General features: G+C 46.1%; 1 protein-coding gene and 2 long non-coding RNA genes across 13 annotated transcripts; 1 reads left to right on the top strand and 2 right to left on the bottom strand.

Moving 5' to 3' along the window:
• Nucleotides 1–22,516: 22,516 nt before the first annotated feature.
• On the bottom strand, nt 22,517–28,576 carry LOC308590253. Its single transcript, XR_014009732.1, has 2 exons — nt 28,266–28,576; nt 22,517–23,111 (listed from the first exon to the last, which is right to left on the bottom strand). It is a non-coding gene; the product is annotated as an uncharacterized lncRNA (long non-coding RNA).
• Nucleotides 28,577–92,551: 63,975 nt separating this feature from the next.
• ADGRB2 (adhesion G protein-coupled receptor B2) lies at nt 92,552–258,162 on the top strand. Of its 10 annotated transcripts, none has more exons than XM_081200011.1 (31): nt 92,552–93,203; nt 139,887–140,694; nt 160,309–160,392; nt 169,672–169,836; nt 185,025–185,189; nt 193,124–193,288; nt 195,623–195,724; nt 198,519–198,625; nt 199,490–199,684; nt 200,818–200,886; nt 200,965–201,073; nt 201,666–201,812; nt 202,789–202,864; nt 202,971–203,073; nt 203,996–204,039; nt 216,357–216,483; nt 221,903–222,006; nt 223,187–223,289; nt 230,345–230,495; nt 233,918–233,987; nt 234,718–234,784; nt 235,152–235,237; nt 239,857–239,955; nt 246,078–246,249; nt 248,345–248,440; nt 249,421–249,460; nt 250,370–251,034; nt 253,124–253,159; nt 255,391–255,495; nt 256,719–256,772; nt 257,174–258,162. In XM_081200011.1, the coding sequence occupies exons 2-31, from the start codon at nt 139,902–139,904 to the stop codon at nt 257,354–257,356; spliced, it is 4,482 nt and encodes a 1,493-aa protein (XP_081056137.1). In that variant the 5' UTR covers nt 92,552–93,203; nt 139,887–139,901; the 3' UTR covers nt 257,357–258,162. The 10 variants fall into 10 exon arrangements, with proteins under 10 accessions (XP_081056137.1, XP_081056138.1, XP_081056142.1 ...); XM_081200012.1 differs by lacking the exon at nt 92,552–93,203 and adding an exon at nt 94,205–94,674; XM_081200010.1 differs by lacking the exon at nt 92,552–93,203 and adding an exon at nt 95,805–96,002 and having other exon boundaries at nt 250,370–251,019.
• On the bottom strand, nt 253,166–262,794 carry LOC308590247. 2 transcript variants are annotated; one of them, XR_014009726.1, is made up of 3 exons: nt 257,029–257,167; nt 255,939–256,029; nt 253,166–254,206 (listed from the first exon to the last, which is right to left on the bottom strand). It is a non-coding gene; the product is annotated as an uncharacterized lncRNA (long non-coding RNA). The 2 variants fall into 2 exon arrangements; XR_014009725.1 differs by lacking the exon at nt 257,029–257,167 and adding an exon at nt 262,697–262,794 and having other exon boundaries at nt 253,171–254,206.
• Between the last annotated feature and the right edge of the window lie 25,564 nt (nt 262,795–288,358).

The raw sequence follows: 288,358 nt of genomic DNA, 5'->3' as shown, positions 1-288,358 counted from the left end.
TGGCTGAATGCCCTGCCATCCTAGGATGGAGAGGAATTAGCCGAGAGGGTATGTATGTATATATGTGTGTGTGCATGTTAGCTGATTCTGGATGCTGAAGAAACACAGCCATGTTTCCTCTTTGCTGGATCCAAGAGCTGTAAGCTTGGGGCTTCCCTAGAACCCGAATGGGGAAGCAAGGTCTGTTGGGGTGTTAATGCAGTGAGCCCCTCCGTTTTATGCTCAGGTTGTATGTATGCAAATAAAACCATATATCTTAAAGACACCACAGTCTCCACTGACCTTCATTCCTTGAAAACCAAACTTTGGGAAAAGCACAGTAACCCCTGCAGTCTTGCACCACTTAAAGATTGGGTTGTGCACAACAGAATGATGAACAATACCAGGGATGAACAAAACTGTTGGTTTCATTTTCTCAGTTTCCCATCCTCTATTTAGTCTTCCATCTTTCCATACCAGTTTTTAAAACATCTTCATCAGCTTTTTAGTGCATGTTTCTCCTAGTATGCACATTTTTTTACCTATTTCATTTTTGTATGTCACTTTCAAGAATATGAGCATTGTTGTGAACATTTTCCTGAAATACATGTTGAGGTTGGAGAACTGCATCAGGTCGCTCTGACAAGTGTGAATTTCTAATTTCACATATGATTCACATACTGTTTCAGGAAGTGTACATTAGCATTAAAAATGTGGACAAAACAAGATTTATTCCCTATCTTTATACTATATGGGCAGCAACTGCAAGCTGATGTCCCAGCTGGAAGGAAAAGTGAAGGGGGTTCGGCAGGCCTCCCTCTCTCTCTCCACGCCAGCTTTGGGGGCAGTTTTTAGATGAAAGTCAAGAAGCACTCCTGAGATGGTTCCAGGGAAGATTTCCTAGGAGAAGGAAGGCAACAAAGAGCAGGGGGCAGGCGCAAGGAAGAACATGACACACCAGAGCAGGAAAATCAGGAAGCATACTGTGCCATTGGAACTGCACACCTTTTTATGGAGAGTTATCATGGGTCATTTACAGAATGTACTCAAGATGTGATGGAGTCATTGCTAAGGGCATTACGATCAACAGATGAAACTTGTTAAGTCTTACTACGGCTTGATGATCATCTGTTTATGGAGATGTGGAGGTGGGCCTTTTCACTGGTGTCACTGGTGTTGTGGAATTCACTTCCTGCCAAAATACCATCTGTACTGGCATTCTTCTAAGTTTTGAAGATGCACCTGTTTACAGAGGCATTCCCTTGATCTCTTGACCCGAGTCTCCCATTTTAATTACTGCACTGTTTTAATGGAATTGCTTTATTACATATATTAAATTGTGGAAGTTTATATTTTAATGTTTTAATGGGATTGTTTTATAGTGTGTTTTAATCATGGTGCATTTTTAATTATTCTGTATTTTAACAATGTTCTTCAATTAGTTTTTATGTTTTGCAACTGCTTAGAAGTCAACTGGGCACTCAGTAGTATAATAATAATAATACCCCAGAGCTATGTATGGAGCCGAGTATTGCTCAAAAGAACATGTGTAACAAAGAAGGAAGATGGTCTCAGGAGGAAGTTCTCAGGAAGTGGTGTCCAGTAATTTGCAGGTAAATATGTTTGCAAGGCAGCTGTGTAGGAACTTTTGCAGCCGTGGAGCCAAACTCCCTCATGAGGAACCTTTCAGTGGCACATGCCTGTGATGAGTGGAATCAAAGGCAAAAGTGAGTGGACCAATAGATGTGAATCATACCTTTGTACAGTCTGCAATGCCCAAGCCATACAAAAGTTCAAAGTGCTGGCCATGACCTATGAAACCCCATATGACTTCAGTCTAGGCTACCTGGAAGATTGTATCTCCATATATGAACCTGCCCAGGCATTAAGATCCTCGGATGAGCACCTTCTGTCAGTCCCATTCACATCAGAGGCTGGTGATGGTTGGTGATGACATGAGAGAGAACATCCTCAAGGCTGGATTACTGTAATGCACTGTATATGTGGCTGCCCTTGGGCCTGTTTCAGAAGCTCCAGCTGGTGCAGAATGAGTGGCCAGACTGCTAGCAGGAGCTTCTGGTCAAGAACATGTGGCATCTTTGTTAAAACAGCTGCACTGGCTGCCCCCTTACTACCAAGTCAGGCTGAAGGCTCTTGTATTAATTTACAAAGACCTGAACAACTTGGCTCACCTGAACCCTTATAGCCCAGCTTCATCAGTGAGATCATCTGCAGGAGCACCACTGGTCACTCTCTGAGTTGGTGAGGCTCATTTGGCAACAACAATAAAATGAATCTTTAACATCATTGGCCCAGTCCTGTGGAATACTCTGCCAATAGAAATTGCAGGGAAGCTGTTTTAAGCTGAACAGTAGGGGAGACATCCTAAGAGAAAGAGTGGGGCAGACTTGTGAGGTCATGGACTCTCCTTTGCAGTTGACCATCAATCAGAGAAGCTGCAGTTGCAAGATCCCTGCATTGAGCAATGAAGGCTGGACTAGATTACTTCCAAGGTCCCTCCTGACTCTATGATTCTACAGATCCCACCCTTCCAGCTCACCTGAGTTCAAATGCAAGGCACATCGTCAGCTTGCTCTGTGGCAGCTGGGAGCATTTGCCCAATAAATAGGGTGACAGCTGTATCAGGGGATGGTGGGTGGGAGGCTCGGAGTTCAATCCTAGTTTTTCTGGAGCACATTCAGCTTTCCACCCAAACCCTAAACCACATTTTGTGTGTTTATTTCCACAGGGAAACTGTCACTCTTATATTATGAAATAGATTAAACAGCTGTTCCCACTTAACATTTCCCCCAAAACAATCAGCGATTTTATAAACCTCTCATTCCCGCCCCCTTAGCCATTTCTTTGCAAAACTAAAAAGCCCTACTCTTTTTAGTCTTTGCAACAGAAATTGTTCAGCAGCAATGATTACATTCATTGCAACAGCATCCACCAACCTGGTTCCCCTCCATATGTTTGGGACTATAACTCCCATCAGCCCCAGCTAGCACAACCATTCTGCCTGGATATGATGGGAGTTGTAGTCCAAAACATCTAGAGGGCACCAGTTGGCAAAGGCTTATTTGCAGGTGTGTGTGTGTGTGTTTGAAATGCTAGAGTTGGGCCCCGGAATCAGAATTTCTACTGTGGGGCAAGACCTATAGCTGAAGAAGCTCCCCCTAAGAGCCTGTAGAATGCCCACTCTTAGCACTTACATATTTCCAGTACATGGCCAGAGTCTCCAAGTCAGAGGGCCATCCTCCTTGGCTCTTCAACCAGCCTTTTGAATCCCACAAGTGAACTTCCAATGGATTGTCGCCTACCATGGGAGAAGATCCTCAGGCTCATCGTCACCCATTCAAAAAGTGGGAGCTGTTCTGGTGCTGAAAGCAGCCTGTCCAGAGGTGGTGCCTGTTTTCAGGAACGGCCTCCCCTGAGAAGATTGCCAAGTAATTTCATTGTCTGCCTTCCATCGCTTCATAAAATCTATTTTTACTCACTCGTTGATTATAGTTGGCAGTTGCTGTTTACTATTTCCTATGGATGCTGTTTTGATTATTTTGATGCTTGGTTTTATACTATAATTAATTCCTTAGGCATTTTCCCCTGGATAGGAGACTGATAGATACTGTAAATCACAGGGCCAGCTCCATACTTGTTTGAGGGCTTTAAGGCAGGTGGTCCTCAGTGGGCCCATCTCCTCCTCCCTGCACTTGTTCACTTGCACCCTCTCTGTCTCAAGCCCAATCTCAACATCTGCCATGGGGGGAGTGGGTAGGCAGGCATGTGAGCTTCTGCTCATACCCACTGCTTGCTGGTGCTTTGCCTTTGGGCCAGAATAAGTGAGCAAGTGGCAAGAGGAGCAGCTGCAGGCCGGAGGGCTCAGGTGGCCAGCAAGTGCCCAGTGATGCCACCTCCTGATGCTGCCCCTGGTAAATCTATAGACCTCTCACCTCTCTTGCACAGCTGAGATGCAGATTCAATTGGTCATCATTGCGACAACACATCATAGTGACCCGCTCTGTTGAAATAATTCCAGCACAAAGCTGTCAAAGATAGGCATGAAGCCATAACAGCGTATATCAAATGCATAACTCAGGTAGGAGCTATGAAGGCGGACATAAAGGGAATCTGGTTATGGCCCGCTCATAAACCAGCAGCTGTTTCCTTTGGCAGAGTGTCATTGGGCAGGGGTTGCTATCAAGATAATAACATCTGGATGTGTAGAGCAATAGCCTGGGCAGTAATATCTGGTTTCAATTTGGGGGTTCAAAATAGCAGTTATGGTGGACAAGAAATGTTTATCCTCAAACCACTTAGAGTATTCATCATCATTTCCTCCCCAAATCCTATTTGGTGCCATCATTTCATTAGTTGCTGCTACACAGTCATTTTCTCCCAAGCTGTTCCTTCTTTCTCCTTCCTGCATCAGTCATATGGGTCATCCCACCCAATCAGAGATCATGTAGTAAATTGGATGTCACTATTAGGGATCACACAGTAAATTGGATGACATCATGGTGTTATATAGTAATCTGATTTCACTGCTTGAGGGAGATACTGAGGACAAATGAGGGCAATTGAGAGCGAATGAAACAAGCCATATTTTTGCAAAGACTGCTGGAAAATCATTGGAAATGGGAGGCATAAAGCAGTGCTTTGTTTCAGCAAAACCCCAATATTTAAGTACAGTGGTACCTTGGGTTACATACGCTTCAGGTTACATATGCTTCAGGTTACAGACTCCGCTAACCCAGAAATATTACCTCGGGTTAAGAACTTTGCTTCAGGATAAGAACAGAAATTGTGCTCCGGCAGCGCGGCAGCAGCAGGAGGCCCCATTAGCTAAAGTGGTGCTTCAAGTTAAGAAGAGTTTCAGGTTAAGAACGGACCTCCGGAATGAATTAAGTACTTAACCTGAGGTACCACTGTATGTGCTTAAACGGAAGGGCTTAAATCTATGCATGTCTACTCAGAAGTAAACCCTATTGAGTTCATTAAGGCTTATTCCAGGGTGAGTACAATTGCTGCCTTAAGTGCTTAATTGCCTATTGTAATTTTCATCTTTGCCTACTAACATTAATGATAATATTAATGAGTGATAATAATGAATAACTGCAGCCACCCCAGTTTCTCAGTTGAATCACCAATGTGAGTTAAAACTAAAAGAGAGAGAAAATTGCCAAGACGGTGAACATCAAAGACTGCGTGTGAGTCAGACAATTTTCATTGTTTCAAAGATAATAGCTTTCAGTATTTGATAGGGCACTGTGATTTGTGGTTTGTGTACCAGTTTCTTCGAGATATCTTTTACAATTCCTTGACACTAATCCATTTATGGAAAGTACTACTGGGATAATTTCAACTTCAGATAATTTATATGTAGATATTTTAATTTCCCTTTTCAGTCCCACATAGTTTTATAAAACCTTCTGCTTTGCAGCTTTAATACTGACATCCATCAGCTGGTCTCATGGTAGCTCCTGACAACTCCTGTTTCCTCTTCCTTCTTTCAGTACACCTAATGGGCCCGATCCTTAATGAAGCCTCTCATCTGCAAGGAATCGGCCTTCTGCAAGCACACAGATGTGACTTGGAACATGCATGCTCATTGCCACAGGTCAGCCCTCAAACATATGGCAGGCCTTACTCTCAGTGCTGGAAAATCATGTCAGATGCCACAGGACTGGCATCCAACTGTGCCTGTGCTGAACTCTAGAAGCTCTTATTGTGAAAACTAGTTTCATTACAGGGGTGATGGGAGCTGTAGTCCAGCAACATCTAGAGGAGGGCCATGGTTTCAGAGTTCCTGATTAAGCCAAGGGAAGCTGTATGTTGAAGTTTCTTGCATGCATGCACCATCCCTCTTGTTGAATGCATGCTTGTCGGATGCATGTGAAACAAAATGTCACATGCAGCTTCCTTCAACTGGATCAGGAACTACCTGTGCATAGTAGAATCTAGGTTGGGTGGGTGCAATCTAGAATGCACATGACACTAGAGAGGATGTTATATCAGGACAATGCAGGCATTTCAGACCTGGAATAATCTGGGGTTTCCAGGGAACCATTGTAGTATTTCACCTAGAGGTCTGATCATGACCACTGACGCTGTATTGAATTGCTACAGCAGTTGGGGAAGGGCAGTTAGCTTAAGAGTAGAGTACATGCTTTGCATGCCAAAGGTCCCAAATCCAATCCCTGGTGTCTCCATGTATATCGAGGTAGAAACCCCTACCTGAAACCCTGTGGAGCCAGTCAGTGTTGATAATACTGAGTTAGACGGACCATTGGTCTCATTTGCTATAGGGCAACTTCCCATGGGATGTGTGGTAAGGAGCTGTCAGCCAGCAGCTGCAACATTGGAAGCAGCTTTACTGCCACTGGGCCATGAGTTCTCAAGCATGTTTGGAAGCGTGCTACAACTGTAGGGGTCCTGCAAGAAAGAGGAGATGCTTAAATGATGAGGCATGGGAGCCTCTAGTGGACAATGTCTGCCTCCTGGAATGGTATCAGTCATGAAACATCTGGGAAAAGCAGATGGGTGGAGACAAGAGGGAAACAGGGAGAAAGGCAAGGCAGGTGAGCGAGATCTTCTCTTTAGGTACCAAATAGATGTGCTTATTGCAGGAATTCTTGGATGCTGTAGACTCACAGTCTCTATCTGAGGTCTCTCTCCTCCTCTACCTGCCATCCATTGGAAGGTAGCAAGGGTGCAGGTATGAGCAAAAACTGGCGTTTGGGGAAAGGGAGAACTTGAGGGTCCCCTCTGGGTTTCTTCGGAAACAACTGTCTGTGATGGAATATATTCCCCATCCACACAGCACAACTGGATTAAGGAGCATGTCCTGGGCATGCGACCCTTGCAACAATTTCTTGTTCTTTAAATATGCCCTATAATAATTGAGCAGAAATACAGCAATTGACAGGATTAACAGCTGGCAATGTTAAAACACATTAAAATTTCTCCATCGTGCCCTGACAGCCTCTGCCCAAGTTGTAAATCTGGAAGTAACCATTGATTTTGGCAAGAGATGCTGGCTGTGCATAGACGATGGGATCCCCATTAACTCATAATGCTCATTGTCCTCAGGGGACTAGTCAGGTGAAACCTGTTGGTTGCCTTTTTCTAAGAGGCTGGTAATTTCCCAACTAATGAAAATTATAATGCAGGCGATAAGAACTGTACATGTCATTTTTCTTTGCATTTGCGTAGCAAAATTCTACTCTATTTTGATGCTAAATATCCTCTCAATATTCCAGCATGTGGCAATCATTTTATGTTCAACACCAATATTTTGACATGTGACAGTGTTTGTGTTTTCGTTGTTATTTATTTGATTAGGTGTCACACGTGGCTGCTACGGGGCGTGCTGATGTTGCACAATTTGTGAGTGCCTGGTCCCTTTATGGAAAATGTTATGGGTCCTTGGGCACCCAGGGCCCCGGGGAGTCAGCGCCTATGGCTGACTGCTGCCACTGCCAGATAAAACCACAATATAAAAACACAAAATACATAATAAAAAATCAAACAAGAACACCATTAGCCAATCTGAAATGTTGCACAAATCCAAAGCTTTCTGCTAAATTTTAAAATTTAGTTCTCAGATTTTGAAATGTTCACATTTTGGTTTTTAGGATCCAATTTAGGGTCCTTTCTTTGCTTCCTCAAACACCTTTTCTCCTTCTACTTGCTATTAAACTTTATGCTTACGAGGACAAGTTCTCAGTCCTGTTGTAGGAGGGGTGGGTGGTGGGTGGGGATTCCTGGTTCCTGGCTCCCTGCTGATACAATTTTTTGCTGCAGAGATCATGAGGCCTCCCTCCTGCACTTCCTCCCAGCTGGAAAATTCCTGGGAGATGAAGAAATGCTTATAGTGGATAAGCTCCATCTTTGTAATTAAACAGGTTGCCTGTGGTTGCCATGGCACCAAAGACAGGGAGTGGAGCTGTGTATCATGGCAGTGACTTGATGGCAGTAAGCCCATCGGCATGGTGGACAACTGTTACTATACAGATGGAGGCCCCTGCATCTGATTCCTAGCTAAGAACCCCAGTCTATCTAAGAACTAAGAACTTGAAAGCTTCAGAGGAACCCAGTACTACACCAGCCCAACAAGGCTAGAAGCTTCCCTTAGCTAGGCAGGTCTCTGATGTCAGATTCTGCTGTCACTCTGGGATCAAATTTGCATGCCTCCGAAATGCTGTTCATATGCTGCAGGGCCTAGCTGTCTTGCTGGAGGGGGAAACTACCCTTTTAGCCTTGCTTTGGATAGATGCCACAACTCCATTCTGCAACAACCATACTAATAATACTACTAATAATAATACTAATAATTTATTATTTATACCCCGCCCATCTGGCTGGGCTTCCCCAGCCACTCTGGGCAGCTTCCAAAAAAATATTTAAATACTGTAATACATCAAACATTAAAAGCTTCCCTAAACAGGGCTGCCTTCAGATGTCTTCTAAAAGTCTGGTAGCTGTTGTTCTCTTTGACATCTGGTGGGAGGGCGTTCCACAGGGAGGGCGCCACTACCGAGAAGGCCCTCTGTCTGGTTCCCTGTAACTTAGCTTCTTGCAGTGAGGGAATTGCCAGAAGGCCCTCGGTGCTGGACCTCAGTGTCCGGGTAGAACGATGGGGGTGGAGACGCTCCTTCAGATATACTGGACAGAGGCAGATGATGAGCAAAAAAGGAGATAGCCTGAACTGCTGCCAGCCCAAGCCAAGGATGTAGCTCCACTCCCATGCCATGATTAGTGCAGCTGAGCAACTGGGTGCCCCGACTGTGTGGAGCTCCTACTCATGAGCTGATACTTGTGGGGGGGGTATTACTCTGCAGGAGTGGAAATGTGGCCACATAGCTAAAAGCAGAGTCCCACTCCTCCATCAGCACATCAAGGACCTGCACACGAGTAGCTCCAGCTGTTTTTGGACTACAACTCCCATCATTCCTAGCTAGCAGAATCAGTGGCCAGGGATGGTAAGAACTGTAGTTCAGAAACAGCTGGAGACCCATGTTTGGGAAACCTTGCCCTGGTGTATGCATTTTTGTTCTCATTACCTGGCTGGAGAGCTGCATTGCAAAATAGTGTGAAATTTGATGGATGGCTGTGTTTTGGTTCACATATTGTTTTAGGGAAGTGCAAATTAGGTAGATTTGCCTTTAAATGCAAATTTAATTAGATAGATTTTCTTTAATCCCTAATGCTAAGCGCCAAACATCAGATTTTCCCAGCCCTGCCATTTAAAGCTATCTATCATTCTGCCTTGCCTCCCTTTTGTACCCTTTCTACAACACCCCATGCTTGGTCTACCCTTACTGTCAGCCCCTTTAGTCTTGCTCCTCCCTGACACTGGGACAGCCCTCCCTGTCCACAACACATCTTCCTTCCTCTCCTCCTTCAAAGCCCTCTCCACACCCCCTCCATCTTCAGGCCCCTCTTTCCAGAACCTCCCAGGCCACAGCATGAAATTTTATGACTTCAAAAGCTGTTTTCTATGTGTGCAGCAAAGTGTACTAGAGAAATTAATTAGTCACTAACAGGCCACCTGCCTGGCTATTAGCAATAGGCAGTTCCCATGCTTAAAGTGAGCTAGGTAATGAATAATGATTATTTCTATTATGCGGAAATGCGGGGCCTGCGGTATTAACATTTAAAAAAAGAAGCAGAAGCAAAATCAAGGGGCTTCTATTAAGACAGAGTGCCTTCCGTCTGCTTTGTGGATCAGCCTGTTCTTAAAGGTATATTTTCTTGGGGGAGGCCCCCTTTAATGAAGCCCCCCCTTTAATGAAGCAATCTACCCTGGGTTCACTTGCCAAGGAGACCTAGACTCTTAAGTTGCCTGTCTGTGGTGAAGCCAACAGCAAGCTCTTCTTGCAGCTGGGAGACTCGAGTTGAGGTCCCGTCTAGAGATGGGGAGGGATTTGTGCAGTTTGGCCCCTAAACAAGCTCAAATTCCCCACTCAGGCACAAGGCTCACAGGACAACTCTCAGGCAGTCAGTCTCTCACCCAACATACTTCACGAAGTTATGGTTATTGTGAGGGTGAAATGGGGAGGCTGGAGTCCATTTAGAATCCTGATCTCAGCTACAAGTGCCACAAATAAATAAAGAGGATAAAGTTGGGTTCTGTAGCAAGGAGATCTGTGCATAATGTCCTCTGACTTGACTAGTAGATCAATCTGCAGCTTTCTCCCAGCTGTAATTTATTCTATTTCCTCACCTAATCACCAGAGGAGCAGCAAGGTGGTACACAGAACAGGGCAATAAAGTTGCCTGGTCAGGAGCATCCCAAACCGTGAAATGCCAAGCCCCAAACCTGAGACCTAAGAGCTTCCCCAGGGATACTTCCTCTCACCGCTGAGCCCTAGCGTCAGAGGAGGAAGCAAAGGAGGTCTGTTATATACTGAGTTAAATAGGATCCAAAACGCAGCAGTCTGATTGGTCCTAGAACAATGCAGCAGTCTGATTGGTCCGCAGGAGCCACCCAATCCAGCTCCAGGTGGAAGTGAATCCACAAGCTGATTGGCCTACAGGAGAATCCCAGAATTAGCCAATCACATGCAGCCCATTGTGTAAATAATGTATATAAAGCACATATTGTGGGGGGACTTCCATTCCTCCTCACCACTATGAGCTGAATAAAGAGCATGAAATCCACTCTCGACTCCGAGTATCCCCCACCCTGAGAGTATATGCATTAATTTGCAGCCAGCTCCTGCCAGTCTGAAACTTGCAAGGTAGATGCATAGTGTATGTGTATATTTATGCAGTCTCACCCACCTGCAGAGGGTCGGGCAAACCTGGAGGTCTGGCAACTCCACGTGGCAGCCCCACAACAGCCTCCCTGGTAACATGGCTCTGCTCACTCACTTCCCTGCTCTGTGAACCTCTCTCCCTTTAGATCTCTGCAGCAGCAAGAGAATTTAAGCTGCCCAGAGGGATAAGGATGTTGGGTGAATGCTGGGAGTCGGCCACCTTGCCTATTAGCGGGGAAACATTTGTCCTCCGAGCCTTGGTGTGTCTTGTCTGTTCAACCTCCTGAGCCTTGTCTGTACACAAGCAGGCATCAGTAGCAAAGCACCCCAGCGGTTGGGGGAAGTGCCATTAATTAGCAAACACAGTTGCAGCAGCAGACAGAGCATATAGGCCTCGCATGATCGACAAAATCCTCTGCTTGTTACTGTGGCTAAGATGTGTGAACACACACACACACCTCCAATTGACCTTTATCAGGACTGGAATAGAATAGATTGACTTGTGCTTGAATTTTCTCCTGTGGTTCCCCCTCCTCGCCCCACCATTCTCCATCAATTATCTGGAAAACAAGTCAAAAAGAAATTCCCATCTCTGGAAGTCACAGGAGGGGAGAGGGCCAGTGGCGTAGCATGGAGGGTGCAGGGGGGGCCGGCCGCACCGGGCGCAACATCTGGGGGTTAGGGTTAGGGGGTGCAAATCCATGGGTTAGGGGGTGCAAATTACTTGCCTTGCCCCGGGTGCTGACAACCCACGCTACGCCACTGGAGAGGGCTCTTGTGCCCAGGTCCTGCTTGCTGTTTGCTGCTTGGTCACTGTGAGAATGGGAGGCTGGACTAGATGGGCCACAGGCCTGATCCAGCAAGCTCCTCTGGTGATTTTATGTTGGTATGAAAGGGGAGAGGAAATGTCATTGAAATTCTTGTGGTGAGTACGGGATTTTTGTTCTGCTTGCTTTACTTTTGAGGTGGCCAAGGCTTGCTTGTGGGTGTCTTTTCCTTCATTCTACAAACCATCTCACTAGTGGTGATCTGAACTCTGCAGCCTTCCCAGAGGGCCACACTCCAAAGAACCTAGAGGAAGACATCATGAGGTAATTTCTCCCATGGGGCTTTTTCAGATCAGGAAGTGTGGGTAGCCAGGGAGGCTGTGAAGTACCGGAGAAATGTTTATTGGGAATTAAAACAGGCACACACCCCATACTTGGGCATCTCACAATGATAAATTAAGATCAACCATCCAAAGTTAGAAAGAACTGATCAATTGTTCTGAGAATGAGGTCAAAAGTAAAGCCCCTTTAGACAAAATAAAAAACATTTTAAATTCCATATAAAAAATTTTCCTAAGAGAAAATTTGATATTTTTTAAAAAACAAAACAAAACTGGAAACTAATAGGAGATATAAACCTCAGAATGAATTTATATCTTCAAAACTTGGAAAAGCAACATCTGTTAACTCAAAACATCTTTTTCTGAGACTAGAAGACTTTATGGAACAAGTCCTATAAAGTCCTATATTGATTGGTTCCTCGTAATACAGGCCTTAATTTTCCTTTCACTTTCTATTACCTCGTTGCCTTTTAATTCTACACTGTGTTCCCTCTAATATCAAAATAAAGCTGACATTCAAGGAAATAGTGGGGTAGATCCTTTGGTGGTGGTCCCTGCAGATTCATAATTGGTCTTAGACTGCTATGCCCCAAATCTCCACAGTTAGATCACCAATTCCATCTGGATCACCAATTCAAAATGGAGCCAAGAAGAAGCATCAGCACACCTTTATCTGTCTGTATGTGTTTATTTTAAAACAGGTCAAGGGAACTTTGTTTCCTCCAACCCCCTTTCTCTGGGCCTTGGATTTCCCCCCAGGCCTCCCCCGCCCAGCAGCTCTGCTTTGCACCCTCCTTGTGTGTTTTGGCCTGTCTGGGGAATTTGTTAGCTAAATGTTGCCTGCTTGCAAATGTGAACAAGAGAATATGGAAATGTGCTTAACATTTTCCTGTCACAAGAGTGTGGGCTTTCTGATCACAGCATCTTAGAATGAGATTTGAGATATCTTGATTATAAAATTTAGATTAGCAGTTGTGGTCCAGAATCGGCATCTCATAAATCAGAACAGTGGCCATCTGAAGGTGCCTGGTGTTGGGGATGGTGGAACTTCAGTGCTCAGCAGACGCATCTCCTTGCCACGTCCTGTGAAAACATTGTGTGCCACACATTCACATGGTTTGGGCAGGTCACTATGGCTTTGGGTTCAATCAGGGATCTCATGGTACAGAGCTTTCATTTGCTGCTTTTGTTTCCAAGCAGAATTCACATGCTAAAAGCCCAGCTCCAACAGGCCCTTCCCTCATGCCATCTCTCCACAGCCTATATTCCATCAGGCTGCAGGAGAGGAAGAAATGGAGCTGCAAGGCCTTTCCTTTGGCTCTGCTGAAAGTCCAGCTCCAACAGGACCACCCTCAAGCCATCTCTCTGCAGCCCATATTCCATCCAGCTTCAGGAGAGGAAGAGATGGGGCTGCTTCATGTGCAGTGGTAAGTTAGCACTCTGGTTTGTTTTCTCCTATTGTGGCTCAAAGAGAAGAGGAGTTGGCACAACGGTGTTCATGGGAAGCCATGACTTTTGGCCCTCCCAATACACGTTCAAGTAACTGCTACAACTCTCCCTTCACCCAGGCACATAGTAGACAGGCAACTGGCAGCAGAGAGGAGGCCCTGGTAGAGAATAACTTAACAATCCCTCCTTGTTTCCTTACTGAAGGTTTACAGGAAAAGAAGGTCATCTCCTCAAATTCCTGACAGTAGAGCAAATTTCAGTCCCCAGTTCCTCAGGGTGGCTGCAGTGTCACCGTGATGCCCCTGCCATGCTACTCTTGAACCCCAGCCAAGCCTTCCATTCACCCAGTTCCACAGGGGCTGGCAGTGCATGTCTTTGTAGCTTGCCCAAAGCAATTATTATTAATAATGCTAAATTAAGTTAGTAATTAATAATAGCCACTGTGGATTGTTTCCGTCCATTCTGAGCGTGCCCAGAATCGATTGCTTTTCTTTGTAAATACCACATTGACGTCTCCAGCTTGCATGGATTTGCAGAAATGACCCCCTCCTGTTTTTCTTTAATGCTCTGCATGCCTTCAGTGGCCCCCACCGCAGTGACCTCAAGCCAGACTACCCTGAGACTCTTGCACAGTCATTGACAATGACATCAAAGAAGGCAACTTGAAACAAAAGGAAGAGCAGATGTCTGTTGTGGGGGGAGGGGGGAGGCAGTGGCAGCGGGCAACTTTCCCTGCCTGTTAAAAAGCACTCAGATAAATCTATTGTGTGAGATGCCTTTCACACCCAGTTTAATCTCATTAGCAACGGTTCAAACAACAATAGCTTAGAGAGGCTTTAAATCAGCCAGCCAAAAACACAGCTCAGCCAGTAAAGCCTCTTCTTCCCTTCCTTTCTCTGTCGGGGCAACTTCCCATGCCTAGCACAGAGCAGTGGCCCAGCAGCTCTTAAAAACAACACCCAAATAATTATGTCGTCATAAGAGGGCTGGGTAAACAGTCCTCAGATTCTGTCATTGGGCTGCAACCAATCCTACATTTGGCATGCTTTGGGGGGATTAAAGTTCACCATCTCAGGTTACATCTGAAGAACAGAACCATGGGCAAGATGGGCAAGCCATTTACAGTGGTACCTTGGGTTACATACGCTTCAGGTTACATACGCTTCAGGTTACAGACTCCACTAACCCAGAAATATTACCTTGGGTTAAGAACTTTGCTTCAGGATGAGAACAGAAATCGTGTGGCAGTAGCTCAGCGGCAGCAGGAGGCCCCATTAGCTAAAGTGGTGCTTCAGGTTAAGAACAGTTTCAGGTTAAGAACGGACCTCCGGAACAAATTACCGGTAAGCACATAACCAGAGGTACCACTGTACCTGGAAAGTTGCTGTGGCTGGCAGGCCATTGGCAGCTGAGCAGGCAGGCAGGCAGGCAGGCAGGCAGGCAGGCAGGCAGGCAGGCAGGCACTTTGTGAGTTCTGGCAGGATTGGTACCAGAAATGTCTCTAGCAGATCTACAGGATGATCAAATCCAGAGGGAGGACCAATTGCACACCAGCATTTTAGGGAAAGGATGAACAGGAAAGGATGAAGGCAAGGGAGCAGAATGGGAAAGTGGGAATATGGGCAGGGGGAGAGACAGACGAAAAGGAATAGGCTGCAACATCTGGGGCAAAAGCAGGGATGGTGCCCAGGCTTGGTATGGTAGAGCATCTTGGTATAGTACAGCCCCTGACAGCAGAGGGGACCCTCTGGAGAGAGGCTTACCCAAGTTCTCTATCACACAAAAGAGACAACATTGAGCAAGACTGGGGGAGCCACCCAGACATGATCAAAGTCTGAGTGTTGCCCAGACCAAGGCCTGAACTGGAAGCGCTTTATAGCTAAGCCAATACAGAAGGAACCAACCCGGTGATGGGAGGAGGGCCAGTGCTAGAAAACAGACCACTTTACCTCCATGTTCAGCCTCTGCTGGTGCCCCACAAAGGACAGAGGTATGCACAGTGGGGACTTCCATTGCAAGTCCAGACAGATCCCTTTTCAGCACTGCAGCCACCCCAGGAACTAGGGGGGCAGTTGACCCCCCGCTCATGATCCCACACCATTTTCTTACTTAAATGCTGCCCGTGTTTGTGTCCCAGGTGGCCTACAAATTCCTTCCCAATGCTGTGGTCCCATGGCAGGAGGAGAGAAAAGTGAGGAGGTTGAGATGCCACCAGCTCTGCCTTTCCATTGACCAATGTGGCTCACATATGTCTGCTCACAGACTGGCAGGGGCTCTCTTGGGGCTCTCCAAATTTTGTGATGCAGGGCTCCAACAGCAACAAATGTAGAGGGAAAGGGCAGAAATTATAGATAGATGCACACACACACACACGTAAAATAATGTACAAAGAGGCACTATAATAGGGAAGATAGCCTACAATAAATATGCATCTTCAGCAAAATTGTGTAAAAATATTCATATTGAAAGAAATGTGCATGGAAGTATCTTCTTCTTCTTCTTCTTCTTCTTCTTCTTCTTCTTCTTCTTCTTCTTCTTCTTCTTCAAAAGAACACACAGAGACTGATGATGTGGAAATTGTGTAAACTGAATTAAAGATGAGAAAAAAGGGAAGCAAGGAGAAACCAAAATGGGTGGATTTGTCTGTCTGTCCCTCTCCTCCAGGGTCTTTTTCCAGCCCCGCCCTTTGGAGATTGAACCTGGAAACTGGGGGAGCAAGGTGTCCATTTCTGTTTCAACCCATTCCTCTACACTTTGGCTTCTTACAAAAGCCACTTTATTTGTCTTGCTGTCCGCTGGGGTGGAGTTTTACATAATTAATCAATTAATTTCACTGCAAAGGAAACACAATGCAAATGGGGATGGGGATGGGGGAAATGCCATCAATTATGCATTGTTTCTGGACTGAAAACAGTAACAGCAAATACTGGTTGCATTTGCTGGATTGATTTCCGCTCCGGACATGGGACGAATAAGCAAACACCAGCGATTTCTGCTCCCATTTCTGTTTCCATTGGAATTCTCCGACATCCCTACCTGAGGCCTTCTGTGTGCAAAGCAGATGCACAGTTGCTGAGTTACAGCCCTTCCCCAAGCTCACTGGGAGCTGAGGTCTGATGCCCAGATTCTCTTTTTCTCTTCTCAAGCGAAGGCAGCCAGTGCCTGGCAGCTACAGTATCAGTCCAGCCAGCAAGAGCAATAACCCAGGCCTCTGACCCAAGCAGCCACTGCCGAGGCATGAAAATTTGTAGTCTACACACTGGCTGACTTAGATTGCACACACTATCGCTTCCTTAAAAGAAAAATAATCTCCCACTATGCTGCAGAAATGCAAGGTCTTCAGGATGGCGGGTGTGCAGGATTTCAGTGGGACCAGCATCCTCAGCTCTCAGTGTGGCTCCTTAAGACTTTGAGCACATACAGGGCAAGGGGTGAGGAAGCCTCCTGTGCATCCTTCCATCTTTCTGCATCTGCTTGGTGCAGCACGCCAGTTTCTCATCTTTCTTACAAGGTCTGTACATCTTCCTGTGACATCTGTTATTTGGATTCCTGGGATGTTTTCTGGCATAAACACGGGGCTTTGGATGTTTTACGATGCTTTCTTCCTATCTTTCTCCCCTTCCTTGTATCTCCTTGGTTTCTTACCCTGATTCTTTTTCTTGATCTTCATATAATATCAACTGGGCAACCTCCAAAACTCAAGAAGCGATGGTTGAGCAGTCCAATCCAATGCATGTTTACTCAGTCTCCCTGGGATCAAGAGGACTGAGTTCTAGATAAGGCTAAACACAAATGTTGTGGAGATCATGGAACCAGTGACCCAAATATCAGCTCTGCATCTTCACTCCTCTCTTCCCTGGTAATGTCTACTAATCTAAAATGTGTGATGTGATGACCTCATACTGTGAGGCTGCCAGCTTGAGGTAACCTTGTGATTCAGTAGCATTTCAAGTAGCCTGCAAGCATCTCAGCCTGAACTGAGCGAGGCTTGCTGACTTCTCTGCTGGGATGAAAACATCAGTACACTTTCTGGCCAGCTGTAGTGGTGGCACTGTTATGCAGCCAAGTTTGGACGACCGTGATGCCTCTGCTTTCAAGCTGCCACAGCCTTACAGCAGGCAGTGAAATAAAGTAGGGTGAGAGACTAGAGATGGCACATCACACCATTATGGGGGATAGAAGAAGTGGGGTGTCATAAGCCCAGGATCAGATTTCCCTTCTTCAATGGTGAGATCAAGGACTCTGAGTCATGCAGGGCCAGTCCCAGAAGCACATCTTCAAGATGAACCCTTGGTACCAGTGCCTTTCTGGCCTGAGGATGTTGCATTGCTGCCCTCTGACTCAGAGGACTCACTACAGGGTATTTCCTATGCCATAAGAGTAAAAGACTCCTGGGAATTTGCTGGGTCCCTTCAACTGCAGAGGCACCTTTTCAGTACTGGTGGAGCTTGCAACTGGTAGAAGACTGCAGAAACATCTTCCAAGATAATAATGCCCACTCACATCATAAAGAGTTCATAACCCACCTACTCTCAGCAGCCAGAAACATCATAGCCAGACACTGGAGAGACCTGTCAGGAGTAAGCATGGACCAATGGTACCAATTAATATGAGAAACAGCCTTATTAGAAAAACTAACCATTAAACTGAAAATGACATGAGGACAAACTGAAGAAGACGCCTTCACCCCAGTATGGCTCCCCTTTATCACATACACAGCCCAACAAGATGACAAGAATCCACCAACAGCATACAAATCGATATGGCTAACCTGATTCAAAAATACCCACCCACCCCACTCACACATGAAAACAAAGTTCACCACAGCCAATCACAAACAACCACACCCTAGGCCAACTCCAACCTCTCTCACCACCAAAGGAACACAAGCGAATAGCAAAGAGAACCCGCACAAGCGACATTGACACAAAACCCCACACATACACTAAGTAAAATAGAAGCATTGCCACCTGACTCCACCCCCACTCACCATGGCCCCCTCCACCTCTGTCCCCCTTTTCTTCCTAATGTAACAGTAATGTCTCAACAAATGAAACGGATATGTAGAAAATGTAACTTGAAAAAAGAGACATTGCACATTCTTTTGTAAACCAAGGAATCTTTAATAAAAATATGTTTAAAAAGAAAAAGAAGAAGACTGCTGCTCATCTGATGGCTGACTGATGCCATGTCCAGGTTCACTATCCACAACACCACACCATCAAGGCAAGACTGGAACCAGGCATTTTTGCTGCCCGAGACAGAGCAAAAAATGCCACCCTATTATCAACAACAATCAAGGTGCATAATACCCAAAGCTGGCCACATTCTTTGGCACCTGAGGCAGAAAGTCCCACACTTAATAGTAAACATAATAAACAACATACAATTTTCTGCCTTTTCATGACACCCAGAACAGCTCCCTGAGGTGGCCACCTCATTTCCCACCCACAATGGCTGGAGTGGCCCTATATTGTCAAGGGTGGTTTTAAGAAGTGACAGAAACAAGCAGGGAACAGGCTGAGCAAGCAGGCAAAATGTAATTGGCCGGCTATAAATACATCTTGCCCCAGCAGCTAATCTTCTGTGATTTTCTACCACGGCTTCATCCACCTACATGAGTAACAAGCCTGTGACCCTCAAGCTTATTAACTGTGTCTCTTTTCATTGAGTTCCTCCATTCCTTCTTCTAAATCAGATTATGAAGAAGATAAAACAGAGTGGTCAAAACAATATACTCTCACCCTCTGAATGAATTAATACCATGCCAAGAGTGGAAAATTAAATTCACAGCCCCAAACACACAGGCTACCAACCAATTCCTTTGCTCTCTGGTGCAAGCTAATGACAACCACCTTTTAGGAAGCTGGCCAGCAGCTGGGAATCACCCCCACCCTCCAACAGATTAGGGACACACACACACACACACACACACACACACACACACACAGTATTTTCCCCAAGGAGATCAAGGTTCTCCCCCTCCTCATTTAATTCCCACAACAACCTTGTGAGGTAGGTTAGACTGCCCCATGCTCCCCCAGTGAGCTTCAATTTTGAGTGGGGATTTGAATCCTGGTCTTCCAGGTCCTAGCCTGACACTCTACCCACTACACCACAGGTGCTTGGTTGCTATAGCATTTGTCACTGGCGCATATCTGGCTATTTGGTGGTGCTGCCTGATGTGTGACAAAGCATGGCAAAAGACCTGGCTCATGGGAAGCAGGTAAGGTGTTGGTGGGGGTGGGGGGATGGAGAGAGAGAGAGCTTCTATAGCAGAGGTGCTCACCTGCTCTAGGGCCAATATGGCAGCTTGGATGATAGGAGCTTGGGAGGGGAAGCAGTAGGCATGTCTGACTTCCTTATGGAATGAAGCAGAACCTTGAGAAATCCCCCAGAGTCTCTTAGCACCGATAAGAATATAGAGACACATTAAATCTCTATGCTAAGGCATTGAATCTGAACCCTCCTCTTTCTTCCAAGCTGAAGCCAAACAGGTGGCATGTGGAGTCCTCTCTCACTAGCTGAAGGAGCAGACCCTCCCACATTGACCTGCCCAGGTGTTAAGGAAAGCTGAGGAGGCCCTCTTGGCAATGCAAGGGCCATGAAATGGAATCTGATTCCCCTTCTTCAAGAGATGAGATTGAGGCTCCAGAAGTAACTCCGTCAGATGAGCCTCATGGTTTCAGTGCCCTGATGCTCTAGGGTGGGCTAGGCCCCTTCCACTTAAGAGGCACATTTCAGTGACATCAGAGCTTGCAACTGCTTCTCCTTTAAATGGCTCATTTACAGGCTGACTGGTGCTGGAACAACATCTGAGCTCTGCTCCCAAATAGTACTCCTCCTGAACCCTGCACAAGGCTTCATCTTGGAAGAGGTGAGGACCTGCATTACAATAGCTATAGTCCTCTGTGGCTCAAAGGGCAGTGGTGTGAGAGAGGGTCTTCTCTATGGTGGCCCCCAGGTCATGGAATGTCTTCCCTTCTGAGGCATACAATGGCACAATATGTGCATTTGTCAGGATGCATCTCTTTACCCCTGCATTTAGTCGAGTGGAGGTCTTCCCTCCTTCTGTCCTGCTGTTTGGTTGACTTTGTCACTGGTTAGTTTTGTGGCTTTATTTTATAACTTAACGATAATTTGCACATATTTTAAATATGATCTTTTTGTAACTCTCCAAGGGGCCATTTGGTGAAGAGTAGGCTGTAAGAACAAATAGGGAAATAGATCAATATCCTGCTGCCTCACAGTGTGAATGTCAGCCTTTGTTGCAAAACCTTAGCTGTGCCTTCACATTTTCCAGCAAAACGTCCACCATACAGATGTTGCTATTGTAAAAATGGAGCCAGAGGGGAGCTTGAAAATACAGCCAACAAGCTGGATGCCTTAACGTGAGCCTGAGCTGACCATACAGCCTCCAGGAGGGTTCCCTCTCCTTATAGTTTTGTCCTGTGAAGGATATATTGGCTTCAGAAAGGCAACTGGTGTGGATCTCTGCCAACAAAGTAGAGAGCAAAGGACAGGGCAACACTGTGGCTTGGTGATTTATTAGCTACCAGGCTCAGCTGGCTGGTTGGGACATCCATGATTTGCTAGTTCCCAGAAGAGGTTGTAATCTTGGCTTGTGGCTGGCTCCCATCAGTTCCCAACAAAGAGTCCAGATTTTCCATTGTCGAAATCAATGGGATTTTGTTTTCCTTTTTTTTGTTTCATGTATTCACGAAATGAGTTGGGCTTTGTGGCTACAGATGGGCACAGGCTGGCTGGTGAATTCCAATCTGTCCAGCATAGCTCTTTCAAGACTTGGCGCCCAAGAGAGGCTTGCGAGCAAATGCAGTTGCACCCAAGGTTAAGGAGGGCTGCCTATTATGCCAAGAGTTCTTTAAAATATATGTATTTTAGGGAGAATTCCATTATGTAATGGAATCTGAGATATATTGCGGCCCCCCTTTGATATTATATATATATATAGTATATAATCACCCAAAAGCTGCAACTTGCTCATTTTACTCCTCAAGTAATAATTATTATTATAAGCAGGAGGGAGGAAAGGAATTTATAGCATCAACTTCTCTGTTGGAGAGACGCCTTCTTGCAACCGGCGGCTCAGAGCTTCCTGGAGCTCCGGGAGGGACTATTTGGGGGCTGAGTAGAAGAGAGAGGCAGGTTGTTTTCCAGAAATGCATCTGGAGCCCTTGCTTAGACATGAAGGAGGAAAGGCGTCATTATTTGTCATTATTGCTGCCGGTCCCCTTTCGCCCCCGACTGCAACTCTTGAGAGATCCTCTGCATTTTGCCGAGCCTGCTGATACCATCCTGGCTGCTGCTAATATATAAACCAGCATATTGCCCTCCCACTTACAGATTGAATTCTCACCCCAACATTTGCTTTAAATATCCGTGCTTAAGTGCAGATTTCTTTTGCTCACTGGGGTGGCAGCTTGCCAAGCTGAAGGGAAGCAAATGGAGGGAAGCTGATAAAGGGCAGAGAGCGGGGAGAAGGGAGGATTTCAGGTCCTGTGGAATGCCTAAGCTGGGAATAGACTAACATGTGGCCACACAGTCTCCTAAATCAAAATTCAAAGTGGACCCTGGGGCTCTTACTTGAGAGAAACACTTTGGGCCTTTTCTAGGACAGCAAAGCTGGCTTCAGTAGGATTTGTGAAATTTCTCGAGTGCAGGGGTAGCTAATTCATGGCCCACAGGACATACCTAGACCTCTAGAGCACCCCACCTCTGGTCAGACAAAATATTTGGGGCAAAAAGAATTTTGATTATACCAGAGATGGTAGGGGCTGTGACCCTCCCGATGTTGTTGAACTACAACTCCCATAACTTGCTGAGATAGGAAGGGTCCTATATCCCGATGAGTAGAATAAATGGACCCACACTCAGAGATCTGAGAGGTTCAGGCCAGGACCCTCTGTGACGTTGTATTGGAACTTGGGGCACACCTACCTTGTAGGATACAGCCACTTGGGATAAGGATTTGTCTCAGGTTGGCCCTGGATCAAAAAGCCTGAAAGTTTCCTTTGTCTCAGCCAACCTCCTGATGATGGTGGCTGTGTGCTAGCGGGTGGGGGAAGGGACAGGAATCTGCTTAATGGTGCTCTCATCTTGAAGAATGGTGAGAGTCTGATAAGCAGGCTGAAGGTTTCCTATTCCCCCCAGCTCCCTCACCCCAAGCTCAAAAGAAGGCATTGATGGTGTGCAGGCATTGTTTCCTGTTACTAGACTTTATTAGGTAGAAGACGTTGCTTTGCCAGATTACTCAGACTCGGAAGACTTCATTATCCCTCAGAACACAGGAGACAGCGGCTGCAGAGTTGGGCAACAGCTCTAGCCCAACAGCAGTAACTGTTTGGTGTCAGTATCCAGAAGGTCTGAGATATGTATATTTGAATGTCATTTGGCCTTGTATGCATTTTTACAAGTGATATTTCCTAAGCGGATGCTTTATGCTATTTTCTCTAGCATATGCAATTTTTTAGCACAGTGTCTCCGTAGTATATGCATTTTGGCATGGGGGCTTTGATCGGACAACTGTATTGCAAAGTCCAGAGGAATGTGAATCTTGAAATATATCCACATCTCAGTTCATGTGTTGCTTTGGGAAGCATGACTTTGGTCGATTCTCATTAAAATTCAAATCAAACATCTCATCCCTACATGTGGCTTGGCTTACTTAGATGAGTCATCTCATGTCAGCTTTGGCACACATTCTCAGTTTAGCTGCTCCCTGCCCACCACTGATGAAGGGGGTGGAGTAGCGATGGCCTCTTCCCCAGCCCCCTCTCTTGACGAAGCTGGCTCTGGAGAGGAAGACAAAGAAAGCACAAGAGTTCAGATGTGTAAGGTGTGTTAAGTATCTAAGCAACGGGAGCCGATGTGGGAGCTAGTGCCATTGTTTGCAGAGTGTACTTGCAAATCTTCCTGCCTGCACGCATGCGCGCCAGCAGATGCCTCTGTGTGCAACGAGACAATGCAACCTGCTGACACAATGTGGCCTAGCAATTATTTTTAGCTCATCAACATTTTCTTGCCATAAGAGAATCAGATCAAAAGCCCCCCCCCCATGTGTTGCACTGCCAGGGAGATCTACTGTTGCTCCCACCCAGACTAGAGGTCCAAAGTTGGCTAAGAGCAGGACATGAAGCCTCAAGTGCCCCTCATTTGAACAGGAAGGACAGCCCCCCAAAAGCCTGGGGCCAGTGATTCATGTTATGAAGGCAGGAACACCTGGCTGGGGAAAAAAGAAAGACTGAATTGTCAGCAGAACAACAATAATCTCATTTTTAATATTTGATGGGAGGGAGGGGTGGAAAAGAGAGATTTTAGAAAAAGCTCCCAGAGGAATCCTTGCCAGCTTTCCAAAGCACTTAATTCTGCCTCTTTCTTTCCATCTCTGGATCAGTCTGGGAGCATGACAGCAATTTTTGAAATAGTCTTTCTTTTTCTCCTGGAAGGAAGGAAGGAAAATGTATAGTGTGCCAAGCTACAATTCTTTTCATTTTTGTTCTTCTTCAAATCTAAATTTAATGGATCCCAACTGTTACCTGCCTCGTTAGAATGTATGTACTCCAGATTGCAACTATCCAGGTTGTTTTCTTTGCTTTAAAATAAAGGTCACAAGAGAGAAGGGAAAGGAACTGCTGTAGATCATGGGAACAGGAGAGCTGCATCTGTCCCCTGTGCATAGATGGTGGCACATGGGCCCCACTCAGTCATGGGGGAAGTGGGGAACTGAAATTCCCAGGATACAGCGCCATGTGCTAGAGGCCTGAGCAGCTGGTTCTACATGACACATGTAAGAGATAACTGGATTACTCGCAGCAATGAAAAATGGACATTTATACACAATTCTCTCAAAGTGAGGGAACTCGAATTATATCACAAATAGTTTAAGTCCCTGTGTGTGTGTGTGTGTGTGTTTGTGTGTGTGTGTGTGTGTGAGAGAGAGAGAGATGGGGGTGTTGAATTTTGTACACACATAATCCTAATCTGAAAGAGACATATTAGCAATTATTTTCCTATGAATATGGGACATTTTTACTACTCCAAAATGTTTAACAGAACATACATAATCCGTCTGTGACAATAATTTGTTTTAAACTGTTTTTTATATTGAGTTTTAAATTGCTATAACCCACCCTGGGACCTTACGATGAACCGTGGTTAAGAAATTTGTAAATAATAATACTATATTTCTAGGCACCCTAGAAAGCTTGTATTTATTATGTGTATCGTTAAAGACACACGAATTGCTAACAAAGCATGAAATGAGAATTTGCCATTTGTAAACCTCTCCCTAGGAATAGGGGGCATGAGTTATATTCCCAAATTCTTAAAGTACTTCCAGTTTTTCAAGAAGGTGAAAACTGGCACACACATAGCACTGTACCTGCTGATCACTAGAAAAGTATGAAGATATAGTAGCAACTCCTTGTGATAGGAAGTTCCAGTGGCTGGGACTTTTACAGAATCAGCTTCCTTGTGAGGAGGTATAATGGAAGTTTTTTGTAATATCCCTTCCACTATTTACAAATATTTACACTGAGCAGGGGCAAGTGGGCAGGCAGCCCCATCAAATTTCTACATCTTCCTCATCAGCTCCAAGAAACTCAAACTTCAACTTTCTCTGACCAAATGCAAATAGCCATATGACTCCTAGCTAAGGTGTGACTTGTATTTCAGTAGTGTGGTATATTAAAGTATGTTTGTAAAACAGCTCAAAGTGTTTACTTGCAGCGGACCTGGGTTTCTTGCAGCGGACCTGGGTTTTCTTTCCTCATGGGTCTAAGGGTCTTTCTTTCTTTCTTTCTTCACACTGATTCCTTATGTATGCACTTAAAACTCTTAATGTACATAAAACAAAAGTGGGTTTGCAAACAGACGCAACATATAAGAGCCCCTGTCAAAGAGCTTCCATTCACTGGAGATCCCTCCCAAGTGTCCACTTGGGGCAGACCCAACTCTGGTTCTCAGTAATAGAGGAAATGGGCCTGGGAAGGACCAGGGGTGGGAACTATAATGGTCAGGGGCTTCGAGAGTGTGGACAAAGAAAACAGAAAGAGCAGGGATGGGTAACTCTTGGAGCCCTCATGAGGGTTGGGGTGTTTGTCGTGAATTAAGGTCTCTGGATCTGTTGGCAGGAATTGCAATGCTTTGATTGTAGGGGAGGGGGAGGTATACTGCCGACTGGGTTTCCGCCAAAGCCTTTATCACGCTCTTACAAAAGTGAGGTGTGTAATCAGTTCCAAGCTAAAGGGGGATTTACTGTTTCTTCAGGGATTCTCAGAGCTCTCCGGCAACGAAATGGAAAGACTTTATCATCTGCCTCTGAGCTTTAGGGGGTGGCAAGGAGGGAATGCTGATGAATGGTTGGTGGGGTGTTTATGTGCCAGACTCCACTCTCATGCAATTAACAAAGCTGGTAAAGGCTGGCAATTTATGCCACGTCTTTGGTCTCTCCCACCAATACCAGTCTCAGATAATGGGATCATGCTGACATTGGCTTATCAGTGCTCTTTGCTCCAACTGGCTTGTCAGTTCCAATACAGACCTCCACACAGATATACTAGCGCTACCATGGGTATTTAGTTTCAGCACTGTGCTAGGAGCAGGACAGAGTGGTACAGAGTGGTTCTGAGCATTCAAAAACCCATCTAAGCTGAATCAAATGGACCCATTGCTTTACACAAATGTTCCTGGAAAAGCTGAAGCAGTCTCATAAAAAATCATCAGCATTTTGATGTGATTTTATGCTAATACACATATTTTTGCCTAAATATTTCCCCTAATATAGTGTATGTTGTGCATGTTTTCTCAAATGTTTCCATTTTCATATACAGTTTGCCCCAGTATGTATAGCGGGGGACGGGGGACGGGGATGGGGGGGCCTTACTTGAGAATAGCATTGCAAAATTCAAAGAAGTGAGAATTTCAAATGAATTTTGCATTGTTTCAGGAAGGGTGAATTAAGTAAGTTTACCTTTAAATGTGGACTGAATCAAATATATTTCCCATCCCATAAAAACAATGGTATCACACAGGCTAAGATCTGCAGTGTCTACCTGATTTTGGCAGGTATTTCTGCTGTGCAAAAATAGGAACTTTTAGAAGGGGAAATTTGCCTCCACCGTATTGGCTGCCATAGTTCTACCCCAGGCTTCCTCAACTTCGGCCCTCCAGATGTTTTTGAGACTACGATTCGCATCATCCCTGACCACTGGTCCTGCTAGCTAGGGATCATGGGAGTTGTAGGCCAAAAACATCTGAAGGGCTGAGGTTGAGGAAGCCTGTTCTATCCTCTGTAGTCCAGGGTAGCATTCATGATTCACCTACCTAATCAAGTTTTCACCTGGATTCTCCCTGGAGATGTTGGGACTGAACCAGGGAGGGCATGCAAAGCAGCTTCTCTATCACTGAGCCACACAGCCCTTCAACAGGACACCCAATGCTTCCTATGCCATGTTCACAGAGATATTTAGGGTTAAGTTTCATACATGCTGGAAAACAACCTTGTTTCCTGCACACAAGCAAATACTTGGTTGACCCATCATTCACGCATGCTTAACACTTGAGGGCTGCATTAAGTGATCACTTGTATGTGTGAAAAAGCCAGCACATGTCAAATGCTACAGACAGAAATTCCCTGTGCTTTTCAGTAGAGTTGGTTCACACATTCAGCTGCCAGTCATCAAGGATGGAGCAAACTGAGTGAAATTCCCCGTGATGCTTAGTGGAACAACACTGAACAGTCAAGAACTGATTTGAACAAGCTCCCTCATTAGCTTCCTTTTGTTGCCTAATTAATTAATGTTTACAAGACTCTAAGATCCTCTTCTGAAAAGGCACTGACAGCAAAACCAAGTATTTTTTATAATAGTAATAATAACTATTCTTATTATCATTAATGCTGATGATTTGCATTAGCCCCTCTTTCAGTTGCATTCATTAGCCAATGCAAAGATGTCGTTGGGAATTGCTGTACCAGCTGAAATAGACCAAGCAGACCTGCCTTAAGACTAGAATCTTGAAATTTGGAGTGAAATTACGACTTCTCTCAAATAATCTTGAGAAAAGGGGATTGTGAAGAAACGGGCCTTTGGGTTAAAGAAGAAAGAGCAGTATCATCATTTGTGATTGGCTGGCAGTATCTGTCCCCTGGATTGGCCAAGCCTACAATAAATATTAGGCTCCTAGCCCCAGAAGAGCCTTGATATGAGGCCCAAGCTCCTGCTCAGGCTCAACTGCCCTGCTCCAGTTGTAATACCAGACACTAGCAGTCTTGGAAAATGTATTTATTTAAAATTGTTTATATCTTCATTCCTCAGGAGATCAGCACAATGTACAATAAACAGTAAAACAACAACAACCTACAACCACAGAATAAAATACAATGATGTAAAAAAACAGTATCAGATGCCACAGTAGCCAAAATATTTAGGATGACTCCAAAGTCTCTTTAAAAATAAAAGGTTGTATCCAATGTTAGTCATACTCAGAGTAGACCCACTGAAATTCATGGACATAGCTAACTCAAAATCACGTCCTTAGAACTTAGAACCAGACACTTTGGAGATGATGTTGCTCGATAAACTGAACTGGTTTAAATGGGGTTTTCACTGTCATGGGCCTGCTTGATTATTGAGTTGTAAGTCACCTGGGCATTTGAATTAATAGAAAAGAATTACTCTTAGGTTATGTGTATGAATAAATGTATGTGCTTTGGGGAAGGGCCATAGCTTAGTGGGAGAGCATGCAGAAGGTCCCAGGGTGAATCCCCAGGAGAGATTCTTGCTGTTGGTCGAGCCTTGCAGAGCCCTTTGAGCTGGCCTTTGCAGCAATGCTGAGCATTTGATCACCTGTTAATGCAAACCCCTTACAGCCATGCCCCATCTTTACCTGCCCTGCACCTGGCAACATGTGTGGTGTCAGGTGTCACACAGGTAGGCGTGGCTCACCTGAAATGACCTCACAGGTCAACGATGGAGTCCTGGTGGCCTAGAGGATCCCACCACTGACCTCAGTCCTGACCTTGCTGGAGGGGCTTCCTGGGAAGAGGAAAGTAAGAATAATTTTGGGTCGCACATTCTTGATCTTCCTCTCTTCACAATGGGCTCTTGTTTGCCTTTATTTGTTACCAGCAGCCCTGTCAAGACGACGGGCCCTTCCTGGATAGAGAATATTGACAATGCCCCTAGGTTTCTGAGAGCAAGAGCGGCAGTTGATTTGCCAGGAGAGATGAGCGCTGTCTTGCGAGTCACCTCTAGCCCTAAGAGAATTTGGCCATATTGGGGAGATAAGATGAGAGAGGATTACTTACCACTTAGCTACATCTATCAAAAAAAAAATTAGCCCTGAATGGAATGCAGCTCTCAAGCTGAATTGGCTGCAGAGCCTAATTCAGGAAGAGGCTACCCAGGATCCTTTGCAGTGATGCAGGACTTGCTGGGATGCAACGCTTGGGCTCTGCAATGTGGACCTGGCTGATTGCAGTCTGCAAATTTAATGGGTCCTTTACTCTGGGGACAATTGTGACATTGGTGGCACAGCATTCTAGTCCGTGCTGGGGAAACCCGAAGTTTCCTGGCCACAGAGTAGATTCATAAACACTTGCTGCTAACTATTACTGATGGAGCAGCTGTATGATATCCATACAACCAGAAGCAGTATTCCTTTCGAGGAGGAAAGTGGTTTTCTTTGTACCGGCAGCTAATTAAAAGAGAGCATTCCAAGCTGCTCTACAGTACACTTCATTGTTGTCTTTATGGTTTAGATTCTTTCTCTGTGCCAGCCTCCCATTGAGAAACAAAAACACTTATCTTGTTCACTGCTATCTCCCTCACTTTTATATATTTATCCCCTCTCTTTCTTCCTCTGTCTCACCGCAAGCCTTCTTGGTCCCAGGTGCCCCACAGAGCAATGATAATGCTGCCTATCACCATCTCCATGTGACAGCTCTGAGCTGCTAAAGCTCAATGATTCGTTTACTAATTGCCTGCCCTCCCTCTTCCCAAATTTGCTGGGAATGGGACCCAGATTGAATCGGGTGCAGCCAAGGGAGTCCAAGAAACAGCAAGAGCAGAAGTGGCCGCCTCATTGATGAGACCAGCAGGGAAGTCAGATGCAAAAACTTTGTAGAGTGTCATCCATGGGTTTTGGACTACAACTCCCATCAGCATGCTCAGATAATTTCAACATAGCCAATTCCTGCCTGGGCTATGAATTTTGGGAGGAACTAAAAGAATTACAGCACAACAGAATGCCTATCTAGCCACTGTATTTTATCTAAGTTTGGGGGTTCCTGGCCAAGCAAACTATCTGAAGGCACCTGAAAGAGCTTTCACAAACAAGACTAGCAACATTCTGTAGAGGTTGGGTTTCCGTAACCCAAACTATTCCCTGTTTATAATTGGGGTATTGAAACAATGTGATTCCAAGGATGAACTAAGAGGTGAGCCATCTCCTGGTTCTAAACCCAACAGCATCACTCTGTCAGGTGGACCACACACACAGCCTCTCATGCCCACCCAACCCTCACATTACCAAGATTTCTGGATTGCTGGGTCATGGCTGCATACAGGGTCAGTTTGCCTGAGGTAAAGGGTGCCACATACAAATGCCAGCCAGAGTGGCAGTTGAATCTGAGTAGAACCATCCATCACACCCAAGGACAGCAGTCTACCTTAGGGGACACAGGGCAACCCATATGTGGCACATACAATTGTGTCCTCCAGTGTCTCCCCACCTGTTCCCTAGGATCTGCTGCCTGAGGCCACTGCCTCCCTTTGTCTAACTGTAGGGCTGGCTCTGGCTGTGCAGCTTTCCCATTAGGCCACCCCTCTCTGAGGTGACACTTGGCAGTAAAAAAGAAGCAAAGGATGTTCCCGAGAATGCTTTCTATGGCCTGTCTCACTCAGTAATAAGGTTATATTATTTTTATGGTAAAGCCAATACAAAGTCAATTAAAAGCGAAGGGGCGGGTAGGAACAATAGTCCACAGAGATTTGAGCAGCAGACAGAAAAGGGCTTTGAGGGAGCAGCGCAGAGTGTTCCCTGGGACTGCAATGCGTGAATGCCCTCTGCACCTGCTGAAAATGAGAGATAGGGATGTGGGAAGGAGATAAGCCCCCTTACTGCATATTGATTCTGTTGGCCAAAGCTTTACTCCATGCCACTCTTCCGTAAGAGTCAGCAGATCAATGCTGGGTGACGCCAGCTGAGGATATGGCCCAGGGAATTTAAAAAGGCAAAAGCTAAACTGGTGAGGTGGCGGGGGATGGGTGAGGAAAGGTCATTTATTCCATATTTTGTTTTAAATCCCTTGATTCCGTCTCAGGCTGCTGGGGCAAGAAAACCGAGGGCCGGTGCTCTGTGATTCTGAATCGGGGTGTGTGTGTGTGTGTGTGTGTGTGTGTGTGTGTGTGTGTGTGTGTGCTTTGACAAAGTGTTATCGCTTTGCAGAGTTGTCATAATCACCCAAAGAGGCAAATTCTATTTATTTGATGCTTGAATGTCTGATTCATCAGACATCCTCTGCCAAGTCCGGGAAACGGAGACAGTAGCGAGGAAGGAGCCGAGCTTCGCTTGTCTATCTCCAGGTCAATACATTTATTTTTGTGAAGGAAAGCTTCTCTCTTTCCTCGCATCCTCGCCACCCCCCCTCGCCACGCCATCCTCAATCCCTTTCTCAAATGTTTTGTTGAAGAGTAGAAGTGCTCTCTTCCATTGTCGGACGCCTCTCTTCTGCCCAGAGAGAGATAAGAGGGGAGAGAGAAAATTGAAGGGTTTCCGACACAGCAGCTTTCCTTGGCTCACAAGCGGATGGCTGTTGTTGGTATGTTTATATCTACCAAATGGGAGCAGCAATTGAGTGAGGGGGGGGGAGTACTTCTTGAAATGAAATGGGGAGGGGCAGGGAGTGGGAAGGTAGGTGCCTGAAATCAATGGGGAGAGCAGTTATGATTAGTAATAGACAAACCTATCCGTTTCAGCTTCTCTCAGTTTCTCATCTTCCTACTGTTGTTTACAGTGGTACCTCGGGTTACAAACACTTCGGGTTGCAGACTCTGCTAATCCAGAAATATTACCTCGGGTTAAGAACTTTGCTTCAGGATGAGAACAGAAATCGTGCTCCGGCAGTGCGGCTGCAGCGGGAGGCCCCATTAGCTAAAGTGGTACCTCAAGTTAAGAACATTTTCAGGTTAAGAACGGACCTCCAGAACAAATTAAGTTCTTAACCCGAGGTACCACTTGTTTTATCTATTTATTGCATTTTTATCCCCCTTTTTCTCTCCAAGGAGCTCCAGGGGGTGTACATGATTCTCCCCCACTCCTCATTTATTCCCCACAATAACCCTGTGAGTTAGGTTAGGCTGAAAGGTGGTGACCAACCCAAGGTTACCCAGGGGGCTTCATGGCTGAGTGGGGATTAAGATGGTTGTTTACAAGCAGAGCCAGCCCAAGACATTTTGGCCCCTTAGGTGGATCCCAAAATGGACCCTTTCTTTGCCACGGAAGAAGGGGTGAGGAAAGTTTTACATCAGGAACAAGGGGGGAAGAAAGATCGACATTGGGTTCTGCTGCCCTGGTGAATCCTGATGCCTGAGGCAGTTGCCTCACCTTGCCTCATGGGTGGGCTGGCCCTGTTTCGAAGGCAATTAATAAATCAGTAATAATAATGATAACAGCAATAATAATACCTGGAGATGCCTTCTGCATGCAATGCAGTTGCTCTACCACTGCACCAGAGTCTAATAATAATAATAATAATAATAATAATAATAATAATAATAATAATTTACACACCCAGTTCAAGAATCCCTGTTGTTGTTTAGTTGTTTAGTCGTGTCCGACTCTTCGTGACCCCATGGACCAGAGCACGCCAGGCACTTCTGTCCTCCACTGCCTCCCGCAGTTTGATCAAACTCATGCTGGTAGCTTCAAGAACACCATCCAACCATCTCATTCTCTGTCGTCCCCTTCTCCTTGTGCCCTCCATCTTTCCCAACATCAGGGTCTTTTCCAGGGAGTCTTCTCTTCTCATGAGGTGGCCAAAGTATTGGAGCCTCAGCTTCACGATCTGTCCTTCCAGTGAGCGCTCAGGGCTGATTTCCTTCAGAATGGATAGGTTTGATCTTCTTGCAGTCCATGGGACTCTCAAGAGTCTCCTCCAGCACCATAATTCAAAACAAGAATCCCTACATACAGACATATTTAATCTCCCTAGACCCAAATGAATGTTCCAATGTAAGACAAAAGAATGCCATGTGGCAGGGCAGCCGGGGGATTTGGTTTATATAATTTGTCCATTTCTTCTTCTAGATTAACCATGCATGCAGTTCCTAATGCTTTCAGTAGCCATTCTTTAAAGATGCAATAGTTGGATTTTCCCAGTGTCTTGCATGGACAATCCTTGCCCCAATTAAAAGATTGACAATCACATTTTCACTTCCATTGTTTGATACATTCTGTATGTACTTTGAGAGTAAAGCCAAAGCACTGAAAGCCTAGTCTAATCCTTGTTATCTGGTTAATTATATGAGAAATCTAGTGTGTCGAATAGCTTTGGATGTTGGGGCAACTCCACAACACCTGAAATAAGCCTTCATCCAAAATACCACATTGCCAGCAACCCAACACAATTCATTTAATAAATCCTTTTCATTCTTTGTTCATTATCTTAGCAATCCTATTCATTCTTTCCTCCCCTTCCTTGGGGAAGGGCTGTGTGGCTCAATGTGGCTCATGTGTTGCATGCAGAAGGTCTCAGGTTGAGTCCCCAGCATCTCCTGATAAAACTGGGAGAAACCCCTGGCTGGAACCATGGAGACCGACTGCCAGTTAGCATTGACAAAGCTGAGCTACATAGACCAGTGGTCTGTCTTGGTATAAGGCAGGTTTCTGTGTTCCTTTGAATGCCATGGATGCTTTAGCTGAGATTCTTGCATGGCAGAGGGTTGGATTAGAGGACTCTTGGGATCCCTTCCAACTCTATAATTCTATGAATCCTATATGCCATCTGAACAGAATCTTAAACTGGGCCTTTCATGCTTTTTTACAGTGTATTATGGGCATTGTGCAGGTAGGAACAGGAAGTTTTGCAACCCTTCCAACAAAACAAAACAAAACAAAACAAAACAAAAAACAAAACACAAAACACAAAACACAAAACAAAACAAAACAAAACAAAACAAAACAAAACAACATGAAAAACAAAGGAGAACAATTGCTTAGTTCCAGAAGGAGGCAGTTCCATGACTCTGGGGCCACTGCTGTCTAGACCCTGCTTCTTGCAGTATATATTTGTATGCATAAAAGTGTAGAAACTTCTCATTTTGTGCAGCTGGAATGTAGGCTTGTGTACACAGGTAAGAGTCACACAAACTCTCCACCTACTTTTGCCTCTGGCCTCATCTACCATAGGATTGGACAAAAATGTTTCTCCCTACCTCAGTGAAAGACTGCAAATAATAGGAACAGGATGCAATGCTCTGCCACAGCTGAACCTTTTGACTTTCCCACTTCCAATGTATCTTCTTTTCTTGAATGCACTTGGAACTGGCCAGTTCTGTCCTGTGTACATGAGGGAAGCTCAGGCCAAAAGAAGTGACTACTGAGCCCAAGAACAACACAGAATAAAGATGGGCAGGCAGTTAGTGTTTTGGAGTGACTCAGAAATAAACTGATCTGTTCGACAGCTTGGCTCCTTTCAGAGCCAATTTGAATGATATCCACCTGCACACATCCTCACAAACCACTTACCTTTAAACCTCTGCAAACGAGAGGGTTCAGGTGGCCAGAAACAGCCACCTCCTGGCTGCAGAAAGCTGTCATTTGCAGCCAAAGTTTATGGAGGTTTGCAATTTCCCACAGCCTCTGGCTGCAAACACTAGGGCCTTTCTATGTCATTTTGGAGAACTGGGTTGGTGAGAGGGGTGAATTGAATCATGAATGATGAATAGTAAAACATTTATTATTATTATTATTATTATTATTATTATTATTATTATTATTATTATTATTATTGTGTCAAAAAGCTGATGGGGAAGTCTTTTGGAAGGCAATCTTGACCGAAAAGAGGTGACCACACCTCTTTTGGCAAGTGATCCTCAGATGGTTGGAGTCAATGCAGCTCTTGGCCTGGAAACCTTCAGCCATCCTTGGCTCTAAGGGATGGAGGAGCAGCTCTCCCCCACTGGCTGCACAAGGCTGCCTGAGGGTGCTGCCCTTAGGAAGCTGGAGTCTGTGGGCCAGGCTATGCCACATGCTGCTGCTTCTCTCTGTGCTGCTGCCTCAGGATACCCTCTCTGGACTACAGATGGGTGAATATCTCAGTTTTGGTTCATAGAACCATAGAATTGTAGAGTTGGAAGGAACCACAAGGGTCATCTAGTCCAACCCCCTACAATGCAGGAATCTCTTTTGCCCAGTGTGGGGCTTGAACCCACAACCCTGACATTAAGAGTCTCAGGCTCTATCAACTAAGCTATGGTTTCTCTCTGTTTCTCATTTTTCCGGTCTTAAGTTTGGTTCTCCATATTTCCACATCAATTTGTTTTTCCATGTCCTGATGAAAATTCATCAATATTTTATTGCAAATTTATCCTAATGTTCCCATTGTTGCACACAGTTTCCCCTAATATACACATTTGTGCAAATAAACTTCCCTCTATATACAGTGGTTACGTACTTAATTCGTTCCGGAGGTCCATTCTTAACCTGAAACTGTTCTTAACCTGAAGCACCACTTTAGCTAATGATGCCTCCTGCTGCCGCCATGCCGCCGGAGCATGATTTCTGTTCTCATCCTGAAGCAAAGTTCTTAACCCGAGGTACTTTTATGGGTTAGCGGAGTCTGTAACCTGAAGCGTATGTAACCTGAAGTGTATGTAACCCGAGATACCACTGTAATGCATTTTTGTATGTTATTTTCGCTAAAGGTAAAGGACCCCCTGACCGTTAAGTCCAGTCACGAATGACTCTGGGGCTGTGGCGCTCATCTCGCATTACTGGCCGAAGGAGCTGACGTTTGTCCGCAGACAGTTTTTCCAGGTCATGTGGCCAGCATGACTAAGCCGCTTCTGGCGAAACCAGAGCAGTGCACAGAAATGCTGTTTACCTTCCCACTGGAGCGGTACCTATTTATCTATTTGCACTTCGTGTGTTCAAACTGCTAGGTTGGCAGGAGCTGGGACCGAGCAATGGGAGCTCACCCTGTCATGCGGATTCGAATTGCTGACCTTCTGATCGGCAAGTCCTAGGCTCAGTGGTTTAGACCATCTGTGTCCCTTTATTTTTTTGCTAGCATAGGCTTTTTGCACAATTTACCTTCGTATATACATTTTTGTGCACATTACTTGAGAGCTACCGTACCTTGCAAACTTCAGGGACATGTAAATTTCAATGGATGGATATATTTTGGTTCACATATTACTTTGGAAAATGTGTATTCGATAGATTTGTTTTTAAATGGGAACTGCATCAAATGGCTCTCCCATCCCTGCTCTAGACTGGCTGCACCTCTCATTTTTAACAGCAAGAATTATACATGATTCTTCAGGTCGGGCATTGTTTTCTTTATCGGAGAAGACTGAGGCAAAGAAGGCATTGAACTCCTCAATGCCTTCTTTGCCTCAGTCTTCTCCGATAAAGAAAACAATGCCCGACCTGAAGAATTTGGAGCAAATGATTCAGCAAAGGAAACACAGCCCAGAATAACTAAGGAGACAGTACAAGAATATTTGGCTAGTTTAGATGTATTCAAGTCTCCAGGGCCAGATGAACTGCATCCAAGAGTATTAAAAGAACTGGCAGATGTGATCTCAGAACCACTGGCAGTCATCTTCGAGAAATCCTGGAGAACAGGCGAAGTCCCGGCAGACTGGAGGAGGGCAAATGTTGTCCCTATTTTCAAAAAGGGGAAAAGAGAGGACCCAAATAATTACCGCCCAGTCAGTCTGACATCAATAGCAGGGAAGATTCTGGAGCAGATCATTAAGCAAACAGTCTGTGAGCACCTAGAAAGGAATGCTGTGATCACCAATAGTCAGCATGGATTTCTGAAAAATAAGTCATGTCAGACTAACCTGATCTCATTTTTTGACAGAATTACAAGCCTGGTAGATGAAGGGAACTCAGTGGATATAGCCTACCTTGATTTCAGTAAGGCATTTGACAAGGTGCCCCATGATATTCTTGTAAAGAAGCTGGTAAAATGTGGTCTTGACTCTGCTACCACTCAGTGGATTTGTAACTGGCTGACTGACCGAACCCAAAGGGTGCTCATCAATGGTTCCTCTTCATCCTGGAGAAGAGTGACTAGTGGGGTGCCACAGGGTTCTGTCTTGGGCCCGGTCTTATTTAACATCTTTATCAACGACTTGGATGATGGACTCAAGGGCATCCTGATCAAATTTGCAGATGACACCAAACTGGGAGGGGTGGCTAACACCCCAGAGGACAGGATCACACTTCAAAACGACCTTGACAGATTAGAGAACTGGGCAAAAACAAACAAAATGAATTTTAACAGGGAGAAATGTAAAGTATTGCACTTGGGCAAAAAAAATGAGAGGCACAAATACAAGATGGGTGACACCTGGCTTGAGAGCAGTACATGTGAAAAGGATCTAGGAGTCTTGGTTGACCACAAACTTGACATGAGCCAACAGTGTGACGCGGCAGCTAAAAAAGCCAATGCAATTCTGGGCTGCATCAATAGGAGTATAGCATCTAGATCAAGGGAAGTAATAGTGCCACTGTATTCTGCTCTGGTCAGACCACACCTGGAGTACTGTGTCCAGTTCTGGGCACCACAATTCAAGAAGGACACTGACAAACTGGAATGTGTCCAGAGGAGGGCAACCAAAATGGTCAAAGGCCTGGAAACGATGCCTTATGAGGAACGGCTAAGGGAGCTGGGCATGTTTAGCCTGGAGAAGAGGAGGTTAAGGGGTGATATGATAGCCATGTTCAAATATATAAAAGGATGTCACATAGAGGAGGGAGAAAGGTTGTTTTCTGCTGCTCCAGAGAAGCGAACACGGAGCAATGGATCCAAACTACAAGAAAGAAGATTCCACCTAAACATTAGGAAGAACTTCCTGACAGTAAGAGCTGTTCGACAGTGGAATTTGCTGCCAAGGAGTGTGGTGGAGTCTCCTACTTTGGAGGTCTTTAAGCAGAGGCTTGACAACCATATGTCAGGAGTGCTCTGATGGTGTTTCCTGCTTGGCAGGGGGTTGGACTCGATGGCCCTTGTGGTCTCTTCCAACTCTATGATTCTATGATTCTATGATTCTATGATTATTTCCAGACAGATGCTGAAAAGCAGGAAAGATCCTGAACTCCCCCCGCTTGGCTTTCCTTCCTGTTCTGTAACCTTTCCCCCAATAGTCACCCCAAAGGAAAAGATGTTCCCCTCCTTTTTCAGACACCAGTTCCTGCCTGATGGGGAAGTAGAGCACATTCCTTTCAAGTTGCAAGTAAGAAGGGTGCTTCAGCTCAAGTGAAATATAGACATTTCTTTTCAATTTCTCTGGGAAGGCAGAGTCTCCTTTGAAAATACATTATTATTGTGTGTGTGTTTTTTGTAAGGTTGTGCCAAAATGCCCACCTTTCACTGCCTTCTTTACAGGTAGTAAAGCTGACAGCGGGGGGGGGGGGAGAGATTTCAGTCATTTTGCAGAGAGGGAGTAGGAGGAGAAGAAAGGAGACCTTCCTGAAAACCGTGGTGCTGTTCCTCGGGGCAGGCATCACCTTCCCCACTGCCACCAACAATTATTTCTTAGAACAAAAGTGAAGCACTTCTTGGTACTGTTTTCCTTGTTCCTTTCTTTTTACTCTGCTTTTCCACTGCAGAAGACTGCCTGTCTGCAGGCTAAATGATACAACACTAAAGGAAAAGGGACCAGGAGGGAGGAGGGAAAAGGCAAACTCAGGCACCAGATCATAGTTGCAGAGTTATTGGAATAAGCCACTTGGATGGAAATAGTTTTGGGCAGGGGGGAGACCAAAGTGGCTGGTCTCTCACAGCTTAGCCAATGCTAGGGTTGCCATATTTTGAAGAACAAAAGAAAAGAGGACACAATTGCCAACTTCTACTTTTAACTATGGATCGCTATGACAACTCTCATTTTACATACCCATGAAAAAGAGGATGGAAAAAGAGGACATGTGGCAACCCTAGAATGCTGTAGTCCTGTCTCTTCCTCTATTAAAGTCTGATGGGGCAGTTGTTGCTAGATAAGAGAAAGTAGGGAGAACAGAGCACAGCCACTTTGGCTAGTAGCCACTGATAGACCTCTCCTTCACAAAGTTGTCTAACCCTCCTAAGGTGGCTTACAAAGCAGTCAGGAAAAACAAAATAAAAGAATAAACTTAACAAAAACAATAAAACAGCAAACGTTTAGTAAAGCTAAAACAATAGAAAGAAATAAAACGATGATTAAAATACCCCACCATAAGAGCACCCCAAAACATACTGGAGCAACAACAAAAGAAAGGGCTTTCAGGGGTCTGCCAAGGAAGCTTCTTGGTGGCCTGTTTGTTTGCACAAAATTTGGTTGCCCTTTCTAGTGCAATTATTCTGTCCCTTTTCTGGCTGCAGAAAGTCTGATAAGAAAAAGTGATGGAAAATTGCACCGAAAGAAGGGGATAAATGACCACTACCTGGCAATGTCCTATAATCTCTGTGCAAACATTTCAGGATGACTGCTCAATAAACAGCTGATGCCAGAGAAGCTCTGTGCAAGTTTTGTGCAAATGTATCAGCAAGAGTGCTCAATAAAAGCCAACAAAGAAGGGGTGCATGTCCGTGTTTATTTCCTCAAACATATGGTTTTCCCAGTAATGATGTATGGAAGTAAAAGCTGAACCATAAAGAAGGCTGATCGCCGAAGAATTGATGCTTTTGAATTATGGTGCTGGAGGAGACTCTTGAGAGTCCCATGGACTGCAAGAAGATTAAACTGATCCATCCTTAATGAAATCAGCCCTGAGTGCTCACTGGAAGGACAGGCTCTAATACTTTGGCCACCTCATGAGAAGAGAAGACTCCCTGGAAAAGACCCTGATGTTGGGAAAGATGGAGGGCACAAGGAGAAGGGGACGACAGAGGACGAGATGGTTGGATAGTGTTCTCGAAGCTACCAACATGAGTCTGACCAAACTGCGGGAGGCAGTGGAAGACAGGAGTGCCTGGCGTGCTCTGGTGCATGGGGTCACGAAGAGCCGGACACGACTAAACGACTAAACAACAACAACAACATATATTCTGCCTCTCTTCCATCATGGAACTTAAGGTGACTTAAGTGTGGTACCCAGGCTGACACCCATCCAGGAACTCATTAGATTGAGTCCTGCTTTGCTTTAGCAAGGTAATGGCTTCAGGTCCCATCATCCCTGACCACTGGCCAAGCAGGTTGAGGCTGATGGGAGTTGGAGTCCAACAATTCCTGGGCTCCCAACCCCTGCTTTGCCACACCTGAGGGCCGGGATCCCTTGCCTAATTGGCCGACAATGGCTCCCAAAGATTTCCAGTTTCCAGTTTCTCAACATCTCAACTCTTTTTTCTTGTTATTTTTTGCTTTCAGCCCAGATCTGACAAATGACCTCAAACCGATTGAGAGAGTGAGAAATTATGAGTTGGGGCTTTTCAGGGTTGTCAAAAGAGACATGCCCACATCTGTCATGGCTATAGAGAGAGGAAAGTACAGCTTTTAAAAATGGCCTTAAAATGAGCTGGGAATTGGGGAGGAAGTCACTGTGGGAGTGGAGAGCTCTGGCAGGCCTGTCGCCAAAGTACCCGGATGGCTGAGACGTCGGCTGAAATTAACGAGAGCCCAGAGATTTATGAGCCCTGCGGAAGCCCCAAATTGGACATTTATTCTGAAGGCTAAAGCAAATGTGGCAGCAGAATCGGCAGCAACTAAAAGCAGATCAAAGAGCTCCAAGAAAGGGGGGGGGGAGAAAGGAGGGGAGAGAGACCAGGAGCTCATGCCAAGAGCTGGATTTCTAGGAGGAGAAAGGTCTAGGACTAGGAATGCCTGGGGGGTCCTGGGGAGCATCAAGTCCTGGTTGCATCAAGTCTCTTCCCACCCACCTGCTCCCTTTGTCATTTGTCAGATGCTTCTCAACTAGAGAGATCACTCAGTCAAAGGAACCTTACCTGATTAATCAGAAGAGTTTGAGTCCTTACATAAGTGATTAAATTTGCATAAATTTGCAGAGGAGTAAAAGAAAAAGTGTTATGACCTAAGAAGTACATGTCCTTTGCTGCATGTGCCTGCATTGCAGTCAGGGCCGGATTTAGGTTTGATGAGGCCCTAAGCTACTGAAGGTAATGGGGCCCTTTATATGTCAAGCTGTCCTTTGTCAACAACAAATTGTCACTGTTTTTTTGTGTTGAATATATGCTATATGGTAATTTGTGGACCTACACAACTCAAAACACTGTTGCTGTATGTAGGTTTTATTTGTTTTTTTCTCTTATATTTTGGAAATGTACATCCAGTCCCCCCCTTTAAATTTTTTTGGGACCCCCAACAGAGTGGGGCCCTAAGCTATAGCTTGTTTAGCTTATACGTAAATCTTGCACTGGTTGCAGTAGACTTTAGAATGGGGTAAGTGGGTGTGGGGGGAGGGATCAGGCAGGCCTCCTCACATGTTTTGGCCAAGCCACCTCCACTGTGCCAACCCACCCTATAACCAAGGACTGGAGAATCCAGCAGGCCAGATTCCTCCACTGTCATCTGGAACAGCCATTCCAGCAATGGGGGAAAGGCACCTCATGCCCCTGAACTGTGCCAGATGGTAATTAGAACAACTGTGTAGAAATTGGTGCCTGAGTTTTGGTTTTCCTCTTCCCTCCTGGTCCCTTTCCCCTTGTGTGTTGCGTTTTTTAGATTGTAAGCATGTGGATAGGAAATGTCTTGTTTTTGATCATATGCAAACTGCTCTAGAAGCCTTTTTGACTGAAGAGAAGGGCTCAAATGCTCTCTCTCTCTCTCTTTCTCCTTTTCCCAATCTCTACATTTCCACATCAGTCTGGAATATAATTTGTTAAAGTCCTCATGAAAATTCATCAGTATTATAGTGTGAATTTCTTCCCAGCACTTATTTTTGTATTCAGTTTTGCTTACACATTTAGACAAATCAATTCCCCCTATTATAATACGGTTCTGTATCTTATTTTCACTAAAATATGCATTTTTATGCACACTTTCCCCATATATGTGTGTTTTCATACGCATTAGATAGTTGGGGAACTCCCTAGCAAAATTCTTATAAGTGTGAATTTCAAAGGATGGCTGCATTTTGGGTCACGTGTTGTTTCAGGAAGTGTGACTTAGATAAGTTTGCCAATAAATGAGAACTGAACCAAATCCACCATCCCTACCTACACCTATTATAATACATGATTTTAGGGATGGGGCAGGTAAAGATGCAGCTGGGTGGATCCAGGAGGACTCCCAAACTACAGACAATGGGTTGAATCCAATGCTAGCCCTTCTCAGAGTAGACACACACATGTGTGAATGCCATGGCAGTTTACTTCACCATGTGAACCTGCTCCCACTTGGGGTCAGATTAAATACTTGACAGATATGGCTGAATTCTGTCCACCGCACACCTACACATGAGCAGCACATATGAAATGGCACATCAGCAAAGAGTTTTAAAAATAAATAAATAAAAGTTTAAGTTCCCTCTAAAGCAGTACTCAGCCCCTTCTTCATTAGAGCTAAGTGGAAATTTTCCACTTTCTCAAAATTGAAGGGAATCTTATGTAGGGCCGAGGCTCCCTGAGCAAAGAGCCAGTCAGATTAATCAACAGAAACCAGACGTGCAGAATCCACACACACACACACACACACACACACACACACACAGAGAGAGAGAGAGAGAGAGAGAGAGAGAGAGAGAGAGAGATGTTCTGCTCAAGACAATTGACGGCTGCCCTCCCTTCCTCTCCAGAAACATCCTTCCCTCTTGCATCCTGATAAACAAGGGCTTCTTCTCTCCTTGTTCCCCAAGTTTATTAAGCTCTCAGCCACTCACCGCTGCACCTCCCCTTCCTATGACCTCTAACAATGATAATGACTCTGCTGGTGATGTGCAAACATGTCTTTTGACTCTCCTGCTTGATTGATAAGGAGACACAAGCCTCCTCCATCCCAATGCAGCTACAGTGAGAGCTTCTCTGCCCTGGCTCAGTGGGTTTGCTTTGCTCCTTATTTGAAATCTTGATTTTAAAACTGCAAGGCCTTTTTTTTAAAAAAAATCCTCTGTATGGGATCTTGGGTTTCCAGGAGACTGGACATGAAAAAACCAACTCCTGAGACCCATCTCATATTGGCCACCCATCTGGACTCTCCCTGGGATAAATCTACAACAGGGAAGTGTGGCTTTCATTGCAAAACTATGTTGTGTCTGTATCCAGAAGGTCATTGGTCCAAATTCAGAAGGCCAACTGGTACTCATATTTTGGTATACAGCACATACGGATGGGTAGCATTCTGCCTCAGTTCCCAAGGATCTATCCATCCATCCACTTTATGCAACCAACAGAATCAAACAGTGAAGTTTCCCCCCACCTTAAACTCAACTAGCAGTTGGTGTTCTGCACATTTGCCCCCTTTCTATGGACAAACAGCACTCCTGCACACAGAAACCTAGTATGTCAGAGAGAAGGTGAGAAGTCTGGGGCGCCAGTTTTCTAATACATAGAGTTTTATCAGGGGCGGGGGGAGGGCAGGCAGTGTTTAAAAATGTAAGAGCCCTTCCCAAGTGCATGCAGTGGTAGTAAATTCCATACCATGGAGAAATCTCTCATGTGAACAAGCCACAAAAGGGGCAAAGATAAGCACATTGGGTTAGCCAGGTGGTAGAAAAGAGAATCGGGGGGAATGTTGGCATTTTTGGAGAGTAGAAACTTCCATTCCATTCAATATCATTAGTTTCAGCCTGAAGTCAATCTGGAGACCATTCAGCACAACTCCAGTTGGTAAACCAGTCAGCAACTAAGGCCTCATCTGCACTACACATTTAAAGCAGCATCGTACCATTTTAAGCAGGCATGGCTGCCCCTGAAGAATCCCAGGAACAGTGGCAGACGTTGGGCTCTCAAATTTCAGTGGCACCCTGTATTGTTAGGACACCTCTATCCTCTTCCCAGAGTTCTCAGAGTGGTTTAATGATCATTTTAGGTCTGGAAGGAGAGTAGGCTAACAGCTGTTAGAACCCTTAACATGCTACAGTTCTTAGAATTTGGGTGGTGGTGGGGTGGAACCAGGCTGGTTGGAAGTGACAGGCAGCCTGGATAGCTCAGTTGGTTAGAGCATGGTGTTGAAAACACCAGCGTTGCAGGTTCAATCTGCATGGGACAGCTGCATATTCCTCAGCGTCCCTTCCAACTCTGTGATTCTAAGTTACTGCTTTAAATGTGTAATGCAGATGGGAGCCCAGGCAAGCTTTGGTGGAATGAAAAAAAGACTAAGGAAGGTCACGCGGGGAGTTGGTGCCCCAGCCACCAGCAGAACCTCAGTGTCCTCTTCTGAAAGATGAGCTCTTGCAATTCCGCATTAATATATCAACCTTTTAAAATGTCAGCTGTTGTTTAGTCCTTATCTTTTGTTGGAACGGGGCGGCTCCTGATTGGAGGATCTGGATGATTTATTGGCTTGTCTCTGTCTGTATTATTGGGAAATGACAGGGCTACTCAGGTGTAACATACTTGGTTAGACAACATTAATAGAGCCGTGTAGATGTTCTGGACCCAGAATCCTTAGCAACAGACTCCTGTCTTTCACTCTAAACTTCCCCCAGAAAAACAGAAGCATTTACTAAGTGAAAAAGTTTGCTTAGTATATGGGGGAAGGAGAGGGGGGCAAGGATGGCTTTTAGGCTTTTTTGGTTAAAACATCATGCTAGTGGAAATCGAATATTTGCATTTGTAGCCCAAAGAGCCCAGAGCATGAACTGTGTGTAGGATGACCTCCAGTTGCAAAGCTTGTGTTCAGAGCTGGCTCCAGACACACAACATTAACTGCCCTGTGATTTGTTGAAGCTGAATATCATTATTGTGATTTTACTTATGTCTCTTATATTCATGTGTCTCTACGTGACTTGTAAGCTGCCTTCCAAGGATTTGTTCAAGTTAAAGTCAAACCACTCCCTCCCTCTCTGGATTTATTCTCAAAGTAACTTGTAAACTATTTATGCAATTTGATGCACTTATTATACTATTTTCCTTATGTAATTATTATGCTATTCTTCATCCTCCCAATTGTACTATTCCACCATATTGATTGGGGGGGGGGGACTTAAAACGGGTCAGAAGGAGGATTTGTCTCCTAAAAGGAAGGATATATGCTGAAGGTCACACAACAAGGGAGTGGGTTGTCTCTGTAACCTTCTTTTTGGGTTTCCTTGAAGCCTCTGGCTGGTTGCACTTGAAATCTGGATGCTTGAGTGGGCAAGCTTTGGGCCTGATTCTGATGAGCTCTTCCCATGATCTTAGGTGCACAGTGATGTGCCTGTTTAGTAAAGGTACCCCTGCCCATACGGGCCAGTCGTGACAGACTCTGGGGTGCGTGCTCATCTCGCTTAAGAGGCCGGGAGCCAGCGCTGTCCAAAGACACTTCCGGGTCACGTGGCCAGCGTGACGAAGCTGCTCTGGCGAGCCAGCACCAGCGCAGCACATGGAAACGCCATTTACCTTCCCGCTATAAAGTGGTACCTATTTATCTACTTGCACTTAGGGGTGCTTTCGAACTGCTAGGTGGGCAGGAGCTGGGACCAAATGACGGGAGCTCACCCCGCCGCGGGGATTCGAACCGCCGACCATATGATCGGCAAGTCCTAGGCACTGCGGTTTTACCCACAGCGCCACCCGCGTCCCATGTGCCTGTTTAGATTGGCTGAATTTATGGATTCTGTGTCCCAAGCAGTAACGTTTGAGTGTGAAAAAAGAACCCCCCCTCCCTTCATTGCAATCTCATTCCTGTTTTCCTGCCAGTACTGCGTCCTCTTGACTATTTTTCAGAAATGTTCTCTGCGCTCTGGCTAAATCCTTTTTATTGATTTCATTTCCTCTGGACTTCTGCTTTGAAGGTGAAGTGTAGCATTAGGAGGTAATGAGGAAGAGGAGAAAATGCAAGTATTTCTTCAGGAAGGGCTGCAATTCTAATCCCACTTTCCTGAATTCAGTGGGACTTATTTCTGAGTAGGCATGGTCAGAATTGCAGCTTGAGCTGTTCCTAGGGATAGGCACCTTTTTTGAGTTGGACACCTACATCTCAAAACCGGGAGATGTGCAAATATTTTCAGTGATTACCTGCATGTCATTTTCTGTTTATTTTGGGGAGTACAGAGTAGGGAGGCTCACATGGAGCTGCAAAATGAATCAAAATTCTCCCCCTTCCATATCTGACGAAGCACAATAATGGAGAGTGGTGTGTCCTTGTGCTCAGGAGGACAGTGGTGCTTCCTGTGATCTTCAAAGTGCACACACACAAAATCACTCCTATTTGATTCTGTCTCTGAAGTGTTGGAGGGTGTGGACTCATCTCAGAAGGACCTGGCTCCATAAAGGCCTCTCTCCATTTGCCGTTTAGGGACTTTAATTGGGCAATGGGGAGAAATCATAATGCAATGCCCTCCTACTCAAAGTGTCTGGCTCCATTTTGACATGGAGTAGGACTTGGCTCACTTCTCATGCTCCCCCTCTCCTGTACTTCTTCCACAATCTAGAAAAGGCTTACCTTGTGAATTTCCCACTGCTTGTTACTCACCACCCCACCCCACCCCACCCCACCCAGTAATCCTCTTTTTTGTAGTTCTGCCACCTAATTAAAAGAGATCTGACTTGCCAATTAATCAACCGTTTAAATTTGCATAAATTTGCATATGGGCAAAACAGTAGTACTGAAGCAAGAGGCGTCCCCTTTTGTGCTTTCAGATGATGCATGTCTGTGTCACAACTTTTCATAAGAGAGAAAAGGACAGTCTTTTATGACAAGGCGTGTCACCTGCAGTCTTACTTAAAACCATTTAAAAAAGAATCTGCTGCCTGATTAATTGAGGGTGTGGGTTAGTTGGTTAAAAGTGTTTTAATGAAATTATCTTACTGATTAACTGATTAAATGTTGAAGTTTGGTGGGAATATGGGTGGGGGAACGTACAAGTAACTGGAGAAAGTGAATAGAGAAATGGTCTTCTCCCTCCCTCATAACACTAGAACTCCAATGAAGCTGAATGTTGGAAGATTCAGGTTAGGTAGAAGAAAGGACTTCATGCAGCACATAGTTAAACTATGGAACTCACTCCCACAGGAGAGAGTGATGGCCACCAACTTGCATGGCTTTGAAAGAAGATTGGACAAGTTCATAGAGGAGAAATCTACAGTATCAGCGGCTACTAACCATGATGGCTCTGCTCTGCTTCCACCAGTGTTGGCCAAACTTGGGTCTCCAGCCTTTTTTGGACTACATCTCCCATGATCCCTAGCTAACAGGACCAGTGGTCAGGGATGATGGGAATTGTAGTCCCAAAACAGCTGGAGACCCAAGTCTGGGAAACACTGGCTTCCACAGTTGGAGGCAGTAATGCTTCTGAATACCAGCTGCTGATAATCACAAGAGGGAACAGTGGCTGTTGTGCTCAGGTCCTGCTTACAGGCTTCCCATTGGGGCATCTGATTGGCCACTGTGAGAACAGGAAGCTGGACTAGAGGGGCCATTGGCCTGATCTACTATCATGAACTGGAAGGACAACGGAAAGGAGGAAGAGTATCCTAGCGAATGGTGCAGTCACAACTGGGAACCACCAGGGGAAGACGGGGATGGGAAAGGAGAGGTTGGGGTTGTGAAAAGTACACATGGGATGATAGAGGATGGTGAGGGGATGGGGGCCAGAAGAGCAGGACCCCTCCTCAGAGCCAGAGAGGCCCCTGTCTTCACAAACAAGGCATAGGGAGCAGGGGGAGTTGCACTCTGGTAGGCTGAGGCAGGAAGGGCCCACAGCCCAGGTGAGGCTTGTTAGCTTGGGGAGGAGGTGTGAGATTTTTCAGCTGGAGTAGGCTCAGAACAGGTGAGGGTCACATGACTCATCAAACCTGGATGCTGCAATCAACATTCATCTGAAGGCAACCCTGTTCAGGGAAGTTTTTAATGTTTGATGCCATATTGTGTTTTAATTTGTTGGAAGTCACCCAGAATGGCTGAGGTTTATTGTTGTTATTATTATTAAAGGTAAAGGTACCCCTGCCCGAACGGGCCAGTCTTGACAGACATTACTGGTATAAAAAAAGAAGCTGAGTAAAGGTGCTGTGTCTGCTCAACTGCCCATGTTGCTGGACCTCAGCTTGGAAGAAGAGAAGAGTTTGGATTTGATATCCCGCTTTATCACAACCCTAAGGAGTCTCAAAGCAGCTAACATTCTCCTTTCCCTTCGTCCCCCACAACAAACACTCTGTGAGGTGAGTGAGGCTGAGAGACTTCAGAGAAGTGTGACTAGCCCAAGGTCACCCAGCAGCTGCATGTGGAAGAGCGGGGACGTGAACCCAGTTCCCCAGATTACGAGACTACCGCTCTTAACCACTACACCACACTGGCTTGCCCCAGGTCCACTATGGGTTTGTGCTTCCTGACTGCTGTACTTCAGACTTTGCTTACTTGGACTGTCCCTGGGCTGTGTTTCCTGACCATTGGGCTTTGGACTTTGCTTATATGGATTGACACCCGGACCATGTTTCCTGACCATTGAACTTTGGACTTGACATACTGTTTTCGCCAGCGGGACTTGCTGCCAGGTAGGCTGGGGGTACAGTGTAAGAAAAACATTGGGGCCTCGTTTGATCAGTAGAATGTCTGGTATCTGGTGGGCGGGGCTTGTGTGTTCTGCTACGGAATCAGCCCCTCCCCTCAGGGTGTTCCGTTAAGTTTCAGTTAAGAGGGACCAACTGTCTCATCTTGTTTTTTGCCTCAGATTTGCCTCGTGTTGTTGTACCGTATTGGCCCAAATATAAGCTGCACCTGAATATAAGCCGCACTTTTAAAATTGGAGGGGGGGGGGAGAAAAAATACCCGGATATAAGCCGCTCCATCCCTTGCTGCGCCTGGCTGCATATGGGGGCGTGCGTGCTGCGTTGCGTTGCTGGCAGCCTTTGCCCTGTCTTGCTCTCTCTCCCTTCCTGGCCTTGGGGGAGAGGATGGGGGACTATGTGTGGGTTGGGCACCGCTTCGCCGTGCTCCTGGCACTCTTTGCTCCACGCTCCTGGCTGCATAGTGTAAGGTCGCGGATATAAGCTGCACTTTAACTTCTCATGGTCGGAATTTGGGGAAAAAGTGAGGCTTATATTCAGGCCAACACAGTATCTAGTTTCTCTCATCATGCTATTTTGTTAGATTTCTTTATCATTGAAGCTTTGCTTACACTTACGTGAGCCACTTATTTTTCTCAAAGAAAAGGAAACTCTGCAGAGGAAAGGTATGGAGTGTCCTAAACTGCGGGAGTGAGGGGATATTCCCAGTTTGCCAAGAGGTTTCCTGACCACTGGGCTTTGGACTTTGCTTATACAGTGGTGCCCCGCAAGACGAATGCCTCGCAAGACGGAGAACTCGCTAGACGAAAGAGTTTTCCATTTTGGAGGTGCTTCGCAAAACGAATTTCCTATGGGCTTGCTTCGCAAGATGACAATGTCTTGCGAGTTCCTGCTGTCCCCCCCCCTTTTTCTAAGCCGCTAAGCCACTTATCAGCTGATCCGATCAGCAGATAAGCCACTAAAAGCCGCTAATAGCGCTAATCCGCTAATCCTTCAATGGGCTTGCTTCGCAAGACGAAAAAACCACTAGACGAAGAGAATCACAGAACGGATTCTTTTCGTCTTGCGAGGCACCATTGTATGGGATTGACCCCAGACCGTGTTTCCTGACTGCTGAACTTTGGACTTGACGTACTGTATATGCCATTTAGCTGGCTCTTCATATGTTCTTACAGGTCAATGTGATGTTGGTTTGGATGGAGGTGGGGGAGTTGATAGGGGGAAAGATTAAATGGTTGATTTTGTCTGATGCATTAATGTGTGAAATGTACACATCTGTCTGGCATTTTCTGCTGCAACAAGCAAAATCCCCACTGCCGATCTATACTATCCCTGCTAAAGAGGTCTTTATTGACACTAAGCAAGTGTGACTTGACATTCCGGATTACCCTTTCCTTGCAGAAAGCATCTCCCTTTTCTCGGCGCAGCAGAGAGTGGCCTTCCAGTCTCATTTCGGTGCGCCTGTTGCTCTGAAGCAAAGTTTTGCCAGCTCCAGTAAGCAGCCTAAACAGGTTGAGTTTTTGACACTAGCAAGTGGTTGTGGAGGCAGGTAGAGAGAGAGGTGGCCAGACATGGCCTATGGTAGAACTGTAGAGTTGGAAGAGACCCCAAGGGTTCTCTGGTCTAATCTTCTGCCATGCAGGAATTGCAGCTAAGAATCCCTGACTGGTGACCATCCCTCCTCTGCCCAAAATCCTCCTATGAAGAAGAGTCCACCACCTTCTGAAAGAGTCCATTGCATTGTTGAGCATCTATTGCCACCAGAAAGTCAGCATCTTGTTTCTTGTTGTCTGAATTCTTTGGTTTGGGTACTATCATTTGGAGAAGGACAAAACAAGCTTGCTCCATCTTCCATGTGACAGCCCTTTAGATATTTGAAGTGAGGAGCATCTCAGAGGGGCTTTGGGGCTGATTAGGTCAGCATCAGGCTATGCAAGTGAGAGATCAGGATTGTATCTGCTCTGGCTTCAGAAACATCTAGACAGGGCCTAGAGGCAACTGTAGAGCTCGCTAGAAGCCGTACATAGCACCAGTGTGGCAGTAGGCAATCTAAGGTTGAAACAGGGGAAGCTTCCTTGTGCTGAGCCATAGCATTGGTCTTTCTAGCTCAATATTGTCTGACTGACTGGCAGCGGCTCCCCATGATTTTACGTAGGGGTCTATTCCTGTCCTACTTGTAGATTCCAGGGATTGAACCTGGGATCATCTGCATGCAAAACAAATGCTCTAGCACTGAGCTACTGCCCCCCACTCCCTACTTGGCATGGTACAGGCAGAGGTATGTGTCAAAGCTCTCAGGGATGGTTGCCAGTTCTTGAAATCAAAAACTCTGGAACCTTGTTGGGTCATGATGGAAGAGCTTTCTTGTTCAGGAGCAGAGTGGAGAGCAGGTCTGACCTCGGAGCCCGGTGGTTATTGGTGGGTTTGGGGAGGGGAAGCTGACCATCAAGGAGATTTCATCACTTATAACCCTCTGTGTATGTTCAGGCAATATGTGTGGGCATCCAGAGCACCACCTCAGCCCTAACATCCCCTCTATGCCTGGACTTCCTGAATTGAACAGGAAGGTTAGAAGGGGGATTATAATAGCATTCTTCTGGTGAAGCAGGGGGTTCTGAAAACAGCCCTTCAGAGATTTGAATATGGTTCTCATATCACCCCGCAGTCTCCTCTTCTCCAGGCTAAACATACTCAACTCTCTCAACCATTTCTCATAAGGCTTGGCTTCCAGACCTTTGATCAACTTGGAGGGATATGGAGCTGGGATGGCATTCATCCCACTCCCCATGTGCACATTTATGTCCATGCATGTTTTTTGAATACCCCACATATTCACTGAAGTACAGTACAGCTACTGCTGTTCAGCTTTTTAAAAACTGCTTGAAGCTCTGTCTCTCTCTCGCTCTGTAATGTGTGTGTGAAAGGCTTAACCCCTCCCCACTCTTCTGAAACTGATGCCACAGCAACACACACACACACACACACACACAGAGAGAGAGAGAGAGAGAGAGAGAGAGAGAGAGAGAGAGAGAGAGATGGGGCAGTCCTTGCTACCCTCCTTCCCTGGTCAGTTTGTACTTTTTGATTGCTTGTGGCTGTGAGTTCCGTTCCATGTATAAATCACATACATTTGCTAAATGGTCACTTATTTTGCATAAAAGAAATTATTTTGCATAAAGGGAACTCATCTAGATGGAGCAATGGTCTCGGCTAGTATAAGACAGATTCCTATGTTCCTATACATTGCTAAGGTTTTCCCCCTCCTTTTCCTTTTAAAAAAGCATTTGTGTAATTGTAACTCTGCTTCTTCTCCTCATTCATGCATCAATGGATCCCAAACTGTATCTCAAGAGAAAAAAAATGAGGGGCAGGCACAGTGGTCATGGGAGGGAGGGAGGGATGGGGAGAAATGGCACGCACTAGAAAGATTTCCCTCCATGGTCATGTCTGCCCATTTAATCACAGGTTAATTGCCATGAAGCGGGCATCAGGGGGAGAAGCTTCCAGGCCAGTTACATCGTTAGAAGAGGGATAAATAAATAAATAATGCATTGTCTTCCAAAGCCCACTGTGTGCAAGTTACACGGTAGCCATAATTACTTTTTTTTGGAGATGCAATTACTGGGCAATGTGGTGGAACGTGTAATTTTCAGAGTATTGACGTAAGCCCTTTCCCAAGAACCCTCTTTATGCCTGGGGAAGGGGTCAGACGCTAACATTTTGCTGAAAAGCAGTCAGAAATCAAGAGCTCCTGCTGATTTTAAACAAGTCTGTAGTGGATACCCCATCTGAACTTCGTTGTTGTTACACATAAAGGGAAATGACCCATATGTAATGTTCACCAGCAGATAACTCCATAATCAGCATATGGAATTCACTGCCACAGGATGGCATGAAGGCACCTACTTTGAGGGCTTCAAAAGTGGATTAGGGAAAGCTCATGGAGGGGAGGTCTTTTCACAGCCAGAATAGCTAAGAAAACACCCAATGCTGTTACCCGCAAGACCTGCGGTACACTTGACAAAGGGGCATAATTTAGAGTTTTATAACATTATTCAGGATGTGTGGGAAACGGATTTTCTCCTTCTCTTATACTGCTGCAACTCAGTGGGCTCATTCAAAAGCCTGAAGATAAAGGACAGACAAGAGGAAGGAATTCTTTACACAGTGCATAGTTAACCTATGGTATTCACTGTCACAAGATGTGATGGTGGTCAGCAGCTTAAAGGTAAAGGGACCCCTGACCGTTGGGTCCAGTCGTGGCCGACTCTGGGGTTGCAGCGCTCAGCTCACTTTATTGGCCAAGGGAACCGGCGTACAGCTTCCAGGTCATGTGGCCAGCATGACTAAGCTGCTTCTGGCGAACCAGAGCAGCGCACGGAAACGCCGTTTACCTTCCTGCCGGAGCGGTACCTATTTATCTACTTGCACGTCGACGTGCTTTCGAACTGCTAGGTGGGCAGGAGCAGGGACCGAGCAACGGGAGCTCACTCCGTCGTGGGGATTCGAAACGCTGACCCTCTGATCGGCAACTCCTAGGCTCTGTGGTTTAACCCACAGCGCCACCCGCGTCCCTTCCTGGCTTTAAAAGAGGGTTAGACAAATTCTAGGAAGATAAAGATATCAATGGCTGTTCATCATTATGGCTATATCTTAGGGGTTTGCAAACTATATGTGCTGTGTTCATATATATTTTGTGTCTTGAAGTAGCCTGATCTGCTTTGGATCTGCTGTGTGTTGTTCTGATTCATTATTGTGCTCTAAATCTGATCTGCTAAATCTGAAGCCCTTTCTCACCCCCACTGATTCTAATTGGGAATGTAAAAATGTCTATATCCTTTCCCCCATTTCACATAAGTGGATAAAATTTGCAGGCAAAGGAGTCCCTCCAGAGTGGTTTAACATGCCCTTGTAACTCTTGTCTAATTATTGTATTTTCAAATGCATTGTAATAAGCCTCCTCAAGAACTTAATCAGTAGGTGAGGGAATAAACATGCCATGTAAACACATAATAGATATTAGACCTCCTCAAACCTCATATATTGAGTCATTCCAAGCAAACTTTATATGGCACAACCTTGGTTGTAGCTGTGACATTTCTGTCCAGAGAAATCTGGAAGAAGAAGCAGGGGAGCCATGAGCATAGCAACGGAACTGCCAAGCCAAGGTGAGAATTTTGCAAAGGGGAAAGAGCATCGGCGAGAGCAAGATTTGCTCCAGGGCTCCAGCATTTCAGTAATGTGACCGATGTTTTTGAATGCGAAGCTGTTGACCCAATCAGGCTTGATCACTCTCGGCCATTCATCTTGTTGACTTGGCAAAGCACTCGCCTGTTCCAGCAAAGCATGGTGGGGGTAGTGGGGGAGAGGAGGCGATGTATTAAGAGCTGAAATGGTTTCACTGTCAGGAGCTGGAAGGAACACGATGCATGAATCAGCCCTCTTAGTCCCAGGAAGAAATAAGCAAACAAGCCCAATTAATCCAACATGTTTATACTTCCACAAATGTTTTGTTACTAATAATATTTCGGGAGGACTCATCCATCTTGCAGATGTCCACGGGCTGCCTAGCATTCATTCCATGAACACTTCAAGCTCAGGAACATGTGATCAGAGTCACATGCAGTGCTTTCTTTTCAGGGAGTAAATAATAATAATAATAATAATAATAATAATAATAATAATAATAATAATAATAATAATTAATTTTATTTATACCCCGCACATCTGGCTGGGACCGACACCTCTTTTTTGTTGTTGCTAAAATGTGTGGCACTCAGTGTAAGTACCTGGTGAGTACCAACACCTATTTTTATAGAAAAGTAACACTGGTCACATGTAACCTGGGATTATTAGATGCCATGAGCAGATTCAGACAAACAATTCTTCACACTGTGGCTGCAGGCCAAAGCCACCTCTTGTTGAACTTTGGGAGAGAGATCTTGCAGTGTTCTTGTGAATGACTACAGCATTCGCTCCATTAATTGAATCAACGGCTAAATCCCAGGTGGGAAATGGGCACAGTCTCAGAGCTCTGGCCTCTGATGGGTATGGGCCCTGGTATAAAGCAGCTTTCTGTCTCCCACCAAATCTGGATATCCTGTTGGGGTTCCAGGGCTGGGGAAGCCAGAAAGCTCCTGCTTCAGAGAAACAGCAAAGGAATTTGGAAGTGAAGTAAAGAGAGGTTTCAATAAGACCAGCCAAATGGTTAAGCGTTTCCATGCTTTCACTCCGCTGAACCTCCTCGTAACCCCTTTGGGCCTGCCTGATTGCAAAATGACGTTGAATCTCGGCAATTTCTGAAGGGATGAAAAGTGGGTCAAGGCAATCTGTGAGAAGATCTCTCCCCCCACAACACACACAATTTTGTGTGTGAGGGGGGAGTGACGACGAGAGACAAGGAAAATCCGAGGACATGATGGAATACGAGTGAGATAACAAAGCCGTTTTGCTTGTGTCCTAGAAACTAGGCGCAAAAATGCCAATAAGAAGACGACTGTAAACAGGAATGAATCACTAACAGTTGGGAAGTGAGTGACAAATGATGTGATTTTAAGAAATGTGTTCACAAAAGACCTTGTGTGTAAGCAGGCACTTTTGTAAGATTTTATGGGGGTTTTTTGTGTGTGCATGAGTAATTCTATACATTTTTAATAACAGACCCTGGAAAGGGAAGTCAATCACAGGGTGCACCTGCTGTTTCCTCTAGCATGATGGGGAATGCAATGCGCACTTAGCAGCAAACACATCACTTGCAGCCCTGCATCCCCAAGACATAGCACAAGGGAGCTGTCCATGGAAGGAAGGAAGGAAGGAAGGAAGGAAGGAAGGAAGGAAGGAAGGAAGTTTTGGGTGAGAATTTGTTTAAGCAGGGAGTTGTACAAACCCTGTGCCATGATTCTCATAGATTCCACCACCTTCTTGCATGCTTGCATCGTATGATCAGGATTACTTAATCACACCCACCAAAGTAGACTGGAGAGTTGCACACACTGGATCTGAATTCCATTTCTGTGTTATTTATCACTGTAGGCTGAACTAGATGGACCAGTGCAGTCTGTCTGGGTATAAGGGGTTTTTCTGTGTTCTTTCCCTTTGAATCAGGGCTCAGTGAGAGAACATCAGCTCTGCATGCTGAAGGTCTCCAGTTCAATCCCCAGCAGCATTTCCAGGTAGGGCTGGGAAAGAACACTGTTTGAAATTCCGGAGAGTCGGTCAGTGTGGCCAACACTGAGCTAGATGGACGTGTGGATCCAGAATTGGCCCCCACAGTCATTTACAGACTCATTGTTAAAACCGTGTTTATGGAAGACAATCTTGCTTGGCTATGAGTGATCGCCAAAGGAGAAGGAGAAGAAGAAAGAAGAATTGCCTGACTTGGTATAACTCAGTTTTCTTTTTTCACTGCTTCAGTTGTAATATTCTGAAAATAACTGACAATTCAGGACTCTGACACTTACTTACAGCACTGACCTCCCACCATTTTTCCTTTGGAAGGAGAATATATTACATCATTCACGGGAACAGTTGATAAATTCTGCAAAACCTGGATTTTCAGTTGCCATTATACACCATCAATTAAAAGCACATTTCCTTCTCCCCAAAGAATCCTGGGAAATGTAGTCTACCCCTCACAGATCTGCAATTCCTAGCACCCTTAAGAAAACTAAAGTTCCCAGGATTCTTGGGGCGGGTGTGTTTTGAATACACACAGCTTACATTTTGTGAGCATGTCACTGACGATCTCATAGGAGGGACTCCAGCCCCCACTTTCATAATACTGAAATTTGGGGTATACCAATTATGATCCTGGTGGCTTATTTAGGGCAGTCAAAATGAAGGTTTGTTTGTTTGTTTTCTGCTCTTCACCCTAAGGTTGCTCACGGCTGCAAAATTAATAATAATAATAATAATAATAATAATAATAATAATAATAATAATAATAATTTATTATTTGTACCCCGCCCATCTGGCTGGGTTTCCCCAGCCACTCTGGGCGGCTTCCACAGAAACCAAAAAACACTAAAATATACATTAAAAGCTTCCCTGAATAGGGCCGCCTTAAGATGTCTTCTGAATGTCAGGTAGTTGTCCATCACCTTGACATCCGATGGGAGGGCATTCCACAGGGCGGGCGCCACCACCGAAAAGGCCCTCTGCCTGGTTCCCTGTAGCTTCGCTTCTCGCAATGAGGGAACCGCCAGAAGGCCCTCGGCACTGGACCTCAGTGTCCGGGCAGAACGATGGGGGTGGAGACGCTCCTTCAGGTATACTGGGCCGAAGCCGTTTAGGGCTTTAAAGGTCAACACCAGCACTTTGAATTGTGCTCGGAAACGTACTGGGAGCCAATGTAGGTCTTTCAAGACCGGTGTTATGTGGTCTCGGCGGCCGCCCCCAGTCACCAGTCTAGCTGCCGCATTCTGGATTAGCTGTAGTTTCCGAGTCACCTTCAAAGGTAGCCCCACGTAGAGCGCATTGCAGTAGTCCAAGCGGGAGATAACTAGAGCATGCACCACTCTGGCCAGACAGTCCGCGGGCAGGTAGGGTCTCAGCCTGCGTACCAGGTGGAGTTGGTAGACAGCTGCCCTGGATACAGAATTGACCTGCGCCTCCATGGACAGCTGTGAGTCCAAAATGACTCCCAGGCTACGCACCTGGTCCTTCAGGGGCACAGTTACCCTATTCAGGACCAGGGAGTCCTCCACACCAGCCCGCCCCCTGTCCCCCAAAAACAGTACTTCTGTCTTGTCAGGATTCAACTTCAATCCATTAGCCGCCATCCATCCTCCAACCGCCTCCAGGCACTCACACAGGACCTTCACCGCCTTCACTGGTTCTGATTTGAAAGAAAGGTAGAGCTGGGTATCATCTGCATATTGATGGACACCCAGTCCAAACCCCCTGATGATCTCTCCCAGCGGCTTCATATAGATGTTAAAAAGCATGGGGGAGAGGACGGAACCCTGAGGCACCCCACAAGTGAGGGCCCAAGGGTCTGAACACTCATCCCCCACCACCACTTTCTGAACACGGCCCAGGAGGAAGGAGCGAAACCACTGTATAACAGTGCCCCCAGCTCCTAACCCCTCTAGACGGTCCAGAAGGATGTTATGGTCGATTGTATCAAAGGCCGCTGAGAGATCCAGCAGAACTAGGAAACAACTCTCACCTTTGTCCCTAGCTCGCCGGAGATCATCAACCAGTGCGACCAAGGCAGTTTCAGTCCCATGATGAGGCCTGAACCCTGATTGGAAGGGATCCAAATCGTCCGCATCCTCCAGGCGTGCCTGGAGTTGTTCAGCAACCACACGCTCAATCACCTTGCCCAAGAATGGAAGATTTGAGACTGGGCGATAGTTGGCCATCGTGGCCGCATCTAAAGATGGTTTTTTAAGAAGCGGTTTAATGACCGCCTCTTTCAGCGGATCTGGGAATGTTCCAGTGATACTCTTCACGTTTAGGTGATTTAGAAAAGGATTAATTCACCAGTAGTTCTTTGCTATGATAGCTAAATGAAAGATCCATGCTCAGAGTTGGCATATAACTGAATTCTAGAAGCTCATTTTCATGCCCTGTTCCTGGAAACAGAATGCTGGAGGGCATGGGCAGGATTCTAACGATGGTATGAGGAACGCATATCAAGCTGACCTTAACAGTGACCAATGCCAGATCACAGTGGCAAAGCACCTGCCTTGTACCCAGAAGGCAGGGTTCAGTCTCTGGGTTCAGTCTCTACAGAGGGCTGGGAATGCCTCCTGGCTGAAACACTGGAGGGCTGCTGCCAGTCAGTGCAGGCAGCACTGCACCAGATGGGCCAATGCTCAGAGTCAGTATAAGGCAGTTTCCTGTGCCCAGGCTCCATTAGGATCAAGAATTCCCAGCACATTTAATCAGGTGCCATTGCGTGGTCAGTGCAGGGGGAGGGGCTTTTTCCTTCACTTAGGCTCCCCTGAATCTCCTTAGCAGCTGTGCTAGTGCCAAGAGCTTTCCCTTTTGAGCTGTGGTCCAGAATCTCCTATCACCCGCCGTGCCATTTCTGTTCACTATTCCTGATCCAAACATGTTACTTCTGCATTGTCTGTTTTGTGATGAACAAGGTTTTCTCTTTCTGACACTGGTTATTAGACTTCTATTTATATTTAATTTATTTGATTTGCATGACATAACTGAACAGCGATTGCAAAAGGGGAGGTGATGTCTGACCTACCTTAGCTGCATAACTTAATCTCACCCTTAGTCTCTCTTGTGCAGTGAGCCGGCGGAGAAAGGAATTATTTTTAGAAAGGGGAGTGTTCAGGTATGTTTCAGAATGAGCAAACATTTGTTCTTTCTCATATTTCTGGTGGTAAGTGGGCGGGTGGGGGCCCAGAACAACTAACTTCCTTTTCTAACTTCTAAAATGCTTTATGAAGTATAACATCCATCTCCAATCCACCCTAAGCGCACCAGCAACAGGAAACCATATACACAAGCAGCCTTCTTTGCACACTATGAATATGGGTGCAATTGTCTCAGCACCATCACCATCATGACATCCATCCTGGACCTGCTAAAGTGGGTGGCTATGTCTTTTGATGGAGACCCACGGGGATGCCTGAATGCTTTATTTTCATTTCAAGTCAGTTTCATATTCGTTTAACAAAATTTCTGTGATGCTTGATTGTAATAAAACCTCTAGGTGGTTTACAAGAAATATTAAAACTCATCAATAGAAAACAACAAGTAATGAATAGCATTTAAAAGACGATTAAAGTTAACAAGAAAAGATTAAAACACATCAACGTCTACATGCCTGGATAGGCTTGCCTAAACGAACATGTTTTAAGCAGTTATTGAAAAGTGTATAGCAAAGGCATGAGGTGCTTTGTAGGAAGTACTTCATCAATGAAAACAACAACAACAATGTTTCTAGAAGGTCTGGTGCCTGGTGGACCCATTCTTAACCCTGTGACCTGCTCTATGTCTACCTCAGAATGTGGCTCAGGACAGTGCTGTTAATCCATGCCACCAGAAAGGAGAGCATAACCCGCCCCCCCCCCCGACCATCTTTCACTAACCTTAGGCGAATATCCTGACAGTAATCTCAATTCTCCTGGTCCTTGATCTCAACTGCAGTTCTGTAATTTTCACCACCATCCTTTCAGTTTTTTTCTGGTGCTTTAATTCTATCTCCATAGTATTTTCTGCCATCGAAGCAACATCAGGCACCATTGAGAAGAATTTTTGCAGCCTATCCTGTGTGCAATGCAGACGCTCTATCACTGAGCTATGGCCCCTCTCTAAATACCAAATATCACTGAGAAGACAGTCCCTGTCCTCAGACTCACAATCAAAGAGGCATGGCACAAAAGGAAAGGGGAGGAGGAAAAAAAGCAAGATTAGGCACTAGCTCTTTTTAAAACAGATCATGTAGTGAGCAGCAGGGGAGTAATTTGGGAGAGGGTGGAAAGTTGGTGGTCTCTCAGCAGAGTGGAAGGAGAGGCCCTGCAGTATCCATCTAAACATGTAGATAACTGGGTGTTCTGATATTGATAAAAGGGAGCATTTTATTTACATTAGATGATGCCAGCCTGAGGCTGTACAGATTTTAATAATTAGACGTTTCAGACACCTGCAGTTTGGACAAGTGTGTGCATGTGTGAGAGAGCATGTTCTGTATTGTAGTACGTTATACAGCAAACCTAATTCCAAGGAGTTGTGAGTGGTGGGGGCAAGGGGAGGGGGTGACATTATCCAAGCTAATTTTGCAGCATGTTCAGGTCTGAATTGAATCTCTGTTCCAGCCTCCCACGTTCCAGCTGGAAGCTTTGAAAGCAGCATAGCAAGGTGGAGTCTAAATGCAACGAGGCCCAGAGACAGAGAGAGGGAGAGAGAGCCAGACAGGAAATGTGTGTGCTGAGAAATTGAATTTTTATCTGTTTCTATGTAGATTGCGTTTATTCATGTGCCAGCTATTCATCTCCGCCTGCATCACCTGATTTCTCTTTACAAAATGACTTTCCTCCCTTTCCCTAATTTTGTTTGTACAGATAGCAGCTGCTTTCTCCCATTTCAGCATTTTAAAAAAGCCACCTTAAATGATGTGCTATATATCCCTGTTAGAAGTTTTAGCGGCTGCCCGACACACATTAGCTGCTTGCTCCAGCCAGGCTGATTTTCCATCACAAAGAGAGAAATGTTTTTGCTTGCCCTTGCAGATAAGGGTTCTGTCGCTTTAGCCATTGAAGGCAAACTGGGGGTGGTGACTCCGTCGGGTGCGTAATAGGAAGCCCAGAGAACGAGAATACCTTGGGCATCCTTGCCTCTTTTCCTGCCCTGCCACCAATTCTGCCATTAAAGGGCCTGGTGGGGCAGCCAGTTGGATTCCACTATGGGCACACCAGAGAATCAGAGTGGACAAAAGAGCTGGACCCTCATCCAGCAAGAGTCAGCACCCCAGGCCTGCCATGCAGTTGTCCTGTATTAATGCAAGTGCCACTTTACCCATCATCCAATCTTCTGTGGTCACCCATGCTCCTCATCCTGAGATGCCAAGTTCAGGAAAAAATCCCAGGAAAGCCAGAATGTAACTGAAGGGGAGATCAGGAGGCCTCATTACAAGCGGAAATTGGTAATCTCCGAAGGTGGCGAGAAGCTGCTGCCTTTGTGCTGTCAGTTCCTTTTGAGGCCCAAGCATCAAAGAAGACGGGCACCAGAGGAGGTGGGAGGAGAAGGAACAGCCAGCATTGCAAGGCCCGCCGAGGCCATGTGTGTGCCTGGCAGAGATGGAGAGTGGGGCTTTGTTTGGGGCTGTTGCTGTTGCCGCCTGCCTCTCTCCCCTGGTAGCTCCTGGCTCCTTGCAGGCAACCTGTTGTCTCTGAAGTGATCCATGGGGGGAAAGGATGAGCGGAAGGAGAAGAAAGGGACATAAATGACAGTGGTAATAAAAGATGACAAATGGAGAGAGGGAAGAATCGGAGGGCTCCAGTGGGGTTTGTATTCGCACAGAACTGCCAGGAGCAGATATGTCATAGTGTGCATGGTGGGGGGGGGGGGATGCTGAGGTGTGAGAGAGCAGGATGTGTGTGTATGGAGAAGGAGACCCTTCTCAGTCTCTATCAGTTAAATCTATCAGGCTTTGCCACTTGTTTGAGGGGATCAAGGCAACCTGAGTTTCACCTAGTCAACCATGATCTGGTTGAGAGCAAAGAGCAAAAGATATTCCAGACACAGAGGAAGCCTGAAATCCTGGGTCTGCCTAGTTCAGTAGTGTCCACACTGACTGGTAGTGGCTCACCAAAATTTCAGGCAGAGACATTCTTACCTGGAGATGCCTGGGATTGAACCTGGGACCTTCTTGATGCAAAGCAGATGTTTTGCCACTGAACTACTGCCATCCTGCAACTTGCTATTTCAGATATACTGTCCCTCCCTTGATTGGGGCCAGGTGGGAGACCCTGGACCTCCCAATACCACTCCTTCTCCAGTCAGTTTGCAAAGCAATTCACAGAAATGGAGTATTGTACATAAGAATCAGGCAACCACAGCCAGTGGTGGATTTGAGTACAGATTTTATCTATGAGCATGTGTATAAACCTACTTTGTCCCTCTCACTTGCAGAAACTAGCCACTAGCCTCCCATTCTTGCAAGCCTGCAGTTCATATAAGTGCCTTTGCGTAAGCATAATTACAACCAAGAGAAACAAACGAAAAATAATAATGAAAGAAATGGTTGTCATTGAGCTCCTGCAGGCTTTTATTTGCCATGCTATTTAAAAAAAGGACACTAATTTCAGAATGGCATATTACACTCAGTATGGTCGCATCTTACACAGCAGTTTGGTTCCAAGGCTTCTGCATATACAGACTTGAACTTCTCCTTTCTGAGCATCTGGAGCCATTGCACTGAACAGGCCTTGCCCACTAAGCAAGGCAGAGAGCTTAAAAGCTATTTCTGCCTTCGCTGCCTTGGTTATTAGAAGCTCTCTTCATGCCAGGAAAATGCTGTGGGCATTTCAACTGGACAACCGCGAAAGGTTGAAATCACGCAAGTTAAATGTAGGTAAGATGCAATCATACTGCATTGTTACAACCATCCTCTTCCAGATCTGTTATGGGTAGGTGCCTAAGCACTGATTTTGGAGTCTAAAATATTTTCCCCCATCTGTAGACCCTTCCTGCTTGCAACCCCATGTTGTAAAGGTGAGAAGAAGGTAGAGCCAGATCTACTAGCAGATCTACTACTATTTCTATGGGAGCTCTGGTAGATCACCATGGATTTCTGCCTCCCACTTGTTTAATGATAGTGACAACTCTTCTCCCTAAATTAGACTGCTCAGAGAAAGAAAACTTGTTGGAGGAGAGCAGGAATAGATTTTTGTGTGTAAGCACTGTGAGCTCAGTTCTGGTATTGAAAACTAATTCCTGGTCTGAGATGCACTTAGATGAGATGTCTGGTTCTTTTATTCTAAGCACATGCCTTCCACACCCCCTCCACTATGTTACACTTGGCTGCAGCTGGTGGGAAACCGGTGAGAGGGGGTACTAAATAGGTCCTACAAGCTTGAAGCCTGCCCACCTCCATGGCTCTACTGCCAGTTGTGCGGGAGTTATTTTAGGTACACCAGTGGAATAAGCTTCTGGATTGTTTTATAAACTTGCTTTAAAAAGTGCTGTGCTGAAACCAATTTCTTCAAAGTTTTCTTCCCCACCAAAGGAGGCTTACATTTTTCTTCCTCATTCTCAGGATGCTTTAGAATTTCTTTATGATTTCAGTGGCTGCAGCATTTGGCTCTCCTTATTGTTGCAAGTTGCCCGAGGCTGGTGGGTGTGCTTTTCTTTCCATTAAACATGTTCTACTTTAGAAGGCTTCAGTGCTCAGCCGTTTACCTAGCTGGCCACACCTTTTCAGCTAGAAAAGGCCCAGGAGAGAAGTTATCTCATGACATCTTCCCCAGGGCTTTAATTCAAATGCAGAAAGATGGGTTGGCTTTAGGTAGAGGCCATTTAGTCCAACATATCCAACTTCTACCTAAAAACATCTTATGATGTTTTTCCACCTTCCAAAGTTGTCCATTCCACTATCAAACAGCTCATCCCATCAGAAAGTTATTTCTAATGCTTAGTCGAGTCTCCTTTCTTATAATTTCAAACCATTAGTTCAGGCCCTATCCTTTGGAGCTGCAGAAAACAAGCTCACTACATCTTGAGGGCATCATTTTTTCCTAGGAAATGGTGGCACCCAGGAAGGCTACTGACTGAAGAGAACTGGTAAGTTCTAGAATGAAAGAAAAGACAGTCACAACCCCCCTCAGTCACCTTTGAAAGCAAGGGAATCACAACCAAACCAAACCCCACACCACACCCTTTGGAATACCACTGATATCTTTCTCTCCCCTTTGCTAAATTTCAAATGCTATTTTTTATTTTTGTTAATTGAGGGAGAAGGGAGGGGTAGGAGAAATTTTCAGCACAGCACCTAGTTCAAAGTACACACATTATCTCGTGATTTTAAAACCTAAATAATCTCTGCCTCTCTCTCTGTCTCTTAAAATAAAACCCCAATATGTTTCTCACCTGTTCTATTTTAAATGGCTTTTGTTTAATGGCCCATATGCTGCCTGGTAAAATTAGATGGCTCCAATTCTGTTTTCTTCTTGGTCACTTGCTGATCCCAAAGCTCCAGACGTTTGGGGGGTGTCAGGGACACTCAAGATCAAAAACCTCACAGCAAGAGGATGGAACCTTGTGGCCTGGGGTTTCACATCCTCAAGTCCTCTGCAGGCACAAATGATCAGTTGGCAATATATGGCCTCTGGTCAGACCAGATATAAACATAAGAACCTGGACTTCTGCTCTTAACAGGTCAACACAGCAGGACTTTTCCTGGAAGGTCCCAGCTCTGAACACCTACACACCCACCCACCCACCCACCAGTCTTAAGTTTAGTTCACTCCATTTCTTCATTAGTTAGCTATTTTTAAAAATCTGTATATTTGTGTGTGCATTTCTCCTAATCCATTTGTAAATGTGTCTAAAATGCACTTCTACCCACCATCCTGGATCCAGGGTTGGCTATCCCTGAAAATAATGTTTATTTTTTGAATTATTATTTGATTTATATCCCACCTTCCCTCCAAGGAGCTCAAGGTGGCCCATGTGGTTTCCCCTCTCCCCATTTCATTTTCAGAACAACCCTTAGGTTACAAGACAGTGACTGGCCTAAGGTCCCCCATTGAGCTTCTTGGCCGAGTGGAGAGTTGAACCATGGTCTCCTAGTTCTAGTCCAACACTCAAACCACTACAGCGCATTGGCTTTCCCAGGAAGCTGCAGTGTAGAGAATGAGAGCACCTAGCTCATGACAATCTATGGACAATCTATGGACAGCATCTCTCTATGGTTGCTCTCTCCCAGCCCCACCTACAGGGCTCAGGGCTTGAACCACTGAGTGATGGCCCTTCCCCAAAAGCAGGATGACTGCTCTGACCTAAAAGCGATTAACAAGCCAGAAATTTCTACTGCATTATACCATTTCTGTTTTCTCCAACTTTGTGATTTCCAGTAGAGTTCCTGCTTTATTCAATTTTATTCTCTACAGATTGTCACTTGTTTAGCAGTTCTCACCTCCATCTCTATCCTTCTTGCTCCCAAGTCCATTTTCACTGCTAATGATCCACTTTCCCCCCTCCCTCCCGGCACGAAAAATGCCATCTGCCTTTTCACCCTGCATCTTCCTCTGCCACGCACACACACGCCACTGAATTAAGATTCGTTTACCCGGCCTCTAAAAACTCCCCGAGTCGATAATTTTCCTGCAAGCAATTAAGGGAAGCCATTTCTCCTCCATCAGTCCCATTTGAATATGGAAATGATTTTTAATTACTTGGCGTCAATATCATTTTATCACCCAAATGTGTTTGAATTAGGTTTGCCCGTATTTGTAGGGTGTTCTAATAAGCTTCATGCAAATTTTCAATCCAATTCATGTGGGTTTGTGTTTTTTTTTTAATGTTATCATTAGCTGGGAAAGGCTTTGTCCTTTTCAGGTTTGGAAGCATTTAATTTATGGGTTTCTTAGCAGAGCACAAAATGCCTGGGCTGCCATGTCATCTTCCTGAGATGAAGGGGAAATATTCCTCTTCATACAACGAGAAATTGAACCTCCAGCCTCGGCAGCAGGAACCCTTTTCCTCACAGGATGCGAGATACCCTCCTCTCAACCTCTGTTTTCCCTGTCTCCCCAAACCTTCTAAATTAAATGACCCAGAAACCCAAATGTTGTGACCTGAAAAAAAATCTGCATATTAAGTCTATTTGTGTGTGTTTTGAACAATGTACTCTGAGATGCACATGATGACCCACTTGCCAGATGCTACTGCTGCTGACTTCTGCACCGTCTTGGCAACTCTGTACATGCAGTGAATGAATATGCTTGTGCTTAAATAGGACCTTGGGGTCATCTTTGGTGAGTCTACATCTGAATAGATATAAGGGAGCTGGGGAGATACTTTGATCCAGTCAGGAGAGTCAGAATTGGATCTAGGGAGGCAGGTTTCACCCCCAGTGTGTTTCCTTCTGAGAACCTGAAGCTACTGTCACCTGTGAAGATGATCCTCAGAATAGGTGTGTGTGTGTGTATGAGTTCCCACCATTCTGTCACATTCTAGAATGGGTAGAAACAGAACTCAACCCAGGATGGAGCTTTTGCAGGTTCACTGAGGAGCAGATTTAACCCCTGCCTCACTGGTGTCTCTTTCATTCTTTTGTTGTAAATCATAGAGTTGGAAGAGACCACAAGGGCCATCGAGTCCAACCCCCTGCCAAGCAGGAAACACCATCAGAGCACTCCTGACATATGTTTGTCAAGCCTCTGCTTAAAGACCTCCAAAGTAGGAGACTCCACCACACTCCTTGGCAGCAAATTCCACTGTCGAACAGCTCTTACTGTCAGGAAGTTCTTCCTAATGTTTAGGTGGAATCTTCTTTCTTGTAGTTTGGCTCCATTGCTCCGTGTCCGCTTCTCTGGAGCAGCAGAAAACAACCTTTCTCCCTCCTCTATGTGACATCCTTTTATATATTTGAACATGGCTATCATATCACCCCTTAACCTCCTCTTCACCAGGCTAAACATGCCCAGCTCCCTTAGCCGTTCCTCATAAGGCATCGTTTCCAGGCCTTTGACCATTTTGGTTGCCCTCCTCTGGACACGTTCCGGTTTGTCAGTGTCCTCCTTGAATTGTGATGCCCAGAACTGGACACAGTACTCCAGGTGAGGTCTGACCAGAGCAGAATACAGTGGCACTATTACTTCCCTTGATCTAGATGCTATACTCCTATTGATGAGGCCCAGAATTGCATTGGCTTTTTTAGCTGCCGCGTCACACTGTTGGCTCATGTCAAGTTTGTGGTCAACCAAGACTCCTAGATCCTTTTCACATGTACTGCTCTCAAGCCAGGTGTCACCCATCTTGTATTTGTGCCTCTCATTTTTTTTGCCCAAGTGCAATACTTTACATTTCTCCCTGTTAAAATTCATCTTGTTTGTTTTGGCCCAGTTTTCTAATCTGTCAAGGTCATTTTGAAGTGTGATCCTGTCCTCTGCGGTGTTAGAATGTACAGTCACCACTCATAAAAAGGAAATAATCCTGGTCTAGGGACTGGGTCTGAGTCCTGCTCATTTGGGGAGCTTCTGTGATGTTTCTCAGTATGTGTGTTTTAATTTTTTTCAAACTTTTTAGCTTCTCAGCATTCAGTGATCTATTTTATTTGGATGCTGGTTTTATACCATTGCTGCTTAAGGCTAATTGCATATATTGGCATTTTATGGCATTTTCAATACTTTGTTGTTAACTGCCCTGATACTGTATTTGCAAGGGTGGAGTATACATCTAAATATTAATTCCATTCTGCTGGATTTAGTTGTAGATAAAGCTAGCAAATTTTATTATTGGGGAGCTCCTATGCTATCTTGATTCAAGGAGGTGAAAACAGGCTACTAGGGAGAAGTTCAGTTTGGTTCACATTTTAACACAGTCCTAACTAATTCATCCTTCCTAAAGCAATATGCAGACCCGAACACAGGATCCTTTAGAATTTTCATTTCTCCAAATTTTGGGATTCAGTTTTCAAACCAAACAAGGTACACAAATATCTGTATGTTAGGGGAAGGTGTGCATAAAAATTAATATATAAATAACGACAGAAATGCATTTAAAAAATTGGGAGGGGGAATTACTTGCAAAAATGTGTATATTAGGCAAAAGTGCATACATATTTTAGGATTGTATATTCATGGCTTTACATGAGGTGTATTTTTTCCTTTTAACTTGCAAACTGATGCAGAAATGTGGCAAACTGTCTTGACTCCCGCCTAAAACACACAGAGGCACTCACTTGTAAGAAAGAAAAAGGTTCAGGCAAGTAAGGGTATTGGTTTGGCAAAGGACACTGTGTTAAGCAGTTCAGGAGAAGACAAGAAACTCTGAACTTGGATGGAAACAATGGAGATATCCCAACAAGTTTCCTGACCCTGTCCCACCAAACTCTGAAAGATAAGATGGGACTTCTCTTGCCTTGCACACATACACTGCATTGGGGCAAATGGGTCTTCTCCCTTCTGTGATGGCCATGCCTGGTTCTGGTCAACAGGGTTGCACTCTCCTTTTAATCACTGCCACCTCCTCTTCAGCCTCGTGCATGGGCTGATCACAGTCCGCCACAGTCTCCACTGCTTTCCCTTCCAAAGTGACTGAGGTCAGGGCAGAAAAGGGAGATCTTCCCTCCTCCAACCCAGGTCCCACAGCTCAGCTCCCCTCTGTTTCCTCCTCCTCCATCTAGGCCTGCTAGTCCAAGCCCATGCCCAAGAGCACTGCAGGCATCATGACACAAAATGAACTTAAAGCTGGAAAAGCGGGAGACAGAGAGAAACCAAAATGGACAGGTCTACCCATCACCAGAAGGTGTCTGGAGAACACCCTGCTTCCTGTCATCCCTACTTTGGCTACACGCTGCCTTTGGCTCTGATGCCGCTTCAAATGTTCAGGAGCTGAGGTTTGTTACCAGCAGTGAGTGCTGACCTAGAAAAGGGAATCCCCGAGTTCTAACATCTATTCAACCTGAAATGACTCTGAATTATTTGAAGTTGGTTGCATGACCTGGGTTGCAAGACACCAACGTGCCTTAGGGCCCTAAAGTGCTTTTTGCATTAACCTTGTTGTTGTGACACAGCTGCTGGGAGGGCCCCTGCCCCACAAGGTGCGAAGCACCAACCCAACCCTTCTGAAATCCATCACTGCCAGTCCCCTGGTGGTTGTGAGGGGCTCTGTACAGGATGCTGCAGATTTCCAGGATGCTCTTTATCAAGTTAAAGCAGCCTCTGGCTGTGATGACAGAGTGCAATAGCACATCTTCATCTCCCTGCTACTTACAGGGTCTTGTACTTTGCTTGATAGGCTCAGCTACCCTGGATGCATAATTGTTTTGCCTTTTCTTCATTAGGGATCCCACCACCACCACCATCACTTTCAGCCAGGGGTGTGTGCATTTTGTACATAGGCAATTGTACCCTTTAAGGATGTAGTCTGGTATGGGGCACAAAATGTAGCCTCTTGATAAACTCAGCAAGCTTCTGGTTCTCATGAATATGGAGATACACATGAGACATGAGTGGTTCTTGTACCTTGTGAAAATCTCAAAGCCCAATTTTCACCTTTTTGTAGTTCTTGGCTTCTTTCTCTTGCTTCCTACCCCTAGTATTAAGCCCTAATCTCTCAGATCTTTTCAGCAACAGCAGAGGCTTCAGGACTAGGAAATTAGATGTTACCAATAATCCCCATTTGCTACAGCAAGCCACAGTTTTCCTTCTCTGTCCTGATGAAAACAAGGAAGAATACTGTGGCACCTTGAAGACTAGCAAACTTATGAGGAGCATCTTATTCATTGAAATGTGAATGAATGAATAAATGAATGAATGAAATAATAAATGAACAAACATGGCCTTAATACAGTTATTTGATTGTATGCACTAGGGACTTAATATTCATTACGGTTTGTTTTCACACTATAAAGGTGTAATAAACCCCTATAAGAACTTTAGAATGTTTCCTCTTGGTCTTTGGGTTTTAGCTGCCTTTTCCATCTTACTTTTTTCTGCCATTTTACCTTCTAACAGGATCGCCTCACAGTGCCATTGAACCCATAGCTTCAGATTTTCATGCATGCACTTTGGTGGCCTAGAATTCTCTTCGTCTAACACTTTCCACATTCCCTCTTTGGGGTCAGACTTTGGGGGTGTCATTTGGTGAAGCGGGGGGCACACCTTGACTTGTTCACCCCTTCACTCTGCCAGTTCACACACTGGAACTGCTGTGGCTCATTTTGTTTTTTTTAAAAAAGATTTTTATTAAAGTTTCAAAGATTTTATAAAAACAAGACAAAACAATAATACAAACAGACAAAAAAACCAAAAACAAGTAAAATTTCAATCCCCTATTTTCTTGTAACTTACTTCCCCGACTTCCTCATACCTCCCCTTTCTGTATTCCAATTTCCAATTATTAATTCAGCAAATCCTCTCCCTTATTTTCCATTTAAATTTTTAACCTTTCTTTTCCTTTTACTTAATCATTACAGCTAGAAACCACATAATTTCTAAACCAACGTCATTCTAGCATTCAATAATTTTGCAATGTTTCCTAAGATAGTCCTTAAATTTCTTCCAATCTTCTTCCGCTGTCTCTCTTCCCTGGTCTCGGATTCTGCCAGTCATTTCTGCCAGTCCCATATAGTCTATCACCTTCATCTGCCATTCTTCCAAGGTGGGTAGTTCTTGTAACTTCCAATACTTTGCGATGAGTATTCTTGCTGCTGTTGTAGCATACATAAAGAATGTTCTGTCCTTCTTTGACACCAATTGGCCGACCATACCCAAGAGAAAGGCCTCCGGTTTCTTCAGGAAAGTATATTTAAGTACCTTTTTCAATTCGTTATATATCATTTCCCAGAAAGCCTTAATCTTTGGGCATGTCCACCAAAGGTGAAAGAATGTACCTTCAGTCTCTTTACATTTCCAACATTTATTATCAGACAAGTGGTAAATTTTTGCAAGCTTGACTGGGGTCATGTACCACCTATAAATCATTTTCATAATATTTTCCTTTAAGGCATTACATGCTGTAAATTTCATACCGGTGGTCCACAACTGTTCCCAGTCAGCAAACATAATATTATGACCAATATCTTGTGCCCACTTAATCATGGCTGATTGCTGTGGCTCATTTTGAACTGTGGTTGAGACATTGTAGGCCAATTCTGAATCTATGGAGCTTCTTAGCTGGTTCCTGGCTGCAGTGAGAACTTATTTGGTCCAGAAATGGAAGACACTATAGAACTTAAACCTCCCATTGTGGTGCAAGGATATGTGGGCTCTGGCTGCTGCTCACACATTTCTAAGGATAAGGAAGTCCTAGAACATTTCTATGATGTTTGATGGGATTTCATTTCATATGTATCAAATTCAGATATACAAAACTCTCCACCCTCCCACCAAATTGTGAAATTTGGCTTTCATGATCTGTTTTGTTGCTTTTATTTTTCTTCATTACCTGCTCTCTACCTGTTTGGAAAAATAGATAGCATTGTACTGTTCCTATGTCTTATAATTTTGATTAGGGTTTTTTTGTACTTTTGTAAATATTAGGAGAAAGAGTGTATAAAGATTTATGGATTGGTGAATATAACAGCAGTGGCTTGCCAGGCAAGGAGGCAGGCAGCAGAACCACTATGCCAGTCTCCCAGCAGGTGGGTTGCTGTTGCTTCATGAGAAGGATTGGGGAGGTGATTGGGAGGTTGGCAGAGTGCAAAGGCACCAGCAGGATTGGCTCAGCCTGATGAGATTGGTCAGTGCATTTGCACTGTGCCAACCTCCCCTCCATCCCCCCCTTTCACCTGGGAAGCAACAGTGACCCACCTGCCTGGAAAATATCTTAGTGGTTCTGCCCCTCCTGATGAGCCACTTCTGGAAAATGAAATACATTATATGGGGGAAATTGCTTGCAAAAGGTGTATAGGAAAGAATATTTAGCCAGGAATGTAGGAATTAGGAGGAATGTACACTGACGAATCTTCAAAAATTGTCCCCCCCCCCCAAAAAAAAGCAAAGTGATGTGGAAACGTGGCAAGCTGAAATTAAGATGGCAGAGAAAGACTCCAAGAGAAACCAGGACTGACAGCTCCATCCATCCCAATCTTCTGTCCCCGCTAAATTTTCTAACTGAAAAGCAGCACACCCATCTTGTTTTTTCAAATCAGTACTGGGGAAATGATTGCATAATAACTATGGTGTACAACAGAGTCTTGAGAAACCTGCCACAGTGGTCCATGGCATGTGTGCAGTCCAGGCACTGAGCCCCTGTGCGGGAGGAGGGTCATCATGAGCACAAAAGCATGTCCTGATTTTCATCTGTGAAATATCAGAGGCTGCACAATGGCAATTTGGAGCCATTAACTCCTTTGCTCCTTTTCTCCCAGGTGATCTTCTAAGGTGGCTCTCTTTCCAGAAGAGGCTGGCTTGGAGGATCGGATGCTTTTATGGATGCCTTCTGTGCAGGCTCAAGAGACATTGTCAGCCGTGGTCCTACAGGGCACCTATTCTGTGTGACAGTCAAGCTCCAATGCTCTGCTGCTGCACTCTCTCCCCCTCTTCCTCTATCCTCATTGTCTGTGAGCCATGCTGTTTAAAGAGCCACTGGCAAGAATGTGGTGTGTTGTTGACATAGACCCCTGCCTGGCACGTCCTGCTGGTTTCTTCCTTCCGAGTTGAAATGAATCTGCTGTTTCCATGTTAGCCAACAGTTCAGGAGTTGGAGAGCTACAGGCTCCATGACAAAACAGTGGACTGTACTGCTGGAGGGGAAATCAGTCCTTGGTGTGAGGGCCAAAAGAAAGTAAAACATTGCAAGGCTCATGGGAACATGTGCTTGTTTCTTTAATTGTTAAAGTTTTCACAAGCAGGCTTTTGACTTAAAATCTCCAAGTGGTTCACAAAGTGAAGCGCAATTAGCTGCAAACAGACTAATATCATATTAAACCAAAATGAATTAAGGAATGGCCATTGCTAAAATTCTGTCAACAGCCATCAGTTTTCATACAAATGTAAGAAGAGCACTACAGGTTCAGCTCAGAAATCCACCCTGGAGCTTTCTGAGTGTTTTGGACCACAATTCCCATCAGCCCCAGCCAAAACAGCCATTTTGGACTGCAAATAACATTGGCCAGCCATGTTCACTGGGGCTGATGGGAATTGTAGTACTAAACATCTAAAGGGCACCAAGTTGGCAAAGGTTGAGCTTGTCCACAGTAGCCAATCAAATTCCTGTGGGGCACCTGGGAGCAGGGCAAGAAAGCAATAGCAGTTCTCCTCTCCATAATTAATCTTGAAAAGCTCTCTGGAAGAGGGTTGTTTGAGATGGAGCCTGAAAGCTGCCAATGAAGGAGTGAGGCAAATTTGGCGTAACAGGTAGTCAGTGAGGAACAGGTGGTGCCCAGCCTGGAATCTAAGTAAATGAACTAATAATAAAGCAGATGGTGTCTCTGAGCACACTGAGAGTACTGTCAGCAATGTGTGGTCATAAGCAGCCCAGAACTAAGAGGCCCCTTCCCCTAGGATTCACCAAGCACAGGGGAAATACCAATGGCTGTCCAGTGGGGCTACCCCAAGATACATTCTGCTTCCTGAGGTGAAAGACAAGATAGTACCCCCTCCCAAGCTTCCCACAGAATTTCTGAAGGGCTGACGTGTGGAAAATGGAGCACACTTGTTTCCTGCTGCTCCAGAGGGTAGGACCCACACCAATGGATTCAAATTATCCAAAAGGAGAATCTGACTAAACATTAGGAAAAACTTTCTAATGGGAAGAGCTGTTTGACAGTGAAGTGAACTCCCTTGGAAGGTGTGGTGGTCTCCACTGGTTTTGTTTTGTTTTGTTTTAAAGAAAGATTGGGTTGCCATCTGACAGGCATTCTTCAGTGATTCCTGCATTGCAGGGGATTGAGCTAAATGACCCTTGGTGTCTCTTCCAAATCTAGAATTCTATGATTCTATGGTTATGTTTTAATCCAGACAGAGAATCTTTTGAACAGTTTAGAATTTGTTGCTAGCAGACCCCAGATTTCCCTGGTCCCCTTCTGAATCCCAGATACCACCTTTAGAATACCTGTGCAGGTAGCTTCATATTTTTGCAGCTGAGCGCCGTCCACTCCAAGCATGCTTTTATTTCCTAATGATTCAGAAGCACTCTCTGCTCTGAGTGCCGATTGCTCCTGGGACAGAACCCTCCAAGGCCTCTTGACTCACAGATCTAAGGCATCCCCCTTTCTCCTTATCTTCCCCATTTGAGATGCAAGGCCTCAAAGATTCCTTTTCAGCTTCAAAAGCTTCTCCCGCCCCAACCTCCTTTGACTTTCAAGATGTTCTGCCCCACAACAACTCTCCTATTCAGATTTGTCACAGTTCAGACAGAGGCAACTGTAAACATGGCTTTGTTCTCTGTTCAAAATGGCAAGTAACTGATTTGAGCCTCCACTGAGCTTGGCTGAATTAGTAAGAGGCAGAAAGAGTCTCCTGTCATTGAAGGGCTTCCAGTGGAAACTTTTGTAAGCCAGTAGTAGATAGGTAGCCGTGTTGGTCTGCCATAGTCAAAATAAAAAAATTCCTTCCAGTAGCACCTTAAAGACCAACTAAGTTAGTTCTTGGTATGAGCTTTCGTGTGCATGCACGCTTCTTCAGATACACTCTGTGTATCTGAAGAAGTGTGCATGCACACGAAAGCTCATACCAAGAACTAACTTAGTTGGTCTTTAAGGTGCTACTGGAAGGAATTTTTTTATTTTGTAAGCCAGTTAGTGTTAGTTCCACCCCCAAGTGTTTGACTAGAACTCCCCACATCTCTGACAATTGGCCATTCTGTCTGGGGATGATGAGATATTCCAATATATGGAGGGCCACGGATTTTCCGCTCCTGCATTAAGAATTATCTTATCTGGCTGGTCCAAGACAATTTGCTGCCTGAAGTAAAGGGCAAGATGGTGCCAAGTCTCCATTCTACATAGAAAAGCCAACTTGACCAGAAGATGAACTTCAGCCCTGCTGATGGGGCAGCTTCCTTCACTCTACTTGAGAACAAGAAGCTGGCCTAGGAAGTGCAGGGTAGACCACATGGCACACCAACCCAATGCTATCCCTCACTCCCCACTCCACCTGGCCCCTAGCTGATGCCCGTTCAAGCAAATGGTGCAGGGTTTCCTAACTCCTCCCCAAATATGCAGACAGGCTCTTGTAAGTAAGTAAGGAGCCTTTGTTCAGGGAAGTAACAGTACAGGCTGGGCAGCGGACATGATGCAGGGCAAGAAGTTCAGAACCAGATGGAAGCGACAAAGGTGGTTCTGAGCAACAAGGCTGCATCCTCCTGTTCAGTCACAGCCTCCCTCGCCAGCTGATCAAAGCCCTCTCCAGCCACTACTGAGGTTCTCCGTTCCATAGGAAAGTCAAAGGGGAGAGCCAGCATCCCCCTTCCAAGGTGACTAAAGACAGGGTGGAAAGGGGCTATCTAACCTCCTCCAACCCAGGTTCCCCACCCACCCATTTCTGCCTCTTCCTGCACCAGAGCCTGCCAAACTGGTCCCAATCCTGACAATGCTGTAGGCTTCATGGCACAAGGCAGCAGTAGGGCCAGCATGGATCATGTTAGTAGACCAATGCATGTGTAATGGCTGCAGGGGTGCATTGTCTAGGCTGGCTCTTTCTCTCAGTGAGGAGCCTTTTCCAATCATACTAGCCGTGATGCACTTGGAGAAGGTCAGTGTATGAGGCAGGCAGCCCAGTCCAGCCACAAGGAAGCATTCCCACCCCTGGTTCATGATGTGGGGGCTTCTGGTAGTTCCAAGGGCCAGAAAGAAAGGACCACAGGGCTGCATTCAGCCTCCAGGCTTGAGGTTCCACACACTTGGAATTCTGGGAGGGAGCCCCTGGCAAAGGGGACATGGAAGGAGAAGGACTGGAAATACTCATGGGGGTAGCTGAGAGCAAGGCTGCTGGAGGTATGTGGGGATCACTCTGCCCTGCTGTCACGCTTCCTCTGAAACCAGTTACCGGTATTCAGTCACAGCTGAGGCGTCTCAGGATAGAAATTAAATCTTTTGTGTCCCTGAGAAATAGTTGTGGAAGGTCCCTTTTTGAGAAAAAAAAAAAGGCTTTCATTGCTCACTGCTTCAAGGTGTTCCGTTGCCCGCTGCATAAATGGGGCCAGGCGGTTAAGCTGTGTGTTCCACAGTGGGGGGCTGGGAGGCTGATTTTCCCACACATTAGAAAGAGAAGCCACTTTGGTTAGCTGCTTTGAAAAAAAGCTGCTGGGTGTATTTTCTTCCCCATAAAACGCCTCGCGACAGGGTGCGGGTGGGGAAAGGAGCAAAAAAAAAAAAAAGGAAAAAAAAGATAACACTCCCACGAAAAGCTCAGACAGCGTCTTTTGCAGCTCACATGTATATTAATTATCATGAATATTTATGGCAACTTTCTTGCTCCAGAGCACTTCCTGCTCTTGTAGAATCTTTTAATTTCCAATGTTAGTTCATAAAGCAAAAGTAGAGTGGCATTATATGCCAGGGTGTGTGGTTTTAGAATCTAAAGTTTAGATCAGAAGCAGATCTGGGGTCACAGCTGGCCCACAGGCTAATTTCATGAGAGGGGGCCGAGAATGGGTGCAGAAAGAAAGAGAGAAAGGGATGACCCACATCTATCTATGACTCCCTGGCACCTGACAGATTACCGACCAAGGGAATGTGACCTTCAACAGAAAAAACGATTATCCACCCTGGTTTGGATGGTCTTGTGAACCTTCTTCACACCCAGACTTTCCTGATGGATGTAGCAAACTGTCAGTCACCCACAGAGATGTTGACCCAAGTCGGATTAATGCTAGAAATTCTAGTTTCTAGGATAGGCATATTGCTGGACAGCTCCCTTCAACCCCTCCCTCTTGGCCATGCTGGCTGGCGCTGATGGGAGCTGGGCTCTCATTTGCCACCCCTGATTTAGGGTTGCCAAAGGGCATCCTGCTGCCATACGGACCCACCTTCTGCATTCCGGCTTATGTCATAAGGACAGAGATAGGATGCAGATCTCTGGCTTACAACTTGGCTTGGAAATAACTGGCTTTTTTTGGGGGGGGGTGATATTAATGGAGCCCAATTACAAATCAAGCCAAGGGGGCCAGGAAAGGGAAAAGAAACCACCCCAACACCAGACTGTGGTAAATTTTCCTCAACTGACACTTGTGTTCCCGAAGTGACCCAGGGTCATTTCCCATTGCTTTAGGCATGAATGTCTGAACCAGGCCTTTGGACAGCCTTCTCCTAACCTCACATCCAGATATATTGGACTATAATGCCTATTAGTCCCAACTGACTAGGACTGATGGGGATTAGATTGTTATAAGATGGACATTTTTTGTTTCTTCAGCTTGTAAACCACCTTGAGTATAGTAAGATAGAAAGAGGCTATACAAATTAAAAATGATGGTGATGATTGTACACCCACACTTCTGGCTGGCTTCTGGTTGGGCAAGGGCTGCCCTAGAAGCTCAGGTGCCAGGATCAGCTGATCTGATGCTGTCTTTTCTGGAATAGCAGCAAGGAGCCTTCCTCTCTCTCTGTGCCTCACTGACTCCCCCCTCTGCAGCCTTTCCTTAGAGCTGTCAGGATTTAATCCCTTGTCGAAAGGTCCCAGATGTTGCAAATGGATATGCACATCTTTCAGCAATCCCGCAGCCACCCTTCATTAACATGTACCTGTTTCCACGTGCCCCACCGTGTTAGTTAAAGGTTGTGTAAGTGTCAGTTGCTACGGTAACCAGGGGGCTTGAGAAGAATGATAAATCCACCCACGAGAAGTCAACAGGGGGAGATTTGCCAATAACTTCAGCAGGCATATGGCTGCTGGAAATACAGATATCCGGGAAGGGAGCAGGCTTGAGCAACTGTCTTATTCCTCAGATTCAAGCCAGCCAAAAGCCCACCCCCCCACCTTGCCTTTTACCCCATATACCTTTTACCTCTCCCAAGTTGAACTAGGCAAGGACACATTTGTCCATTTCAGTATCCATCAATTTCTCCCTTTTCCAATCTGAAATTGTCCACATTTCCACATTTGTTTTCATTAAAAATAAATAAATCTAATATACACACTTCTGCAATCTTGCCTACTGTACGTATTTTTTTTTGCAAAGCAAATTCCACTAATACAGGGGTGGCCAACTCCCAAGACACTGTGATCTGCTCACACGTGAAGGTAGCTGAGCTTTTTTTAGGAAGGAAAGCCCTGTTTCTTGGGGTTCAGGTCAAAGTTGTTGCACTTCTTTGGGGGGGAAGCCAGTAATCTACCAGTGATCTACCACAGACGTCCAGTGATCTATCGATAGATTGTGATCTACCTGTTGGACGTGCCTGCACTAATATAATGCCTTTTAATGTTACTTTCATAAATGTATGTATTTCCACACACAGTTCCCCCTGGTATATGCATTTGTTTTACACACTGCTTGGCTGCGGAGCCACCTTGCAAAAGTCATAGAAGTGCTAATTTCAAAGGACAGCTGTATCTCTGTTTTGAAAGTGCAAATTAGGGAGGCTGGTGTCATGAGGCCAAAAGAAACATCATGGAGAAGATGGTTGGAGCAGGATACGTGGTGGAAGGACGTGCCCCTGGGGAGGGGGGCCAGCGTGTTGGAAGAGGCTGCATCAGGAGTCAGGACCCTGGGGGGCAGAGGAGTCATCCCAGGAGGGGGTTACAGATGAGGAGTCATATCCTGGGGAGGGTTTTAGCAATGTAACCCCCCCAAAAAAACTCTACCTTGTTCTCTTTTATATCATCCAGGCACACTGTGCCCACTTCACCCCTAATTCCTGTGCCAGCCTTGCCTCTGATTCATGAGAAATTGAGCTTAGAGCTCCAGTTCACCCCACATTTTGTTGCCCTAACAGTGGATGCAACCAGATGGACTAACTGGAAGCCAAACTCTTGAAGCACAGAGCCGGAGGTGCCTTTGAAACGTCTTCCATGCACAGCCTCAAGACCCCAACCCAGGAAGGGGGTGTGGTGGGGGCAGTTTGCCCTGGGTGTCACCACTGGGGGGGGGGGTGACAAAATGCCGGGCGGCACTCACTGCGGGGGCTGCAGCGTGCCCGAGCCACACGTCTCTCCTGGGAGACATGCGGTGGCTTGGCCACGAGCTGCCCCAAATGGTACGCCCACCGCCTCCTCCTCAGCTCCGCCGCTGGCCCAACCTTCACCATCCTCCAGAACCTGCCATTTGTTTACCAACACCATCTCCCCTGCTCTCCCCCTTCCCTGTCACTTTTTGGTATAACCCTGCATACATTTATGTATTGTTTCCTAAATCTCTGCTGCACAATGTGTGCTTTATGTAAGCAGTTCTTGTTCTGCAAATTACCGTTTTGTTTTGTTTAATGTTGTTGTTGTTGCTTTTTTAAAAAAAATCGCTAATCAGCCTTAAGGTGAGGCAACCTCCTGACTTAATACATCGAACAACCTGGTAAGAGCCTAGATAAATCTGTGTTCTTGTCAATATTTTCATTCAGGCTGAACAACTTGTCCAAGCTGAACTTATAATTGCAGAGAGATGCATTCCAGACTTGTTTTAAAAATGGAATCTCTGCATTGATTTAAACACTAGGGTGAGTACACAGACCGTTACAGTGTTACTTATGTGCACACACGTGCATATTAAATATTTTCAACATAGTCCACCCTCCACATTGCTTAATCTGCACATCTGTTAAAGTATTGGACTAGCTTTTAGGACATCACTATAGCTGTCGAGAGATAGATGAGATACCAAATTAAAGCTCAGAACATCTAAATGAGCAAGATGGCTTAGTCAACTGGTCCTGCGAACTGGAGAAACTCAACAAAGGGAAATCAAAGAGGCACTCTGGGGTAAATGCAGGTGGCAGTCTCTGAAGTTGTTATTGGCTGTGAGAGTTCTGGCTACAGCTAAAATGAACTTTCCCCAGTTATTGGCACATGTGTTGAGGTGGTATGGAATATGTATGAACATTCCAGCTTCTCAGAAATGTTATCAAAAACTGACGGAATATCAGGCCCGGGGACAGATGGGGGCTGTATGCTGTTTGTGGGGCAATTGTTAGGTTGTGTTTTTGTGAAACAGTGAAATGTGACTAGTGCTTGTGGGTGTCTATATCAGCCATTGGTTGGAGCTGATGGGAGTTAGAGTCCAAAACATCTGAAGGGCAGCAGGTGAGGTGTATATGACAAATGTGTTTCATGGCAAAGCTAGCCATAACAATGGAGATGTGTGGATGCATCTCCATCTCTTTAAATGTCTTTCAAATAGCAACAGCAGGGATGGGTTGATCTCAGTTGCAACCATAGTGCAAAAGGAAGGGCAACTGACTCTTCATCCCAGCCAATTTCTCAGTGGAAATCCATCCCCAATAATTCCTCTCTCCTCTCTCCTTGCACTGTGCTCCCTATCTGTATTGGGCTCTACAGGAATACTCTACGGTGTTTTTTTGATGGGTAGCTATATTAATGTAATAAATCAATGAATACCTGGGGGTAGGGTTTTAAAGAGGAGAGGCATTCACCCCACTCTGTCATCAAGCCTGGTTGTTTGCTTACACAATAACCAGGCTAGCCTTCTATGGCTCAGTGCTGGAGCATCTGCCTTGCATGTGGAAGGTTCCAGGATCAATCTCTAGCATCTCCAGGTAGCCCTGAGAGAGAACAATGTCTGGAATCCTGGAGAGCCATAGCGCAGACTATACTGAACTAGAAGGACCAGTGGTCTTACTTGGTTTAAGGCACTTTCCAATAGCCACACTCACAAATGCTACTCAGATGTGCCAGTCACAGAGCCCCATCATAACATGCAGTTTGGTCCTGAGTAATAGTCTGACAATGAAATGGTACAAGACTGTTAGCCCTACTCAAGCACTGTTGTAAACTGGGAAGCCTTTTCTCTTCATTCCAAGCAGAGGTGGTGTAGGATCCTGGAAAAACCAAAGAACAGATGGGGAACCTAGAACAGCAAGCTCCCTTACTTCTTCACTCAATCAGCCTTTACCTCATGGAGAGGAGGTGGGGATAAATGAAAGAGCCATTATGCATGGGAGTAAGAGGTCCTGAAGAGGGCTGTAGAGATCCTGTTGCACATGCACATCCCAAGCAAACAATGAATTGCACATGCCTCTACTTGTTCAGAGATATATTTGGGGAATGCTTTACATTAAGGCTGTTAGGAAGTTGTGTGTGTGTGAAGTGTATTTGTAATTTGAAAGTATTGCCTCTGGTTTCTCTCCATCTTTCCAGCCTTTAGTTCAATTTGCTCTGTTTTCACAACTTGCTCCATTTCCATAAATCTATGATTTTTTTTTAAAGTCACATTAAGTCACATTAATTTAGTGCACATTTTTCTGAATATATAAAATTCATAGGTGTTGTCACCTGATAGAACATTTTAGTGAGCAATTTTCTTTAATGCATTTTATTAGGGAAACAGAGCCAGTATGTTGCAGTGGTTAAAGTCTTAGACTAGGATCTGGAATACCAGAGTTCAAATACCCACTCAATCATGAAAGCTCACTGGGAGACCTTGGGCCAGTCACTGGCTCTCAGCCTAACCTACCTCACAGGGTAAAATGAGTGTGTGGGGGGGGGGACCATGTACATACACCTTGAGCTCCCTGGAGGAAAGGTGGGATAGAAATGTAACAGATGAATAAATAATACATAAATGTGCTATATTACCTATAGATTTTCCATGTGCACTTTAATATGCACATTCCTGGTTCAAGATCTGAAAGGCAGAATTTGGAGAAGTGTGGGCTTTGAAGTACAGCTGTGCTTCAGTTCACATTTTTTGCTTGGGGTACGTGTGAATCAGGGCAGGTTCTCCTTAAAATGCCAGCCAAACTAATCTCCCCACAAATGCCTACTGTGGAGCTCTCTGTGGTGCTGAATCTGTAAGCCCAGCTAGAATGGCCGCCTTCTTCAGATTCCTGTTTGGCCATTTCCTCTTTCCACCCCATTGGTGGGTGAAAATTATAAGAAGGCACCCAGGTTCATTGATCCTTAGCAAAGCCCTCCATCTGAACACATTTCATATTGCTGATCCTCTAGCTAACATGAGTGCAACTGTTAAACTCAGCCTTATATTATCTCTCTCTACCTCCAAATCCCTCCTCAAAAGCCACCTCTTCCGTGAAGTGTTGGATTCGATGCTTTCGACTTCATCCCCAGCAGAGATGAATCCTAAGTTCACAAAACTGCAATTTGCTCACGTCCACCCGCTTTCTTTGCCTTCCACCCTTTCCTCTTTCCTTGTGTCGTCTCTCACACTGGTGAAATTCAGATTGCAAAAATTCATTTTGGCAGGGCCTTGCACTTTCAGTGGCTGCTGTTTACAGTGGTACCTTGGGTTAACTATTTAATTCGTTCCGGAGGTCCGTTCTTAACCTGAAACTGTTCTTAACCTGAAGCACCACTTTAGCTAATGTGGCCTTGCGCCTCCGGAGCACGATTTCTGTTCTCATCCTGAAGCAAAGTTCTTAACCCGAGGTACTATTTCTGGGTTAGCAGAGTCTGTAACCTGAAGCGTATGTAACCCGAGGTACCACTGTATTGTACTCAGCTTCACTTTTGTTGTTGGAGTTATGTAACGAAATGCACCATATGGGATCAGTTTCTCATCATGCTCCCCACCCTGAACTGGGATTTCATTTGAACTGTAGGGCATATTGTGGACAATAATACTCTGACTGGGATGCCCTGGTGAAATGGGGGGGGGGCTAGCTCCCTACATCTCCCACTAAAACAGATCCTTAGGGAAAATCAATTCCTCCCTTTTATGGCTACGTATATTGACCCATCCCAAACTTTCCTTCCCTTCCCTTCCCTTCCCTTCCCTTCCCTTCCCTTCCCTTCCCTGCCCTTCCCTTCCCTTCCCTGCCCTTCCCTGCCCTGTCCTGTCCTGTGAAGTTTTATGGAGGGATTGGTCAGTGAGGACATGGTGGCTACAGTTGGGGTGTAACATTACTTACTGGCATTTGGAACATAGCTCTTTGTGGCCTTTGAGAGATTTGTGGCGTGAAACCTGGCCCTTTTGTGATTTCCTGTGAAATCAGCAACATCTGTAGGGCCAAAGGTCAGACACATCTGCACTATTGCCTCATGCCAACTTTGTTTGATGGCAACTGGAAGGCTGGGGTGTGAGCACGTGGCATTTCCAGGAAGATGAGGGTAAGTCTCACTGAATAACTCAAGAATCAGTATCCTTTCAGCCCGTCTCTAAGATTCTTTTCTACCAACATTAAGGCTGATATGCCTGATTGTCAAAACAGACATGTAAATATTACTAGTTATTATTGCCCCAAAGGACAGGCCTAATTTCCCCTCTTTCCCACAATGCCCTGGTCTTATAACCTTCGCAATTGCGTCTGCCATTCTAATTGCAACCTCTGTGTGCAGCCACGGTTAAATTTGATCTGCAATGCCATGGAAATTTGCATTAATTGGTTCATAATGCACTGCCGGGAACTTTTAATATCTTTATGGGTGACAGAAAACATCTCTTGAAAGAGGACATGGAAGAGGTTAGGCTTCAGTCACTTGGGTGAATCCAATCCCACATTACAGATAATACCGTATTTTTCGCCCCATAAGACGCACTTTTTCCCCTCCAAAAATGAAGGGGAAATGTGCCTGCGTCTTATGGGGCGAATGCAGGCTTTCGCTGAAGCCTGGAGAGCGAGGGGGGTCGGTGCGTACCGACCCCTCTCGCTCTCCAGGCTTCAGGAAGCTCTGCGCAACCCTCGGGAGACCGGCTCCGAGGGTTGCGCAGAGCTGCCTGCAATCCCGGGACCAGCGCAGCTCTGCCCGGCCACCGGGAGCCTGGGGAGAAGCTCCGCCCCGCTCCCGGTGGCCCTGCAGAGCTGCCTGCGCTCCTGGGACCAGCGCAGCTCTGCCCGGCCACCGGGAGCCGGGGGAGAAGCTCCGCCCCGCTCCCGGTGGCCGTGCACAGCTGCCTGCGCTCCTGGGACCAGCGCAGCTCTGCCCGGCCACCGGGAGCCGGGGGAGAAGCTCCGCCCCGCTCCCGGTGGCCCTGCAGAGCTGCCTGCGCTCCTGGGACCAGCGCAGCTCTGCCCGGCCACCGGGAGCCGGGGGAGAAGCTCCGCCCCGCTCCCGGTGGCCCTGCAGAGCTGCCTGCGCTCCTGGGACCAGCGCAGCTCTGCCCGGCCACCGGGAGCCGGGGGAGAAGCTCCGCCCCGCTCCCGGTGGCCCTGCAGAGCTGCCTGCGCTCCTGGGACCAGCGCAGCTCTGCCCGGCCACCGGGAGCCGGGGGAGAAGCTCCGCCCCGCTCCCGGTGGCCCTGCAGAGCTGCCTGCGCTCCTGGGACCAGCGCAGCTCTGCCCGGCCACCGGGAGCCGGGGGAGAAGCTCCGCCCCGCTCCCGGTGGCCCTGCAGAGCTGCCTGCGCTCCTGGGACCAGCGCAGCTCTGCCCGGCCACCGGGAGCTGGGGGAGAAGCTCCGCCCCGCTCCCGGTGGCCCTGCAGAGCTGCCTGCGCTCCTGGGACCAGCGCAGCTCTGCGCCGCCATCCCGAGCGGTGCGCTAAGTCCCGCCCCGCTCGGGATGGCGGCACAGATCTGCCTGCCGTCGCGGGACCGCAGGCAGGTCTACGCCGCCATCCCGAGCGGTGCGCTAAGTCCCGCCCCGCTCGGGATGGCGGCAGAGATCTGCCTGCCGTCGCGGGACCGCAGGCAGGTCTACGCCGCCATCCCGAGCGGTGCGCTAAGTCCCGCCCCGCTCGGGATGGCGGCAGAGATCTGCCTGCCGTCGCGGGACCGCAGGCAGGTCTACGCCGCCATCCCGAGCGGTGCGCTAAGTCCCGCCCCGCTCGGGATGGCGGCAGAGATCTGCCTGCCGTCGCGGGACCGCAGGCAGGTCTACGCCGCCATCCCGAGCGGTGCGCTAAGTCCCGCCCCGCTCGGGATGGCGGCACAGAGCTGCCTGCCATCGCGGGACCGCAGGCAGGTCTACGCCGCCATCCCGAGCGGTGCGCTAAGTCCCGCCCCGCTCGGGATGGCGGCACAGAGCTGCCTGCCGTCGCGGGACTGCAGGCAGGTCTACGCCGCCATCCCGAGCGGTGCGCTAAGTCCCGCCCCGCTCGAGATGGCGGCACAGAGCTGCCTGCCATCGCGGGACTGGTGCACTTCTCCCCATCGCCAGCCCCACAAGCTCGGGGTACAGCGGGGAGGCAGAGCGTGCCTTCCCACTGTTCCCCGACCTGGTTCTTCCAGCCCCGCACCTGGGGGGGAAATAAATTTTTTTTTCTTTATTTCCCCCCCCAAAAACTAGGTGCGTCTTATGGGCCGGAGCGTCTTATGGGGCGCAAAATACGGTAAGTGCTCTAAATGATGGCTTGGTTTTTAAGTGGACGTGGATGTTTTTCTATTGACCACTAGGGGGCACATCCTAAACTTAAAAACAAAACAAACCCCTGACCTGTTAATGCTATTTCAGTGCCTCAGAAGTGTAGTTAAAAGTCCCACTGGCCTCACAGGAATCTGGCATTCAAGGAAAGTCACTTAGCACCACCATCTTAGCTACCTTTTAAGAAACTGAAGCTAGATGAGATTGCTGCAAATACCTTATTTAATAGTTGGGTTTTGGAGTTTACATGAAATTTCATTTAGACTCTGAGTGGAATGAGACCCAGAGGCACCCCAGATTGGTAGCAGCCAAGATTTGCCTGCCTGCACCAAGGGACCAGAGCAGGCAAAAAGCTCCAGGTTCAATCCCTGCTGTCTCCAGATACAGTTGGAAAAAGCTCTCCATCAGAAACTCTGGAGAGCTACTGCTGGACAGTGTAGGCCAGACGTGGGGAGCCTCAGGCCTGCGAGACAAATGTGGGTGACCAGTGATCTCTGCCAGGCCTATGGGTCCTCCCCAGGCCACACAACCCCCTCAGCCACTAGCTTTACTCTTAATTTTTGACCATGTATTTCGTGTGTGGGGAACCCTTTTCATTCAGAGGGCTACATTCCCATCTGGGTAACCTTCTGGGGTCCACCTGCCAGTGCTGGGTGGGGCTAGAGGCCAATGTGGGCAGAGCAGCCAATGGAAAATTTACGTTTGCAGAGCTGTCTAGTTTCTACACACACCTCCCTGTCTTCCATCAAGACATGCAAAAGACACATCCCAACCAGCACAGACACTCAGGGTGCGTAGTGGGGCTAGTGAGGGACATGGCCGGAGGAGAGTTCCAAGGACCAGGTGGAGAGGTTGGGGAGGGGGCTGGATTTGGTACCTGCGCCCAAGTTTTCCTACTCAAGACACACGCATTGTTATTTTTTCACTGATGTCAGCTGCTTTGAGCACAACATTCAGAGTGAGAAGGTAGGATAAACACCTCACAATCAGATGAAGCATTGCATGGACTTTGCACAACCCTTGCAAACACACGCACACCATGCTCTGTCCAGTCTAGAAGTAAAGGTAGGATTTTCTTCTGCCTATAAATCTTTCCAAGTTTAAATCCATTGTCTGATGAGAAAAGATGCTTGTGCCTTAATGGTGACCAAAGCCAGATTCGGTTGCCACTTGTCTGCATAGAGTTACTGCAGGGCATTTCTCTCTAATGTAGCTACAACATATCAGCATTTGCATATATTAATCCCTGGGTAGTCCCTGCATTATACACTTATTAATTGCATTTATGAAGATATAGCTATATTATTGTGTCCTAGACTTTCTCTGCTAATTGCTTTTAATTACAGTTTCTTTCTCCCTGTTTATTACCACATAGACACTAATTTGCCATTATTGGTGGCACACATTTAACCAGGGGGTGGCAGCTCAACTAATGATGATTCCTATACCCCACCGCCCCGCCCTTCATCAACAAAGAGAAGAGTGTTTCTTGTGTAATTATTTGATGCATCAAAGGCTTTTAAAGCAGTAGAAGGTCTGTGGAATATTAGAAAGCAGCTCTAAAATCATCCACTAGAGGGCAGCAGTGCATACAAGGAAAGGCCAGTTGGATTTGACCAAAGGCCTGTCTAGTTCAGCATCCTGTTGCAGCCACTGGAAACAGCCAGCTCACAAGCAAGGTGTTCTCAACACCTGTTATTCAGATGTGTACTGCCTCTGAATCTGGATGATCCATTTAGCTATCAAAGTGGTGGGGAATAATGCACAGTTCTCTGCACCAATAGACAGCCGTTACTCCCCAAATTTAGTTGGTTATATCAAAGGAATACTTGCAACACAGACCTTCCTCTACTACCTCCATATTTCCCTGTCTCGATGACATGTTGGATATGTTCCCAGCAACTGAAAACATGTCATTCCTGTCCCTAGGTTTTTCCTCCATCCAGAGTGCCTTTTTGCCCTGGTTGTCAACATCCAGTCCTTGGCCTTCCCTCTCAGAAGTCTGAATGTCTGACAGCATTCTATGACATCACAGTAGCTCAACCAGTTAAAAATTGGCACTGCTAGTGAAAGGTAGCAGCCATTTTGAACAAATTTTAAAACATACTTATGAAGTCCAACATGATCTGATAAGAACTTCTGCATTTTAATTTCTGGCTCTTAGAGCTTCTTTGGATACTTACTTCTGACAGTCACATGACCAACCTTCAACACACACACACCACATGCAGCAAAATTGTTTGGGTTTGTGCAGCCCAGTGTTGGCCAATACTGCAGAGTCTCCTATGGATACTACAAAATCTCAGACTACACTGTTGCTGTTTTTAGTTTGGGACCTGTTCTCAAATAAGAGGTTGTACCTCTTCTGAAGAAACCCCAAAAAGAGGGTTGGGGTGCTGTAGCTTCCCAGATGCTATTGTTTGACTTCATCTGCTATCATCTCAGACCCTCCAAGTGTCCCTATTTTCCAGGGACATCCCTGATTTAGGTAAGCCATCCGGTTTCTGATTTGATCCTGGATGTCCCACTTTCCCTTTGGATGTCCCTATTTTCATTGGACATATTTTTATATGTGTTGGAAGCTGCGCAGAGTGGCTGGGGCAACCCAGTAAGATGTGTGGGGTATAAATAGTAAAATTATCATTATGGAATGGGATGTCCCCATGTTGGAGGGTGTGTCATCTCCATAACCAGCATGGCCAATGGACACAGATAAGGCAGTTGTGGCCTTCCAGTCGTTGTTGGACTACAACTTTCCTAATCCATGAGGAATGGACATCAGCATGAACACAGGAAGCTACCTTATACTGTGACAGACCATTGGTCCAGCTAGCTCTGTACTTTCCTACTGGCAGGGCCTCTCCAGGATTTCAGACAGGCTTCTCTCCCAGCTGAACCTGGAGATGCTCCTGGGATCGAGCCAGGGACCTTCTGCATGTAAAGCAGATGCTCTACCACTGAGCTACACACCTTCCTCCTCAGTGAATGAGAACGAGAGATTCCTTGTAGCATGTATCCCAAGGCAACTATGGACCTCCTCCAGGTGCCCACGGTATCTGAGGTGGCAACCAGCTATGATTTCATGTCAAGGGAATTCTTTCCCAATGAAATTTATATGGTACCAGGTTTGTCATCATTGAAGAACCAGGTAAAAAGGTTTTTGTTCTTTTAGTCTTTGCCAACATGATGCCCTCCAGAAGTTCTGGACTCCAACTCCCATCAGTCTCAACCAGCACAGCCGTATGATGCTGAGATCCCAGCTGTTCTTATGGGAGTTATAGTCTGAAGCACACAGAGGGCACCAGATCGCCAAAGGCCTTTTAGGATGTGGGTTTTCATATTTGCAGTGTTCTAAAACTTGCTCTTGTTGGCCACTCTCTAGTTTGCTGCCTTTAGTGTCGTTAACGTTTATGTGTTATAAGAGTTTGATTTATTTTGCTGTCCAATTACTGTAAAATGCCTCCTTTGAATCCTGCTGACATCAGAGCTCAGGCATCGGCTAGGGCAGGGCCTCAAAGGTTTCTGCAGCATCAGGAAGTGGGATTCTGACGTCAGATCTCCCTTTCTGACACCAGATCTGTGTCCAATAACTGGGGACCATATATTTCTTATGGGTCGCCCATCATGGGGATGTGGAACTGCACCCCAAATGAACAAATATGTGTGGTTATCATTGTCTGAAACAGAGTTCTGTATAATTGAGAAGTAAGTGACTCTTTTTCTCAAAATATCAATGTGTGGATGAACCTCTGGGGAACCACAGAACTTGGGTCCAAATGTAGCCCTCCAGACCTCTCAGTCTGGCTTTCAAGGTTCTCCTCCAGTCACATGCCTCTTTCACAAATCTTGAGTGCTTCTGCTTGGCTGGATTGTGTTCCTGAACTCCAGTAATGCCTCTTGCCTTCTTAGATGGATGACAGAGAGGGGTGCAAGGGGTGTGTAGAAACAAGCCTACTGCACAAAGGTAAAATTCACATTTGATGCCCTGCCTTCTTTTCACAATGGCCCTGCCCACCACTGGCATGTGGCCCCCAGAAGGTTGCCCAGAAGGGAATGCTCCTCCACCTGCTCTACATGGGCAGGACAACCAGCTGGACACTTTGACAAGCTGGGCAGGAAAGTGGCAACATGTCACACAGGAGCCAGGGGAGAGACTCCATCGTTCATCCCACCAACCCTCATCATCATCATTCATAGCCTTCCCCTTCCTCCAAAAAAGTTGTGTGCCCACCTCTCTTCCTGCCTTTCAACCCAACAACAGCCCTGTCACATGTGGGTGCTTCCAGAAGATGTGGGCTCTGGTTGCATCAGAGAAAATAACTCACCAATGATGCATTTCTAAGGGTTATGAAGACCCAGCACATTTCTACGCTGTTGGGTGGGATTTCATTTCTTATGCGACAAGATTAGATATAAAAAACTCTCTTCCCTCAAATGAAATTTGGCTTTCATAATGTGTTTTGCTGTTCTTATTTTTCTATATTTTCACCTCTTTATTTACTCGACAAAATACAACTGCTGCAACGCTCCTGTTTTGTAACTTTGATTGTGCTCCTTTGTTTCATTTCTAATTTTGATTTTCAATTAATTTATTTTTTGAAACAACAACACAAGGGTGCTTCTTCCAGGCTGTCGCTATTTTCAGGACGGATTCAGTCACATGCAGGTAAATTCAGATCGCTCAAGTAAAGCTGTTCTGGAACTCCTGGTTGTGGGTGTCCCAAAGCCATCTGGCTGGCCACTGGATGTGGGACTAGATGAGCCTGATCCAACTGCAGGTCTCTTTTTATGTTGTGCTCTGAAAATGCCTGAGGTTAGGCTGCGGGAAAGTGATTGTCCTCCTAGCTGTTGTGCCTCAGCTGGGTTTGGAGCTGGATCTTCCTCGCATAGGACACCCTGTTTCTTAAGCAGTCAGGCTGGTTGGTCTGCACAATGTGTGTGATGAGGTTCTACAGCATCTGTGGTTCATTGGGCATTTGTTCTGATGTGTTTTTGAGGAGGTGAGATGACATCACATCAAGCTATTGGGATCCCACACGTTATAGTGCATTTCCCCTTCATTTTCCTCAGCACAAAGTCAATGTTCAATTAATTTTCTTAAACGTGAGCCCCCCCTCCCCAGCGTCTGATGCATTTGCTTTTTTATAAATTGTGTATTGAGGTTTTCAATTAAGTACTGACAAAAGAGATAATGGAAGGAAAAACATCACTTAAGCTGCAACGTAATTTAACATAAACATTTCTTTTGTGGGTGGCAACATGGATGAAAGCAGAAGTGGATATCACTGGAGAGGAGTCAGTTCACATGAAAATAAGCTCAGGTATGTGTATTTTCTTTAAAAAGATATGTAGATACTGTGTCTTCTTGATTTTTGAAGGTTATAAAGTGCCACTACTCTGCAGTGAAAGAGTCTTTTTAATAGAATTGTAGAGTTGGAAGGGATCTTGAGGGCCATCTAGACCAGGCATAGGCAACCTTCGGCCCTCCTGATGTTTTGGACTATAGTTCCCATCATCCCTGACCACTGGTCCTGTTAGCTAGGGATCATGGGAGTTGTAGGCCAAACATCTGGAGGGCGGAAGGTTGCCTATACCTGATCTAGACTAATCTAGTGCAATACAGGAATCACAGATAAATAAGCCCTGACATGTGGCCACCCAACCTCTGTTTAAAAACCTCCAATGAAGGAGTCCACCACCTTCCAAAGTAGCCCAATCCACTGTCAAACAGCTCTTCCTATCAGAAAGTTCTTCCTAATGTTTAATCAGAAACTCCTTTACAGCAATTTGAATCCATTAATTTGAGTCCTACCTTCTGCCGCAGCAAAAAACCAAGCTTGCTCCATCTTCATGTGAAAGCCCTTGAGATAGTTGAAGGTGGCTATCACATCACCTCTTCTCTTCTCCAGGCTAGACATACCCAACCCACCATGGCAAAATAGCACCTGTTTCCCTTGAGCCCTGGCTTGGATCACGCCCTGGGCCCCTTTACAAGCAATAGCATTATATCTCTTACCGTAATACCTGAATAAATATCTACTGTGCTGGCCGCCAGTGAGCTATGGGGTCCAATTCAAGGTGTTGGGGATAGCATACAAAGCCTGACATGGACTGGGACCTGAATAGTCCAATATCAATTGGCTTGGGCCCTGCAATCAACAGAGGAGGCCATGTTGGTGCTGCTGCTGCTGCTAGATGCTGCCTGCTTGGCTATGCCTCACCACAACGGGGACCGCTTGGTGGTGGCTCCTCCTTTGTGGAATCCCCTGGAGGGATGCACCTGCCTATTTCCTTATTATTTTATGGTTGAAAGAGGCTGCTTTTGGCAATCTTGGAATAATTAACTCTGAGGGTATCTGACGATTTAGAAATGTTTTTAGAAGTTCTGAATTGTTTTTATTTTAATTTATCTCAGGAAGCAGGGGCCTGTCTAGGAATATAAGATCCACTGGATGAGGCCAAAGGCTTATCTCGTCCTGCATTTGCTCATCACAGCGGCCAACTAGATGTATGTGGGCAGCTCACAAGCAGGACATGAGGGAGTCCATAAGGCACCCTGAAGGTATGGCAGAGGATTTGCTTTTCTTCTTGCCTCACTTTTTAACCCTTTGTGTCTTTGTGTACTTCTAAGGTACTCCATATTCTGCATGAATTTTGGAAAAAACATTTCCTTACCAATAGATAGAATATTGGGTGTCATTCCAATACTGGGGTATTGATTGGTTTCCACCCTTGTCCTTCTAAACCCCTCTGCCAACCACTTTGGGTTTTCTTCAGGGAAAGCATGAGGTTAATGGTTAGAGAGTTGGGCTATGACCTGGGAGACCAGGGTTCAAATCCTCACTCGGTCATTGTCTCTCAACCTAACCTGCCATGTGGAGAGGAGAGCCATATACACCACCCTTGAGCTCCTTGGAAGGAAAAGTGGTATATAAATGTAATAAATATAAATAAATAAATAAACCAACAATGAGTCAACAGTGTGAAGCAACAGCAGCAGCAGCAAAAAAAGACAAAGAAAAAAGAAAGAAAGAGCTAATGGTATTCTAGGCTACATCAACCGAAATTCCTGATCAAGGGAAGTAATAACATCACTCTATTCTGCCTTGGTCAGAACACATCTGGAATGCTGTGTCCAGTTCTGGGCACCACAACTTAAGAAGGATATTGACAGGCTGGAATGTACGCAGAGGAGGGCCACCAAGATGATCAAGGGTCTAGAAACCAAGCCTTATGAGGAATGGTTGAGGAGATGAGTATGTTTAGCCTGGAAGAGAGGAGACAAGGAGGAGATATGATAGCCATCTTCAAGTATCTCAAGGACTGTCACCTGGAATAGGAAACAAGCTTGTTTTCTCCTGCTCTGGAGGGTGGGATCTAAACCAAGGGCTTCAAGTTACAAGAAAGGAAATTCGGCAAGGAAACATTTGGAAGAACTTTCTGACAGCAAGGGCTGTTTGACATTGGAATGAACTCCCTTGCAAGGTGGTGGCCTCTTCCTTGGAGGTTTCTAAGCAGAGGTTCGGTGGGCATCTGTGAGGGATGCTTTAGCTGTGACTCCTGCTTTGCAGATGATCCTTAGGATCCCTTCCAACTGTACGGTTCGATGACATATGAGACAACGATCCAGCGCTAAACTCGGCTTTACCTCTAAGTCGCGTGTGAACCGGTCCTTACTCCCGGGCGAGCCCGCATTAGGACTGCAGCTTTACCGGGACTTCTGAACAAACCGCTTCCCCACCCGCACTGTCGGAAAGCCAGTCGCCCGCATTTCCAAGCCTCGATCTGTCCGGGGCTTCCTTAAAGCTCAGGAAGTCCTTTTCCTCTTTTCTCTCCCTCTCTCCTCTCCTCCTCCTCCTCCTCCTCCTCTTTGGGTTCCCCCCCTCCCTCCTTCCTTTCCGCGCAAACTCTTCGCCATGCCTGCTGCTGCCGCCGCTGCCGCCGCCGCCGCTGCCATTGGTATCACACACACTCCAGCGAGAGCCCTGCAGGAGCCGGAGCAGCGCGAGCCCAACCCTGCTGCTGCTGTTGCAAGGAGAGGCGAGGCAAGAGGATCAGCGGCGGCGGCGCCCGGCAGCCCCGGGTCCAGGCGCGCGTGCCTGCCCGCCTGCCTGCCCGCCCGCCTGCCAGAGGGAGGAAGGATGCGAGCCGCTGGCTGCGTTTGCTCCGCAAGGGTCCGTCGTCTGCAGCAGCAGCAGCCCAACCGCTGCCGCCGCCGCCGCCACCAGATCTGGGAAACGCTTGTGCAATAGTTCAAGTGACGCACCGAGGGAGTAGGGAGGGGGGAGATTCCCCCCTCCTCCTCTAATTTTCTTTCTTCTTTTTTTGGAAGAAGGTGGAGACTTTTTCATTTTTTGTATCAACTACGGGGTTCATCCGCAGTGCAAGTTAAAAGGAGCCTTTTTAAATGAATCTTCCTTGCATTTGCGCCCCCATCATTTTATTTCTTTCTTTCTTTTATTAAAAATAATAATATAAATGAATCACCCCCAACGCAAGGGATGGCAAACTTCAGCTCTCTGGCTGCTTCATCGTGGAAGATCTTAAAGTCCTGCTGAACAAAGATCAGGTAAGGAGCACAGGGCTTTGTCCGAGGATGGAAGGAACGGAGAGAGGGGGGCAAAGGCGAGCGCTTGGTCGCCACGCGTTAGCCGCTCGTCGGAATGCCAGCAAACGGCGCTCCCCGCCGCGCCATCGCTCCCACCTGCCTTGCCCATCAAGTGCCCGCGGAGAAGCCGCCGCCGCCGGCGGGCTCCGGAGTAAAGTTGGTTGCGATTGATTGCAGGATGAGTTCTCTTTTCACCCCCGCTTTCCATCCAGCACCTTCCTGCTCCTCTCTTATCTTCCCCCTCCCCCCCCACCGGATTCCATCCCGATTCCTCCTCCTTTCAGATAGATGGCATGGAACGCCAATTCATTATTAGTATCTTTATTTTACTGTTATTCCTAATTGCTCCGCTTGTGAACGCCGCTCGCAAAATGCCACAACTACTAATCGCAACCCACCCTCCCCCCCGCAAAATTTTCACCCCCGCCTAAGGTAGCAAGTTTGGTCCTGCTTTTTAGAGCTTGCACATTTAAATAAACAAACGATAAAAAGGTAGCTTTTCTAATGATGATGATTGCAAATGAGAGAGACTCCCCCCCCCCCCACGGATGAGTCGGTTTGGAAGTTTTTTAGACTGATATTTATAGTGGCAGTTTGCGGCGGCGTGGGGGAGGCGAGAGAATAAATATCTTTTTGTATGTGTTTCTCGCTCTCGTCTTTGGCCGGGGAGGCGAAAGATACAAGTGTCCGGTTCTTCTTCCTCCTGCTGCTGCATTCACGCGAAAGGTTCTCTTCCCTCCCCTCCTCCCCGCCAAATTCAGCTGCCCCCCCCCCCGGCTGCTTTTTGCTGCTAGCTTTTAACGCCATGAAAACGAATAAGCGTAAATCGGCTACGTCTAAATCGAGGCTTTTAGGTGGTTTTTTTTGTTTTTTAATGCGTATGTGGATTTATTGAGGCAAAAGAGCCGGGGGGGTGGGAGGGAAGGAGGAAGGAGATTTTCCCAGCGGATTCCTTTCTTTCGTGCATGCAACTTCCCAACATCGTTTGCATCTGAAATGGGAGCGATCTGAATCATCGCTTGCAAATTTTGGAGAGGTCTCTGTGCAGCGGCGGGGGGCGGGGGGAGAGGAAGAGAAAATCGGTGGTCGTTTGGTGTTGCATTACCTAATGCCAGGAAGAAGAAAGAAGGAGAAAAAATTCTCTTTCTCTCGGCGGAAGGCAACGGAGTGTCTCGTTAGCTGGCTAAATTGCAATTGGATTCGGCGGCTCCGGCAGTTTAATTGCTTTGGCTTGCAAGCCGCAGTGTTTCTTCTTTGGGGGTGGCAACAGGATGCAGGACTCTCCACCCGCCTCCCTTCCCCAAAAGGAACAGATCCAGAATATAGAAAGGCTTCTGCTTTGAAGAGAGAAGGTCGATGACAGAAGGCGAGGCGAAGAAGGAAACGGGATTCATTAGGGAAGCTTCACTTCCAACTCCTGTTTTTTAAAAAAGTAATACTGCCTTTTTTTTCTTTTTCTTTTACAAGGTGGGTGATTCTGTTCAGAAGTGTTTTCTGGCGCCCACTCTAGGAGAAGGAAGAAATGACACTCGGTGGCCAGAGTGCCCTTCTATCTAAAACACACACTCTTTTTCCTGGTAATGATGGTTGGTTCTCACATGTATGTAATCTCTTTCTTTCTCATGACCCACATGTGCATGTGTGAACCAACACCACTAAAAAGGCTTGTGTTTTGGAGTACAGGCATGTCCTGTCAGTGGTGGTGACAGCTGGATAGCTCATGTATACAACCCCATTTCCACTTGATGCCATAGGTGCTGGGTTTTGACTCTTGAGTTGTATCTTAAAATAAAATTGTGTAATGGGTGCTAGGAGCAGGGTTGAAGTTTATTTCCCGATAGATTCTTGTTTGCTTGTGTTGCATTGAGTTACCACTGATTGGAGATTGGCTTGTAAACATGCCAGCTATCGCTTGGCGCAAAACTCTCAAGAGGTAAAATGCAACATGCCTACATACTTTACTTACCTTTTGTAAGTTGTGCCATCCATGTGCTCAGGCAGTGTCTTAAGAGTGTGACATTGAGACCTTCTGAATAGCTCCGGAGCACAGAATTTTCCCTGGAGATTCGCCAAAGTCAGAATCTGAGCTTTATTTTATGATCTCTTTGTACCATCTTTCAGCAGTTGCGGTTAGAGAGAGAACACTTAGGGCATGCTGTTCTGTCTATATTTTAATAAAAAGTGTGGGTTACTTGCCCCTAACCCTTCTCATGTGCAAACTAAATATCTTCATAGATCTAAATCAACTTTTGTCAGCCTGGTCATTGCTAGATGTTTTGGACTACGATTCTCATCAGCCTCAGCCAAAACATCTGGAAGGGAGCACCAGGTTGAAGGCTGGTCTCAATATAAAGTATTTTGTGGTGGCTGGATTCAAATACCTGCAGCAGCTTTTGCTATAGACGCTAGTCTGACATTATTCTTTTTGGAGCGATGAATAAGAGGATGTGTGTGTAACATGACAGGGAGTGAAAATGTGCATTTAGATGCTGGTGGGGAGGTGTAGTGAGATGAGTCACTTATATGCATCTGTCTTGTTTTTTTCCTCCCCTTCCTTCATTTGCACTGTTGGTTAACATTCTGCTCCGTTCCTCTATGCACTCGCCTGGCTGCATTCAGAGGGACAGATTTTGTTGCGATTTCTGGGAACACTTCTGTGACACAAAGGGCGGCTTCAGCTCCCGTGGACCATAGAACGGGGGTGTTGAACATGTGGCTGCCCATCAAACGATGTCGGACTCCCAACTTCCATCAGCCCCGGTGAGCATCTTCAAGGATGATGGGAGCTGCAGTCCAGCGGCAACTGTAGGGCCACAGGTTCCTCACCCCGGCTTTAGAGACTAAGTGATCCCTTCCAACCCTATTTATTTAATGGGTGCATATGGAACAGTGGGGCAGTTTCTCTGTTTGGTTGAGAGCGCAAGCCACTAGGGGTTGGGGAAGGGCTGGAACTCAGTGGTAGAGCACCTGCTCTGCAGGCAGAAGCTTCCAGGTTCAGTCCCCAATGGCAACTCCAGGCAGGGCTGGGAGAGACTCCTGCCTAAGCCCTGGTGGGGATCCCTTGCCAGTCAGTGATACTGAGCTAGGTAGACCAATGGTCTGACTCAGTATAAGGCAGCTTCCTGTGTTCCAGGAGCAGAGCAAATGCTTTGCATACAGAAGGTCTTAGGTTCAGTCCCCAGCAGTATCTCCAGGTATGGCTGGGATAGAACCCTGCCTGAAGCTCTGGAATGTTGCTGTTGGTTGAAGTTTCCAGAGCCAGAAGGACCAAGGGTCTCATTTGTTGTAAGGCAGCCAAGAGGTCCTCCTGGTCCCCTCCCCACACCTCAGTGAAGATACACTTGCCAGGAGGGTTGCAGGGTTGTGTGTGCATATGTGTGTGTGTGTGTGTGTGTGGACTATGCTCTCAGCTTCATCTCCTTCTCAACCATATGAGGGTGATATTAATCCTGACCTGCCTTACAGCATCATTGGAAGGATTACCCAGATAGACATGGAGCATTTTGCATGCTCAAATGTGCTACAGATATTCTCAAGTGTTGTTCAGTGTAGAGAATACTATTTTTTTTAAAAAATCTTACAATTAAATCTTAGGCAGGCTTTCCTAGAAGTAGGTTCTATGGAGTCCAACAGCTCTCATATTCTAGTAAGTGTGCTAAGAATTTGAGCCCAGGCTTAAGTGCTATAGTTTTGTGTGTGTGTGTGTGTGTGTGTGTGTGTTGCAAGATGTTTTATGATCATATTGTTACATAAATCAATATATGTTTAGTGAGAAGCATGCCCCTTGCTGTTCATGGGGCTTGTTCATTAGTAAATGTGTTTTGAATTACAGCCTAAACGTGATTTCTGGATTGCAGAGAAATCTCTGTGTGTATTATATCAAACGTTTTTTGGCATAGCATGCTACAAGACCTTATGGAGCTGGTTCATTTACTTGCCTCATCACTGAGATTCTTAAGCCAGACTTATAAAATAGTCACTCATCTGCAGTGAGTAGGTTTACCTGCTTCCCTTTGCTCATTGTTTGATGCTATGGATTTACAGGTGGGAAGGATTTTCTTTTTTCCTGCCACAACAGATTAGTTAGTGATTCTGGGGCTGTTCTTTACCTTCTCCAGGATCATGCACCTTGCCTCAGTTTCTTGAACTGCTTTGAGCTGGGACTCTGCTCCAGAGCTTGTTTGAACTTCAGGGCTGGAGGCTGTCAAATAATCAGAACATGTGCAGAGTGCCTATGGCCAAGTAATGGCAGCTAGGCTCCCCAAATTTGGTTTGGGAAGCATGGGTCTCCAGGATGCATCACACATTTTACATGCAAGCTCAAACCCACCCCCATCAACCTCTCTCTAGAAATGAACAGCTGTTAGGATTTCTCCGCTCTGTACAGTTGCCCGCCTTGCTCTCCTTCCTTTAGATGCATTAGAATCTGGATTGTGTCAATCAATCCAGGAGAGATTAATTGTGTGTGTGTGTGTGTGTGTGTCCATCTGGGACAGCCTTCCCCAAGCTGGTGCCCTCCAGATGTTTTGGACTGCAACACCTATCAACCACAGCACAGCATGACTACTTAGGGCTGATGAGAGCTGGAGTCCAAAGCATCAGCTTGGGGACAGGCAGAGCTAGGAAATCCTTTCACCCCTCTTGCTGTAAATCTCTGTGGAGAGCTTTGCAGATTGGAGGCAGTGGGCCTCAAGTTGAGCGGATGTGTCCCCCACCCTCCACAGCAAGAGAGCCAGCTTGGAGCGGGCTGATGGGTTTTATTTAGTCCTGGTCTCAGCTGGCCATGAGATTGGCAGCATCTTCACTCACAGGAAAGGGCCAGTGATGGCAGCCTCCTCCGCTGCTGTAGAAATATGTCTCTCACTGAGTGACCCCTTTTGCCTTTCTAGTCCACTGCTTAACGCTTTGCTCCCTGTGACACGCTCTTGAGATGGCCCCATTTGGCATCTCATTCAGGCACAAGAAAGCAGAAATTGTGAAGTTGAGGAACGGGCATCTCTAGTGTACAGCTGTGAATGGAACCTCTACCCCCAGATGGCGGTGGAGACAGTGCTGGTTGGGCCTCAGGCGGATCTGTCATCACAGGGTCTTTCCTTCTGTGGGATGGAGCTGCAAGAGAGAAATGGAACCAAGGGTAGTGCATGGAGCAGCTTCTGTGGCAGAGTGGGGGACTGAGGTGCCTGGGAATGTGTGCATGGAATGAAACAAAGCCATCATGCTAAATGTGGAGTGTTTAAGTAAGTGGGCTGTTGCTTCTGCGTTCCCAGTAAAGTGACAAGTTCCAATGGTGGTGGTGGTGGTATTTTAAGGAGCTGAATTTGGACATTCAGAGTAAGAGTCACCTTCACTGGAATACGCTAAAAGGTTTGGTGGTGGCCACGAAATCGTTGCCAGTGATTGGCTGAGATGCCAGAGTATCACAGAAGAGCACAAAGCAGGCTGCCATTGGACTGAGCTGCTCTGATGATGGAGAAGGGGCAGGGCATGCTAGAGTGGAAAAATAGAAAGTCTGCCTAAGAAACTGAGCAATCTAAGGAGGAAGCTTTGAAGACTTATCCAGTGGGACAAGGTTCACTCAGCCAGGAGGTGGAGAGGTGAAGATAAAAGGGCCCATTCATATACAACCAGTGGCCAACTCTTTGGCTGCAGGCTTTCAGCAGAACTCTTAACCTCATATCTGATGAATGTCTGAAGTTGCTTATGCTGCCGTCTATTCTAGCTGGCCAGTGGTTTTCCAGAGGGAAGCCTTTTGTAGTTCTCCAGACCACATCAGGGATTGAACCCAGAAATATCTCCATACAGAGCAAGAGACAGACCACTGGAAGGGACCAGGGCTTTATTTTGTGAATTCTGAGAACAGGAGATCTCTGGACAGGAAAAGAAACAGTCTCCAAACTCCTACTGCAGCTGTGCCCAACCTGGTGCCCTCCAGATCAGCTCCCATCAGCCCCCAGCCAGCATGGCCATTCATCTGTGGCTGCCCCTCCCTTTCAGATCAACTCAGGAAATCCAGTTGTAATTCGGCGAGAGTGCTTAGCTTCTGTTTCATCCAGAGTCTGTAATTCCTCCCGATGCGACAGCTGTCACGGCGCAAGGGAGAGCACGAGGAACGTGTCACATTTGATAAGGACACTCTAGCCAGCTAATTTCTGCCCAGGAGGACAGGGAGAAATTGCTCTGAAATCCAGTGCAATCCTGCAATGCTCTTTTCCTTGCATCTCCTCCCAAGTCCCTTCTCCTGTGTTTTGCATGACAGAATTACATCACATGGCATAGTTAGAGAAGTTGTGCTTAAAACAGCTCCCTCCTCCCCTCCTGCCCCTTGGAAGACTCCCGTTTTCTTGCTTCATCAAGGGAGCTGTGCATTTTGAAGCAAACTGACCCAATTTGCAACTCCCAGATTAATACATAGATTGGAACGTACTTATACTTTGGATTTTGCACTTGTGAATTTTGCAGTGGAGTTCTCTGCTCAAAAAACATGTCACGATTAATAAAAAAAAGTTTTGAATAAAATACATTTAGAAATGCATTCATTGAGATAAAATACTTTTTTAAAAATCACAAATTAATGTGGGAGCACAAATTAATGTGCACCTGCAAAATGAACAGAGACCAGAAATAGACTGATCTGTCTGTTCTTAATCCCTTTTGTAAAAGAAGCTCCTTGTGCAGAGATGTTTGTAAGGCTGTGGTTGGATATACACTTGGGGAACCTTTTTCAGACAGGGGGGTCACATGCCAGGGTAGGCAGGGCCAGAGGAAGTAGTGGGTGGGGCAATGGGTAGGCAGCTCCCACTTTTGTAGTCAGCTGCATTCCAGTCATACACAAAAAGTCAGAGGCTTCCACCCCAAGCCATCTTTCCATCTTTCCAGTTTCCAAGCAAGCAAAGAGATTTTCCAGCTGCAGAACTGCACTTGCAGGGGTAGGCCTGGGGAGCGATATAGCCTCAGAAGGGGAACCATGGCTTGGGAAGAGTCCTGTTGGCCAGATAGAGAGACCTGGAGGACCTATGGGTCACTTCCACCTGGGTTGGGAAACCTCAGGCTGGTTCCCCAACCAGGGTGGGAGTGACCCATAGGTCTCTTGGGGGGGGGGGTTGGAGTCTTTGGACTATTAGAGGGTTGAGTGACATAAGAGAACTTTGTGACTGCTGTGCAGGAACCTGTCCTTTTCTTAATTTTGGTTGTCAACAGAGATAGAAGCCATGTTAAGTTAGAGTAGGTCCATTGAAATTAGTGAATGCTAATTTCATGCTATGAGTTCATAGAATCATAGAGTTGTAAGGGACCCCAAGGGTCATGTAGTCCAACCCCATTCACTGCAGGAATCACAGCTAAAGAAACCCTGACAGATGGCCATTCAGCCTACGTTTACAAACCACCTTCTGAGTTAGGTCCATTGATTTCAATAGATCTGCCCTGAGTAAAACTTAGTTGAGTATTATCCAATGTTGGGGCAAGCCTGTTTATCATAGTGAAGGACAATGAGCCAATTCTGCAACTAGGGCAGGTATCCTGCTTTCTCATAGACCTCTGTGGTCCCTTTTCACTTTCAGGGAGATTGTGAGAGAGTCCTGCTAGGAACATGGAGAGCTGCCTTACACTAATTTGGGCTGTCGGACGATCTAGATTCTAGCTCATGTTCAAGCAAGCCACAGTTTGCCTAGACAAACTCTGTCTTTGTGTTATGTGCTAACCATGCCATTTTGTGATTTAAGACGATTTAATACCTGCCAATATATTACATGCAGAGCCTACTGCAAAGAATGTTATAGGTTTAACTCTTTTTTACCCCGAAATGGAAACACAGCTTTGGCATGGTTTTCCAGTGTGGTTGCCTGGAGACCAATCTTTTTCATCCACAGGGGACTTGGTTCCTTTTCTGGAGGTTTGCATTATGCTCATCACACCATCCAATTAAGCTGCACCCCATGAGGCATCAGGGATCTGAAGCAGCCGGAAAGACTGGGTTTGAGGGCTATTGCCAATGTGGGTCAGCATTGCTGGATGAGACCAGCAGGCCATTGGTCTGGCTTGGCAGGATGCAGCTCCTTCTATCATTAGAGAAGCCTTTCTTGGAAGTGCTGTCCACTGCCCAGGAGAGTCAGCATCTCTTGATTGTAGCAAGTATCTGGGTCTCCCGTCAGCTCCTATCTCAGGAAGTAGATCTTGCAGAGCAAAGCAGTCTGTTCTCTTGAGGTTTGCAGGATTTGACTAATAAAAGTCAAGATTGAGAAGATAAGAAAAGGAGAGGCAAGGAGAGATTAGTGATTAGACAAGGAGCAGAGAGAGAGAGACATAAAAATACTCATTGTCTTAAGAGCCCAAGGACTGCCTTAGTAGATCAGACCAATGGTCCAGTTTAGGCTGGGGACATTCCAGCTGTGGCCCACAAGAAGAGTGTGAGGGCAACAGTCATCGGCCCTCAAGGATTGGTATTTGCTGTTGTTGTTTTCAGTCTGCACATGTTATGTAATTGATTATGTCCTCCCCCCACCCCAATTTGCTTCCTTTGCATGTAATGGCAATGTAATTTACTTTAAGTGATGTGATGAATTACATAATTTTGCTACAGTGGGCAATAAGAGCATGAGAAGAGCCAGGATTCTTTGAGGGAAGCCCTCCCTGTTCACAGTGGCATCATGGTGATACTGCAGCCCCAAGGAACACAGGAAGCTGCCTTATACTGAATCAGGCCACAGGCCCACCTAACTCCATATTTGTCCAATCCTATTTTAACACTATTGAAATACAATTCCCCTCAGCCCCAGCCAGAAGAATGCACCTGGAGAGCAGCAGTGCAGTGAAGGCCCTTTTACATCCCCTCCACGTAGCAAAACTGGGGCCCATCTGTGAAAAGAGCACAGCAGCAAGCTTAAAAAAAGGAAGAGAAGGAACTCCATATAAATAGCCAGTGAAATTAATTGCTATGGGATGCTGGGAGTGGCCATTGCCTCAACAGCCTTTAAAAACAAATTAGAGAAATGCGCTCGGATTGGGCCACTTCATGACTGCCAGACATGACAGCTAGTGGAGCGGTACTCCCCCCACCCACCCCAGTCTGGAGACAGACTGCAGCAACTGCGGATCACATGGGACTCCCCCTGCCACCACCGCCCCTCACACAATATACAGCAGATAAGAAACACACAAAGAGGGGATCTGTGGCAGAGAGAAAGGAAGAGAACAGGAAACGCAATCCTAATAGGGCATGGATTTTGCCATTGTATGTAGTCATTGATTTACAGCGGCTTTCACCAAGCTGCTGCTCTCCAGATAAACATCTGGAGGGCAGCAGGTTGGTGAAGGCTGTTCGTGGAGGAAAAGGCTACCAATTGCTACTAGCCATGATAGCTCTTCTCCGCTTCCATGGCAGTAATGCTTCTGAATACCAGTTGCTGGAAGCCACAGGAGGGGAGAAGGCTCTTGGGCTGGGGTCCTGCCTTTGGGTTTCCCACAGGCATCTGGTTGGCCACTGGGAGCCCAGCTTAGTGGCCTAGGTGTGTCCTTGGCCTGATTCAACAGCAGGGCTCCTCTTACATTCTTAACCAAGTTCTGCTCTTTGTTTTTCCCTGCTTTACAATGCCAGCTCCCAGACTAAGCTAAGGAGAGTATGCTACGCTAACATTTCTCAAACTTCCAGTAACCGGGGCACACGCTTCTTTGTTCTGTGCTGAAATCAGAGTTGTGCTTTGATTCTCAAAGTTCCAAAGCCAGAGTTGCCTGTGATTGTCACAGGTGCAAAACTGGTCATGTGGCGTGGAGAGGAGGAAGGAAGGTCGACTCAGTGTAAGAGGATCCTAAAAACCTCTTGGCATGGTTCTGCTGCTAATGTCCACTCCTCCATTGGGTACCCCAGGGCCATTTGCCTCCTGCTGCAGCCTCGATCCAGGTCAGCCCTTCTGCATCTCCAAATAAGGCTCCCCCTGGTGTGCTGGGAGGTTTCTTTCCAGTGCAAATAGCAATTCTGTGTTTGTCTCTCTGTGTATGTGTCTGCTCCAGATCAGGGCAACAGCAGGGAACAGAAAATGTTTAACCTCCTTCTGCTACTCCTAAGAACACAAACAGAGCCTGCTGGATCAGTCCAATGGTCCACCTTGTCCACCCTCCTGTTCTCATAGTGGTCAACCAAATGTCCCAATCGGAAGCCCCAAAATAGGACCTGATCACCTGCCCCCACAGTTTGTACTCTACCCTGCCAGGTAGCTGATCTGGATCCAGCTCATGTACCTGTGTGTTGTTAAACCATCATTGCAATTGTTCGTGTGGTATAGAAGTTAGAGTGTCAGACTAGGACCTGGGAGACCAGGGTTCAAATCCTCACTCAGACAGGAAGCTCCCAGGGTGACCACAGACCAGTCACTGTCTCTCAGCCTAAACATACCTCACAGGACTGTTATGAAGATAAAATGGGGGGGCAGGGAGAAGAGTCTACATCTACCTGAGTTCATAGCAGGAAAGGTGAGGTATAAACTAATTGCAAATTGAGGTCACAGGGAAAAGGAGGCCCTAAATCCAGGTGTTCCCTTACTAGGATGGCTGCATGTGAATTAGTAGTAATGAAGGTTCAATGTTGAGCTAGATGTGCCTTGGGGCAAAGCAAGTCACAGCAGCTCTTATACTGGTGCAGAGCAAAAGGATGTTACAGTATTCCATTGGATTAGCTTAGAGGTGGAAAGTCTGATGGATGAATTGGGAGGTCCATGTTCAGATTTTTGCCTCTTCCAGGAACTTGCTGGGGTGCCTTAGAATGGCCAGCCCCATGTCTGTCTGCACTGTGAGGCTAACAGTGCCTGCCTAGCTTGCAGGGTGGTTGTAAGGATAGTAGTATAGTAATGTGAAACACTTTTTATAATTAATAATAATATTAATAATTTATTATTTATTTGGGACGCGGGTGGCACTGTGGGTTAAACCTCAGCGCCTAGGACTTGCCGATCGCATGGTCGGCGGTTCGAATCCCCGCGGCGGGGTGCACTCCCGCTGCTCGGTCCCAGCGCCTGCCAACCTAGCAGTTCGAAAGCACCCCCGGGTGCAAGTAGATAAATAGGGACCGCTTACTAGCGGGAAGGTAAATGGCGTTTCCGTGTGTGCTGCGCTGGCTCGCCAGAGCAGCTTTGTCACGCTGGCCACGTGACCCGGAAGTGTCTGCGGACAGCGCTGGCTCCCGGCCTCTAGAGTGAGATGAGCGTACAGCCCTAGAGTCTGTCAAGACTGGCCTGTACGGGCAGGGGTACCTTTACCTTTATTATTTATACCCCGCCCATCTGGCTGGGCTTCCCCAGCCACTCTGGGCGGCTTCCAAATAAATATTAAAATACTGTAATACATCAAACATTAAAAGCTTCCCTAAACAGGGCTGCCTTCAGATGTCTTCTAAAAGTCTGGTAGTTGTTCTCTTTGACATCTGGTGGGAGGGCATTCCACAGGGAGGGCGCCACTACCGATATTCAATGTTTCTGTTGCTGCTGTTGCCCCCAACTCTAGTCCCAGTGCTCTAACTTCACAAATCCAGATGAGTCCCCTCTCCCTGATCTCACCTCTCTCTCTCTCACACACACACTCCCTCTCTCCCTCTCCCCCCCCCAAGCATGGGCAGTCCTGTAAATCACTCAAGGCTATAATGCAGGCACAGAGTGTTCTCTGGCAGAGAATAATCCTTAATCTTGGAGCAGCTTTTAAACTCAAACTCGCATTTGGAAGACCTTTGAAAAAAAATTTTTTAATGACAGTTAAGGTAAAATAAATTCCCAAAAAGGGCCTCCTGGCTGCCAGTGATAGCGACTCTGATCCAGCGATTGGCAAAAAGCATCGCTGTTAACGACATCAGCTTGGTGAATTGTGCCAAAGATGCATTCAGGCTCCTTGGAATGGAGAGTGGCAGCGGGCCAGGAAGGGAGAAAAGGAGCCTTCCCCTGGCTCCCGGCCCAGTGGGATGTTCTGTAGGCACTTCTGGGCAAACCCCTCTCCTTCCCCCACCAACCTCCCTCAACAGTGGGCTGTACTCCGGACAGCTTTCATTGCATGCCGCACGAATGCCAGTTTGCTGGGATTGTCTCCCTTGTGCAATTCAGCCTCCTGTGAAACCATTCTTCAGTCTGGGGCCTGCCATCAACCAGGACAGCGCAAGGCAAGCACTGGGGCTCTCAAAGAGGAGATCCCAGCCACTTTGCCCTCCCCAGACCTTCTTGGCTTGGTTAGGAAGGGAAGAGCTCAGCCCTAAGCCTGGATTCAGATGACCTGCTAAGCCAAAGTGTGGCCAGGGAGCAGAAGGGACCAGAGAGGAGCAGAGCAGCTGCAACTCCTCTCTGAAGGCACGACCTGTTTCAGTGAGCCATAGTTTGGCTTACAGTGTCATGAGAATCCATATTTTTTCTTGGAAATTGGGTGCAAGTGTCAAGCTGATGTCTGAATGCAAAACAGGATTATGAGTTCCAAATTGCATTGTGATGTCTCACTGCTTGAGGGAGGTATTATTGTGCTCTACAACTTTCTTGGCTCCTTTCTTGGGGCTTGAGCTGGCTTCCAAACTTCAAATGGAGAATTTCCCCCAGAATTTGCAATTCTCATACCTCTGTGTTCGAGGCAGATACTATTTTGCTAAGGTTCAAGTTTTGCAAGCAAACAGGGGGCTGGCATACTGCCAGATTAGACCAAAATATTGCTGTGCTCATGCCTTCCCTGCCTCCAATAGCTCTTGCATACTTTCGCTAGAAATGGCCCCAGAGGTCTAGTAAAACCCCAAAGGAGGATCATTTGCTAACAACAATTAGCCCCTACGAGAGCAGACAGAGGTTGGCCAAGGGCCCCTTCTAACTGTCGCTTGGGCTGCTTTGGCATCACTGAGAGAGAGTCTGAAGCGTGAAAAGCAAAAATGGAGGTTTCCCAAACACAAGGAGTGAATGTGGTGGTGAGGACATCTCTTCTTCGCATCTGTGGGAAGAAGAGAGGCAAAACTATTAAGGATGGCCTGAAAAATGAGTCCAAAGCCTTAAAGTGGAAGAACATGTAAGGCCGCATCATCTTAAAAAAGGAAACACATCCTGCTTCCAGTCTGCTAACCACCAAGGCATACAGGTGTCTTTCAAATACTCTTTAAGTTGTGCAGGTTCCCTTGGAGGGAAGACTCACTTCAGAATCTAGAGCAGTTGCACTCTTGGACAGCAATAGCCCCAAAGGGACATCCAAAGATGTTAGGAAGAGGTGCAGATCAGCTGAGGAGTAGTAGTTATTGTCCCTTCTCTGTTCATCAAACAGTCAGTCTGATGACCAGGGAGAGAGTGGATGGCAGGTCCATCAATTAGTGCACTGCGCTCTTCCTAATTATTATTACTTCATTTCCCCCTATGGTCACTGAAATTGGTGGGGTCACTGTAGAGCCACCAAGCTCAAGGTTTAGTGCCCTTGCCTTAAGGTATACTACATCTAAGACATGTACAGCTTTAAAGGTACTCAACACTTTGAATTGTGCACTGAAACAGATGGATAACCACCAAGGCAGCTGTTGCAGAATTAGTGCAACACATGTGCGATCACCAACATCCTTGCATCTGCATACTGGAACAGCTGAAGCTTTTTGAGGCTTTTCCATGGAGAATGTGTTTCAGTCATCCACCCTGGACGTAACTGTGGAGGCTTATGTTCCTATGGTCAAGATGGATGAGTGCAGCTAGCTCAACAGCTTCAGCTGGCCAAAAAGCACTCCTGGATGGAGTCGTCAGCTGGCCGTCCAGGTGTAATGCCTCCTCCAGTGTGATCCAGTGTGTCTTGTAAATTTAGTGCATCTTCACAGGGAATGAAAGGAGGATTTTGAGTCTTTTGCTATGCACTTTTGACTGCAGCCATAGTCAAGAGGTCCAGGGGCCTTAAAAACTTCCTGGTGAACATTGTAGACCATGGTTTGGATCCAGCTAAGTTTGACAGCAGTGACCAGGCTTAGTTGCTGATGGGTCTTGTTGCTGGTCAGGAGGTACAATTCCTTGCTGATCCCACAGAAGTCAGGTGTGTAGCTTCCTCATACCTGATATAGACAGACCAGGCTTCTAGATAGCTCCTTGCTTGGTCTCCCGTGATGAATACATTTTGTCTCCAGGTGACCAGGAATCAAAAGCTTTGTGAATGCTTTGTCCCAACTCCCTGGTCACAAATGACCAAACTTGGGGATGTGTGGCACTATGGATTATTCAAAATGATGATAGGCTGGTCTTTATCATGGCCATTCTTAGAAGATGGCACAAAACTGTGATTTGTGTGGGTCTTGCATTTTACTCCTCAATGTGTGTGGGTGAGATTGACGTAGCGCTGCAGTATCTCTGCCTGCCTCTCTTGTCCTCTGCCCTCCAAGCCGCTGCTGCTCCTTCCTTTCTTCTGTGAGACACCCTCACAGAAGTCATTCAGTCACTTCTAGCTTTGGGGAATGAGAAGTTTTGTCTGGCTTTTCTCTTCTCTTTTCTTTCTTTTCTGCCCTTAATTGAAATTCTGTGAAGTCTCTCTGAATTATAATCAGGTCTTTGAGGAATTGCCCTATCTTCCTGTTGCTACTATGATGTTATCAGGAAAACATCTATACCCTTTTGAAGAAATCTGTCTTCTGATGGAAGAGCAGAGGAGGAGCCGTTCTCCGGCATTACGGAGCTTAAATTCTGCTTTCAAGGTAAAAATTGTGGGGATGTCCCTTTCCACAAAGCCAAAACATGGGACTCTCCTTTTTTTCTCTGCAAAACATACAGTCCTTTCCTGAAAACATCACCCACAGAGGGGAATCCAGCAACAGCAGTTGTGTTGTGGCCCCAGATCAGGACTCCATGAAGCCAGAGTCCTCTGGCAGCTGCAACTCCAAGGAGAAGCTGGATCTTCTTCTTGGTCCATCCTGTGCAGGTCTGTGGGCACAGGAGCCTCACCTGAGAAGGCATCTCTGCTGCTAAACACCAGTACCTGGTCCACAGACTCCTCAGGGGACCATGACAGGGCCCCAAGGAGAGAGCCCCACATTTGAAAAACACATTGCCCTGAAGGAGGCAACAGCAGCACAACATGTTGAAGAACCCAGCTAAACACCTAAAACACCCTAAAGCAGCCTTCACCAACCTGGTGCCTTCCAATTTTTTGGACAACAACTCCCATCATCCCCAGCCAATGCAGAACTTGCCGGATGGCTGATCCATCCCAATTCAACAGCTTCAAAAATACCTTAAAAACATCAACAACTGGATAATTCCAAAACATGCTTTCTAGTGTTGGTCAGCAAGAGTCCCTTGGAAGCTCACAAAGAGGTGGTGGCTACCCCACCATTTATTCCCAGCATCTAATCATTTTGTAGTCTGCCTCACTAAGTGGAGGCTCAATTCAGCTGCTATGGTTAAAAGCCTTTGACTTGACCCATCTTTCATTAATTCCTCCGAGCCTTCTTTTTAAAAGCTGCATCTGTTAACATTGCTGTATTATTTTTGATTCTCCTCCTCCTCCAAGGAACTCATGGCAGAAAACACGGATCCCTCCTACCATTTTTATCACCACAATTGCCTTGTGAGGTGGGTTAGACTGACAGATGGTGACTGGCCTAGGCTTGCCTAATGAATTTTATAGCTGTATGGAGAACTGAGCTATGCTTTCCTGATCTGAGTCCAATACTCTAAGACAGGGGTCTGCATCCCGCGGCTCCGGAGCCGCATGTGGCTCTTTTACACCTTTGCTGCGGCTCCGGGGTGGATACTAGCGAGGGGAGGAGGCACATTGTGCGCCCCGACACTCCTCACTGTGGTGGGCGCTGTACTGGCTGTGACATCGCATGGGGGCAGTGCGTGCGTTAGTCACGCACTGTCCCGACGTCACCTTCCCACCCGCTGTCAGATCGCGGCTCCGGAGATATATTTGTTTTAAATGTCGCAATGGTTTTGTGGCTCCCAGTTTTTTTTCTTCAGAAATGGGTCCAAGTGGCTCTTTTTGTCTTAAAGGTTGCAGACCCTTGCTCTAAGAAGTTGATGGAGTTCATCTCCCATCAGTCTCAGCCAGCCTAGGCAATGATCATGGATGGTGGGAGGTAGAATCCAGCTCCATTTCCAGAGCAGCAGGTTCCTTTCCTCTGCTTCAGGCCACTACACCACGCTATTCCCCATTGCCAACCTGGTGCTCTCAAGCCAGCACAGCCCACGCCTGGAGGGCACCAGGATGACAGCACCTGAACTAAATCAACATTTTATTGAACAACATGCCTTTTGGCACATTGAAAAATGTCTGGTCTGTGGGATAGTCCTGCCGATAGCTCCTTCCTGGAGGCTGTGCAGAGGAATCCTGGATTCCACCACCCAGCTGGGGAGGCATCTGCAGCTTGGCTTTGGGATTATGAGATGGGGAAGCTGGATTGCAGTGGGCCAGCTTTTCTGCAGCATAGCGCTCCCTTATTCTCACACCCCCCCTTGCCGGCTGCTGCTGAGTGAGATAATGAACATTCTAAACAAAGGCTAATTGTCTTATAACTGCGCCTGCCTCTCTTGGCTGCGGAAAAAGACCTCACAGGCTCCCCTCTGCCTGGTAAATGACTGGATTGGGGCTGCGGAAAAGGCAGCGAGGGGCATCACTGTCTCCCGGTGCTCAGTTCTGCTGCTGCTTGTGATGCAACTGTCTGGTGCTACTAGGGAGGGAGGGAGAGTTTTGTCGGTTTGTATTTTAGAGCAGAGAAGAGGGAACTAGCAGCCCCATCCCAGATGGTGTTGGGCTTCAGCTTCCATCATCCCTAACCATTATTGGCCGTGTTGACTGGGGCTCATGGGAATTGGAGTTCCAAGAGGAAGGGTCGTAGCTCAGTGGTAGAGCAACTGCCTTGCATGCAGAAGGCGGCATCTCCAGGTAGAGCTGTTAAAGATTTCTCCCTGAAATCCTGGAGAGCTGCTGTCAGTCTGTGTAGACAATACTGAGCTGGATGGACCAATGGTCTGATTCATCACAAAGCAGCTCTCTAACATCTGTAGTGCCAGCGGTTCTCCGCCTTTGCCTTAAAGGACTCTGACCTCATTGGCTGGCTTACATGCAGATTGGAACATATTTCTCCAAAATCTGTGGTGCAGGTTTGGTGGGAAAACATGTATAGAATTGTAGAGTTGGAAGGGATCCTGGGGTCATCTAGTTCAACCCCCTGCAATGCAGGAATCTCCATTCAAGCCTATGTACAATGTGTAATTTCTGGGGAATATTTCTACAAAAATGCTTATTTTAGGGAATATGTCTAAAAAAACCTGCATATTTTAGAGGAAGAACATGTGGAAAATTAGATATTGGGGGTTGTTCATTGGAAACAAGATGGACTACATCTGTGTCTGAGCATGTGCTAAACTGACACGGAATGGAAAGAAGCTGATCTGCACTACCAAGAGCAATTGAACGTAAGTGAGTGGATATGCATAAATCTGGATTAGTAAGCAAGGCTCTGGGGTGCAAGGGGCTGCGTTATTGAAGTGACATGACTTTTGTTTCCTCACCAATCCTGAAAAATGTTGGGATCTTTTTAGTCTTTTAAGTGAAATTGAGGCTTTTGAAGCCCATGGTGGTCAGATGCCTGCTTCCGTTCCCACTACGTTTTCCAGTTCTTCCTGGCATAAACGTTTTTACAAAGGTGGCTGGCAATGCAGAACATCCGCTTCTTTACTTGCCTGGGTTCTTGCGGGGTAAGCAGATGAGCAAATCCTCCTGCTTCTGATCCCCTCTTTGCTGCATCTTCCCTTTGGGGTAACTTCACAACGGGGGAAGCTCAGAGCACATTAAACGGCTTACAGCATCTTAACCAGCCGTTAAGCGATTAAAAGCCCATGTAAAACACTTTGCTTGGCGGCTTAGGCCGGGTTCATGCATGCAAAGGGATGAGGTGGTAGAGGCCTGTGGCGGATAGAATGGACTGTACCACTTCAGACTGCAGGCAGGGAATCATATTTTTAAATGCACCCCAGCAGTTTTCTTTTAAATCACTACTAGTAGAAAAAGAACAGTTTAGCAAGGGATAAGGTAGGATAGCATCTTTCCCCTGGTGTTTTTTCTTTTCTTTTCCTTCCTTCTCTTTCCATGCAAAAATATTGGGGTGGTGCACCAAAAAACAAAAACAAAAACAAAACCTGAACACCAAATTTAAAACACTAAAAGTACATGAAATCCATCTGTACAACCAATACTGGTGTTCTCTGTAAACATGAATCTTCAAAAATTTCATTTTGCACCTGTGCTCCTGCCCTAAATGTAGTTTACGTATTCAGAAGAACTGAGTAGTAAAAGTTTTTCCTTCTCCGAAGGCAAAATATTAATGTCTGAATACAAGGAGGGCCCAGTAGCATCAGGGTATAGTAGGGTAGGAAATACCTATATCTCAGGGAACCTCAGCCTCTTACTCATTTGGTGGTGGTGGTGGTGGTGGTGGTGGTGGTGGTGGTGGTTGTTGTTGTTGTTGTTGTTGTTGTTGTTATTATTATTATTATTATTATTATTATTATTATTATTACTACTACTACTACTACTACTACTACTACTACTACTAGCCACCCACTGGCTTCTGGGTTTTCCCCAAAGCACTGTTGCAGGTGTTCAAACTCTCCCCTGCACCCCTGAGCACTAGACACTTGTGCTGGAAAAAATGGTTGAATGCTTGTGACTGAGCAGATTTGAGGTGACCCAGTTACCTTAATGTTGGAGAGGTGAAGGAAACAAATAACAGGCACTGAGAGCCACAGCCTGATGCTGCTTCCCTGCTGAGGGTGATGGGTCTTGCAGTCTCAATATGGGACCTTCTCAGCATTTGCGCCAGCTGTTTGTCTCCAGTTAAACATCAGGAAGAGCTTTCTGTCAGTGGGATTGAATACCTTTTTAAAAAACAGAAGTTGGATGGCCATTTGTCAGGGATTCTTTAGACGAGATTTTTGCATTGCAGGGGGTTGGAATAGATGACCCTTGTGATTCCTTCCAACCCTATGTTTCTGTGTCTTTGATTCCATGATTCCTTACACTCTCCAAGGCGGCAGGACCCTGAAGCAGTGAGCATTTGACTCAGGTGCTCAGAAAGGCACAGCCTTTTCCAGGTCTAACTTTGGGATGCAGCAAATTCTTCTGCAGCTGCTTATGGGAATTACTCTTGCCCCGCCTTTTGCACAGCAGAAGCTCCTTTTGCAAAGTGGCTTTTTAATCATTTGGAAACATTTCAGGCAACCCTTCCTCCTTCACTCCCCCCCCTCTGCCCCCCTCCCCCAACTTGTGCTTTCGTGCTGATCATCCCAGTGGGCGCCTGGGGCGAGTTTCTCAAGTGGACGACCATGATAATTTCTTAACAGGGTGACCAAGAACAGAATATTATCTCGTTACAGTTCACGGCGTCTCCTCGTAAAAATAGAACCAGTAAAAAGCATGGCTTGTACTGCCTGTTTATGAGCTTGTACTTTGGCCGTGTCCTCCATCAGGCAGGACGTCTCTCAGAGGCGGCCATCGTCACCCTGGGAGGAAGGGGAGGGGGCAGGAGGGGCAGAGAAGAGGCAGCACAGCCCTGAAAATGGAAAAAAATTCTGAGAAGTGCAGATTTCAAAGGATTGCTGTGTTTCTGTTATGTTTTGGATGGTTTTGCATTAAAATGTGATCCAAATCGAATTTCTCCCCCAGTGATAGCACAGGCTTTTCTGGCTGTTTTGGAAACGGGGACAGGTGAACTCCTTATGGCCTCCTCCCCACCTCACCTAATTACTTTGTTGTTTAGTCATTTAGTCGTGTCTGACTCTTCGTGACCCCATGGACCAGAACACGCCAGGCAGTTCTGTCTTCCACTGCCTCCCGCAGTTTGGTCAAACTCATGCTGGTAGCTTCGAGAACACTATCCAGCCATCTCGTCCTCTGTCGTCCCCTTCTCCTTGTGTTCTCCATCTTTCCCATCTTTCCAGGGAGTCTTCTCTTCTCATGAGGTGGCCAAAGTATTGGAGCCTCAGCTTCACGATCTGTCCTTCCAGTGAGCACTCAGGGCTGATTTCTTTCAGAATGGATAGGTTTGATCTTCTTGCAGTCCATGGGACTCTCAAGATTCTCCTCCAGCACCATAATTTAAAAGCATCAATTCTTCGACGATCAGCTTTCTTTATGGTCCAGCTTTCACTTCCATACATCACTACTGGGCAAACCATAGCTTTTACTATACAGACCTTTGTTGGCAAGGCAATGTCTCTACTTTTTAAGATGCTGTCTAGGTTTGTCATCACTTTTCTCCCAAGAAGCAAGCGTCTTTTAATTTCGTGGCTGCTGTCACCATCTGCAGTGATCATGGAGCCCAAGAAAGTAAAATTTCTCACTGCCTCCATTTCTTCCCCTTCTATTTGCTTTTGAGCTTACTTGAGCGAGGCGGAAGGTTGCAGGAATATCCTTTTGCCTTCAAGGATGCAGGAATATCATTTTGCTGGGTTTAAAAAAGGGAATCAGGCCACTTTGAACATTTGCCTTAAAATATTGAAGCCCCTCAAAGGGAAGGATTGATGTTTGACTCACTGATCAAAGGGCAGATTCTGTTTATGCTGGCTGGCCAGGAAGCTTCTTTGAGGTGCAAACTTGAAAGGTGGTTGCTGAAAGCCACCCATGGGTGGCCATGACTTCCGGCCCTCATCTTCTAGTTTTGGCTCCTGAAGGTGCTTTTTCTTGTGGTTGCTTTTTCATACGTGGCATAGGTGGGGGCTGAAAGCTACCTCAGTGGATAACCATGACCTTCATTCTCCACACTCTTACTAATTTGATTGTGTGGAAGAGACTCTAGGGAGGAGGAGTCCTAGTGGGCACTGGGAAGGTGGGAACCATCAGGCACCACCAGAGCTCTGCAGATCTGTAGCAAGATAATTTTATCTGTTCAAGATAATTATTAGCTAGTTATGACTGAGCATAGTTTAAAAGTCCCTGCCCTGCTTATGATGAAGTGCTAACAAAGAAATCCCCTCTCCCCCAGCCCTCCTGCTCTCTCAACCACTTATGGGTTTTGAAGGAAGTAAAGCTCATCTAATTCTGTAATTTTTCATAGAGCCAGGTTCATAGACAGGTTTTGATGAGACTAGCTCAGTTTCTCCAGTGTTTTTGCACGTGCCTAGATTAAGAACGGATGGATCTGTCAATTTCATTTTCCTTCAGTTTCTTGTTTTTCCAGTCTTTGGTACAGTTCCTCATATAATCTTCAAACAAGTTGCCAACACTTTAGACCACATTTCTTCTAATTTTTGTATGCAATATTGCCTAAAATGCACACTTTTTGCAATAGTCTCTCTTTGCAAGATCTGGAGAAGTGTGAATTTCAGAGGGTAGTTGCATTTTAGGCCAACTTTCATTAAAAGGGGAACCAAATGGACATTCTCTCACTTGTCCACTGTGTTTTGCCAGTTTTGGAGAAACTTGCCTTGCCTTCTTGGATGTCACATTTGAGGAATTTCAGTGGAAGAGTAAAACAGTTTTTACAAGTCAAACACAATTCACCTGAAGGTGTCTGGGTTGTATCTACCCTTTCAAGCAGGGGCAAAGTACCTCTGTTTTGCAGTGCCCACCCTGAAAACGCAATGGGGAGTCAGCTACTTCTGTGGGTCCACCTGTACCAAGAAGAAGTATTTTACTGCTAGAGTTCGTGAGGGAAGGTGACGCTGCGCGCGCGCACACACACACACACACACACAAACTTAATTGGTAAGGTGAGGCAGCATCACTTGCATCAGTGTGACACAAGGGGGTGCTGTGTTGCAGACTTTGATGAAACAATTAATGACTGCTTTCTTTGACTTTTTGAATTTTGAACTGCCGTATTGAAAGCAGTTAACTTTCGCAATTGCTTTTGCACCTTCAGCTTTTGTTTTGTTCCTTTTGTTATGAGTTTGCTCCTGCCTCCTTCTTCAGAGCCAGCTAGAAGCTTCTTGCATGTCTGTCCTCGCCAACTTGGTGCTTTCCAGATGCTTTGGACTATAACTTCCATCTGCCCCAGCCACCATGAGAACTGTAGTCCAAAACATCTGGAAAGCACCAGGGTTGGGAAAGTGTGATGCATCTCCTCTTGCCAATTCTGACCATGATCTGGACAGAAATCTCATGGTGAAAGCCATTCAGGTATGGGTGTTTTTACCTGTTAGGACTCTTTTGAAGCAGGCATGTGGAGAAGGGTCAAACTGCATGCAGAAGGTCTCAGGTTCCATCACCTGGGAGGGCCAAGAAAGACCCTCTTCTGAGGTCCTGCAGAGCCACTTGCGTTCAATGCAGAGTTGCAGACAATGCTGAGCAACACAAGGGAAATTCCTCTGCAGTAAAACAAAATACCATCTTAATATCTGCTTTGGGAAAGGGATGTAGGGGACCTGCTTTGCATGTAGATGACCCCTAGGTTCAGTGTTGACTACGCTGAGCTGGATCAGGGTGGTGGACCGTTTCTCATTGAGGGTTCACTCTTGGCTTACTGTTTGTCAGTGGGGGTGTGGTCACCTCCTTCTCTCTCTCTCTCTCCTGCTCACACAGCTCTCTCTTCAGCTGTGGGGTAGGAGATAGCCAGGAGAAGAGGCCTCTCTTCCTCTCCTCTGCAGGGGAGAGCACGCAGCTGAGCGCTCCAGTGATTCTCAAGCGACAGTAGTGATTGCTGAGCACGCTTAGGAGAAAGCAGAGCGCTTGGCCGCCTACTTCCACCTCAGCACCCCCATCTGCTTGGAGTTTCCTGAGCACCAACGACAATAACCAAGCACTCAGGGAAGACTGGAGCGCAGTAGCTCAGCTGCTACTTGGAGTTCGCCGCTGCCACCAATGACTTCCACTCCGATGGTCTCGGGGAAGGCGAGGGGAGGGGATTCCACTCCCCACACTTCAGCAGCCACTGGCTACTGCACAGATGGTGCTTTTCAATGATTTTATTATTCTAACACTGAAAGGAAACGTGGTAGGGGGCTGGCAGGCCACTGGAAATGGCTTGGGGGGGGAGGGGGAGAGCAGGAGATCCCCCAGCCTTGAGTGAGATGGTGAGTGGCCTGACTCTGTATGAAGCACCTTCTCGTGTCCCTTCTGCTTCATTGGCTTACTTGGTGCCTGCACATCCAGTGTGTGGACTCATCCTACTGGCAAGTGGGGTCCCTGAGAGGCAGCCTATAAATGCTGTCTGTGGCACTATAATCTGTGCTGGCCCATTCACATAAACCAGCCTTTGATGCTGAAGTTGCCAATGGCGTGCGATCACCAGCCCTTAGTGGTTGGCAGCTGAATGTGTGAATGGAGTTCCATTTTTTAAAGACAAAGCATGGGCATTCTCTGGACAGGAGGCTTGGCCCACAAAGGTATATCAACCACCAAATTTATCATCCCTTTACGACTCATGGCTGAATGTGTGAATGGAGTGCAACTCCACTGCAATGCCTCAAGGCAATGTGAGGAGATAGGAAGTTTTCAGCTGTGGTAATGTAGGAAGGCATTGATTTCCATTCCATCCACCTGCGTCACGAGCAGTGCTGTTTCTGTTCTGCTGCAATTTGGCTTCATCTTGCTGCCTTCTAGGGCAGAATTTGCATAATTACATTATCCGTATGTTATTCCACAGCATTTCAAGTCAAAGGCCATTCATTTCATAGCAAAGGAAAAGCAGTACAAATGGAGGGGAAACACCATCAATCAGAAGGTGGTAGAATTCTTTGGCGGTTTTAAAGCAGAGGTTGGATGGCCCTCTGCCATGGATGCTTAGCTGAGATTCCTGCATTGCAGGGGGTTGGACTAGATGACCCCTGGGGTCCCTTCCAACTCTACAATTCTATTATCTTAATTATGCCTCATTTGCCAACACAAAGCAGTAACAGCAGCATATACTGATCATACTTGCTGGATTAATTTCCATTCTGGATATGGGACAAATAAGTGGCCATCCTCAATTTTCACTCTTGTTTTCACTTGCATTGGAATTATTTGACATCCCTAATTGTTCATGCATGTTGTCTTTGTCCATGGATCAAACGTATCCATTCTGAAGGAAATCAGCCCTGAGTGCTCACTGGAAGGACAGACTGTGAAGCTGAGGCTCCAGTACTTTGGCCATCTCATGAGAAGAGAAGACTCCCTGGAAAAGACCCTGATGTTGGGAAAGATGGAGGGCACAAGAAGAAGGGGACGACAGAGGACGAGATGGTTGGACAGTGTTCTCGAAGCTACAAACATGAGTCTGACCAAACTGCGGGAGGCAGTGGAAGACAGGAGTGCCTGGTGTTCTCTGGTCCATGGGGTCATGAAGAGTCGGACACGACTAAACAACAACAATTGTTCATAGTAGCATTTATCATTTTGATGACTTTTCACACTTGCAAGGCATCACTTGTTGAAGGGTGGAGCATCCACCGGGGAGGCAGTCTCAGTTTTTGCCCAGGACTGACTTTCTCCCATGAAATGGTGACTCTGAAGGGACTGCATGTCTCTTAACTGTGAAATGGCTGCAGTGCAGACCTGGCGAAAGCACCACGCCTTTATTTCACAGCTGGGACAAGGGCCAGCTATGAGCTGCCCAGCAGAAAGGTGGGATAAAATTTAATAAGAATAGTAATGCCCTTTCATGGGGTGCCTGCCAAATAATAATACAGTGGTACCCCGCAAGACGAATGCCTCGCAAGACGGAAAACCCGCAAGACGAAAGGGTTTTCTGTTTTGGAGGCGCTTCGCAAGACGAATTTCCCTATGGGCTTGCATCGCAAGACGAAAGCCCATAGGGAAATGCTGGCGGTCGGAAGCAAAGACTTTTGCCCACAGCCGGCCTTCAGAAGAGGACCTCTTCTGAAGGCCGGCGGGGGGCAAAAGTCTTTGCTCCCCCCCCCGCCTGCCTTCCCCCCCCGCCTGCCCCGGGCGATCTTAAAATGCTGGCGGGCGGGAGCAAAGCGTTCGCTGCCGACCCCCAGCATTTTAAAATCTCCAAGGGACAGCAGAGAAGTCTCTGTCCCGGGGAGATTTTAAAATGCTGGGGGTCGGGAGCGTTCGCTGCCAACCCCCAGCATTTGAAAACCCTGTTCCGAAGCGGGGGGGCGGGAACATCTGCCCCAGCCGCCCCGCTTCGGAACGATGTTCCGAAGGGGGGAGGTGGGGCGGGAACAGCTGCCCCATCCGCCCCGCTTCGGAACGATGTTCCGAAGGGGGAGGTGGGGCGGGAACAGCTGCCCCATCCGCCCCGCTTCGGAACGATGTTCCGAAGGGGGGAGGTGGGGCGGGAACAGCTGCCCCATCCGCCCCGCTTCGGAACGATGTTCCGAAGGGGGGAGGTGGGGCGGGAACAGCTGCCCCAGCCGCCCCGCTTCGGAACGATGTTCCGAAGGGGGGAGGTGGGGCGGGAACAGCTGCCCCAGCCGCCCCGCTTCGGAACGATGTTCCGAAGGGGGGAGGTGGGGCGGGAACAGCTGCCCCAGCCGCCCCGCTTCGGAACGATGTTCCGAAGGGGGGAGGTGGGGCGGGAACAGCTGCCCCATCCGCCCCGCTTCGGAACGATGTTCCGAAGGGGGGAGGTGGGGCGGGAACAGCTGCCCCATCCGCCCCGCTTCGGAACGATGTTCCGAAGGGGGGAGGTGGGGCGGGAACAGCTGCCCCAGCCGCCCCGCTTCGGAACGATGTTCCGAAGGGGGGAGGTGGGGCGGGAACAGCTGCCCCATCCGCCCCGCTTCGGAACGATGTTCCGAAGGGGGGAGGTGGGGCGGGAACAGCTGCCCCATCCGCCCCGCTTCGGAACGATGTTCCGAAGGGGGGAGGTGGGGCGGGAACAGCTGCCCCATCCGCCCCGCTTCGGAACGATGTTCCGAAGGGGGGAGGTGGGGCGGGAACAGCTGCCCCATCCGCCCCGCTTCGGAACGATGTTCCAAAGGGGGGAGGGGGGCGGGAACAGCTGCCCCAGCTTCCGGGCTTCGTAGCGCTGCTGCGAAGCCGGGCGGGGGGGTGGTGGGAACACCTTCTGAAGGCGGGCAGGGGGCGAAAGTCTTTGCTCCCCCCTGCCTGCCTTCCCAGGGGCTTTTAAATCGCCCCGGACAGCGGAGAAGTCCTCCGCTGTCCGGGGCGATTTTAAAATGCCGCCCGCCAGCATTTTAAGATCGCCCGGACAGCGGAGAAGTCCTCCGCTGTCCCAGGGTTTTTTAAAATGCTGGGGGTGGGAAGAAAAGCCCTTGTCCCCCCCCCCCAGCCTTCAGAAGAGGTCCGGGGACAGACTGTCCCCGGACCTGGCCTGAAGGCGGTTTCCCTAGGAACACATTAATTCATTTTCAATGCATTCCTATGGGAAACCGTGCATCGCAAGACGAAAAACCCGCAAGACGAAGAGAATTGCGGAACGAATTAATTTCGTCTTGCGAGGCACCACTGTAATAATAATAATAATAATAATAATAATAATAATAAATTTATTTATACCCCGCCCTCCCCACCCAAGACTGGTCCCAGGGTGGCTAACAACCAATAATAAAAACAAGTTGATTAAAATACAACTTAAAAACAAGATTAAAATACAACATTAAAACATTAAGATGCAGCCTCTTCACAGGAGGAAAAAGGAAAAAAGAAAGAGGGGGAGGGAATCAAATTGATTCTAAGCCAAAGGCCAGGCAGAACAACTCTGTCTTACAGGCCCTGCAGAAGGAAATCAGATCCCACAGGGCCCTGGTCTCATGAGACAGAATGTTCCACCAGGCCGGAGCCAGTGTTGAAAAGGCCCTGGCTCTGGTTGAGGCTAATCTAACTTCCTTAGGGCCCCTGGACCACTAGGGTGTTGCTATTTATGGACCTTAAGGTCCTCCGTGGGGCATACCAGGAGAGGCACAGCTGTCCCATACAGGAATTGAACCTACAACCTTGGTGTTACCAGCATCACGCTCTAACCATCTGAGCTATCCAGGGTGTAGGCATGCATGGTTAAGGGTTAAGCTGCCACTATTTTACTTTAGAAAATGCCTACCATTATGACCTACCAAAAGATCACAAAAGCGTGAGCAAGCTTTTGAGTCCACCAGGGGTCTTTCTCAGTCTGGATGTTGAGCAAAATGTGTAGGTGAGAGCCAGCAAGAAGCTGGCTTAGTACACTCCTGCCATCATCTCTGCCCTGTTCAAACTCTGATTTCTGTTTCTTAGAAGCAACTGGGAGGGGGTGCGTGTTGTTGTCACAAAGAGGGTCTGCACTTCAGAACTTATCCGCTCCGCCACTGCCTCTGAAGCCTGGGAGCGGCCTTTCATAGGATGTCCCCACCTGACCCGCCGCTTTGCTGTGCAGCTCACAGCTGTTGGGGGTGCAAGGGAGGGTGTGTGTGATGGAGAAAGCTTCCCCTGCGGAGGGCAGCCGAGTCTTTAATGGAGGCTTTAAAAATATCAACAGGAAATTAGTCCCTGGCACCCCCCTCCTGCTCTTTCTTGTCAGCCGGCTCTCCATTATCGCAACAAAACAGTCGTCTTTTTTCTGAAAGCTGCGCTGGCCTGGGATCTCTCTCTGCCTCTCAGTAGTTGTTTGCCTCTGGCTTTGAGAGCTGATGGGGGATTAATAGGAGGGGGATGCTGTGGGGAGCAAGGCGGAGGGGTGCTTGCCTTCAGCCCTCGGCGAGTTCATGCAGAGAGGGCTTACGTGCCTGTCTCGGAGCGACTGCACCATTTGGCGGCCTGCCGTGTGTGTGTGTGTGTCTTGGGCAAACGGCAAGGGAGATTGAGAGCTTTGCATCAAGGTAATTGAGCTTCCGTGCCGGGAGAACTGGGATTCTGTAGAACTCCGAAACCGCTGTTCAGCTTGGCATGATGTCTCTTATTTTGCATAATGTCCGGTTTCTGCCATTTCAATATAATAATGATTACTCTTTATTATTCTGCTCTTCTGCTTAATGTACCCGGAGTGACACACAGCCATATAACCAACAATGTTTCCCTTCCTAGATTTGAGCATGACTTTGTTGTGAGACTCTCTTTCGTAAGCCGCTTTGCGAACCTCTCAGGGCCTTAAAGCAGGACCTGAGTATACGGAATGGATAACTGGTGTCAGTAAAATACTGCCACAGATCCAGGGTAACAGAGTTTGGAGGTGCACCCATAACTGCCAGAGTTAGGGAATGTTGGAAATTAATACGGTGGTACCTCTGGTTACGTACTTAATTCGTTCCAGAGGTCCGTTCTTAACCTGAAACTGTTCTTAACCTGAAGCACCACTTTAGCTAATGGGGCCTCCCACTGCTGCCGCACCGTTGCTGTGTGATTTCTGTTCTCATCCTGAAGCAAAGTTCTTAACCCGGGGTACTATTTATGGGTTAGCGGAGTCTGTAACCTGAAGCGTATGTAACCTGAAGCGTATGTAACCCGAGGTGCCACTGTGCATGGTAGAATTTAGATAATATGTGGAGTATTGAAGGGAAGATGCCAGGGCTGGTCTGAGACAGAAGCTGATAAGAATGATAAGTCATTAATGGAAGCAAGTCATTAACCCCTCAGTGAAAACCATCAACCAGGTAGGAGGCTCCACTGGGTGAGGGCAGGAGGCTGCCAAGGTGATGGGGGATGTGCCTATAGGGAAAAGGTGTCATTTTACACAAGGCTTCAGTTTTTTCTGGCAAGGGTCTTTGGGAAGGAGAAGGGTGGAGCCACAACTCAAGGCAGAGGCCATGCAGGGCAGAACCATCTTGGCAGGTTGGGACAGAGGCACTGAGAAGTTGTGCAGGATGCTTGGACTCCAGTGTTGCACTGCTCTGGGGAACAAGCCCCTCTTGAGATGTAATGCTCTGAACTCTCTCCAGTGCAGACCCAGGTGTAAATATGTGTACAAGAAACCATATTTCTTAAAGACACTACTCTCCACTGTGCCTTGATTTCCCATAGAAAACAGAACCCTAGGTGAGCACCTGGAACCCTTAGGATCTTGTGCAGCTATTTGGTGGAGATTGGGGTGGGATGCAGCAATAATTATCTGGTTTTGGGGGACAGGCCAGGTCCCCATCAGGCCACCAGAAATCTCAGCTGACCTTTCTCTCTTCCACCTGAGAGATTAGCTGGCAAAGAATCACAGAATTGTAGAGTTGGAAGGGAACCAAAGGGCCATCTGGTCCAACCTTTGCAATGTGGGAATCACAGTATCGCCTCCACTCATTTTTCCTGCTTTTTAAAAGGGTTCTGAAATCTTTAGGGAGCTGAATTTTGCATCAGGGCCACGTTCTGTGCACAGAATCCTGGCCCATGCACAGCCCTAATTGTAGTGGCAAGGGATCCTCAGAGCCCATGCTGCAGCCAAGATGCTTATGAACCTCCAGCCACCAAGCCTCCCTCCCTGGCAATGTCTGTGTTGCTTCACTCAAGGCACCTTCCTCCTGCACCTTTGCCTGTGCAGTGTGCTGCTGTCTATCAGTATTCTAAGCCTTGCATTGCATCCCTCCCTGGGCAGGTATAAGGGGATTGTTCCTTGTGATCCAGGCTGTGTCAGATGCCTTTTGCCTCATGCAGTCCCCAGAGTTCCGTTGCTCCAGACATCAAAGGCAAAGGGGATCAAGGAATATAATGGCTGCAATTGCAGGCATAAGTGACATTTCGGCATCGGACCAGATTGTGCCTTGCGCCCATCCTGGGGGAGTGGCCTGTTGAACGCCTCTTGATCCCCTGGGTCCCCTGAGGGAATAGGCACAAATGGGACTCAACAAGAGAGTGCATGAACCCTGGCTTTAGCCTTTGTTGCAGACAAAACAACAAACATTACAATCACTATAATATCAAGTGCAGTAGAGTATAAATGAAGCAAACAGCAACAAATTCATCAAAATAATACAATTCAATAATTGGAATCCCTGGGGTGATACAGTATCTGGCGTTGTCTCAAAATACAGTGCACAGTAACTGGACAATTCAGATACTTCAGCACCACCTAGCCTGGACAGCTGCCCAACCTCTGGAGAGCAACATGTCAGCCACCCCTGGTGTAGGTTTTAGTCGCAGCTGGTTAGGAGGAGGCAAATAATGGCAAGGGAGTAAAGGGGATCCCTCACCCCTGTGGCTTTCGCTAGATCAGCCCACTGACCTACTTGCTCTCGCTTCCAATTCTCAGGATTGTCTGGGGGAGCTGTGTGTGTGCAACCAGTTGCTGCCTAATGGTCCCATACGTGTGCTCTGATGGAATCCTGCCATTAAAATAAATAAATTCTAGAGGTAGTGCCAGGCGTTCCATGCCAGATGTTCCCTGAGCCTCGGATAAAGGCTTGAAACTCCTTCACACAGTCCTGTTATCTGACACAAGTTGAGCTTTTTGCACTGGGGTCAACAGCTCTCTTAATATCTGGCTCCTGCTGCAGCTGCACTGCTAATGGGTCTGTCGCTCAGGTGAGAGCTGCTGAGAGAGATCTGGGCATCCTTCCGGCATTCCAGGTCATTGGGAGGAAAGTGTGGAATGAGTCAGCTGCTTGTGCCTGGGGCAGGCTGACCTCCCCCCCCCTGCCTTGACTGTCTTCTGCAGCTACAGAAGGACTGTCAAATCCTCCTCCCTCTGGTTGGCAAAGGGACCCTGGGATTCTGCAGAGGGGAAACCAGAAGACCTGAATTCTGTGCTCGAAACAAGTGATGTAAATTTGCATCTCATGATTTACATCATTGCATAATTTGTGGGGAGTGTGTAAGGAGGAATTGCACAATTCGGAATGTAGTGTTCAGCGTTGTGTGTGTGTGTTGCAGTGAAGAAGGATTTTAAAAGCCTATTTGGAATGAAGGAACATGCAGAGACAGAGAACCATGCGAGAAGGAGCTATGAGGAGTGGGCTGAGCTAGTGTGGCATAATGGTTAGAGAATTGGGCTAGGATTTTGGAGGCCAGAGTTCAAATCCCTAGTCAGCCATGAAACTCACTGGGTGACTTGGCCCAGCCACCATCTCTCAACCTAACCTACCTCACAGGGTTGTTGTGAGGGCAAAATGAAGAGTGGGAGGGAGGAGAAACATGTATGCCAACTTGAGCAGCTCCAGAGAGGACCCTCCTGAGAAGATGAGAGCAGTGGGGGAGAGGACATGAATGTGTTGCACCAGTGGAACACTTGCCCATGCCACTGTGGATGCACCCTTTCAAGGAGGTGCACAGAATCCCAGTTTGGTACTGTGCTGCATGATACAGATTAGGCCCTGTGCTGGTTTCCAAATAATTCTCCCTGGGATATCTTTTTGGGGTGCATGGGTGGGTACTGTTTTCTGTAACTGCACCCGTGGAGGCAAAGAGCAGCTGGGAGGCAAAAAAACGCCACACAGGGGCCCACTCTGGATCAGCAGCTCACCCCAGGACCAGGACTCTGTATTGCTGCTTTCCCTTCAAAATAAAGTGGCTTGGTTTGTTTATTTATGAAATTTCTATTCTGACCTGCCTCCCAAAGGAGCCCAGGGCAGTAAACACAGAAGTGATAAAATGATACAATTATCACATTTTAAACAATTAAAGGCATATAAAAACCAGCTTGTTAAGCATGCTGTTTGAAAAAGATACAGAACCTCCCTGCTTTGAGTCAGCATGGGGGCTGCATCACCTACCTTCGGACTGCGTCCTGGGACTCACTTGGATACCTTCCTTTCGCCATGGGGTTAGCTGACCCTCTTGGCTGGCCTTTGTCACACAGTTCCTCTACAGCAGAGGTAGCCTGCATGTTGCTGGTCTACAACTCCCATCATTTCTGGACCACTGCCCATGCTGACTGCAGGGGCTGATGTGAGCTGGTCATCCATCAACATGGGGAAAGCCACAGGCTCCCCTAATGCTGCCCTATGGGAGCCATCTGCTATCATGCTTTGGATATCCACCCCCCCAACCTGGCCAAAGCAGCCCAAAGGCATGTTGAAGGTGGAGCCTGGACCATAGGAGCCAACTCCTAGAGGCTGAGATCCTTCCCCACCCCAATAAATTATTTGAGGGGGCCAGGGGCTCCCTCAAAGTTGATGGGCATTGCCATTCAAATGGTGTAATTGCACAGCGTCGTCTGATTGATTATGTGGAATGGGGCTTATCTGAGCTCCCAATTATTTTATTCTAGTTGCCACCCCCCCCCCGGCCTTGACAAAATGTGGTGGGTTGGGGCAGAGCCTGGGCAGAATCTGGAATGAATGGGCTTTTCTTCCAGTTCTTCCATTTGCAAGGTTGAAGCATCCCAGATTTATAGAATCCCATTAAAAGGCAGCAAATTCTCCATCACTGGCTGTGCTGTTGTTTTTGCCAAGCCCCAGAGCACCTTTGCTCCAACTCTGCTTACCTGACAAAACATGGCTTTGTTGGTTGGATCCATAGCATGCTCGCTGGTGGGCATCTCTGCTTCCCAGCCTACTGAAGATACTGTACTTAGCAGCGAATGCTTTCCTCCGCCTCAGGGAAGTTGTCAGGCTCTTCCCTGCAGCTAACCAATGTCAGGTAGGCCACTGCGTCTTCTTTCTTGACCTCTTTCTCCCCCCTCCACTGTGCAACTCCTTCTCTCACTGGGCCAGAGCAGGGATCAGAGCAGGCAGAAACGATCCTGAGCCATCAGGAGGAATGACTGTCAGAGGCTTGCTCTGTTGGAACTAATTAAAGCAAAGAGACAAGAAGTTGGGAGAAGAGTGCCCTAGGGGAGCATTTTGCTGCTGCTTCCCCCACTTCATGCAGGCCAGCTTGACAGAGTAGAAAGATGGCAGGACATCCGTCTTCGTGGAACAAATTGTGGGGGAGTGGGGTGAGAGAGGGGTCCCCAGCTGTGTGTTGGGTCTAGGCCAGATTTAGACTCAAGACAGGTGTATGGATATATTTGTCAATTTCAATTTAGGAATGTAGGAAGTTGCCTTATACAGAGTCAGTCGGTCTATTCAGCTCAGTATTGTCTACACTGGCTGGCAGCAGCTCTCCAGGGTCTTAGGAAGGTTCTTTTTCCACCTCTACCTTGGAGATGTCAGAGGTAAAACCAGGCAAAAGCACTTTGCTGTGGACCCTCTCAACTTCTCATTTTTCCAAGTGTAAGTTCCGTTGGACACATTTCTGCATTAGTTTGTCATTTTTTAAAATAAATAAATTGTAAGATACACATGTTTGTGTGCACACATTTTTGCAAGTAATTTTCCACCAATACAATGGAATATGTGCCTTTATGCCCACTTTCTCCTAGTATAATGGTGTATTTTTGTACACTTTTTTGGTTGGAGAACTGCACTGCAAAATTCAGAGAAGTGCAAATTTCAAAGGATGGCTGCATTTCAGTTTATAGATAGATTCAGGAGGTGTGAATTGGGAAGGTTTGCATAAAACCTAAACAGAACCAAATTTCTCCGCCTTCCCTAGCCCAGGACCCCTGCGACCTGTGGCTAAAGATCCACGAGCAAATGATCCTGCTCTGTTCACCAGCCAAGATCCCATCTCGGCCAGGCCAATCCAGAAGCTTCACACTGCCACCAAATTTCAGGAGCTGATGCTGCTCACCCTTGCTTCCTGTGTTGCCTTGCTGAGAAAGTCCTGCATGTCTGCCATGGAATTATGTACAAAAGCCGAGGTTCAATCCCCAGGTTCCCTAAATCTTGGAGATCTGTTGCCAGTCAGTATAGGGAATACTGAGCTAGATGGACCTGTGGTCTGAGTCTGCTTCCTATAACCTGAACCACCAAACTCTCTCTGTTAGTGATGGTTGTTGTTTTAAGCTCCTAGGCAAACAGCACCCAGGGTTTAAAATGTGCATGTACACACACTTACTTTTTTCTACTTTGGCAGTCCACCCTGAATTGCAAACACTATTGGTTTTTCTTGTCTTTCAGAGCTGCTCTCGGCTTTACTCTGGGAGCAGCAAATCAGCTTTCACGTCAGCACAATAGGTGCGAACGTGAACTTTGCTCAGAAAATCCTAATGGTTATGTATCTCCAACCCTCCATCAGGGCTAATTGTCTGGAAGTTCAGTGGAAATTCTCTCAAGATTAGAGATGGGGAAGAAATTGAGACGGGGAAAACTGAGAAAACCAGAACAGAAAGAGCCATCCATCCCTACTCAGGAGGACAGATACGGTTTTGCTGACTTTAACAAATGCTCCCAAGCAAGCAGTGGGTGGGTTGGAGTGATATAGCAGGCAGAGACTTGGATAGAAGACGTGAGTTTAAATCTCTGCAGATGCCAGAGCATTGGTTGGCCCTGCATACCCAGGCAGCATCCTTCCCTCCACTTAGCCATACCCTATAGGGTCGTTGTGATGATAAAATACAATAGCCCATTGAACACCCTTGGGAAAAGTGCTAGATGTAAATGTAACATAAATATGTGTGTGTTCTTAGCTTTTGCACTAAGAAGTGCAAGTTATTTAGTTGTGATTTCTGCATTGCAGGCAGTTAGATTAGGGGCTTTCCACACTTTCACTTGCCCCATGCCTAGAAAGCAGGGGTCCAAGCAGTTTCCCCCTTGTCCCGCTCCTTTTCTAGGGAAAAACCCGCTCTTTAGTGCTTAATTGGAGCAAACATCAATCCAGCAGAAATCTGAATTGCCATTTGCTCCAATTGAGCTCTAAAGGGCAGTTTCCCCCGGGAGAAAGCAGTGAAACAAGAGGGAGTGTGAGTAAGCCCTAGTTAACCCTTTGGGTCCCTTCCAACTCTACAATTCTATGTTTCTGAGTGAAACTGAATGGTGTGTGTGGTTCCCTCTGCCCATTTTCTGCTCTATAAATTTAGGAGAGTCAAGTGGTAAAGCTTTTCATGGCCTTTACCAGTTCAGGCTGCACGTGGTGGTGATGTTGAAATTTTGTATTATACTTCAAAGCAACTGGAACGTTTAATGTATCCCTGTGGTCTAAAGCCCCAACTTAGCCAGCAGTCAGGGATGAGAATGGAAGTTGAAGTTCCAACAAAACCTGGAAGGCCACAGGTTCTCAATCCAGAAAGATGGGGAAAGGGAGAGGGTGGGGTTTGTTTGTTTTTTTGCAATGAATCTGCTGACTAGTTTGACCCCATTTCTGTAATTGTCTAAAACCCACAGCAATTTGCACGCACATAGAGCATGAAGATCTTTAGCAACCAACACAAATGTTTTAGACGCCAGCCCTGTACCCATTTCTCTGAGTACAAGCCTCATTGAACTCAATGGGACTTACTTCTGAGTAGCCATATATAGAATTGCACCTATACAGTCAAATCTAGTAGTGCAGACTTGGCTGCTCAGCCCATCTCTATTTTTTGCATCTATCTAATCCTGTAAATATTTTACTCTCTCTGTGTTTGTGTGGTGTAGCAGTAGGTTCCTTTCCCTGTTCCACTGTGTTTTTACCAGTGATTTGAGTTAAGTTTGCCAGCCATATGTTGTGAACTACAATTCCCATCTTCCTAGACCATTGGCCATGATGGCTGGAGCTGATGGGAGCTGAAGTCCAGTAACAACTGGAGAACACCCAGGTTGAAGAAAGTTGGGCTAGACTGGGTGATTGCTGATTGTAAATCCCTTTGGGGCCATGAAGCTCGTTGAGTGATCCTGAGCCAGCAGGCATTAAAGGGGCAGGCATTAAAGGGGAGAAACCCAGTGCATGTCGCCCTCTTCACCTTGGAGGAAAGACGTGACACATACATACAGACATATCTGTGTGCCACTTTACCATAGTTAACACCATGCTCAAGGAGGTTTATAATATGCGGGGGGACAAATAACAAAAGCGGACATACATACATACATACATACATACATAAATAAGACACATCAAAAAGTGCATGACCAAATTGAATGATTTCCACATAAATAATAATAAGATCTAAAAAGAGAGATACACAAAATTAATAACAGCAGCAGCAACAAAACCCAATACCCCAACAGAAGAGTCTATTATGTTTTTATATGTGTTGGAATTTGCTCTGAGTGGCTGGGCAACTCAGCCAGATGGGTTGGGTATAAATAATAAAATTATTGTTATTAAATTATTACCAGACACAGCTTCTCCATTCAGTCAGAGCCCTGCCCTCCGAGGCCAGGTGCAAAAAGGCCTGCAAGGCAGGGAGCAGGTCTTCCAGGTCTCACAGGCAAGAGGGGCTCAACTGCAGTGAAATAATAGTTGGATCTCTCTAACTATTAAGAGTTTCAGGGAGATACTTCTTTGCTCCTCTGTGTCTTTGGGGGCTGCCTTCTTGAGCTTGGAGCATCTCCAAATAATTGCTCTATTGCCCCCATGGTCCCTTCTGCTGTATTGGATTGCCAGTCCCAATCTCCCTGGTGTGCAAGGGCTGAGCAGGCATGAATGAAGGGGAATTGATTTTCTTATCTCTTTGGATCTCCCTCCAGCCCTTTCCCTCCACCTCTCTGCAGACCTTCGACCCCTCCTTGGCACCACTTTACCTTCTCCACACATCTCTTTGCAACTGTGTGGCTCCAAGGTGGCCTTAAACCCATTATGTATTCAGAGCCCTGACTTAAGAAGGCAGCCCCAGCCTCATTACTTTATTAATGAGTTATCAAAAAGCTGTTTGAAGGCTAAAAGGCTCTGCATGTTGGATTATTTTCCAGAAATCAAGTATCCCCTCCAAAAAAGATCCTTTAGCCTTGCTTTAAAAAACAAAAAAAGCCTTGGAAGCATCCTTACTTCTGTAGGTGCTGGTGTGGGGAAGGTGTGCTCATAGGTTTTCATTCCCCATGTTATTCAGCACCCTTTGCAGATTTTTTTTCTTAAAAAATTCTAAGGCAGGGGTGACTATTCTTTGGCCTTCCAGGTGTTACTGGACTACAACTCCCATAATCCCTGACTGTTGGTCATGCTGGTGGGGGCTGATGGGTATCAAAGTCCAACAACACTTGAAGATCACATGCTCCTTGACCCTGGTCTAAGGCGTCAGCTGACTTACTATACCCTCCTGCCCACCTGAAACTAATGAGTTGGGATGGGAAATGGGGCCCTGGTTAATTCAGGGGCTGTCAAAACTCTCTTAAAAACATCTGATTCATCCATTGAATGCGTTTAAAAATAACCTTTAGCTGAAGTAGGCTGGTACTTGAGATGAAATGAATTTGCTTCCCAAAAAATTCCTCCCAATTTTGATGTCTAATCTAGTATTCATCAGGTGTTTTCTGACTATTTCTGTATTAGTCCGAATATTCGCCAAATATTAGATCTCTTTTTATTTTATTGCAGTCTGGGTTAAACCACAGAGCCTAGGACTTGCTGATCAGAAGCTCGGCAGTTCGAATCCCCGCGATGGGGTGAGCTCCCGCTGCTCGGTGCCCGCTCCTGCCAACCTAGCAGTTCAAAAGCACGTCAAAGTGCAAGTAGATAAATAGGTACCGCTCCGGCGGGAAGGTAAACAGCGTTTCCATGCGCTGCTCTGGTTTGCCAGAAGCGGCTTAGTCATGCTGGCCACCTGACCTGGAAGCTGTACGCCGGCTCCCTTGGCCAATAAAGTGAGATGAGCGCCCCACCCCCAGAGCCGGCCACGACTGGACCTAATGGTCAGGGGTCCCCTTTACCTTTACCTTTAACATTTGACAGTACTGAAGGGCTGACAGTCAGTGGCTTTCAAGAGTCCATGGTATTCAATGACGGGCATGTGATCATTTTTAGTAGTAACAATTTAAGGCTTCAGAGATTTCATATTTGACAGGGCCACCATACTCGAGAGATGCCAATGAGTCTGACACAGTCAAATGCCAGGGTTTTTCTGGCAAAATTAAACTAGTTTCCAGTCCCTGGTGATCCCCCTCTCTTGGTCATTTATGATTGACACTGTGAGCATCACTAAAGCTCCGCCTCTTCATCTGCACAGCCATATTCTGGGTTCTTTTCCATTCATGATGCTTGGTGTAAAGTTGGGAACCAGCTGTGCATATATTGGGAGAGCAGGGGGAAATGTGGAGTGCTGCTGTATGTTTTATTTCCCTGACAACAGCTTTGCATTCGGAGTACACCTGAGCATTCATATGGAAATTAGAATGAATTTAAATACAATTACAAGAAGCATTGTGTCACAACAGGGCTGCATTCCATGTAACAGCATGCTCAAAAGGCAGAAGTAAGAACGTCCGTAAACCTTCCTTCCGAATGCCTTTGGGAAATAGTTTACTCCATTTGCTAGGATATAAAGTGCTTTGTAAAAAAATGACAACTGAAAGTTCTTGGCGGAAGGTGGTGATTTTTCAGATGACGCTCCAGGGAGCCTGACGGTTCCTCAGAAATTTATCAAGGGTTCCTCAAGGAGAGGATCAGTAATGGCGGATGAACTTCCCTGGAAGACGGTTTATGTGCTGCTGCCAATCTCCCATAGCAGCACACAGTATCTCTGGCAATATTCACAGCACACTCCCTGCTCACTCAGAACAGTGGCACTGCACTGGCCAATATCCCCTGTGAGCAGAGGGTGCCACCTCAAGCACTTCCCAGAATCCTCTGCAACCCACAGGCATTCCCTATCCACCACAATATTTTGGTCTCTGGCTCAAGATCTGGGGTGAGAAACCTTTTTTCATGCTGAGGGCAGCATGCACTTTTCCTGAGGGGTGCATGCCAGCAATGGGCAGTGCCAGAGACAAAAGTAAGCACAGCAACAGATGAGGCTCTTTCCTTTCTAGAGTAGGCTACATCCCAGTCATGCAACAACCAGTATTTTCGATATATGTACATCTAGTAGTCGATGGCATGGTGGGGCGGAGACACTTACCTGACCTCCCAGACGTTGAGTTGCTGCTGATTAGCAGGAGAGAGGAGGGTGAGCCAGTGAGGAGGGGTGCACAGTTCCAACACACCATCAGAAGCGCCTGGTTGGTGCACCAGTGCATTTCCACTGCATCGGCCTCGTAGTGTCTTTCCTGGTAAAAAGTCAGGTAAGCCCCTCTACCCCATCACACTGTCCAATTCAGTGTGGGAATGTTCAGGGTGGCAGGAGAGGATATATTGTTTATTGATATCCTTCCTAACCTGTGCTAGTAAGTTACTTTACTTAGCAGAGTTACATTCCCCTTTTTACATGCACAGCAGATAGCTGGTTGCAGGCTCGTGTGAGCCTCTCGCTACTATACAATTCAATCTGTCTCAGATTGAATTGTATGTTCCTGGTAAGTTCCCTTGAATCCCTCTTAAAAGAATAAAGACGCCACAATCTTATTCAAAATCAATAAAAGAAGTTTACTTACATCAGTTCACAGTTGGATCCCTGAAAGCAGACTTAATTACAAATATGTACATGTGGATCTACCCCATATGGGGGAATAATCCCAGTGCTTCTGCTAGCTGAGAGCTAACAGAGCAGTTCTAGCTAAAAACTGCTCAAACGAAGAAGAAAGTCAAAAAGAAAGAGGAGGTGCTGCATGACTCGTCCTTTTGTTACCTGGACAGGTTAGGTCATGCCCACCTTCTATCACATACAAAAGGAAGGAGGCTCCAGCCAGGAGGAACAGGAAGTTTCAACTGGCTGGACCAAACTTTCCCTCTCATGTCTTTTCTAGCATTACAAGAAATGTTGTATTTGACTGCCTCTCATGGATCACATCCCACATTCAGCATCTTCTCTTCTTCCAAGCAGGCATCATGACAGGGACAAGGACAAATCCTCACCAGGCAAAAGTGCTCAAAGAGGACTTGGAGCAGGGCCAGTGAGGGTGACAGCCTGGACGAGTGGGCATAGGACCACAAGAAGCTCTTCTCCACCAAGTCAGGCTATTGGTCCATCAAGCTCTCCAGGGTTTCAAGCAGGAGTCTTTCCCATCAGTACTTTGAGGCACCAAGAATCTAATAACTTCTGCATGCTAAGCATGTGCTTTGCCACAAAGCTATGGCCTTTCCCCAATGGCCTGTGGAGACCCCTGGCGGCTATAAGGCTGCATTCAGGACAGAGGCCTTTCACCCCAGTTCTAGATGTATTGATTCTTATTTGATTAGGAGAACTTGCTGAATCAGGCCAGTGGCCCATCTAGTCCAGCAGCCTGTTCTCACAGTGGCCAACCAGATGCCTGTGGGAAACCAGCAAGCAGGATTTGAGGACACGAGCCACTCCCCTTCTGTGGTTTCCTGCAGCTGGTATTCAGAAGTATTTACTGCCTCTGACTGTAGAGACAGAGCATAGCCAACATGGCTAGTAGCCATTGATGAATTTGTCCTCTCCTTTTTTAAAGCCACCCAAGTTGGTGGCCATCACTGCCTCCTGCGACAGCAAGTTGTTGTGTCTGTGCTGTTGTGTCTTATGATTTGTGTGGAAGCACACAGCTCAGGGTAACAAGCCTGCCACAGCTCCATTGACCCCTGAGCTGAAGTCAAGGTGTTCGTTAAAAGACCCTCCAAGGATTAATTAGACTGCCTGACCAATAAAGGAGAAGTGATCCCCTTGCTCCTGTCCTTGAACCAAGATGCAGCCATTAATTTGTGTCTATAGAGAGAAATCAGGTTGAGGGGTGGACCAGGATGTGACCACAGAAGAAAAATCTCTCTCTACATGCTTAGCAGGAACAGGTGGCATAGCAGGGGGAAATCTCTATCACAACCCTTAACATTTATAATTCCCTGTTGACACATATCTAAAATTCAAAGTCAGTGCTTGAAGATGTGGAGCAAGGCAGGGCAAGTTTGCAGCAGGCTCGGAATGTAAGATGTACGATTGCTATGTGAACGGTTACACAATGGCAGCCTGTGCTGCTATTTCACATCTGTTCCATTGCCAGCAGTGTGATGGTTTTTCCTCCAAGAACACAAGCACCACAGTCTCTTCCTAAGGAGCTTAGTTTAGGGAATCAGATCCTGGACAAATCCACCTTTCTTTGATGTGTTGCAAGGTTCCACAATGACCAATCCAGAGAGGAATGTGGTGGGAGGAATTATTTTGGAACCACATTGAGGGATGGTGAATTGGGCCTTCCACGCACACCACTTCATCTCCCCAGCAGCCCAAAAGGTCTGGCTATGGTTCCCCTAATCCATAAGGGAACAGGCTCCATGGACATGCTTGGAGACACTCTGTGTTTCACAATTACTTCATTTCCCTTATTATTCAATGTTTTAAAAGCTGGCATCAGTCATTCAAAACCAAGTTGAACCCAAGAACTAATAACCTTCTGCTCAAGTTCTGTTGATGGGACCATCTTCATAGCACTAGAACAAAATAAAAGCCCTGTTGGATCTGGCCACAAAGCCCTTTTGGCTGCTGACAACTTACTCGAGATGCCCCAAGAAGACCATGAAGAAAAGAGTCCTTTCTTGTTGTTTTCTCCCTAGCAGTCAGTATTTAGAGGCAGACTGCCTTGGATCATGGAAGTTCTATTGACTTCTCATCATGACTGATAGTCATTCATAGACCTATGCTCCCTGGCTCTCTTTCTCCCTAATTCAAGGATGGGGAGTCTGGCTCTCTGGATGTTGCTGGGCTCCAACTCCCAGCATCCCTGTCCACTGGCTGTCCTGGGAGTCGGAATCCAACAACATCTGGAAGGGCCTCAGGTACCCCAGCCCTGCTCTGACTTCGCCTCCATCCCCCTGAAGGCCATCTAAGCTAGGCAAGGGAGGTCTGCTCTGCCCTCACACTGCTTATTTCTCATGCTTGCATGCACATTTTTCAACGTGGCTGCCTCCTTGACAGCAGCTCATTTGTCTCAGTGTCAGGAACTACCTTTCAGGCTCTAAATTTAGAAGGAGAGGTGCTTCTGTTTCTGTGGGGCTCCTGTGTGCAGGATACACCCTCTTTCACACTCCCCGGGCTATTTCTGCTCGCCACTGCCTAGTAGCAACATAGCAGGTGCAGGCTGAGTGTGACAGTTTGTTGGGGAGCCGAGGGCTCCGCAGAGACAGTGGACTGCCAGAGCCTCTGGTTCAATCCTGTTTTGGGGGCTATTTTGATTGGGTGGGTTGAGTGGTGAGGAAAGAAAGTAGTGTGGTGCAGTGGTTTCAATGTAGGACTAAGACTTGGGAGTTCGCACACGGGTGGAGGGAAGTACTGGGTTGTGGGGGAGGGAGGCGAAGGGATTAATTGAAATTGTTAAAGATTGGTATAGGATTTAAGAGATTTAAATTTTTATAAAGATTCTATAAGGAAAGCAGAAAGCAAGAAATATCAAGTAAATATCAAGTATCGGAGAGGAGATCAGTGTAAATGAAAACATGAGACTTATGGTTTTGTTACATATGATTTTATTTTGGGGTTGTCTGCTTATTTTGGAGTTGTTTGCTATAAAGAATGTATGTTATGTTATGTGAATAAAATAATAAAGGATTTGGAAAAAATAAAAAACAATAAAAATAAGACTTGGGAGTTCAAATCCCTGCTCAGCCATGAAGTTCACTGCGTAACCTTGGGCCATTCACAGTCTCTCAAGTCTAGTCTGGCTCTCATGGGGTTGTTGTGAGTATAAAATAGGTTGAAGAGAACCGTGCTCTTTGAGCTCTTCGGTTGAAAGGTGGGGTATAAAGGCAATAAAACAAATAAAACAATAAATACAGAGCTGGAGCCCTTCATGTCTGGACACAATACTGGATTCGATTTGTAGCAGACCTACTGGAGTGGCTTGTAAGGCCAACTGAGGCAGAGGCTGGCCTAACCTGTGTGATATCCCAAGCACAGTGTGGCCCAAAGATGTGCATGTGTATGCATAGATGCAAATGTAGACACCATAGAATTCTGGAGCTACAAGAGACTATGAGGGCTATCTAGTCCATCCCCTGCAATGCAGGAATCTTTTTGCCCTATCTTGGACTCAAACTCACGATCCTCAGTTTAAGAGTCACACGCTCTACTGGCTGAGCTGGGTGTGTTAAGCTGAGCCAGGCTTTCTAGTCGGGCCAATAATCCGTTTGGCAAATGAATCATTCTGGTTTGAGATATGGGTTCAGGATTCCATAGGCCTGGCTCTCCTTGCAACTCTCCCTGCTTCTTTTGGGCGTAGGGGTTGCCCTCTCTGCCTCCCTAGACTCTGCTGCCCCTACCACCACCCCATACACAATGCTCTGCCTCAATCACACCACACAAGTTCCATAATTTCAAGTGATAATTTTTGCATGCATGCATCTTCCATTACAGTTAAAAGGTGAGAAGCCTGTATTGTGTCTTGGTGAAATGTATCCAATTCATCTCTTCCTCATTGGAATTAATTCTTTTTTTCTTTTCCCCCTTCCCCTCCCTTCCAGAATTTCCCATAATTTTGCAGTTCCCACAATTTGCAGTTGCAGACCCTGCAGATTTCACCTTTTATCTTTCTCGGGGTGAAGAGGCAACTCTAGCCTGGCTCTCATTTTGTGTCTGCACAGGGGGCAGCATGAGTTGTGGCCCTAGATGATGGAATTGCTGAACTTGAGCCCCATGCCCTCTTCGGAGGAGCAAGGCAAGTGAGAGGTGACATGGGAGAAGTACATGGCTTGGAGAAAGAAAAGTTTCAGGACAAATTAAAGATAGTTCTTTTTTATTCAGAACATAGTTGAACTATGGAACTCTCTCCCACAGGAGGCAGTGAAGGCTACCATCTTTTAGACAAATTCATGGAGAAGTAGGCTATCAACAGATACTAGCCATGATTGCTATCTTCTGCATCCATGGCTGAAGACAGGAATGCTTCTGAAAACTTGTTTGCAGGAAACCATTGGAGGAGAGCACTCTTGTGCCTGGGTCCTATTTGTGGGCTTCCCATAGTCGTCTGGTTGGCCACTGTGAGAACTGGATGCTGGACTAGATGGTTTGGCCTGATCCAGCAGGCTATTCTTTTGTTCTTTAGCTGATGGACTTTGCACACGGACTCTCAGGGCAGAAAAATCAGAGGAGCTGGGTACCCAGACATTTAAAGCAACTCTGGTGCTTCCTCCTGAAAAATGATTTTATGCTGGTGCCCTGGCACTGGAATTGCTTCTTTCAACAGCCATTCTGCTGTTGGGAATTCTGCTGGGTTTCCATTCCCTCCCTGGATTGGGAAACCTCTCAGCTTCCCGACTCCACATCCTGCAGGGTTTATGAGGCTGAGGTCTGGCTCTTTATGACTCTATAAACAGCACTTACCCGTGGCCAGCTTGTTCGCACTTAACGGCTTGGTAGATTAAAACGAAAATGCGGCAAGGGGGTGGGGGGGTGGGGGGGAAGAGAAGAGAAGAGAATTCTAGAGGGTGAGTGTAAATGGGTTGTTCCTCTGTACAGAAGAGACGACACTCCCCAAACCGTGAGAAACTATGTTATGGTCTCTGCAGTTTGGCTAACTGGAGTTTAGAAGCCTAGGCTTGCATGCTTTTCAGATCACACTGACCTCCTTCATGCTTCAGTTTTGATGCTGGAGCAGTGGCAAGGAAGGAGGTGATTGCTGTGATACCCGTCTGGGCAGGTAGCAAAGTCGTACTTCCTTTAACCACAAAGAAGGAAACTCTAGCAAGGAATTGGGTTGATCCACAGCTAGAAGAAAATATCATGTGGGATTGTACATCCTGGGATTGTACCTCTTGAAGATGGAGGTGGATGTGGAGCATTTCATGTGTGTCATTCTCCCCCCCCCCAGTCAAACATTCCCTAAAGGAAATCAGGGAGAAAGAAGCTAGCCTCATGTTGTTTTTGCCATGTTAGTTTTCCGAGTATCCCTCACCCCTTCCGTGGAGAGTATGCAGTCATGCTGTCTCTCACTTGCTTTCTGAAGTGGCACAGTCCTCAGAAGGGCAGTACCACATAACGTATCATTATGTGATAATATTAGGGTTGTCATATATCTGGAATTTTCTGGACATAGCCGGTATTCAGCCCCCTTAAGCAGCTCAACAACTTTTGTGTCCGGAATTTTCACTTTTTCAAATATGGCAACCCTATGATAGCTCAACAATTAGTCATAGGCAGCCCCCCCCCCAATTAAAAGCATCCAGGGACAAATTCCTTGCTGTCTCTGCAAAAGTCATGTTTCCTGACCAGAAAGAGGCAAGCTGAGAAAGAGGCTTGTACAGAGAAACAACAGGCAGCCATCTCAGAGGGTGGGGTGCATTTACCGTTTTTGCAGTGTAAAAATACATGGGGGGGGTGAGTGTGAAATGTGGTTCCAATATACATTTGTGTGTGTGTTTGGGGGATGGGGCTTGAAGGAGGCAGACGTTTGGTTTCTGTTACTCAGCTGTGAGCAAAATGCAGTTCGCACATGCTTAGAGGTTTTTTCATCAATAATAATGATGAACTAAAGATGCTGTTATTTTAGGCCCAGCAAGACTTTACACAGAGTCAGCTTGGAGGGAGACAGAGTTGGATATCTGAATATGGCAAGGATGGAGTGGGGGGGGGACCCTGCTCTTGCTGGCACATTCAGGTCTTTCTACCTGCTCCTTGCATTCCTGGAGGGATGGGGAGAATTCATTTTGTTCACATTTAATGCAGTTATGCCTTATTTGCACTTCCCAAGCCAAAACACAAAGCAAAACACCACTGCCCTTCAAAATGCACACCCCTCAAACAAACAGAAAAAGTGCCAATAGCCACAGTGCCCCTATGTGTTGCTTTAATGGGGCTGTTTTATCACACATTTTAATAATGATCAGTTTTATAGTAATATCTTAATGGGTATATTCTATTGTTTTAAATATCCTGTGTTTTCAATTCTTCTGTATTTTAACAATGTTGTGCAATCAGTATTTATGTCTTGTTAAACTGCTTAGAAACCGTCTGGACATTAAGTGGCCTAGGAATCAATTAATAATAATTATAAGTATTGTGCAATAGTTGTGTACAAAAATATGTATGCGGGAAGGAATGCATGCAAAGCATGTCCACATTTTTGTGCAGAATTTTTAAAATGAAAATTGCATACAGATGTACGTATTGGGCAACCTGAACCTAAGCTTGGTAAAATGGCAAGCCAAGAAGAACCAAAATTGACAATTCTGTCCATTGTTACATTTCAGACAGCGAGGCTCCAGCTTGCCCCAAAGCCACAGTCTTTCTCCAGAGTTGGGATTTCCCCCCTCTAAGGACAGCCTGCCAGTTGCTGTGGCTCCAGGGTTAGCAGAAAGCACAGCCCATCCCTGACCATTATTTTTCAGCTCTAGCCCCCTTTTGCACCTTCAGCTTCCTGTGTTTCAGGGCTGGGGTGCAGGCCTTGGGATGGGAGATAAATTCCATTCACTGCGAATTTATGGGCAACCCTGTCTAATTCTAAGTCTCTGAAACATAGCAACCCTTCAAAATTCATGCTTTTTTTTGAATTTTTCAATGTGGTTCTCTAGCCACTCAATGTGTATGAAATTGCATATGCAAGTGTGCATTAAAATGCATGTGAAAATAACATACCACAAATGCATTATATACGTGAAATTTCATTTGCAAAAATGTGTATATAAGGCCAAACTACAAAGAAGGGCATGTATACAGTGGTACCTCGGGTTAAGTACTTAAATCATTCCGGAGGTCCGTTCTTAACCTGAAACTGTTCTTAACCTGAAGCACCACTTTAGCTAATGGGGCCTCCTGCTGCCGCTGCACCGCTGGAGCACAATTTCTGTTCTCATCCTGAAGCAAAGTTCTTAACTTGAGGTACTATTTCTGGGTTAGCGGAGTCTGTAACCTGAAGTGTATGTTACCCGAGGTACCAGTGTATTAGGAGAAATCGGCAGCAAAATGCTGCCAAATTTCCATAAGAACATTAAAAAAGACAATCTGCAAACTGGTATGAAAATGTGGAGAAATGAACTGGAAAATTGCTAAGCGGAAGAAACCAAAATTGTCAGATTTGAACAACCCTAGACTTGCAACTTTGAAAATAGATTCCAGGGTTAAGACTCTTCCCCCAGTTAAACTCTTCTTTTTCTTCTTTTAAGGGCAAATGTCATAGGATGAACCCTGCTGGACCACTCTTACTGTCTGTGATATCGTGTCTCCTGTGGCTGTCCCGGGGCTTTGACCCAGCTCCCAGCGCCTGCTCCGCCTTGGCCTCCGGGGTTCTCTACGGCTCCTTCTCACTGAAGGACCTCTTCCCCACCGTTTCCACTGGCTGCTCGTGGACCCTGGAGAACCCCGACCCCACCAAGTACTCCTTGTACCTCAGGTTCAACCGGGAGGAGCAGGTCTGCACCCACTACTCGCCCATGGTGCTGCCACTGGACCATTACCTCTCCAACGACACCTGCAGCCAGCCAGAAGTGACAGCCTCAACCCGGGAGGAAGAGGAGGAAGACGGAGGGGAGGTCAGGTTGGAGCTGTGCCAGGGAGGGGGCCCCTTCACCTTTTTCCACTTCGACAAGAACTTTGTGCAGCTGTGCCTGGCGGAGGAGCCTGAAGCGGCCACCCGGCTCCTGCCCCCTGAGGCCGTGGAGTTCCGCTTTGTGGAAGTCCTCCTGATCAACAACAACAACTCCAGCCAGTTCACCTGCAGCATCTTGTGCCGCTGGCTCGAAGAGTGCCTTCGCCTGGGCACCAGCCAATCCTGTGGCCTCTCACAAACCGGCTGCACCTGCCAGACCCCCCAGACCCTCCCGGCTCCTCCCCAATCCAACCAGACGCTCTCCAATGCTCTGACACCACCCTCGACAAGCAGCAGCAGCAGCAGCAGCAGCAGCAGTGATTGCTGTGTGACCGAATTGCATTCTGGGAATGCGAATGATGTATACTCTCCGGAGATTAAATACGGTGAGTGTGGATGCATGGTATGGGGTTCAGGCATTGGGGAAACGGGTCCTGCAGTAAACGTCACAGAAAGGGTCGCTTGTGTAAGTCTCTGCCCTTTGTATGTTCAGAGTGCTTCAAATAATTTTGAATCACTCACTGGTTCTACTAATGACTGGTGTCAGGGATGAGCTGAAATGGGATTGGGACATATTTTGCAAAAGAATTTACCCCTTGCAATGGGTTTGGTGATAATGCTATTTCTTTAAAAATATTTTCTTAAAAAATACTTGAGCAAAATATAACAATATTTGACCAGTCAACCATTCAAGTCTTTTTTTTATTATACCATGCCATGTGATGCATTGTGTAAAAGAAAGTGTGGACACTGAAGTATGGAGACTATGGAAGGGCTGACAGACATGCACAGCACATTTTGTTGGGTTGCACATCCAGGGAATATTTTTTAAAATTTTATTTCAAAAAAGGACAAAATAAAAAATGGTAAAGGTAAAAAGACAAAAGGCTAACAAAACAACCACAACATAAGTGGTCAAAAAGTCAAAATGAGATTTTTCCTCCAGAGAAAAAGACCAGTGCCAAGCTGACCAGAGGCAGGGCAGATCTGGAGGGCCAGGATGGTATCTCTTCCTCCTCCTCCTCCTCCTCCTCCTCCTCCTCCTCCTCCTCCTCCTCCTCCTCCTTGCTTATGCACTACAAAAGCAGCTCCACATCCCCACCCATCTCTCTCCACAAAATGTGATAGTGGACCTCACATGGAGACAGCCATGAGACAGATACAGGCAGAGGAAAAACACCGGAATGGACCTGCAGCTTCTGCCTATGTCCATCTCTGGAAGTGATGGTGGGGTGAATGGCTCCAGAAACAGCAGCCCCTCCTTTTCCCTTTCTGCTGCTACTGCTAGAGCCGATCACCCCACCACTTCTTCCAGAAATGGACACAGGCAGAAGCTGCAGATCCACTCCAGATCCATTCCAGGCTTTTTATTCTGTCATTAACTCTCTGGCTGCTTCCCTCCCCCTGGTGCCTTTGCCTTCCTCTCTCACTAGCCACCTCTTCCCTGGTCCATACCCTCTTCTCCTTGCCACAATCCACTGTTTTTGGAACAGGATGTGCCAGGGCACACCCAGCAAACCCTGTGCACATACCTATGGAAGGGCTAAACATTTGACCTGTTACTTGTGCAAAGATCCTATATTTGTGTGTTGTGTGAATGGGATAAGGGCAAGCAGGGAGCTCCTGTGCCAAAGAAGTAAATATGGCTTGAATCCCTCTTCTGAAGGAGCTGAAGGGTGTTTTCTTGACAGCTCCATGAGTATTGGAGGCTGGATCTGTAGGTACCTTTGGCCCCACCCACCACTAGCATGTGCCCCCTCCCCAGAAAGTTCTCACAATGGTGTGTGGCCCTCAGATTGGAAAAACTTCCCCACCTCTACTTCAGTGCCATTAATTAACTATGTCCTGTGTCAGAAAGAAGTATCTCATTTTTGTGTGTTACGGATGTGTTTTGTGGTCCTGAATTAACACCTTATGAGAGAAGGTGTTTCTCTAGTGCTCATATCTTCTGAGCTGGAAGGTGCTGCTTCTTAAGCGAGTCTTTTGGCTCAGCTGAGCCGCTCTTGCTTCTCCCCCGCTGACCTTCCACTCCCTGAGCTGGTGAGGAGGCAGAAGTGTGTGAGGAGGCCCTGTTGTCACTCTGCCTTGGCAGAGACATAGAAAACAATTTGCAGGGAAAATGACCCCTTTTCCCGTGGCAAATTACCCATGACTATGATGGCCCAGGTGCCTGTTATTCCAAGCCGGAATATAAAGGAGCTGCAATTCAGCCCGAGCAGACTATTAACCAGGCTGAATGAGGCCATTTGCTTGTTAGATGGTAGCGCAAGCTGAAAGTGGAATGAAACCTTTTCTCTCTGGTCCAGCGGACGACCGCCTGTGAAGTGATTCCCTTGGGAAAAGGTTGTTCCTCCAGCTCCACACCCCACCCCGCCTGATCTGGAGCCCTCTCTTGCACACTGGCCTAAGTGTGCCAGCCCCCTCAAGGTGGGGTCTCTCAAATGACTTCCCTTCCTTTCTGGGAGGGAATTTGATCTTTGCAGATTCTAATACAAACCAATATGATCCTTATCTCCCGAACTAAACTGACAATCAGAACTTAGCTGCCCACTGGTTTTCTGCTCTTCCTATATGCTTCAACACAGCCCCTGACTCATAAAACATAGCAAAATACATTTTGAAATGTGTGTTTTGAGAAATGGGGGCATTATTTCTTTTAAACTGCTTCTAATTACTGTATTTTTATATGGTTGTGACGTGCCCTGAGACCTTTTAGTGAAGAATCCCATGAAGAGATAACTGACAGTCATTTTTACCTTGAAGAAAGTGGCTCCTCCTCCTCTTCTTCCTTGACACGCCTTCCTTTACATGGTGGTGTATCTGGTACAGAGTGCCAGCCCCAGGGAAGCTTGCCGGACCCAATAAGCACCTACTTTTTATCCATACTCTTTGATTGCATAAACTGGTGGCTGCTTGTGACTTGTTGCAGCTGCGTGGCTGTGGTTTTGCCACTTCCCTTAGTTTCCAACATGCTTTTGACTGATAGTTGTTAGCTGATTTGAATTTTTTTTGAAAAAAACACAACAATTATTATTTGAGGCCTTTATGTTGTGCTGTTGAGTGTTCAAAGTACATCACATCACATCACATGAACCCGGGGATCTTTACAACAGAGTTGGGCTGAATGTGGCCTGTGTAGGAGTGCCCTGTGACCTTTGCAGGTTGCCCCCCTGCCCTCTGACCTGACCTCACTCACCTGACTTGCCACCAAATTCATTACAGTGACTCGCACTCTCCTCAGCCTCCTGAAAAGCTGTTTGGCAGGCTGCAGTGAACACAAGTAACATGTTTCTGTGGTGGGGGAGACATACTTCACTCATCTCAGCTGCTCAACCCCAAAGCTCAGCTTGGACTTCTGCCTTCTCTGCTGAGCTGCTGGGGCCGAGTGTCAGCGAGGAGAAATCTTCGGGGTGGGGTGGAGTGTGGGGAGAGTAATCTCCCAGCCTTCTGCTGTGGCAAGCATGTGGATAAATTTGCAATCGCCAGAGCCGCTATTGCTTTCGAAGGGCAGTAGCTTGAACTCTCCGTTACCTTCCTCAAATTATGTTTGACATTCAATTAAAACCCCGAGGCACCTGGACATAAAACGTTAGTGTAGCTGGAAAGTCGCGGGGGTAATGTGTTTTTTTATACATTATTTTATTTGCAGAGTCATCAGACACTGGGCCAGAGGGAATTGGACTTGTCCTCGACTGCAGTTGTGGGGCGGTGGCAGGGGGTGGGGAAGAGAGGTGGCTGAAAAAGAGCCAGGCTGGGGCTGGGCATCATGTAAGAGCTGAGTTTCAAGGAAGGTGTCTCGGCTAAGGATGGGGGAAAGATTCAGTTCTGCACAGATTCGAAAGCAAACCTGCCTAGTACAGTGGTACCTCGGGTTAAGTACTTATTTCGTTCCGGAGGTCCGTTCTTAACCTGAAACTGTTCTTAACCTGAAGCACCACTTTAGCTAATGGGGCCTCCTGCTGCTGCCATGCCGCCGGAGCATGATTTCTGTTCTTATCTTGAAGCAAAGTTCTTAACCTGAAGCACTATTTCTGGGTTAGCGGAGTTTATAACCTGAAGCGTCTGTAACCCGAGGTACCACTGCACTCTCTTTCTTAAACAATGCACAGCCTGAAACTCAGCCATCTTTCAGAACTCACAGATCTCTTGATTTTGCAGTGTAGTTCTCTTTCCAAATAATGTGCGCACAGATTCATATACTAGGGTAAAGTGTGCATAAAAACACACATATTCGTGAAAAATATTAGGAAAAGTTATTTGCAATAAGGTATGTATTAGGGAAAAATATGGATGAATACTTTTTAATAAAAATTAATAATAATCACAAACAGATATAGAAAAGTAAGAAAATCAGGCAGAGGGCCTTCTCAGTAGTGGAGCTCACCCTGTGGAACACCCCCCCCCCCATCAAATGTCAAGGAGATGAGTGACTATATAACCTTTAGAAGACATCTGAAAGCAGCCCTGTATAGGTAATCTTGTTAATGTTTAATGTTTTATTATGTTTTTATATATTCTGGAAGACACCCAGAGTGGCTGGGAAAACCCAGTCAGATGGGTGGGGTACAAATAATAAATTATTATTAGTATTAACATTAGTTTTAGTAGCAGTATTAACTAAAATTGTCAAATTTGCCTGTCCGTACTATCAGTCTTGCAGAAATTTGAGATTATGCAAAACTGGACTTGTATTGAGTAGATTCAAGGAAAGTGGCAGGCAGGAGAAAGAGTCCTGGATGGAGCCCCAGACTGTAGGTCTCATTGTCTTATGTTTTGCTAGGGAAACAGCTACCAGACTTGGAGTGCCTCACCTCTTTCACTGGCAGCTTCCAAGTGGATGTGGGTGTCCTTTTTTCATTCTACAAATCATCTCACAGCTGATCTGCATTCTGCAGCCTTCCTGGGTGCAACACTGCCTGAAAACACCATGATGTCCTTGCCTTTCCCAACATGAAATATGGAGACCATAATGTCGACTTGCCTATTGTACTGATTACTTTGCAGTAAGGATCCCTGACATAATAATGGGAAGCTCATTCAGCACTCTACGGTGCTACATAAATACAGAGCTTCGTTATTTTAAGCATTCAGTTTTTCAGCTCTAACAGAGTTGCAGAAAACCTGATTCATCATGTATCTGATGAAGTGGACTGTAGTTTGTGGAAGTTTGTTTCACCATAATAAAATGGTTATTCCTTAAGGTTCCATTTTGCAGAAAACCTACTGACTCTTCAGCCCAGTTTGGACATAACTCCAAGCCGAACCATGGCCAAATGTGAACATGCAAGGATGCAGGTGCCCACAGTAAATATTGTGGCAGCTTTATTTTTTCTTTGGTCCCGCTTCTACTGCACCATCCAGAGCTAAACCATGGTTTGGCTTAGCATTATGTCCAAACTCAGGCTTATGGTTTGTCTCAAGCCCTACAAACCATGAACCAAGGCTTGTCCTTGGCTTAATGCTTGTGATTCATGAGTTCAGAGGTAATGGTAAGCCAAAGCATGACTTATTTATGGGTAATGTGATAGCAGTAGGGATGGAGGAGAAATTTGACTTGGTTTTCATTTAAAGACAAACTTGCCTAAGTGGCACTTTCCATAAAGATACGAGAACAGAAAAAAACAGCCATCCTTCAGAATCCACACTACTCTGAATTTTGCAGTGCAATTCTCCAGCCAAATATTGTGCACAAAAATACTTATATGACGGTGAAGTGTGCAATGTAAATGCAAGTATTAGTGAAAACAACACACAAAACTGCATTATAATAGGAAAAAATGCTTTGCAAAGATTTGTATATTAGGCAAAATTGTGACAGCTCCCCAAAGTAGTTCACCCTGAAACAATAACAGGAAAAGCTTTAACTACCCTTCTCCCCCACCCTCTGTCAAATTTCCCCAGTTCTGTTGGTTGCATAAATTGGTCCCGATTGTGCCCTCTAGACGGTTCCCTCCAGGACTCATGAGTGCATCTGAGCATGTGGGTGAAATATACAGCATGAGAATGTGCTCAGAATAGTGGTTTTTGGGAATCTGGGGGTGATTGACAGAGGATGGAAAACTCCACTCAGTCACTTTGCTCTGGCTGCTGTCAGAGTCAGGACTGTGGGCATGCTGGACTCACACCATGGCCGGAGCTGGCACCTCTCGCATCTTTAATTCGCAGTTCTGGGCTTTGATGGTTCCCAGCTGTCTTTTCTGCGGGCTGTGTGTGTCTATCTCGCTGGCATCTCTTCTGGCCCATTTGTCACTGTGGCTCACAGATGTCATGCAATTTCTCCGCTGCCCGGGTGCAGCTCGCTGGCACGCAGAGCTTCTTTCTTACTATGCGAGAGAAATCTTCCAAAACCCCCTGCAGGGCCAATATGCCTTCTGTGGCACTAAAACATGGGCCTGTGGAGGCACCCCCTCCCCTTGTGCCATGCTGGCTGGCTCTTTGGGAAACGAATCAATTCACAGCCCCCCCTCCAATTCAGGCATGTGCCACACCGGCCTTGGAGACAACTCTGCTGAGGAGGTTAGAATGAAGATCGTAGGAAACCATCAGGTCACCATGGCAACTGGTATGCCAGAGGGAATTGCCTTATGCAAGGATGATTAGGGAGAGGAGAGAAATATGTATGATCTTCAGCTTGGTTTTATGGGGTGGAGGGGAATCAATAGCTCATGGAAAGAGGAACAGTGCTGGGGTCTGTGATGGGTGGTCAGTTCTTTGGAAGGCAGATACACCACAAAGTAACACTTTGATGTTCTGGATTTGATTCTATTCAGCCAATCAGAAGTGGAACTTCAGGCTTCACATAGTCGCCAGGTTCTATCAAGGACAGGCAAGAGGGGATAAGGCCTTTGGTGTTGCGCTGTGATGGCTGATGCCCATTTGGACTGGTATGGTGGAAGGCAAGGAGGCCATAGTAGGTGAAGCCAGACTGAATGATGGGCAGAGTCAGAGCCAATGACAGGTGGAGCCAGCTAATTCTAGTTCAGTGCTCATCCTCTTTGCCTGATGTATTCTTTGAGGTAAACAGTAAGACTAAGCTCACCCAGTCACTGCCACTCTCTGGATTGGTTGTAAATTAGAAGGCAGGCAGGTGGGGCCCGGCTGAGGTTGTGGGGCAGTTCCCCACTCACCCTAATGGACCAGCCTTCCACAGGGTAGCAGTACCCAAGCAATGGAATGCTGTCCCCCTGGGGGTTTGGTCAAGGCTCCCTATACTTCAGAATTTCTATTGGACCATCACAGCTAGAGATAGGGGAGAAATCTGATTCACTTCACACATGAAACCAGTTTTATCAAATCTGCACTCTCCAGAAGAATGTGAGAACCAAAACACAGCTATCCTTTGAAATTTGCACATATATGAATTTTGCAGGTGCAGTTCTCCAACCAACCAATGTTTAGGTAAATGTGTGCCTAAAAATGAAACTGTTAGTAAAAATAACATATCAAAATGTATTATACTAGGATAAATTGCATGCACAAATGTGTACATGAGTCAAAACAGCATGCAAAAAGGTGTTTATTAGGGAAGATTTTGTACACCAAAATGCTGATGAATTTTCATGAGGATTAAAAGCAAAACAAAATCTGCAGATTGCTGTCAAAATGTGGGAAACGAGATCTAAAATAGGAAAAAATAGAAACTGAGAGGACTGAGATTAACAGATTCCACCCCAGTCAAGATCTGCACCATTTTGCTGGACTTTCGGTGAGGGTGTTGCTTTTGAGGCTTGTGGTTACCTGTAAATTCTTTGGTTTTTTTACTGGTATGTTTTCACTGTGAATGTTTTGGGTTTTTTTCATAGTAATTTAATTGTTGGTTGTAATTTTATCTGTTAACAGCCTTGGGGGGCCTTGGGGCAGAGAGGTGGCCTATATACATATTAAATAATCAAACAAAGCAATAAAGGTCACATAAGCAGTGAGGAAAAGGAGTCACACAACCCACTCCCCATTAGGTCTTGGTGCAGATTCCTGTCGCTTGGTTGCAATGTGCCTAGAGTATAAATGCTGCAAGGATTACATGATCCCTTTGCTTGGTGGCATCTGCTTGGTCTGAAGGGGTTGTGTCATCTGGAACAGTGTGGGGTCACGTGACTCCCCATTGCAATCTGATTGGAGGAGAAGCTGGGGTTAGTCATTGGTACATTATCTTGGTTTGTTCCACCCATTGGCTCTGCTCTGTCCCCACTGTGGGAGGCAGTATGCCTCTAAATACCAGTTGGAGGGTGTGGCTGTTTTGCTCATGTCTTGCTTGTGGGCTTCCCATCAGGGCACCTAGTTTGCCATTGCAAGAACAGGATGCTAGACTAAATCAGCCTTTGGAGGCTCTTCTTATGCTCTGTTGCTAATTGTGTGTGTGCGGGGTGTGTGTGTGTGTGTGGAGGACATCATTGTATTGCTGTCGTGTTAGACCATGGATCCTGTTTCCTAGGACTATGGTGGCAGTAAAGAAGCAGGTTTGTTTTAAGGAAGAATAAATTTCTTCCTCTGTAGCTGGTAGGGGATTGGTTTTTTTCCCCTGGTGGAATTTTTATTTTATTTTTTAAAATGGTGCTTGCATGCAGCGGAATGAATGCTTTCAGCGATGAAGGCGGCAGGGCACGGATTATAGAGTGTGCAGGGAAAGTTAGTAAATTTGGACCCATTTTATGGAGCCAATAAGTGTCAAGGCGATCAGTGCAGCAGAAGCAGCAGCAGCAGCAGGGGAAGCAAGAAAGGCCCCAAACAGAGAGGCGGTGGACCTTTGGCTTCGGAGATGGTGGTGGTGGTATGCCTGTGTGCTGAGAGGATAATGCCCAGGTTTTGATAGCTTGGGAGGGAAGGGAAGAGAGAATTGTTGATAAATCGCACCAGTGACCAAGTCCTAAAGGAGGTGATGATGGACTCCCAATTACGCTGCTAAAAGCCTTCCAGACATGTCGCCCTTCCAGATGACCTGTTTGTTCAACATTCATCCTGATTTGCTTGCACAAAGCTTACGTGGTGGTTAGACCATGTCCGGCCTTTATTGAGCATTCATTCTGGTTTGTTTATGACAATGAGCATTCATCCTGATTTACAGTACTTGCACGGTGATTGCCCTTCTTTGGGTTACTGATTCGTCCATTCTGCATTTTTCAATGCCTTTCTTCGCCACTTGCCGAACTTCAGTTGTTGTTGTTGTTTTGTGCTAAGGCAACAGAATGCTTTAACACACTTCAACTGCATGAACCTAAAGTTGTGGTGTGCTCTTGGATCCCTGTCACAGAATAGTGAGGGCCCGGAGGCAGCCATAGTTGTAATTGGCTAGTAAGATGACCATCATTCTGTCAGGGGGGTGAGTCTGGAGAGGACACAGGTGTGTTGCAAGGCACCATGGGAGGGGAGATTCATTTTGTGTGTAGGTGTCTCTGGCTGCCATTCATGTCTATGGGATGATATAGGGGAGGTTGCAGCCATATTTCTTCACTTCCACAGAAGCTAATGAGGGATATTCTGAGAGGAGCAACGGCAAGTTCTGAAAATTGCTAAAATGCTCCCCTCCCCAGCTGCCTGCCAACAGGACCACATCAGGTAAACACAGGAAGCTGCCTGATACAAACTGGCATCAGCTATCCAGGGTTTCAGGCAGTGGACATTCTTGGCCCTCCCTGGAGATGCCAGAGACTGAATCTGCAAAGCAAATGATCTACAACTGAGCTATGCCCCTTTCCCTTAATCAGACCATTGGTCCAGCACAGTATTATTATTTTTTTTAAATTTATTGGTTTTTCACCTTTTATATAGACATAACATACACAAAAAGACAAAGACAAAAACATGTATAGTTTCAGAAAATCCTGCTTTCTTAACCTTGTTCCTTGACTTCCCCCCACCCCCCTTCATGCATCCCAATTCCCATAATTATGTCAGCAAATTATTATTTCTCCTCTTAACCATCTTAATATTACCTCTTTTATAAAAAATAAGTTTTTTCTAAGTTGGACTCAAATACCCTTCCATCGATTTCCCATTTTGTCTTGTATAAAAGTCATATTAACTAAACCCAAAAGTCCTGAGTGTTTTTAAAGTTCTATTCTTCCCTCCCTCCCATCCCCGGTTTTCGTCCCTTCCCCAATACATGTCCAAAACAACAGTTCTTAGCCTGGATTCCTCACATCTGAGGCTTTCAAGTCTCTTTCAGTCCCTCTCCGCCGGTCTTGTTGGTAGTCCTTTATGTTGGTCATCAAATCTCGAAGGAGTTCTGTCCCCATCAAACCAGGATCACTTCCCGCAAGGGTATTTAGGAACAACTGCTGCAAAAGTTCCACAGGCCATGCATCTTCAGAGTCAGAGTGGAGGTCCCAATCATATTTCTTCTTTATTTTAAGTTCCTGTATTCCATATACTCCAGGGGCCTCCTCCTTCGTCTTTTGCATCTTTCGCAGATTTGTAGTCGATATAATCCAAAAGTCTCCTTGCTTATACTCCACTGGTGTAAGCCAGAAGGTCCAGCACAGTATTGTCTACATTAATTGGCAGCGACCCTCCAGAAAATCAGGCAGGGGTCTCTCCCAGTCACCTTTTGCATGCAAATAATGTGCTTGGCCGGCTGAGATTTTGGCGGCAGTTCGAATCCCTGTGACGGGGTGAGCTCTGGTTGCTCAGTCCCAGCTCCTGCCAACTAACAGTTTGAAAGCATGTCCAAAAGTGCAAGTAGATAAATAGGTACCACTCCAGCAGGAAGGTAAATGGCATTTCCGTGTGCTGCTCTGGTTTCACCAGAAGCAGTTTAGTCATGCTAGCCACATGACCCGGAAAAACTGTCTGCGGACAAACATCGGCTCCCTTGGCCAGTAAAGCGAGATGAGCGCCACAACCCCAGAGTCATTCGCAACTGGACTTAACTGTCCTTTTTCCTTTACCTTTTTTAGCTTCTTTTATTCAGGATGCAGATGTGCCTCAGATGACCTCCGTTCATCAGGTATCTTGCGTTGCATTCCCTGTGCAATTTCTTTAAGCCCAGGTGGGTGCAAGGAGGCCCAAGCTATTGGTGGGCCTGATCCCTGGGAGCATTTCCACAGGGGCCGCCTGAACTCCAGCAGGAGCTGTGGTGGCAGCTCCTCTCTCCCCACACTCCTTCTTTTTCTGTCCAGGGAGATTATTGGTGATATTAAGGCCAATTAGCATGTTTGCTTTTTATTCATGGCCATTTGTTTTCCTGTGGCACGAAGCATCTGCTGGGCCAATAACGGGACTGTCTGCGGGGCGGGGGAAGCAGCCTCCATCCAGCCCTCTCCCCCTCCCTCCTGCCTGGACATGAGCACAGGCCCTGTGTGGGCCGTCTGTGGCAGCCCTCGCCCACTGCGACCAGATGGGAGGCTATCATCAGGAGTGGCAAATAGCCCCGCTTTGTGTAATTGACAGATTGTTATCAGCAATACTTGACTTGTGCCTAATAATAATAAAAAGGAGAAGAGGGGAGAAGGGAGGCGCAAACCTGGCACCGCTTCTGATGGCTAAGCAGGGGAGAGCTTGGAAAGCCTCTTGTCACATCTGAAGGGCAAGGGAGTTAATTAGGGCTGGTGCTGCAGCCTGCGGGTGCAGCTTGCTGGTGTTGCTATGTGCGGAAGCCCTCTCGACGTTTCCTTCTCTTTCCTGCAAAGAAAAGCCTCTTGACTTTTCAGGTAGGACAAGAGGGGGAGGTGACAAGCAGGAAACCCAAGAGATGGCATTTCGGCAGTGCAGAATGGGGAGGCTACAGTGCGACTGCATCTTACGAGGGTGTTCGGTTCCAAGAGTACCACGTAGACATGAAAACATGTATACCCCAACAATTCCTATGGAACTGCCCCCCACACTAGTGGCCCTAGCCTTCCAGAGCTGGCAGGCTGAGTGGGCCATGCCCCTCAAGCAAGGCAGAGAGCTTAAAAGCCCTTTCTGCTCCAGGAAAACCTGGCATGGAAAGAGCTTTTAAGCTCTCTGCCTTACCCGCATTTAACATGCAAAATTTTGCCCAGCCACCTGCCAAACTCCTATGGTTGAAACTGCGTTAAGTTAAATGCGCATAAGATACAATCAGACTACATTTGCAAAACCTGTTGCCCATTTGGTGTGTACGGAATGGAAAATCTGTCCCAACAATGTACCGTAAATCTCAGGTGTCAAGGGCCAGGGTAAAGGGGTGAGTCTCCAGCATTTGCTCAGAACTGCCTCTCCCCATATAAACTGACCCAGATTCTGTGTTCATTATCTGAGGCCCTTCTTCATGTGCCTCCTCCACATGAGGTCCAGAGGGTGGCAACATGAGAAAGGACCTTTTCTGCAATGGCTCCCCATTTGTGGAATGCACAAATATATTTTTAGATGCCAGGCAAAAAATGTTCTTCTTCAACCAGGCCTTTGGCTGATTAATATTCTACAGCCTTTTAAAAGTGTTTGTGGATTATTGTTTTGTTGTTTCTGTTTTAACTATTTACTTGTATTTTTATCTTGTGAACTGCCCTGAGATCTGCGGATAAAGGGCAGTATATAATCCCCCCCCCCCAAGCTGTATAATGAAGGTGCCAGACACACCTTTGTGGGGAGTTCCAATGTGTGTGTGTGGGCGGCTCACGCACCCCCCCAATCAGGTGGTGTGGTAAGGTGGGTGGGGTGTTGGTCATCTTGGGGGCTGACTTTGGCTTAGTCTTGGGGCTGTCCCTACACTGTTGCCTATTATAGCCAGTGCTATTTTTCTAGAAAAAGAGGTGCCGGAACTCACCACAAACACCTCCTTTGTTCTCTTATAAAGGCAATGGCACCCACCTGAGAGGTATCGGAACTGAGTTCCAATGAGTTCCAGCTGAAAAAAGCCCCGATTGTAACCATATATAATTCTTTCTTTGTCCCCATCCCTCTGCTAGGGGAGGTTTCCAGGGTCCTGCACCTCTGATAAGCTGCGTGATTTTGGGAAGAGGTCTCAGGCTGCAGTAAAAGCCCAGCCTGCTGTCTCTTTTTATATCACTGCACATTCTCTCACACTGGCATTCCCTGGTCTGATTTTAAATAAGCCCTCTCCTGCGGTCCTTTGCGGCTTCCCTTGGGAGTCTCACTCTCCTGCCTAATAGAATTTTCACCCTCCCCGATAACCCCCTTTCCGCTCTATTCCTGGCTCCTTTCGCCTTCATTGCTGCCCATTTTTTCTTCTGTCGATCACAGATGACACAATCTGGCCCCCATTACTGCAGCAGATGAGCATCACGTTGCCTTTCCTGTATTTATTGTTACTGGAAACCCCAAGAAAGCCAGGGCAGTGTCATTCTATTACAGTCTATCTAAAAGGGAACAGCAAATGAGGACCCAAATGCACCAACAGAGCACTTAAAAAGCAAATACAAGGTCCTCTTCTCAGTTCTACTGAGATTTTGTATCTGGAGTGTTTGGTGTAGAGAGATGGCAGCATTGCCTTTGCTTAGCAGAGGCAGGACCAAGGCTGGGCAGTGAAAGTTGGATCCCCTCTTTGACCAAAGAGCTTTGACTCTGGGGAACGTTGAATGTGATTTATTTCTTGTTGTGCAATAGCGAGTGCCTTGGGGCTGTATTTGAAAATAACTGAGCTACTTTGTAAATGAGTTTGCAGTTCTGGGTCTTGGTGAGAATAATGCCCCCAATTTTTTTGGCTTCATTTTCAGGCCATTAAACTGCGGTGGGGGGCATTCTGGCTGTTATTGAGGGCAGGGCGCATGATCAGTGCTGGATGTAGGGCAGTGCAGGCGATTCCCCCACACAGGGTGCCGAGCCGAGGGGGTGCCCCAAGACCTACCTGTGGATGAGGCTTCCTCATGGTCAGAGCTGGCACATCACCATTCACTGCCTTCTCCTGCCACTCTCCCAGAGTCACTGCTGAAGTCAGGAGACTCACTTTCCTGGACCAGGTACAGTGGCTAAGCAGATACCCATAGGAGGTAAAGGTAAAGGGAACCCTGACCATTAGGTCCAGTCGTGACCGACTCTGGGGTTGCGGTGCTCATCTCGCTTTATTGGCCGAGGGAGCCGGCGTACAGCTTCCGGGTCATGTGGCCAGCATGACTAAGCCACTTCTGGCAAACCAGAGCAGCGCATTGAAATGCCGTTTACCTTCCCGCCGGAGTGGTACCTATTTATCTACTTGCACTTTGACGTGCTTTCAAACTGCTAGGTTGGCAGGAGCAGGGATCGAGCAACGGGAGCTCACCCCGTCGTGGGGATTCGAACCGCCGACCGTCTGATTGGCAAGTCCTAGGCTCTGTGGTTTAACCCACAGCGCCACCCGCGTCCTCATAGGAAGCTCAGTGCAAAAGCCCCCTGCCCTTTTGTGATTCCCAGCAACTAGCAATCAGAGGCATACTGCCTTCAGCACTCCAGAGGCAGGACACAACATAGTGATGGCCACCCACTTGGATGGCTTGAAGACAAATTCAGGGCAGTTAAGGCTATCAGTGGATGATAAGACTATGGGTGGCTGGTTGGCATGATGGATATGTTCATGACCGGAGGCAGTAATGCTTATGAATACCAGCTGCTGGAAACTGCAAGAGAGGAGAGTGCTCTTGTCCTCATGTCCTCCTTGCAGGCTTCGCATGAACAGCTGGCTGGCCACTGGGAGAGCAGGTCTGACCCAACAGGCTCTTTTAGCATCCTTACGTAGCAAGCACCACTAAACCCAGGGGGACTTGCTTCTCAGATGGTACCAGGATAGCCCATTGATTATTTAATTTCTATACCGCTTAATGTATTAAAAATACGTATTTCCAAGCGGTGTACACAAAAGCAGCAGCAGCAGACAGCTAAAACAAAATGTTGCAAAGATACGCAGTCACACGTAAAAATGTTACATTAATACGAAGTTACTCATAAGTATCAATCAATACCCATTCATTTTCCTTCTGATGCACCCTCTTTAAATCTTGCAACTGCCTGCCCCACCTTGTTCAGAGCAATGCGGACCTCCAGCCTGCTTCAAACCCTCTCCGCAGCAGGGAGCAGCCGGAGGAAGCCTGCCAGCGCCTAGCTTTTCTCTTCCCTGCACTGGAGAGTTTATGGAGTCATTAAAGAAGGCAGCTGGTCCAGTTTACAGCCAAGAGTCCTGCTCGGTTTACCCTGAGGGTAAGACTTTGCGGCAAGGTAATCACATGTGGATCGTATGTGGGGAGGAGCATCAGGACCCCCTCCAGAGACCCTGCGTGCTCTGTGGAATAAACCCTCAAAATGGGGAAGAAAGGGTAAAATTCTGTAAGATTGGTTTGAGCTGAGCTGCCCTCCCGACCGCATCTCCCCAAGCTCTTTTTCTTGAACCTGGAAAATCCTGGGCAGCTTTTATCTCCGTATATATAAATGTGTTAGTGGCATTTCTCCTAAAAGTATTCAAAGCTATTTACAATCAAATAATAAAAAACACAGAATAATAAAACCCAATTTAAAATGCCGATAAAAATAAAAAACATGCAGTATAAAAAGGAAAACGTCACATGACACAAGCCAGGGAGAAGCGACCTGCCAGAGTTAGCTAGAGGAAACTCCATGTGGCCCTCTGCTCCTCTCCACCTGGCCCTTGGAACTTTCTCCAGGTCACACCCTTTGCTGGCCCTCCGTCTCACTGTCCTTGAGGGTTTTTGCCTGGAATTCTGAATTCTGATAATATTTCTTGCTTGCCTGGATGGAGGAAAGAGAGGGATGTGAGACGGTGCCGGAAACTAGCCTACAGTGCCTTTCAATCGTCTTTTTTGCTTTATTATTATTATTTATTTACATTTATATGCTTTGACTTTTTTTTAAAAAAACCAGTCAAGTAGTGTATAGTGTTTATGAAATAAATAATACATAAATTGTATGTGCCCCCACCATCCCTAAGAAGCTTGCCTAGGAAGGAATGTGACTGTACCCCTGTCCTAAAGCCTGAAGGTAAAGAGGACCACCTGTGTTGTCCATACTAGGTTAGGAGGTTGGGCTCTGCGTACATATACCAGACCTGGTCATTGCAGGGCCTGATGCCTCATCCTCCTGTGCTGGCGCACCCAGGGCCAAAATTCTCTTGATTGGTCCAGCATGGCATAAGTGCCATGACTGATGATTTTTGCTTCTCGTTTTGTATTTGAGAAAGACCCCTTCTCCAGACTAGGGCTGCAGACTAGGAGGTTGGGCTCTGCGTACATATACCAGACCTGGTCATTGCAGGGCCTGATGCCTCATCCTCCTGCGCTTGCGCACCCAGGGCCAAAATTCTCTTGATTGGTCCAGCATGGCATAAGTGCCATGACTGATGATTTTTGCTTCTCGTTTTGTATTTGAGAAAGACCCCTTCTCCAGACTAGGGCTGCAAAGACCCCTTCTCCAGACTAGGGCTGCGTGTTGAGTCCCCTGCTCTATGCTCTCTATACGTATGACTGTACAGCCATCTACTCCAGCAACAAAATCATCAAGTTTGCTGATGATACTACGGTGGTGGGGCTCATTTCAGGAGGGGATGAGTCCGCCTATCGGGACGAGGTGGAGCGGCTCTGTGTTTGGTGTGGAGAGAACAATCTGGCTCTTAATACGGCTAAGACCAAGGAATTGGTGGTGGATTACAGGGGAAAAAAGGCGGACATTCAGCCCTTGTATATCAACGGGGAACGGGTGGAGAGGGTGGCGGAATTCAGGTTTTTGGGAGTGACTATGGATCAGGGCATGACTTGGAGCGCAAATACCACTGCTCTGGTGAAGAAGGCCCAGCAGAGAATTTATTTCCTCAGACTTTTAAAAAAGAACAATCTGAGTGAGAGACTGCTGGTGTCCTTCTACCGAGGCTCCATAGAGAGCATACTCACATACTGTATTTGTGCTTGGTTCTCCAGTTGTACAGCTAGAGAGAGGAAGGTGCTCCAGAAGGTCATAACCACAGCCCAAAGGATTATTGGTCACCCTCTCCCACCTTTGGAAGAACTGTACGGTTCCCGTTGCCTTAGGAAAGCAAACAACATCCTGCAGGATCCATCTCACCCGGGATACAGTCTGTTTGTACTACTGCCTTCTGGCAGGAGGTATAGAAACATCAAGTCAAGGACAAATAGACTGAAAAACAGTTTCTATCCAAGAGCTGTGGCCTTTTTGAATGCTGTAACTCGATAGTGAGATCTGGGAGTTTTTGGGTGTGGGTGTGGGTGTGGTTGGAAGGTGGTTTGTTTGGTTGTTGTTGTTGTTTTGCGTTTACTGTTTTTAAGGGATGGCATCCAATTTCGTTGCACTTGTGCAATGTTGCACTAGTGTAATGACAATAAAGAATCTATCTATCTATCATATACACCATACATTTAAAGCACACACACCCAAACCCAAAAAATCCTGGGCACACTAGTTTGTTAAGGGTGCTGAGAATTATAGTTCTGTGATGGGTAAACCATGTTTCCCAGGATATTTTTTTTGGGGGGGTGGAGGTAGAGGAGATGTCCTTTAAATCTATGGTGTGTAAGCTGCCTGGGTGGCTTTTAAAAAACCTTTGATGGGGAAAGTAGGATAAGGGGGAAAGAATCAAACAGCCCCTTCTCCTTTCCCCTCTCTTCCCCTTCCTGACTCGCAGCTGACAATGCATCTTTGTCAGGCTTTTATACGTTCCTGTTAATTTCACGCAAAGTGCCCTTGATGGATCTCTTGTTATTTTTCGTGAGCTGAGCCATAAATTTGTGACATCTCACTGTAGCAATCTGTTAAGTGCATCTTGAGGGTGGCGGGGAGGAAGAAGGGCTCTCTGTGGGTCTGCATGTGCCTGTTACATACCACATGGAGAGAGAGAGAGAGAGAGAGAGAGAGAGATGCTGGTTCCCAGAGGTGCTAGCACTAGAGCTGGAGTGGAAACTGACCAGGAGACTCTGCCTAAACCTGGTGCTTCTATGTTGTGCCAATTACTTCTTCTGGAGAGGCCAAGAGAAATGTAGTTTAAGTGACACCTCCCCCACCACCCTCACACACTTCATTTATTCTGTCTCCCTTCTGCGTCCAAATTTATTATAGGTCATGGTTAGGAATTCAGTCCAAGCTCCCTCCCTCAGAGCACTCTTTGCAGTAATGGGTTGTCATGTCCCAAATAGGAGTCGCCTTGTCAAATTGTAACCTATCCTGGAATTTGCTGCTGAAGGGTGGAAAATTAATGTTATCACCATCATCTGACTGACCATAGTGATGACAGGAACCTGGACTAGATGTGTCTCTGCTCTGATCCAGCAGCCAGGCCCTTCTTATGCCCAAATCTTCTCCCTCCCTGGCACCTGAACCATTATTGTAATTGTGCCATGAGTGACAGGAATTCTGGGAAATCATATTCGTTGGTGTGCCAGGGAGGCTGCTATTCATCCACATACACACCCACTCATTGTCACACTCCTGATAACTTATCAAACAGCTGTGGAAGTGATGTCCGGGGGGTGGGATTTCCAGAAGGCGGCGGTTTGTCCGGGATCTTCGACAAGTAAACCAGAAAAAAAAGTTTTCAGGGTATCCTGGTTTTTACTTTTTGAAATATGGCAACCCTGCTTGAGCCACCCACCATTCTTGCCCTGCGCATACACACTTGCTATGCCTAACCTCCAGGGCTGGATCTAGACACATCAAAGAAGTTTTTTCAGTTAAACATGTTGCAAACTTTGTATGAGAAATCAGATTAGCAAAAACAGAACTCCACAGTGTCATCTGGTGTCACAGTGTTAGAATGCATAAACAATGCATATAAAGCATATATTTTTTCTTTGCCAGTGTAGCTAAGTCCTAGATCATGTGTACTCTGCATTTTAAGATTAAAATAAAATGTTGTGCAGGCATTGCAAGATTCCTGCCAAGAAAATTTGGATTCTGTGATTTGTCTGAATTATGCAGTTAGGGCGAACTGGCACATTTTTCCTTTCACTGTGCATAAATTTGTTCTACATTTTCTTGCTGTTTCACCAAACCAGTAATTGTGTGGCTCGTGGACAAGCAGCTCTGCTCCAGCAGTTGTTGCCAGGACTGCCCTTCTCCAGTCTTGTCTCTTTTTGGAACCCACGCAGCTTCCTTAGGTTGACTGTGCATTTGTGTGAAGTACTTCTTTTCGTTTTGTTATTCAGGATTAGTTTCCCCTGCATGCCCCTTGGAGTGCGCTTATTTCAGGAGAAAGTGTGGCTTATGAAACACTCAGATAAATAACACTTTGTCTCTCATCATCTTACTGCATGTTAGTTTCACATGATTCTTTCCATTATTTTATAAATTTCTATTTTGTCAACCTACCCCAGCCCAACCTCCCCCCCCCCTTATTAAGATACATGAGTACTGACTTTACATACTTATACAGTGGTACCTCGGGTTACATACACTTCAGGTTACATACGCTTCAGGTTACAGACTCCGCTAACCCAGAAATAGTACCTCAGGTTAAGGACTTTGCTTCAGGATGAGAACAGAAATTGTGCTCTGGTGGCGCAGCAGGAGGCCCCATTAGCTAAAGTGGTGCTTCAGGTTAAGAACAGTTTCAGGTTAAGAACGGACCTCCAGAATGAATTAAGTACTTAACCCAAGATACCACTGTACCTAGAATTTCCTCTCACTACCTTCAAGCCCCTTCTCAAAGCCCACCTTTACCACAATGCCTTTGGCTCAGTTTGTCAGCCTCACCCTATGGGGAAACTAACCAGATATAACTGAAGCAAATGGGTGGTATTCAACTAAGTTTTACCCAAAGTATTGGGATGTATGGGCCTGACTGAGCTACATTTATTGATTTCAGTGGGTCTACTCTACTCTGAGTTAAACTTGGTTGAAGACCACCCATTTGCTTCCCCAGTTTTACTGACCCTTCCATCTTTTCAGTGGCCCTTCCAGGTTCAAATGGATTGCAACTCCTTGAGGCAGGAGCTTGTCTTTTACTTGGTAAAATATTGTGCACATTGATAGCACGTGATGATGATGATGGTATTTTGCAGAGTACAGAGAACCCTTCAGAGCATGCAGATACATCCTCCCCACTTTCTCCACTCACCAACTCTGATAGCTCTTTCATGGTTTCCTCCCTCTTTCAGGTGATGGGGTGGAAGCAGATCAGAAGGTGAAGACACAGTGGCCGCGGTCAGCAGATGAACCAGGGGTGTACATGGCACAAACAGGTAATGAATGTCCTTGACGGGGAAAGCATGGGGAAATGAGAAAAATCATCAGGGCATTCTCAGGGTATCCTTCCTTGCAGCCAGGTCCAGTCTTTAGTCTTCTCCTCAGTAAATGCCAGGGGGTGTGATTGGGTCCGTGGGCATATTTGCAAACTGAAGAAGTTGTTGTGGTCAGCATAACCACACCACAACTTAGTCTATTAGCACAGTCTCAGACCAGGACTCAATGGTAGTTTTGCTATCAGCTTTTCACCTCAAACACATTTTGAATGACATTTGGGGCGTCCTCTTGAGGTGAAACGTACCAGGAATTTTGAGGGAATACAGCATAGTTTTGATGAGACTTGCAGTGTTTCTGAGGATGGGAGATGGCTGAGAGGTGAGGGGGCATTGGGGAGGTTCCACATATTCTCTCAATTTTCACCAGAATTCTCCTAAACTGAAATTTGAAGCAAATTGCTAAGGTTCTTCATCAGAATGAGCAGCATGAAAAATTTAAAAGGAAAGGATTTTAATGTGTGAACTCCCCTCAGTTTAACTTGGAATTGGATCAGCTTCTCTAGGGGACATTTGGAATCTTATCACCCCACCAACTTGCCCTGATTTCCGAAATTAAATTTTGGTGCTAGTTGTGCTATTTTGCATTGAAGTTTCCTCTTCCAATATAATCAGTGCTCCTCGTCCAAGTCTTAGGTGCTAATGGCCAGACAGAGCTCAACAAAGTCACCATAAGAGGATTTTGAAGTAAGAACCTCCAGAGCCTTGAGGGAGAGATGTACAATCACTGACCAAGAATTAAGAAGCTCCCCCACCTGACCAGCCTATAGCTTTTGCAAAGGCCTTTTATGTTTTCAACTAAACTAGCTTAGGGATGGGGAATTTGTGGCCCTCCAGATGTTGTTCTAGTCTTCTTTCTTTGGCGATCACTCGTAGCCAAGTAAGATTGTCTTCCATAAACACAGTTTTAACAGTGGGTCCATAAGTGACTGTGGAGGCCAATTCTGGATCCACATGTCCTTCCACAATGGGGACATAGGTTTCCAGGTGGGAGCTGATCGTGGTGAGGGTTTGCCAAGGGTGCCTTCCTCTTAGCACCTTTCTCCCTTACATCCTGAGTTTGAGTGTCTTCAAAGCCCATGACACCTTTTGTAAAGGCTGTTCTCCAATTGGAGCACTCGCAGGCTAGTGTTTCCCAGTTGTCTGTGTTTATATTACATTTTTCTTAAGATTTGCCTTGAGAGAGTCTTTAAACCTCTTTTGTTGACCACCAGCATTACGCTTTCCATTTTTAAGTTCGGAATAGAGTAGTTGCTTTGGAAGACAATTATCAGAAGTCTGCACAACATGACCAGTCCAAGAAAGTTGATGTTGAAGAATTATTGCTTCAAAGCAATGCTGTTCTAGTACAGCTCCCATCAACGCTATCCATTGGCCATAGTGGTTGGGCCCAGTGGGAACTGGAGCCCATAAACCCTCAGCTGATGCTGAGACCTCAAGAGCTTTCAGACACCTCCATGTTGTGAATTGCAAATTACAACATTAGCATCACAAGCATAGTTAGTTTCTCAACCAGTCTTGCAACATCACTGATTCTGAATATTGATTAATTAGACTTCTGAAATCGTTGCTAATTTTAAGGAGACACCAACTTTTTAAGACAGCTTCTGCATTTTAGCAGAAATATTCTAATTTCTGAGGGCTTTTGACTGAGATGTTGCTCATTGGAGGTGCCTCCCTGCTAGGGATGAACAGAAAGTCTGGCCTTTCCATCGTTCAGTTCAATATCTTTGACTCTGATTCACTTTTGTTTCTTTTTTAAAAACTCTTTTGAAAGCAGGGGCCCTCATCTTTTGGGTCCTGGGGACACATTTTAAAATCATAAAATACTGCCAAGGGCCCCCCCAATATACCATTTCACAATGGGAAACTACTAATGCTTAACACACAAACACACCGCAACAGGCAAAAACAAAAACAAAAAACAAGCAGACAAATAAGTGGAACTCTACCCTAAAAAAAACACCTCTTCAAAAAGCCAAAATAAATATCTCAGTGGCAGGTGGCCTTGGTGGGCCCCCAGGGGGTCATGCCTGAAGGCACTGTGCTGCCCACATGAGGGACCCCAATTTTAAAGCATATAACTCCTGCTCTCATTTCTGAGTGGAGAGATGCCATCATTCTTCCTGCTCCACCTCACACCAGAATGCCCCTAAAGTGATGCTCCATAGTGATAATGCCTTAATTGTTGGAGTTGGGTGTTCTGTTTTGACAGGGGAAATGGTAGCTTTAGGCTGGCCCCCATGGATAAAGCTCCTATGGTATAGGAACATAAGGAGAGTCCTTCTGGATACATCTGTTGCAGCATCCTGTTCTCAGAGTGGCCAGCCAGATCCCCCAAAGGGAAACCGGCAAGCAGGATCCAAGCACATGAGCATTGTTGGTGTTCAGGTGCAGTCTGTGTTTTCTGGGGCTGGGCAGTTGCGGTCCTGAATGTCTAGAAGGCACCAGGTTGGCAAAGGCTGGCCTGTGCTTTTGCCAGTACAGCATTATTATTGCCTTACAATACTCACAACAGCCTTGCATTGCTCAAAGGCAACCAATTTTGGGGTGAAGACGCCTGCCAGATGTTACAACTGGTAGCTCGTCTAAGCTGGGACCAGCTATTCATCACCAGCTTCTCCTCCAGCTCCAATAGTCACATGCATTTTAATTAAGATGCAGCCTCCAATGACTGAAAAACCTGCATCTCATCTTCAATCCCCACCAATCCCCCGAGCCCCATCATTTTCATGGCGACAGCGAATTGAGATGATGTGCGCTTATCCCTTCTTCCTATTTCCACCACCACCACCCTCCCTGGTGCAACTGAGTTTAATTTGCTCCATTTATGCGTTCTCTTAGCACCTTCCTTGGAGACCCATAAAGAAAACAAATGTATTAATTGTTTAGCTCCTGCGTATTTATTTAGCAAATTCGTCTGGGTAATGTGAACGCCATTCACTTCCCCTCTCCTCTCCCTTTCTCCTTGCCTTTGATTTATAGTCTCTGGGCCATTGTGTGCACTGCCTGCGAAGACAATTGGAGCTACAATCCTGGAGAATTTAGAGGGATCTGCTGAGCCAGTTGTGCAAATATAGATAGTGGCAAGTCTGTTGACCTTGATAAATAAGCTTGTTTGGTGCAATGGCTACTGAATGGGTCACCAATGTGGTGCCTGTAGCTTACATGACACCCATGAGGTCTCACTCTGGAGCCTGTGAAGCTTCTGAGCCTCCCCACTCACTGTCCCCTTAGTCATGAACGGAGTCAGGGTGCAGCTCATCAGACCCTGGAGATTTGAATTCATTTAAAGTAGCTAGGCATTCCCTTTCCACCACTTTTCCTGTCTTGGGCTGCAGCTCCCTTCTTTGCATCATTTATTCTGTTATTCCCAGGTTAAGCCCTGCTTCACTTTTGGGTGAAAACAGAGGGTAATAGGTGTCGAGCAGTTTCACCTTCTCTGTCACCCAGTAGCATTCCTCCAGCTTCTCTGCACAGAGGACCTCCTACTTGTTAGTTCTTCCTCTTGTTTCAAACATAGCCAAAGAAATCTTTTTTGTTATTACAAAAATTATTATGTGTTGTGTTCATGGGCTGATGAAGGGTTGAATTACGGACTAGCTACATGCTTTTTAAAAATAAAATAAAAAATACCAGTTATTCTGAAATATCCTGCTGAAACTGTTGGTTCCTGGCTTGCAAAGAAGGCCCTAAATCAAGATAAACACAGCGTGGTGATAGCAACCATACTCCCCAGGCTGACATCTCCTGATGTCCTTGGAAATACACTGGATTTCACCAACTGTGGCTTGGGCCTCTTATTTCCTAGCAGAGTCTTATTTTGTCTACTCCAGGCATTCTGGTAACAGAAGGCATCCACCCCCCTCTCACACACAATAATATCCATTTTACCCTCATACTTGAAGGTCAGTGTTCTGCAGGAATGACTTCTCACATGGACGCCCCTTTTGGCTAATATTTGCGTTCTCTTTCTTTCTCTCTCTTGCTCTTTGGAAAAATGTAGCCCACCTCCCTCCTTCCTCCTCCATCTGTTCCTCCGTAATTTAAATGGATGTCCTCTACGGCAAGCCCGTCCAATAACTTCAGATAGATCATCAAGTCTAATAAAGAGCCAGATTGTTGTAAATGTCAATGCCTTGCCTGCTCGGGGCAGAAGGAAAGAGAGGCAGGCTGGTTGAACCAGGTCTGTGCCTCAGCCATCAGCCTTGACTGGGGGTCATCAGGGAGTGGACCGCCTCATATTTCAGCAAATGACGGGTCCACATATTTTCTCCACAGGCCAACCATGGCTTTCTGAAGGGCATCCACATGACTGAAAAAGTGGGGAGCCCTCAAGGGCAGAGGGCCAGTCATGCCATCTGTTTTTCAGATGCACCAATGCCCACAAAAAAAAAGTACAGAAAAGATTTGCAAGAGTTCAACAACAGAAACATCAGTTTTTAGGCCAGGGTGAAAAAGCCCACAGAGAAATCTCTCTTTGGCCTTACAGAAACTTTGGGCTTTGGAAACTTTAGAATGCTTTTAATTTTAGGAGCACACAGGTGGTAGCTTAGGAATGTGCAGAATCCTTCTCTGAAACTTCATTAGAAGTCCTTAACGTTCGCTTGTTTCTTCCTTGATGGTGATGTAGTGATGAAGAGGCTTTTCTCACAATTCTTTAGATGTTTTCACTGAAGGCAATGCCTCCAGAATTACTCTGAATTTTTTTGTGTGAATCAAAAGGGAAATAAAGGGATGCAGCTCAGTGGTATATGGTGCTTCTGCTTGGCATGCAGAAGGTCTAGGTTCAATTCCTGGCATCTCCCAGTAAGACTGGGAATGTTCTCCTGGCTGAAACCCTGGAGAGCTGCAGCCTAGGTGAACCTGTGGTCTTGCAAGGTTGGATGGCCATCTGTTGGATTATTTAGCTGTGATTCCTGCATTGCAGGGGAATGAACTAGATGACCCTTGGGGTTCCTTCCATCTCTATGATTCTATGAAGGGAAATTCTTATGTTCCTGTGAAAATTCAGCAGCAGCTCCAGTGGGGAACGAAGACTCATCTTAGCTGTCAGGTATTAGGATGTCCTTGCCATCCATCCAGGGAGCTGTCCAAAAGAACAGTACTGAAACCTACTTTTCCTACATGAGAGGGTTACCCAAAGCTCTGAAGGGTGAAAAATATATATGGTGTGCCATATATATATAATAGAATCATATAACTGTAGAGTTGAGAGGGACCCCCAGGGTCATCTAGTCCAACCCCCTGCAATGCAGGAATCTGAACATGGAATCATCAAATTGTAGAGTTGGAAGGGACCCCAATGGAAAAATAATGTCTGTGGTTGGATCAGTGAATGGATGTGTGGTCATCTCTCTGGAACTTACACAGCTGCAAGATGGTAGAAATATTCTTGTGCCACAGATAAAAGGTATTTGTTAGAGAAGCTATTGGTTGATTTTTTGAAATCCTGTGTTGAGAGGCTTTGGGTGGGTTCTAAGCTGATGGGGTTGGGCACAAGCACCTCTTGGACACCCTGAACTACACTGCCTTAATTCCTCTCTAAGTTATACAGTTCCCATAGTCATTTCTCACTCAATTACTCACTTGATGGCTGATTTCTGCAGAACAAAGTGGTAGAATTCTTGATTGTAGTACCCCTTGCTTATATCTCTGTATGCTCCCTCTCCCATGGAAAAAGAAACTTTTTTTGTATATTGTCATGAGTTCAAAGGTGCCAGACCCCTCTAAATTCCTGGATCCTGTAAGTGTTAGAATTTAATCAAGGCTTGGGGTATTAAACTGGGTGCCAAACACCTAACCCCTGGACCCAGCATGTGTTAAAAGCTATTTAACTTAGCTTTTTAGTTAGCTAAATTAACTTAGTTTCCTGTGTTCAGGTGATCACCGGGTTGGGTGGGGTGATGATGACGATTAATTGATGGGCCATAGAGAGAACAAAGGAAACAAGATGGGCCATTAAGAAAGCAAAGGAGAGAAGGCTGATAGTGAAATGGACAAAAGCCAGAGTTTAGAGTTGGAAGTGTGTGTGTTATGTGACCCAGGTGCAAATAGTTGCAGACTAGAAATGCAGAGGGGGGGGGGGGAGAGAGGGAGTGCCATGGCTGAATTCTGCTGGAAGCCAAGGCTGTGGCTTTGAGAGAGGATACTTTTTGAGTGTGGATGTTGTGAACCCCTCCATCATAGGCTCAGATTATATATATGTGTAAATTAACCACTAAGACACCACAGTCTCCACAGTGCCTCATTTCCAAAATGAAACTTGAACCCTGGGCAAGCTCCTGGGACCCCTGAAATCTTGCACTACTTGAAGATTGGGGTGGCATGCAAAAATAAACAGATGAAGGAGATGGGTTCCGGATGCAACCTCTCCCTAGTGTACAAGTTATCTCCCTGCAGCAAGGAGCTTTTGTCTGTGGAACATCAAAACCCACCCACATCCTGATGTCAGACCTGAAATGATGCAGCCCAGAATTCTACCACCTCATTATGTTTAATTTGTAAAGCAAATATGAGCATTTGAGGTGACTCATAGGGTAAGGAAGTTCTATCAGTGGTGATTAGTCGGTTCTGTCTCAATTCAGGTTATTGTTTGATGTTTGATACACTGTGGGAAACAGCTAAATGTCTAACTATTCCAGCTGCCTCCCACCCCCAGCAGATTGCAGGTTAGAGATGTGTGAGGAATTTGATCTTTGCAGATTCAGAAACAAATCCATACCTTTTAAACTAACATGCATATTGGAGCTAAGGTTTGTAGTCAACTGACTTTTAATCAGAGTAGACCCACTAAAATAAATGAAACCTAACTTAATAAGAGGGACGCGGGTGGCGCTGTGGGTCAAACCACAGAGCCTAGGACTTGCCGATCAGAAGGTTGGCTGGTTTGAATCCCCGCCATGGGGTGAGCTCCCGTTGCTCGGTCCCTGCTCCTGCCAACCTAGCAATTCGAAAGCACGTCAAAGTGCAAGTAGATAAATAGGTACCGCTCCGGCGGGTTTGCCAGAAGTGGCTTAGTCATGCTGGCCACATGACCCAGAAGCTGCACGCTGGCTCCAGAGTTGGTCACGACTGGACCTAATGGTCAGGGGTCCCTTTACTTTTCCTTAAGTTAATAAGGGCCATTCATGTCAATGGGTCTACTCTGAGTTAAGGTTAGTTGACTGCAATCCCTAGTGCCAGCTTTTTTCATGCAATTCTCAGTTTTAAAAGTGTACTTTGCAGGGAAGAGCACTGGATTTTTATGAATCCTGAACCAGAAGTATGGTGTCCAGACCAAGGCAAGTAATAGTACCCAGTGCTTTTTTTCTAAAAAAATGTTTAGGGGTACTCTCATTTTGACTCAAGAAAATCACTGTTTTATGGTTAAAATTGGGAAAAATAAATACAGTAAATCGACAAAAGTGCAAGGATTCACAAAATGTTTAGGGATATGCATCCCCCCAGAAAAAAAGCACTGATAGTACCTTCCTCATCCTTGGTCAGACCACACCTGGAGTTCTGTGTCCAGTGCTGGACACCACAATTTAAGAAGAATATTGACAAGCTGGAATGTGTGCAGGGGAGGGCAACCGAGATGATGAATATTCTGGAAACAAAGCAGCATGAGGAACAGCTGAGGGAGCTGGATCTGTTTATTCAAGAGAAAAGAAGACTGAGAAGTGATATGATAGTGACCTTCAAACATCTGATGGGTTGCCATGTGGAAGATGGCGCAAGCTTGTTTTCTGTTGCTCCAGAGGGGAGGATCCAGACCAATAGATTCAGATTACAAGATAGGACTAAAATTAGGAAGAACTCCCTGCTGGTAAGAGCTGTTTGAAAATGGAACGGACTCCTTTAGAAGTTGGTGGAGTCTCCTTCTTGGAGGTTTTTAAGCAGAGGTTGGATGGTCATGTGCCAGGGATTCTTTACTTACAATTTTTGCATTGCAGGGGGTTGGACCAGATGACTCTAGAGGCCCCTTCCAACTCTACAATTCTAGGATTATGTGAAACTGGGCTTATTTTGGAGTTATCCAAGGCTGAGCTCCCTTCAGATCCCTCTGAACCAAAATTGGGGGCCCCAAAGCTTTGTGAGCAATTAGAAAATTTGGTACCAAACAGAGCTGCGGATAACGTGATCTGCAAAAATTGCAATGTTTCTCCCCAATTTTCCCATACAATATATGGAAATTGCCAGGGTGGGGAGAGGGTGAGGCAGTATGCGTGTGTGTTTTTGTGACTGACACATCTTACTTCTAATCAGAACGGATTCTATCTTTGTCTGTTAGTCACTCTGTGCATTGTTTCCCCAAAAAAATAAATCTTGAAGTGATTTAACAGCAACAATAAATACAAAGTGCAATGCAATACAAATATAGCAATTTTTAAAAACAAGTCCATCCACACACAAAAAGGATTTGCCAAGGCCCTCCGGCCAGAGTGCTTTGCGGGAGGGATGTTGATCTTGTCTGTTCTATGTGCTTTGCTAGTTTTCTCTCTTCTGAGTTGGCTGTTTCAGTTAGGATAGACATTTTGCCTGTGGCAGCCTCCTCCAAACACTGTGCTTGCTTGCTTGCTGCTCTGTGCACTACTTCAGCTCTGAACCTTACACATACATGGCTGCTTGGCCATAGCTGAGCGGTAGAGCATCTGCCTTGCATGCCAAAGCTCGTAGGATCAATCCCCGGTAGGGCAAGAAGAGACCCTCTGAAACCTAGAGAGCTATTGCTATCAATCAATACTGGCCTAGATGCACCAGGGATTCTTTAGCTGTCATTCCTGCGAGGGCAACTAGTTGGACTAGATGACCCTGTGGGTTCCTTCTAGCTCGACAGTTCTCTGATTCTATTACTCTAAATCAGGCACTGATTTGGTCTCTGAACCACATCTTGTGGTCAGTGCACACCCCAGAAGTCTGACAGAGAATGGGAATGGACATCTTGAGAGAAAATACATTTTATAAGTATTTTGAACACACATTTGCATGAAATGTTTGATGCTCTTAAAAAAAACATGCACACACATACACAGATTAATGTGGAAAGAGAACAGAATGGAATGATGCTCAAACACCAGCAGAAGTTATGCCCACCAGAAATAGCCTGATTTGTCCAGCCCTAGGTGCGTGGGCACAGCATCAGAGCTACTTTCAGGTCTTCCGTCTGTTCTGGAGGTGGCTGAACCAGTTTTTCTCTGTGTCTGTATGCTTGTGTGCATGTTTCCCTCTTTCCCACAGGAGACCCTGCAGCAGAGGAGTGGTCCCAGTGGAGCGTCTGTTCACTGACCTGCGGCCAAGGCACCCAGGTGCGGACTCGCTCCTGCGTCTCATCGCCTTACGGGACACTATGTAGCGGGTTGTTGCGGGAGACCCGGATATGCAATAATACCGCCACCTGCCCAGGTAGACGGGGCAAATGGGGAGGGGGCTTGCTGCTGTTTCCCCTTCCTTCCACCCCTTTGTTACGTCTTCCTTCGTTGTGTCAGGTTGCTTTCGTGAGAGATGCCTGTCTGTCATCGCGCTTTGTTTTGTATTCCCAGAATGTTCATTCCAACTGGCATTATTAACATGCATATGCTAATGTGGCTGCACTCTTAGAAGCAGGAATAAACATCCTCTGAAATATTTGGTTCTGTTCTGTTTTCGATTTAGCTTTGCCTCTGTCGCTTCCAGTTCAGTCCCAAGGAAGATTTAGTAACCCATTCGGCACCCCGCCCCGCCCCACCCCCAAGGACAGGTTCAATTCTGGTTCGCAAGGATGAGACACTTAATAGGTTTAATTAGTTATAAAGCCAATTCAGCCATAACCCATAAGTACTGTGAAGTATTAATGAAATAAAAATGACTAAAACAGCTTGCCGTAAATTTGCCACACGTTTTTTTAATGTGCCCTGTTTAATTAAAGAGTATTTTATCCATCGTGCAACAAGGCATCTCTCCTGCCTGATCAATGCCCCATTCTGTTAAAAGGACATACTGTAATGCAAAATTGTGTAGAAACTGAATCTGTTCTCCTTTGAGCCAGTGAGTGTATCAGGAATCCTTTACCTCAGGGCAGCCCAACTTTCCTTACCAAGTGAGCCACAAGAGTATTTTGAACCTGCAGGGCTTGTCCTGCAGGGTGGGGGTGGGGGAGTGAGGCCGAAATTTGACACACACATCCCAGGGTCCTAAAGCTCTCCCACCTCCTTCCCAAAGCTGGGAAAGCACTAACTAAGCTTTGGGAAGGAGCATGGAGGACTCTAGGACCCTGTCAGAGCCCTCACACCTCCTTTCCAAAGCCCAGCACCTCACTTACTCAGCTTTGGGAAGGCAGTGTGAGGGTTTGGGTAGGGGGCACAAAAGGGCCGTGCATTGAACCACCTTACTTTAAATGGACCCTTATTTTGAGAGCTGGGTGATTGCATCTCCCAAGCAGATTCAGCAGGGGTAGCCAGCCACAGTGGCTTGCAGATGTTCTTGGACTCCAGCTCCCATCAGCCCCAGCAAGCATGGCCAATGGTCAAGGATGATGGGAATTGTGGTCCAAAACAAGAGCACAGTGTTGGCTTTCCCTATATACAGAATTTTACTTCCAGCACAATCCTGTGCGTGTTTACTCAGAAGGATGTTCAACAGGGCTTACTCCAAGTCAGCATGCATAGGATGGCTGCCTTAAAAGCAGGCAGGATGATACTGAATTGGGGGCAGTGGTGCTGAGGAAGGGATGCTTAACCCTCTCCCCTCTTTCTCAATCTCTCTTCTCCCTCCCTCCCCTGCCTTTACCCTGGTGAGGGAAAATGCAAGGTAGGCAGCAGCTGGAGGTGAGTTTGAGATTATGGGGTTGTCAGGTGAAAGAGTGAAACATCTGACCCTGGCACTGTTGCTCCTTTCCCCCAGCCTGCTTTTGTTTCATTCAGCAATAAATACAGCCATAAATAAATGAATAATAATAAAATTATGGGTTTCCCTTCATAATGGGTGGTTTGGCATCGAACTGAGCTGCTGAGGAAAGCCAAGCCAAACCACACTTCAAAGTGTGGGGCCAAGGCTGTTGTTGCTCTTGCCGCTGTTGTAATCCAAAAAGAAGAGGAAGCCCCCTTGGCCATCTTGTAAACAAGGATCACCACCCCCACCTGAAAATTCTTAGAAACTGCCTTTCATCATCCCGCACACGCCTGAAACATTACCAAAACTGCAGTCCTACACATGCCTACTCAGAAGCAATTCCCATGAGGTTCAATGTGGGTCATTCCCAGGAATATAGGAGTAGCCCCGCTGCTGGGAGACATCCTGCCTCTAGGCTGAGAAAGAGCCAAAGGGATATCAAAGATATCGAAAGCCTCGCCAGGCACAGGAAGGGAGGGTGGGAGTCTTCTCTTCCCTTCCAATGCTTTTTCCCCGGCTGGTGGAAATTTTACAATTTCCCTCTCCTTGCTTCCACTGGGAGGATAAATGCTTATTCCAGCTGCATGGCTGATATATCCCCACCTCCCTCATTTTGGTGGGCATGCCAGGGGACTAGGAAGGTTTCAGTTCTTCAGATCCAAATTCTTCCCTCGATAAGTTCCTGGTGCACCCAGTTTTGCCTCCAATGAAGCTGAATAGTAGAAGATTTGGAACAGTTAAAAGAAAGTGTTTCTTCATGCAACACATAGTTGAATTATGGAACTTGCTACTCCAGGAGGCAGTGATGGCCACCAGTTTGGATGGCTATAAAAGAGGATTGTACAGATTCCTGGGGGAGAAGGCTATCAATGGCTACTAGACATGATGGCCATGCTCTACCTCCATGAACGGAGGCAGAAGGGTTTCTGAATACCTGTTGCTCAAAACTGCAGGAGGGGAGAATATTCTTTTGCTCAGGTCTTGCTTGTGGGTTTCCCACAAGTATCTGGCAGTGTCCAAAACTCCCATTGTTCTAGGCGCATTTTGTGACAGGGAATTTCATTAATGCGAGCAGTTTCTGAGCTCTGGGCATAGTACTGCACCTAAAATTTCAGATTAAAACTGCAGAGTGGAAGGAAAGGAGACCCTTTTCTGCCTCCCCACTTCTAGTTACTCTCTGAAGACTGGAGAAGAGACCCTCTTTAGAATATTAGGGGGGTGGGCAGGGGAAAAACTAGACCATGTGAAAAATGAACATAATGTTTTATCTGCAATTCGTTCATTTTCAGCTTTGTATTCTTGTTTTAAAAAAGTGTGCCTAGACATTCCGTTGTTGTGCCCATCACGTAGGTTTAAGGAGCCATTTAGCTCTTAGCTTTCATATCTCAGTTTCTAACACTGGTATCTGGTTGTCTGCTGTGAGAACAGGATGCTGGCTTAGATAGACCATTGTCCTGATCCAGAAGATTCTTCTAATGTTACTTTGCTTCATTGTCTTTTAAAGCCATCAGAGTCAGTGGCCATCTCTAGCATGACATGCTGCAGTTGCAAGTTTCAGAACTCTGGTGCTACATACATACTTAATTGACATGCTCATTTTTAAAAATAAGAATATTTACTTTAGGCACGCTTTTGAAAGTGTCCTTGGGCTTCCTTCTTCTTTTCAACTCATGCTGGCACTGTGGTGCTTTTAGTATCTTTGATTTAAAGGAGGTTGAAGAGTTGAAATGCATTAATTAGCATTCAGAGCCCATGACAGCTAATCAATGATGGATCACTATCTGCTTGAAAAATCTAACACCAGCGTGAAAACACTGAACAAAGCTGAATCGAGAGAGCTCAGGAGGTCATTGTAGAAATATTTATATATCTGTATAAAAGTTGTTTTCCCCCCTCCACATCATTCTGTTTAATCTCAACTCATCAAAGGCTAGATATCCCTGAATTTCTCGTTGGCCTGTTGGAGGTGAAAGATAATTCCTCATCTTGTTTTTAGGTTTTACCTCATGAATCTTTCAATGGATAAACAATCCAGAAAGCATATTTAGATTCTGGAGAAAATTACACAGAACAGCAAAAGGCATCCAATAGGCATATTAGAAAAAAAGGTGGGGGGAGAGCAAGGAACAATTTACACAGGAATGGTCGTTGGATTAGCTGGAAATTAGAAAGTAGTCCAGTAGCTGCTTTGTTTCCTCAGGCATGAAATTAACCAAATCCAAGAAAAAAGAGGGGTGTGTGAACAAAAAGATCAGAAGAACAAACTGTGTTTTTGGTAATTTTTAAAAAGTCCTTATGAAAATCCACCAGCATTTTACTGCACATTTCTCCTAATACATTTGGTATGCAATTTTGCCCAACACACATATTTTTGAAACTGCATTTTTGCATATTGTTTTCACTAATATATGCATTTTATGCATATTTTCCCTAATACATACATTTTGGGGTTGGAATCAGCATCGCAAAATTTAGAGAAGTGCAAATTTCAAAAGATAGCTGTGCTTTGGTTTGCATATTGTTATGGGAAGTGTGAATTAGACAGGCTTACAATTGAAATGTGAAGCAAGCCCAATTATCACTCCCTACTTGTAAAAGCCCATTACACTGGCTTCTGCACGTCACAAAAGGTCTCAGGTTTCCCCAAAGTATGCTGGTATAACCAAACAATGTCCTCTCTCCCTTTGAAAATATTAAAAGCCAGTAATTATTAATATCTGTCTTGAGCGCTAATCAGCACAACTCCTGGGTCCCTTGTAAGGCAGAGAGATCAGAATTAAAAAGAAAATCTACTAGTTCTTACATTAGCAAAGCTGAATATTAATTTTTGGAAAATGCAGCAGACTTCAAAGACAGTTTCCCCAGGTTTTTGCAAAGAGAAAATGAACTACCATACTCCATTCCTAATTTCAATCATTAAAACATCTGCAAGTCTGAATGTAAGATATTGTGAATGGATTTAATGATAAATGAAGCATTGATTAAGTTTGACCAGGAAGCTGTTGAGGTGTTCTCCAAAGGGTTATCAGCTTGGGAGGAACTGGATGATGGAAATCAGTTTTCTGTGTATCTTCATCCACTGTCAAGGCAAAACTCAAATTATCTTGGGAAATTTCTCCCTCTTTTATATTATTTGTAATCGCTGCTGTGATCTCACATCCAAGAGACATGGGTTTGGTAGCAACTGATGGCACTTTAACCTTTACACTTACTTTCCTCTATTTTGAAAGCTTGTGGAAAGAGGCAGAAATGGGACTGGAAAAATAGATCAAAATGACCACAAATTTTGGCTGGGTATGCATTCAAAGCACATTTCCACCCTCCAATAATTCTGGGCCGTTTGTTAAGGGTTGTGGAGGATTGTAACTCTGTGAGGGATAAACTGCAGTGCTTACAATTCTTAGTGGAGAATGGCGCTTTGAATGTGCTTTAAAATTACACCATAGCCCAAAGCTCACTTGATCCCATCAGGAACAGTTGCTGGAATGATCTTTTAGAGAGTGGTGAGCAAGAGTTGACATGATAGAAGTTTATAAAATTATGCAAGGCACAGAGAAAGTGGGTAGAGGAGGAGGGTGAACCTTCTCTCATAACATGCAAATCGTGGACATCCAATGAAGCTGAGTGTTCGACGATTCAGTAGAAATAAAAGAAAGTATTTCTTTATGCAGTGCATAGTTAAACTACATATCTCACTCCCTTAGGAAGCAGTGATGGTTACCAATCTGGATGGCTTTAAAAGAGGATTAGACAAATTCATGGACGAGAGGGCTATCAAAAGCTACTTGCCATATTAGGAGGCAGCAATGCTTCTGAATACCAGTTGCTGGAACCAAAGGAAGGGAGAGTGCTCAGGTCATGCTTGCTGGTCTCCCCCAGGCATCTGGTTGGCCACTGTGTTGACATTCTTATGTTCTTAGAATGTCAGGTGGGCAATTTTAGTATGTTGTTGCTCCAGAGGCGTTTCTGCATCCAAGCATGAAGTATTGTTCATGTAGAGTGTGCGTGCATGAACCCTCCACTGTAGGTCACTGATGTTGAATAGAATAGAATAGAATAGAATCATAGAGTTGGAAGAGACCACAAGGGCCATCGAGTCCAACCCCCTGCCAAGCAGGAAACACCATCAGAGCACTCCTGACATATGGTTGTCAAGCCTCTGCTTAAAGACCTCCAAAGAAGGAGACTCCACCACACTCCTTGGCAGCAAATTCCACTGTCGAACAGCTCTTACTGTCAGGAAGTTCTTCCTAATGTTTAGGTGGAATCTTCTTTCTTGTAGTTTGGCTCCATTGCTCCGTGTCCGCTGTTCTTTCTTGGCCAGCCCCCGCCAGTGGCACAATGGGTCAATGCATCTGGCTGTTGATCTGGCTGTTGATCAGAGGACTGGTAGTTCAAACCCACCCAGGGATGGCTGTGGGCAGGATTCCTTCATTCTATTATTCTAACCACACGTTGGTATTATGTAACAGGGGTGGGGTGGCAAACTGGTGCCTTTGCCCTGGAAGGTATTTCTTCCTTCCCACATGAGAAGCATTACACATTTGAGAAGCTTGTCATCAGCAAATGTGGATGTGTCATTTTTTTTATTTTTGAAAAGCAGATCCATGTTGTGATTCCCAATTGTCAGTGTTGTCATTTCCAGTCTATTGATAGACCACATTACCCCGAAGTACAACTCTGTTCAATGTGGTTCACAGAACAAACTAATTCTAAATACAATAATACAGTAACAATGCATGATTAGACTTATAACTGCTAAAATAATCATGTTGTACACCACCCCAATCTCCAAGTGGTGCAAGATTCCAGGGGTTCCAGGCACTTACCAAGGGTTCAGTTTTCTTTGAATGAGGGACAACGGAGACTGTGGTGTCTTTATGATGGTTTATTTACAAATATATACAACCTGAGCCTAGGATGGAGGGGCTCAACACCCCAGAAGGTTTTGCTTCTCCAATCATCACAGCCTTGGATCCAAGTAGAAATCCAGAATGGCTTTCCTTCTCATGGTTCTGCCTACAGCCTGCTTCTAGCCCAGCTCACATGCTCAGCTATACCTTTTGTCTTTCTCGCTTCTAGCCAGGTGAGGGAGGGGGCCCATCAGGAGTGGGCTGACCCATTTGCCTCCTGCGACCCATACTTAGGACCATTACCAAGAAGCTGGCCTGGCTATTTCAAGAATGGAATCTGCCATTAGATTTTAACCCTTGCTGGATTCAGGAATTAGATGGGATGCAGGCATACAACCTAACTCCCCCCCCCAAAAAAAAAAACTTGCAACAATAATCAACAATTAACCATTCATTTAACATATATTAACATTTAAGCAAGCGTACAGCTCACTAATAGGCTAAGCCAGAATATCCATAAAGCAATCGCCTTATGAAGCGTGTGGGGCAAGGCAGGCGAAACCCACCATCCCCTGGTGGCAGCCAAATGCAGGCATTATGCTGTCCATTCAGGAGCAAAAGCAGCAGTGCATATATGAATCATTGTCACTCGTTGCATACACATAGGAAGCTGCCTTAAGTCACACTGGCCCTTGTAGCTCAGTATTATTTGCACCAGCCTTCCCCAGCATGGTGTCCTCTAAATGTCCCCTACAGCCTCCACCATCCCTGACTATTGCTGTGCTGGCTAGGGCTGATGAAAGTGGTAGTGCAAAACATCTGGAGGGCACCAACTTGGGAAAAGCTATTCTACACTGACTGGCAATGGCTCTCCAGGGTTTCATGCAGGAGTCTTTCCCGGGCCTACCCAGAGATGCCATCAAGGATTGAACTTGACACCTTCTGAATACAAAGGATGTGCTTTAGTACTGAGCTTATTTTCGTTGTGCATCACCCCCACATTCATTCATAAGTATCAACTGGAGCATAAATGAATGCAGACAGGAGTATCTGTCATGGATTGCATGTGCAACTGCCTTAATTCCACATCATGCTTGTCCCCATTCAAAAGCACAAGCTGTATTATACATTTATGCAGATCTGGATAATTGTTGCACATTGCATGCACAATTTGCTTAATTGTACAACAATCTAGCCTGCTACAGAAGTGTAGAGAGGTTCATTTTCTGGTACATTTCTTGTTGTCATGCTTCACCCAATTATGCTCAAAAAAGATTTAATTTTGCCAGCTTTTTTAAAAAAGCCAAATTTATATTTTTGTCAATCTTGCAATGTTATCCCTGAAAGGTAGAACACTTCAGATTTCAGTTTCTTTTAGAGCAGATAAATTCCAGTTGCATTTTAAAAAACTGAACACTTCTAGCCAGCTCTCTGCAAAGCTTAAATCAAGAAGAGGATGTGCTCGTGATGTATGCCGACCATTTTTAGAACAGAGTTTGACTGCCTGTCTGTTCCTCTTTCCACCCAGGCTGGACTAGACAGCAGAACGGAGGGCGTAATAAAGCTCCGATGTCTGTTTATGTAGCTGTGCACTTTCATAACAGGGAAGGAGGGGAAGCAAAATGTATTCTATTTTTCAGTAATGGGGATTCTGCTGCTCTCTTGAAATGACAGAGCACTGATTTGACTTTGGGGGAATGCGACAGAAGATAAAAACTGTCTTTGTGGGCAGGTGGAAAGTCCAGATAATTCAGCATTCTGCCTTCTGACACTAGGCAACTAAATGCCTTGGGAAAGATGTTTCCTAGCACATAATAGAGACAACGTATCTCTTACTTATTTATCAGAATTATTATTACATGCTCTTCACCAGAAGGTTCCGGGGTGGGTCATAGCAATGTAAAATACAAGATTAAAAAAAGTTTGAAACAAATTTCAATCACAGCTAGTTTGGATCACTATATAGCTCAAGCAGGCCTGCCAGCTTGGACCCAGGACTGTGGGTGCCTAGGGTCATGCATGCCATGGGCGTACATGCATGCCCAATGTCAGCAAGCCCACCAGCGTGTGCACCTGATATCAGCATGCCCCTGCAGCATGCTGACATCACACACAGACATCAGTGGATGTGCTGACATTGGACGTGCTGACATTGGATGCATACGACCCTGGCACACAAAAATTGTGGGTACCTGACCCTTTCATGGTGAATGCTGGGGGGCTGAAGCACTCAGGGGGCCCCATACCTGGCACATAAGATCTCAAATTTCAAAAACCAGGGCAAAGAGGTGTGTCTTCCGTATGTGACAGAAGCTGCGCAATGAAGCAATGAAGGTGTCAAGCACACCTTTGTGGGGATGGGAATTCCATAACTTAGGAGCTGCCACAGAGAATGATGTCACCTTGGCCACATCTCCTATCTGGATAGACTTGCTAGAGAAACTCAGTAGACAGACTAGCAAATATGGGTTCTGATCAACTGGACCTTGTCAACTAGGACTGACTAGCATTGAAACTTCATACAGTTTGGATATTCCATGGATACATTTAAGATGAGAAGCATTTCTTGAAATGGTTAGAGATCCAGGGAGAGGGTTGGACAAGAGTCTCACACAGGAACACTGGAGCAGCTTTGAACTCTATTTGCCCAAGCCGATAAATTAGTTTGATCTGGCAGCTTTTATAAGGTCAGGCAATGTCACCTGGTGCACTCTGGCTGAATGAGAGGTTTCCTTGGCTGGTGTACGTTGTCTCTTTGCAGTCCTTCCTTTGGCCAGAGTTGGGTTGTTGTCTTAGGGAAAAGATAACTTCCTTTTTACCCAGTCACACATTGGTTTATACAACCAAGTATTGGCATTCTAGGGTTTCAGTCAGGGGTCTTTCCCAGCCCAATGTGGAGATGTTGGGAATTGAAATTGGGGTTCCTGGTTGAATCCACTCCTGAATTCCCTCAGGCAACATTTTGGGTATTCACTGTAATGGGTTCAAAAAAGCAAAAACAAAACAAGACACCAGCATTGAATGGGATTTGTCAGATCATCTAATTCACCAGCCCTTTCTTGCAATGATATATAAGCAGAAAGATCTTCATAATGTTAAGCCTTATAAGTAGAAAGTTACTCATAGTGATGTGCCTGTACCTCTGCACCCCGCGTCTCAGACTAGTTGCTTTGCGTTCTATCCTCAGAAGATAGGGCGAAGCACTACTCCTTTTTTCTGTTTCATTTTTCCTCCACTGACCCTGTGCAAACCTTCTTTGTACCCCCAATACGCCTTTCCTGCCCTGCTACTCCCAAGCCCATGCCTTTCCCCTCCCTGGCTGAGATGGAGGCCCAGCCATGATTGCTGTGTGCTGTGTTGCAGTTCACGGCCTATGGGAGGATTGGTCCCCCTGGAGTCTGTGCTCGATGACTTGTGGGCAAGGGTCGCGGACCAGAATGCGGCAATGCGTTGCTCCACAGCACGGCGGAAAGGTCTGCAAGGGGCCTGAGGTGCAGAATAAATCCTGCAATATCGCTCTCTGCCCTGGTTAGTAATTAGCTCCTTGGATTCCCCCCTCCCTTCCTTCATCCCTGCCAAGGTTTTCCTACTTTCCCAAAAGATAAGTAATCTTTTGTCTCCAGTCTGTACTAACAGATCAGAGGTCACAAACCTTTGGCTTATTAGATATTGCTGAACTACAACTTCCATCACCCCAACCATTCACGATAATGGCTATGGTTTATGGGAGTTGGAGTCCTACAACCTCAGGTGAGCTTCAAGTCCTCTGCCCCTTGACTAGACAGAGTCACATAATCATTTCTAAGCATGATAAAATGGTCTTCTGATATCACTAACATGGTCTGGGGGTTGAAGTTGTTTTTTAGCCTTTCAGGGCCTAGGTAATTTGTGATTTTTTTCAACATGAAGTGGAGAGTGTGAGAGGGAAAATCAGCTTGTGGTAGCCTTTTCCTCGGAAATGGTCTTTGGGGCTAAAATTCCTCCTGGGTGAGAGGGAAACTGCATTGCTGAATGCTGCAACCACACAGAAACACACACATACTGGCCTTACCCTAAACTATGGTTAGCACTAACCACAGTTTGAAGGTGGCTTGTTTTCTTAAACCATAGTGAAAACCATGGCTTCTGCTAGTTGGAAAACAAAACTGAAAGCTTCCAATGTGAAGACTGAAAGCTTTTACTTCTGTTTCCAACTAAATGTGGCTACTCATTAGAAACCGTAGCTTAGCATTAAGTCTAAACGTAACCAATTTGTTCCCATAGAAAAGGAGTGTAAGTCCTTTCACCTGAAGAGCTGTCTTTCTCTTTGAAGGAGCTGTCTTTCTCTCTTTCCACTGCCCACCCCCTACAACAGAGTAGTCAAATGTTTGAAACTCTCACATGGTATAATCCAGGAAACGTTTCGCCACATATTGATGTTCACATGCAGGCCCTGAATTAGACTTGGCCACAGAAAAAGGTCTCATTCCTGGGAGAGTAAACAAAGGAGGGGCCGTGCCTTTGAGCAGAATCACTGGAGTGCCATTTGAGTGAAAAAGACAGGTCAAGGAGTGGGGATAAAATAGACCTTGTTCTTTCCACCCTCTAGCTGGAGCCAGTACAGTAGGGATCTCTCTTCTGATGTATGGAATTGACTTAGATTTGCCATCCTTTCCCCAATCTCTGTCCAGCACACACACGCATGCTTTATGAAATCTTAGGACTATTAGTGGTAGGCAGTGTCAGGAAGCAGGATGTCTAAGTGAATTAAAGACCCTCCTGGCTATAATGCTTCCTCCCACTGCTTTTATCAGGTAGTGGAAATAAAAGAATAAAGAGTTAGCTCCCCAGGGAAGCTCAGGCTTTCACTCGATGCCTGCAGCTTCCATCACTAGCACAGAACACAAACAAACTTCTCCCCCAGCTGGCTCAAAGACCTTTGCACTCAGAAATCGGACTTTCAATAACTTTCACTACTGCTTTGAAGCAACAACAACAAAATATTTGAAGTAAGAACGCAAAAGTGTCCTAAGACCCATTAAGATATAAAGTGACAAATAATTAATCAACAGTTTAAGAGCATTTGGAGTACAATTAACACACACTAAAAAAATTTGTTTAAAAAGAAAACTACCTTAGCCTGCTCATCAGCCTCGATTCATCCACCCTCCAAGGCAAAATCTGGTTTGTATGCCTTCGATCTAAAAGCATGGCTCACCCTTTTTAAATGTATTTATTCTGTTATTATTTTAATATCCCAGCTGTTCTCCAAGGTGGAGAACAACAGCCCTGTGAGGTAGGTTGGATTGAAAGATGATGACTAGTCCAAGATCTCTCAATGAGCTTCATGGCTGAGGATTTGAACCTTGGTCTCCCAAGTCCTAGTCCAACACTCTAGCCACTACATTGCACTGGGCAAACCATTGTTTTCTTTAGCCTAACTGTGGTTTGTTGTTGGCTTACAAATTGTGGCTTGTTTTAACTATTGTTTGGCAGTCTTTCCAAACCCAACAGCCATGGTTTGTTCACCCCACACTCTCCTCAAGCTACAAAAGCACAAGGCAAGAGCAGCTGGAAAACAACCCAAGTTTAGAGGAAACAAACCATGTCTTCTTTTTTCATCTGTGAGGTGATCTGTGGTTTGTTGAAAATCTATGGTTAAAATAACCATGGCTTTGCATTAATGGCAGGGGGTCTTCGTATTTTAAAATGTGAATGCCAAATGGAATTAGATCCAGCTGTGCATTCCAGTACTAATTGTTCTGAAATATAGCTTGTTGGGTATTTTAGCATTACAGAAGAAGGTGTTTTGGGTTCTAAGCAAAACCAAGTAGCGTCAGATCACAGCCTGTCTGTAGTTCCACTAAGGAGGCTGCGACTCTCACTGGTTGCCACAAATCTCTTCAGAGAAACCAAGAGGGCTGCCTCCCGCATGCTTTTGTTTTTCCTCCTCTCCACGCTGCTCCTGTCCTTCGGGTGTTGTGTGCTTTTCAGAGCAAGACTGTCGGCCAGGCTTGTACAATAGGGAGCCCCTCTGGCCATACACGGCTCACCATCCAATTTTTGTGAGCTGCCTAGTGCCTGGTGCCACAAAATGGGAAGGAGAAGAGTGTCTGGTGTCATGCAGCCCTGTTGGAAACAAAGCCTTCCTTGTTTGATTGGTTCATTGGGCAAAGGGGCCTTCTTAATGACTGATTTCGTACATGACCTCTGTCAACCTTCTGTGCTAAGTGAGGATTTTTGCAATTATATCCATGTGTCAGACACTGCAGGGTCTCTGGCTGTTGGCAGGACCAGACCTTGGAAACAGTGGATAATTTTCAGGAACATAGGAAGCTGCCTCATTCAGTGTCAGACCTGTGGTCCATCTAGCTCAGTATTGTCTGCACTGACTGGCAGCAGCTCTCCAGAGTTTCCGACAGGGACCTTTCCCAACCCTCTTTGGAGATTCTGGGACCTAGGACCTTCGTGCAGAACAAATGCTCTGCCACTGAGCTGTGGCTCCTAGACAGTGCTTTATACCACTGGTCCATCTAGCTCAGCATTGCCTACACTTACTGGCAGCAGCTCTCCAAGGTTTCAGATGGAACATCCCCATTCCTAGCCCTATCTGGAGATGACAGGGATTGAACCTGATACCTTCTGCATACAAAGCATGTGTTCTAGCATGCTGCACTATGGCCCTTGCCCAAAGCTGCACTTGGCTAGCTGATTAGATGCCAAGGAGTAAGGAGTCCCAGACTGGAGAGGTGGTCTGCAGTGGAAAGGGCAAGGCAAAGAAGGCAGGAAGGGAACACACACCTAGTGGCTCATCTAGCATCAGACCAAGAAGTCAAAGCTGAACACAGGTGTCACTGCCCTCTGCCTCTGCCATATCTCTGTCTTGGCTGATGCTTGGCATTGGCTGGAGCCTTAAGTTGGCCAATGAAGTCACCATCTCAACAGAGCCACTTTTGACATTCTGTATTAAGCCTCCAAGTCATGCTGAACCACAGACAGGTGGGGGCGGGGGAAGCAGAGCCAGCAAGGATGGAGAAGAGGGTGGGGCACTGAGGGTTTCTGATTTATCATGGTTTACCAGAAATGAGTAGCCTGCTGTTGACTGCCCAGTTGTTTCCACCTTGTTCCCTCCCTGGATAAACAAACCAGGGTGAAGCCTTCTCTTCCCTTTCTGCCTGAACCAAGGACTGCGGTTTGTTGCTTCCTAACAACTCGTGCTCTGTAAGGGCTCAACAAACTATGGCTTAAAGCTGGTTAGAGATCATGGCTTGTTAGGGAACAAGAAACCACAATCCCTGGTGATTGGTTGTTTAAATTTATATACTGCCTTTCTGCTCAGGTACTTAAGGTGATTTTATTTTAAACTCGCTAAAACAAATACATAGTTTTGAACCCAAAGTTGACCCCGTGGTGGTGACCAACTGAAGCAGGTCCTGGTTTTATTTTCCCTACTTGCCTCCCTTGCTCTCTTCTCCCTTCCCACAAGGCTAATGGTCCTGTGCATGGGAGGGAACAGTAGGACTGGAAAAGACTCTGAAGTTGTCTTTGCCTGCCTCCCTCAAAGGATGGTTAGGATGCAATGGGAAGCCAAGCTCAGTTGTGAATCTCCCACTTGCACCAAGGGAGGAGCAAAGCAGGAATGCACCCTGACTTATTATTACAAGCAAATGTGGTCCATGTATATGTCGAGCCTTCGAGTCTAGATACACAAGCACCATATTTTTGTCTATTTTTATCATTCGGCCTTTAGACTCACCATTCCTTTCTTCCCTGCCCTGCATGTGGTGCAGGACTGAGCTTATTGATTGGAGCGTCTCAGTGGTGTTGCTGAGCTGTTCCTTGTGGGAAGAGACTTCTAGCAAATGGGCTTCCACCGGGTGTAGTGATGATGGTCATCAGCTTGGATGGCTTTTATATATTGCATATTTATTTCATTTGCAGATTTATAAACAGCTTTACAACTGAAAGCTACCAAAAGGGATGCACAAGAAGATAACACTCAAAAGATTACAGGCTCAGTAAAGTTAAAGCAATAAAATTTACAGAAGTTTTTTAAAAAAGGATTAGACTAGACAAATCCAAAGAAACTCCAAAGAAACACCAGCATCAAAAAGCATCTCTCCGCCTTCCAACCATCCTGCCATCAGCTCATGCTGGGGAGAGTTTAGTCATGCTAAACCTTCAGAGCAGGATAACACAAACTCATGGAGGACGGAGCTATCAGTGACTATTAATCACAAGGTCTCTGTTCTGCATCCATTGTTAGAGGCAACAAACCTCTGAATAGTGGTTTCTGGGGACCACAAGTCCAGCTTGCAGGATTTCCAGAGGCATCTAGTTGATACCTGTGGAATGCTGGGTGAGATGGGCCTTTGGCTTGATCCACCAGGGCTCTTCTCATGCTCTTAGCTGGTAGGTGGCTCCTTGGGCCCAGGCCCTCAAGGCCGTGTCCACCGACCCCACCATCTGCTTATGCTTCCAGTACCCGGCTGCTGCTCCCTCTTTACTCTTGTTCCAGAAGCCCTTCCACCATGGTAGACTGGGTGGGTGGGATTTGTTAGCTGATTTATTTTCCCAAATCCTAGTGATTCTGGCCAGAGGTGATCTGCATGGTAGGTAGGCGGGAGAGCTGGCCAGTTATCAATTGGAGCTGGCCCTGTGAGCTGCCGTGGGATGGAGATTCTTATACTAATACTGAAGGTTAAGCTAGAAGAGAGTTTAATGTATGGGGCAAATGTGGGTTGAAGATCCTGCCTTAGAGGAGGTGGATGAGAAGCTGACAAGGACTGGTTAGGTGCCAAAAAAGAGACAGAGAGACATCTTCATGGGGCATTTCCTTGTGCAACCTCCTCATGCACTAATTGAGCTTTTCCCTGTGCTTTTCTCTAATAGTGGAAGGCCAGTGGCTGGACTGGGGATCCTGGAGCCGCTGCTCGGTGTCGTGTTCCAACGGGACTCAGCAGCGCACCCGCAAATGCAGTGTCTCAGCTCACGGCTGGGCAGAGTGCCGAGGGGCTCATGCCGACGCCAGGGAGTGTTACAACCCCGAATGTCCAGGTAGGGAACCCACAAGTCTCCATACGCAGGTGGCAAGCAGACAGGGGAAGGTTGGAGTTGTAGCTCCAGAGGGACTGCAGAGCCAGTCGCCACATCTAAGTGAGAATTCCCAGCATGCTAGTGATGGACGTGCCTAGCTTGAGTGTGGCCATGGCTTGTGGGCACAGCTTGGGTCTTTTGCAGCCAGTTCCCAGGAAAGTAGGCAGGTCAAGCTACCACAGGTAACTCTTCCAAAGACTTCTAGAAAGTCATTTCCCTAGGAAGCTACAGGGTGAGAAAAGTGGAGGCCTCTGGTGCTTGTACGTCGCCTAAGAGTGTGTGCGCTAAGGCCTTGGCATCCCCTCCAGGTAGGAACAGGAATCTGTGTGTGCAAAGTCAGCCCCTGCAATTGGTAATTCTCTAGAGTGGCTGAGCCTGGTCTCCTCCTTTGTCTGGTCAGCAGAGCCCCTGCCTGCTGCACCACAGGCTATAGCTGCTTTAGCCTCAAACATTTTCATTACAATTCACCACCCTGCGTACAGTTTCTTCTGACAGTTAGTGGTTTTATCAGTGCAGCAAATAAGGAACAATTATCTCTAAATAACTCAAGCCCAAGCCTCCAGCTCTGATCATCACAGACCTCCAGGGACCACAGTCTGAAGCACAAATTGTCCGAGTCTCATTTCGGGTTCTGCTGCCCATAGTTAGGGTATAGGGGAATATTTATTCTTTCTTTTTAAAAAAGGAAAACCACCCTGTGATCATTATGTGCACGTCAACTTAGCTCTCAGGTTGGCTTTCCATCAAATGAAAATCTTTAAAACAATCACGAAGCAATTTATAAAACAAAATAACAGCAATATAGTTAAAACAACCAAGTTAAAACAGCAGGGGGCAGGGAAACCACAGCCAATCCAGCAAAACCGAGCTAACATTTACATGCTGTGCCAGGGGCGAAGATAACAAGATTTCCAGGAAGGCGTCAGAGGTGGCGTAGATGAGCTTTCCTGCGGGGAGCATCCCACAACTGGAAAGGCCTCTCTTTAGTTACCAGCTTCCTCATGTCAGAAGTCAGGGACACCTGGTGAAAAGCCTCTGATGATGGCCAAGGACAAACAGGAAGAGAAAAGAGGGTGCTTCTCAGTCTGGGCCCTTCCCTTGAGGAAGAGGTGCAGCTCTCTGGCTTTAAAGTCCTGTCTTGCTACTGTGATGCAGACCTTGGGATTGCTCCCACCCAGCTCCTCGCCTGACTTCCACAAGCTCAAGCTTGGCAGGGCAGGCCTTTGACGTCAGCCCCGTGCTCTGCCAATCTGTCTGGAGCGACAGCTGCTCTCCATAAAGCCGCTGCTCCTAATACGGCGGGTTCGGAGATGCCAGTCATCCAGCGGCAGTGACAGATGGCCTCCGGCTTCTGCCTCCTCTTCCCCCTCTGGCATCAATTTTCATTTGCCAGTTTTTATTGAGGAGTGACAGCCAGTGATGGACCTGAAATCAACAAGTGGCTGCGTCCAGGACTGGTTGTAGGGTCATGAGATCTCTGAAGCCAGACTATGCCAAGTTGGTGCCCTCCAGATGTTTTGCAGTACAACTGCCATCAGCCGCAGCTAGTGGCCGAGGAGAAATTCTATAAAACACACATTTAAAGGTGAATCTATCAAACTCAATCTTTCCAAAACAATATGAGAACCAAAACACCATCGTCCATCAAATTCACACCTTTCCTAATTTTGCGATGCAGTTCCCCAACCAAGCAGTGTTTACAAAAAATACATATATTGGGGGAAGTGTGCCTAAAAAGAAATATTTTAGTAAAAATAACATACAAAAATACATTATATTATTATAAATCGCTTGCAAAAATGTGTACGTTAGTCAAAACTGCATACCACATGAGCTTATTGGGAGAAATTCGTACAAAAACACTGAAGAATTTTCATGAGGATTTAAAACAAAATTTGCAAACTTCTGCTGAAATGAGGAGAATTGAATTTAAGATAAGAAAAATGAGAAACTTAGTCAACCAATATTGACTGATCCTTCCATTCCTAGCCCTCGCCAACAGGACTGGGGCTTCTTCTTTTTGCAGGTGACCAAAGCAATCTCTGTTCTTATTAATTGGTTTTTAAATTTGCAAACCTGCTTCAGACTCTGGGATGTTCATAGTTTACAATACTTCACATAGTAAATATGACAGAAGCAAGACTTGAACTCTGACCTCCCTGATCTAATTCTGACTTGCTATCTATGAGATCAATCCTATGGCCGATTTACTGCAATTTTCATTACAGTTCAAGAAATGGGTTGGCTAGCGCACACTGCTGGTTGTTGTGACAATAAAATGGTGGCTGGACGGAACCATTTACACTGCCTTGACCTCCTTGGGGGAAAGGTGGGCTTTGAAATGAAGAAGTATGAGAAGCTCTCTGCATAATGGTTCTGCTATGCCTTTGAATTTCAACATTGCCTTTCCTGCTCATACTGGCTCAGCCTTTAAGCAAAAAGGTTTCACTGGACAAAGAGCTCTTGACATTTAAATGCTGCATAACAGCATCTCGGATGGACAGGCGGACCAAAAAGAGTAAAACAGTATCATGGGTGCTGCTATCTATACGTTGCTTCTTTGTGACCTTGAGCCCCGGCTGTATCTATTGGGCACAGTTTCTCATGCTGACCTTTAAAGATGGCCCCAAAGAGGATCTGAGTATGCAGAAAGACAGGAACCCAGTTGAGGTGGGTGGTTTGGTTGGCTCATGGAGGAATTGCCAGTGGGCTGCCTCTGGGAGCAAAACTTTTGCCCAGCCCAGATAGGCTCAAGCATAGTTTTAAATACAGAGAATCAGGGATTGACAGCAAGTTCCAGTGGTAAAAGCCTTATTCTGCCTACTGCAGGCATGAGCGTGGGGTGGGCTTGCCAAGTTCAAGTGTTCTTCCATTTTAAAAAATGAAACAAAACTCATTGAACATACAGAACATGATGTGCTATCAGGCTGTGTGCTAGGAGTTTGTCTCTCCATTGGAGGGGGGGCCACACCTGAATCCTGAAATGCCTAGGAAAAGGGCAATAGCACTGACAGAGGAGATGCGATTTAAACGCAGAAGGAAAGACAAGCTGGTGCTGTGTAGAGGAGGCTGGAGCAATCGTTCCCCAACTGTGCCAGACGAGAGCTGTTATTGTGTCCCTGATAAATGCATTTGCGGGGCTCAACAGTGTGCCTGCCATGCCTTCTATGCTACCTTCATAAAGGTCTCAGCAAATACCCTCTCAAAAATTCACAATGAACCAGAGACTGTTTGCTTTTCCTGCTGTTTGCACTGGCTCAGCCTCTCCTCCACTGAACATGTCCACATTGCACTGGATGTCCATCCTTCCATTCTGAGCAGATGAGAGGTGCAAAGAGCTTCCCTCCATGAGCAAACATGGATGTTAGAACCTCTCTCTCCATTAATGGGGTGGCCACTGAGGGGCATGTTTGCACATGTGGTCTTCTCCAGGGTTTATTCTAAGCTCCCCCCACCCCACTGCATAAGCAGGCAGAACACTTCCCACTCACAAACTTTCTGTACCTGAAAGAAATAACATGAAAGAGGAAAGAGAAAATAAGAATCTACAGAGAAAGAGACAAGAAGAATAAATAACAGAGAATGGAGGACAAACAGGAAATTTGGAGAAATGAAAAAGATAGTGAGGGAGCAAGAAAACAGAGGTGCCTTGAAAAGAATCCCTCCTCGTTATTTTGAGGAAGATATTATCTCCCTTCCTTAACCTGTATTGATTCCCTTTCCCCACAAAGCATAACTGAAGCTGTGCTCTCACCAGAAATGACTTGAATTTGCCTCCTATTACAAAACAGCTGTAAAATATGATGGAGATTCTATACTGAGGGTTAATGGAGCACCTTCACAAAATGGCTGCTCAAAGACAAAAAAGTTGTTACCTCTAACCCATGTATTATTTTCAACACTGTCTGGAATAAGGCCTAGGACACAAACGTATTAATATCAATGTATCTGTCTGTCCTTGAGTCTGTCTGGGGCTTCAGTTTGCCTTGTGCTTCTTGCCCTGCCTATTCCATCCTGTAAAGCCTTGCAATTTGTGGGGCCTGGCAGAGGAAGGGAGAGAGGCCTTCTTGTGTCAGTCTGGGAGTCTCTAAGGTGAAATGAACTTTCCAGAAGTCTTTAGTATTAGAGATGAGTCATCTTCAAGGATTAGTTTTCCATGGCAGGGGAAGAACAAAATACTGTCAAACAGAAACAAAGCTCCAGGAATCTTAGGAACTGTTGTGTGACCCATAGGACAGGGCCTGTCCTCTGTTGCATCTACTGTTATGATCAGCAATAGAAAATGGAGGGGTTAGAGAAAGAAGAACAAGGAGCCTCCACAAAGAGTTGAAAGGACATTCTTTAGCTCTGATTTCTGTATTGAAGGAGGGTGGACTAAATGACCCTTTGAGTTCCTTCCAACCCTACAAGTCTGATTATGTGAGACTGGCAGGACTTGCCAAGCTTCCTGTTGAAATATAGAGAACTAGCTATGCTACCAGGTTTAAGTTCTGCTGAAAGACCGAGCAGCAAGGAGTCACGTCAAGGCCTGAGGAGAACTGCAGCAGATGGAGACAGCTTTGGAACCACAGTTTGCTGAATACTGATTTGCACCACTTTCCCATAGAAAATAGTTTCTTGCTGGCTGAGACAAACACATAGTTTGTGTCTGTAGGGATGTTTAGATAGAGACAAAGGAGGGAAATTAGTTATACTGCTTTCTTTTAACCTATGCATTCAATTCAGCCACCCCAGATGCCAATATTCTGTATATGCTTTCAACATAAAACTTCCTTTTGCCAAGACAGTTGTGGTAGCACTTTGTACAAGAATGAAGAAATATCCAGCTAAGGCTGTTGGTGCAAAACCAGCTCCCATGCAGCACTTCCTGGTGGCACCCAACAATTTACCACCTTGTGCATCATACACCTCCTACCAACCAGAGGCGAAGCTAGCTGCTCCAGCACCCAGAGCGGTGCACATGCTGTGCACCTGGGGGAAGGGCAAGCATCTGGGGGGGGGCACCTCCCACTGCGAGCATCCCAGGGGGGCAGGGGGCAATGTCACCCCACCTCAGGGATGACACCTGGGGTGTGCTGCACCCACTGCACCCCCTTCCTCTGCCAGTGCTACCAACACAAATTTTGTAGCTATGTTTTAGGGTGTGGTTTTGTTTTTCCCTCAGAGCAAAACTACTCACATCCTCCAGTCCCAGACAATTTGGCCATCTTGAATCAAAATAAATTTTTAACATACTCAGCATAATGTGAAAGGGGGCCCAATGACACAACTGTGTGATCTTTTGTTCTGTGTTTGTTTTGTGGTGATATATAATGATTTTATATCTATATATATTGTTTAAGTAAAGTTCAAGATGGGTCAATAAATAACAACAACAACAATAATAATAATAATTTTTATTTATACCCCGCCCTCCCCAGCCAAGGCCAGGCTCAGAGCGGCTTACAAGCAATAATAAAAACAAGTTGAATGATTACAACTTAAAAACAAAATTAAAATACAACATTAAAATATTGAAACATTAAAATATTAAAATGTAGCCTCCTCGCAGGAGGAGAAGGAAAAGAAAAAAGAAAGAGAGGGAGGGAATCAAATTGGCTCCAAGCCAAAGGCCAGGCGGAACAACTCTGTCTTACAGGCCCTGCGGAAAGAAATCAGATCCTGCAGGGCCCTGGTCTCATGAGGCAGAGCGTTCCACCAGGCGAGAGCCAAAGGTGAAAAGGCCCTGGCTCTGGTTGAAGCTAATCTAACTTCCTTAGGGCCCGGGACCACTAGGGTGTTGCTATTTATGGACCTTGAGGCTCTCTGTGGGGCATACCGGGAGAGGCGGTCCCGTAGGTATGAGGGTCCTAGGCTGTGAAGGGCTTTAAAGGTCAAAAGCAGCACCTTAAATCTGACCCTGTACTCCACCGGGAGCCAGTGCAGCTTGAAAAGCACTGGATGAATATGCTCCCATGGCAGAGACCCCATGAGGAGCCTCGCTGCAGCATTCTGCACCCGCTGGAGTTTCTGGGACAGCTTCAAGGGCAGCCCTGCGTAGAGCGAATTACAGTAGTCAAGCCTGCAGATGACCGTCGCATGGATCACTGTGGCCAGGTCGGGGCGGGAAAGGTAAGGGACCAACTGCTTGATGCAGCGAAGGTGGAAAAATGTCGCCTTGGCTGTTGGAGTAACTTGCGCCTCCATGGAAAGGGAGGCGTCAAGGATTACACCCAAACTCTTAACGGAAGGCAATGGCACTAATTGGGCCCCCTCAAGAGAAGGGAGTTGGTCCCTCATCCCCATGCCATCCCGACCCAGCCATAGGACCTCTGTCTTTGAAGGATTTAGTTTCAATCGGCTCCCACGAAACCATCCAGCCACAGCTTCCAAGCATCTGGTCAGTGTGTTCGGGGCCGAGTCAGTGTGGATATCAGCAGATAGAGCTGAGTGTCATCAGCATATTGGTGACAGCCCAGCCCAAAGCTCCGGATAATCTGGGCAAGGGGGCGCATAAATGTGTTTGACTAGTCAAGTAATTGGTCCCATAATACACGATTGAGACAAGGTTATGAAGATTTGAAAGGAACCAGCATACATCTTCATTTTCTGTTTCTTTTTATCTTTTCTCATCTACGTTTTTTAGAATCTACCCAACTCCTTGTTAAATCCCATATACTCAACTGTGCAAAAGCTTATTTCGCCCTGAACACCTTTTTGACATTGCAGAAAACCTGTCTAGCTGCTCATTAGAAAAAAAAAAAACTTTGGTCCTGTCTCCTTTTCTGCTCTTTGGACATGGCAGTCATTTTGTGTAATGCCAACGCTCCATGAGAGCTATTGTGTGATACTTTATCATGATACTTTAAATGCCCCCACTGGCTCAAAAAGGTTGGCAAACCCTGCAATAATGAGAAAAGGCTCCTCCATGCCCAAAGTATATACCCATAAATGAATCTGCCCACTGTGTCTCTGAAGGGTTTCCTGTGCCAGCCTAGCTTCCTTCCAATCTGCTTCTGTCATACGTGAGCAATCTACTGCACCTCTATATTAGGTAATATTGGATCATCCCTGATGCAGAGAGGCAATAGAATTACCCACCTGTGGAAGAGGCCTCCCACTGTTTCTCTGAGTGAGTCACTGGAAGAAGGCAAGGCCAGAGCAATCAGTCTCCAGTGGAGGCAGGAGATTCTGGGCCATTCAGTCAAGAGGCAATGATCTCTCAGAGGATGCATGCTTAGAACAAGGACTCACACAGAAACTAAGGTGTGGCTCCACTCCTTCAAGGATGGGCAATTCTTGCACAGCCTTTTTGGTGGTAGATGATGAAGTGTGCTTCCAGTTTTAAATCAAGGAAAGTGTGCCTCTGCTATCAACAGAAATTTGGGAAATTGGAGGCTTTTGTGCTGGCTTTGAATGTGGGAAACCTGGATCCAGATCTGGCTAGCTGGCTGCTTGTTGGTTTGAGGTGGGTTTCGGTTCTTGATGTGGTATTGTATCTTACTGCATTTGGTAGCAAGGCACATTAAACCCTGCAACTCAAGCTGGTTGAAATCTGCAGGATTCAGAACCTTGAAAGAAACTTGCCTCCTGAGGAATGAAAATGAATTCCATTTGTTAAAGGGCACCCTTGCGGTCATGGCCTGGTTGGGAAGGGGAGAGGGGCATTTTAGCTTAAATGAGATCTGAATTATTGATAAATGCGTTTAATCATCTGTGGAATATTTGATTAAAGTAATTATCAGCCGGCACAGTTGCATCCCAATGATAAAGAAGGACTTCTTCTATCTCCTTGCCATTCTGTCAAGTCCTCCAGCTAATATGACTCTAAATTGGGAGGGTGTGAGAGAGACTGAGAGTGAGAGATGGTTTAGAAAGGTCTACTAATTCTTCCTTTCTGCTCCCCTGAACTGAAGCTGATAGCAAGTGGGGCCCATGGAACCACTGGAGTTTGTGCTCCAAGACGTGCGATACGGGCTGGCAGAGACGCTTCCGCATGTGCCAGGGGACTGGCGTGCAAGGCTACCCATGCGAGGGCAGTGGGGAGGAAGTCAAGACATGCAACGAGAAGAAATGCCCAGGTAACTGGCCTTGCTGCCTGGTCGAGTCCTTCCCAGGTAGCGCTCTACCAGACATCCCAGTTTGTTCTGCAAAGTGACAAGAGGTCCTTGCCTTTCCTCTAACAAAAGGATTCATTCATTCATTCATACTAAAATGACTCAGCCTCATTGTGTCATGTGAGCAGCCTATCCTTCCATTGGTCCTTCACTTTTTCTGCCCACCCACCGCCCCTAACAGGGTGTGCTGCCCATCTGCAATTTGTATCTTTGTATATCACCTCTCCATTTGGTTTGTGTTGCCCATCTCTCAGTTCCCTTCCCCCAACCCCTCCCCACAGCTCTATATTATCAGGTTACCAGACTGATTTACAAATCAGTCCCCTGACAAAATCCACCCATTCCGACTGAAGTTGAAAAGTGTCCCCAGATTCATTGGGGGGAAAAATCTGGTAACCTTACTATATCAGGGTTTCTGGGAAGATGAATTAACCTAGTGAGCCACCTAGGACTGTGTGGGCCCAGGCTGCTAAGGAAGAGAAGGTAATAAAGAGGCAAGGCATTCATGTTTTGTGATTGACAGACATCATGAAGGCCCTAGATTTGCAGGATCTGATATGATTTCTAGGATCATGGTTTTTGGCTTCTATCTGGTCAATAGAGCAAGTCCCAGAAGGCCAAGGGTTCAAGTATGCTCTCCATTCCTGGTTCTGACAGTCTGGTTGTTTTTTTCCCTTAAGTACAGCAAACTCTCTTATCCAAAAAGTCTATCAAAATGCATGCATGCATGCATTCCTCAAAAAAAATAGTGTGGTTTTGCTCACTTGATACAGACATACACCTGCTATGCTGAACAAACCATCCACTCACACATCAGCCTGTTCACATTTCATCAACTATGGATTCAGCTGAGTTCCCACTGAAAGGCAAACCTACCTAATACAGCTTTCTGAAACAATATGCAAACCAAAACACAACCACTGTTTGGAATTCACAGGTCTTTGAATTTTGCAATGTAGCTCACCACCCAACTTATGTATGCAAAAATGCATATACTGGGGTGAAACGTGCATAGAACTGCATATATGTGAAGAAACATCATGTTAGGCATAATTGCATGGAAAAATGTGTATATGAGGAGAAATGAACACTAAAATGCTGATTAAAAAGGAGGTTATCTAACTCCTGTTTGTTTAACAATAGCAGCAAAGCTCCCCTTCCACCCTAAATTAGGTTGCTACAAAGAACAAAACTAGGAGTGGGGTTCTATGAGAGATAAAATTATAAACTCAGTTCTGCTGCTGAAAATGCTGTTCCTGAATTCACAGTCTGTCTCACACTCCTAAGCTGTTCAGCTGATGCCCTCTTTTCAGTGGCTACTAGTCATGATGACTCCAAATAGCCATCATGGCAGAACAATAGCAGGAGAGGTTTCATGGAAGGCACTCATTTCCTTCTTGTGGACTTCCCAGAGTAGGGTATGCCATTTTAGGAAGTGAAGGTTAATTTTTTGCAAATTTCTTCAGTGAGGGGATCATAAAAAAAATATGTTTTTGGGTGTGAGGAATCTGCTATTATTTTTGTGATTAAACAACATTTAGAATCATAGAATCATAGAGTTGGAAGAGACCACAAGGGCCATCGAGTCCAACCCCCTGCCAAGCAGGAAACACCATCAGAGCACTCCTGACATATGGTTGTCAAGCCTCTGCTTAAAGACCTCCAAAGTAGGAGACTCCACCACACTCCTTGGCAGCAAATTCCACTGTCGAACAGCTCTTACTGTCAGGAAGTTCTTCCTAATGTTTAGGTGGAATCTTCTTTCTTGTAGTTTGGATCCATTGCTCTGTGTCCGCTTCTCTGGAGCAGCAGAAAACAACCTTTCTCCCTCCTCTATGTGACATCCTTTTATATATTTGAACATGGCTATCATATCACCCCTTAACCTCCTCATTTAAGTCTATGTTTGATTAAGAAACACATAAACTGCTTTTGGAAAACCAAATAATTTTAATTTTGCCTTCTGAAAATGTCACGTACTGCTAAATAACAACAATAACGATGATGATGGTTATGATAATAATAATGATAATGATAATAACAACTGCAAGTAATTGGTAATCATTTTTAATGGTTTCTATTGTACACACATTTACTTACCAAGCAAAACTATTCTATTAATTTAACCGAAATATCTTTAGAATTCCCAAGTCATGTTACAGCTATTTAGCACCCCTCATTTCTGCAATTTGAAAGTTGGAAAATTCAACTTTTCCCAGGGGGCATCTGGTTGCTAGACTAGATAGGCTTTTGGTCTGATCCAACAACATCAAGGCTCTTCTTGTGTTCCTCCCACAGCCTACCATGAAATGTGCAAAGACGAGTATGTGATGTTGATGACTTGGAAGAAAGCTGCTGCTGGTGAGATTGTCTACAACAAATGCCCATCCAATGCTACAGGTAGGCAGCTGCATGGGTGGGGATACACATTTTTTAAACAGAATGCATGGGTGGGGATACACATTTTTTAAACAGAATGAAGCCTTGCGGATGACAGACAGCAAGATGAAAGGAAGTGACCTGCAGGTCTACCTGCCAACATGAGTTTCCTGCTGAGAACTCAAGGCACTGCCACTTCATAAGCCATGTCTGCACTAGCTAAGCAGATGTCAGCTACATGGTTCTGCCCTGGTTTGTACTGCAAGATGATTGGCTTCTTCAGTCCCAAAAGTAGAACTGTCCCAAGGTAGTTGCTAACCCCCCTGTGATATTCTTTACTGAATCCTTCACCAACCTAGTGCTCTCCAGATGTTTTGGACCACAACTCCCATGGGAGTTGTAGTACAATAGCATTCAGAGGGCACCAAGTTGGCAAGGCTATCTTGGTACAATAACAATGAATAACTCTTGGGAACTCCCCAGTTCTTGGGCATTGCCCTGCATTTCATTCTTCACCCATGTTGATCTTAATATTAAAGAAATCAGATTGCACACACGTTTACCTCCTCATTAAAACCAAAACCTCTTTCCAGCTTCCTTTGCAAAATTTTCACAGAGCCTTGTATTTTGCAAGCCTCCAATGAATATGTCTTTTTGAATATTCCCTCTGCTCCCCTTGCAGATTTGTGGGCACTTGCAAATTTAGCAGCTTTGAAAAAGGCACAGATCTGGCTGCATGCAATTTCTACATTATTGGGGTTTCTTAATGGAAAAAAAACACTACTACTTGAAATAATAGCTCAGTTGCTAAGGGAGAAAGAAGCCCACACTGAAATAGAATGCAGTGTGCAAGGCTTGTCCGCAGCACTGCATATGGGGAAGCCAGGAGCATCGCATACTATAAAATAATTAGATGGTGCTGGAGGCCTGACCTCTTTGGGTCTGGAGTTCATGTCTGTGCCATGGTCTGCTATTAAAGGTACAATATTTTAAATGTTTTTATTCAAGCCCCATAATAAGCACATTTACAAACATAGTTGGAAAGAGAGGGGGTGTTTTTGGATGGGGAGAGGGGTTTAAAGATAACAGTCTTCAAGATGAATGGTGAGGAGCAGGACAGGGCCAAGGGATGTAAGGATTTGCAAAATGTTTACCCAAATGAACTTCGTCTGGGGAGCAGCAGAGCAGAGTGTGCAAAGACCTGGCATCCAAGGCCTGTTGCTCATGCTAGGGTTAAAGGCAGCGAGGTGTTTTTCTCATTTTTTAGGTGTGTCGGCTCCAGGCTGGCATAGCTGAGAAGCTCAAGAACCAGACCTTTGCATTTTACAACAGGTCTTTACAACTATTCAAATAGATCAGGACTGTAGAGCCTGGGGACATCAAAACGTCCTTTTCTGGCACCTGAGAAACAATGTGGGCACCAGGGGGAGTTCCATGAGTGGGATGCTGGTGGGAGCTCTGTCTTTAACATCAGAATTAGATGAAGCTCTTCAGGTGGTAAATCTGCATTTAGGGGTGATAGTGGGCTGGGTGAGGACCATAAACTGAAGTCTAATCCTGACAAGATGGAGGTGCTATGGATTGGTGGTTCTTGGGTCCAAGGACTGAGTGATCAGCCTCTTCTGGATATGGTTGCACTCCTTCTGAAAGGCCAAGTTTGTAGGCTCTGAGTGCATTCCTTGAGTCTACCTTGTTGCTAGAGGCTCAGTTGGCTGCAGTGTTGTGTGACTGTTTCCAACTCCATCTAATTGGCCAGCTGCGGCTGCTCTTAAACTCTTGATAGCTTGGCCATAATAATCCATCCCCTAATAATCTCCAGACTTGATTATTGTAATATGCTCTATGTGGGGCTGCTCTTAAAGATGCCCCAGAGATTGCATGAGATCACACACCAGTCTTGACAGATCTGCACTGCTTGTTTCTGTAACTGCACCGGCTGCCAAGCTCAGTTCCGAGTGCTAGTCTATAAAACCCTAAACGGTTTGGGAATACACACCCTAGTTCATGGGTTGAGAGCTGTTGGGGCAACCTCTGTGGCTAAAGTCAGAATCATAGGGCCTTCTCAGTCGAGAGTCCTCCAATAGTGGAACATACTTCCGGAGGAGATTTAGGCTAGGGTTGCCATATTTCAAACAGTGAAAATCCAGACGGAAAAGTTGTTGAGCTTTTTGTTGTTGTTGAGCTTTTTGGGCAAAATTGCTTTAAAAAATCTGTTTTGAAGCTATTTTTATGGGGAAATGGCAAAAATGACACCGCCAACATGGGCTACCATATATCTGGATTTTCCCAGACATTTCCGCAATTTCTGCCAGGACACTGCTGCTGACTGCAGTATTCCAGATATATCTGTATGGCAACCCTAATTTAGGTTGTCACTGAACTGATGAGCTTTCAGTATTAGGCAAAAATATTTCTTTTTTGTGTGTTTCATTGTTTTGCCAGAGCTGCTGAAGTTCAATTTGTTTTAAGATAGTCATTCTGACAAAGGTAGGAAGAGGTAGATTGCTTTTTAGTTTGATTGTGTTGTACCTGGATGTGATGAGATTTACATAGTATGCTTATGATGACTTGCCTTGTGATGGATTTATGGTGAAGGATGGGATCCCAAAAAGTACATGCATTAAATATGCCTTACTGGGCAGTTTGTGAGCCTAAAAGGACCACCAGACGCCCGTCTCCTCCAAAGTTCAGCCCATTTCCTGTTGCAAACACCCCCTTGTTTTGGGGTTCTTCCTGGGGACTGGCCTGGAGGTGGCTGGGCATTTGGGGGATCTTCAGCCACAAGTGCTACCTGTTGGTTTACCTTCTTTCCTAGGGTCTGCCAGCCGCCGGTGCTTGCTCAACTCCCAAGGTGTGGCTTTCTGGGGCACGCCCAGCTTCGCACGCTGCATCTCCCACGAGTACCGATACTTACATCTCTCAGTAGGTGCAGACTCTGGCTGGCAAACAGACCTTCTCTCTTCCCTTTTTATCCCTTTTGGCTACGGTCTCAGCCCTTTCCCTATCTTGTCTTTTTTATATATAAAAGGGGGGGGGGAGTTGGTGTAGGGGTGGGACAGGTGCTGCTAAGCATGGAAAGGGAGGGGTGCACAAACTGCACAGAAAATGCAGTAGGCAAAATCAGTTTAGGTGAATGCACTGATACTGATCAAATCAATTATGACTGATGCTGGTGTTTTCAGCGATGAGCTTGTTGGTGGGCAAGCATGTGTGTATGGATTTGCATTCTCCCCTGGCAAAGGTAGTGCAAAATGTGTTGGGGAAGTATTTAATTAAGTAATTATCACAGGAACATGCAATCCTTTGTGTGCCTGCTCAGAAACAAGCCCTTAGTCCCAGGATCTGCCTTATACTGATGTAGTCTGTTGACACGTTTATCTTCGTATTATCTGTACCAGCTTTCACCAGCTTTGTGCCCTCGAGATGTTTTGAGGTACAGATCCCATCAGCCCCAGCCAGCCAGCTGGCCATGCTTGCTGGGACTGATGGAAGTTATAAAGTCCAAAACACCTGGAGGGCACCGGGTGGGTGGAAACTGATCTGCATTGGCGGACCTGTTACAGGAAATCCTTTTTCACTGGCGTTCCTGGGGATTGAAACAGGAGCTTTGGGCATGCAAACCAGGTGTGCTGCTCTTCCACTGAATTACAATGGGCCTTGGCTAGAGATTCCTCTGCTCAGGGTCTCTCAATGTAAGCCTAATGGCACACAGATCCTACTCCATCCCTGGCCTTATCTTTCTCCATCTCTTTCTCTCTCTTCCCACACTCCTCCATCTGATCAAAGCTCCGAGAGCATTTGGCCAAGGGGCAGCGCATGCTGGCGGGTGAGGGAATGTCTCAGGTGGTCCGTGGCCTGCTGGAGCTTGTAGCCCGGAAGACGTACTACAGCGGAGACCTGCTCTTCTCAGTGGAGATCCTGCGCAATGTCACAGACACTTACAAGAGAGCCACCTACATCCCTTCCTCAGATGATGTTCAGGTACCATTCTGGATGGGAAAGATGCAGTTTCAAGGCACACGTGTCGCAGGGCCATTGTAACAAAAAGGGGCTTGTTTGCCTCACTATATGACAGAGAGTCAGGGATGGACAAATCATCCAATTTCCTGTTAGTGTCAGTTTTCCATGTGTTCAGTCATGAGTTCATCCTGTCTCTTTTTCTATGATTAAAACACACAAAAATGCACATTTAAATATTTTCTCCTAAAAATTCATTTTTGTCTTCATTCCCCACCCCCACCCCCTAAAAAGGCAAATTTTGAGCCAAAAATTCCATCACAAAAATTTTACAGACCAAAAGAGTAACTGTGTTATAATTTGCATTTTAGTCTAAGAAATGCAAATTAGGTCAAGTCACTGAAAATTCAGTGACCCACTGAAATGCAGACCAGACAAAATAGTCCAGTATCCCTAATAGGCAGTAGTAGCAACAAGAAGCCATGAATCCAGATGTCTTTCAAACAAAACCAAATTCTTCCACAAGAAAGGCAATATTCTGTGACTTGCATAACTTTTTGCAGATCAAACAGGCTGGCAGAGATCTGCTTATTTTGCATTAAGTGACTTGTGGCAGTTGTGTTCCTCCTCTTACCGCTAGAAACTCTGCTTAGCTATTCCCTGTGCCTTGAGATTTTGCCAGGTGCTGCCTGCACAGTTTCACACTCATCCCTGCGCACTTAGGCTTCTTCCCTCTCCCCTGCCAAAAGCTGGATTTTGAGGAGAATTGCCTAATGTAATTTACCAACTGCAAAATGTTGAGGTTATGGATGTTCCTGCTGAGCTGAATCATTTAATACACACATGGTGATATCAGCTAATATTTCATATGAACATTTTAGCAGAAAGAAAAACAAAAGAAAAACAGTGTTCATGAGTAGCAGTATTTCTCAAGAGGGCTCCTGCCTACCCACAAGATCAATTTTGAATACAGCATCCTTCGCCAACCTGATACTCTCCAGATGTTTTTGACTACATCTTTGATTAACTCCAGCCAGCAATGTGCCGGAGCTAATTGGAGCTGTAGTCCAAAGCATCTGCAGGGTGCCAGGTTGGTGAAGGTTGACAGCTGGAGCCTTCCCAGCACCTGCACTTCAACCTCTCCTCTGCTCCCACAGCGGTTCTTCCAAGTCGTCAGTTACATGGTGGATGCGGAAAACAGGGAGAAGTGGGAAGATGCACAGCAGGTGAGCTGACATGCCTTGTGTGCGGGGCTAGGCTGTGGGGACCCCCAGCCTGTGTTAACATCTCCTTCTGCCTCACAGGTCATGCCTGGCTCTGTGCTCCTGATGAAGGTGGTGGAGGATTTCATCCACCTGGTCGGAGATGCACTCAAGGCCTTCCAGAGTTCCCTCATCGTCACGGACAACTTGGGTGAGTGGCTGGAAGAGAATGGAGGGATGGCTTCCTTGTTTGGTTGTTGGGAAGGGAATAGGGCAGGGTGGTTGTACACCAAGTCCACAGTCCTAGAGGTTGTGTCTGCTTATCCAGGGTCCCTGAGGTCACTAGCTAGACCTTCTTGAGCATGGTGGTGAGAAGGCAGCAACTTCCATCCAGTCCTGCATTCATTGCAATCAGCTCTGCCTCCATTCCACTACAGTTCAGCTTCTACTACAACCCACATCTTGTCTCACTATCCACTGGGGCCAAAACTAATGTGATTGATTACATCATTAATTTACAGGCATTTCAATGGAAGGGGAAGGTCAAAAGCACTACAATGTAATTATTTAGGTAATGTTCACAGACTTAAAAAACGATAGGGAATACCACTCGTATTCACTTGCAGTCAAGGGGGCTCTGAGTCCACTGTCCCCACTGTCCCAATTAGCATACTACGCTTGGTCCCTCCACCACTGAGGCTCTAGAGGTCTGGAGTGTTGGCAGAGGGGCAAAATGAGTTCCCCCCACAATACCCAGTAGCGACACCCTCCCCTCCCCACTTTCTTTCTCCCACCCTTGGCAGTAATCAGCATCCAGAGAGAGCCGGTTTCTGCTGTCTCCAGTGACATCAACTTCCCCATGAAGGGGCGGCGTGGAATGAAAGATTGGGCCCGCCACTCTGAGGATAAGATCTTCATCCCCAAGGAAGTGCTCAGCCTCTCCTCATCTGGTATGTGGTCTGTGTCCGTGTGTGTTGGGGAAGGGCTACGGCTCTGTGGTAATGCATCTAGGTCCCAGGTTCAGCCCCTGGTATCTCCAGGTAGGGCTGAGAGAGAGACTCCTAAATCACTGGGGAGTTGTGTAAAAGCCTAGCAGCCAGTGTAGACAATACTGAGCTTGATGGAACAATGGTCTGGCTTGGTATAAAGCAACTTCCTATGTTCCCACGCCCCTGTACTGTTCTGTGACCCTGGAATTTGGGAGCCTCTTAGATCTCTCGTTCTATCTCTGGATTTTAAACATTCTTTGAAGAGCGAGCTAAGAGAGCCTGGATTCTTCCTGAAGAGAAAGGGGCACAGCTCACACACTTGGTACACAAGAAGCCTCAGATTATATGCATGACCTCTCCAGGTGGGGCAGGAAAAGGCTCCAGGATTATACCCCAGAGAGCCACTACCTGTCAGTGTAAATAATACTGACCTTGTGGTAACAATGGAATGGCTGTAGCTTAGAGCATGTGATTTGCATGCAAAATATTCCAGGGTAAAACTGGGGATGTTCCCTGCCTGAAACCCTGCAAAGCTGCCAATCAGTGTGGAGACTACAGAGCCAGATGAACCAATGGCCTGACTTGGAATGGGGTGGAGTGTGAGCAGCCGTTTCAGCACTCCCTTTCCTGTACATCTGTGTGAGGAGAATGAGAATCTCAGGAGAGTTGGGGTGTAACAGCCTGCAGACCTCGTCATATTCCCATATTCCCAGTATGGGAGCATAACTGAACCATAGTATAAAATGTGGCCAACCTTAACAAGCTTAATTCAAGCACGTGCCAAACCAAATTACCTTGCCCAGAGCTAGCTCATTCCAGTTCAAGCCCAAATGAGCTCCCCCCATCAACTAGTATGAGCTGGTCTAGAACTGTCTCTAATCACAACCTACTGTAAATCAATACTGTTCTTTCCTCCCTCCCCCATATTTCTCTGCAGAAACAGATGAATCATCTTATTTTGTCATTGGTGCCATCTTGTATCGCACATTGGGATTAATCCTGCCTCCTCCTAGGTGAGTGGCTGTGGAGGTGGCATGTGGAAGGGGTATGTGCATGACATCACACACTCAAATGCCAAAAGGATTGCTTGCAAACAACCTGTTTCTCTTCCACCCACAGAAGTCCCCTGGCTGTCATGTCCAAAGTTCTCACGGTGACAGTGAAGCCCCCAACCAAGGCCATGGAGCCCTTGATCATGGTGGAGTTGTCCCATATCATCAATGTAAGTGGTATAAGGTTCTCCTGTGATAGTGCCCATACCCATTACTGCCCGCCCTTCACTATGAGGTCCAAGGGGAAATCACATCAATGTGAAATGCAACATTTAAAACACTCTAAAACAAATTTAAGTCACAAGTAGAGTGTGTCCTAAAATACATGTCTTTCAAGAGACAGCATGAAGAGGTGTCTCTTCAGCATACAACAAAAGCTGGATAATGAAGGTGACTTGTGTTCCCCTCAAACATAGTTGGTACAAAATACCCACAATCACAGAATTTCAAGTAGAGAACAGCCTTGGGTTTCAAGGGAAAGTGAATTTCCCTAATGAAAACAATATATGTCTGGCAAGGTAAGGGGAGACGTGCTCCCCCCCCCATTTGTCTTTGGGGGGTTGGTGGTCAGGGAGAAAAACAACAATTGTGGAACAAAAAGAATTATTAATAAACAGAGAAACGAGCACAAAAAGAAACAGCAACACAGTCTGGTATTTATTCCCTGTGCAATCTGAAAATATTTTTGTCAAGGGAAAATCCTCTTTAATAAGACTTCTCTGAAAAAGAAAAGAAAAATATTCCATGGTTCAATGTATTTTTGCTCAGCATGGCAGCTTCTTCCTCTTTTTAAAAAGTATTTATTAAGGAGTAAGAATTCTCCTTTGAATCAGATGATGAAGATCTTTCATTATTAAGGGTGTTTCTATCCCGCCCTTCAAACACTGGTCTTAGGGGAGCTGACAATAAGCCCTTCTGGAATGCAACCTTCTGAAATACATTGCGCATCTGGGCAGAGCTTTGCCCTTTTGAGGACAAAACCAAACCCCTCATAAGTAGCCACTGAAACCAGAAAATTATGTTCATTGTATTCACAATACCCAGTTTAGCCTTGCTGGCACATGACACCCAACTTCTCTGCGTTGTCCACAGGGCACCTCGCATCCACAGTGTGTGACCTGGGAGTACACCAAAGTGTAAGTACACTTCATCTTGCTATAGTGTGGGTTTGTGTAAGAGCACACATGCAGATGGTGGCACACCCATATGACTAAGAGAGGGGAAGCATCACTGATTTGGGTAGCAGGGAAGTCTCTAGTGCATAGGAATGTAGTTTGTGTGGGGACAGCTACAAGATGCATCTACACGGGTCACCCCTTGCAAACAGTCATTTTTAACCCACTGTTAATGTTATCCTATTTCTTCCATTTCTGTTTTGCCATTCCCACTCTCCTGGACACTAGATTCTCCCCCTGTGGCAGGAAGGAATACTAACTGGCAGGAGAGCATTGTGATAACACTCACCCCTGGCTAGGCACTACATTGTTACTCAAATCCAGGGGAATAGGCAAGTGGCTAATTGCACTTCTGAGTTGCAGATGTTGTCTTAGGGTAGCCCCATGAGCTGGATCCTACTGAATCTTTCCACTGTAGCTTTCTGTGACCATGTACTGAAGGTTTGACATCTGTAAAAGCCATCTTAGAAGTGTTGGGTCAGAGTCATTCTTTGCCTATGTTGCATGTTGGAAGGATTACAGTAGTTGGACCTTGGAGAAAGAAGGACGGATGTATGGGGAGCCTGTTTGAATTGAGAGGGTGAGAGTGAGAATATTGTTATGAACTCGAGACTGCAAGAAGCAAGACCTTTTGTCTCTGTCTTTCTCCTCTCTTACCTAATACATTCAGGATGGGATCTTTGTTCATCAGTGAGACCTGGTTGGCTGCGGCATCTGTGTTTGCTCAGATATGTTTTGTAATAGTATCACTTTAGGATGGAGGGCCATCAATATTGTCTCTGCCTGTGGATGTGGAATGACAGCAATCTGTAAAAGTATCTTGGCTCTTCAAAATTACCCAGTGGCTGGCTGTCTTGCCTACGAAGGAAGGTGTGCTCCTAGAATTTGAGGCCTGGAATAGTTTAGAAATTCTGTCGGCATTCTACCCTCCATGCTGCCTAATAGACTCCCTAGCTGAGTCCATCAGCTTGAAGGTTATGTTGAGATTGGCCAGACTCAATTTTCTGCTCATATGTGGTTTTCACAGGGTGACCTTCATTTAGGCTTTTTAGTTTAAGGGGGAAAGGCAAGTATAGTGGGACTTAATAGAGGCGTATAAAATTATGCACAGTGAGGAGAAAGTAGACAGATAGATCCTCTCACTTTTTCATGATACCAGAACTTAGGAGGAGCCAGTGAAGCTGAATGTTGGAAGATCCACAATGGTCCCAAAAAAGAACATCAGGAGTTTGCTACTATAAGAGTTAGTGATGGCTAAGGCTGCACAAGCAGCAGCAGCAGCACCCCCCAATTCAGTTCAGACCTTGATTTGTTGCCCTGATTTGCTTTGAATTGAGTATCCAGAAATCCAGAAATGTAAACCTTTGGTCCTCCCATAACTTGCACTGGGAAACCAAAATGGCCATGACATATCAGTCCCCCCCCCCATAGGTGCATGGAGTCATGGTATTCCCTCAAGATGGGATTAATCCTTACAAATTTCAGACAGTAAAATCCAGGTTTTCTGTGCTGGCCACTTTAAAATTTGCTTTGTTCAAAAAATGAAATGAAAAAATTAAAAGTAAAATGGCCATAACTTTCTCATCCTTGTTGTTTCTTCACATGAGTTCGTAAAAGCTCGTAGAGTGCAAGGGATCCACTCTACTAGTAGGTCTAGGATCAGTACAAAGCCCTTCAGAATGATTCAACCTACTTGGGACCCATCTGAAACTACCTCAACTCATTTCAGACCAGGCCCAATTTAGGATTAATTCAACCTTGTTGTTCAACAACTTTGGGTCTTATTCCCCCCAAAAAGCCAATGGGTAGATCACTGCCAGTTTTTTTATAGTGGGAGTAGAACGCAGTCTCTTGGAAGTTGGACATGCCTGGTATATCTTAATAAATTAATAAAGCAGGTTTCTTGTTTCACAGCTGACTTGTAGATACTTGGATAGCTTGGGCACAGGAGGACCACCTAGTTAGCTATTCTTATACTGCAACACCTCTCTCCCTTTCTCAGTTATGGAAACCTACTTCAAGAACTTTTCAGTGTAAAGAAGATTTTCCTTTCCCTTTTTTCAGCATTGTTTTTCTGCAGTTGTATTTGATGATGATTTACATTTATATCATTCCTTTCCACCAATGAGCTCAAGGTGGAGTATTTAGTACTGCCTCTCTCCATTTTATCATCACTATGATTCTGCAAGGAGGGTTAGACTAAGAAACTGTGACTGACCCAAGGTCATCCAGTGTGCTTCATGGCTGAGGATGGATTTGAACCCTGGTCTTCCAGGTCCTTGTCCAGCACTCCAGCTACTATCCCACACAGGCTCTGAAGGATGCAGCTATTCCATATCCCTTCTCCAAAGACACAATGCCCAGATACTGGTTTTTGATAAAGCTTCTCTCCCCCAAGATTGCAGAATGTAGGTCTTAAGCAAAGCAGCAGGGATTGTGAGATCCTCATCCTTCTCCTTTCTTTCTCTCAATGCTACCTGGAGCTGGCAAGGAGAGCTATCCAGTCCTTCAGTGCTGAAATGTCCCTCATTTGCAGCACAGCATTGTAGTTGCACATTTCATTATTATACATCAAAAAGGAACCTGACAATATCTCTTCTCGCTTCCTCGCCTGTGCCAAGAGTGACAGGCTCCCTTAACGAGGCCAACTGCCCCTCCCCTCTGCACCCCCCACTGTGGGTTAACTTTGTTAATAACAGCTATTGATTAGCGGGTGCTTAGAGATGGATGCCTCCTGCTTGCCAGATGTAATTCATTATCAGCTGGCCGGGAGGGAGGACAGTGGCAGAGGATAAAATAGGACAGATTCCCCTCTGAAACACGTTGTAACAGGAGTAGCTGCAGTGCTCATCTCTTGGTTTGCACTTAAGCCTCCAGCTGGGCTTCAGAACAACAGAGAGGCACACCCACAAGCTGATGCAGTAGTTGAAGCTGTTCTTCTAGACCAGGAGGAGCTAACTGTTTCTGACCCAAGGGGCACATTCACCAGCAGTGAGTGCAGCCACCCATACTCTTGCACCTACACAGCAACTCAGCTGAGATGGGGGGTTCTCGCCCTCTTCCCACTTGTGAAATGCTAAATCTGATGTCTGCGGAGGGAGAACTTTGCCTTCCAAATGGGGCACTGAGCTGGGCAGGAACTAAATGCTATGTCTACTTCATTTTTTAAAAAAATATTTACCACTTCTGTATACAAAATTGGGACGACAGAAACATTTGGGTGGGCGGGAGTTGGGATTGAGCCTGCCCCTGGGCCAGATGTTAGACATCCCTGTTGCGGATGGAATTTGGAGGAGACATTCACAAATAACCAGTAGCAAGAGCTATGTGTGAGGCAGCTAGTGCAGGCAAAGCATTTAGAATTGTGTGCCCGTTCCCACCCACTGAAAATTTAAGCCCCTTTTGCTGCTGATGCCTCCTCCTCTGTTTTCTTGTTCTGTGGCTCCTTATGACTCCTAACCAAGTTACTCCTCTAATCTCCATCAAGGACTGATTAATAGGAACATAGGGAACAGCTTCCCACCAAGTCAAACTGTTATTCCACATAGCTCATTACTGCTTTCACTAACTGGGAGTGGCTCTCCAGGGTTTTTTGAGTAAATTTCCCCCAGCCCTACCTGGAAGTAACAGGGATTTAACCTAGGATCCTTTGCACGCGAAACAAGCATTTGTCCATTGAGTCACTTCCCCCCATTTGTTTTATAACTTTAATTCCTGGCTTTAGCTGTAAAGAGAAACTGCTTGGGACAATAAATAAGGAGATAGCTTTTCTCTAGTGATGGAGAAGCTCCCCAGCTCTGCTTCACTTGGCTTGGAAATGAACACAGCTAACACAATAGTAATTGGGGGAAATAACACAGTTCATTTCTGAGCCAGTGCAAATTGGCTAGCTCTCCCACCTGCTCTGACTCTGTACATCCCACCTAATCACATCCCCCAAACTCCCTCCTCACTCTTCCATTAAAAAGTACAGGTCTAGGGTAGCATTCCCACTGCAAAAGAAGAAGAGGGAGATTTTGCCCTCTCTTCCCCTTCCAGCACTCTTACATAGCAATTTTTTCTGCCTACTCAACAGAAAATCCAGTGGAATTTACTACCAGGTAAATTAACACAACATTGAAGGCTTTGTGAATCATAGTTTTTCAATGAGCAACTGGATCTTGGTGGTGGTAAGGTGGAAATTCTCATTTGGATCGTATTTTAATCCATGTAAGAGAAAAAAATGGGGACTCACAAGAAGAACCTCTTCTTTCCACAGGACAAGTACTTTTCAAACTGACATAACCAGCCCAAGAGGAAAGGAGTTGGGGTAAGATGTAACCATCTTACCTGCCTCCTCCTTAGATGAATTGTGGAACCTAGTCAGTGAGCAGCTGTGTAACACAAAAAATAGGGCTTACAGCTTTTATTAAGGAGATCTGTTTTCTTATTTGAGCTCTTTTACTCGCCATCCTGACCCTTACCTTGCTTACTGGCAACAATGGAAAAGGACAAGCAATGTTGTACCCCTGTATCACTTATCTTTTTTATTTCCTACGGGTTATATCCAACTAAGTCATACTCAGAGTAAACCCATTGAAATAAGTAGGCTTAAGTTTGTCATGAGTTCACTGAGTTCAGTGGGTCTACTCTGAGTATGATTTAGTTGGAAGCAATCATGTCTGTATCTATTTGCATAATGGCCTCATGCTTTTCCTAGAGTAACGGTAAAGGGACCCCTGACCATTAGGTCCAGTCGTGGCCGACTCTGGGCTCATCTCGCTTTATTGGCCGAGGGAGCCGGCGTACAGCTTCCGGGTCATGTGGCCAGCATGACTAAGCTGCTTCTGGCGAACCAGAGCAGCGCACGGAAACACTGTTTACCTTCCCGTTGGAGCGATACCTATTTATCTACTTGCAGTTTGAGGTGCTTTCAAACTGCTAGATTGGCAGGAGCAGGGACCAAGCAACGGGAGCTCACCCATTCTGATCGGCAAGTCCTAGGCTCTTTGGTTTAACCCACAGCACCACCCGCAACCCTTTCCTAGAGTACCGGTAGTTCAGAGTAATTTAGGTGGGACTCCTCATTGTCTGCTATCCGTGCACTAATAAGGTTTGGATCCAAGCTATTCAATGGGCTTTATGTTTCTTTCTTCTTCTGGCCAAAAGAGCTCTCATATTTGTTTCTCCTGTGGATTTGAGCCTTCTTAATTTCTCTAAGCAAAACTCTGTCAGTTTGATTGCAAGTTTCAAAGAAATCCATTAGACATTCTTCGGCCACCAAAGTTATCTTCCACAAATGATGGATTTGTTCCTGCAGCAGATAACCCTTTAAAAACTCTTTGATCTTTACCTATGATGCTTGCAATGCAAAGCGACTAAGATTGCACCCTTCCTTTGAAGTGGGGTCTCCCTTCACATCAAAGAATTTAGGTGAGAAGAGAGATTTCCACACCTCATGAGGTTAGTTCATGAACAGTGAATGGACATTCAACATGGAGAGTTATTTGGTGATAACTCCTGCGAACTTGTTAATCACTGGAACTCATATCCAGCTGAAGCAGATGCCTGCATGTGTTGCTTCGTTTGCATGCTTTAATGTGAATTTGAGCTGCAAGGAAGTAAGGTTTAATATGTTGGGTGATGCACAGATGTTTACATCTGTAGGAAATTAGTTATTATAAACCAAGCTGTGAGACCCCATTGGGTAGAAGTCACATGGCTCTATAAGACAGTCATCTCCTCTTGGCATTTTGTTTCCTTTCCAGACAAGTGTTAGTATTTGTGTTTCAACTGATATAGCGAACCGCTTCCCTACAACCCAAGCAGCGCCTAGGGAACAAGAGACTTGGGGCTTATCCACACTTCCCCTTGTCCTACTGCTTGCCCCCACCCAATTCCACCAAGGAAAACTGTTCTTTAGTGTTCAACTGGAGCAAATTGCAATTGGGGGTTTTCTGGAGTGCCATTTGTTCTGATCTATCACTAAAGAGTGGGTTTCCCTTGGAAAGGAGTGGGGCAGGGGAAAAACCACTCTGACCTGTGCCTAGAAAGTGTGGGTCAAGCAGAACACTGCTCAGATCCATGCTTTCTAGGCATGGCATAAGTGTGAAGTGCTTTGTGAAAAACTTATAGTAGCCTGATCTGTAGGAAGACTTGAGAGTCCAGCCTTCTTCCAGTGGTATGGTCTGAAGGCACATGAAGCCACCACCTTGTTGAAGCTATCTGCATCTGGTCAGCACTTGAATGGGTGACCACCGGGGAAACAGTGGAAGAAAAGTGAGGTAGCAATATCTCTCTCTCTCTCTCTCTCTCTCTCTCTCTCTCTCTCTCTCTCTCTCTCTCTCTCTCACACACACACACACACACACACACACTATGTTTTTTAGCTTTTATAATTCAGTGTTACTGTCTCATTTTTGCTTGTGAGCCTCTGTGCTGTTTCCTAATAAATAGCATTTGATAAATTACTCCAGTAAAACCTTGGGAATTCAAGTGTTCTGTTCCCATTCTTTGGAGGCTTGTCCATCTATCTGCCAGTGCTGCTGTATTGCTTAGCTACAGAATAATTATGGAGCTTGAAGGTCCCTTAAAGATACAAAGGGTGTGCCAGGACATCTCTAGGGTTGCCTGCCTGATTAGACAAAAGGTCTATCTCAGCGGTCAGCAACCTAAAGCCCATGGGCTGGAAGCAGCCCACAGAGGTCATTTGACTGGCCCACAAGCTGCCCCCGAACCGAGTTGCCCGCTTGCATGCTGCACTAAACCGACACAACACGGTGTGGAGACTCACTTCCGCAGCGCTGGAAATCGTGTCTGCGCAGATGCCAGAAATCGTGGGCGTGTACGCTCATGCGTGCATGTGATCCGGCCCACGGAGGGATCTCCATGGGAACGATCCGGCCCAGGAAAGATAAACTTTGCTGACCCCTGGTCTATCTAGTCCAGCACCCTACTTTTAACTATGGCCAATCAGCTGCTTCTGAAAGCCTCCAAGCAGGGTTCGAATGCAATAGCCCACTCCCACTGTAACCTCTCAGCAGTTGGCATTCAGCAGCTCTTTGTCTCCTCCAACTCTGCATTATAAAAGTGTCTGCAAAGGTGACATGGAGGCTGGCAACACCAATCCTGCCATGTGGTAATCCCTCACAGGTGACTGCAGAAACAGGCAGACAAGTTGTGTATCCACAGCAGTGACTAGAGGAGGAATTACCACTGGCAGGAGTACGGAGAGAAGAAACGCCGTGCTGCATCTGCAGCAGCAGAACTGGACTCCTTCATCTGCCCCAGCTGCAACAAAGCATGTCTCTCCCACATTGGTCTCTACAGCCACAGCAGGCGCTGCAACCATCCAGCAGTTTGACCTCAATCCCCGCCCCCAGGAGAACCCCTCCATTGTCTCCCAAGACAGATGGATGCTAACATCGTAGCAGAACCACATCTCTTGAGTGCCACTCCTGCCTCCTGATCCTCTAAGCTTCTCACTCATCCTGAGTAGCAGCTGGCTGAACATTTTGGCTGAGTGATGGGTGCAAGTGTTGCAACATCATCTTCTCCTACTCCCTACTGCCTCCCTGCTGCTACTGGTTGCAAACCCCTCACTTCTTTTCCCATACTCATTTTTCCTAGTCTAATACAGATGACAAGCCTTCTGGGTGTGGGCTACGGCCCATGATGGCTATGTCCTGCCTCCAGTGTCAGAGGCAATGTGCCTCTGAATACCAGTTGTTGATAATTTGAAGTGGGAAGAGCACTACTGCACTCACCCTTATGTGGGCTTCCCACATAAGGCATGTGGTTCACCACTGTGAGAGCAGAATTCTGCCCTTGGCCTGATCTAGGAGCAAGACTCTTCCTATGTTCTTATGGGGAGCATCCTTTTTAGATTCTACACAGTGCACCAGTTGTACCTAAAAGAATCTTGAAAGTAGCAGCTCCTTGTTTTACTTTCAGGGTTGTGAGTCATTCTGCCTAAACATATTGACTTGACTGCCAAGCAGCCCCTCCATACCTGGTTAAATGTAGAGTATAGGCACATACCTCTGTATTGCAGAGGAATCTGGGTTATTGTTCCAGGGTCCACCCTTGATTTATGTGGTGGGCCTGTTGGGTCTTATAGTTTATTCACATGGACTAGAACAGTATGGCCCAGAAAGTACCAATAGTTCTTTTGCATACCTGCAAGCTGTTTTTTGAAGGAGCTTGGCCAACATGGCTGATCTTCTCATTGAGAAACCCTAGTAAAGTCCAAGGAATCCCACAGCTTGAAACCATGTGCAGCTACAGTCTGTGATTTATCTCCTGCCTTCATCTTAACACGAACTGAAGTTCTAAAGTTTGGCAATCCTACAAAACCCTTCGTGTCTGATTTTTAACCCCTTCTTCTGCTCTTGACCTGGCTCCATCTTCCGGCCCATCCAGAATATCTCCCGTCTTATCCTTTAGGCTTATGTATGGATACAGCATAGATAGAGCATCTTCCTACTGTGCCTGACCCTTTAAAAATGGCTTCTCGGTTCTTCTTAACCATTTAGAAATGTGTGACCAGAGAGGGGAATTTTCTGTGCCAGCAGATGCTAAATGTGCTGGTGAAGCAGAAGCTCCTCTGATGTATCTGCACATCTGAGATCAGAAAGAGCAGTTGCCACTATCTCTGCCGTACATCATAGCCATGCATTTATTTATTACAATTAATTACATCCTCCCTCTCAGGATGCAAATCCTTTCAGTGCAGTTTACAAGTAAACGAAATTGCATTTCTGCTGCAGTGCTTCTTCCAGCTCAGAGAAAGAATGCTTTCCTTTTAGCCGAATAAAGAAATTGGAGGTCCCAGCCTCAGCAGTCTGTGGTTATTGAGGATGCTGAAACCTCCATAGAATTTACAATCTACTCAGCCAGCAATATCCACTGCTTCCCCAACAGGTGTGGAGTAGGTAAACAAGATCAAAGTCTTGGCACTGTGAATGAAAGGAGTCAATGCCTCTGTTTTCCACTGAACACGTTAAGTTCTATTATACTGATTCAGACCACTGCTGCTTCTAGTTTGGGAGAGAGAATGTAGCTTAGTGGTAGAGCACATGCATTGTTTGCCAAAGAGCACATGCATTGCATGCCAGATTCAACCACTGGCATCTCCAGTTGGAAGGAAGAGGTAGGAGGTGATGTGAAAGAGTCTTCTCTGCCTAGGATCCTGGAGAGCTACTTCCAGCCATAATAGGCAATACTGGACAAATAGCCTGTTCTGGAATGATGCCACTTCCCATGTCCATAGCTTTATACTATCTGCTCTGGCTGGCAGCAGTTCTCCAAGGCCTCCAGTAGAAGGAGGCTATTCTCAGCCCTGTTACCTGAGAGCCCTTTTTGGCTAGAGGTGTTGAGTGCTGAACATGGCAGGGCTTCCATTCATACAATACATGCACTTCATTATTGAGCCATCACCCTCCCCAATGCTTGTCCCAAGACAGTTTGCTGCCCCAGTCAGCTGGAGTGACATCAGGGCCACAGAGACTATCCTTTTTTTAGGCGGGTGCACTGACTGGGGCTAGAATCATAGAATCGTAGAATCATAGAATCATAGAATCACAGAGTTGGAAGAGACCACAAGGACCATCGAGTCCAACCCCCTGCCAAGCAGGAAACACCATCAGAGCACTCCTGACATATGGTTGTCAAGCCTCTGCTTAAAGACCTCCAAAGAAGGAGACTCCACCACACTCCTTGGCAGCAAATTCCACTGTCGAACAGCTCTTACTGTCAGGAAGTTCTTCCTAATGTTTAGGTGGAATCTTCTTTCTTGTAGTTTGGATCCATTGCTCCGTGTCCGCTTCTCTGGAGCAGCAGAAAACAACCTTTCTCCCTCCTCTATGTGACATCCTTTTATATATTTGAACATGGCTATCATATCACCCCTTAACCTCCTCTTCTCCAGGCTAAACATGCCCAGCTCCCTTAGCCGTTCCACATAAGGCATCGTTTCCAGGCCTTTGACCATTTTGGTTGTCCTCCTCTGGACACGTTCCAGTTTGTCAGTGTCCTTCTTGATGGGCTGATGGGGGTTGCATCTTAAATCATCTGGGGGGCACTACCTTGGCAAAGGCTGCTGCAATATGTGAAGCTTGAAATGGAAACATGAATAGGAGATGACAATGTCAGAGAGATTTGAGCCGATGGTGTACCAAACTAAATGTCAGTCATTTTTGAGGGGCTATTTTTGGGCACCTAATAATGCCAAGGGCTGGGGAAAGTCCCAAACCAGATGTGGCCTGCAGCCTTACCCCACATAGTCTATGTGCCCCTCTAGGCCTGCTCTGGGCTTTCAGGGTGCTGTGGGCCTGCTCTTTGCTCCTGGGCTCCAGTCTCGAGCGTTGCTTGTGCACACAAGGGAGAGGTGGGAGACAAAGCATGCACAGGGCAAAGCAGAGCTGAAACTCCAGAGGGAGAAGGAAGAGGCTGAGCCTATGGTGGCCTGGATGGTTCATGAAGAGCCTGCATATTACAGTGTCTGAGAATTCTGGGTGTGCAGGAGGGTTTGTCCTCGAGCATCCTGCCCAACCAACATCCTGTCTCCCAGGTGTGAGCAAATAGTGGATGTAATTGCCAGAGGCAGGTACACCATTCCCTGAGCATCCTTGCACCCCCCAAATTATTGCTCAGAGGAAGCACTTCCACGAAAGAGTCAGGCAGGAAGTGAAGAGGAAAGCAACTGAAAATTATTCCGTTCTGATTTTAGTGTGCTACATGCACACATATCTGTAGAGCCTACCAGTTTGCTCTGAAACAGCTAGGTGCTTGAATACTTCCCCTTCCAGTTGTTTTACAACTACATAGAGAGCTGTGTGGCAGTGGGGCACTTTTACATACCAGGAGGAAATGAGGGTGAATGTAACAGAAAGGAAGAACCTGTACTGTGATGGAAGAATGGGGCACCTTCGGGAGGCGTCAGGGGACACACAGGCCACAAGTTGACCACCTCTGCTGGAAGTCAATGGCCCTTCATGGGGGAGGGGAGGTTTTGCCCCAGTCTGTTTGCACCCCTCCCTCCCTCCTTTCCCCTCCCTTTCAGCCCACCATCGGCCCATAATTGCCCTGATCCACTTCTAGTCACAGGCAACAATTAGTGTCCGTAGACACAGCCCAGATAAATACTGCAATATGGATGGGATTAAGGACACATCCAGATGTGCGGCTGAAGCATCAACTCTGCACACTGGAGGCTTTTGTGTGATAGATCAAGTGTCTGTTTCATTAAATAAAATTGCACTGTGTTTTTTTGGGGGGGGGGAACCTCTAGCACATAAACATACCTTTTTTTAAAAAAAGCTATACATGACTATCTTCACTACTGTCTCATGATGCAGACTGAGGAATTTACTGCTAATTGTTGGGTTTGAGACAGGGTCCAGTCGTGATCAGCTGTATCCATTTAGTTCTCAGAAGCTTTTGTGGCCCCTCTCAATTCTTGGATGGTATCCTTGCCCCTCCCCTATCATGCTCACACAAAGGGTTGGCAGACAAAGTTTAATGTCCAGTGCATTTCAGACCTGAGATCCTTCATCAGGGAGTTTCAAATACAGAAATTCATTCTCTTCTAATACCCTCCTTTTCCCCTTCTTTTGTACATTTGCTTCCTGCTTCTCCGTCCATTCCTCAATTTGCTTGAGGTTTCCATCTTTGTGCTGTATTATCATGCAAACATGAAACCACCAGAGCAGCCTGTATCAACCCTTGGCTGTTTGCTGAGCAGGCCAGAAAACTAACTGTCTCTAAACCATGGAGAACCCCTGCCTGACACACACACACACACGCCCCTTCATCCAGAATCCATGCCCATCTCAGTCTCTCCCTCTCCCAAATCCCTGTCGGCATCAACCTTCAAATTAAATCAATGCTTACTGCAATAGCAACAAACAACCCCGTCCCCCAATCTTCCCCACCAGGGAAATGAGTCTGTAGCAACATAGGGCTATGCCGGGAGCGGATTGGCGGGGGGGGGCACTGGGCTGAGATCTCTGCCGGAGGATGGGGAGGGAGTGGAGACGTTTCACCCCAACAACTGGGTCAGGAGATAAAACAAGCCACTCAGACAGAACCTTGGTGCCTGACTTGCACACACACACACACACACACACACACACACACACACACAGCGAGAGAGCCTGCTTCACCCAGTGCATCACTAGGGCCGTGCCATGCAAAGGGTTAATGCAGGCAATGCGCTGAAGGGATGTGGGCTGTGTGAGTGTTTGATCATTTGAAATCTCTCCTTCTCTCTCCTTTCTCCTTCGCATTCCATCAATCAGGGAGGTTGGCGCTGGGAACTGGGAGACCGAAAGCTGCCAGACGGTGGAAACTCTCTCGGCTCACACCAAGTGCCATTGCAGCCAGCTCTCCACCTTTGCTGTGATCGCCCAACTGCCCAAAGACCTGGTAAGTTTTGACAGAATGAGGGAGAGCAGGCTGGGCTCTCGGCCAGCGCCACATTCCTGCCTCCCACCAACGGAGGTGGCCCAACCCTGAGACAGGAGGGCCTGATAGCCAAATTAAAAGTGGCAGAGTAAGGAGCCAGGCAAGAGTAATGGCAACTCTGGCCCACAGGACACAAGCTCATCATTCAGCTTTGCATGTGTGCTAAGGGAAGAAGTTGTGAGTTTGCAAGAGGTACTGTGTGGTTTATGGAGGTCTACTGTTGTTAAGGGATGAGAAATTTTCAACAAGCCTACTATTGATCTGGACCCAAAGGGACTTTGAAAGGTTGCATCCCTGCAGGGTGGTTAGGCTTAGTTGCATGTGCACACCCACAACTTTGTTGAACACTTACCCAGATTCCCTGTGCATATTCTTGTCTACCACCTCTCTCTCTCTTTACCTTTGTCCCTGAGAGCTCTTTGCAAAGTCTGATAGTGTGGGCTATGTGAGCTGGAATGTCTCCTGGTTCGAATCTTACCTCCGCCCACTGTAAATTCACCAGGTAGCTGTCAGCCTCAGTTTCCAATCTGCAATTTGGGGGATAAGAATTCTGACCTGCCTTAAAGTGTTGCCGTAAGGATTACTGAGGTAAGGTTTAAAAGTGTGGAAAGTTCCCTGGTTCAAATGTTCCCTGGTTCAAATCTTTGCCACTGTGAATTCATGAGGTAGCTATACACAATACCTCAATCTCACAACCTCAATCTTGCAATTTGAGAATAATGAAATGTTGTTTATTATGTCTTACAATGAGTTGCCTTAAAATGTTGTTGAAAGGGTTATTGAGGTATTATTATGTGGAACATTTTTCACACATCAAAGTGTTGATAGAAATACCAAGTTTTTATTAGTAGTGTTATTGTGTGTTGTTGCTGTTAGCGTTACCATTATTGTTAAAATAGTAGATGTACTCATTTCTCCTAGAGATATAGATGGATCAGTCTGTCTCAAATAGTCTGTGTTAAACACAATTCCTCTCAAAGAATGCATTTTTAAACATCATCCCTCAAAAGTACACATTTAAAAATAAGTTTTTGATACTTTTTTTAAAAAAACAACCCGAGAGCTGTATTGGGACATTTGGGATGTTCAAAAACCAGTGGATAACCAAGTTCTCATCCACACTCTAGTCTAAAGATATGGAACATAACAGATTTGATCAGAACTGACCAAGATCATATCCCTGAAGCATCCCTAAATTCTCCCTTTTCTTTCATGTGCGTGTGCATACATACCCAGAAACTTCACAAATGTCTTACTTTGACACCACTTAATTTTCTTTTCCTTTTGCAAATAAGCAGTCACCTCTGTGATGTTACCACCCCTACCTTTTGGAAACGTTTTAAGGGCATGTTCGAGCCAAAGTTAGAAAAAACAGTGCTGAAGGGTTGGAGAGGAAGGGAATGCCTTGCTTTCACGGGGCAGGCTGTGAAAGCAAGGCCTGCGGCTCATGCCTGAGGGGAAGACACAGCCTCCCCGCTAGGCCTAAACCCAGAGGTAGGCTGAAATTTCTCAGAAAACAAACCAAATATTATTGAAGAAAGGCAACAAGCTGGACTTTACAAGTACCGGTCATTCTCTCATAGCCCATCTCTTCCTCTGGTCATCAGTGTGAGCTAACAATACAGTTTTGCTCTATGTTAACAGAAGTGAAATTTCACAGAAGACCATTTTCTGATTTTTCTTTCTTCCACCTCGTCATTTAGTGACTAATAAGTCCAATAAATAATAATCGATAATAATAATTTTGTCCCCTCAACCAAAAATATTTGGTAAAATCACACCCACACTATTTGTGCCATCCATAAATAGGGTGGAGAATTTTGGAAGGCTGTTTCATGCTGGCCTTACAATAACTATTTGCAACCTGATCAAAACCTATATCATTTCCATGGCAACCATTAGGCCCCTGCCAGCGATGGGCTTGCACTAAGGGACAGTGATACACACACACATCTGCACACACATAACCACGTTCAGTATGCAAAAGAACAGAGATAGCTAAGCCTCAAGCTGTAGTTGGGGAGGGTGGGGTGGTAATTTGCAAATGTATATCAACAAGCTCCCCTCCTCAGTTTTTCTGCCATCCCTTCCCACTGCTGTTGTACCCCACTCAGAGTCTTGTATCCCTCTTCTCATTGATCTAAGGAGATGCAAAATAATACTTAAGTTGGTGGGGAGTAAAGGTAGCCATTTGGACCCATAAGAAAAATCACAGCGTCCATAATAGAGGATTTCCTTTATAGCTCAATCAAAATGTGACAAGGTTTAACAAGGTTTAACAAAATGTGACAAGGTTTCAAGTTCTCCAGAACTCTTCATCAGGCTAAATCACCCTTTGCCAATCTGATTCCTTTTCTATGTTTTGGACCACAACCCACTGATGGAATTTGTAGCGTAAAACAAAGGAAGGGACCAGGTTGGCAAAGACTGGACCAAGGGCTAATCAGACAAGTGCTATGAGACAAAAGTGGTTTGGCTGATGGGGAAAACGCAAGAGTCTGTGTCCAGTCAAAGTCTTGAGAGGGAATGGGCAGGAGGTGGCAGACATTTAAACAAAGCTCTGTTTGGTGCTATGATGCAGGCTTCAGATTTATTTAATTGGTTGGTTCATATTTGAAAATATAAAAAACAGTGATAATCAAGTAATTACTGGTAATTGTGATGCTAATGTTATTGTTTGCCATCCTGGGACTTCTGAGTGAAGGATGGGTTATAAATACCTAAAATAAATTCATTCCATATCACAGGCATTTTTAACCCACTGTTCATCAGTTGATCGATCCCAGGGCAGGTTGCCATAGTTTTTAATACAACAAAAATAATCCAGCAAATAAAAGCAGGGAAAAGAATAAGAATTAAATTCTTTTGCAGTATAAAAGAAACAACCGCAGCAAATGTCCAGGCAAACAGATATGGTTTAACATGGCACCAAAATGCCAAGGCTGCTACTTCTGGGGGGGTGGGGTGGAGAGAGCATACCATCATCAGGATGCCTGCCACCACCGAGAAGGAGGACATTTGAAAAAGTGCTTCAGCACATGTGCAAAGTGCAGGTTACATTTTCCCTGAACAGTGAGCGGTGAGAGTCAGCTTCCCACACACATTTGCAAAACACTTCAAGGGCGTAGGTTTTCTGTTTAGAAAGACTTGAATCGCCAACTCTTTCCTATGGCAGTGACTGTTCTCTCCCACTCCTCACCTCCCCCACTCCCCAACATCTGCTCCCTTTGTCTCCTCTCTGTGCCTACCTCCTCCGCTCTCCTCTTCAGCAGCCCCCTTCACCCTTCCCATTGTTTCCACCCTCCTACTTTCTCTCTGAACTCTTCCCACTTCCAGACGCCTTTAAGTAGATAATGCCGTAGATAATGTGGATCTATTCTCTGCAGCGTTTCTCACCCCCCACGCGCGCCCGTTGCTAGAGTGGTAGAAATTTATAAGAGTTATTAGCGAGCCTTCAAAGCATTAATATGCTTAGCGATGGGGAGGAGGAATAGAGAGCCCGTGCCAGAAGCAAATGGGCAACCATCTTGGGGGCGTGCTTGGGAATCCTCCTCTGCCACGCTGGCGACGCCGCTGAAGGCAGGGAAGAGAGAGGAGCTTTGCTTGCATCCCTTGGTCACAGACCTCTTTCATGCTCCCCTACCCAGGCGGGGTCATTGGTATTCCGGAAGCATGCCCTATTGGCAAGGAGATGGAGAGCCACCCTTAAGGAATGCAGAGAAGCGGCAATGGATTCTCTCCCCTTTCCCTCCCTCACCCGAGACCTCAAGCCATGTGCCACAGGAAGCAAAACAGAAGAAGGTGGCAGGGAGAGATTGGGTTATTCAGAGATGCAGACCTTCTTGCTTGTCAGAGAAGGGGCTGTACTTCGGAGAAGGGAGCAGGCTTTAGCCACATGCCTGCCAAAGGGGCCCTCAAGCTGTCCCATTTCTCCCTCATCTCAACAGGGACCAAAGACCAGGCGCAAACTGGTTTTGTAAGAATTCTTCTCTGGTGCTACTCCTCCCAAAAAACCCAACCCAACCCTGGAAACTGGAAGAACATAGGAACAGCATTGCTGTCAGGTCAGGCCAAAGACCCATTTAGTGCAGCAACTTGCTCTCAAAGGGGCCAACCAGATTCGTATAGGAAGGCCATAAGCGTTGTAGTTTGTGGAACAGGAATTCCCAGTGCCATCACTAAGCTACAATTACCACATTTGTGTGTATGTGCATGTACATAATGCTTTCTGCATGAAACCTCGGTCCCAAGTTATTAACAAATGTGGTGAGAAGAATCTTGGAGCCAGATCTTTAATCTAGCCAGTTTTACCCCTGCCAGTCAGTTGGCAAACCACTCTTTGCTTTCTAAGAGGGAGGAGGGTGTTAAATTGGTATCACAGTTTCCTGTTATACCTCTGGTCATTTCCAGGTGACCTTTCTGCTGAGCAGTCATACTGATTTGTTTCCAGGGGCTTAGACAACAGCAGTTATTTATTGAGCATTCATTTTTACTTGCTTGTGGGGTGGTTAGATGACGTTGTGCTTGTTGGTGCAAGAAAAATAACTAAATATAGATATAAAGAAGAATTCCTGGGTGCCAAGATCTAAGTTTGGAGCTAGTATTCTTTGGTGAGAGAACCCCAACAGAGATTCAAAATCACAAAATATGAAGCAAAATTAAGCATGGAAATGTAGGCAGTTAGATTTTTTAAATATGCCTTTGTGGGTTCCAAATCTTTACTTTTCCCCAGCCTAGAAAAAGACCACACATTTGGTAAGCTAAAAATGCTTTGCTTACAAACTCTCTTAAGGTCATATTCATGTGCTTTTCCATACAGCATTTTTATATATATATATATATATATATATATATATATATATATATATATATATAAACTTGCACAGGCTGTAAAACTTGGTTTAGTTACAGTGGTGAAACTTCCTAAATTATTGGTACAGGAACTCAAGAGTAGCTTGTGAGAGCCATGAGGTCAGAGCTAAAGCAACCAGCTCAGACTTCCTTACATGCTGAGCTTCTCCTGGGAAGCAGCTCCTTAGTGGAGGAACTGCATATTGAAAGAAAAACATTTTACGGTGCTTCCAGATTGTTGCTATTTTCAGGTGTAGTTCAATCACAAAGTGGCAAATTCAGATTTAGGCAATTAGAGTTGAGCTGGAGCCCTTGTGCCACAAACTCACTTTCTTCAAAGATTAGACTTTTTGCAATAAAGAAAGTGACAGGGAATTGCACTCGAAAGAGTGGGTAACATTTGCCTGGCACTGTGGGACAACCAGCCTCATATAACAAATGGTTAAGTCCATAGAGTAAGCTCACCTTGTGTGAGGGGTGGGGACTCTCTCACTCTCACTCTCTCCGTTTTCTGCTTCTACTCTTGCAGGCCATGGAATCTGGCAGCTCCCCCTCTGTCCCACTTATGATTGGTTGTGCTGTTTCTTGTATGGCTTTGTTGACCCTCCTGGTGATCTACGCTGCCTTTTGGAGGTAGGTTGGCTCAGCTATTCATGGCTAGAAGTAGACTCGAGAACTGCTCTTTGAGCTAGCTCTAGCTAGCTCAAAATCCTGGTAGAGATGTGACAGAGTCCTCTGAATGGAGTGATGGGGGCGGGTGAGTGGGGGCAGGTGGGAGGTGGGAATGCCATTCTGAATTTGAGCTGAAATAAAATCTTACACACATTACAAATTTGGGGCATTGATAAGTGTGACTTTAGATGCTCCTTTTGCTTTCTCCTTTTAAGATTTGATTTAGAGGGTTGTTTTAAAGCAAGAGACATTTTATTGCTTCATTTGAAAGCAACATTCTATCGTCAAGATAATTACTTTATTAACCCCTCCCCAATATTTTTTTCAAAGCTCCTAAATTCAGCAACATATATAAAAGAGGATACAGTAAAAAAAGAAAACAGCCTCCCATTTGAAAAAGTGACCTTTTGGTGTGAATGTGCTTGAAAATAAAATATTTAAGACACAGATTAGCAAAAAGGGTGGCATTTTTCTCCCCCCTCCTTTGTTACATGCAAATGTATAGATTTGCCAATCAGTTCCACATTAGTGATTGTGAAGATAAGTGGGGAGGCAGCAATTATTGCCAGGTAAATGGCAGTTTGGGAGGTATCCTTTAAGCATTTTGCTAACTCCACGGGAGGTGATTTTCTTTGAGCCCATCCCATGAGACTAGCGCAATGGTTCCCAATTGATGGTCCATGTAACCCACCCGGGAGGTGTGTGGCACCAATCACATAACAAAAATTACCACAATTTTCAAAAGTAGCAGGTCTATGGCTTGGCTTTTGAAAAACAGGGGGTCTGCAGTACTTAGCTAATTGGGAAGCACTGGACTAGGGCACCATTTAAAAGCCTACAACAAAACAGTGTGGTCATAGAATCAGGAGGGGGGGGACCCTCTGTAAAATCAGCATCCTAAAGGGAGTGGGGAAGGCATAGAGAAGGTACTGCTGAATCCAGGAAGACCCATCCATTACTTCATGAGGTCGTTTTGAATTATGTTCTATAGTGAATACTACTTTTACCCCCTTTTATTGTAATTGCATACGTGATGTCATGCACATGACGTCAGCCCCCCCCCCAGTGTTGGGTGCAATTTGGCCCCTGTGCTCCAAGTATCTCTCAAAGCTGCTCATCCCCATCACCTTCTTTCTTGCAGGTTTATCAAGTCGGAACGCTCCATCATTCTCCTGAACTTCTGTGTCTCCATTTTGGCCTCCAACGTGTTGATCCTGGTGGGGCAGTCCCAGATGCTCAGTAAGGTGAAAAAAGTTACTCCTTTGCAAGACATCTGCAGGTCATGCCACTTTGTTTCAGCCTTTGAGAGCGTGGCTCCATGCTGCTTTTAACATTGATTTCTATCTGTCCACCTTCCACTTTTTAAAACGCACCTTCTCTATAAAGCTAAAGGCAAACTTTCAAAATTTGGGCCAGATATTCAAAATCTGAATAAAAAGGCCACCTTTTTGAAATGCGTGATATCTTGATTTTACAGCTTGATTAAGATGGAGATTTGAATGGAACACTAGGGAAATGATGTATCTTAAAGTTAAGCAATTGTGAACCTCTCGTTGATTTCAGTGGGGAGGTTTAAGCCAATGGGCTCTTCCACCACTTTCTTGGCACCATTTGCTGACTGCAAAAGTGACAGGAGGAGCAGCTCAGTGGCCTTTGAGGACAAAATAAAGGCTGTGAGGGTGTCTACCAAGCAATGCTGTATCATGATGTAACATCTTGATAAGGGTTATATGGGGAAATAGTAGGCACTGCTGCCATTTGATGCCGCCACTGTGAAATAGCAGAAGTGGCGACAACAGGTGTGCAAAGGTGGCACTGGTTTCAGTGCCCCCACAAGCTACCAACATTAGGCTGAACTGTCCCGTTGGAGAACTTTCAGACAAGCTTTAATTTAAAGATGAGGTTAAGTATCCCCACTGAGATCAGTGGGATTTAAAAGTTTAAAGTTGGGCAAGATTGGGTGCTAAATAATATTAATAGTATCATGTAAGCACCTAAAAAGTACTTTATCAACCTAGTCGGGGTGCATGAAATAATATAATGTTAAATATTAACCCAGCAGATGGAGTATTTTATACCTTGTTTTTAAATATTTAAACACAGTTGAGCTCATAAAGAATATCTATTTAATTTTGACTTCTAAATTCATATTGAGGGGATCCTCTCTACAGCTTTTCACATAATGTGTGCCTCCCACCCCTTCTCTCTGAAGGTTATGCTTCTGATTGTGTGTCTTCCTTTCGTTTGCCTTTGGAACCTGATATTTGAAGGTGTATAGAGACTATCTTTGCCTTAAGGCACAGATTCCCAGAGGCAAGCTGAATGCAGCTGGGAACAGAACTCTGGCCTAGAGAAGCTCCCACCCCACCCAGAACTCTTTATATGTTCCACCTCAAAAGAGTTTGAGGAGCTTTCCCAGTCACGTCTCCCCCCTCCCATCACCCCCAACTCTCTCTAGCTACATCATTGTCACTGAGAGGGAAGGAAGGAGGCAGCAGCTGTTTGGGAGATGAGTCATACTGAGTGAGGGAGCCTGCCCTAGTGCTTGTCTGCATGAAGGAAATTGCAATATTTGGTTATCTGCAGCCAGCACACCCAGGAAGAAAAGGGGGCAATGCTACATAGCAGAGTAAAGAAGTACTATGTGCTGGAAAATGTTTCTTATTTAAGAGAGACAGAAGCAGTGCTTGGGCACAGAATTCAGTGCCTGAGAATGTCTGTTTCTTGTTGGCTTGAAAGAACATGGGCATCAGTTGCAGGTAGGGGGGAGCAGTTTTGCAGGGGAGGAGAGGAGTCCAGGATAAGGTGCCCTCAGCGAGCTCCCTTAAAATGTAAGGGGTGAGGACTGTACCATTCTCACTGCCCACCCATCCCATAGTGCCAAATAAAGTCACCTCACCCTTGTGGCCCCTGCTCCACTCCACCACTGTAATCTCAGAGGAGCTGCTCCAGCCTGCCTGGTCCCTTTGGACCCAAAGCTCTGGTGGGCAGAGCAGCCACCACTAGTGATGGGGGAGAAACTTCACTTTGCATTTTACCGAGAAACTGCCTAATTTCACACTTCTCCAAATGTTGTGATGCACTTCACAGAATGCACACCGATGCATATGTTAGGGGGAAATGTGTGTGGATCCATATGACAGTGAAAATAACATACAGAAGTTGATTAATTTAGAGGAGCTTGCTTGCAAAAATGTTTGTACTAGTCAGAAATTTATACACAAAAGTGTTATGGTGTACACTCTCATTTCTTGTGTCCAGCTGTTATCCCTGGTGACATGGGTTTTGCAGGTTTCATGGCACTCCAAAACCTGTAGCATCTCTTTAACCAGTGGGATAGGGAAGAAAAGAATGTGCCCGTCTGAAACAACAATTGTTCTTTCATGCCATATTTGACTCTCTGGGGGGAAACAACTCTGTCAGGCTCTGGTTCCATTTGCTGTGCTACAATCTGGGGAGCAGCATATCTTCATCCATTCTCCCCTCCACACCTACCCTTTCTACAGTGCAAACCCTCCAGAACTGACATGTGAATTTCAGCCCAGGGAGATCAAAGGTGACTGCAGCCTCCCTCTCAGCCCCCAGGCAGCCCATCCATTGCTGTGCAAGGGACCTCGTGCATAATAGATCACCACCCTGGAGCGTTTCCTCTTGATGTACTAGAGACATTGAGGAGCTCAGAAAGCATGTTGCAGGCATGAGTAGTACAAGGAGGGGTATGTGTATGCCAGAGGAGCTGCTAGCACGTCTGGGCCTTGCTGGATGAAACCCTTGTTAATGAAATGGCCGGGGGAGTTGCTGCTTCTGGACTGCTGTTGGAGACAGGCAATTAGGAGTTGCTTGGTTTTCAAAAGAGAGAATCGTATTGCGATTGAGCAACTATTGCTAGCATGAATTGCAAAACAAACAAACAAAACTATTGCAAAGTAAGTTGAAACGTATCAATTTTCAGCACTGCAGACTATCAGATTGTAAAGTTTCCCAATTGTTTAGATTTTTAAACAATCTTGGTAATCAACAATGCTCTTTTGGGAATGAAAAGTATCTTGTAAATTTCTCACTGCTTAGCACGTGTAAATAATAATAATAATAATAATAATAATAATAATAATAATAATAATAATTTATTGTTTATTCCCCAGCCACTCTACCCTATGAGTCAGTGGTAGGGAACCTCTGGCACACTGGCCTAGTTAGGTTTCCATTCCAAAAAGAAAAAGATACTAGATATGATTGTAATGGGGCACAGGAGGATAATCTTCCTTCCTTCCTTCCTTCCTTCCTTCCTTCCTTTCTTTCTTTCTTTCTTTCTTTCTTTCTTTCTTTCTTTCTTTCTTTCTTTCGTGTTTAGACCCTGCTTACAATTTGAAGTTTCTGAGAGAGAAATTAAAGTATATTTAAAATACCATAAGATCAACAAGAGCTGCTAGAGGGGAACAAATGCATGTGCAAATATCCACACACACATACCCAGCCTTCAGGCGTCCCATCTGCCACTCTGCTTCTAAATCTTTGGGCCATGCTAGGTCCAAAAACAGGGCAGCTGCCAAGCCCCTGAAAGGCCTTAACGCACAGCTGGTGGGCTGTGTTCAGCTTCATGGGCCACAGGCAGGCTCTCGCTGTCTACCTTACCCACATCAGTTGTCCTAATTCCTGTCTCGCTCCTTAATCGCCATAGGGGTGATGGAGAAGTTTGATTCAGTTCACATTTGAAGGTGAATGTACCTAATTCCAAAACAAAATGCAAGCCAAAGTACAGCCATCCCTCAAGATTCACGCTTCTGCAGTGCAGTTCTCCAACCAAGTAATGCATACAGAAATTCACAAACATGGGGTGAAGTGACATATTTGTCCATCCCTAAATCTCCATAAGAAGCTGAAACATCTAAGGCTAATCACATATTATACAAATATGCAGGTTTCCTAAATTAACCAGCAGAGAAGTAAATACATACAAAATGTACCTAATGGGTTGTATGTGCTTGTTTGTTTATCATAAAATTTATACATTACTTGATTGGGGGTTTTTTTGTATAAAAAAACAACAACCCTCAAAGCAGTTTACAAAAAGATAAAAAAAATAAAATCGTGGAGAAACTCATGATTTAGAAGTTACAATACGAAACAGAGTAAAATTACCTAAACCTTCTAAGCTTGACTAAAGAAGAATGTTTTCAGCAAGCCCTGAAAAGAGTACAGTGAAGGCACCTGCTTGATCTTAGTATATATGAATATACTTGTGACACTATGCTGCAGGAATATATTACAGTGTGGAACTCTTATTGTATGTGTTTATATGCATAGTCAGGCTCTTAAGAAAACAAGGCATGGGAGACATGCACAAAAGCAGGCACTCGATGCAAGGGGTGGTTTTGAACTGCCAAATTCCATGTTTAAATCCATTTAAAATGGATTTCTTCTCTGTCCCTAGTCCCACATTGTGCAGGCCTGGCTTAGGCTGAATGCAGAGCCCGTTAGCTGAAGTTGCTGGTGGACCATCCCTTTGCTGTTTGTTGCAACACTGGGAATCTCCCGTGTTTCATGGCCCAAATTGTGCTTGTGCATTGCTGGTGTTTTGTGTCCCTTCTCCTTGCTTAGCTCCTTCTCCAGCTTGTGGACTAGAGCCAAGTATGCCCTACTAGCACTTGTCTCTTTGTTATAATGCCAGTAATCCTAATGCAGCCACTGACTGATTAAAGTCGGTGGGAGGCTGGTGGGGACAACAGCCACTTCTGCCAGTTTTTATCCAGCATCCGGGAAGGGACAGTTGTGTCGCTTGCCATAGGCTTTGAAATCCAGCCCCACAATGATACAGTGCAGGGCTTGCAGTGTATCATTGCAAGCACAGGGTCAGTTTTATTTTGAATAAATTTCCATATGCGGCTGAACCCAGGGGTGGGGGCAGAGGCAGAGCTAGCTGCTCTTCACCCAGAGCGACACACAGGCTGTGCACCCGGGGGCAGGGCCGTGGGGACGGGGTGAGTGTCCCGGGGGTGAGATGCCCAGTGGGGTGGAGTGAGCCATGCATGGGGGGTGGAGCGAGCCAACCATGGTGGGCTGCTTCCTGGGCGGGGGGGAAGAGAGCTGTGTTGCTTTGCCAGCAGCCTTCCTCCCTTCCCTCTTCCTTTTGACAGCTCGGGGGAGGCTCCCCCCCCCAGGAAACAGCTGGGGAGTGGGAGGCAACGGCGCACCACCCACCAGCGACTCCCAAGCCTCCCCTGAGCTGTCAAAATGAAGGAGGAAGGGGGAAAGGCTGCCGGTAAGGCAGCGTAGCTCCGCCCCTTCCCCCAACAGCTCCGGGTAGGCTTGGGAGTTGCAGGTGGGTGGCACGCCGAATGTCACCCCCCTCAGTACTGACACCTGGGGTGGACCGCCCCCACTGCCCACCGCCCCCTTCTTCTGCCCCTGGGTGGGGGAGAACTTTGATTTAGTTCACATTTAAAGGAAACCTACCTAATTCACGCTTTCTGAAACTTAGCCATACTTTAAAAGTAGCAGTACAGTTCCCTGGCCATGTAAGGTGACCTGAAATTCATATGCTAGGGTAAAATGCACATAAAAGTGTGTATATTAGTGAAAACAGCATTAAAATGCATCATGATAGGGGAAATCACTGTGCAAAAATGTGTGTATTAGGCAAAAAGGCATACAAATATGCAGTGCTTTTTTCTAAAAAAAATGTTTAGGGGTACCCTCATTTTGACTCAAGAAAACCACCATTTTATAGTTCAAATTGGGGAAAATAAATACAGTGAATGTACAGAAGTGCAAAGATTCACAAAATGTTTAGGGGTATGCGTACCCCTGCGTCCCCCCAGAAAAAAAGCATTGCAAATATGTATCTGTAGGAGAAATTAGCCCTAAAATGCTGGTGAATTTTCATGAGGGTTTTTTTCAAAAAGGAATTTGCAAAGTGATGTGGAAAACTGAGCATAAAACTGGAAAAATGAGGAACTGAGAGAAACTGAAATAAACAGATTTTCCCATCCCTACTGGGGCCCTGTGATCAGCGTTGTGTTTCGGGTGCTGTATGCACATGTGTGTGCATTCATGCACCTGATGCCTTCACAATTTAGAATATGCCCATCGCAACAAGCACAGACGCTTAAAGGCCTCCTTCTTCACAGTACAACTTTTTCAGGAGTGTCAAAAAGCACATCCTGCCTTCAGTTTGTTTCTATACTGTTCTCCTTCATGCAATTTCCCCCGTCCTGCTCCTTCCCTTTGCAATCATCGGCCTCATTTCCCCACACTGTTGTTTTAATCCAGTTGATTGTCAAGGTGACCCATGTGATTTGGGTCGATGACATCACAGCAATGTATCAGTGATGACAATGTCATGGAAAAGCAGAGTCACACAATATGCTACTGGCTAAGAGTGAGACAGGAAATCCCTTTGCTTGATCGTGGATTTCTGGGCCAGACTTCCCAGTTTGCCATATCAACTTGGATTTTTAGTAGAACTTCGTGCTCTTGTCAACCAGAGCCAGGTGCAAAAGACATACAGTTAGAAAGAAAGAGCAGGGTGTCTCTGAGGCACATCTGAGCCCGCGAATTTGTTTTCAGTGCCAGAACTGAATTGAGCTCAGTCCTTTCACAAAAAGTCCACTCCTGAGGTTAGCTTTCTTTATTTCAGCAGCCTAATTTAGGTCATTTTCTTGTTGTTAAACAGTTGCACGTCACAAACCCTTTCTGATCTATTGCAAGTTACACAGAAATCTGCCAGTATGGGAGGAAATTCCCCTCGAGGGTTCAAGTACAGAGGCTCATACTAAATTCCTGAACAGCCAGTGTGCAATAATGCATCACAGCATCCCAGTCTGCCTTCCACTCACCCCTGCTTTTGATTCCTGAAATATGCAAATGCTAAAAAGCATTATTAATTAGATTTGGAAAGTGACTCTCCAAGGAAAGGGGTTCAATGGCAAGGGGTGTGCATGCATGCCATTTGTTTTAGAATACAACCCAATTCATTTACCGTATTTTTTGCTTTATACGACTCACTTTTTCCCTCCTAAAAAGTAAGGGGAAATGTGTGTGCATCTTATGGAGCAAATGCAGGCTGTGCAGCTATCCCAGAAGCCAGAACAGCAAGAGGGATCGCTGCTTTCGCTGTGCAGCGATCCCTCTTGCTGTTCTGGGATTCAGAACACCCCCCCTTGTTTTCCTCCTCCAAAAACTAGGTGCGTCTTGTGGTCTGGTGCGTCTTATAGAGCGAAAAATACGGTATGTGGGACGCTCCTGAATTCTGATGACTCTCATTCACTCCCTTCTTTTTCTTCTCTTCCCCAATCTCCAGGGCGTGTGCACCATGACTGCTGCATTCCTCCACTTCTTCTTCCTCTCTTCCTTTTGCTGGGTGCTGACAGAGGCCTGGCAATCCTACTTGGCTGTGATTGGCAGGATCCGGACACGCCTAGTTCGTAAACGCTTCCTCTGCCTCGGATGGGGTAAGAGGGCATCTTCTCTTCTGGAACCAAAGTGTTGTCTCCTCCCGGTGGGAGGTGGGGAGGATCAGGGAGGCATCACACAGGGAAAGGGGGAATTGCCTTATAGGTCTGGTTCTTGCAAGAACATTCATTGCTTGTGGGCATATCTTAACATTCTCAGTCCACTAGCACAGGAGTTAAAAGGTAGCTCAACAAAGAAATCCAACACAAGAGTTGTGCTTGCAGAAGCAGGTTGTGCAACAACTATTTCTTCTGGTGCAACCTGTTGCATAACAATCTTGGGTAAAGTGCTTGTGTTTTATCTTGTGCAGCAACATTCTGCCAGTGCAACAAATATACTGCTTGGTGACTTTCACACTACATTGGATCTTGAGCACATTAAGAATTGTAAGCTTGCCATTTCGTATAATAAAACTGGACGATAAAAGGGCCACCTACTTGTGGGAATTAACTTTTTTTGCCTGAGAGGCATGCTTTTTCTCAGTTTACATTCCAAACTGAATATTTGCCTGTTAGATTTTCAGATTGGCCAGAAAAGGAATGTTTTTGTGTATGCAGAACAGGTGAAACTGAATATGGTGCACTATATCTTACATTGTTCTTTATATAATTCATTGGAGGTTAAGTTTAATCTCCCTATTCAGTCCTGCTTACAAGCCCAACCAGCTGATTTTAAAATAAGATGGCATCTAGGAGAATCCGTCGGCTATAGGCTCACTTTATTTTCACTAGTTGTAGAGGCCTTTCTGAATTGGATCAGTGCTAAATGTTAAGGGAAGTGTTTTTAATAAATGAATGTTTTAAATCTTGTTTATTGTATTGTCAGGGTTCATCCCTGTCTTATTGGTTTGATGATTATCTTTCTTTACACATGTGTGTTTTATTGTCGTGGCCACTGGCAATAAACAATAATAAAGCTTCAAGGTGAACCTGTGCATCAGATACAAACCTTACTGACTGCAGCAATAGCATCCAAGAAGTGGCTTGAAGGTGCAAGTGACTTAACCAGCAGAATCCTAGAGTTGGAGGGGGCCTTCTAGGCTACTTAGACCAGCCTTTGCTAGCCTGGTGCTCTCCAGGTATTTTGGACTACAGCTGCCATCAGCCCTGTGCTAGATGAGGCAAATGGGAGTTGTAGTCAAAGCATCTGAAGGGCTTTTGATTGGGGAAGGCTGATCAACTCCTGCTCTGTGCAAGGAATCCAGAACTAGAACAGTCCCAGCACCCACAAGGGAGAGCCCTTCACCACTCTGGGCAATTGGCTCCATTGTCAAATTCCTCTTACTGTTAACGAAGTTTATTTTCCTAATGTTCAACCAAAATCTACCCTCCTGTCACTTCAGCCCATTGGATCTAGTCCTGCCTTGTAGGGCAGCAGGCAGCAAGTCTTTCTCACCTTTTGTGTGAAACCCCTCTCAGTTGTATAAAGGATGCTGCCATGTGCTCTTTCAGTCTTCTCTTCTGCAGGCAGAGCTTCCTCCAGCCTTTCCTCACTGCCAGCTTCTAACACCGCAAATGGAATTCTTTCAGCACCTGCTGTCATCACCAGCACAATGCTTTGGTGATGAAGGCAATCAGTAAGGTGCAGAGCAGTCAAGGGATGTGCATGCTTATTGCAAGCCAGTCTTTGATCTCGGAAAAACACAGTTTGCACCCAATTGCTTTTGGAAGGAGGAGTTTCACAAACTGGGAAGTGTGAGGAGAATGAAAGCTTCACCTAACGTGCAACAAAATCAGAACCTGGCATGGCATCAAGGGGGTTTCCAGACCAGTTTATTGGGCATCCTTACTTTTTGCAGGGAGATGCACTGACTATTTAATGAGTGTTCATTCTGATTCGTTTGTGGGTAGGTTAGATGTTGTGTCAAAGCAAGTGTTATTACCCAACACTTTCCAGTGCATTTCCCTGTCATTTTCCTTATCGCTATCTCATATCTTTTTGGGGAAGCAGTTTTGTAGCACAAGAGCTCCCAGTCAGCTTTAATAGTGCGAGCTGAATTTGCTGGTAGGTGACTAACTCCCGTCTGCAAACAGCAACAGTCAGGAAGCACCCCAGATGTCCAGAATTGGGAATGTTCAGAAAATAACTCCTGCAGGTTGGAAAACTTAGGGCAGCTTATGAGGTGAGCCATTGCAAGGTGAGCCAAACCCCTCTCTGCAGATTGGCTTGGCTCATTTTGTAACCAGCAGTTCAGTCTGTAGTTAGCTCACCTCTATGCCAACTTTGCTTGCTATTCATTTCACTCCCCCCCCCCTTTCCCAAACTTAACCTTCTGGGTAGGGAGGGAGAGAAAGGTAAGACTGGGCCACACAATCAAAGAATTCTTGGTAGAAAGTCGAGCGTTCCTCCGTTTGCTCTTTGAGACAAAAAGTAGGCTGGTTGTAGATAAAGATAGGGAAATTCCACCTGTAACTAATCAGTACAATTCAAAATCTGTGTGTGGCAATTTTACCCTCTAACCACTTTGTTACAGAGGTTTGTGTGAATCAAGTGCCAGGAACAGGGCAAAAACTTGTGGGCAGGGGAACTCAAAATGCAAAAGCAGCAAAAACAAAAACACAGTTTGTGGTGGGGGGAGGGGGGGAGGGAAACCTGATTCATGCAAACCTACACACCTTTTTGGGTCAATCCTCAAAATAAGCCATTAATGCCCTCCCCTGCCAGTTCCCCATTGCTTTGGAAGAAAAGAAAAATAACCCTTACTATTGCAAAATGGGGAAGTAACTGACGCTGGAAGCACGCCGAGGTCACTATCAAGCAGGGTGAGCATGCTCAGAAACATAATTTCCTTGTGGGATCAAGGGACCTGCAGTTTACTCAGAACAGCCCAATTGGTCCCAGCAGAAAATGGTGGGTCTGAGCATGGTCAGAACTGTCACTTCAAGGTCAGGAGCTTAGCAGGCCTGCATGCTTCACTGGTAGTAAGCACAACTCTCTCCTGCTGCCCGTTACCTCTCCCCCTCCATTCCAAGGATGCATTAAAAAGATACCGTGCTGGGTTTTGTGAGCATTCTTTGCAAGTGCTCTCAACCCCCCTGGGGATTTTGGGACTATGCCAAAAGACTGCTCATAGAAACCAAGATGGTTTGTGAGATGGTCAGATGTAGGAATGGGTGGGGATTTTATTCAGGCTGCATTTTAAAGTGAATCAACCTAGTTCAACAGTCCAAGTTCAGAACTGCCGAACAACATGCAGAACACAGCTATCAGTCAGAATCTCATAGCCTTCTGAATTTTGCAATGCAGTTAATGATGCAAATGCTTAGGGGGGGAAATATGTGTGTTTTAAGGGGGGGGGTCCTTTCCCCCTCACTTGGACCCAATTCACCTGTCCCTGGTAGCTGGTTCTCCACAAAGTGCTTCAAATGCAGAATTCTTTTGTGGTTTTACCTGCATTTTCATCTCTGTATTTCCCATCTAGGGTTGCCAGCCTTGGTAGTTGCTGTCTCTGTTGGCTTTACTCGGACCAAAGGATACGGAACATCCAGCTAGTAGGTTCCATAGGTTCCAAAGCTTTATGGTCTCATCTTCTTAAAATGAAATGGGGAGGGGGAAGGAGAATTGAAACATCTAAGGAGAACCTAAGAACCTTCAACGCGTCTGAGATGGGAGCAGGCTGTGTAGATATAGACAGGAAGGGAGGATTTAAATCAGTTTGCATTTAAAGGTCAATGAGCCTAATTCACACTTTCCAAAACAACAAGTGAACTAAAACATAGTCAACCCTCAAAGTTCACATTTTTTCCAAATATTGTAATGCAGATCTCTAGCCAAATAATGCTTGGGGGAAAGCATATACTAGGGTAATGTTTGCATTTAAATGCACGTATACATTAAAACTTCATACAAAAATGTCGTGTATTAGGGGAAATTGCTTTGAAAAAATGTGCACATTAGACAAAGTTGCTTAATGTTAGTAGTAGTAGTATCCTGCCCATCTAAGTGGGTTGCCACTGGGTGGCTTCCATCAAAAATGTGTTTATGTAAGGAGAAATTCATACTAAAATGCTGGTGAATTTTCATGAGGATTTTAAAATATACATATAAAATATCAAACTAATATGAAACATGGAGAACTGAACTTAAAATTGGAAAAGTGAGAAACCGAGAAACCAAAATTGACTGTTTCTCCTGCCCCTGTTTAAAAACTTGGAATCCAGGAGCCTTAAACTTTGAGATCTTTCTTGACCCTTCCTCCTCTTTCTTGGCTTCTCTCCCCAGCTGCTGGCTGTCCCTTGAAGGAGGGCTGCTCTACGCCTTTGTTGGCCCTGCTGCTGTGATTGTTCTGGTAGGTGCTCAAATGCCGCCCAGTGATGTTGGTGGCCGTTAGCTTGTTCTGCGGATCATTTACTATGCTGCCATTTCATCGCTTTCCATGCCGGTGAGCAAAAGGCCTTTAGGAGACTCGTCGTTTTCTCCCTTTTAGGTTGAGCACTTTAAGAAATTTTGTTGATATGCCCTTTGCTTTTGTTGTTGTTGGGGCTTTTGTTTGCTTTTAAAGGGGCTGTTTTTGCATTTTGTGGAATAGTAAGTCGCTTTGAGGCATCTTTTTTCATTTAACAGCTGTCTGCTGCAATGTGAATTTTAAGGGGCCTAGAAATTAGATAGCCCTGGGATTCTGCTGATTGTGGATCTCTCTCTCTCTCCACTGCCAGGTCAACATGCTGATCGGAATCATCGTGTTCAACAAGCTCATGTCTCGGGATGGCATCTCAGATAAGTCCAAAAAGCAGCGAGCTGGGTAAGCCTCCCCCACACACACACTGCACACACCAATTCCAGACACTCTTTTTGTGACAAAATGCTGAAGCTGGCGTACCTGCCAGGCAAACAAGGTGCCATATATGTGGTGGGGCAATGATGTAGGAAGGAAGGGTGCTTGTCTCCTGCTGAGCAAAATATAAAGGGTTTTTTTTTGGGGGGGAGCCCACCCCACTACCCTTCTATAGGGAGAAATCCCAGCAATCTGATTCTTATAGCAGATTCTGAAAATACAGTGGTGCCCCGCAAGACGAATGCCTCGCAAGACGGAAAACTCGCTAGACGAAAGAGTTTTCCGTTTTGGAGGTGCTTCGCAAAACGAATCTCCTATGGGCTTGCTTCGCAAGACGAAAATGTCTTGCGAGTTCCTGCGGGTTCCCCCCTTTTTCCTTCCCCCCTTTTTCTTTCTTTTTTTTTTTTTAATAAATTTTTATTGGTTTCACAGCATTTTTTAAAAAGAACAAACAAACACAAAACAAAACAAACATACAAAATACTTTCAAAGATATTTTCATAAACCTTTTTTCTTGGACTTCCCCATACCCCCCCTCTCTGCATCCCAGTGTCCATATTTGAACTAGCAACTCCCAGTTGTTACTTTCTAATCTCTGTCATCTTAGTCCTCCTTTATTATCTAACCTTGTATCCCTGTACCCTGTTACTTCTAGCAACCACAACATTTTAACATTCGTTGAGTTTGTAGTAGTCCTTAAGATAGCTCTTAAATTTTTTCCATTCTTCTTCCACCATCTCTTTACGTTGGTCACGGATTCTGCCTGTCATCTCAGCCAGTGTCATATAGTCCATCACTTTCATCTGCCATTCTTCCAGAGTAGGTAAATCTTGTGTCTTCCAATACTTTGCGATGAGTATTCTTGCTGCTGTTGTGGCATACATAAAGAAATTTCTATCTTTCTTTGTCACCAATTGGCCGACAATGCCCAAGAGAAAGGCCTCTGGTTTTTTGGAAAATGTACATTTAAGTACCTTTTTCATTTCATTATAGATCATTTCCCAGAAGGCCTTTATCTTCGGGCATGTCCACCAAAGGTGGTAAAAAGTACCTTCAGTCTCTTTACATTTCCAACATTTATTATCGGGCAAATGATAGATTTTTGCCAGCTTGACTGGGGTCATGTACCACCTGTATACCATTTTCATAATGTTTTCCTTTAAGGCATTACATGCCGTAAATTTGATACCGGTGTTCCATAACCATTCCCAGTCATCTGACATAATGTTGTGTCCAACATCCTGCGCCCACTTAATCATAGCAGATTTAACTGTTTCATCCTGTGTGTTCCATTTCAACAGCAAGTTATACATTCTAGATAAATTCTTAGTATTGGGTTCTAGCAATTCGGTCTCTAGTTTTGATTTCTCCACTTGGAAACCGATTTTCCTATCCTGTTTAAAAATTTCCATTATTTGGCGATATTGAAACCAATTTTCTACTTTGTGCTTCAATTTCTCCTGACTTTGTAGTTTAACCTTGTCTCCATCCTGTTCTAAAATTTCCCAATACTTCGGCCATCCGACCTCCATATTGAGTTTCTTCACTGCTTTAGCCTCCACTGGTGACACCCATCTAGGGGTTTTATTTTCCAATAAGTCTTTGTATCTTATCCAGACATTAAATAATGCTTTTCTAACAATGTGATTTTTAAAGGTACTGTTAACCTTGTCATACCAAAGATATGCATGCCAACCAAAAGCATTATTGAAGCCTTCCAGATCCAAGGTGTCTGTATTCTCGAGGAGCATCCATTCTTTCAGCCAGCAAAACGCTGCTGCCTCATAGTACAATTTTAGGTCCGGCAGGGCAAAACCCCCTTTCTTTAGCGTCAGTCAGTATTTTGAATTTAATTCGGGGCTTTTTGCCCTGCCAGACAAATTTCGAAATGTCTTTGTGCCACCTCTTAAAACATTCCATCTTATCAAGAATCTGCAAGGTCTGAAACAAAAATAACATTCTAGGTCCTTCCCCCCTTTTTCTAAGCCGCTAAGCCGCTTATCAGCTGATCCGATAAGCCGATAAGCCGCTAATAGCGCTAATCCGTCAATGGGCTTGCTTCGCAAGACGAAAAAACCGCTAGACGAAGAGAATCACAGAACGGATTCTTTTCGTCTTGCGAGGCACCACTGTAATTAATATGGATATTTGGCTACCAGTGGCTACCAGCCATGTTGGCTATATACAGAAGGGGTTCTCTCCCAGTAAGCAACAGTAACTCACCTGCTGGGAAGCTAGCATAGTGGCTCCATCCCATCTGGTGAGCTGCTTTTGGCTGTGTACTCCCTCCAGTATTGGAGGCGGTATCCCTCTGAATATCACTCACTGGGGAGCTTGAGCAGGGAGATTCCTGTAGTCCTCAGGTCCTGCTTGCGGGCTTCCCGCTGTGAGTACAGAATGCTGGACTAAATGGGCCTTTGTTCTGATGTGGAAGGACTGCTATGTTTTCTAAGCAGGGACCTCCAAGTTCACCAAGATCAGCTGAAAATTTGGTGGCAACTTATAGACACACAAAAAACCCCCAATGCAGTCTGCTTTGCTAGTCATATTGGAAAATAACTTCCCTTGATATCACAGGCACATGCATACACATACTGCCCCTTCTGAATCCAATGTGACCTTAGCTTTTTTGGGTGCAATACAGCCTTCCCCAAACTGACACCCTCCAGATGTATTGGACTACAACTCCCATCAGTCCCATCCAGCATAGTCATCCTAGCTGGAGCTGATGGGCGTTATAGTCCAATGCATCTGGAGGGTGCTATTTTGGGGAAAGCTTTTATAATGCATCAGAAATGCACTTTTACCATCTCAGAAAGACAAGGTATAACTCTGAGTTCCCAAGGTAGGTTTGCATGCTGCCTGCGTGGTTGCTCAGACTTCACTTAGTTACCAGTTTTTTGTTACTTTAGGGAAAAGAGCATCAACTCCTCCAAGCCCTCTTTCACACAAGCGCTTGCGAACAGAGTGCCACATGGTGTGAAGCCTCCAGGTGCCTGTAGCAGCTAGCTGTTCCAACAGCTGCTACAACCACCTGCTGAGAGCCCGCTTGTTCTCCGATGCAGCTTCAAACCCAAGAAGCAGCTAGGCTCTGTGGGAGGGAGGGTGAGCAAGCTGGAACACAGCAGCAATGCTGGGAGGAAGGGTTGCGAGGGGGCTCTCCACAGGCAGCTGCAATAGATGCTGGAAACACTGGCTGGCTCAGCTGAGAACAGTGGGTTTAGGTTGAGAAAGTGAGCCCTGAAGAAATGCACCGCTAAAGTCACCCCATGGCGGCTTTGCTCAGAGTTAATGACGGCAATAAAACATCTACTCCACTTTCCCTTCCTATTTTGAGTCCTAGAGAGATTAAAATAATGAATGGGAGTGTGCACGTATGTGAGTCTGTGTGCATGCGTGCATAAATGTGTGTGCATAAAATTACTTTTAGAAATGGGGGAGGTTTGAAAAAACACCAACTTGAATGAGGCAGGCCACTTGAAATTGTTCAAGGCCCTACTTTGAATAGAGTCTGACTCAGAGTGGAACTGACTAATATCCCAGCACTGTATTTCCCTGCCAGCCCCTTACCATGAAGAAGGGAGGAGGGTAACATGCATTGGAGGGCTCCCTTGAACAGAAACCCTCCCAGGGAATGTCATTTCCTGCTCAGGATCAACAGCCCCACAATCCCCAGTGGGAAAAGGCTCACTGTGCATTGGCTGCATGTTGATGGGAACTCATTATCTGCTTGTCCTTCTCCAGAATAAGGCTTTCAAGGAAATGGGGAGCAGCCCCTAAATGGGATTTTTGAGCAAATCAATCCTTTGAAAAGCTTATTAAGTAATGAACACTCAAAAATCCAAATTTATTTTGGGGACGAGACATTGGGGCAAGCAGCATCCCTGTCATCAGCAGGGCTCAGCTGCGCAAGCCAATCTTAGAGGGTTGGGTGCCCAAATTGCCCATCTCTACATTGAGAGTCAGAGCTCTGCTCACCCTCAAAGTGCCATTTTTGCCATGTGCAGACATCAGTGGCCCACTGTGTAGAGTGTTCCTGCCCTGATCGTACAGCCACTCTCTCACACACACAGTGGCAAAAAGCTCAAACCCTCATTTTAAGAACACCTCATTCAAAGCTTTTGGGGCAGCAGAGCTCCACTTGATGGTGGCGTGGCAGGGAGGAGGGCTCAGCCTCTGCCTGTTGCCTGGAATGTCAGGAGACACTGCTGAGTATGTATGGCACAGCTTGAGATAGAAGAGGGACAATGCCGAGTCCCACCCTCTCTCCCAAAAAGGCAGCCTTTCCCTTCCTCTTCAGCATCTGCCAAAGGGGCTAAATCCTGCCCTTGAATTTCTGCCTGCCTTGCTTCATGCTGGCCATTAACAAGCCGTGCTTCCTGCAACTAACCCAGCTCTCTATTTCTCTCTTCTCTTTCCCCCTCCTCAATTGCTTTCTCCCCATTCCTCCTCCTGTCGGTCTTGTCACCTCCTTTTCCTTCTGGCTACTTTGTCTTCTTGCTGTGCCTCTTCCCTTCCACACCTTGGTGGGCTGGTGGGTGCAACATAATGCATGTTGGTTGGTGTGGAACTGGGACCACCCTCAGCTTCAAGGATCCCCCGTGTGGCAGCCTGCTCTTGAAATGTACCAAGTGCGGTGTGGTCTCCAGCACAGCCCTGCTCACCGCCACTGCCAACAGCGCCATGTTAGTCTCTCTCTCTGGCCTCCTCATGCACTTGCTCTGCTGGCTGCCTTCTCTCTCTCTCTCTCTCTCTCTCTCTCTCTCTCTCTCTCTCTCTGGCTGCTTTGTTGACAGTGCATGTTGATGGGTGCTAAATTTTTCTTTCACTCGGCTGGGCTCTGTAATTTTACAGTTAGAAATGTCACCTGCTCTCACGGGAACTGCTAACGTTTACTTAAGGCACAATTCCTTAGCTAGCAATTACTTTTGATGCTGTGAAGCCTCTTTATAGTGCCGGTTGATGGATACCATGGAGCAGTGATGGGGAACCTCCAGCCTCCGAATCTCATTAGGTCCACCAGGCCTCCCCATTCAGCCCACAAGGCTGTTTCAGCCAAGTCACACCCACCTGCTCCTATGTGACGCTGGGTAAAGGGCAGGTAAAGAAGTGGCTCATATCAAAAGTAGGGCTTGCATAGGTACCTAAAAAGAAAGCCCTGTGCCTCTGGAAGCAACAAGGATCAGCTGTTTGTTGGTACTTTGGAAGTGCTGCACCTTCACAAGCACTGCTGTGATTAGGCCAAGGGAAATGGATCTGCCTGTCAGATGGCAGGGAGAGGGGTGACCCCATCCAACTGTTTAGGTTGGCCCCTCCAGGGGTTGGGGAGGTAAGGACCTGCAGCTCATGGGCCAGATCCAATTCCCCACCCCCACCACATACTATTGTCTAGTCTGGCTGGCAACCAATTCCCAGGGTCTCTGTTTTCTGAATTCCTGTGATCCTCAATCTTTGAGATGTCATAGACAGTGGCAAAGCTGCATGCTCCGCTACCGGGGGCAGAGAGCAGGCGGGGGAGTGGCTGCCCCCCCGGGGGCGTAGTGTGCACCCCGGGGGGCATGGCACGCTACCTGCGAGGGCATGGCGCGTGTTCTGGAGGCGTGGCAGCTGGTGCGTGGGGGGGATGTGTGGCACATGTCCAGGGGGCACCTACCTGAATAGTGGTGCTGGGGGTGGTCTGCTCCCTCCCCCCTCCCGTTCCTCCACCAGTGGTCATAGATTGAACTTTGGACCTTTGCATGCAGAACACATATGCTTTTCCACCACTGAAACCTCTTCTTTCCTTGCCAAACCAGGGCTTCTTGATTTCAGGCTGGAAGCTGCCATTTCAGTGGGGTGGAACTTCATCTCCCAAAGCACTGAGGTTCTGCAAATGCCCTGTGCCCAGTGTGGCAGCACCATGGTCCCTTCACGTGGCTGTTTTCGCCTCTGTGCTGCCTTTCCTAGGATGCTTCAACTACCTCCTCCTTCCTGAATCTGTCACCTAGATCAGCATCCCCCAGCCTGGTGTCCTCCTGATGTTTTGGACCATAACTCTCATCAGCACATCTGATGGGAGTTGTAGGCCAAAACATCCGGAGGACACCAGGCTGCAGACCTAGATCATGCAGCAAATGGGATGTCATTATGTTGATGATGCAGAATTTAGCTCCATGATGTCATGGAGGATGTTCGTAAGAGAGGGCAGTTTAAAGAACAGAGGAAACATCTCATTTGCCAGTAGTGCTGAAAAATCAACATCATTTTTTTATTTTATTTTTTCAAATGGAAGATGTTTTTCAGCACTGCCAAAACTATTTGCAAGAAGCAGCCAGTAGGTCTGGCCTTCACCCAAATGGCAATGGCAGTCGAGAGGGATGCTTGTGCAGTTGAATTTATCACCTCAGAATCTTCTCTCCACTGAACTGTCAAAACTCCTTCAGGTCATTTTTTTTTCCTTTAAAAAAAGACACTTTCAAAAACTATTTTTAAAAAATCTAATGAATTGAAGAACTGTTCGTTTACTGTCCTTTTAGGGTGCCCACAAGGCAATCCCAGACGCTGCATTATGTTTGAGCCAAGCTCTTCAATAGAACAGCTGCAGTAGTAGAGCCATAGAATGTCACTCTACTCCTTTCTGCTCTCTCCACCAGGAAGGACTGTGAGCCACCTGCTCTTCCTCAGTACCTGCAAGGCCCTGAGGCTAAACTACACCCCCCCCCCAACACACACTGACTCCGCTGCCATCAGTTGCTCTTCTGCTCCCAGGTCTATTGCCAGCGGCATCTGGGCTTGCTCCAGGGAGATGAGCAGGGAAGCGAAGTGACTGTGGCTTAAGGGTTTTTTAATTTTTAAAGGCAGTAAACACACACACACACACACACACACACACACACACACACACAAAACACCTTGCTGAAGAAGCACTTTTTGAAAAATCCCCTTATGTGTGAATTGCTTCAGATGGAAATTATTTTGGCAGCAGGGCAGAAACCATGTACCAGCTTGTCCAACCTACCTGGGGGGAGGGGAGAGTTGGGCAGCATGGAGTTCCTCCATCTCCTCTTGCAAATTGATTATTCTTATAAGCCTCTAGAATTGGGCCCGGTTGGCAGCCACCAGGGATGGGACAGAAATCCATTCTGTTTGCATTTTAATGTGAACCTACCACATTTGCACTTCCTGAAATGGTACGCAAACTGAAACATAGCTCCGCTTCAGAATTTGCTCTTCTCTGAATGAAAGAGAAAGGGGGAGGGGAAAGGACAGACAAGCAAATGTATTAGGAAACTGGTGGCCCTCCAGATGTTGTTGGACTCCAACTCCCATCAGCTCCAGCCAGTATGACCAATGGTCATGGATGATGGGAGTTAAGAGCCCACCAACATCTGGAAGACCACCAGTTTCCCATATTCAGGTGGGATTTGGTTGCAAAAAATGCATATTCTAGACATAGGTTGTAGAGGGAACATGTCAAGATTAACATGCATGAAAATGCACACATATTTTCACATGGACTTTCTTAAAATTTAAACAACCAGCCTATGTGGAAATGGGGCAAACTAAATGTAGTAAAAATGAGAAGCTGAGCACCTAGAGCACTCTCATGCTCCAGCACAGCTCCCATTCATCTTAATGAGCCTTGCTTATTTATCTATTTAAAGCATTTATGCCCTGCCCATTATAGCCTGAGAGGCTCCCAGAGTGGTAGGCAAAAATCAGTTCTAAGGGGGTCCTAGCCCTTCAGCTCACAGACTGAAAAGACATCATGTCACATGAAAAAGGGGGAACGGGGAGGGAGGAGGAAATATCCCAAGCAGAAGTTCTTAATGTCACAGCCAATGTCAGTGACTGACTCTGTCCATTGCAATCAGCTCCATTTCCGTTCCTCTACAGTTTGGCTTCCACTAAAACCTACGTTATGTTTCTCACTATCAGCGTTAGCCAAAACTGACATAATTAATTCTGATGCATTTCAACGGAAGGGAAATGTCACAAACAGTGCAGAAAAGAATGTAATTTTTAACTTAACGTTTGCGGGCTGAAGAAAGAACAATAGCCACTTCTGCTTGTATTTGCTTGCATGGTTTCTGTTTCAGACCTTGCACAAAACATGCGAATTACAGAAGTTTCTGTCCCCATTTCCATTTACAACTGGATTCTCTGGCATCCTTACTTATAGTTCTGTCTGTCCTGCCCTTGACAAGGCTTGTGCAGGAGGCTTGCCTGGTGGGCTGCACTTTCTTGCAAGACCAAAATCAGGACCCTCAACAAATATGGGAGCGAGGAACTATGCAAACCACAAAATTCACTGGTGGAAACAAACCTTCAGGTGATGTTTGGCAAACTGGCAATAGGCACCACTTGGTTCCATTTGCTTCCCCTTCACAGTGTCTTCTCCTGATTATATTGCCAGGAACATTCTCCCTGTTTCCTTGCATTGCCTATAATGAGCCTTTAACAGCCGAGCGAAGCACAAGAGGAGACGTTAGAATTAAAAGATAGTTAGGTCTAATTAATCACATGCATGAGCTGCGGCTGCCTCCCTTTTCTCATCTCTCTCTCTTTCTCTCTCTGCATGACAGAGAGAAAATGAAGGGAATCCATCACATCTGGGAAAATTTTCCATTTTGATCTGGAAAGGCAAAGAGGGCAATGTGCATGGAGTTAAACAGCAGCTCTAAAATGGATTTTATTTTTACATTTCTCCTCACCCCACCCAAATGTGACCAGATGTGCAATTTGGGGAGGAGGTGCTATGTCTCTGCAAGAGCTGTATTGATATGGACAGTTCTCATCTTAGAAAAAGAAAAGTGCAGTCGCGTGGCAAGACAACCCCTTCTTAACAATTAGGATACCTCTAGAGAAAATGTGGTACAGCCAGTGCTTTTTTTCTAGGGGGACGCATACCCCCTAAACATTTTGTGAATCTTTCTACTTTTGTCCATTTACTGTACTTCTTTTACCCAATTTGAACTATAAAATGGTGATTTTCTTGAGTCAAAACGAGAGTACCCTTAAACATTTTTAGGGGGGAGAGCACTGGGTACCACACTCATTGGATTGTGAGGTGGGGCATGGTGAGGGCAAAGGATGCAATTATTCCTTAACCTCCTGGCCTACCCAGTCCCCAGTCCCTTTCTGGACCTCTGTGAAGCCTACATCCTACTGAAAAAGCTTCTTATGGATCTCTCACCAGCTAGTGTAGTTTGACCCACAATCTTACCAATGGTGTCACTGAAGAAATAAACCTCAGGAGGCTGCCCAGTCAGTGTAGACAGAGCTGGGAGCTAATGCATAGGCCTCACAGAAATTCAAATCCCAGGTCAGCTGCCTCTTTCACCCCAGTTCTTGGATACTGGGACCCTGCCAATGCCAAGGCTGCAATTACATTTATTTATATATTGGTTACTACAGGGGTGGCTGTGATGCGGGTGGCGCTGTGGGTTAAACCACAGAGCCTAGGACTTGCCAATCAGAAGGTGGGCAGTTCGAATCCCCGCAACGGGGTGAGCTCCCGTTGCTCGGTCCCTGCTCCTGCCAACCTAGCAGCTCGAAAGCACGTCAAAGTGCAAGTAGATAAATAGGTACCATTCTGGCAGGAAGGTAAACGGCGTTTCCATGCGCTGCTCTGGTTCGCCAGAAGCGGCTTAGTCATGCTGGCCACATGACCCGGGAGCTGTACGCCAGCTCCCTCGGCCAATAAAGCGAGATGAGCGCACAACCCCAGAGTCGGTCACGACTAGACCTAATGGTCATGGGTCCCTTTACCTTACAGGGGTGGCTAACAATTTGTGGCCTAAGGGCCACGTTTACCTTTGGCCCACCCTCCAGGGGCCACATGCCAGAAGTCAGTGTGGACACCCCTAACCCTTACAGGGTGCACACAGCCCCCGTTTCTCATCTAATCCAGGAAGATCAGCTGAGGACATGGGTTATTGCACTCTCCCTTGTTATCAAATGATCACTCTGATGACCAGGGAGGGAGGTGGTTTGTGTCCCCATCAGGGCACTGGTATGCATGGAGGAGCCGGGGTTTTTGCAGATCTGATTTTTGTTGTTGTTGCCACCCCCACAATTGGTAGGTGCTGCAGAGGGTGGGGCAGAAAAAATGGCAGGCAGTGTGACAGATCAGGCCCCTTGAACTGGGGTTTAGCATCCCCTGGTGTACTTGCAAGAAAAGGTGCAGAAGCCATGTAGCTGTTGCCCAGACAGGCAAAGCTATGTGGCAGATAAGTTAGGGTGGGTTGGGGGACTGAGGTAAGAAGCTGAGATGCGGCTAAGACAAGGCTGAGGTGGTTGAAAATGAAAGAAATGAAAATAACCGAACTGCTAGATGCAGGGGAACCTTGGTCTTCCTCGTGGTCCTCATCATTAAAGGCCACCAGAATCCACTAGACATGGGAGAGTGTATCTAACTGCCATGCTCCAACATAGAGCCTTAAGGGACAAGTGGCCAATGCCTCTGACCAGGTGCAGAGTGTGTTCCTTCACTGAAGGAAGCAGGGAGCCCATACATTTTTCATGGTGTCTGCACAGAGCCCAAACATCTCTCTAGAAATATAAGCATAACTGAACAGATCCATATGTTCCTGGAACCCTCCACCCTCTGCCATGTTGCTTAATGTATGCTCATCTGCCAGCACTAAACTGCTTCCTGCCATCACCTTCTGCCCCCTCCCAAACTCCTTTGGTCACCTACCAATCGTATGCAAAGGGGCTCTTGTCGGGTGGCATGGGTGACCCGGCCTGTGTGCATTCCCCTTCTCCTTTGTGATTGGCTCCTGCACCTCTCTCTCACACCTTCTCCCCTCCCGCCCCCTCCCAGGGCATCGCTATGGAGCTCCTGCGTGGTCCTTCCCCTGCTGGCGCTCACCTGGATGTCGGCTGTGCTCGCCATGACCGACCGGCGCTCCATCCTCTTCCAGGTCCTCTTTGCAGTCTTCAACTCGGTCCAGGGCTTCGTCATCATCACGGTCCACTGCTTTCTGCGCAGAGAGGTGGGCGACATGCACTGCCAATGTGCTGGGACTTTCATTGGGTGTCCTCCTGCTGTGCTTTCTCTTTCCTGAGTCATTATTTTAACAGACAAACACAAAGCACATGAAGGAGAGATCAAAGAATCGTAGAATTGTAGGGGATCCTTGGATGCAGTACCAAGATGCAGGAATGTGCTGGTAGACCCTATGGGGATTGAACCTGCAACCCTGGCATTATCAGCACCACACTCTAACGAACTGATGAACTCCTCTCCAAGAGCTGCTGTTGTGTAGTGGTTAGAGCATTGGGCTAGGGCACGGCATACCAGGGTTTTGAATCTCATTGGGTGACCAGGGCCAGTCATCATTTCTCCGCCTAATGTAACTCACAGGGTTCTTGTGATGATAAAATGAGGGGGGGGGGAGCCATGTACCCCACCTTGAAATAAAAAAGTGGGATGTAATAATACAATTCTCCAATTTGTAGCTTCTCAAAATTAGGCTGGTTTAACAGGCATCTAAAAAACAAACTAACCCTCAAGCCTTTTCCCATCTCTGACAATAAATTCATATACAGAAAACTTTTTGACATCCCCTCCAAATAAAAACCACTTAGGTCTGCCCCTGCTGGTGCTCCCATTTTTCCTGGGGATGGAACATTTCAGCTCAGCTTTAAGAACAGCAGGTTTTTCCAGTTTTCATTTAGATAATAAGTCGACCTCTTCTGTCTAGCATTTGGGAATCACTGTTCTGCACTGAAGTGAACAACCTCTTGCAGGCCATAGGCCACATTCCCTCAGGGGCAGCCTTCCAGGGGCCACATACCAGTGGTAGATGTAGCCAGAGGTAAAAAGTGGGAGAAATAGCAGCAACATAGCCTACATGCAAGCCATGCACAGTCCAGAAGTTTACACCTGCACACCTGGCGGGCAAACAGAGCCATAGAGGGGTGTGGCCTGGGGGGTCCATGGACCTGATGGAGAGGCCTGGAGGGCCACATATGGACCCTGGGCCTGAGGTTCCCCACCCCTGGCCTACACAGAGGGGGCAGTCGTTTTGATGGGACACAGGGACGGAGAATCCTCCCAATGTATTTATTCCACACACACCTCACTGTTCAAAGCTTTGAGGTTTTTCCCTACTATCAAGCAGTATATAATTTTTATGAAGCAAAAAATAAATAAATGGCCTTTGCCATCCCAAGCCACTTTCATTTGCTGGGGTTCTAAATCAGCCAGTCCAATTAATGGCTGTCTGGGACACGGGTAGAGATTGGCTACATTTCCCTCAGCCTATATGGAGACAACCTTCTTTGTATTTCATCCATATGCACTCTGCAGGCCAGAGTTTTTCTCCCTACCCTTGACTTTTTACACTCCCCCATTTATCTTTGCCCGATGGGTGGTGAGCGACTGCTCCATAAACATAAAGCACAGACCCCGCAGAGGTGGCCCATGCAACGCCCGCTGCTGCCAGCTGCTTTCCACATCCCTCACTCTCCTGTCAGGAGTGAGGAGCTAGTAACGGCCATGTCCTTGCCACAGATTTGGTCGCTCAGCGGCATTAAGGCTGGCACCAGGGTGCTAAGAAGCTCGTCCAAAACGTCTGGTGTGCTTTAGGCACGCAAGCTGAGCGAGTCACAATTTATGCAGACTAATAAACAAAAGCATGGGGGGGGGGAGGGGTTGAAGGGAGGCTTGATGCTAGCTCACAAATACTCCCAAGGTAACAGTGTATAAGCAGCAGTAGGAAATTCGTTGCCGCACGATCGGAAGCAGAAACTGATGCAAAGCCCTCCCCAAGCACATGCCGCCCGCAGCTCATGCACCTCCATTTTGCTCCGCCCACTCCTGCATCTCTCCCCTTTCCCCCCTCCCGCAGTCACTGGCATGTGGCTCCCGAAAGGTTGCCTACGAGGGAATGTGGCCCTTGGTGTTTGAAAAGGTTCCCCACCCCTGGTCTAGCCAACAGCCGGAGATGGAACCTGATCCTCTCTACCGCCAGTGTTGGCTCTGGTTGGTGGGGGAAGTAGCAACAGAACAGGAGCCAGAGTGAGGGAGAAGGTCTGAGGCCTCCAGAGACCTGAGACCACATTGCCTGTCTGTACCTCTCCCAGGTACAAGATGTGGTGAAGTGCCAGATCGGAGTGTGCAAGAGTGACGAGAATGAGAACTCCCCTGACTCCTGCAAGAATGGGCAAGTCCAGATCATGGTGAGTGAGTGTGGGGCCCATGTTGTAGGGTGGGGGAGGGAGAACCGGTCACATGTGCACAAAGGGTGTTGCATCCCCTTCTGGGCCTTTGCAAGCTTGTTTTGGCTGAGTCCTCCTTGATGGGATATTTGCAGGGCTGATGCTGACATGATCTAGAACCTTTCTAGGCACACACAGTAAGGAATGGTCCGTGCTTATAGAGTGCTTCCCACAAGTGTTTTTAAGTATGCTGTCAGTGATTCTTACAAGTGCTCTGTGGCCTAAGCTAATGTTATTTTTACTACAGAGGAGACACAAAGGTGGACTGGGGCTGATGGGTGTCCTAGTCCAAAACATCTGGAGGGCACCAGGTTAGGGAAGACTGATCTAGGGAGGTTATGTTTACTGAGACTTAAATCACTGGCTTGCATAGCTCAAGCCCTTGGCCACTATGTTTTAGCCTTTCAACACATCCAAGGTGGCAAAACGTGCCATTTTGGAAATGACATTGCTGCCATTTTGGATTAGGCATGTCCATCTTTGATATTGTGTGTGTGTGTGTGTGTGTAGTCAATCAGTTGTCAGATTTTAACACCACCATGTTGCATATGAACAGGAAAAGACAGCACAATCATTTGAGCTTGGGTGGGTGGGTTTTATGTGGCATCACCAAAAGAAAATGTTTTAGTCAATCCTAGGCCTACACAGAGTAGAGGCATTGACTAACTTAGCCCACTGATTTCCTTGAGTGCTCTGAGTAGAATGTAGTTGGCTGCAACTCCCTAAAAATGTTCAAAAAGCACTCGGTGCCCCTTCTCCAGCGTAATATTTATGCCTCTTGAAAGGCTCAAAGCTGGCTAAGGAACATCACTGAGCCACCTTTGTTGCCAACGATGCATTCATTTCTCCACTCCCACCTTCTCTCTGTCTCTTCCTCTCGCTTCCTCTCTCGTCTCTCTTTCGTTCTCTCCCTTTCTCCCCCTCTTTCTGTGTTTTTATAGACAGATTTTGAAAAGGATGTTGACCTGGCGTGTCAGACAGGTGAGTCCCTCTTCCTTTCTCCCTGGCACTCGTATGGGTCAGCCAGGGAGGCTTTGGGAAGAGCTTATCATTGAATAGGGAAGGGGCCAGTTCTTTCTAAGGACATTGCAGAACATGGGCCTCCATATGGAAGAGGGATCAGGAGCATAGGTTTTGGCAAGGATGGTCCTATGCTAGGCAACCAGCCCCTGAGCCCCCCAGGAACAGCACATCCCACAGGCAGGAAGGAAATAGGAAGGGCTAGGTCAAGCTGGTGACAAAAGAGACTAGCTGTCAGTCCCATGAGTTTCCAGCTTAAGGCTCAGGGGGCTTCCGATTAATCACACACACCCAGTATTCACAACTGGCCACAAGGAACTCCCCTGTGCCATGCCATCTACCCAGCTCACAATTTCAGTTCCGTGGTCTTTGCCAACCTGGTCCCCTCCTGATATTTTGCACAGCCAGTTCCCATCATCCCCAGCCAGCATGACCATGCTGTCATCTCCCCCAGCATTGTATAGCTATGTTGTCTGGAGCTGACGAGAACTGAAAACCAAAACATTGGGAGGGCACCAGGCTAGCAAATGCCAGCTCGCAGCTTTTGCATGCCCAGAGGTGCCCAGAGACAGTTCCACCTCATCTTCCAGGTTCTTCTGGCCTACCGTTCTTTAAGCACACCTGGATCTCCAGGTTCCTGGAAAAACCACTCTTGTTACCTCCATTTATGACAAAAGCACCAGCTAACACCCTCCCCTGGTGTGCTCTTCAGACTGAGAAGTGTTCCCACCAAAGGGACTTTTCCACCTTTCTTCCTCCCCCCCCCCAGCCCCAAACCCACAGACTGAAGCATTCCCTAAGCGCAGGTGCTCCCCTTAATTCTCCCAGAAACTGTTTCATGTTCCATTTGACTGTCCGCTTCCCTCCCAGTCCTCTTCAAAGAGGTTAACACGTGCAACCCAGCCACCATCACAAGCACCTTGTCGCGCATCTCCCTGGATGGGGACGAGGATCCGAAGCTCAACACCAGCTCCGAGGGCAGCCTGGGCTTCTCCACCCTTCCTGGGAATATCCCACCCACTTCCATCCTGGTCCAGGTGCCCAAAATGACACACAACGTGGTGAAAGGGCTCAACGAGCTCAACGACCCTCCTGCCAAGAAGGACGTCAACCTGGATCCAGCTCGGGGGGCGGTGTACCTGTGTGGCGACAGCAGCCTGCGGCAGTTGGACTATGGGTGGCTGCGGCCACAGGAGGCCACCCTGGAGAGCAACTACATGGTGCTGCCACGGCGGACAGTGAGCCTTAAGCCCTTCACCAGGGAGGAGGGCAAGCTCAACATTAAACTGGATGACGCGCCGGGCCTGGCCAAGGGCCGCCACCCCATGGAAGCTGAAGCCTACCCCAGCTTTGCCTCCATGGACCACATCAACGTGAACCTGAACCAGCCGTACGGGACAGTCAAGCACCCCTACGGCCTCCAGTTCAAGCAGCACCCGACAGTACGGCAGATCTTGGCCTCAGAGCTGTCAGAGCGCAGCCGCACCATGCCACGCACTGTGCCTGGCTCCGCCATGAAGGTGGGCTCCCTGGAGGTAAGAGCGGCAGTGGGTGGGAGTGGACCAGGAGCTTGTTTGATGACATGCGGAGGCAGTGGACATGTAGGCCAGCCTTCCCCAATGTAGCACCTACCAAGTATGTTGGGACAGCAACTTCCATCAGCTCTGGCCAATACAGTGCTGTGCTGTCTGTAGCTGATGGGAACAAAGCTGGTGTAGACAGTGCTTTCTCAAAGTGGGAATGGGCATTGAGTCTGCATGCCTACATCTGTATTTATCTGCAGGTCACCACTTTATTGATTTATTTGTTTGAAAAGATGTATATACCGCTTGATCGTAATTAAACCTCAAAGTGGTTTACAAAAAGAATAAATTATGCACCCGCTAGAAGAGAGGGTGTGTGGGCAAAATCTATATCTGTGCAGGTAAATCTATAGAATGATGCACAAGTTGATGGCTTGAGCATGAATACAGGGTGCCACAAAAAGAGGGGAGTGTGCATGAATTAATGCAATGGCTGAGGAATGTTCCAAAGGATGTAAAGGCCAATCTGCAGCAAAGAATACTGAATTATATCAGTTTAGCATCATAGCTCCCCAGCTCCAAAAAAAGAATCCTGGGAACAGCAATATGATGAAAGTGCTGGTACACAAGCCTAGTTCTTGCACAGCTACAGTCCCCAGGGTTCCACAGGTGAGCAATTGTGACGTTATTTTTAAGTTTGTAGCATCACTACACCCATTGAAAGTTGAGGTGCCGGCACCAAGCAGAAAGGGTTAAGAATTGTGTGGAGGGAGAGCGTTCTTTCTGCAGTACAGCCTTTGCCATCCTGGTTCCCTACAGATGCTTTGGAATGTGGCTGATGGGAGGGCATCGGGTTGCCAAAGGCTACTGCAGTAGACAGAAGTACCCATTCAGACTTTCATGATCAGTATGGAAGGTGCCTTTCCCCATCCCACTTTGGCACTCATTTCTATCCTCCAAAGGACCCTACAGATCAGTGTGGAGACCAGCTGGGTTTTGCTTCATCTCTTTTTATCCACTCTTCACCAAATGTGGCATTTGCTCAGTGTCCTTTCCCACCCCCCACTTTGTTTGCAAAACAGATTCCCTGCAGCTGTGAAAAGGCAGATTTTGGGGGGTTTCCACCCTCAAGTCTGGCTTCTCAAAGGAGAAAAGAAGTCACTACAGACAAAGCTGATTGTGGGAATAACCTCCCATTAATTAAGAGTTGGCTTCAGCTCACCAGCAGTTGCTAATGAACACGCGCCCACAGTTTTTGTGCAAAGCCACAGGCAGCAGCTTTTCTGAGTTGGGAAGAGAAATGTGGCTTTCTGGGGGAGCGGAAGAGTTTCTCAGCTACCAATAAGAACCTAAGAAGAACCCGGCTACAGCATCAGGCCAATGGCCCATCTAATCCATCTATATACTGATCTCACAGTGGTCAACCAGGAGCCTATGTGAAGCTGAAAGCAAGACGTGGGTGCATTGGCGATCCCCCCAGTTGTGATTTAAACTATGTACTGTGTGAAGAAATACTTTTGTTTTGTCTATCTACCCTGTGCCTTCCAGCATTGAGCTTCATTGGATGGGCCCAAACTCTACAATTATGAAATAGGGAGGGGAGAAACCCTTTAGCCACACCAAGCATAATTTTATGCTGCCCTATCATGCCTCTTCTTGCTTTTTTTCCAAACTGAAAAGTCCTAAACGTTGTAACCATTGCATGGGTCAATTCCCATTTGGTTGCTACCTAAATCTCTCTAGTCAACTGGAAACAGGAAGTGCCAGTCAAACTGCCTCAGGAATTTTGGGTTGGGACCCTTGCCTCTCGTTGCTTTTGTGCTGCTGCCATAATGGCTTGGGTCTTTCCTTCTCCTCTTCCCCCTAAAATACTTTGACAGACTTCCACTCCAATCCTCCCATCCCAAGTCATGTTGATAGGCCTCCTTTCTTCTCTATGTGCTATTAGGCTTTGGGGGGCCTGCCCTCCTCCCATACATGTGGTCTCCAGAACTTCGTATCTCTAAATGCTGAACAAATTAGTAAAGGCTTCTTTCCCTCCCTTCCTTTCCCCCCCTTTTTGCATCCGTTTCCTTTGTGGTATGCCTACATCCCTCCCCAGAGAAAAAGACTGCGGTACTCTGACCTGGATTTTGAGGTAAGTGCCTGCCCAGTCTTCTCTTCTTCCTGATGTCGCAAAGAGACCTCCTTTGACCCAATGAGATTATTCTTGTGCTCTGCACAGCAGTTGTCTATATGTTACAGATCTCTATCAGTTTCAGTTTGTTACAGACTTAAACTGGTTTAAGAATAATTCCCTCTCGTACACTCGCCCCACAGAACCTCAGGAAGTGTAGTTCTGAGCCCAGGAGGCCTATGAATTTCCAGCTATTCATGTCAAGCAAGAGTTCCCAGGATTCTTTGGAGGAAGGTTGTGTCAGTGATGCTGGTCTCAAACCAATTAGGTTTGTAGTCTGGATATACGGCATGCCCCTCCAGACTCTTGTTGTTGTTGGGTATATTTTGCAAGCTGTCCTTAATACAGCAATAGTTTGTTAGTGGTGGATTTATACTGGACCACCCACACGCCATTCTACTTTATTAGTTGTTCTGCAATGCTTCCCTAATGTTATCGCATTGTTGCTAGTCTGGAGGGGGATCTCTTGAGCTATAGTATTGAAAGCAGCATCATGTGTAACCACCCCAATACAGTCATGAGCACAACTAATCATGTGACAAGTTAGAGAAGGTTTGGGCCAGCTGGTGTGTGGGTATGTAAGGAGACAAAACAGGATTGGGGAGAGAACCCCCACCCCACCCCTTTACTTAAGGCTCTCTCTTCTCAGAAGCCCAGTCAGTTTCTGGAGAGTCTCATATGTCATGCAGGAGGAAGGGAGTAGGCACCGCAATACCCATTTTGTTTATTTCCTCTCTCAAGCCTCTTTTCCTGGTTCTGATTTAAGCATAATCTGATGAAATAGGCCCCCAAGTTTTATAACAGGCAATAAAGAGCGTTAGCAGTTGATTAAAATGCCGGAGCCAGAGATGCGAGTATTTTAGCTGAGTTTATGGGGGAAGAGGTAATATCCTTCCACTTACTGCGAAAGGTTTGATAGTGGGGTGCAGCTCCAGCCAGCCTTAAAGGCTCATCATCAACTGATTTCCGCCCATAAACGTTGACCTGACAGACTCTCTGGTCGTTGATCTGAGGAAAAGAAAAACAACACTCTGGGCCATCCTGCCAGCCACTTAACATCCAGCAGGGGAGAGGCAATAGCTTTCCGGAGCATTGACACAAGGTATGATAAGGACCTTCCAGGCTGCACCCACCTCATCCTGTGAACAGAATTTGCTAGGCTTTGTAGTGCTTCAGGAACCTGCAACAGCCTGAGACCACAACAGGACACAAGGAATGAGAAAACCACAGGGAACAATGCCTCTTTCAGACCGCCTAAAGCTCTCTTAAAAACTACTGCCTGCCTCCAGCCAGCCCCGGTTCTTTGTGAGTGGAAATTCAACAATGCTTTTGAATTTCCCCTTCAAAAACTAAAAGGATATATTGCAGAGGTTAGAGTAGATGACCCTCTAGGTCCCTTCCAACTTTACAATTCTATGATGGAGTTTGCTTCATGCTTGTTATCTAAGTGGCTACTCCTTGTGCCACACTAATCAGGATAATATATTTATTATTAGTATATTATTGGTCATCCCAGCTCACCTGATCTGGGGAAATAAACAGATTTTCCCTTAAGAGCACAAAACTCTTCCGGTTCAAAAATCTTCAGAACAGCCCTGCAGTGTTGACCAGTACTGATCATCCTCATCATCTGCAACAAGGATGTGGGGCATTTTTTGGCCTGAGGGCTGTATTCCCTTCCGGACAACCTTCCGGGGTGAGGGGAACCTGCCGGGGTGAAAGGCAAAAAAGTGGGTGGAGCAATGGAGGTGACTCTTCTTCTCTCTTTTTTTAGCATTAAGGTACATTCCAGCCATGCAAATGTCAGAGCTTACACACACATACACAAAAGGCATTATCACAGTTCAGAGAATGCTGAGCTAGAAGGACCAATAGTCTAATACAGCATCTTCCTGTGTTGCAAGCAAAAGTGCTTGGGGAGGAGGGTGTGCAGGAGGGATGTGAACAGAGGAGGAGTCTGCGGAAGTCCACATGAGGTTCTCCACTCCTGCTGCACAAGCAAGTGCTGGCTTAAGGCTGCCAAGGGAGTCCAAGGCTCAGGCTGGGATGTGTAAGGGGCTCCTTACATTTCATGTGCTTTGAACCATCCAGAGTTGCTTTGGGGAGATGAGCTCCTGTGCCCACTGACTTCTCTGCTCTTTCTCTGCTCTCTCTCCCTCCCCTCTCGGGACTTGTTGATTAAAAATCTGCAGAAAGTCATGCATACAAGAAAGCGCCACTCAGAACTTTACCACGAGCTGAATCAAAAGTTCCACACACTGGACCGGTATCGGGCTCCAGCTACCAACGCAGCAAAGGTAAGAATGGGAGGAAAGCAAAGGAACAAAATCCTTCCTCATTAAGGTTTGGAGAGCATCTGGCAATAGTATTGAGCAGGGCTTAATCTGATTGGCGGGGGTGGGGTGTGTGGTTTAAACACAGCACCTGTTTTGAATGCCTCTGGAACATGTGACACCATAATGCTCCTGAGCATATGCAGAAGTCAGGGCAGATGAAATAATTGAATTGGTGCAACACGGATTTCACATTTGGGGTTCGTTTGGACAGGATGACCACTGGTGTGTTTTTAAAAGAAAGTTGCACTAAAACATGAAAGATTAAAAAAAAAAAGGAGTCTCATGGCACCTTAAAAACTAGGACTCTTATTATGGACCAATAGAGTCAACTTCTTGATGAACAGAATTGAACTTCTTTGGGTCTGAATAGAGACAATGGTTTTCTCTCCCAATACTATACTCACCTGCTATATAGGAGGCATCCACAGTAGGGTGTTTCTGAAGGCAGCTAAGAGGACATGGGTTGTATCCAACTAAGTTTTACTCAGAGTTGACCTGTTGAAGTTAAAGAACTTAAGTTAGTCATGTCCATTATCTCCACACAGGACTAGCATTGCATCCAACCCATTTGTTTGCTTGGGCTTTTCTGCAACTACATTATTGGCCAATTTTAGATAGTGTACATATCCCCAGCATTGTTTAGAGTTTGCTGTTGATTTTATTTCGATTTTATGCTCTTAACACTTGAGTGATGAATTTTGTTCTATAAACCACTTTGGGGTCCTCGAATGGATTTTAATAAATAAAACAATAAATAATTAACCCTAGCATTGCCAAATTGTTTGCCACTTATCACTGCTATTGGAAAAGGGTCACTGTGATTCTCTTACATGTATTCTGGCTCTAATTGAACTGTCACTATCTGTACTTTTTCTGTTGTTTCCCCCTGACCAACTCCAACCATCCACACTGCTTACAATTCCACCCCTGTTACAACCATGTGCGTAGCTAAGCTGTGCCTGCAACTGAGGATGTTTAAAAAGCAGATTAAATGTGGAGACAAGAGGAAAACACACTACAAAGTGACATAGACTAGGAATCCTCCGATTCACCCATCCTTAGTGTAAACTCTGCTGAATTCCACACCAAGAAATACCACAGTTTGGGCCCAGGTTGAGTTGGATCACAGAGTGGGAGGCGAGGCATAATCTATGGGCTTAATTCTTCTTGTTGTTCTCACACAGAGAGAAAAGCGGTGGAGCGTCTCTTCAGGGAGTGGGGAAAAGAATATGCCTGGCGTAAGTTTTTGTTATCCTTTGATAATGGGAGAGAGGAAGGAAGAAGAGAGATGCATTATGGGAGAGGATTTGCTGGTGCTGGCCACCTAATATACAAAGTAGGAAACAGGCCAAAGCCATCAAGAAGAGCGCCTGTAGCTTCTAAAGGTATTGCTGAGTCCACAGGACACCAGAGAGCCTTGGCAAAGGCAATTGCTATATGTAGAGAATACCACAGCCATGCTATGAAGGGTTTTGGACAGGATTCCAGTCCCACCTGGAGGCATCCTTGCATGTGCTCTGCTACAGTCATTTCTGGGCCAGCCATTTTCAGCGGAAGCCACTCTGTGTATCTTGTGCTGTTTATTTTTCACTCTGTAGCCTAACAGCACCCCTCCCCTCACTCTCTCTTCTTTCCCCAGCAGGAAGTCACCAGCCCAGAGAGCCGGCAGCAGAAGCAGAAGTCTTGGAGCACCTTCAAGGCCATGACGCTGAGCTCCCTGCCCTCCAAGCACCGGGAGAAACTGGAGCTGCACTCCGCCGACTGGGAGAAGCATTGCATGAGCCTGGATCTATCCGAGGGGGACTTCCAGACAGAAGTGTGAGCCTCGTGAACTCTGGGATTTATCGATCTATAAATATATATAAATATATATATATTTTCACACTGACACTTTGGAAAAAGAAGACAAAAAGAAAAGACAGCTCCATCCCCTTCCGGCGGTTTTACTGAGGAGGGGGGCAGTTTTGGAAACAGCGGCCACCTCTTTGAATGGTCCTCGAGAGGAAGAGGAGGAGAGGGGGCGGGATAGCAGGAGCTGCACCCTCCCCAAGTGTCACAAAGGCACAGCCATGCACACACCCCACATAAGCACTTGCTCCACTTGGAGGTCATGATGAGGCGGGGAGGCGTTCACACACAGAGAGAAAGACACACACCTTCTGCCAGCCCCTCTTTTTCCCCGTGCAGTGATTCACTGCAGGATCCAAAAGCGCTCACACAATCACGCCAGCGGCTGTTCTGGCCTCAGGACTTGGAGGGGCAGGGGCAGCTTTTCCCCCACTTGGGGGCAAGAGAACCAATCTTAACTCTTTTCTATCTGGACCTTTCCTCACGCCATGCACTGTGTGCACGGCCAGCAGTCTGGGATAGCTGTCGCCACTGCCCTGCGTCTCCCCGTTTGAGACTCGGCTCCTTGCACTGTCCTCCCTCCAGCACCAGATCTCCCTGCCTGGGCAGCGGGGGAGAAGACCTGGCTCCTTCTCTGCCCCATTCTGCCCCAGGTCGAATCTGAGTCTCCCTCCCTACCTGGAGCACCCTCCCCATGTCTTCCTTCCCCATCCTCACCTGCTCTATCCCAGGCCGGGCGGGCGCTATGTTTGTTGGAAATAAAACATTCACTCTGTGGAACTTTTGCTGCTGTTTCGTTCTTGGTTTTACTGCTCTTTGACCGATGATGTAAGAACAAGCACAGGACGCGCTGCCTTATACCAAATCAGTATATGGCTTGCGAAAATTCATTAACAGTAATGTACCAAAATTCAACACCTTCTAATACTTAAGAGTCTTAAATGATATTTACAATGCCAAAATAGCATACACAACTCAATATTTCAAAGCCAAGCAGTCCAATATTCTTGCAATAAGTCCAAGCAGTGCTTTGGGGGGGGGCGCAAACCTCTAAACATTTTGTGAATCTAAGTTTGGCCTCATTGAAGGGCAGTATTTCAATATGAGTAGGAAAATGAGAGTACCCCTAAACGGTTTTTTAGAAAAAAAGCACCGAGTCCAAGAGAATAACTCTCTATTTTTCTATATTTGTTGCTGATGCGATTCCGATGAAACTCCAGCAACAATATAACTTAATGTCAACCTCTGTTTCATAAATCTTCCTCTGGTCAGCCTGAAATGGAACTATGCAATGACAATTCAATGCTCCACCAAATAGGTGAACTCCAGCCTTGAGAAGGCACTCTTTTCAAAGAAAACAAAGCTGGCTCATGCTTGAGCAGCTGTCCTTGTTTTTTGCATTGACAGCGAAGTAGCAAAATTTGGGGGCTTACTAAACCCTTAACAAGCCTCCATAGTGGATATTATTGGGCAGTCTTCAGCCTGGAAGGTAACACAGGTTGGGTAGGCTTGTTCTCCCTTAAAAAGGGGGGAGGTAATATCGGTGCAATCTTGATCTGCCCTCCCCAGTTTGTGACTTGCTAAGCCCAATGTAGCCCACCAGCTTGCTGTGGGGTCCTTCCAGATGCTTGAAATGCAGGCTTCTGATCAGACGGTAAAACTGGACCTTAGGTGCATCACCATACCTGGCTAGTGGACTGCATTTTACTTAGAATCATAAAATCGTAGAGTTGGAAAGGACCAAGAGGGTCATCTGTTCCAACCCCTTGCAATAAAAGAATCTTTTGCCCAATGCGGGACTCGAACCCACAACCCTGAACTGTTCCTCAGAAGGCTTGGTTTCCAGACCCTTGACCATCTCGGTCACCCTCCTCTGCACACATTCCAGCTTGTCAATACCTTCCTTAAATTGTGGTGCTCAGAAATGGGCACAGGACTCGGGGGGTGGTATGACCAAGACAGAACAGAGTGGTGCTATTACTTCCCTTGATAGGTACACTGTTGGTTGTGGGTATCTAGAGTTTCATACGGGACTTTCCCAGCCCTATTAAGAGATGCGAGGGATCAAACTTAGGATGGATGCAAGTCTCAGGATTTTTGCACATCACAGAACCTGGATTCCTTGAACACAGGGGAACTCTGGCTACACACTACTTAGGTCATGTATATCACAGTGACAATGTATCTGAGCGAGGTTTTGCACACCCCTGGGCTGGCGCTGTTTATTTCTGCTGGGCTCCAGAGTACCCTGAAAGGAAAATGACAAAATGACTGTGCATCTTCAGCTGCTCCGCACGTTTCCAGAGGCAGCGGGGAAAGCAAAAACTGTTTGACAATAAATACAGCCAGTGGGGAGTTTGGAGAACACCTTCAGCCTGAGTCACCTTCTTAGAACAGATGGGAAGCAGCCACATTGGACTGATTCCTTGGGAGGGCTCTGCTGCCAAGTGCAGGCTCTGCTTGGCAGCTGTTCCACCGCAACACAAAAGGAAGAAGGGAAGAGCGGCGATTATTGATCCTTCCTTGCCCAGAAAGAGGAGGAGGTGGAGGAGGAGTCTAGAACTGCTGGCAATTTCCAACCCAGCTGCAGTTCAGAGTTTGCAGATTTGGTTGGGAAATGGTGTTTTCTGAAATGAGGGGAGGCACCAAACACAATCTGTGGCATGTCCCAAATGCCCCATCTGTCCACACCACCGCCCTGTCCTCCAATCAGGCCTTCAGATGAGGCTGAAGTGAAACAACTCACACGCCTCCCAATTGTAACTGGTGAATCTAGAAAGCTCTTTCTGTTATTATTTGGTGGGGGCACCCTTTAAACTGGTTTGTCTGCGTTTGGAGAGAACTTATTGGTGGTAGTGCCCCCCCTTGTTTCTTTTTATCGACCTTCAGGTGTTTGCAATTTATCAAAAGGTTTCTATCTTGGTTTTCATTCACAAAAGAAATTCTGAAGCAGTTCAGACAATAATAAAATGTAAGACTATCCAATAAAAAATAATCAATAAAGTTAACACAATAACCAAGGTAAGTGGTTATTAACAATATTACGGATCAAAGAAAGCCTGGCTCAGGGTTCTGAATAGAAGCTCCCATCCTCAGCTACCATTGGCTATGATGACTGGGGCTGATGGGAGTTCTGAAGGGACATGTGCTGGCTACCTGTGGCCCAAGTGAGCAGATAGGTCTTTAACAACAACAACAACAAAATTATTATACCCCACCCATCTGACTGCCCCAACCACTCTAGGCAGCTTCCAACAAAAATACAGAGGGAAAGAAGGAGGATAAGGAAAACCTAACCTAACCAAACCAAACCAAACCATCAAGCCTTAAAAACTTCCCCAAGCAGGGCTTCCTTCAGATGTCTACAAAAAGTTATATAGTTGTTTAACTTTTTGACATCTGCTGGGAAGGTGTTCCACAGGGTGGTGCCTTGTAATTTCACTTCTCACAATGGGGAAACTGCCAGAAGGCTCTCTGAGCTTGGCATCAGTGTACGGGCTGAACAATGAGGGTGGAGGCACTCCTTCAGGTATACAGGGCTAAAGCCATTTAGGGATTTAAAGCACTTTGAATTGTGCTTAGAAACATACCGCAAGGCAACATGGATCTTTTAAAACCAGTGTCATATGGTCCCAGCAGCTGCTCCCAGTCACCAGTCTAGCTGTTGCATTCTGGATTAGTTGTAGTTTCTGAGTCACCTTCAAAGGTAACCATGTAGAGCGCATTGCAGTAGTTCAAGTGGAAGATAACCAAACCATGTACTACTCTGGCGAGACATGATTGGTGTTCACCAGATCTCAATAAGGAAGAGTATTCCTAATGGTAAGTGCTACCATGGAGAAGCCCCTCCTGTGTGCCCCTACCAGATGGGTGTCTGAAGGGTATTGTATGGTCAGGAGGACCCCAACCACAGACCAGAGAACAGTCTCTCAGATAACATGGCCTCTCAGACAACAAGACTAACACTTTAAACCTAGTTTGGTTACTGATTGGCAACCAAGACAGGTCATTCAGTGCAGGAGATTATGAGTTGCCCAACAGGGTGCACCACTGTGAGATCCCAACTCCCATTCACCCCAGTCACCATTGTCCAGTGATCAGAGATGGTGGCAGTGGCAGTTCTGCAATGTCTGAAGAGCCACAGGATCCTCTTCCTTGTTTTGAAAGCTACCAGCAGTGAGGGCCACCACACACACAAACACATGTTTAGAACAGAAGCTGTGTATCTGGCAAAGGCATTTAAAAGCCCGAAGAAAGGGAGGATGTAATTCTCTAATTCCATAATAGGGTCGCCTCTTTATGCCCTTCCATTAAAAAAATATGGATTTTTTAAAGGGCCTAGGCCAAAGAAAAATAATAATTCAGAGTTCCTGGAACCAGGTCCATGGGAAGTTGATGTATGGAGGATTCTGTCCTGGAACAGAGTTCTGGAGTTGATTAATTCCTGCTCTATGAGGCCATGAACAAGAAAAAGTCCTAAACACAGCACACTCACCCATTAACACCAGTCCCACCAGTTTTGTCTGCATCACCCAATCCACTGTGTGCCTCTTGGCTTTCCTTGGACACTGCTAATCTGCTGCCTCCTGTAATAGCTGGCCATGTGGTGCTGAAGCATCTGGCTGGGTTTTCTAATGAGACTGACCCCAGACAGTTCCTGAGAACTGCAGACTTTTAAAAACAGGTTTGATATGTGGGAGTAAGATTTAATCCAAGTCTATAATGGGCAGACAGGTTAGCAATAAGAGACCACACTGCTAAAAGCAGAGACACCAGAGCTTTATACAAAGGGAGTGTTCAGTTTCTTGTTACCCTCTGTTCCTTCATTATGAAGTTCCTGCTCAGGCCAGGGGATAAATGCAGGCTTCAGGACTCTGACCAGGCCAGGCTTCTCAGTGACTCCTGCTCCTGGAGTGTCTGAGCCAGGCTGGAATGTGTCCTCAAATGTGTTCTGTAGTGATGCCTCTGGCTCACCTGAGGGACAGGTGTGATTGGGGCAGCTGTTGATGTAGGAATGGGTTTAAGCACTGGGAGAGGATATATATTGTTAAGTTATTATCCTTGCTCATGTGAGTAAGATTAGTAGAGTACCACTCTTTGCAGCTTAAATTTAGAAGCTAAAACAAGGTTGATTTAACCTTCTAGAAACAATAATCCAGGATGCTTTAAGGCAAACTTGATTTTTCTGGTATTACTAGGGTTGATTTTTTTATATATAGGAAAACCCAAATAGGTATTACCCCATTTCCCCTCCTTAAAAACGTCAACCACAAACACATTGTTTTGTGAAGAAATAAAAGTAGTATTTACTTACATAATCTAGGTCTCGAAACATCAGCTATAGTAGCAAAATGAAGGCAGGTTTATAACTACAGTGGTATCTCGGGTTAAGAACGTAATTCATTTTGGAGGTCTGTTCTTAACCTGAAACTGTTCTTAACCTGAGGTACCACTTTAGCTAATGGGGCCTCCCGCTGCCGCCGTGCCACCGCTGCACGATTTCTGTTTTCATCCTGAAGCAAAGTTCTTAACCCAAGGTACTATTTCTGTAGCGGAGTCTGTAACCTGAAGTGTCTGTAACCTGAAGCGTCTGTAACCTGAGGTACCACTGTACTATGTTACAAAAGTACAAAATGTAAGTTTAAAAATGGTGTCTGAGCTGCAGAACTCAGGCATGTACAAGTGAGCATCATGGAAGCATGATGAAGAAAGAGAAAAATGCCTGGGCAAGCAGGGAGTATATAGGGCTACAGCTTCCTGTCTAGGCAGACAAAGCAAGTGATCTCACAGAGTTCTCTCTAGCAAATTTTACAGGAAATCTCTGTGAGCCTCAGCTCCTTCATGTGCCTATCTGGCAAAACATGAATTGTTGGATTGACTGAAACAATGTCCTACAGTTGACTAGGCAAAGAGAGAAGAAGCAGCCTATCCAAGAAGAGCCTTGCTATAAAGCAGTGGGGGAGGGTTGCTTTTCTGCCCGAGGGCCACATTCCTTTCTGGGGAACCTTCTGGGGCCACATGCCGGTGGTGGTCAGGGCCAGAGGGGGAAATGGTTAGGCAGGGGTCAGCAAACTTTTTCAGCATGGGGCTGGTCCACTGTCCCTCAGACCTTGTGGGGGGGCCAGACTATATTTTTTTTTGGGTGGAGAACGAATTCCTATGCCCCACAAATAACCCCGAGATGCATTTTAAATAAAAGGACACATTCTACTCACGTAAAAACACGCTGATTCCCAGACCATCCACAGGCTGGGTTTAGAAGGTGATTGGGCTGGATCCGGCCCCCGGGCCTTAGTTTGCCTACCCATGGGTTAGAGCAAAAGATGAATATGTGACTTTTGTTTTTACACACACCCCTCACTGTCATCCATCCAGGCAAGCAAGAAACATTCAGAGTTCAAGGACACGTTTGCAGCCAGACACCAAAATACTGGGAGGGAACGAAGCAGAGCCATTGTCAGGGGTGTGGCTGAGGAGGAGGAGGTGTAGCCCAAGGAGAGTCCCGAGGGCCAAAGAGGGAGGCCGGGAGGCCAAATTTGACCCCAAGGCCTGAGGTTCCCCACCCCTGTCCCAAGCTCCCCCTCTGTACTGCTGTGGGCCCCCTGCCTGTCTGCTGGTCTGTTCTAGTTATTTGTCACTCTTTCAGCCAAAAGCCCAGAAGCTGCATGTCACTGTGTGTGTGTGTGTGAGAGAGAGAGAGAGAGAGAGATAGAGAGAGAGATATGTGGGTGGTTGGGTGGGTGTCAGGGGAATGCTCTTGTTTACTATTGTTATTATTGCCTTCCAAGTTGCAAGGCTGAAAGGAAAGCCTCCTTGTTTTCAGCCTCCATTTGAGACTGGTTCACCCATGGGCATGTAGAGGTGCCACTAAAGTTTGGCCAAAGCAGAATGTCCTCAGTTAAACCATCCAAGGAATTTGGAGTGGGGCAAAAAGAATGTTGATAAGAATGAAATTTCTCAGGCAGGCTGTCATACAACCCTGCCTGAGATGCAGAGAGGACATGAATGTAGATTGAGGCAAAAGGTGCTGGAGGAAGTTGGTGCTACCACTGCCTCTGACCATCAAGCCTTTGGGAGACGAGGGCTGGAGGAAAAGACCCCCACCCAGGGACTGAAGTTGACAAGGCAAAGGGCAGAAGTTGCCACCAGATATGTCCAACGTGAAATTTTCAGGTGAATTTGGACATTCCCAAATCTAATGCAGCCTTCTCCAACCTGGTGCCCTCTGGATCCACCAGTATTCAGAATTCTGGTTCAAAACATCCAGAGGACACCAGGTTGTGGAAGGCTAATCTAATGCACCCTGAGGGAAGCAAAAAAGCATTTCAATACAACTCGTGAGTTTTTCTTAGACAGGTTTGAGACATTCCTACAAACACAGTCTTCATCTGACAGATGCCCTTGAATAGGTGATTCAGGATCAAACTCCTGTACAGCATCGCATTGCCTCACAAGCAATTATTTGCAACGTCTTTCCTTTGACACAATCAGCTATGATGGTAGGCAGCTAACATGGAAGGGACTCTGAATTTGGACTGGTGGAGAGTTGGGCTCAAATCTCTGCTCAGCCACAAAGTTCATTGGACTCAGCACTGTTTCTTAGCCTAGCCTACCCTGACGGGTTGTTGCTGGGATAAATTGGAGCAGGAGAAGAGGCAGGGATCACACACTCACCAATTCCTTGGTGGAAGATCTGGGTAAAACGGATTAAACAAATAACCAAGCAATGCATATTTGTGTGAGAAAGTGCTCCTGGCTCCCAACTCCTCTGGAGTGGGTGACCCTCTTAGTAACCCTCTTTTCTCCCATGTCTTCTTGCATTCATTCGCCTTGCCATTTCCTCCCTCCTGCCTTTCTCCTCTCGTCACAAGCACCAAGAGATTGAGCTGGCATGGCAGAAAGGTTGCATGTCGGTTCTTCCATTCACTTGGCAGGGAGCCAGGCAGTTGCCCCCGCGGATTCGGGCAAATGCATTTTCATTTTCCTCCTGGAAAACGAAAAGGCGGGCCATTACCTAGGGAGGCAGCTGACCCCTTTTTCAGAAGGGAGAAAGGAAAGGAGGGTGTGAGGCTCCCATCACTCAGCCACATAATGGATGGCTTGGCTCTAGGGCCAGAGACCAGTCTTGGCTCTTAATCGAGAGCATGCACATGCAGGCAGGCGTAAGTGTGCTTTGTGCCTTGAGTTACAATTCAATTTTTTAATATTTCAGATGGCTCAGGAATAGAATGGAACAAATCACCCACACAGATATTCGTGGCTTTTTATTTCTTTTGAATAACAGGACTGCCCTTGAACACAAAGACAGGAGTGAATATGTGTGTTTGTGTGCTGTTGGAACCACCTTTGGCCCCTTTGTACCTTGAACTCCATCTCCATGGTTGGGGGTTTGTAGTGCTTCACATGATGCTGCCCGATGCTCATTCTTCTGCCAGAGTCCCAGGGCACACGAAAGCTGTCCCCCACACAAGAAACATCCCACCAGGCTGGATGCAGCACAACAGCTGTGCACGGTGGTCAACCCGAGGCTCGATGAGCCCACCTGGGTCTGCTAGAACAACTGCTCAGATAAAACTGCTGGCCTGAGTCTGCAGAAAGGAATAAATAAACCTAAAACCTGCCGAGTACCCAGCAGGCCACAAAATGGGGCACATGGGCTGCATTCAGCTTGGTGGGCCAAAGGCTTCTAAAAAACAAACACACCTGCAATCTAAGCAATGGATGTAACTGTTCTCTTGGTACAATGGGCTAGTTTTGACATGCACTCACATATCCTCCATCCAGGCAAGGAAGAAGCATGGTCGGAGTTCCAGGACACCTCCCAGTCAGGCAAACACACTCAAGGCATTTGCAAAGTAAGTCCGTGGGGGGGGGGCAGTCTGCAGAGAGTCTCAAAGGCTAGACAGAGAGACCCAGAGGGCTGTAATTGGCCTATGGTCCTGAGGGACCCAATTCCTTTAAAAAAAAAAAAAAAAATTATTGGGTTTTCCGCTTTTATAAAAACAATACAGACACAAAAATAACACAAGACAAAAACATGTATAAATTCAGCAGATCCTCGTTTCATAACCTTGTTCCCTGACTTCCCCCCACCCCCCCTCGTGCATCCCAATTCCCAAGATTATATCAGCAAGTTGGTATTTCTCCTCTTAACCATCTTATTCATTTTATTACCTCTTTTCTAATAAAAAAAAATATTGATTTTCCTAAGTTGGACTTAAGTTCTCTTCCATCGATTTTTCATTTTATCTTAATTAAAAGCCATATTAACCAAACCTAAAAGTCTTAAGAGTTTTTAAGAATCTCCTCTTCCCTCCCTCCCATCCCCGGTTTTTGTCCCTTCCCAATAAAAATCCAAAGTCAAGATTCTCAGCCTGGGTTCCTCACGTCCGAGGCTTTCAAGTCTCTTTCAGTCCCTCTCCGCCGGTCTTGTTGGTAGTCCTTTATGTCAGTCGTCGAGTCTGGAAAAAGTTCTTTCATCATCAAAATATATTCTCTTCCCACAAGGAGATTTGAAAGCAACTGCTGGAAAATTTCCACAAAGCCTGTATCTTCAAAATCAAAGTCCGAACGGAGGCCCCAATCATATTTCTTTATTTTAAGTTCCTGTATTCCATATTGTCCCAGAACCTCCTCCTTCTTCTTCTGCGTCTTTCGCAGACTTGTGGTAGATATGTTCCCAGAGTCTCCTTGCTTGTGTTCCACAGATGTCAGCTTTTGGTTGTTGCTTCCCAAGGTTACTTTCTCTTTTTCTTGTTTAGTCTCTTCCACCTCTGTAGACATTGTTTCCCATTCAGCTGTGGATTCTTTCTCATTCAGGTCCTCAATACAAACAGCAGAGTTGCCTGTTCCCAAGGTCATAGTCATAAGTTGTTTATTCATGGCTAAGCTCTGCTCTTGTAAGATTCCCACCAATTGAAACATCCTTTCGATTTCCACTAGTAACTTTCCATCCACAGCCATTGTATCCATTGTAGTTTCACAGAATTCCCCCTAGGGGGAATCTGGTTACTTATTAGTCTTTTCTCCAACAGTCCTTTAACTTATTATTATTACTTTGTTTCCAACAATTTTAGCTCAATTATAACTCGTCTTAATCCAGAGGGATCCTAGATAGTGATTTTTCCACTTTAAACTGCCCGTTTGGCAGCTTTGACAGCTGTCAAACTCCGCAGCTCTTACACAGGCACAAAGGCAGGACGTTCCCAAGCCCGGGAGGGGGGGTTGTTTAAAACAAAAAGAGGGTCTCCAAAACTCCACTCTCCAGCACAAAATTTCCTTTAACTAAATCTTGAAAGTTAGTGTCCTTTTTAACTCACCCCACCAAGGGTAGGCTCTCCAGCTTAGCTCTTATGTCGTTGCTTAGATCGTCTGCAAGGGGGGGGTGTGGACTCCCTTTTAGCACACCCCCCGGTCGTCTCCAATTCAGGGTAAAATTTTTAAAGTCCCAATCCATCTTACTCACGGGTAATTCTTTCAGTCCAGATTTTCAAGGAAGGAAGTCAGCGCTCTCTGGTCATGGCTCGCGGCTTCGCTCCACCGAGGTAGCGGTCGACTCTCAGTGCCACGCCACCCCCGTATCCTCTCCGCAGCCTTTAAAAAGGCTCTTCGTGGATCAGGGGGGGCGCTTAAGGCACCCGCCGAGTCTTCAGTCCGCAGGCTTCCGCGCCTGCGGTTTTTAAGGGTCCCCGCATCGCCGGCGCGGCAAAGACCCGTCCTCAGTAGAGCCGATTCCCTCCGCAGCTCGGAGGGAATCCGCCATTTCCAGATCGTGTCAACCCGGAAGTCCCCGAGGGACCCAATTCCTGGAGCATGAAAAGAAGCTGCCACTCACACCTCATCCTCTCCCTCGAATAGGTGGTGGGCTCAGAGAAAGAGGAGGCCAGCTAGGCAGAAGTAACAGCAGTGAAGCAGAGATGGCCAACTTACTCAGGGAGGGGGCACCTGATGAAAAGAACTTGCCTATTTTAAAAATTTTAAAAATTTGGAATTGGAATATTAATGGGATGAATGAGAAAAAAGAGGAATAAAATTGAACAAATCCTAAAAAAAGAAAATTTGGACATCATTTGTCTACAAGAGACACATGTGGCAAGAAGACACAATAAAATATTGATTAACAAAAGATTAGGAAATGAATTTATATCTTCAGACAAGGAGAAAAAGAGAGGAGTGGTCATTTACATTAAAAACAAAAGTGAAGCTCAACAAATTTTCAAAGATGAAGAAGGAAGGATAATTGTGGTTCGAATCAAATGGCAAGGAGAAAATTTGATTATAGTCGGGATCTATGCACCAAATGGTAACAAGACTGAGTTCTATAAAACTTTGGAAGAAAAATTATTTGAATACATGGATCAGAAAATTATAATAATGGGTGACATGAACAGAGTGGTGTCATTGGAAATGGATAGACTTAGAGATGGAATAAGTAAGGAAGGGAAGCTACCCAAATCCTTTTTTTCATTGATAAAAAATTGCAATTTGATAGATATTTGGCGACTTAGACACCCATTGGATAAACAGTTTACTTACTATTCCAAACCGAACCAGTCAGTGTCTAGGATTGATCAGATTTGGATCTCGAGTGAACTGACTCCAAGAACCCAACGGATAGAAATACAACTGAAAGTGATCTCTGACCATAATCCAATAAAATTGGAATTAAAAGGCTTTGAAGAGAGAACTTTCAGATGGAGAATGAAAGATTATCTCTTAGATGATCAGGAAATTATTGAAAAAGCACAAAAGAGGTTAACAGAATATTTTGTGGACAATTTGAACAAGGGCACAAAGACAAAAGTGGTTTGGGATGCAAGCAAGGCAGTGATGAGAGGATTCTTCATTCAGCAGAATTCAATTAAGAACAAAAGCAGAGAAAAAGGTAAAAAATTTTGAAGCAGATAATGGACAATGAACAAAAATTAATTCAAAAACCCAACAAGAAGAAAATAAAAGAAAATATCAAAGCTTTACAATCCCAATTTGCAATGATAATAAACAAAGAAGTGGAATGGAACATCAAAAAACTGAGACAAAGAAGCTTTGAGTTCGCGAATAAATCAGGAAAATGGCTTGCATGGCAAATCAAAAAAAGAAAGGAACAAAATACAATAAACAAAATTACAGTGGAGGGAGACGAGATAATCAATCCGAAGGAAATCAGAAAGGGATTCTTGGATTATTATAGAGGATTATATAAAAATAGAGAAAGAAACAATTTGAGGAAAATAGAAAGATTTCTGAAGGAGAAAAAGGTGCAGAAGATCCCGACAGATAAAAAAGAACAGTTGAATACCCCAGTAGAAGTAGAAGAGATAAAAGAAGCAATAAAAGATTTTAAAAGGGGAAAGGCTCCAGGTCCAGACGGATTCACTGCAAGCTATTACAAAGAAATGAAATCTACTTTGATGATACCACTGAAAGAAGTAACGAACAATATTTTAAGAGAAAGAGACATTCCGGAAACATGGAAAGAAGCATATATCACATTTATTCCAAAACAGGATTCAGATTTAACTCAAGTGAAAAACTATAGGCCGATTTCATTATTAAACACAGACTATAAAATATTTGCAGGAATTCTTGCGAAAAGAATGAAAAATATATTGTTAGAAATCATTCACAAGGATCAGGCGGGTTTCCTACCAGGCAGGCAGATGAAAGATAATATAAGAAATATAAGAAATATAGTGGAATATCTGTCTGCCAGGAATGAGAAACTAGCCATGATGATGTTTGTCGATGCGGAAAAGGCCTTTGACAATATAGCATGGGACTTTATGTTGAGAAATTTGGAATATATGGAGGTTGGTAAAGAATTCTTTAATGGAATAAAGGCAATTTATACAGAACAAAAAGCCAAATTGATTATAAACAATGTAGTCACAGAAGAAATAAAGATATCAAAAGGAACAAGACAAGGATGTCCACTTTCCCCATTATTATTCATAATGGTGTTAGAAGTTCTCTTGAATTCGATAAGACAAAATAGGAAAATAAAAGGAGTGACAATTGGCAAAAAGGAATACAAAATCAAAGCGTTTGCAGACGATTTGGTAATAACAATAGAAGAACCAATAAGCACAGCAAAAGAAGTATTGGAGGAAAATGAACAATTTGGAAGAGTGGCAGGTTTTAGATTAAACAAGAAGAAAATGAAAATGATTGCGAAGAACATGGATCAAAGCGTAATTGAAGCAATGCAACAGCAAACAGAGATAGAGGTGGCTACTTTTACGGAGTGAAGCCGCACAGCCGTTGCCGGAGAGCGCTGACTTTTTTCCTGTGGGCAATTGGACTCTAAACAAGTACCCGTGAGTAGAACGGAAAATTGGACTACGAAACATTTTAATTTGGCACCGAAGCGGAAAGGTTCTAAACAGGAAGTCCGCCTTCCGCTTTTGTAAATAGACTGAAGCAAAACTTTGCAAGCTAAAGTCAGGAAAGTCATATATAAAGGACTAAGTTTCCTTCAGTTATAACCATCAAAAACCCTCTTGGAAGCAGGAGAAGAGGAGGAAAATCTTAGATTGTTCAAGCTTGCAGGAGAGAGAGTAAAGAAAGATAAATGTCCACCGTCTCAAACCTGGGAACGGGGTGTCAGAGACAGAAATTTTTGGGGAAGTTCATTGACTGTGAATGGAACGCCTTTTGACAGATAGTTAAAAAAAAGAAACATATTGATTCCAATGTTGCCTTTTGCATTCAAAAGAAACAAAATATTTGAAAAATGAAAGTAACTTTCTTTAGCTGGACCTGCTTTCAAAAGATGGATACAAATAGAAATTGTCTTCTCTAGAGGGAGCTTGTTAAACTGTTGCTTGAGTCGATCTGGGGATTTCACAGCTGTGGAGATTAAGAATCGTGAGACCAGACTCTGACCTTGGATAAAAATGTGTTAAGAAGAAGTTTTGGTGCTTGCTTTTTGCAAGACAAGCGCTTTGTTGGAGCAGCTGCATGAGAAGATGGATTTGATGACTGTTGCAGTCAAAAACTTCGGACAAACAGTGAATACTCATATAGAAACCATTCAGGAACCAACCCAGGAATCTGTTTTGACAGGGCAAGTGCAAGGGCAGAAGATAATGGAGGAGGTTGCTGTTGAACCTCAAGTAACACAAATGGAGAAACCCGAGGCCCTGCAGGAGCATAAGCTGCTGTTTTTGAAGACTGAACCTGGAGAAAGTCAGATATGGAGAGAGGGAGTATCGTTTGGTTGGGAGATGGGAAGTTGGATGGATCCCCCTAGGCAGGGACGTTTTGGTTTTTGGGATTTGGTTTTGGGCCAGGGGAGTTGCGGGGGCTCTTAACTTTGGAGGGACTTTGAAACATGCTTTTAAATACTTTCTGGACTACAGTGCTGACTGTGGAGAATGGGCTGATCTGTTGAGGGGAGACGGAGATATTGTTGGGTTGGAGTCTCCCCGAGACCTACTCCTCAATGAGAAAGGAAAGAAATTAAGAAAAAGATCAACAAAAGACAAGGTAAAGTGCAGGTATAAACAAGAAGATCTGCAGAAGGGACATGGAAAAGACTTAAGAGCCTCGGACATAAGATCACCAGGTTGATGGACTAGATGGAATGGACAGTAAGGACTGACTTAACCCGAGACCAGGAAGAAGAGACATTGGATGAGGATTGGAAGAAAGTTTTTTTAAAAAAATATTTTGAGAATTAGTGTAAAATTAATGAGTATTAGGAAAAATGTTGGAATGAAACTATTTGGCTTTAGTAGAAATGATATAAGGAGTTATGTATAAATAGGTATTAAGTTTTAAGTTTTAAGGTATTTTATGGTAAGATAAGGTTAAAATAAATTAAGGTAAATTGGATGACAGAATATAGTGAAAGATGGAAAGGATTTGCTGAGTTAATTAATAGATTAGACCGTTAAGATAAATTATTTAACAAAAATTGAGAAAGATGGAAAGAATTTGCTGAAATAATTAATTAAACTAGAATACAAAAAGGGAGGTGTGAGGAGGTCGATGAAACAAGTAAATGAAAGATAAAGATATGGAATATTGGATGTGTGTTTTAATGTTATTGTTCTTTTTTTGCTGTATTGTTGTATTGGTTTTTATGTCCCCCCCCCTTTTTATGTATTGTAATGTATGTCTTGTTAAATTTTTTGTTGTTTTCTTTTCTTCTTTTTTCTGTAATTTTTAAACTTCTAATAAATATCATTTTTTAAAAAAAGAAAGGAAAAATAAACAAAATGTACAAGTTGTTGTTAGAATGGAATCTGAAAGATGAGGAAGTCAAGTCGGTAATGATACATTGGTCTAGAGATGTTGGCTATAATATACAATTTGAGGATTGGGAAAAATTATGGAAAGAAAACTTAAAATTTACAGCATGTATGACGTTAAAAAAGAATGTTATGAAAATGTTTTATAGATGGTACATAACACCGGTAAAATTAGAGAAAACGTATAAGACATGTAATAAGTGTTGGAAATGTAAAGATAAAGAAGGTTCTATTTATCATATGTGGTGGGAATGTAAGAAAGTGAAAGGCTTCTGGGAAAGGATATACAATGAATTGAAGAAGATTTTAAAATATACATTTACAAAGAAACCTGAGGCCTTTCTGTTAGGAATACTAGGAAATGAGATAAAGAGAAAGGACAGTAATTTTTTTCAATATGCAGTGACAGCTGCAAGAGTGCTACTGGCTCAGAAATGGAAACAACAGGAAATACCGATGGTGGAAGAATGGAGAATGAAGTTGTTAGACTATGCTGAGTTGGACAAATTGACTGGGAAGATTAGATACTTAAGAGACCAAAAGTTCATCGAGGACTGGGGAAAATTTGCGGAATATCTGGAAAGCATAAGTGAGGGACAGATAACGCTAGAGGGGTTTAAAAAAGCACTGTGAAAAACTAAGAAGTATTGTCTAAAGGGAAAGGAAATGAAGGGTATAAACAATGACAATATAAACTAGGGGATGTGTAATTAAAATAATGACTATGGATGATTTATGGAAAAGCTGAAGGAAGTCCAGAAAAGAAACATTTTGTGAAAAATTGGATGTGAAATTAGTATGTATGTTTTGTTTTGTTGTAAATTAATAAAAATTCTTATAAAAAAAAGAAAAGAACTTGCCTAATGCCCTACCCACCCTGGAGCCAGCTCTAGCGTAATGCACCAGGGAGCTTGAACTAGAGAACCTGGCAACAGGGGGCAGGTGGTTTAACTCCCTGCTCCACTGGGGCAGTCTGTAGGCTGAAGGAGAGAATAGTCCACTACAGCACCCCCCGGAGGGGTACTGCATCTTATCAGCCCAGCCAGACCAGGTGATCTGAAGAGCCAACGGCAAATGACCTAGCCTAACTGTTGACTGAGGCTTGGCCATTTCGTTGGTGCAACTCTGGGTGTTAAGCATATAGAGACAGATAAGAAGGTCTCCCTTCCTTGCCCCTTGGACACCTGTCTTTTTGGAACAGGACCACCTGTCCTGGCTCTCCCCATCTGATGAACTGGAACTCATGACATCAGTTTTGCAAACAAACAAAACCAAGCAAACAAAACCCCATCCATTTTCGGATTAGAATAGGACATAAGCCAAGTCCCAGGTTGCAAGGCTGAGTGATTGCACAAGGAGTCAAAGGCACAAGCTCAGATGATGAGCCAGCCGGTGACATGGCCCCTGTACCTTTCTTTGAAAGAGAGGGTTAGCACAGCATTTAACAGCTGGAATTCCATGAGTGGGCAAGGAAATGGGCACTCCTTCCAGTGGGCTCGCCAGGGGAGGTTTGTGTGCACTGGCATCTTTTGCCTGCTTGGAATGTGTCCTTGAACCGTGACAGCATCTTCCTTGCCTGGACTGAGAGGGTTTTCTGGGGGGAGGGGAAGCTGAGAGGTGTGCAGAAATACCCCACTGCTGCATGGCTGGAATGGGGCACACCTGTACAAAAGTCTCATCCGTTGCTCTGCCTCCTTTGCCATTTGTCACACCCACCGCTGGCATGTGGGCCCCCAGAAGGCTCCAGATGAGGGGAATCGGCCTCAGGCTCCCCAGCCTGAACTAGAATAATACAAGTCCACCACAATGTCACAGTTTTAAATGAAGATAGATATGTCAAGAGAGCACCGGCGAAGAAATGGGAAACGGATTGACTTGTCATAGCCCAAGAGATGATCTCTCAAAATTTCCTGAAAATTTCATTTTTTCAACCCCCCCAAACTGTTGTAGAATTTAAACACGCCCACACCCACACAAACACATGACTCCTCAATATCAACATCCCTAAATAAGATTTTTGGACATAATCATGGATCCAGTTTTAATATTATTGAAAGTTATTTTTTACAAAAAGTAATGGGCTGCTTGATCCCCCTGTTCATTCCAGTCTCCAAACTTAGCTCTGCACTTCCTTCATCTACCCATATAAACTAACCATATAATTTCCCTCCCCTCTGTCCCCCAACTCAGAGAATATTAGATGACATCTCCCCACCCCACCCCATTTTGGATGTGTTTGGGGAGAGTCCTTAGGGCCAGGTAGACAGGAGTGGAGAGTTACATTTGGCCCCTGAGTCTAATATTCCCCATCCCAGGTGAGACATCCAGCCAGACCAGGCCAATAAGAAGCATCCCCATCACTAGGGTACCAGCCCAGGAAGACCGGCTGGAGGTGGGCGGAGGGAAGCTACCACCAATAACTTCCTGTTCCCTGGCATATGCCACCTGAGGTGGTTGCTTTACTGTGCCTCATGGCAGGACCGGTGCCTCCCCTCTTCCACTTGCCTTCCCTCCTCATTATGGAGGCTCCCTCCTTCTTTCTCCCTTTGCTGTCTTCTCTGTTATTCTCCTCCAGTGCCAGTTTATTCATTTCAGCCCCATTAGGGAACTGAAAAGCAAAAAACAGGAAACACCACCTGACTGCAAATGGACTCATTCTTTTAAAGGAGAGAGATGCTGGTCTAATTGCTCTTGGATGCAGAAAGAGATGCGTTTGGAATGCAGGAGAAGGGAACAGTGGAGTAAAAAAAAAGAGAGAAAAGCACCACAATCAGATCAACTCTCCTTTGGAGCCATTTCTGAGAACAGAATTGTGGGGGGTCTCTTTCTCTTCCCATCCCACCCCCAATGCAGTTCCATCTACAGTAGACTATTTGGTGATAAATGTCTTACATCTTCTAGAGCTGGTAATTTCAACCTTTTCAGACCCAGGCACCACTTCTAACCCAAACATGCATTTGGCAAGCCATTTTGTAACCTTTTACCACATGGTGGTAGTGCTCCTGTTGTGATCCATCTTGGATCAGGTCATGTCCCACCAGTGGATCTTGACCCACTAGATGAAGACCAGCATTCTAGAGATGTACAAAACTCCCTTCAAGAAGTTTTGCTTATTTTACCCACAGTCTTAACATAATTTCTGTGGGTTTCTTGCCTGCACTGGACCATCTAAATGCATCTCAAATTTCACAACCTCCAGCTGTGTGGAACTCACACGGCCAATTTTATTGAAATTCCATTCCTACCCTGCAAAAACTAATAATCCTAGAGTTGTTTTGCCTGGGCAGAATTCTTCACATACATCTCAAATTTAGCTTTCGGGCAGTATAGATTGCCAGTTTTTACTGTTGTACCTCAAGTATTACAGCCAAGCTGGTTTCTTCAAGAGCAAACAAACAAAAAACAAGGCCAGACTCACTATGTGCTCTACTTGCTACAACATTTCAGTATCCCCACCTCTTTAACCATAGTGTTTCTGTGATCCATGCTATGCAAAGCAGTAGTTTTTCTTATGAAAAACTGGGGAAATCACTATGCAATGTCCTTCAACAAATTCAGTGCTCTTTAACTAAATATAATGAACTTTAAATGATTTCATGTGCACTGCCAGGGCCAATGGTCACAAATTAGTTTTCTACCAAAATGTTAGCATATAGGGAGATAAAAGGAGCCACAGGATGATGAGCTTTTTCCTGTTGTTGTTGTTGTTGCCATTGTCTTGGTGATCTCACCTACTTTTAGTTATAACTAATTGCTTCTATTGATTGCCAGGAGTTTTCTATGACTGGTGGCAGCACCTGTCCTATGTGGTCCCCTTCTCACCCTGCCCACATTCCATCCTCCATTTTGCCAAATGGAAGCAGCAGGTGTTGGAACTGCTGCCATTTTTGCTTTCCAACTACATTCTGCTACACCAGAGGGTTGTGGGAATGTCAAAACTGTGGGTGGTTCACAGGCACCTGCTGCAGATCATGGGCTCTGCTTGGGGATCTGCTTGCAAGGCAACCTGGGGAGGGGCTGCCAGTGCTGTGAGGGGCCAATGGAGGGCAATTTGCCACCCTCCTCCTTGTACCTGAGGCCACCAGCCTTGCCCTCTTTATTATTATTATTATGCATCACTTTGATTGGCATTTTTTTGGAAAGTGACCGAAACACTCTGCAAGTGCATTCTTGGACTGACCCAACAGGTTCTGGGGCAGAGCTTTGTGAAGCCCTCTGTACAATCCCTTTGGCAGAATGTGCTGGTTTGTGGGTGGGGGTTGGATTGCAGAGATCACCCTGCCCTCTGTTGCCTTTGTGTTGTGAATGAAAAGCCCCTTCATCTTCTGCAGGTTCATTACCTTCCCATTACAGCTCCTCTCATCCCTCATTGGGCCAGGGAGCTGGTGCTCTGGGGAAAAACCAATCCCTCTAAATTATGTCTCCGGCTGCTGCTGCTGCATTGTTGTTCACCTATTTCTTCTGGCTGACATGATAGTGGGGAGGGCAAGGGGCCAGCACTCTTCTTTTCGCCTAGCAGGAACAGAAATATTGCAGGAAAAGGGCAGGGCAGTGGGGTTCCCCCCAACGGGGACATCTCAAGTGTCTAAGATTCCCCACCCCTGATTTAAAGGTCAAAGCCAACACTTTGAGTTGGGCTCCTTTGACTGGGGCCATATGCACCAATCACTGTGCATGCACAAGTAGAATTCTGCCCACTGGGCAGCCCCATGTAGAATACATGACTGCTCTTTCCTGGATTACGGAAGCAAGGTCCAATCCCACTAAATACAGCTGGCACCAGCTCTCTGACCAAGCTACTGGCTGATCCCTGAGCTGCACTGCAATTCTTCACCTGCCGCTGTGCAACAGTGCCTTAGTGGTCCCCAGTGGAGCCTCTGAGCCCTGAGGTCAGAAACAGAGATTGTCTGCCACTCGTATGATGCCCATACCCAGGGGTTTGCTAGGAAACAGTTCAAGGCTCTCAACGCCTTGCTGCTTCTCATACAACATGGGAAGTTTTATGGATCCTGTCTCCGGCTGAGGCTGCCGGTAGATCTAGGGATGCTGAAGTCAATTACCCTCTTTGGCGCTTGGCCAGGCTGCAGAGCCTGCTGCCTTTTAGCATTTATGAATGTTGCTGTGGCTTTCTTTAATGACTACCCAGAGGTCAGGGCCAGTTGGCGCTCGCTGTCTTTGGAGAGGTGACTCTCCGAAGCTGGTGCATTGTTACCGTTCACAGCAACACATAGTGAACTGTGTGTACAAGTCTGGGGGCAGGGGAGAAGCGCTGCCAAAAAGCTGCCACCCCCTGCTTATAAGATTTATCCCTCAAATAAACTCCCAAGAAACAAACACTAATGGATCAGAGGCCGAAGGGCTGCAGATTGCTAGCTCCACAAGGAAATAGGATTGATAGAGAATGATTTTTTTCGTAAGAACATCCTGCTAAATCATCCCTCTAAACCCAATGACAGCAAGACAGTGCTGTGTAGTGGTTTGAGCAGCATTAATTAAGTTGTCAGGTGGGCTTAGCTCCCTGATCCATCATCCTTAAACCACCGCTGGTCTTGCATGTTGCTAGCTGCTCTCAGTAGCCCTCGGCCCAATCAGCCCTACCTGCTGGGTATCTGTTGTGTTGAGGGGGTGACAGTGAAGTTTCTGGGGGTGGCGTGGGCCTCAGAGTTGGGTCATGGGCCATGAGTTTTGAGCCAGGAGCCAGGCATGACTAGCCAGTGGTCGGAATCAACAAGCCAGGCTGTGGAGGTTTCTAAACCCAGGGTCCCCAAACTAAGGAGCCATCTGCCAGGGATTCTTTAACTGTGATTCCTGCTTTGCAGGGGGTTCAACTAGATGAACCTTGAGATCCCTTCCAACTGCACAGTTCCATGGTTTTATGACAAGATAACAGACTAGAGGGCAAGAGCAAGCCAGGAGTCAGGAGCAAAAAGCAAGGGGTGTAGGAATACAGGGTTGCATTCAGTCCTACTCAAAGTTAGACCCATTGAAACCTAAACTAGCTGTGCCTACTGATGCCAGTGGGTTTCCTCTGAGTAGGATTAGCACTGAATACCCAAAGGAAAGAAACAGCCTTATAGTCAGACCCTTGGTTCATCTGCCTCAGTGTTGTCTCTACTGACTGGCAGCAGCACTTAGGCAGGGAATTCTAGCCCTACCTGCAGATTCTACTGGGGATTGAAGCTTGGACCTTCTGCATGCAAGGCAGATGATCTGTTACTGAGCTATGGCCCTTCCTTAAAAGGAGGGCCAAAGAACAACTCAGGGTGCAGGAACAAACCAGAGCTTAGGGAGACCTGATGCCATGAACTGGCAGGACAATGGGGAGGAAGAAGAGGATCCCAGCGAGGGGTGTAGCTGGGGCTAGGAAACACCGGGGCAAGCAGGGGATGGGGAAGTAAATACTCACAGGGTGATGAAGGATGGCAAAAGGACCCATCATCAGAGCCAAAGGGACCACTGTCTCCGTTAACACAGTGGGCTCTGAGGTATAGGGAGCAATAGCAGGAGGGGTGTTCCAGGAGGCTGAGTCAGGCAAGGGCCCACAGCCCAGCTCCCTAGCTGGCCAGGTGGGGCTCGCTAGCTCTGGGATGAGGGATATGATTCTTCAGCTGGAGTAGGAACAGGTGAGGGTCCCATGCCTCGTCAAGCAAAACAGGGTCCCATGCCTCATTAAGCAAACAGTCTGTGAGCACCTAGAAAGGAATGCTGTGATCACCAATAGTCAGCATGGATTTCTGAAAAATAAGTCATGTCAGACTAACCTGATCTCGTTTTTTGACAGAATTACAAGCCTGGTAGATGAAGGGAACGCAGTGGATGTAGCCTACCTTGATTTCAGCAAGGCATTCGACAAGGTGCCCCATGATATTCTTGTAAAGAAGCTGGTAAAATGCAGTCTTGACTATGCTACCACTCAGTGGATTTGTAACTGGCTGACTGACCAAACCCAAAGGGTGCTCATCAATGGTTCCTCTTCATCCTGGAGAAGACTGACTAGTGGGGTGCCACAGGGTTCTGTCTTGGGCCCGGTCTTATTCAACATCTTTATCAATGACTTGGATGATTGACTCAAGGGCATCCTGATCAAATTTGCAGATGACACCAAACTGGGAGGGGTGGCTAACACCCCAGAGGACAGGATCACACTTCAAAACGACCTTGACAGATTAGAGAACTGGGCCTAAACAAACAAGATGAACTTTAACAGGGAGAAATTTAAAGTATTGCACTTGGGCAAAAAAAATGAGAGGCACAAATACAAGATGGGGGACACCTGGCTTGAGAGCAGTACATGTGAAAAGGATCTAGGAGTCTTGGCTGACCACAAACTTGACATGAGCCAACAGTGTGACGCGGCAGCTAAAAAAGCCAATCCAATCCTGGGCTGCCTCAATAGGAGTATAGCATCTAGATCAAGGGAAGTAATAGTGCCACTGTATTCTGCTCTGGTCAGACCTCACCTGGAGTACTGTGTCCAGTTCTGGGCACCACAGTTCAAGAAGTACACTGACAAACTGGAACGTGTCCACAGGAGGGCAACCAAAATGGTCAAAGGCCTGGAAACGATGCCTTATGAGGAACGGCTAAGGGAGCTGGGCATGTTTAGCCTGGAGAAGAGGAGGTTAAGGGGTGATATGATAGCCATGTTCAAATATATAAAAGGATGTCATATAGAGGAGGGAGAAAGGTTGTTTTCTGCTGCTCCAGAGAAGCGGACACGGAGCAATGGATCCAAACTACAAGAAAGAAGATTCCACCTAAACATTAGGAAGAACTTCCTGACAGTAAGAGCTGTTCGACAGTGGAATTTGCTGCCAAGGAGTGTGGTGGAGTCTCCTACTTTGGAGGTCTTTAAGCAGAGGCTTGACAAACATATGTCAGGAGTGCTCTGATGGTGTTTCCTACTTGGCAGGGGGTTGGACTCGATGGCCCTTGTGGTCTATTCCAACTCTATGATTCTAAGCCCAGATGCTGCAATCAGCATGCAAGGTATAGAAGGGCAACAGATCTGTGTCTCCTCAATTGCCCACATTGATGGACCTCAGCTGGGATGTTCTAGGATCTCTGTGGGACTATGCTTCAGTTTGGACTTTGGATAGACTGGGGATGAGATATATGGAATCACTGCCAGGTAGTCCAGGGGTTCGGGACATTTATTGTTCATGTATGACTCAGGCGCCAAAGGAAGCTGTTTGTATGCTTGCCTGCCGAGAGAAAGCCAGTGGTCAGTCTGCGTGGGCAGAGTCAATCCAGAAGGTTTTGAAGAAGGCAACTGTCAGCAGTTCAGTGGCTCAGCACATGGGGTGAGTGGCAATGGTACTCAGGGTTTCAGACAAGTGGCATTCCCAGCTCTTCCTGGGGATACTGGGGATTGAACCTGGGACCTTTGTGTGCAAAGCAGATGCTCCACCACTGAGCTACAGCCTTTCTCTGAAGATACCAGCTAATTGGCCAGAAGGGAGATGGCAGGAGCATGCTGGATTGGTTGTGTCAGTGGCCTCTAATGCATTAGTGGTGGGTTTATACTGGACGGTCTACTCATCGTTCGGCTTTATTAGTTGTTCTGTGATTCTTCCCCAATTTACATGATTGCCCTCTAGAGCAGGGGTCTGCAACCCGCGGCTCCGGAGCCACATGTGGCTCTTTTACACCTTTGCCGCGGCTCCGGGGCGGATACTAGCAAGGGGAGGAGGCGCATTGTGCGCCCCGACACTCCCCACTGTGGCAGCCGCTGTACTGGCTGTGACGTTGCATGGGGGCGGTGCGTGCGTTACTCACACACCGTCCCGACGTCACCTTCCCGCCCGCTGTCAGATCGGAGGGCAATGGCGCGCATGCTTTAAATGTCGCAATGGGTTTGCGGCTCCCAGTTGTTGTTTTTCTTCGGAAACGGGTCCAAGTGGCTCTTTTTGTCTTAAAGGTTGCAGACCCCTGCTCTAGAGGGACAGGATTTAAGCAGGAACCTAAGAACATAATAAGAGCCCTACTGCTGGATCAGGCCAGTATCCCATCTAGTCCAGCATCCTGTTCTCACAGTGGTCAACCAGATGCCTGTGGGAAACCCAAAAGCAGGACTTGATGGTGGCAGCACTCTCCCCTCCTGTGATTCCCAGCAACCAGTATTCGGATGGATTCTTGCCTTCAGCTGTGTAGGCAGAGCATAGGTAGCATGGCTAATGGCCCTCTCTTCCAGGAAAGGACAGGACATGCACGAGTTGGAAGCAAACCAGTAAGTCTGCCTTGAAAAATTTGCAGGAATAATAATAATAATAATAATAATAATAATAATAATAATAATTTATTTATACCCTGCCCATCTGGCTGGGTTTCCCCAGCCACTCTGAGTGGCTTCCAACAAAATATTAAAAATACATTAAAACATCAGTCATTAAAAACTTCCCTAAACAGGGCTGCCTTCAGATGTCTTCTGTATTGAGTATTAAGACAGAGGTCACATATGACCACCCTGGAAACATCATGGGCCCAAGTCATTATAAATACACCATAAACAGGACGTCTGGAGCGGCCCCTGATGGGCCCAGCTGCCTGACTAATTTCCTCTGACGAAGCCATCCATCTTTTTCTTCCTTGCCTTTCCTGATGGCTCTCTCTTTGCCAACGCTTTGCAACAGAAATATTTAGTTTGCAACCATCAGCAGTTCGGGAAGTCGGGGGAAGAAATCCCTGAACCTCAAAGGAGGCCAAGAACGAGAATAAATGGATAGCTTATTTTAGTGAAAGTGAATTTTTTATATATATAAAAGTTGTATATTGGTGTACGTGCATCTCTGCTGAGGGAGTGGAGGAGGTGCTAACGAGGTTGAGAAATGCTGTTTATTTGCCAGCTCACGCTTTCACTTGGAGGGCCTGCGTAATTAGAATGTAACCAGTTAAATAATGTATGGCCATCCGGAGGGAATTCGCCTACCTGTGCATATGTGAGCAGGGCTTTCTCTGCGGGTAGGAGAGTTCCCAAGCATGCCATTTGCCTGCCCCCCCCCCACTGCTCCATGCTCCTTCCACAGGGAGATTTGATTTGGAGGAAAGTGCAGCCTTATTGCTTGCAGAAACTTCACATCCTCTGCCAGATCATCTGTACCTTAACCAGACAAAACTTAGAAATACAAATACTTGGGAACTGCATCATTCATCATGCATGCACGTAAATCTTAGGAAGAATTAGTGCTTGTTTTCCGGGCCCTCTGCTTCACCCTTTTGTACAGTGTGTGTTAGTGGGGACGTGCTAAATAAATCAACATTTTTTGTTTTGTTTATTTTTTAAAGGGAGGCTTACAGGTACTAGAGGCTGCAAATCAGTAATTTGAAGTAACAGGGTTACAATCTAAATATGCATGATTTAGAAACTGCATTTGAAGGATTCTAAATGCTTCACAGGCATTTGAGCTGAAATCCCTATAGCAGTCCTGTGCGGTAGACCTATGGTCTCCTCATATTGTGGATAGGGGCACTGAGGCTTAGTGGTAGAAGATTCCTTAAGGCTAATGAGGCCAGTGAGCTGCTGGCTGAGCTGTGAAGTGAATGTTTCCTGACTCGGAGATCACACTTGGAAAGTAGAAGCTTCCCCCACCCTAGCCAACAGAATATTCAGGGATGGTTGTCAACGTGTGATCTGGAAAGTGCTTCCCAAGTTCTTCTGCAAATGCAAGAGCTCACTTTGAGATAACACAGAGCTCCAGAAAGCTACACTATACCCAGAGACCCTGTGGGTTCATCACAGAGGTGGGTAAGAGGTAGATAGGAATCTGCAGGTAGGTTTCCAGATTTGCAAGGATTTCAGCTTCTCAGTTGTTTAACAATTGCAAAAACCAGTAGCAGCTGGTGGGGTGACTTACCAAACCTCCACCACCACCCAGTCAGAACTGTGCAATTGCACCAGCAGGGGTCAGAAGGTGCATTTGCCTTGCATGGACCTCACTTCCATTTTGCCCCTTGGCCTCTTGGGACGCCACAGCAATGGCAGTGATGGGAGATGAGGTAAACAGGCTGCTGGAACTACAAAAGCCAGCCTTTCCCAGCACTAATTGGCCTCAGGATGCCATAGATTGAGCCTGGGGTCTTGTGCATGCCATCAGGGGGGAGGCTGGTCCATTGGGGACTGGTGTACTGCCCTCCCCTTCTCAATTACCTGCCTGGCTTCTCAATTACCAGCAGTTCATGGGAAGGCCCTGGTTGTGCAGTTCCTCCTCCCCAGTCTATGCTTTGCCCCTGTACAAGACAGCAATGGGGACAAAACTGGAATTGGTTGGCCCCATCTAAGGACAAAAGAAGAGACTACTGGATCAGGCCAATGGCCCATCTTAGTCTCACAATGGCTGCCCAGATGCCCTCAAGGGAAGCACACAAGCAAGATCTGGGCACAAGGGCACTCTGCCTTCCTGTGGTTTCCAGGAACTGGGATTCAGAAGCATTACTGCTTCTGGCTGTGGAGGTAGAACATAGTCGTCATGGATAGTAGCCACAGATCTCCGCAATGAATTTGTCCAGTCCTTGTTTGATACCATTGAAGCTGGTGGCCATCACTGCCTCCTGTGGGACCGAGTTCCATAGTTTAACTGTGTGACAGACTAGCATGGTGTAGTGGTTAAGAGTGGTGGACTCGTAATCTGGTGAACCGGGTTTGCTTCCCCGCTCCTCCACATGCAGCTGCTGGGTGACCTTGGGCTAGTCACACTTCTCTGAAGTCTCTCAGCCTCACCTCACAGAGTGTTTGTTGTGGGGAAGGAAGGGAAAGGAGATTGTTAGCCGCTTTGAGACTCCTTAAAGGGGAGTGAAAGGTGGGATGTCAAGTCCAAACTCTTCATCTTCTTCTTCTTCTTTTATCTGTCCCAAATCTTCCAACATTCAGCTTCACTGGATGTCAATGAGTTTTAGTATTATGAGTGAAGGAGAAAAGCTTTTCCCTATCCACACTCTCCATCCGATGCATCATTTTATAAACTTCTATCATATCACCTCTAGGTTGTCTTTCCTCTAAACTAAAAAGTCCCAAATGCTAAATCAGTAATACTAGAATTCATTATTAAAATTCAAATAACCCTAGACAGAAAATGATTGAAGACTGCATTGTGTATATATGTTGCAAATCCAAAAGTTAGAACAGATCCATGGTTGGCCCCACCTGTAAACCAGAGAGCTGCCATTCCATTTCTACGTGTTGCTGGACCCACTGTTAACCAGGTGTGCAGCTGGGCTGGAGCATCAGCTAAGCTGGGTTTTGGATAGGTTTGATTGATGAGTGCCTTAGCAGCACCGCATCGCCGAAGGGAGCTTTTTAATTACAAGAGGACTCTGCAGGGGTGCAGGCGCTGTTGATCTGAAAGCCTCCCTGTTACACCTCAGTGCTCCTGGCAAGCCATCTCTACCTAGGAACCCATCTCCAAACAGGTAGCAGAATGCAGAGGTGTGTGTGGAAATAGAGCAGCACCATTTTCTGCTACATATTCCTAGCTCTTTCTCTTGCACCATTTTTTCTTTGTCATTCATTTGTGCATCTTTGTATTTCCCTCTGTATCCCCCATTTCTCTCTCTCTCTCTCTCTCTCTCTCTCTCTCTCTCTCTCTCTCTCTCACACACACACACACACACACACAGAGAGAGAGAGAGGGGGGGGAGAGAGAGTTGTATGTTTGTTTGCTGATGAATCCCTGCTCTGGCTACCATGCCAATCTGCATTTAAGTTGGTGTGCACATGGAATAGGGCCTTCTTTGGTGGTGGCACCCTCTGTATCCCCCCCCCACCCAGGGAAGCCAGTCAGGCCCACACTCCACCCATAAATTTTGCCTAGGAATTTCAAGGAATTACTGTAGAATTTCTACAGAAGCAAAACAAAAGCACAAAACCAAACAGATGAGGGTGGCAGGAGGGAGAGGAAGGATAGTTGTATATTAGTATTTTCCACCAAAAGTAACACAGAATCTTGTGGCACTTAAAAACAATCATAGTATAAAATTTTAGCAAGTGCATGAAGTGGGTCCCCAAAAGCACCAGCCACACAGCTATGCTGCTAGTTCTTAAGGTGCCTCAAGATTGTTTGTTCAATAATACAATTGAAAGATCTATGAGTGACTCTAAATATCTTTACGTTGGGCTTTTAAGAGGTTGAATAAGGTAGGAACCCTCTGTGCACTTACCTGGTAGTAAGCCATATTGAATACATTGGCACCCATTTCCAAATAAACATGACACAGGGTTGTATCCGGTTAAGCTTTGCCCAGAGTAGATCCATTCAAATCAATGGGCCTAAGTCAGTTGTCCCCGTTAATTTCAGTGGGTCTACTCTTAGTATGACTAACATTGTATGCCACCCACAGGCATTTCAGAAAACCCAATGGAATAGCAGCCCAAGTTGCTTAGTTATGTCCCACTTTTCATATCTGTTCTTTTCCCACTAGCATCTTAAAGGTAATTTTGCTTTACTACATTGTTATTGTTGCTTTAGATTGGGTGTGTTTTATCTGAGGGCTTGAATAATCTTAATTGAAGTTAATGCCAACATTTCACCTGAAGTCAAATTCAAAGTGGGCTTTTTGTGGGTGTGGGGTGGGCACCATCCTCAGGCATATCTGCCATGGGCAGATAAATTTTGACGAGATTAACAACACTCCAAGGGAGACTTTGCACAGCCGTAGGATATTGCCAGATTGTGCCCACGGCAAAATCTCAGTGTGACTCTGCAGAAAGATTTTGAGGGAACGCTACCAGAATTTCAATATCTAGCACAGTTTCTTGGGGTCACAATATCACCCAGCTCCGTAACAGCATTAGGTCTTCTGAGTCTGAAATCAATACAGAAAGCAGCAGGGAGCTCGTTAAGAGGTTTAAAAAAGAGGGTGAAATTATTCAAGGGATTGGAGAAGAGATGGGGAAGAAATTCCACTCCATCCATATTTAAAGGTGAACCTTCCTAATTTGTACTTTCCTGAACAATACATGAACCAATTCACGGCAGTCCTCTCAAATTCACATTTGTCTGAATTTTGCAATGTAGTTCTCCAGCCAAATATTTTGTACAATGTTGTATATCATAGAATCCTGGAATTGCAGAGTTGTAAGGAGCATCACAGGGGACGCAGGTGGTGCTGTGGGTTAAACCACAGAGCCTAGGACTTGCCAATCAGAAGGTCAGCGGTTCGAATCCCTGCGATGGGGTGAGCTCCCGTTGCTCGGTCCCTGCTCCTGCCAACCTAGCAGTTCGAAAGCACGTCTAAGTGCAAGTAGATAAATAGGTACCGCTCCAGCGGGAAGGTAAACGCTGTTTCCGTGTGCTGCTCTGGTTCGCCAGAAGTGGCTCAGTCATGCTGGTCACATGACCCGGAAGCTGTACGCTGGCTTCCTTGGCCAATAAAGTGAGATGAGCGCCGCAACCCCAGAGTCGGTCACGACTGGTCCTAATGGTCAGGGGTCCCTTTACCTTTACCTTTAAGGAGCATCACAGGCTAACTAGTCCAATGCCCTGCAATGCCAGAACCACAACTGAAGAATACCAGGCAGATGGCCACCCAACCTATAACATATGAACATATAAAAATGCATTATAGATGGGGAAATTGCTTTGCAAAAATGTGAATGGCCTTCTCCTGGCCTTCAGTCCCAGCTCCTGGCTTGATCATTGAACTCTGATCAGTGGCTCCTGGTTCCTGTTCCCAGGTCATCTCAGACCTAAGAAAGAATGAGGTTATTTTCACGGAGGCGCCTAGAAAGGAGCCATTGTTGAGCTGATGATCAACACGTGTTCTCCATTCTGAACTTTCTTTAAATTCTCCTGGGGCCGTGGGAAGGAAACTTTAACGGAAAAAAGAGGGGAGGGGGAATGCTAACACATACATGCCTTATTTCCCCCCCTGGATTCCAAACAGAATTGAGGTGCATAAATATGCTTAATAACTGAGCACTTAGCACTTAATGGAAATTTTCTTTTTCTCTCATGATTAGTTCTGGGTCAGTAAAACACCATTTACAGCTTACAAGGACTGATTGCTCTTGACGGAGCCTGTTTCTTTCCTGCTTTTTTCCTTGCTGCAGTTTGATTTACAAATAAGAGGCAAAAGTACAGTAAGAAGAGCCCGAGGGAGGATGGGGCAGGGGGAGGAAGCTGCAGAGCAAAAGGCCTCTGCCACCCTAATGGAACAAAAAAGCTTGCTTGGTCTGTGCAGCGGCACGCCAAGGAGCTACCAGCTGCCCTTAGGCTCTGAGTGAAGCCATCAACTCAGGGCTCCACCTGCCCCCCCCTTAATATTCTTGTGGAGCTGCCTCTCATCTGATAGCACTTGTCAAGCTCTCTCCAACTCACCTCATTAATTTGCTTGTTTTCCCCAGGTTTTCTAAGGGAACAGGGGAATGTTAAAAATGCAAAGAACTTTCAAAGAAAGTTAGAGGCGGTGTTGATTCACTGGGGAGGGGGCTTCCTTTCAGACTTCCTTCCAAATCCCACTCTTCCTCGAACCAATGTAATCTGGTTAGTGATGGCAATAGCCTGTTTGTTGCATCTGTTGTCTCTGGGAAGCATTTCATGGAACTGGAAACTCCAATAATGGGTGCACCAAGGCCTTAAGAATAAGGTTTCTGCTGTTACACAAGAACATAAAAGCAGCCTGCTGGACCAGGCCCATAGCCCTGTTCTTACAGTGGTTAATCACTACATCAATGTGTTGGGTGGGGGACATAGGCATCAAGTAATGGCTGGTGGTGAGCCATTATAATG

Source organism: Podarcis bocagei, assembly GCF_964188305.1.
Source record: "Podarcis bocagei genome assembly, chromosome: 7".
Lineage (NCBI taxonomy): Eukaryota > Metazoa > Chordata > Lepidosauria > Squamata > Lacertidae > Podarcis > Podarcis bocagei.
The sequence above is the reverse complement of the archived record's forward strand: the minus strand, read 5'-3'. Positions and strand labels throughout refer to the sequence as shown.

Bases quoted from the DNA above. Each gene is read 5' to 3' on its own strand.
- ADGRB2 (XM_081200007.1), top strand. From the start codon at position 95,973: ATGTCGGACTCCCAACTTCCATCAGCCCCG. The intron at 169,837-185,024 runs GTAGACGGGGCA...TTTCTCTAATAG, and splicing joins TAATACCGCCACCTGCCCAG to TGGAAGGCCAGTGGCTGGAC. The intron at 222,007-223,186 runs GTAGGTTGGCTC...TCTTTCTTGCAG, and splicing joins ATCTACGCTGCCTTTTGGAG to GTTTATCAAGTCGGAACGCT.